The sequence below is a fragment of the Zootoca vivipara genome, chromosome 6 (genome assembly GCF_965207765.1).
Source record: "Zootoca vivipara chromosome 6, rZooViv2.hap1.1, whole genome shotgun sequence".
NCBI lineage: Eukaryota > Metazoa > Chordata > Lepidosauria > Squamata > Lacertidae > Zootoca > Zootoca vivipara.
Window position 1 is genome coordinate 64044311 of NC_142589.1, and position 287730 is coordinate 64332040.

The window sequence follows — 287730 nt, forward strand, 5'->3', positions numbered from 1 at the left end:
TCTATAGTTTTTGATGAAGCTAGTACATGGGCTTTTCACCATAAGCTGCAGAATCATTGTTTCCCATTGCATATGCATGTATTGGATATTACAGCTTGGGTTGTATTCAAAGTAGCGCCGTTGAAATTAATGGACCTCGTCATGCCCTTTAACTTCAGTGGGTGTACTCAAGTAAAACTTAACTGAATGCAACCCCTTATAACTGCCATGTGCAATGGGGTATAGAGAAATTAACATGTGTTGCCGTAAGCTTGCACTGGCAAAGTATTGTGAACTAGCCCAAATCCACTTATAGAAGGTCAATAGAACTCAAACCAACTGTATCACTCTGTCCAAAAAAATAAATTTGAGGCCCTGCTTCATGTAATACCTTCAATTGGGTAGTCTATCAGAAATAGGCTACGTGTAATTCAAGTGTGTGGTCTTGATTTTCTCCTATAAGATGCTTTTTCACAACCCAACAGTAAAGGAGGCCTCCTGGTTCAAGCGTATGCCCGCTAAGTGTGTCAACTGCAAACCACCCAGAAGAATGCAGTTTGGACATGCCATCTGTGAATAGGTGGGTTTCCCAGTATCACATATGCAGAAAGATAGATTTCCCCTCCCCCTCCCCCCACATGAAATAAATGCACCTGCAAACTCAAGTCCTCACTGTGGCTTCTGCTGATGCTCTTTCAAGTAAAGATGGTGAGATGATAAATGCAGCTCTCTGGATGAGACTGTGTGTACCGAATACAATAAATGGCATTGGCAAAATGAAAATGATGCTTCAGAGCCTATTCTTAACCTTTTCTATTATAGTTGAAGTGTTGTGTATGGTTTATCTCTTGGGAAACCATCGAAAATAGTGGAAACGTTTGAATCTGAGGATTGTAAACAACTAGGTTCAATTCAGAGTAAACCCACTGAAAGTAATGGACCTAAGTTTGTTCTTGTCCATTAATTTCAGTGGGTTTTTCAGGAGTGCCTGGCGTGCTATGGTCCATGGGGTCACGAAGAGTCGGACACGACTAAACGACTCAACAACAACACTTTGAGTAGCCACGTGTAGAATAGATTCATTTAGCTCCATCTTGCATTAGCTATAGACTAACATTGGATACAAGCCTAAGAGTTTGAACCACCAGCCATTAAATTGGATTACTGAGTGTACAGTTTCCTTAAGAACTGACATATTAGCAGGGCCTCTGCATATTGTATAGCAGCATCATAAAGTGCAGAATTTAGCATCCCGGCAGTTTATACAGCCTTTAGCATTGTAAATATGTAATAAAGACTGAAACTATACAATTGCTCAGATGTTGGTCCAATGTTGCCTGCTCCCAAATGTGCATCAACCTTAGTTTTGGAACAACCGGCTCTTTACAACAGAGTGTTCTCCAACATGTTGCCTTCACCACCACCTTTTCTATGCACTGTTGATCTGACATTGCTACCATGGTTCCAAAATGGTGCGTTTTTTTGTTGTTCCCTGTTAAGTCATCTATAAATGCAACATATTTGCTTGATCAGGGGTTGGCAACCTAAGGCTGATGGGCCACAAGCGGCCCACGGGGGTCGTTTAACTGGCCCACGAGCTGCCCCCAAACCGAGCCACCCGCTTGGCGAGTTCCCGCGCGCTGCGCTAAACCGGCGCGGGGACTCACTTCCATGGTGCCGGAGATCGCATCAGTGCAGACGCCGGAAATCGTAATCGCTCATGTGCACGTGCGATCTGGCCCACGGAAGAATCTCTGCTGGAGTGAACCAACCAAGGCAAGGTAAACCTTGCCAACCCCTGTGCTTAATAATGGGGGGTGTCCTACAGCCTAGAAATCCGCAAAACAGGCAAGGGAACATTTGCACTGACAAGAAGGCAGGTGCTATCAAATAATTCTAAAGTCTGTCTGGGAATGGCTTTTATCATAATTCAGATGCCTGCTTGACATTATTGTCTGCTTTGGGTGGGATGCCTGAATTTTGCTGTGCAGCAGGGGATCTGTAGGAGATAACCTTTTACTCACAGGGTTGGGCTTTTACCTATGGGAGACAATACCCTTCAACCACCTGCTAACACTTCCAAACTTTGCTTCTATCAGCACTTTACCCAGCTTACCACCTAAAACTGATAATCTAGTTCTGCAAGTATAAAGATTGCTGTGTTTTCCTTTATTTCTGTTCTCTACCTTACAAGGAACCCATGTGTTTCAATTAGTGCTTGAGACAGATATGAATGGTTGCTTTTGTATTATCAGTGGGGTGGCATTCACTGGCCTCTTCCACAACATGCAACTTGTCTCTTTGCACTAAGCATGATTGAACCTAATTCTCCAAAGCACCTCTTCCCATTCCATCCAAAACTCTTGTATGTGGCAGGTTGTGCCATCTTCATTTTTCATACCACTGTGAAGAAGACTTCTGATTAACCTGGAAGTTTGCTCATTACCCAAGTCATATTGTCTGTGCGACTATAAAAGCCCCGTCATTTTCCTTATCCCCTTAAGGCATCTCCTTGGGACAACAGGAGTAGAGAAAGTGAATTTGAAATAGTGTTTACTTGTACCCACAGGTCTTCTGTAGAATATTAGGCACCGATGTTATTTCCTCCTAAAAACAGGTGATGAAAGTGTATCAAGAGTTCTCAAACTGATCAGCCAAAGAGGATAGGTTAATGCAGGTGTTCACAAATCAGGCGGTGAGCTAACATGATTACGGTTTAGGCAAGCTTTTCAGGGAGAGGAGGTCCATAATACCTCCACACATTTCAAGCCAGCCTCTTCCGCAGCAGAGGTAAAAACAGGAGATGGCAAGAGTTTGGGGTATGTGGTGGGGGAGCAATAGATGGGTGGAGCAAGGTTGAAACCAGGTAGAGCAGGTACAAATAATATTTCCAGAAATGTGTGGTAGGTGCAGAAATGAAAGGTATATGTTGCAGTAATTGTCAGTGTGCCAAAGGGAGCCTCAGATCAATGTTCTCTGCCTTCATTCTGCAAGGATTTTACTCTCCCATAGGTGAGAAATAACGAAAGGGAATACACCAGCCTAGAAAACCCTTTTTGTAGCCTTCATTGCTTTCTAGATAAATGGCTCATGGGCATCAGGCATGGGTTATTGTACAAAAGGGCCCATGCACTTTCCCAGAGGCAGTTGCCATTTGCTAGCAGGAACATTTCTTGCCCCCTTCCTGTGCCTGGGCCTCAGGCTGTGCCAAGGGCGGCAGTTTGCTTTTCACCCCATCCCACTGTTCGCTGGGTCTCATTTTCCCGCTTTTCAGAGCCTCGTATATTGCCAGCGTCAAGATCTGGAAAGCCTCCCCCACGTTCCTGTTGCTCTTTGCAGACGTCTCAATGTACTTGGCCTCCAGCAAAGTGGCCAGTTTCTCCGCCTCCTTTTGTCCGACCTTCCTCTCGGCCTCCAAGTCACTCTTGTGCCCAACCAGCACAAAGACCATGTGGTGAGGCTTCACCGTGTCCATCACTTCCTGGTGCCACTTCCGGATGCTTTCGAAGGATGCTCTGTTGGCCAGGTCAAACACCAGCACACCTCCAGCGGAGTTGCGGTAATAGGAACGCGTCACGGACCTAAGACAGGAAACACAAAGACGGAAACTCATTCTCACTTGGGTCACCTTCATACAATCAACCATCTTAGAGCATGATATACTGGGGACGTGGGTAGCGCTGTGGTCTAAACCACTGAGCCTCTTGGGCTTGCCAATCAGAAGGTTGGCAGTTCAAATCCCCGCGACAGGGTGAGCTCCGGTTGCTCTGTCCCAGCTCCTGGCAACCCAACAGTTCAAAAACATGCCAGTAAAAGTAGATAAAAAGGTACCGCTGTGGTGGTGGGAAGGTAAACGGCGTTTCCAGGCGCTCTGGTTTCTGTCCAGGTGTCCTGTTATGCCAGAAGCTGTTTACTCCTGCTGGCCACATGACCTGGAAAGCTGTCTGTGGACAAATGTCAGCTCCCTTGGCCTGAAAGCAAGATGAGCGCTGCACCCCCATAGTCGCCTTTGACTGGACTTAACCATCCAGGGGTCCTTTACCTTTTTACCTTATTCTGGCTTAGTGTTTTTAATTTTTATTGGCATAGTATGTTGCTTTGGACAGAAGAGGGTTGTGAATGGAAGAGAACACAAGGCCTAAGATGAAAGATGGATTGAATTAGTTTTGGAACACATTGTGTATTGTTAAACTCACCTAAGAAGGGCAAGGCAGCTTGGCCAATTCCAGAAATTAAGTTGGAATTCATTTGCTGAATATTGGAATATATAGTAAACAATATTACCGCATAAGTTATTGATGGAGTTACATAGTTTGAGTTACAGGTAGGTAGCCGTGTTGGTCTGAGTCGAAGCAAAATAAAAAAATTCCTTCAGTAGCACCTTAAAGACCAACTAAGTTTTTATTTTGGTATGAGCTTTCGTGTGCATGCACACTTCGTCAGATACACATAGTTTGGTTACTGATGTCCAAGGCTTGTATCAGAAGCAACTTGTTGCTGCATTTGAGGGGCTTTGACTAAGTTTCTCTCAGGGTCCCTACCAACTCTACAATTCTATAGCACAACAATTTAGGCTTGAGCTAATGGAATAAATGCATTGGATACCATCCTGAGTCATTTTATGTCGGATGTGTAAATTACCTAAATAATTACAGCATTAATCAATTATTATCTTAGTGACCAAGTTAGTTAACAAAATTGCATTAAAACGTTATTGAAAGCAGCATTAAAATATATGCCAGATGGAAATGAGTCTTCATGAGTCCAACAAAATCTTTCACAAACAGCTGTTTTATGAGACAGAAGAAGGAAATGCAAATAGAAACGCCTTTCAGGAAAGGGAGGAACCCCTCCTATTTAATCAGAATTGAGTCTACAGAATGAGGAGTTACTCATATATATAGCTGGCGTATGTCTGCAGCACACCTTGGACTTTGGGGTGATTCAGTCGCAAATGAACAAATTCAGGTTGCACAATTATAGCTGGTTGGGAGGTACTGCACAACAAAACTTGCTTAATCCCCCAAATCAGACTTTTTGCCATAAGGAAAGCGACAAGATAATGGGGAACCTGTAACCCACCAGATGTTGTTGGACTCCAAGTGATGGGAATTGTATTCAGCGACATGTGAAAACCAGCCTCATATAACCAACATGCTTGAGTTTAATTAATGCATGAAGGGGTTCTGCCAGGCTTATCTAGGGTCACTCCCCCTCACCTTGGGAGGTAGTCAAGCCTAGTGTTGTACCTCAGTCTACCTGAGAAGCTCAGCATGTAAAGAGGTCTGAACTGGTTGCTCAGAGCTCATGGCTCTGACAAGCCTTTCTTGAGTTCATAGACCAATAATTTAGGAACTTTCACCACTGTGACTAAGCCAAGTTCCACTGCCTGTGCAACTTTTCTGAATGCTGTATGGAAAAGCACATGAATCTGACTTTTGGAGAGTTTGGAAGTAAACCATTTTTAATTTACCAAATGAGTGGTATTTTTCTACACTGGGGAAGAGGAGAACTTTGGAATAAATTTGCAGCAACGTATTTTAAAAGCCTAAATTTCCACACTTTACTTTGCTGCATATTTTGTGATTTGATCTCTCTCACAATAGAATACTTGTCCCAAACTTTGATTTTGGCACCTAGGATTTTTTACATACCTATTCTTTTCCTTACCGCCAAGTTCTTTTCCCCACTGCTGGACAAGTTCCCCATCATCTCATGTGAAAGCCCTTCAACAACTTGAAGGTGGTTGTCGTCTCACCTTTTCATTTCTCTCTCCTTTCTACAGATAAAACTTCCATTCTAAACTCACCTGAACCGCTCTTGCCCAGCTGTATCCCAAAACTGTAGTTTGATGCGCAGGTCAGGCTCAATCTCCAGGAAGTGAACATAAAAATCCACACCCACAGTTTGATTCATGGACTCAAGGAAGACCCCTTCGGCGTAGCGCTTCAGGAGAGACGATTTTCCCACGGTGGAGTCCCCCAACATGATAATCCGGAACTGGTAGTGCCAGAGCGAATCCACTGCCATCCGGAGGCTGGGGGTGAGGGGAGAAGGAAGCTGGAGAGGCAAGTGGGAACGCTCGTACAGTGGCACAAACTAGGCACTCCACTGCCCGTGTCAAGATTTATCCAGCCACACGGCCAAGTGGAAAATGCTGTTCTTGAGCTGCGACAGAAGTGGAAAACTGGTTGAGGCTTGTTGGAGGTGAAAGCAGATTGGTCGCATCTAGAGCCTGAGCCTGGGGCTGATGGCTGTTTCATTTCATGTTTAGGCAGGCAGCTGCTAAGCCAGCCTGGATGTTCATAACTTGCCCTTTTTCTGCCCCACCCTGAGAATGTGCAACGTTTATGGGAGGGGAAGCCAGGCAGAGAGGGAGCACATTTCACATACATTCCACGGGCAACAGCACCCTTTCTTCTTTCTGGTGGCAAAAAGATAATATTTCTGGGCTAGCAGTCAGAGCATCGGGAGAATAAATTAAACCCTTTCAGAGTTCTAATGAGGAAACATATCACTCTCATTAGAACACATCAGATGTTATCTATGTATGTGAGAGTGCGGGTGTACATGCCCCTTCTCTAGGAAAAGTGCCAAACCTTATAATTTAGAAAACAAAAACAAAATGGGGACCTACATGGGTGCATATTTACTTGGAAGTAAGTACCCTTGCATGGGATTGCAGCCTCATTGCCCTTCAGTCACTATTGCTTTCTTTTGTCTGTGCTTAATCTTCCAACAGGGACGTGGGTGGCGCTGTGGGTTAAACCACAGAGCCTAGGGCTTGCCGATCAGAAGGTCAGCGGTTTGAATCCCCGTGCCGGGGTGAGCTCCCGTTGCTCGGTCCCAGCTCCTGCCAACCTAGCAGTTCGAAAGCACAAATTGCAAGTAGATAAATAGGTACTGCTCTGGCGGGAAGGTAAACAGCATTTTTGTGCGCTGCTCTGGTTCACCAGAAGTGGCTTAGTCATGCTGGCTACATGTCCCGGAAGCTGTACGCCGGCTCCCTTGGCCAGTAAAGCGATATGAGCGCTGCAACCCCAGAGTCGTCCGTGACTGGACCTAACCGTCAGGGGTCCCTTTACCTTTAATCTTCCAACAATCAGTTTCATTGGTTGTCCGTAAGTGTTAAGAGAGAGGAAGAAAAACGTTTCTCTAGTTCCTTTCTCCATGCCATGTGTAATTTTATACACCTCTATCCTATCTCAGCCTACCTTTTATCTACATTTTAAAAGCCCCAAATGTTGCAACCTTTCCTCACACGATCGCTAGATCATGTTGGTGGCCCTTTTCTGACCCTTTTCCAACCACAATATCCTTTTTGAGAAGAGGCAGCTAGAACTGTACACAGTGCCCCAAAGTGCAGTTGCACCATAGATCTGTATAACGGCAGTGGTGTAGCGTGGGTTGCCAGTGCCCGGGGCCACATGGAGGGGTGAGTGGGTGGGAGGGAAATGGATGGAGTACACATGCACGTTCAACTCCCTAATGCTGTCTGCATTACCAGGAGATCACAGCCACACAGATAAAGAAATATGAGTTGTTCCGTTTTCTGGAGAGGTCACTTCCTGGTTCACATGGGGAAGCCATTTTCAACAGAGCCCAGCGAGAGAAGAGTGCAGCCGTACTGAGGCAGCATATGATGTTGAAATTTTGCTCCCCTAACCATTTTATGCCCTTGGGGCCCCCTTTCCACTATGCTACGCCACTGTATAATGGTGTTAAGATATTGGCAACTTTGTTGCCGGCTCCTTTCCCTAGAATTCAAATTTTAATACTGTGCAGGAAAAAAATGCAATATAAGGGAAAAAATAGAAGCAGTAAAAAATGCATCTAAAAATCAATACAAATATTTAAAGCCGCCTCCTGCCTTCAATCACAAATTTGCAGACGTATTGCGGACCACCTTAATGACGCTCGTGGACCACTGGTGACTGGTGGTCTGCAGCATCAGGAGCTCTGTGCTTGGTACATCAGGTCATGGCCAATATCCTCGTGCAGGACCACCAGCAGCCGTCTGGTTTGCCAGAAGCACATCCCAGGTAAAGGCAGGAAGACCACCTCTGCACATAGAGATGGGGCTTTAACTAGCCACCATCTACAGGAGATTTCTTACCCTCCCTCTTTCCCATCAGCTCTGGCCTTAGAAGCACTGTATTCTCCAAGGTTCCTTTCTGTGAGGCCAGTTCTCCAGCGTAATAGAAAAAGACAGCTCTGGTTTCCAGGGGAGATGTGTCAAGGGAGACATTCTTGGCATGGGTGTTTCTTCTTTGGGGCTGTCATCAGGCTGACTCTCCTGTAGAAGTTCTACAGCAGGCATGTCCAACAGGTAGATCGTGCTCTACCGGTAAATCACTGGATGTCTGCGGTAGATCACTGGTAGATCATTGGCTCCCCCCAAAGAAGCTGAACAACTGTGGTTCCCCTAAAAAAAGCTCAACATTTTACCTCCTCCCTGAAAAAAACTCAACAACTTTGACCCAAACCCCCCAAAAGGTTTTTAACTCTGTGAGTAGATCGCAGTCTCTTGGGAGTTGGCCACCCGTTCTACAGGAAAGGTTCAGCCTAGTATGGTGACCATTTTTGTGCAGCACCAATTTTGTCACCGAGGTGCAAAATAGCAAGTGGAGTGAAGGGGGGGGTATATTTTATCCAAACTGCCCTAGTTGTGTGGAGGCAATCCCCCCTGCCCTCATTGCTGGATTAAGTCAGTGCAGATCAGGGATTTGGAAACAGAAGAAACTGCCCAGGATTACATTTAAAGCACAGGTCACAACGAATCTCCTTCCTCCTTGTCATCCTGCCCTGAAGTCTCAAGCATTAAGATAAAGGAGCGAGGCTATCAAACATTTTGTGCTGCCCAGTATGTAAATGCTGCAGACTAGGCAGAAACCATGGAGAGTCTGACTCATATGTCCAAAAGTGTTAGAATGAAGTTGTGGGTATTGTAAGGAGTTTCCCCACAAAACCTTATCAACCAGGAGGTTAACTATACAGTGTCAGAAACCGTCTCCCTCAAGAACAAAAAGGGCTGAGAGCTGCCTGAATAGGAATTAAAGGAGTTCCACAACTTACTCTGTGGAGATCTTTAGTTATTATGTCTATTATTACATTTACCTTTTCTCCAAAGAGCTCAAGATGGTATGCTCTCCATTTTATCCTCACAACAACCCTGTGAGGTAGGTTAGGCTGAGAGACAGAGACAGGCCCAAAGCCACTCAGTGGGCTTCATGGCTCAGCAGGGATTTGAACCCTAGTCTCCCAGCTTCTAGGTCAGCACTCTAACCCCTGCTCCATACTGCCTCTCTCTTTAGACACCTTTTCCCTCAGAAACAAGCAGGGGCAGGGACCACAGTCGAATATTTTCCAAATCTCTCTCTCTTTTGAAGCCACAAGAAGAGAAGGAGCAAAATGTTTCTGTTTCAGGAGTCACCTCTTTGTCTCAAGTCGCCTGTCTCCAAAGCCCCCAGGGGGTCAGAGCGGAGTTTTACAAATGGCAACAGCAGAAGAGCTTGTTTGATAAATAAATAAGAATTGCCTCATGAATTCACGAGGATTCAAAAAGGGTTTTCCCATCAAGGATGACTTTGTTATATTTATATTCAGAGGTGTTTTCAAGGGCAACAGCAAGGAGCCTCTAAGAAGCTCACCATTTAAATTAAAAAGAATTGCCTCATGACAAATTTGACCCGATTCCATGCCCTTGGCCCTTGCTGCTCTTCTTATCTTTGAATGGAACTTCCTCCTGCAGCTTCTAAAGAACTAACTTCACAATGGATCGTTGCTGCAACATGGACAGACAGAACCCTCTCTGGGTAGATGCTGAGGGAACGGACACCTCAAATTTGGCACTCCTGCTAACGGGGAAATCGACTTAAGAGCAAGAAGGAAAAACTCCACAATGACTCTTACAAGCTTTGAACAGACTTTGCTTTGTATGCAATGTCTAAGGAGTGGCTGGGGCAACCCAGTCAAATGGGTGGGGTATAAGTATATTATTTACAGGTAGGTAGCCTGTATATTATTGTTATTGTTATCGTTATTGTTACTGTCGTCATCATCCTCTGCCATCTGCCATTCACAGAAATCTAAACACACTTTGTCCTGAGTGGGGTGAGGACACAAGTTAGGGGATGAATATTCTTGTTTGTATTGTTTTGGATATATGAAAAACTAATAATATTTTTATGGTGGTGGTGGTGGGGAATTGCCTCATGAATCTGAGGAGGCGGAAGGATTCTCCCAGCAGATGGCACTATAGCTGCCTTGGTTCCTGGTGATGTGATTCATAAAATAAATAAATAAAACTAAAAATAAATAAATAAAACTAAAATAGGATTCACCCATGATGGGGTGAGCTCCCATTGCTCGGTCCCAGCTCCTAGCAGTTCGAAAGCATGTCAAAGTGCAAGTAGATGAATAGGTACCACTCCAGCGGGAAGGTAAATGGCATTTCCATGCGCTGCTCCAGTTTCGCTGGCCACATAACCCCAAAAAACTGTCTGTGGACAAATGTCGGCTCCCTTGGCCAGTAAAGCGAGATGAGCGCCGCAACCCAAGAGTCGTTTGCGGCTGGACTTAACTGTCAGGGGTCCTTTACCTTTACCTTTTAAGTCTCATGAAACTTCAGTCATTAATATGTCACTCTTTTTATCATGGTTTTCAGCTCTTTTGCCTAATTAATCCCTTGAATATGCACCTTGGTAGGGTATGTATGTCTCATTATGAGCCTAAGCCTAAAGGTACATTAATTTCAATAAATTTCTACTCTGAGCAGGGCCAGTATCGGATACAACCCTATGAGTTTAATTTACAGTGTTTTAAGAATTAAATGATAGCTTTAGTTTACGTTAAACTTACTATAGAAAAGTGGCATATAGAGAAACTAAACATAAACCAGCAGTATGACTTTATTTTCTTGTTTTGAAATCAGCGCCCTTGTTTCACATTAAAATGGGCCTCTAGCATTCCCAGCACCCCCAAGTCATCAACTCAATATGAAAATATTTCTTTCTTTCTTCTTCTTCTTTGTATTCTCAAATATAGTGGAATGTTGACTCTGTCTAAATGACTGAACTCTGAATATCCTTGCACCCATTATCCTTTCCCCACCCCAACTATAAACAAATATTCCCCTTAAACATTTCCCAGCTTATGCTTAACTTTTCTGCAGAACAATTGAAGAATAAGCTCTCATAACCTGAACATTGCAAAGCAGTTCAGATGCATTTTAGCAGACCACTTGCACTGAAAGGTCAGTGTAGCAAGCTTTTCAGCTGCAAACAACGGTTTTCCATATTCTCTTCTATCTACTCTGGTGCTATCCAAACCATCTTTGACTCCCATGTCTGTCTTGGTATCTCTGGTTTTCATACAGCAGAGGTGAGCCGCCAGTGGTCACAGGGCCAAATACAGCCTCATTTCCAGTAGGTGGCAAGAGGGGAAAATGAAGGCGTGGAAGGTTTCATCACTTGGGCTCTGGCCTTAGAATCACAGAACTATAGAGTTGGAAAGGGACCCTGAGGATCATCTAGTCCAACCCCCTGCAATGCAGAAATATGCAGCTGTCCCATACAGGGATCGAACTTGCAACCTTAGCATTATCAGCACCATGCTCTAACCACCTGAACTATCCAGACCTTGCCCACTCTTGACTCCAGCCCTGCCCTTCATAAGTATGTGTCCCAAACAATCTTGAATGCTGATGAATGAATGTCACTCTGAGAGTCAACCAGTCATTGAGGTCCTCTGCAGCTTGCATCTCAGAACCTTGGCTATGAAAGAGTTCTGCTCATTTCTCCTCTTTAGAGCCCACCCACTGCCCCCTTCCAACCACATCTCACTCCTTGACTTTGGTTAGCAATTGCATTTTTCTTGCGGGGCCTTCTTCCTTCTCTGAAGACCGCTAGTTCTCTTCTTATGGATCACCTTCACACCATCCCACCCTTCCTGCAGGTCAATCTCCTTGTTTCTCAGAGCGTCGTAGATCATATTGGTGATGGTCGCAAAAGCCAAATCTATATTGAGGTTGTCCTTGGCAGACGTTTCAATAAATTGTGTGCCCAAAGAAATGGCCAGTCCCTCTGCTTCTTCAACTGTGACTCTGTTCCTTGACTGGAGGTCACTTTTGTGGCCAACCAAGAGGAAGACAACCTTCTCCATAACACTGGTGACTTCATGGTACCAATCAAAGATGCTCTCAAAGGACCTCCGGTTGGTCATATCGAAGACCAAGATCACACCCACTGCGTTCCGGTAGAAGGATCTGGTGATGCACCTAAGAATAGAAGCAGCAGATTAATTAATTTAACTTTTTTTCCAATATATCATGGATACTTTCTTTAAGTCACTTGCCTAGTTACCAAATGCCAACTCTTCGTAACCATATCCAGGACTTTGTTCTGGAGCAATGACAGTGACAAAGTATCTTCTGAGATGTAAGCACAGAACTCCCACTTGCCTTTACAGATATTGCTAAACTACATTAGCAAAACATATCCACAAAGTCTTCAGAAATTTATTGATGCTGAGCAATGTCCACTTTATAGTACAATGTAGTCTTCGTGCGGGAGGAAGAATTCTGCCTTGAGCAACTTTGAGAAAAGGCCTGATATAAATGTACTGTGTAAAATAAATAACATATTGTTAGGGAATTTTATGGGGGGGGGACACCCAAACGAGGCTTCATTTGGGAATCAAGATTGGCACAAATGCCCTCAAGGGGACCCCATTTGATCCTACAACACCACTCTAGTATCGCACCAACACGAACCCCCTCAAGATCAAGCCCTGTGTAATAAAGGCTCCCTTTCCTACCCTTTCTCTGTTGCCTGAGACTCTATGTAACCATATTTCTTTATGAATGAATACTGTGTATCTTTATTTCTAAATGAAACCCCCTTTTGTTACTCTGGCCAAGGGTTCTCAGGGATGCAGGGAACAGCCATAATCCTTTAAGCAAGAGGTCTGGTAGCCAGGGTGGTGCTCCTCTGCATATCCATAATCCATTCAGGTACCATCTCCTGCCATTCCCAACCCTCCAAAGCCAGAGGCAATACTCACACCTGGACACATTGTTTTTCCCCACCAGGTACTCAAGGATCCCCTCCCAGATACTTACTGGTACTTGCTTATCAATGTCCTGGCACATCATGCATTGTTACCTTATGTTAATCCTGTTTACCTCCTGTTTACCTGTATGCTAATGCGCCTTGCACCTTCCCCTTTTCTGACTTTTTACCCTGTCACAAGTGATGTATGTATGATGCTTTCGATGTGCATTATGGGATGGTGGTGGGAACTTTTAAAAGTTCTTGCAGCCCTGTTCACGGTGTTCAGTCTGGCATTGAACCTGCTGCGCAGTAATAAACCTTGCTGTTTGCTCCAGATCATGGCTGGACTCCTTCGTTTTATACTCCGCAAATTTTCGTACGATATCTAAACCATCTTTTGGACATTGCTAAATTCTTAGCCAAAGCATTTTCCTTCTGGCAAGGAGTTCCTATGGTTCAGCTGTCCTCAAGCTAAGCACAGACATGTGATATTGAACAGCTCAGCCTCTCCATTTTAGGCATTGATATCGGCAAAAATCTGCCTTTATTCCCTTATTGGGTTCTCCATCGGTTGGAGAATATAACAGAGGCCAACCAGAGAAGTTTGAGAAGCAAAGCCTTTATTTTCGCTGTTGCAACAGGGTCCTTCCTCTCACACAGGAGAACAAGGAAGGAACCCCAAACAAAGATGTCTTGCCCTTAAAAAGAGATTTGAAATTCGTTTCAGCCCACCCCCCAGAAGCATCATCCATATGTCACAGAAGGGGTGTAGCCCAAGACCCCCCCCTCCCTAGATTCATCATAGGCACATCATGAACGGGGAGGTCTGGTGGCAGTAATCTGAGCATCCTGGACCCTGCCCCCTGCCCCCAAAACCTAATCAACAAAATTGAGAGATATTTACATTTCCCTGTTTCCCAGCCAAGTTAATCACACCCTTTTGTCTGGCAGTCAGGTATCAGGATGCCAGGGATTATCACTTTAATTCCTGAGACAATGAGAAGGTTCCCCCCACCCCACTTCTTCCTTGCAGAGGAACACCTGGTCAGAGAGAGTCAAAATGGTGTCAGTCAGGCCTGTTTTCCTGTGCTGCTTCAGACATGTTTCTGTACATTCATGTACATGTTTTATGAACAATTATTATATATATATATATATGACCTCAAAATTCTTATAACAGCATAATTTGATTAGAGAGGCTTGAAGCAGAGAAGGCTTTTAAAAATATTTTTTCCTTCCCACTGCCACATGCTTCTCAAAATATTTTTACCCATCTCTTATTAATTTCATCTCCTTCCACACTCAGCTCAAAAAGAAAAAACCCTGCCACTTTCTTCCATCCCTTCTCTCTGGTCCTTTTACATTCACTTCTTCATACTGTAACAGTCTCCTCTCTTATTTCTTCCTTTCTTTCCCCCAATTTGTTTATTGATAAATATTGACATTTTATTTCAGTTTCTAATTTCCTTAAACATCCCCTTTCCTTCCTTACCTCCCCACCACGCCTCTATCTCCCAGTCCAACTCATGGCTAGGGGCAGGGTAATCAAGTGAGGAGACTCCTATAGGATTTACAGCCACATAAACAAGCAGAGATTTTACAAACAAATCTTATCTCTGAAGAGGAGCTGATATGAGAGTGCCATTGTTTGCAGTAAAATTAGCAAGAAAAAAGGAGTTGGTTAGGTTGTGTCAATAGCTGAGTGGATCAGTAAGCAAGGTCAGACATGTACATTCCAAGGAGATACGATGGCCTCTGGGATGACTTGAGATCAATGCCCTCAGGCTTCTAGTCACTGAATGGGATAAATTTCTCAACTCTGCAAAAGAACAATAACAACAGACAACCTTGAAATACCCCTCACCCCACCCCACAACACACAACTATGCACTACCCTCCCTTCAGTTGTTTTTTCACCGATTCTGTGAAAAACACAGGCAACTTTTGTGCAGAGTGCCAACAGGAATCTATCCAAGATTGTGAGAGGGAGTACAGAAAGCAAAGTTCATTATTCAGCCCAGAATGATTCGCAAATACTCATGATTCTCAAAGATATGCACAAACATCTAGTTTCTGACCAAAGCGAGCTTGTGAGATCAGTGTGGTGTGGTGTAGTGGTTAGTGCAGAGCTTTCCAAACTCTGTGTCGTGACACATTAGTGTGTCGGCTGCAGTATGTAGGTGTGTCGTGCAAATGCTCCCCACGCTCCTCCCAGGGCTGGAAAGGGGTTAGTTTAACCTTTGGTTTGCTAGTAAAACTGTGTCGCAAAATGATGCATGTCTAAAAAGTGTGTCAGCCAACATGAAATGTTTGGAAGGCTTTGGGTTAGTGTGTTGGTCTAGGACCCGGGAGACCAGGGTTCAAATCCCCACTTGAGCAGGACCTCACTGCATGACCTGGGGCCGGTCATTGCCTCTCCTAACCTACCTGTAGGGATTGCTGTAGGCATTAAATGAGGAGGGGGTGAACCACGGCCACCACTGTGAGCTCCTTGGAGAAACTGTCTCAGATTGCTCTGCAAAACCCTGTGTCACCTGAATTGATGACCACGGGATGACAACTCACTAACCATCAGCAAAGCACTATACACATTCTAAGTACTGTAATTGTATGAAGATTCTGTTGTGCAACTTTGAGGAGCTGTGCCTTTGCTGCTGGAAATCTGGAGCTTTTTTTGGTACCACATGAGCTCAATTTCCCACTATATTTTCTTGCTTAGGAACACCAGGCTTAATCGGGGGTGGGGGAAGGTTTGGTCCTCCAGATGTTGCTGGCCTGCAACTCCCATCAACCCTTGCTACTGCCTGGGGCTGATGGGAGTTTGCGCCCAACATCTGGCAGTTCACAGGTTTCCCTCCCCTAATATTGATGAATAAATGAAGCCTGAGCTGAACTCACTGCCCAGGCCCGCTGCCTTCTCCCCCTGGGATGCAGGCCCCCAGCTAATCCCTTCCTTGTTCCCGTAGGGCAGGGTCCCCAAACTACGGCCCCCCGGGCCGGATGCGGCCCAATCGGCCTCCCAATCCGGCCCGCGACGACCCCCGCCGCCCGCTGCCGCCGCCCGCTCTTACGGCGCGTGGCGCGGCGACGATCAGAAAAATCGGCAAAAAATCGCCGAAAATCCATTTTGCGCATGCGTATGGGCCTCTCCCGACCCAGAAGAGGTCATTTCCGATGCACTTCCGGGTCGGGGGAGGCCCATACGCATGCGCACAAGCGATTTTCGGCGATTTCCCCCCCGCCCGTGTGCGTGTGCGCATGCGCACGGGCGCGCACTCCCCCGCCCTCCGGCCCGCTGCGCGCGCATTCCCCTGCCCTCCGGCCCGCCGCGCGGTCGGCGCGGCGGGCACCGGCCCACTGCGCGGTAAGTCTGGGGACCCCTGCCGTAGGGTGTTTCCTGATGCCAACCAGTTCCTAACATCTACAGACATATTGGAACTAAGAGGACACATTTGCTGACTTAAGAGGACACATTTGCTGACTTCTACTTTTAACTATGGATCGCTATTAAAAAAACTCCTTCCAGTAGCACCTTAGAGACTAACTAAGTTTGTCATTGGTAGGAGCTTTTGTGTGCATGCACACTTCTTCAGATACACGGAAACAGAAGTCACCAGATCCTTATATATAGTGAGAGGGTGGGGAGGGGTATTACTCAGAAGGGTAGTGGGAATGGGTTATTGGCTGATAGGTGTGGTAAACCTGTTGACATCCGTTAACGACTGCAATTTGTCTTACAGGAAAAAGCAAGGGGATGAGATGGCTAAAAATATCTTTATCATCTATAATGAGATAAGAATCCAATGTCTCTATTCAGACCAGGTCTCGCCATGGTTTTAAGTTTGGTAAAGGTAAAGGTAAAGGCGCCCCTGACCATCAGGTCCAGTCGTGTCCGATTCTGGGGTTGCGGCGCTCATCTCGCTCTATAGGCCGAGGGAGCCGGCGTTTGTCCGCAGACAGCTTCCAGGTGATTTGGCCAGCATGACAAAGCTGCTTCTGGCGAACCAGAGCAGCGCATGGAAACACCGTTTACCTTCCCGCCGAAGCGGTCCCTATTTATCTACTTGCACTTTGATGTGCTTTCGAACTGCTAGGTGGGCAGGAGCTGGGACCGAACAACAAGAGCTCACCCCGTTGCAGGGATTCGAACTGCCGACCTTCTGATCAGCAAGCCCTAGACTCTGTGGTTTAACCCACAGCGCCACCTGGGTCCCTTTTGAAGTTTGGTAATAGGTTGCAATTCAGCAACTTCTCTTTCCAGTCTATTTCTGTTTTTTGTTTTTTTGTAATAAGACAGCATACCTATGAAGAAGAGTGTGTGTCCTGGAAAAAATAGAGGACATATGGCAACCCTATAGGAGGAAAGGTGGGACAGGAATGTGATAAATGCTTATTCCCCCTCTCCTCTCCATTTCTATCAATTTCTTAAAATCTCAACTTAATTGCCAAGGATAACACTTTTATTTTATAAAAAGAAATCCAGTAGGGGGAAGAATAAGTGGGGATGAAATATGTGGGGAATGAAGACGGGTGGTATCTGTGGTGCAGCTAGGGCATTTTAAACTCTGGGCATAGTGGCCTTGCAAGCTCCTCCCACGAGTCCCACCCCTCCTTTACAGACAGGGTGATACTTAGGTTACTTCAAAATGTAGTAAGCCAACTCGGTGCTATCCCCTGGCCCACCAGCGCCTCCAAGTCCTTCCTTCATGGCACCACTGGCTGGCATTCCAGCAGAATCGCCAACCTGGCTGAAATTAAATGCAGGGAGCAAGGAATGATACGGACACAAAAGGTCTATGCAACAGAATGGATTTTTGCTAACTGAGCAGTAATGCGGCACAAGCTAATGTGATTGGCTTCCAGATCTCATTTCCAGGGCAGTAGGGAAAGGGGATTTAGAAAAGGGAAAGGTTTTGGACCAGTAAGAAGCATGTGCACCTTCCCCCACTCATCCTTTGGTCCTACATGGACTTCCCCGACTCACCTGAACCTCTCTTGGCCAGCCGTGTCCCATAGTTGTAGCTTCACCTTGATGCCTGGGGGCAGCTCCATCATCTTGCTGTAGAACTCCACGCCCACCGTGGGGCACGGGGATGGAACGAAGCATCCCTCCGTGTAGCATCTGAGCAGAGATGTTTTGCCCACCATGGAGTCGCCCAGCAGAAGGATGCGGAATTGGTAGTGCCAGTTGCCGTTCAGGTTACGGGCTGGAGGCGTTTGCGCTATTTCCGTCTCAGGAGCTGCTTCCATGGTGGAAGGAGGCTCAGAGGAGCAGCGAAACAGAAGCCTTCATCCAGGGCAGTGCTCAGGAGAGAGAGAGAGAGACTGGGACCTCTGAGGAACTTGTCCCGACAATCCTGACTGCAGCAGAGCTCCAGTTTGATCAGGAGGTCTCCAACCTGATAGGATTAGCCATCTCCCACCCACTGCCTTCAGAACAAAGAAAAGCCAACATCTGTCTGATTTGAGAACAAGGCCCTCTTTCCACACCTTTCTGCCCCACCCACAGCATTCCCTTAGATAGCATTGCCTCTCTCCCACCAAAACAAGCAAGCTTCTGTATCAAATCTCTGTCAAATGCAAGGAGCGAAATGTATGTATGTGTATATATGTTGGGGGCAGGCGGTGGAATAGACTATCAAAGCAATTTCCCTGCTTCTCAAGAGAAAAAGGAACTCCAGTCATAAAAATATCAGCCCACTGCAATCTAAACTGCTGAATCAGATCCCTGTTTTAAGAATGGCAGAACAAATCTGCATTTATCTGTGAAGGCCATGTTTAGCTCTGCAATTGTTTTTTTAAAATATGTTTTTGTGCACTTATTGTTGCATTACAATTTTAAATTGTTGTTAGCCACCCTGAGTGGTGGTGCACGGGCATTAACAAGGCAGGACGATATATATATTTCCTGTAGGACACATACAGCATAGATTTTGCACTGAGTAGTGTGTCCTGCCTGCTTGCCAAAGTATTATGATCAAGATCAGGAATTTTAACCATGGAAGAGACGAGAGCTACCATTGATACCCATATTATAAAGGTCTGGGAAGGAATTCTGGTTGAGTAGATCTTCTTGACTATCCCCCCTCCCCACGGCCACCAGTCCTTATCGAATCACCTTCTCTGCACTGGGAATTGGATTTTCCTTTCTCACTATTATGCAATGTTTATCAATTAATTCTAAGGCCTGTTTGGTTCCTAAGGGGCAAGTTCTTTAAGCAGGAGTCAGATATTAACAGACTTTTTCCAAGCTCATGTTATCATTTTGAGAGTCAGACTGTACATTTCAGATCAACAGCAACAGTAATTCACCTACAGAGAGCTGCAATTTATAAAACAAACTAGCCTTCTGAATTCCCACTACAGAAGGGTATGATTGCAGGGACCTCTGGTTGATTTCATTTGCAGAGAGCAAATTTCACTAAATATATCCCCCTCCCTATCTATCCAGAAATATTTGGTCAGTAAGCTTATAAACATTAATGCATAATAAAACTATTGTGATTGTTGGGTATGCAGTTGTGTTCAGAAAAAGGCAACGGACATTGCCAACTGTTGTTGCCTGTCCAATAAGCCCTCTATAGCAGCAGGGACCATGCACACCCCGTTAGATCGTGGGTGGGGAAGCTGTAGTCTTCTACATGCTGTTGGCACTACAACTCCTATCATCCCGGACCATCATCCACTCTGGCAGGCGTTGAGGAGAGTTGAGTCCAGCAACATCTGGAGAGCTGCAGGTTCCCCACAGGCAACCTAGAAATGCCCAAGGTGGTTGCAAATGGAAGAATCTTACCAGCAGAATCTTCCAGCGAGAGGAAGCCCTGCCTCTCAAAGTCAATTTCTATGATGGCCTCTGTGAGAACAGGATGTTGGCCTGATACAAGAAGCCTCCTTATATTTGTTTGGTTGTTTTTATCCTAGCCTTCCTGTGACAGGTGTGGTGTGGTGTGGAGGTTTGGTGGACAGGTGTGGAGAACCAATAGGCCTCCAAAGGTTGCGGAACTCCTAACTTCGCATGGGAGCTGTAGTTCAGCAACATCTTGGAGAGCCAAAAGTGAATGAAATGTGGATTCCACTCCCCCCACCATGGCTGCCTTTCATTTTTAGTTCCCTAGCTTCTGTTATTTCTCCATTGAAAAGGCAAAACCCAATCCAAACAGATCGCTGTAGCCTATCTACATCCCAGATCAGTCTTGCAACACTTTTCTCCAGGACCTTCATGCCACTAAATTGTCACACAATCCCCACCCCCGCACACGTTGACCTTAAACTTTTGAGTATTTATTATAGGGTGCATGAACCCTATGAAAGTGGACAAATTTACCATTCTAGTGCCTCACAGCCCTTGCATTTTTTGGGTTTTTTTTTTAAAAAGGGCAGATTTCCAGAAAAGTCAGTTTTGCATGCAAAAAAACTCGTAGCTATCAACATATTTGTTAACTCCAAGGCATGTGAAGACTCAGCAATGGAGATTAAGAATCTCCTCGTTCCCCAACCCCACATGTTGAGACGCTTCAGGGTCAGAAGGCGTGGAGAAAAACGCTCTCATTTTACTCTGCCCGTGTTAACTGTGTTTATGTTACATTTTAAAAGTCTTATTTGAGAAGTAGGGCACCATCTGTTCCAAAGCGCAGTTTTGTGTGCAACTGCTGGGTAGGATTGAGCTACAGGTGAAACTCGGGAAATTAGCTCATACCAAAATAAAAACTTAGTTGGTCTTTAAGGTGCTACTGAAGGAATTTTTTTATTTTACTTCGACCCAGACCAACACGGCTACCTACCTGTATCGGGAAATTAGAATATCATCGAAAAGTGCATTTATTTCAGTAACACAACTTAAAAGGTGAAACCAATATATGAGATAGATGCATGACATGCAAAGCAAGATATGCCAAGCCTTTATTTGTTGCAATTGTAATTATTTGTTAGGCGGGTCAATTATAAATGAAATGTAATTAATGAAATGTAGTAGCAATTTTTGTACTGTATTATTGTAACTATTTGTTTTATTACTGTGGAATTCCCCAAAGAAAGCATTTGTAAAAATTAAAGGTCCAGTCATGACCAACTCTGGCGTTCCAGCGCTCATCTCATGTTATTGGCCGAGGGAGCCAGCGTACGGCTTCCAGGTCATGTGGCCAGCATGACAAAGCCACTTCTGGCGAACCAGAGCAGCACACGGAAACGCTGTTTACCTCCCCGCTGCAGCGGTACCTATTTATCTACTTGCACTTTGACGTGCTTTCAAAGTGCTAGGTTGGCAGGAGCTGGAACTGAGCAACGGGAGCTCACCCCGTCGTGGGGATTCGAACTGCCGACCTTCTGATCAGCAAGCCCTAGGCTCAGTGGTTTAACTCACAGCGCCACCTGGGCCCGCTTAGTGATGTTATGGGACCTCTATTCCCCACACAGAGCTACAGTTCCCAGAGTGGTTTGAAAGTCAATCCTCCTTTCCCAGGGATCTCAAAGGATTGCAAGCTCTGCAAGGGGAGAGTTTAACAAAGTACAGCTCCTGGTATTCTTAGGGGAAGCCATGACAGTATCAAAGTGTATACTGCAGATGAGGACCTTGTTAAAACCAAGGTACAAGGCCCATTACACAAATCTAACACATCATGAGAAGTTACATCTAGCCTCCCCCTTGAGCTTTCCCAGTCCTGGCGCTGCTGCAAACACTTTTGCTTGTGTTTTTGATTAACCACAGCTTCCCATTTCATACAAACCCAGCCAAAAGTATGGTAAACCTTAGCTATGGTTATTGGGAATAAGCCAGCTTAAATCTTGCAAAGGAGGTGGCAAAAAACAACAATAATCAAACACTTTTCTGATTGTATGAAACAAAATTCCTTTATTTCCACAATTACAGAAAAACAACCACTCCAGTTACGGAGAATCTCAAGAAACTTCTCTGGTTACGACACTACTTCCTCCAGCCCTCTTGAAGGAGTCTTTGAAGACCTAAAAGAAGGGAAAGTTTATTAACTTGTGGAGTGTTTTTTTTTAAAGTTTGCTGTTATTTACACCTCTATAAAGATGAGAATCCACATCACAGGACATCATCAGTTCTACAGTACAAAGCAGGCAATAATAATTAAATTATTGTTTGCAACTCCAGGTTGCATATGGGTTCATGGAGACTACTGGATACGGCACCCCATCTCTGCTACTCTTGCCGTATTACAAGAAAAGCCTCTGTTAATTTAAAAACTAAAAAAATTGCCAATTCCTCCACTCCATAATAAAAAGACAACCAATAACTAAACTTAACAGGTACGAAGGAATTGGGAGCGCCACTCCCAATACGCCACTTGCAACAGCTAGGAAGTAAACAGACCAAATGACTTTGCCCTTTGGAAAAGAACCCCCGCCAATGTGATCTGCTTGGTCTCAGCCCCATATCCGCAGGATTCATCCAGCCGTCACCATTAGAAAAACGAGTCATCACAGACCAAGCAGAGGAGGTGCTGCTGCACTCCATACTTGCGATCAACCACGTACTTCCCAAGCTGTTAACAAGGTGGCTGTTGACCACACGTTGCCTAAAACCATCTAAGGCCCGGGGGCTGGATCTGGCCCAATCGCCTTCTAAATCCGGCCTGCAAATCAGCGTGTTTTTACATGAGTAGAATGTGTCATTTTATTTAAAATGCATCTCTGGGTTATTTGTGGGGCATAGGAATTTGTTCATTTTTCTTTACAAAATATGGTCCGCCCCCCCCAAAGGTCTGAGGGATAGTGGACCGGCCCCCTGCTGAAAAAGTTTGCCGACCCCTGCCTAAAACAGATCCATCAATGAACTGTTGTTAACACAAGACCAAGCTCCTTTTCTACTGTTGTGTTAATAGGCACTTACATTGCTGGAGGTCCCTTTGCATCTGCCTGTTCCACATGGGAATGCTCTTCAGGAGAATGGAAGCTCAGCACACTGCTTCTCCAGTCCTATATGAAAAAAGGCATCAGTAGTAGTAATAACACTTCCATCACTCCTGCCACGTATCTGGAAAACTTGCAGTGCAATCCTGATTTATCAAAGGCATGCACCCCCCCTTCCAATCCTGAAGGAGCGTCTCCACCTCCATCATTCTGCCCGGACACTGAGGGCCTTCTGACGGTTCCCTCATTGCAAGAAGCCAAGTTGCAGGGAACTAGGCAGAGGGCCTTCTCGGTGGTGGTGCCTGCCCTGTGGAACACCCTCCCAACAGATGTCAAAGAGGAAAACAACTACCAGACTTTTAGAAGACATCTGAAGGCAGCCCTGTTCAGGGAGGCTTTTAATGTTTAAAAGATTACTGTGTTTTATTTTTCTGTTGGAAGCCGCCCAGAGTGGCTGGGGAAACCCAGCCAGATGGGTGGGGTATAAATAATAAATATATTATTATTATTTTATCAACTTTGTGGTAAAGGCATGGCTGCACCAAAAGAAGCTAATCAAAATAGGACATGATTTCTTCCTCTGCTCACTTGTCTAAACAAAGCTCTCAAGTTCAAAATGTGAAGATGCCGCTCACTAGCCCTCAACTAGTCTACTCCACAGGGGTGCTCTGAGGATAAAGTGATGACCACGTGCGTCACTCATTGAAGTAGGAAAAGAGGAAAGTGTGGGTAATCAAAAACAAATGAAAGACAACTGGCAGTTGCTGGATATCCTGTGGGACCAGCACAGTTGAGAGATTCTTAGGACTCCAAAACAAATTGTTTTAAGCCAGCCCAGTTCAGTGCAGGATTTGTCCCAGCAAAGATACTAGGGCCAACTTAAAATTAATTTCCCTCCTTTTTGACCATAAGATCGGTATTCAGATCTGATGGGAAAGGGATAGGGAGGCTACAGGCAGCTGCAATAATTCACCTCAGGTCTTCTTTACGTTTTATAAATATATAAAAATCAACAAACGATCAGGAGCAAAAAGTATACAATACCTTGCAGGATTGGCTGCTAACCTGGCTGAGTCACACCACAACAAGGACATCCCTTCTAGGAACTGAATGATTCCAGATGATCTCTGATGAATAATGAGACACCCAATATTTGAATAAAGAACATATAAAAGGTTAAAGTAGTAGTAGTAGTAGTAGTAGTAGTTGTTATTAAAGCCACCCAAAAAGCAGCTGTGTAGGAGAGTCGAGTGACATCTGCAGCTAACAAAGCCTGAGAAGTCAAAGTCCCTTCCATCTTGTTCTTGCATGTTGTTGGAGATCCTGTGGCTATTTGCTAAGCCATAGCTCTTGGTTTAACATGCAGCCCACTTACTCAGCAGAAGAACAAAGTTGAATGAGTAAGGATACGACAGAATCACAACACAACTTTCAAACCCCTGGCAAGAAAGACTGGACCAGCAAGTGCTTTTTTTTTACCTTGGTGCTTCAAAGTCCACAGACTTCCATGAGAAGACAATGCTGTTCCATCTTCTCATTCCTTTAAAAGGGATAGGGAGAGCGGAGCAGAGATGAGAAGCATTCCCAATGCTTTTGTTTATACAAACGTGCTCTTCTTTATATAGCCACCTTCCCAAACCAGTGCCCTCCAGTTATGGCTATGCTGCCTGGGGCTGATGAATGTTGTAAACCAGAACATCTAAAAGCCACAAAGGCTGCCTTACTGTAAGCTTGTACTTTGCAGAGCACCATGCCCATTGACAGCGCTATAGAAATCATCAGTATTACAGTACTGTAATAATTCTGGAAGGGTCAATGTCATTCTTAATTCTTGTTTTTAAAAGGCCGAAAAAAATTAGTGTCCCACTGCAGCAGAGAATATCTGCATGTTTCGCCCTAGAGTTAGATATACAGTTAAGATACAGTGGTACCTCTACTTAGGAATTTGACGCGTTCCGAACGCACATTTGTAAGTCGAAAAAATTTGTAAGTCGAATCCCATAGGAATGCATTGGGAGAAAAAAATCGTAAGTAGAAGCAACCGTATCTAAAAATTCGTAAGAAGAAGCAACCCTATCTAAACTGCATCCAAGATGGCGGACGGAGCTCCATTCATAAGTAGAGGTACCACTGCATAGCTTTGTTCATGTACCAATCTTTTTAGTTTGAAATTAAGGCACGGACAATTTAAGTAAAAAAAACACCCATTATGTTCTTTCTAGGTACGCAACTATCATCTCAGTTCTCAAGTTTCCTTTGCAGAGATCAGTGGCACAGCCTATGCTGGTCAACACAGATAATACTAAGCCAGATACACCAGGGGTCTGACTCCATATAAAGCAGTTTCTTATGCTAGTCCATCTGGAGGGCACCAACTTGGGGAAGGCTGCTCTAACCACATCACTGATGTTGTGCATCACTACAGAATGTTGTCACATTATCTAAAAAGGAACCCCTCTTCTTGGCTTCACAGCTGACAAATTTCACAACGCAGCCACTCACGAGCACCACGACAAATATGTATTTTCCTGAAAGTGTTGCTGGGCAGTTATAAGGAAAGAAACCGATCAGCGACCGTCAAGGAAAAAAATGTTACTTTTGGCACCTTTTTGACTACATCAGCCACATGAGGCAGACACAGCTTCGATAGGGCCACGAGGGGGCGTTGAAAAGAAAGTGTTTGCTCCTCATCCATCTGGTTCCAGAGGAATAGCTTGGTGAAATTGCACCAAACTCCTCCCCTGCTCTAGCCATCAACCAAGCCAACTCAAGAAACCCCCCAAGGAAGATATAATACAGTAAGCCTGCAACCTACATGTCATTTAACTTAAGCCAGTGGTTTTGGGACTACAATTCCCATAATCTCTGACCACTGGTCCTGTTAGCTAGGAATGATGGGAGTTGCAGTCCCAAAACAGCTGGAGGGCCAAGTTTGGCCACCACTGGCTTAAGCGCTTGGGGGGGGGGGAAGGGGGGGCACGAAAATCTGGGGGAAAAGATTTTGGCATTCCTATGCACCATGGAACCCAATGTGTTTGGACTATATGTGATCTTGGCTTTAGGCACAATCCCCCCCCCCCCGAGTGTAAATCTCCAATAAGTTGTGGGCTTCCTGTATTGACAGAACAGCGAAAAGTGGGGGCAAACTTAGCCTACTGGAAATGAAGGCATGCTCCTGTTTAGACTCACCATCAGAACAGTCAGCCTGCTGGCCAGGTCATCTGCAAAGACAAAAGAGGAACTTGCTACCGTTATCTTGTCAAGAGCATTGTTTTATACACTGCACTTTTAATTGATGCAAGTTTTCCAGGGGACATCCCTGGATGAAGCAGTGCTCCCAATCTGGTGCAGTCCAGTTGTTTGGGACTAGAACTCCCAACAGCCCCCTGCAGCACGGGTCACAATCAGGGATGATAGCAGCTGTAATTTAACATCTGGAAGGCAGCAGGGTAGAAAAGCTGGTATAAAGCAAAGCCAGCCAAGCATGCACTTCTCCAGTTTCCCCAAACAGTAGCCTGTGGCATGGTTCAGTGTTATTATACCTGCTTTATTCCCAGCGCAGCAAGACCGTAAGGCCAGTCCAATCTGCAAACCATTTCTGGTCTCTTCTGCAGTGCCCTGCATTCATGTCTGAAACAGAAAACAAGCAGCATGAGGTCACAATGAAAAACTGCAGGAATACCACCTTGGGCATCCAATACTTATTTACTTATTGCCTTTATACCCCCCCCACCTTTTTCTCTAAGGAGCAGGAGGCATACATGGTTCCCCCCCCAAAAAAAATCCCCACAACAACCCTGCAAGGCAGGTTAGGCAGAGAGGCAGTGACCAGCCCAAAGTCAGCCAGTGAGCTTCCAGGCCAAATAGGGATTTGAACCCTGGTCAGCCAGGCACTAGCCCAACAATAGTTCTTCAACATCAACTTCGTTGGACTAGCCATGTTGTTTGGATGCCTGATTACTGCCGTCCAAAACAACTACTCTGAAGGCAGCCCTATTTAGGGAGGTTTTTAATGTTTAATGTTGTATTTTATTTTTCTGTTGGAAGCCGCCCAGAGTGGCTGGGGAAACCCAGCCAGATGGGTGGGGCATAAATAATAAATTATTATTTTTATTATTTTTCCCAAATTAAGAATGGAAAATGAAATACTGATGGACAACGAAAGCGCTTTAAAGACACTCTCACAGCAAATCAAAAAACAGGCTACTATCAAGTAAAAGAGCAGGGGTCCCCAAACTAAGGCCCAGCAATCGCCGCCTAAATCCGGCCCGCGGACGGTCCGGGAACCAGCCTGTTTTTACATGGGTAGAATGTGTCCTTTTACTTAAAATGCATCTCTGGGTTATTTGTGGGGCATAGGAATTCATTCATTCCCCCCCCCCAAAAAATATAGTTTGGCCCCCCCACAAGGTCTGAGGGACAGTGGACCGGCCCCCTGCTGAAAAAGTTTGCTGACCCCTGTAAAAGAGCAGCAACAGTTTGGGTTTTCCCTGTCACTATGCCTTGGCAGCGAGGTGGTCTGCAGCAACGAGCTGGCAATACTGTATCGTTCATTTTCATGTGTTAGGGCAAAATTCTGGGTGCGAGAATGCTCAGCCACCCAGCTCATCAGGCAAGGGCCTGTGGTCGTTACGGAGTATAAAACGAAGGAGTCCAGCCATGATCCGGAGCAAACAGCAAGGTTTATTACTGCGCAGCAGGTTCAATGCCAGACTGAACACCGTGAACAGGGCTGCAAGAACTTTTAAAAGTTCCCACCACCATCCCATAATGCACATCGAAAGCATCATACATACATCACTTGTGACAGGGTAAACCGTCAGAAAAGGGGAAGGTGCAAGGGGCATTAGCATACAGGTAAACAGGATTAACATAAGGTAACAATGCATGATGTCCCAGGACATTGATACAAGTACCAGTAAGTATCTGGGAGGGGATCCTTGAGTACCTGGCAGAGAAAAACAATGGGTCCAGGTGTGTGTATTGCCTCTGGCTTTGGAGGTTCGGAATGGCAGGAGATGGTACCTGAATGGATTATGGATATGCAGAGGAGCACCACCCTGGCTACCTGACCTCTTGCTTAAAGGAATATGGCTGTTCCCCGCATCCCTGAGAGCCCTTGGCCAGAGTCGCAAAAGGGGCTTTCATTTAGAAATAAAGATACACGGTATTCATTCATAAAGAAATTTGGTTACATAGAGTCTCAGGCAACAGAGAAAGGGTAGGAAAGGGAGCCTTTATTACACAGGGCTTGATCTTGAGGGGTTTGTGTTGGTGCGATACTAGAGTGGTGTTGTAGGATCAGACGGGGTACCCTTGAGGGCATTTGTGCCAATCTTTATTCCCAAATGAAGCCTCGTTTAGGTGCCCCCCATAAAATTCCCTAACATCATGCAATGGCAAAACTGCAACTTAAAAGCAGTTTCTGAGACCCAGTTAAGAAGCTGGAAGCACTGCACACAGTAGGCAGCAAAGAAGTGTCTGTGTGTGACTAGCAATGCTTGGGTATGGTCAACCCCTCCCCCACTTGCCCATCAATGTTGGACAGCATGGCTGTGTAGCTACTGAATATACCTGGACACACAATTTAAGCAGTGTGCAAATTGGGAGACAGTGAAAAATAAGTCTCTCACTCCCTGCCCACAAGACTACTGCATTTATGGATCAGCTTCCAAACTCAAAAATGACAAGAGCCAAAATAAAAATAACAGTAAAAGCAAAATTAGGTGGGGAGGGGCAAGGGAGAGAGGGCAAAATGCAATCGCTGGGCTTGGATGGAAGCACGGCACATTTTAAGCTGCTCTATCAGAATTTCCTTGAGAGTCCCATGGACTGCAAGAAGATCAAACCTATCCATTCTTAAGGAAATCAGCCCTGAGTGCTCCCTGGAAGGACAGATCGTGAAGCTGAGGCTCCAATACTTTGGCCACCTCATGAGAAGAGAAGAATCCTTGGAAAAGACCCTGATGTTGGGAAAGATTGAGGGCACTAGGAGAAGGGGACGAAAGAGGATGAGATGCTTGGTCAGTGTTCTCGAAGCTACGAACATGAGTTTGACCAAATTGCGGGAGGCAGTGCAAGACAGGAGTGCCTGGCGTGCTATGGTCCATGGGGTCACGAAGAGTCGGACACGACTAAACGACTAAACAACAACAAATCAGAATTTCCAGACAGTGCAGTACTATACAAATCTTCAGACCCAGGATCTGCAGCCTTAAGGAACAAAGGCCTCATCTGCTCTATGCATTCAAAACAGGATCATGACCTTAAACTAAGGCCCAGAGGCTGTATCTGGCCCAATCGCCTTCTAAATCCGACTCACGGATGGTCCGGAAATCAGTATTTTTACATAAGTAGAATGTGTCCCTTTTATTTAAACTGCATATTTGGGTTATTTATGGGGCATAAGAATTCGCCCCCCCCAAATAGTCTGGCCCCCCACAAGGTCTGAGGGACAGTGGACCGGCCCCTTGCTGAAAAAGTTTGCTGACCCCTGCTTAAACAGTCATGGCTTCCCTTGAAGAATCCTGAGAATTGTAGCTCATTAAACGTTCAGAGTGGTTAAGAGAGCCCATTTCCAAGAGTGCAGGGTTTCAGAATGGGGTATTTTTCTAAAAAAAATTTAAATATTGTAAATAAAAAAATACCCAAAGATGCCAAGAATTGAACCTGCGATCTCTTGCATGCAGAATGCATGCTGCCCCATGCAGCTAGTACTATTTGCCTAGTTCAGTCTTCAGCATCTCCTGCCAAAAGGAGCAGGTATTGGGAAAGGCCTCTGATCATCATCAAGAGTAGACTACACGAGGCTTCAAACTACATACGCCACCTTCAGTTCCACTGCGTGTATTGTAACAAACATTCAAAATACAAGATTGTAGACTAGAATAAAAGAATCGTCAAGTTGTAGATTTGGAAGGGACCACAAGGGCCATCGGGGGCAATACAGAAACATGCCTTAAATGCCAGAATTTAGACTCCAACTGCACATTTAAAGAATAAACAATCCACGTTAAACAGCCACGGCTTCTCCCCCAAAATCCTGGGAACTGTAGTTTGTTAAGGGCGCTTGAGAGTTGTTAAAAGACCCTATTCCCCTTGCAGAGATACAACTCCCCACCTCTCAGGGTATTCTGGATTGCTTGTTAACCAATCCGGGAAGGGGGGGGCTTAAAATAGTATATTATTTCTATTTATTTATTGCATTTGTTTCCTACCTTCTTCTCAAAGGAGCTCAAGGTGACGTACATATTTCACCCAGTATGATACTGCTTTAAATAGTTGATGAGCTTATAATGAACCTCTGGGCAGTTTTTAAGCTTGGATGGGGTGTGTCCCAACAACGGTGCCCTTTCGGGCTTCCGATCCTAAGGCTGCAAAGAAGCAGACAAGAGACACACGCGACTCCCTTTCCCGCATGATTTCCAACCCACGCCAGGCACCGGGCGCAGGAATTCTTACGCGGGTGGCGGCCGCAGGGAGCCGCCAATATTGCAGCTGCTCAAAAACCACGCCTGGCAATCCTGTCCCTGGGCTGGCTATCAAAACCCACTCCGAAATAGGCAGCACAAATCCTCCAGTAGCGCTATCAATAGTCCAAAGAGGAATCACCCCCCAAGCGGAGGAGGATGGCGACCGATTGCATAGCACCCCCCTTTTAGGCAAAAGAAAACTACTAACCTCCGTCCATCGAACCACATGGTAATGGAAGAGGGGTGGGAGAAAGAAAGAACACCCCTCCGGCACGGCCTTTTATAGTTCCGGCCCACCAAGGCTGTCTCCGATTGGCTCCTTTGAAAAGCGGCGTCGCAAAGGCTCTTGGGAGGTGTAGTTTTATTGAGCAGCTGCCTTTTAAAAAGGCGTTCTTCTTCCGTCTTCCGCCTCTGTGGACACAAAAATCTCAATAGTCAGGCACAACAAACGCACCAGGCCAATGTTCTCTTGCCGCGTGGCAACAGACATTAGCACGAACAAAAGCCCTGCCTTGGGCACTTTGGTGCATTCATTTTTTCTTGCATATTTTTTTCCATTTCCCCCACGAGATTTGCTGGACGCAGAGGAACAGAGAGAGCTGCCTTATGTCAAACAATTCGCTCATCTAGGTCAATGGTTTCTCTAGACCAGTGGTCCTCAACCCCCGGGCCACGGACCAGTACCGGTCCATGGATCAATTGGTACTGGGCCGCCCAAGGAACATTTAAATACAATTAAATTAAAATTATTAAATCAAAACACTCTAAATAAAATATAAACAATCAACGCCCCCCCCTCAGCGGGCCGCGTCAACTGGTCCGCGGCAATAAAAAGGTTGGGGAGCACTGCTCTAGACCATAGCTGCCAAGTTTTCCCTTTACTCGCGAGGAAGCCTATTCAGCATAAGGGAATTTCCTTTAAAAAGGGGGAGAACTTGGCAGCTATGCTCTAGACTAGGGGTCACGAAGACCGCTTTTGTTGGGACTACAACTCCCATCAGCTCTGACCATTAGCTATGGCTGGCAGGGGCAGGTGGGAGTTGGGGTCTAACAACATCAGGAAGGCACCAGAATCCCCGTCCCTGGTCTGTGCCACCTCGCAGCAGCTCTCCAAGGTTTCAGGCAAGGAGTTTCTCTCAAGCCTACCTGGAAATGTTAGAGACTTAAGACCTTCTGCAGCCAAAACTGGTGCTTTATTAAGGGCCATAGCAAAGTGGTAGAGCAGTGTATAAAACCCAAGGCCCTGCACATAACAATTGCACTGGGTTTGATTTACCAGCATTCTTTGTAGCTGTTTTCAGAAGATGATACTGGGATATCTGTTCTCAATGCAGAAGGTCCAAGGCATCTCCACACAGGGCTGGCAGTGACTACACCTGATACCTTAAAGAGCTGCTGCCTGTTAGTGTAAACAATGCTGAGCTAGATGGACTATTTGTCTGTCTCTGTATAAGGCAACTTCCTCTGTTTAACACTCAGCTGCAATCCCTCTGGCCACACCTTGTAGCAAAATTCAAACATGGCCTGCTAGAACAGTAAGACTGTTCCTTCAAACCCAGTACTCTCTTAACACAGGTGTGGGAAATCTTTGCCCCTCTAGACTGCATCTCCCATCATCCCTATCCATTGGCCATGGTTGCTGGTGTTGGTGGGAGTCGTAGTTCAGCAACATCCAGCAGGCCAAAGGTTCCCCACATCTGCTCTTACAGAACCTGCAGCAGATCTCCAGGGCTTCAACCTTTCCCACTTTCAGGTGCTACGTAATCCATTTTAAGTGGAGTTGCCAAAGTCTGAACTTGGAAACTTGCTCCAACCAAAGCAGGTGTTCCAACAATGGGCCACAGCCCTTCTCCAACCCTTGAGTGGTACCTGTTAGCGGTAGTGAGATTTACTCCACTTTTAAAGCACGAAATGTCACTCAATGGAAGTCATCTTAGGGCACAATCCTAAGCATCTTTATGCAGAAGCAGCAATTACCACTTGGTTGTCCCCACCTAAGTTCAGAGCAGACCCTCTTGAAGTTAATGCACCTAAGTTAGTCATGCCCATGCATTTCAGTGAGTCTACTCAGAGTAGGACTTACAATTGTGCCTAATGGGCCTTATTTCCAGTAAGGACCGTGCAAGTTTAGGGTTGCCATCTTACGCCAATTAATCACAGGAACTTTTGTTGATTAATGAATCAGCACAAATTTGCTGTCAATAGAGCAAACAATTCAGGGGTGGGGGAATTGTGTGTATATGTCTGTCCCATTACGGCTCTTTTCAAAAGAGGCATTCTCTCAAACTCACATGACCCTTGAGCCAGTTACTAATTTTCAGCCTAACTGCTGGAGAGCTGCTCCTAGTCAGCAGACTCTAGATCAGGCACCCCCAAACTGCAGCCCTCCAGATGTTTTGGCCTACAACTCCCATGATCCCTAGCTAACAGGACCAGTGGTTGGGGAAGATGGGAATTGTAGTCCAAAACATCTGGAGGGCCGAAGTTTGGGGATGCCTGCTGTAGATCAGCAAACAGTTGTTAGGAGACCCTGCCACAGAGCTACTATTTCCAAAGTAGTTTAACAGTCAATCCCTCTTCCCAGTGAACTCTGCAATTGTAGTTCTGTGGAGCAAAAAGGGGTCTCCTAACAACTCTCTGCACCCTTACCAAACTACAGTTCCAAGGATGTTTTGGGGGGTGGGGACAAAGCTTGTTTAAAGTGGTTTAAATGTATATGCAGATGGGGCCTAAGGCTATGGCCCTCACCACAACTTGGGTCACTGAATTCCATAAATTAAAGCAGGGATGTGGAACTTAAGGTGTTCTGGAAGTTGTTGGACTTCAATTCCCATCAACACCAGCAAATAGTCCAACAGCATCTGGGGGGCCACAAGGTCCCATATCACTGAAGCATGGAGCTTTCTTTGTCTGTTCTGTTACCTACTACCAATCAATACATATATTGGTATTTGCCCTTGGCATTTCTAGTATCTTATCACGGGGAGCAGAGTAAACTGCAGGCGACTGGCCCACCTAGCTCAATACTGTCTACACTGGGGATAGGGAACCTGTGGCCCTCCAGATGTTGCCGGACTGGAGTTCCTAGTCAAACAGTGTCTGGAGAGCACCAGGTTAGCAAAGGCTGCTCTAATCTGTACTTTAATAACGTGCAAGACTGGCCAACAATGACTGTACATTCAAGCCTCACTCATCAGCTCAGACACTTCCCAATGCAGCCTGAAGCTAGAACTTCGCGCAAAAGATGGTGTTGCAGGTTAAAACAGGTTGAAACCGATTCTGAAAATAACCAGGTTTGCTAAAATCCGCCAACACCCCTGAATTTATCCTCAGATAGCAAAGTTTCACTGCAGTCACTTTTAGGGGGAATCACTCAGGACAGGAGAAGAATGACCATCTCAGGACATACCTACAATAACCACTGGTGACTCCTGGTCCTGTTTGCACCACAGAGGAGAACACCAGAACCTGCCTCTTGTGTAAAAGATACTTTTTATTGTACATGGAAGTAAAATTTTCCCCACCATACCATCTTGTTTTTAAAAGTTTATAAATTACAACTCCTTGACAAGGATGAACAAGTCTGTCTCAAGACGCCACCCCCCCTCCAAAAAAAAGAAAGAAAGAAAAGGAAAAAAACCTAAGTGTCTTGAGTTCTATTTTCATCATGAATAGATTTGACCACAAATGCTCCTCTGCCGGCTCAGCACATACAGAAACTGCTGCAAGCCCTCTTCTGTATTCTTCTGAGTCAGCGATCTGGAGGAAAAGAGAGGGCAACCCAGCTGCAGGCTTCGTGTGCTTGGCTAGAGTCCAGGGCACGCTGGCATGCTGCTCGGAGACGCCGTGTTTAGCAAGGCAACTACATGGCTTGAATCTCTGAAGAGACACTGTCCAAAGGCTGCCAATGACATTCTATCAAGGCATCGTAGAGTTCTTCGCTCTGTTCCATGAACTGTTTGTTCGCTTCTCCCACATCCATCTGGGGCATTGGATCTGAAAAAGGAAGGAAGCCTAAATAATAATAATAATAATAATAATAATAATAATAATAATAATAATAATATATTTATACCCCGCCCATCTGACTGGGTTTCCCCAGCCACTCTGGGCGGCTCCCAACCGAACATTAAAAACACGATAAAAATCAATCATTAAAAACTTCACTAAACAGGGATGCCTTCAGATGTCTTCTAAAAGTCACATGAGTGAGTCTCAGGTGAAAGCAAGGTGAATTGCTTAAATTAAGATCTGGAAACCAAGTTGGTTCAGAAGATCATAACCCAAAAATATGAATGAATGAGCATTTTTGCTGCATACACAGCCCCTTTGCTCATCGCTCCACATGAGCTATGATTAAGCCAGGAAGTCTCTAATTAACCAGTTTCCAATTTTGTCTGAACAGAAATCTGTGATTACCAGCTCTGGAATAAATCAAACTTCAAACTGTGGTTTTATAATCCTGTTTTGCTTTGCAGCCAGTAACAATAATTTCCTTGATCAGATGACACGGAAGGCCTTGTTCCATTGGCCTGTCAGAATTCGAAAAACTGTCTTTCCCAAACTTCTCAAAACTAGCAAGTCACTTTTAACAATCTATTTTGCACAGCAGAACTTTTAGGTGAACTCATAGCTGCCAAGTATCCCGTTTCCGCCGGGAAAACCCATTTTTTCTTACCATTTCCCGGTGGTCTCCCGTTTAGTGAAAAATCCCGGTATTGTCCCTTAAATCGGCTTCTGCCCGGCGGCCATTTTTCTGGTGCCGCTTTGCCCTTCTATGGGCACCAGAAAATGGCGGCGCCGGAAGTCGCTTCCGCGCATGGCCGGAAGTTGCGTGACGCGACTTCTGGTGGCGATTTGCCCTTCTATGGCCATCAGAAAATGGCGGCGGCGGAAGTCGCTTTTACGTGTTTCCGGTCATGCGTGGAAGCGACTTCCGGCGCTGGCGCCATTTTCTGGTGCCCATAGAAGGGCTAAGCGCCACCGGAAGTTGCGTCACGCAACTTCCGGTCATGCGCGCGCTGCCGATCCCGGATCTTTACGTCCCGAACTTGGCAGGTATGAGGTGAACTGTAGGTAAAGTGATGATGAAGTGTGCATGCACACGAAAGCTCATACCAAAATAAAAACTTAGTTGGTCTTTAAGGTGCTACTGAAGGAATTTTTTTTATTTTGTAGGTAAAGTGGTACATAATCACACCAAAATAGAAACAAAAGATCTTTCTCCTGATGCAGCCTGCAGAAAATTTTGCACAGGGACCCATGCTGTACTGAGAGTACAAAACCCTGCTGTGATGGGTTGGGAGAGGGAAGTTAGACAAAACAAAATGTCAGGGGTGGGGAACCTTTATTCTGCCAAGGGCTGTAATTTATCAGGTGTAATTTGTCAAGGAGGTACATACAGGTGATGGACAGGGCCACCCCTTTTCTCTTTCTGCCACACCTTCCCCCCCCACTTCCTGCCACCCACATGAAATTAGGCCAAGGGCAGCAGTTTGCCTCTCCTGTTTGCATTTCTGCAGCTGTTCTGCTGCTCCAGAACAACTCTTGACTAGAGTGCTTTAGAATCAGATGCTGATTTCTAACAGAGAATTGCAATAGGCAAACTTACCTTCTAATGCATCTTCACCAACCTCTTCATAGTTCTGCAACAGGGAGAATGACAAATGGTTAGGGAACCAGAATATTTTTTTAAGCACGCCTAACATCACAGACCATATTTCCCTGGGAGACTTGCTTAGCACACTTGGTTTGTACAGGTCTTCACCTGCTGAAACAGTTTGTTTTACTGTTTTTGAATTCTGTTTTCAATTTGCTCTAATGTTTTTTGATCTGGCTTGAGCACTCCCTCCTGGCATGTGCCAGGAAGAAATCAGAGCCATCTGCTTCTTCATTTAAACTGTGGCTTGTTATGTCCAAACACAGGCCAAACTGTGATTTAGTTTGGCCTGCTTTGGGCATTAATAAACCATAGTTGCTTCAAACAAGGAATCATATTATTTATTTTGCACATACCTTCCATAATAATAATTCCATAATTCTATGCATGTCACTTGGAAATACGCCCCACTGTGTTGCAATAGGGTTCACTCCCTAGTGGGTATGCAACTGCAGCCTCAAGAATCTCGTTGACGTAAAAATGAGCAAGCTTGCAAATTTGCTCAGCCATTACCTGCATGGTGCTTTGTGTGTAGCCGTACTGTGGATAGCTGTAGCTGTAACTGCCTGTGTTCTGATCATATCCCCAATGTGCATAGTAGTTCTGATACTGTTGGTAGTACTGGTTATAGTTATAGTTGTACATCTGGTTGTACTCGACTGTCTTCAGCCGGTTACTTTGGGAAGAAGGGGGAGGGAATGTCAGGGTATGTAATGTTAAGGTATGTAAAAAGAAGTTTAATCTACAAGAACATCTATTAAAATAGATTTGATTCCAACACCAAAACATACATACATACATACATACATACATACCCATATATTCCGGCGTATAAGACGACCCCCAACTTTTCCAGTTAAAATATAGAGTTTGGGATATACTTGCCGTATTAATAAAACGACCCGGCGTATAAGACGACTCCCGACTTTTGAAAAGATTTTCCTGGGTTAAAAAGTAGTCTTATACGCAGGAATATACTGTACATACATATCCAATATTCTCCAGGGCTATAATAAATGCCCTAGTGGCCATTTGTAACGGTTAAGCCCATTGTCTTTTCTGTACTGCTAACTCTTACAGGCTTTCTCATTCTTAGCCGGCCTCCTCAGCAGCCCAGCTTCCTCTTCATCTCTTGCCAACAGCACCCATTCTCTCCTTAGGCCCTGTTTGTCTCTCATTCTCACCCTCACCCTGCCAGTTCTATCCTATCCTCTGCTCCCTCTTTACTCTATAATTAGGCCTATATCTCCTTTACTCAAACTTATCTTTTTCTCAGCCCACCCCTTAATCTGTTCCATTACATCAGCCTCTCCACTTATCTATCCATATAGTTAAGGCAGCATACTTACGCTTTTGGTATGGCAACACTCAAGCGTATCGGTTTAGAACCAAGGCCGACAGCCCCCTGGCACTCTATCAGTGCTCTTTTCTGTTCCAATTCATCTGAGAATTTCACAAAACCATAGCCTCTGACAAAAGACAAAGGTTCGGTCAGAATCAAGGAGCTGGACCACCCTTTAAAAACGAAGGATTTGCATAGAATTCACCTGCCCGGCTCAGTCCTAAAGAACCGGGGGTGGGGTGGGGGGAGGAAATGGACAGATATCACAAGCAGCTCAGTAGCTTGGGAATTCCCTTAACATTAAGTGGGGTCCCAGGGTGTGGAAAGGAAGAGAGAAAGCTTCTTTAAAGATTCATGGACATGGTAGTTCAGTGAGTGAAACCTGCTGGGTTCAGACGACAAGAAGTTCACTGAGTGGGTGCAACTTTCAGGTCAGCCTGCAGATGCTAGAGCTGCATCCACACCAGGTGTGGAGAACCTTTGGCTCTCCAGATGTTGCTGAACTACAGCTGCCATCATCCTGGGCAGGGCCGTCTTAAGCGCCCCTGGTGCCATGGTGCGCCGGATCCTTCCGGCGCCCTCCCGCCCCGTTTCCCAGCGCGGTGGGCGGGTGGGCGCTGCTGCTGTGCGGCGGGCAGGCACAGCGCGGTTGCCGTGTGCGGCAGGCACAGCGCGGTTGCTGTGTGCGGCAGACCGGCCGGCCGGCCAGCGGGTGGGCGCAGCTTGCGGCGCCCTCCTGGCGGGCCGGCGCCATGGTGCCCTGCGCCACCCAGCCTGGCCATAGGGCCATTTGTGGTTTGCTGGAGCATGGGGAGTTGTAGTTCAGCAACATCTGGAGGGCCAAAGGTTCACCACACCCAATCTACATGTTATTGCTGTTAAATGCTCTTGCATTTGCATAAACTGGGACTGCCCTATGCTTAAGCTGCTGATCCAGGAAAAATATTGAATGTGACTTCATCTAACCTTAAATGCTTTTGACTGAAATAGCTTGTGCATAAGAACTGATACAAACACATTATTGTAACTCTCTCTCAGGCCACTCCAATAAACATGGCATAATCAGAACAGTTTGTAGTGATATACTGAAAACACACACAAAACAGAAGTCTTAACACAGGCATCCCCAAACTTTGGCCCTCCAGATGTTTTGGACTACAATTCCCATCATCCCTGACCACTGGTCCTCTTAGCTAGGGATCATGGGAGTTGTAGGCCAAAACATCTGGAGGGCCACAGTTTGGGGATGCATGTCTTAACACCATCATTTATGAACCAGATAAAACAAAACTTGAGTATTTTTTATATTTACACAAGTTTATTTCCCTTCCCTTCCCCTGTGTTAGTATGTGAGCACTTAATGCAAAATAATCAGAATCCCATTCCTCTTTACTAATTTATGGGCAGTAAAAATCTCTTTGCATTAGATACTTTCCCCATCCCACCTCCATTCAGTACCAAATGCAGAAGGGAAGAGCTTACTTGGAAACTCCCGTCTGGTCCACGACAACTTTGCCGCCCCTACATGACGGGTACACTTTTACAAAGAACTCATATATCATCCCATCGTCTACATCAGGAGACAGATCTCCTACAAATAGTGAATATTCTGGGCTAAAGAGGAAAATAAAAGCAGCTTGAGAATAGTTATAATACAACAACATTAATGATTAATTGGTCATTAAGAAAATGAAGTCATGGGATACTCTAATTTTCTGTAAAACTAATGATGGGCGCAAGCCGGCAAATTAATTTGATGTGACTGACTTAACTGCTTGCCTTCGCTTTCAAATTTTCTTGTCTTTAAGTAACAAGTCATTTAATGCATTTTTAACCTTCTGTTGGAAGCTGCCCAGAGTGGCTGGGGAAACCCAGCCAGATGGGCGGGGTAGAAATAAATAAATAAATAGTCCAGTGGCAAAAAGGATTATAATTCTTAGAGATACATATAAGGAAAACGGTTTTTTACTTATTTTAAGGTTTATATGAAACATTTAATGATTATTTAATGCATTTTTAGCAGGGATACTTTCCAAGCGAATCTTATTTGTTAAGGAATTCTATGCAAGACAGAATTTAGCTTAATATTATGTTTTCACCTGGCTGATTTTTACTATTAATTGCAATTCTTATTTTGACTATGCTGCTTTGATTCCATTGATATGCAAATGTTTGTTTTACATTACTTATTGTAATACTGTATATTAATAAAAAAATGATAAAAAACCAAAGAAAAAGAATTAAGCCCAATGTGTACAATAAGGCCTTGTGCCACACAATATCCCATAATAAGCAGAAACACATCAGTATGTGGTTGTTTCCCACAGGCTCCTGACAAGTGTTGTTTCAAGCACTTCCACCAGTTACTCCCAACCTCAGGAAAGCTTGAATGCTCCTAAGCAGTAAGAGTCCGAACAGCAACAGGGATGCATTGACCACCTTCACTCTCCCATGTGAGCTATGCTGACAATTAATAGCATAAGAAGAGCCTGGATGCTGGTGGGTCAAGCCAGTGGCCCATGTAGCCCACCATCCTGTTCTCACAGTGGCCAACCAGAAGTCTATGGGAAGCCTGCAAGTAGGACTTCAGCACAACACCACTGGTCCAAGCAACTGGCTTTCAGAGGCACATTGCCTCCAACAATGGAGGCTGAATCCCAGTCTATTTGCAGCACTTAATCCAAACTGAATGTTTCATACATACAAGTCATTGTGTGATGCAATCACCGAATGATGAAAATGCAGGTGCAGTCACCCACTTGGGTGTCTGTCAGGCCTTTGCTACAGACGAACTGCAGAGTTAGCAACACATTTCTAGAAACCCTTTACAACAGGAAACTATCATCCTTCAACAATGACAGTGCAGATGCTTTGGCAAATATTTGAGAAGTTTTCATGGTATTTGACTTACCTGTTGTCAGGCTGCTTTCCATATGTGGCATAGTTTAATTTAAATCGCTTTGTCTGAAACAGTTAAAAAAAGAGAGAGAAAGAAATTGAGTACAGGTATGCCCTCCACATTTCAGTTTATAGCTCATTAGGAAAAGACAGACACACACAGACACACACACACACACACACTACTGTGGAAATATTCAACACAACTTCAACATACAGGTTATTAGGCAATTGAGCGTCATCATATGGAAATTTTGGCAGCCTTTCCTACAGCAGACTGAGAATCCCCGACTACCAAATTTAAGGGCTAAGCTTCTAGGAATATATTCATCATCTCCCTTCATGCAGCATTTTAACATCCATTGGTCTACCATGTAAATGCTTTCAAAGTGGGAGGATCAAATCGTTCCTTACTCCATTATAACATCTGCAGTAAGACATAAAGTGGCAGAGAGAGATTTCTGGCTGCTCTCATTACAAGGGCACACTCTTTCTTCCAAGGGTGGACCATTAAAGGACCATCCATTAATGTGCCCAGCAGAGAATTATAGTGATTTACTTACTGGTGTGGCACCAGGAAGAGGTTTCCCGTTGATTTTATGTAAACATTTTTCTGCAGTGGCCAAGTCAGCAAATTCTACAAAGCAATAGCCTGCTGGAATCCTGGAAGAAACAAGAAAGGAAACATTTAATAAGACATGTGTTTCAAACTGACTAGTGAAAAATGCTATGCTTCATTTCTACAAACCTTTCATTTGATGACCAATAGGATAGTGTTTTCATACTGCCATGCTATGTGTGTTGTAACCTCTCCAGAAAAAGTTGGGAAGGCACTTGTGCAAGACTCATTTAAGCACCAAATTAAAACTATTTTATTTACCAAAATTCTTAAAGTCATAATCTGGGATATGCTATTTTAGTATCTTCTCCCATTTCATTTTCCCCCTATGAATTTGTATGATCCTAACTTTGCCTTTTAACGACCAGTCAAATTTTATTTCTGTTTCAATAGGTTGTTGTGGTTATTGTTCTGATTTAAGGTTTTTTTAAATCAATGTTACTGATTATTTGCGACCCATCTCTTTCTCATGCATGAACACACAAGACACACACGGGTGGGAAACGTGTTGGCATACATAGACTGCTAGACTACAACTGTTGTGATCCATGCTACTTGGGGCTGATCTGAGCTAGAATCCAACATCATCTGGAGGGCTACAGGTTCCCCACCTCTGCCCCGAACAGTAGGTCATCCCCCAAAATAAGGCATTCTTGGCTTCATGAATTATGTGACAGCATTTAGCCATAGACAAATAGGAGGTGGGCAGTTCAAAACATCTGTTCAAACAATCTGTATCCCAACCTTAACTCCAGGAACACTGGTTTTGTCTGTATATGCATTGTGAAACACCCCAACATGCATGCCAGGTGAGTAGTACACAAAATACAGATAAATACCCTGTCAACCTATTCCGAATTATTTTTACACTCAGAACTAGCTCTCCCATAGTAGCAAAGGCTCTCGAAATGAAATTCTCATCCATGTACGGCTCCAGCTACAAAGGGAAAAGAAAAAAAAGAGAAAGTAAGGTAATACAGCCATACCGAAAGATCTGTACAAAATTAAGAAACATTTTTAAAAGGTGAATGGCACCTTCTGGCCTGTATGCAACAGAGCCTAAAGAGGTGTGTATGTGTACACCTGTTATCAGAATGACATGTGCTGAAGTGTGAACCAAGTAACTCTATGCAGGGAGCCACAAGATGGCTAAGAACAGGGAAGGTAGTAAACCTGCAGCAGTTTTGCACTCTCAAGAGCACAGCAAACTTGATTATCTGTACGGTTCCTGGTCAATTTGGTCCATATATTACAGCAGGGATGTGGAATGGAGTCCTTCCATACAACGCTGGACCATAGCTGTCAAGTTATCCCTTTTTTTAAAGGGAAATTCCCTTATGCTGAATAGGCTTCCTCGCGAGAAAAGGGAAAACTTGGCAGCTATGCGTTGGATTCCAACTCCCATCAGCCCCAGCCAGCATGGCTGGTGGTCAGGGATGATCCGATCAGTCCAAGAAGGCAACAATCCCCATTTAAAGCCACTGAAGCCTAGGCCATCACATCTTCTGGCAGTGAGTTCAGTGCCATCCTATGCATGTTTACTCAAGTAATGTTTACTGAGTTCAGTGGGAATCACTCCAAAGTTAAGTGTGCAGAGGTTTCTAACCACAATGATGTCAACCACGCAAACTCCAGCTAATCCATGTGCATGTAGATCTAAATTATTCTCAGCTCAACACTACTTCCATGTAAAATCCTCCCTTTAGGTAGTCCCAAATCTAATCAATATCATCAAAATTATTACCCCGTCTTCCACAAAACTCAAGGCCCTTTCTAATTCTCACAACAATCCTGCAAGGCAGTTACTGGCTCAAGATTCCTTAAAGGTTTTGTGGTTGACTTGAATCTGGGTCATCTAGCCTAGTTTGCCACTCTTACCCAGTCATTTTTATCCATTTTAACTGAAAAAATAAAGAAATGTTATGCAGGATCAGACCAATGACCCATCCGATTCAGCATCTTGTTCTCAGTGGCCAACCGAATGCCATAGATATCCCCAAAACAGTACCTGAGTGAAACAGCACTTTCCTGACTTGTGATTCCAAGCAACTGGCATACAGAGGCATATGGCTGAACTTCTGCAAGTGCAAGGCCCGACAACTGATTTTTGCCGCACACACACACAAAAAAATAACCTTGCACACAATTCTTTGTAGCCTATGGATGTTAGGTAATTAGGATGGTTACTTTTTCCTCCCTTGAAAAGCTAACAGAGCTGAAGGAGGAAGTCGAAAAAAGTGATGCTCTTTCTCCCATTCAACTCGATGTGCCTTTCAAGATTAATTCCACCGAATCCTGACTTTAACCCACATCATTTTGAAAATGGACATTTGTGCACACTCTCTTTTCTGTCTTGGGGGGGGGGGGCGGGTTGGGCAGAGGAAAAATTGGGGTTGATCCACAGGAGCAGGAGAAAAATGAGCAGAGGAAGTGGCAGCCATTCAAAAGGCTGCCCCATGTGCCCCAAAAGGTAAGCCTCTGGTGGATGGGTGTGACCTGGCCAGACTTTTTGCTGACTATTATGTCCTTTCTGTTCAACAGGGAGCGCAGCTGCCCTTATTCTCCTAGCCAACAGCAGAGGCCAGAGAGCATCTTTCCTTTTTGAATTGCTAACCCAGAGCAAGACTGCAGATCACTTTAAGGCAACACCAGGGTCGGATTTAGGTTTGATGAGGCCCTAAGCTACTGAAGGTAATGGAGCCCTTTATATGTCCAGCTGTCCTTTGTCAACAACAAATTGCTGTTTTTTTGTGTTGAATATATGCTATATGGTAATTTATGGACCTAATAGGTATCTAAAGCCATTTACATGTGCTGCCATGCAACCAGTCCATGCAGAATGTAGGCATCCTATATTGTATATAGAAATAAGCAAACCAGTGATTTTTAGGGAGCAGGTGGGGCCCATGACTTACATCATAGGAGCCTACACAACACAAAACACTGTTGCTGTATGTAGGTTTTATTTTATTTGTTTTTTACAGTATCTTATATTTTGGAAATGTACATCCAGTTTTTTTTCCTTTAATTTTTTTGGGGCCCCCAAGAGAGTGGGCCCTAAGCTACAGCTTGTTTAACTTACAGTATACATAAATCTGGTACAGTACTGGGAGCACCAGTGTCCTTGTGGCACCTTATAAAGCTTGAGGTGACGACGATGAAAAGAAAACGATTCCCCCACCCCACCCTGCAGCAGAAAGGGTTGCACCCTCCCAAGTGGACCCGCTGAAATTCGCGGGCAGGAGTTAACTCAGGCTTTCACGGGTATACTCTGAGCAGAGCTGAGATGCAACCAAGGAGCCTCGAAACAATTTATTACGGCCTAATCTTCGGCTGGGCTACTACGCATGATCCTCCTCTGTAGGAGCCTGCAGATTCAGGGGAAACGTCCGCGGCGCAAAGAAGGCTCTGCCCGCGAAGAGCATCCAATGGAAGGCAAGGCTGAGGAAACTGCAGCGGAGGGTGCGGAGAAGGGAGGGAAGCGCGCCCTGCGGCACAGACAACGGTGGGCGTCGCCCGCCCTCCCGTCCCCTCCCGCCGCCGCCCACCAAACTTCGCCCCGCCGCAGCCGCGGCCCTTGGCTCACTCACGTCTCCCATCCACAGGCTGGCGGCCATGCTGCCCCCGCCGTCCCTGGGCGCCTGGGCCGGGGCGACGGGGAGGCCCGCCCAGCCCCCGCTCAGCCGCCCCGCCGCCGCTTCTTCTTCCTCCTCCTCCTCCTCTTCCTCGCGGTGGTCCCCTCACGCCGCGGCCTGGCTCCCCCTCCCCCGCTCGCTTCCTCCAGCGCCACGGGCTTCCCCCGCCGCCTCCTGCTAGAGCGGCCCGAGCGAGGCGGAAGAAGGGGCGCGGGTAGGCCTCGGCGTCGCCCACAGCGGCCTCTGCCCGTGGGGAGGAGCTATGGCAAGGCCGTGTCAGGCTTGCGTGTCCGGGAGGAGGAGGAAGGTCATTGGTTCGTGTGTTGGTTCGCGCCGGGGCTCAGCTAGGCTTGCCCTGCTGCGTCAGGAGAAATTCCTGGCCTGTCCTGGTTTTCGGGTGCAAACATGGCGTGGGGGGGGGGATTTTGCCGAATTGGGAAACCCGGATGTGTGGCAACGGGATGGGAAACGGAGCGGAAACCGCCCCGAAATGCTTAGAATCACTGTTTTGGGGTTTAGGTTTCAACAATTTGGGTTCGTCCCCCCCCCCAAAAAAACTTAACAATTATGGTGGGTTAAGCTCAGCAGTTTTGGGGTCTTCTTTTTTAAAAAAGCCATATTTCAAAAAGTAAAGTTCCTGACACCCACTTTGCGGGTGTCAGGAATTTTACTTTTTGAAATATGGCAGCCCTACCGTACTCAGCGCCAGGTTGTTTGAGGACTCCGAATCCGGACGTATGTGGCAATGGGATGATAGTCTTCTTCTTTGGTCATCACTTGTAGCCGAGTAAGATTGTCTTAAATGAACACGGTCTTAACAGTCCATAAGTGACTGTGGAGGCCAATTCTGGAGTCACGTCCTTCCACAGTGGGGATGTAGGTCATAGCTGTCAATTTTCGGATTTGAAAATAAGGGATCAGCAGCCTCACCTGTCCCGGGGACAGTCTCTACAGTATATCGAACAATCCAGGATAGCAGTGGGAAACGGCGCTGGAATAAGGGAATTTCCCGCAAAAAAAGGGGGACGGTTGACAGTTACGATGTAGGTTTCTGGGTGGGAGTTGATCGTGGTGTGGATTTGCCAAGCGTGCCTTCCTCTTAGCACATTTCTTCCTTTTGTCCTGAGTTCGAGAGTCTTCAAAGCCCGTGACACCTTTGGTAAAGGCTCTTCTCCAACTGGAGCGCTCGCAGGCCAGTGTTTCCTAATTGTCAGTGTTTATACTGTACTACATTTTTAAAGATTTGCCTTGAGAGAGTCTTTAAACATCTTTTGTTGACCACCAGCATTACGCTTTCCATTTTTAAGTTTGGAATAGAGTACTGTAATTGCTTTGGAAGACGATAACCAGGCATCCGAACAACATGATCAGTCCAATGAAGTTGATGTTCAAGAATCATTGTGTTGGACTTACTGAAGTGTTACAGTGCAGGTATGAAGCCTAAGATCCTACAGATTTTGTTGGACTTCAGCTCCCAGCAGCCCCAACTGGCATGAGCATCAGTGAGGAATTATGGGAGCTGGAGTCGAGAACGTTTAAAGGGTGAAAAGCACCAAGATACATGTGATTAAAAGAAGATGGTGATTTAGGCTTTGTTGCACACCATACATTTAAAAGCACATGGAATCCTGGGAACTGTAATTTTCCCCTCACATAGCTATAGTTCCCAGCACCCTTAAACTACAGTTTACAGGTTTATTTTTTTTAGGTGGGGGCAGGAAGCCATGTGCTTCAAATCAATGGATGTATGCAGCCAAAGATTGTATTGCAATGAAAGGCGATAGCAAAATGATAATCATTTATTGATTTGTCACCCCACCACCTTGTATCAACTCTGGGCGTAATATTGTAAATGGGTAGATGGTACAGTGGTAGGCTACCTTGGTTCTCAAACTTAATCCGTTCCAGGAGTCCATTCGACTCCTGAAACAGTTTGAAAACCAAGGCACGACTTCTGATTGGTTGCAGGAGCTTCCTGCAGTCAAGCGGAAGCCATTTTTTCCCGGGTTTGCGGCGTTCGGGAGCCAAAACGTACGAATACCAAGGCGTTCGAGAACCAAGGTACAACTGTATATTGGAAATGATGGTATATTGGAAATGAGATGTTTGCACCAGTTTTTCTGTTCGTTTGTTTCCGTTTTAATTTGTTACATCTCCCCCAGAAAGTGTTATATCCAGATTAAATGAGAGGAAATATAGACTGGCATTTTTGATGTCAATGACGTGTGGATGCTATGCTGTATCAGTCTCATTAGATCAGGAATTAATTGGCTCCATCTATATCTATTTATATAATTGCAAGGCTTTACAAGGGTGGAGTCAGAAGCTTGGAACAGCTACCGACACCCAAGAAAGAAAAAGGGATGCAGTGAGAATCTGTTTCCCATTATAGTGTGTGATGAAATGCCTTAAACGTTTATCAACTCTCTCCCCCGCACATCCCACTTTAAGACAAGGATCATATAATTTGATGGGCCACATAATCTTAAGAATTCCCTCCCCCCAACAGTGCTTATAAATGATCCGAGACCTGGCACGTTTTTTGTTCCTTTCACTCGTTACACAAGCAGCTCCACTTTTAAGGTTACTTGGAAGAGCAGTGGTGAAACTTCATCATCTGCCTGTTTTATTACTCGTCCCCCATTTGAAACAGCAGTGTCTTCAGATGGTCGTCTCCAGTAGAAGCTGCAGGGAGGAGAGCTGACTCCAATCTTGTGGTCTCTACTCTTGTTTGTTTTGTTTTAAACTAGAACTGAGCCAAACACAAGTTACTGATAGGAGTGGGAATCATTTGCAAAATGTGTTTTATTATTACATGTGTATCCCATCTTTCCTCGTAATGTGGACTTGGAAAACGTTTGGGAAAGAGCAGCCAGGATGCTCAAGGGAAAACTCCTCTATGAGGAAAGGCATTTGGGGCTTTTTAGTTTAGAGAACAGATGGATAAGAGGTGACATGATAGAAATTTGTAAAATTGTGCATGGCATGGAGAAAGAAACTATATTATGCTGAAGAAAGAGAAAATGCCATTAAATAATACAAGAGAAAATTTCAGGGGTCATGACAAGAAGAATTTCCCAGCTGGCATGACATCTTGTCAGTTTATGTTTTTTACAAGCATCCCGTGGAAGAGAATCAATCGCAGCCTTTTTAAAGTTTTGATTGAAAACAGGTGGTGGGACTTTTGCCGGGGTGTTGGGTATTTTTGTGCTGTGTACATTGTGGCTCTTGTGGCAATTATCTGCCAAGCTATATTCGAAGTTGATCTTTTTGCTAATTCTGCAGAGAGGTTATATATCCGGAAGGCAGCAGGTATTCTAATTCGCTTCATGGCTAATTTTAAATGTGGTTTTCGATTATTTCCTTGCTCTTGAGTTCTATCTCCAACTGAAAATAATAATAATACTGGGCTAGATCCAGACTGTGTTAGAAATGAATGTGGCTTAGCTCCATCACAAGCCTTTCACGTTGATTTCAACGGGCTTCAAGTGCAACCAAATTAGGCTGCAATCCTAATCATATTTACCTGGGGGTAAGCCCCATTGAAGCCATTGGGGCTTCCTTCTGAGTAAATGAGCTTCTGCTGTTGAGATAGGTCCAGTGCATTATGCTTTAAAATGCATTATTCATGCAACCTTCAGGCCAGTACCAAGTACCAGGTGATCCACCCTCCTTATAAGTCACTTTCTGGACCTACTTTAGATCAATAAGCAGTTTGGAAATAGATGAAATAAATAAATTGGATGCCATGCCATTCTCTAAATAAGTCCACAGTGTATCTTCCATAGGATTCCATCAGTGTCTACAAGATCCAGCATCCAACATGGCTCCGGCTGTTTAAGCAGCTCCAGTTCCAAACAGTTATCTGTCAGTGATGACAACAACAACAACACAACCAAATCTCATTCATTTCCCCCCCCTCCAGCCAATGCCATTAACTCTGCTTACCAAGGAATGTTGTTTGCTTTGAACAACATCCCTCCCTGGGATGGAGGAAATGTGTGTTGACAGGACAGGAAATTCCTGTGAACCACAAGAAACTATATCTCGGCCTGCAGTCACTGCAAAGGTTTCCATCTGGGCAATTTAATATTTCTTAAAGGAAGGAGTGAAATGAATGATCATTTCTCCCCCTTGGATTTAACTGCACCGTTCAGGCCTATAAAGAAAGGGTTATAAAAGCAACCTCGTGTTTCTGGATACAGAACACTTTCTTTTCCAAACAAGCTGCAGAGCCAATAGGAATTTTGCCTTGTAGTTGAAGTTTCTCAGAGCTAGATGTGTGCTGGGGCTTCCTATGAACTTTTTCAAACTTGGAAAGAGCAGCCTCCATTAGGAATGAGTAGGACAGTTAATCTGAGGTCCAGCGAAGCCTGTCTTAGGTCAAGAGGATCCCAAAATGAGTCCACCTCTACACCATACATTTAAAGCACCCTTATACCACTTTTACAGTAGTGGCTTCTCCCAAAGAATCTTGGGAACGTTAGTTTGCTAAGGATGCTGCTAACTGTACCTCTTGAGGGGTCTCCTAACAACTCTCAGCACCCTTAACCAACTACTGTTCCCAAGATTCTTGGCAGGAATTAAAGACCTTAAAAGTGGATTAAGAGTGCTTTAAATGTCTGGTGTGGATGCGACCTAGGTCTTAGCTCAAGCCATAAACATGGCATACTCACTTTGTCAGCAGGTAAAGAGCCAGTAGCTAAGTTGGATGGTTCTCCTGTTTCTGAGATGTTAGCAGAGTGCTTATGGATTGCTTTGTGGAAAATTTGGACAGAATCTCAAGTGCCTAAAATGAATCTCTTGCAGATGAAAACAATAGTAAAGTGCATGGGAAGAAAATAATTGGAGACATTCTTTCCAGCTGATCAGCAAGAAAACTGCTTTTCTTCTCCTTCTTCTTTATAACTGTTTTCATTTTCTGACACACACAAAACCATACTAACAATCTTTTATCTGTGGCCTGAGAGAGATCTGTGTAGCAACTCCCTCCCCGCTGACCAAATGTGACCCAGGACTGGACTTTCTCTGTGCTGACATCTCAGCCCTTTGATACCGTACTTCTTTAACTTCATCATGTCATTCTTGACATGCCTTGGAGAATTCCCTGAACTTGTGATGTGTCACTGGGGTGGAAATAGGTGGGGAGGGCAGAAGAAGCCAAAGAAGGGAAGTGTGGCGGAGGGACCCCAGAAATCACAAGGGAAAATTTGTCGCTGGGAAATGCTGGCTCTGTCTTGCTGTGGCAGTCTGAAGCGTTGTATGCTTCAAGGATAAACATCTTCTGGTCTTTTTAGTAGCTACTTTCCAGCTTTAAGATTCTTTTCCTCCCATATTCTCTTAGCCCTGAGTAACGTCTTCTAAAAGTCGGGTTGTTTAGGAAATCTTAACAGCCCTGCAGCTGCAAAAGAAGATGTGGGTCCCATTAACTATGAAACCCAAAATTATTATGGAGTTCGTTGTTAATTTGTTGCATTCAGAAGCTCCCTGGTTTGATCCCCAGTGTTTCTGTTGGGCTGGGAAAGACCTGTCTGAATTCCTAGAGAGCTGCTGTCAGTCAGTGCAGACAATACTGAGCTAGAGATCTCCTTTGGTCTGACTCAGTATAAGGCAGCTTCCGATAGCCTTATGTTCTTACAAATGTGCTTTGTTTTGAGCAAGGGCCATACAGCTCAGTGGTAAAGCATTGCATGCAGAAGGCCTGATAGATAGGGATGAGACTCCCTGTTTGAAACCCTGGAGAGCTGTTGCCAATCAGAGTCAGTGTAGACAATACTGAGCTAAATGGAGCAGCAAAAGGCACCTTCCTCTATTCCAATCCGTAAGCACACACAGAAAAAAAAATTGAAATCCTGAAATGCAAGAGGTATACCATATGTGACATTTCTATGCAGAGGTCAAATGCATGAGATAAACATGACGAGTCTTTGCATTTGCAGCCATTGTTGGTGACACAGTCTTCCAAGCTAACAGGAGGATCTGAAAGCAATGTAGGATTTTTCAATTGGGCAGAGAGACAACGATCAGGGACACAGTTGATTCTTTTAAGGACATGGCAAATATTGACAAGATTGTCAGTTTTTCCGCCCTGACCTGGGACAGGGCTCTTGTTTCTTTCACAACTGCAATCAAAGCAGAATACGCTAGGTGTAAGTTTCTTGGCATGCAGGTGCCCTGATAGAAAAAGCTTCCACAGTGAGATTCCTGCTTGTAAAGGCTGCAGGAACACTGCCAGTATAAAGATGGTTAACTCTATATATTAGAATATTTTTATTACTAAGGGTTGCCGCCTGCTTTGCATCCTTCAAGGTGAATGTCAGTATTCAGGTAAGCACATCAGAAATTAGGAAGCAACACATCTCAACAAACATAGCCAGCCCTTAGAGTTGCCAAGTGATCAAATAAATACTGTAAACTCTCGTCTCCTATTCATGTGCTGTTTCAGAGGAGTTTTGATATGTATAAAACCGCAAATGAAGCTTTTTGTTTACCCTGAGGCTGGTTAAAGCAATCAGATCTCAGCTTATAATGCTGAGAGATTCACAAGCTGTTTGCTTGTGTACAGATCTCTTTCACAACTCCCTTGCATGTGTTGTACTTAAACCAGGAGGTCTCTAAGTAACCATATCTTTCCATTTTGTCTGAACCAGAAAACTCTTGATCCCAGAAACAAGCTTCAAACCGTGGTTTAATTGTAGCCTTTAGCAAAGGGGCTGTGTGCATGGGCAAAAAACTTTTTCACATCTTGGCTTAATAAAAATGTCAGCTGGTCCAAAATGGAGCAGCTGGATTACTATCTGGGGTTCTGTTCAGAATTTGTATAACCCCTGCTTTAGAACAGATGAACACTGGTTGCTTGTTTGTCTCTGGGTCCCCTTTTGCTGAATTTTTATTGCTCTTTTCCGTTTAGAATTGTTTATAATTGTAGTTGTTTTATTTGTTTTTATAATTGTAATTCTGTTGTTATACCCCACCCAGGGATCTTATGGTGAGGGGCAGGCAAGAAATTTTAAATAAAGAAATAGCTGAGAAAAGATAATCTAAATGCAGTCATTATCTGTTAGCTGCAGCAGAGCAAACTCCTCTTAAAGAAACAGCTACAGAGAGGAGGCCTGTTTCAAAGTCAGCAGCCTGTAGACTGAGTGCCCTTAATATTGATCCGCCAGTAGCAGTAGTAATATGGACAATAATTCAGTTAAATGCAATTTTCCTGGCTCTCTGATTCAACCTTGACAGTGTCCCTCCTGAGGTTCTTCGGTGGGTTTCACAAATCAAGTCTGTTTCAGAGTCTGGGTCAGCTGGGTTGGAAAGAGATACCACTACCAGGGGTGGTCAAAGGCCTGGAAATGATGCCTTATGAGGAACGGCTTAGGGAGCTGGGTATGTTTAGCCTGGAGAAGAGAAGGTTAAGGGGTGATATGATAGCCATGTTCAAATATATAAAAGAATGTCATATAGAGGAGGGTGAAAGGTTGTTTTCTGCTGCTCCAGAGAAGCGGACACGGGGCAATGGATTCAAACTACAAGAAAGAAGCTTCCACCTAAACATTAGGAAGAACTTCCTGACAGTAAGAGCTGTTCGACAGTGGAATTTGCTGCCAAGAAGTGTTGTGGAGTCTCCTTCTTTGGAGGTCTTAAGCAGAGGCTTGACAGCCATATGTCAAGAATGCTTTGATGGTGTTTCCTGCTTGGCAGGGGGTTGGACTGGATGGCCCTTGTGGTCTCTTCCAACTCTATGATTCCTCCTCGCTTGTGTTGGCAATTTTGCCTGGGATTCCCAGTGAGGCCCAACATCTGCTTTGGGGACTGGTGAGTGGGGTATTTTTAGCTGCTGTTTATTTGGACTAAGCATGGTGTTAGACTGAAATATCCCTGCAGCCTTTCTAAAGGCAACAGCCACATCACGAAGGGATTTTCATCCCCCATACGAGGCGCTCAGAGATCTTCACTTGGGGTTCAGGAACTCGAAGAGGAATGCTGCTGGGAGACTCCTCTGTCTGTTTGCTTGGGACTCAGTGGGGAGTATACTATTACATGTACAACAAAAGGTTGTTGTCATTACCGCTGTTACTTATTGCATTTGTCAGTTGCTTTTGTTCTGGCTCATGCCCAAAATACAAGAGATCAGTATTTGGGCAAGTCGTGGTGCAGGCTTGGCAGCAGACATAGTGCTCAGGAGTCACAATTCAGGCGTTCAGGAACAGGGCGAGAAGTTCAAAACTGGATGGAAATAACAAATATGTCCCAACAGGTATCCCTGCCCCTCCCGCCAAGCTTTTGAAGATGAGGCGTGGCACGCTCACTTGTGAGACTCTCTCACCTTGCTGGAATGCCAAAACTGTAAGCATGATCTCTGTTGTGACGGGTTGGTCTGCTCCCATCAGTGAAGGCGATGCAACAAGGGTTCACCTTTCTGTTCTGGCTGTGTTCGAACCTCTGTACCGGTTTATGCCATTTCTGTACCAGGGAGAGCTCCTGGAGCCAGATTAAGAGGCCTGGTGGGACAGATTCCCCACCCCGTATTAGCATATTGCTACTTCTTTGTGCTTCCAGATTTGAGACGCCAGCAGTGCTACAAGCAGGGATAGCTCTATTGTCTGTGTGACTTGAGGCCCATTTACACGCACAGCGAAACTGCATAGGACAGGTTTCTTGGGACCATAGCATGTGATTTTGCCAACCACGTAGCTCAGACCCTGGAGGAACATACAGTCAGCGAGCAAACTGCAACCATGATATGCTCCTTCCAGCACTGTGGTGCTTAAGTCATGCTGCCTGATCCCAAATGGCCATTTTCTATCGAGGCAAAATGGTAAACAGGACTTGTTCAAGCATGTTCCTGGTGAACAACATGAGAAAAGCTGGAACACTTAATGAGCGCAAAGGGTCATGTTTTTCTTGTGTTGGATTAAAAGAAAACGCTCCCTTTGCATTAGGAGAAACTTGTTGTCTTCCAGAGATAATGTGCTTCTGAGTGAGGGGTGAAGGGGGCTTATTTGTCCTCCTGTCATTTCCCATCATTAATCATTTTTGTTTCTGGGAAACGAGTCCCTTCGCTTCTTCTTTTCATAGCTTTGAACATGCTTTTAATCTCGGCAGTTCTCCTGTGACTCTAGAGTCACTTTGCTGGAATTTGTGGCGTGGCTCCAGATTTTAACAGATACAAGACCAAGGGCTGAGTCCGACATGTTGCTAGGATGGCTGAGGTTTGAGCAGGTCCCTGAGAACTGCCCCTTTTATCCATTCTGTATCAGTTATAAGAGGAGACTGTGTTTAGCTCTCTGCTGTGCAAAGCTTCCTCGGCTGACGTCTGCGTATTTATTAGCTGTTTATTGAACCCATTTGTCGCTTTTCTTACGAAAGCAGCTCAGAGCGACTTGCCACAATAAATAAACAGATACATTTAAACCAGCATAAGACAAAACTAAAGAAAACAAAACCCTACCTTGTAGGGCTGTTGAGAAAATACAGTGGGAGAGACCCGATATGCTACCTTGAGTTATTCGGGAGGAAGGTGGGTTAGGAATGCAGTAAATGAGAAATAAAACCCCTTGAGTTGAATCAAGACTAAGTTGTTTGTACTTAGTTCTTATTGAACTAATCAAATAGTGAGACGTAAGCCATGCCTAACTTATCCTGTCAATTCCAATGAGACTAATTGCAATAAATTTAGTCTGAATCCTACCCACTTATTCCCGCCCCAAGTTTAGCAATTGTAGTCATGAAATGTTCTGACCTGGGTGAGAAGGAACATTTTGGGGGTGGTGGGGGGGGAATTAGATACAGTATATTTCATCACTTTTCTTCCAAGTTTGGACAAATATTTTTTTATTTTAAGTGCACAAATGGCTAGAAGCAGAATACCTACACATGTTTTAAAAAATTAACACATCTACAGAACATTCTGTTCAGGTGATGGCCTTCAGTTATTTCAGCTATCTGGGTGTGGCTGGGTTACCACCCAGTTTCTGACAGGGATTCTGCACTTTTCAACACCTGCATGCAGCAAAAAAACCCCAGCAGGTGTCATTTCCCTAAGCCTAGCGCTGGAATGGGGAACTTGTAGCCCTACAAACATTGGACTAAATTCTCCTCATCCCTGACTGCCTCTGTCTTCTCTCCAAGCTGGCTCCACCCTGGCTGAGTCTGCAGCTGCCCCTGTTCCAGCTGCCTCTCCTGCCCCAGCCAGCCCTGTAGCCAACACAGCAGGGGCACCCTGTGAGCTGAAGTGAAATATTTAAGGATTCAGAACCCAGAGGCAAAGTCCTTCCTTTGTTAGAACCAAGGGGACCACTAAAGCCAAGCAAAATGCCCCCTAAACTTTGGCAAACCTGAAAATAAAGGGGTTACGGAACCAGGGTGGTTATAGAATATAGCAGGCATGTCCAGCTCCCAAGAGACTGTGATCTACTCCCAGTATTAAAAAAACTGGCAGTGATCTACCCATTGTCATTGGAGGGAGGAGGAGCGTGCGTGGAGTGGGTGGATTGCCCAGAGTTGAGCTTTTTGGGGGAAGGATTGCGCAGAGGTTTTTTTTTAGCTTTTTGTACATGATAAGGATCCCGCAATCTACCTGGATCAGCTGGGGATCTACAGGTAGATCACGATCTACTGGTTGGACATCCCTGGTCAATATAGAAAACAGATTGATGATTTGAAGATGTTCAGAAGAGCCAGTGTGGTGCAGTGATTAGGTTGCCTGACTAGGAGGACCTGGGAGACCAGGGTTCAAGTCCCCCCTTGGCCACTGGGTGACCTTGGGACCAACACTGCCTCTCAGTCTCAGTGGATTGTTGTGAGGATTAAATGAGGAGGGGGAAGAACCATGCACGCCATCTTGAGCTTGGAGAAAAAGCTGGGATATAAGCACAATAAATGAATTAAGAAATAACAGTGGAACAGGAGCTAACCAAAGGCAGAAGTAGTGAGAAATCTAGAGGAGAAGCTTCTCCCTGTAGCTGAAATGGACAGCAACGCTACCTCAACCCGTGGCAGCAGCAAACCAGGCAGGCCTGGTATTTTACCACCTAGTGGCAGCATGGAGCAAAAGCAGGGACCTGAACTGGCATTGCAGAGAGGGTGCAGGTTGGATCCAGACTTGGTCATCATGCTTCATCTAGGTGCGCCGATATTAATGGGACTTAAGTAGTCATGACCAACTTGTCCCACTGATTTCAGCAGGGCTGGTCAAAGCATGATTAAGTCCAGAGCGAACCCGTTTGTTTGATAGACCCATAATAATAATAATAATAATAATAATAATAATAATAATAATAATATATTTATACCCCCCACCCATCTGGCTGGGTTTCCCCAGCTACTCTGGGCGGCTTCCAGCAGAATATTAAAATACAATGATCCATCACATATTAAAAGCTTCCCTAAACAGGGCTGCCTTCAGATGTCTTCCAAAAGTCCGATAGTTGTTGTTCTCTTTGACATCTGATGGGAGGGTGTTCCACAGGGCGGGTGACGCTACCAAGAAGGCCCTCTGCCTGGTTCCCTGTAACTTTGCTTCTCGCAGTGAGGGAACTGCCAGAAGGCCCTTGGCGCTGGACCTCAGTGTCCGGGCAGAACGATGGGGGTGGAGGTGCTCCTTCAGGTATACTGGGCCAAGGCCATTTAGGGCTTTAAAGGTCAGCACCAACACTTTGAATTGTTTCTGGAAATGTACTGGGAGCCAATGTAGGTCTTTCAGGCCGGTGTTATGTGGTCTCGGCCACTCCCAGTCACCAGTCTAGCTGCTACATTCTGGATTAGTTGTAGTTTCTGGGTCACCTTCAAAGGTAGCCCCACATAGAGCACATTGCAGTAGTCCAAGCGGGAGATAACCAGAGCATGCACCACTCTGCCAAGACAGTCCGCAGGCAGGTAGGGTCTCAGCCTGCATACCAGATGGAGCTGGTAAACCGCCACCCTGGATACAGAATTGACCTGCACCTCCATGGACAGCTGTGAGTCCAAAATGACTCCCAGGCTGTGCACCTGGTCCTGTGCACAATTGCCCCATTCAGGACCAGGGAGTCCCCCACACCAGCCCGCCTGTGTGCAGCATCTTATGCAATGGGACAGGGTTATTCTTTTGTCCATTGTTATGTATTTTTGTGCTTTTATACTGTAAACTGCTCTATGATCCTAAGAGGAAGGGAGGTCTATAAATGTAATAATAATAATAATAATAATAATAATAATAATATAATACATGATGCACTATAACTAAGCACCACTACCCTGGATGCTCCATAAGACTCCTGGCACAATCCTGCTTGGTATTCTCAGCAGATAACAGAAAGCCAAGATTTTCAGCTTCAGGTCCACCAGCAAGGAGGGTCTCATGTCCATAAGACAACACTGCAAGGTTATTGTGAAGCATTCAGAGCCTGACGGCAAGTACTCCGTCTGCACTACACTGCAAGACTCAGTGAGAACCAGTAAGGTGTAGTTGTTAGAGTGCTGGACTAGAACTGGGTAGATCTGTGTGTAAAATTCCCATCTGACCATGATGCTTGCTGGGTGGCCCATCAGTCACCAACTCTCAGCCTCCCTACAACACAGAGCGGTTGTGCAGATGAAAGTGGGGGAATACCATGTATGCCACAGAGATTTTTGGAGGAAAGTCTCATTGGAGAGATGCTGCCCATTAGCTGCCTTATATGAAGTTAGACCATTGGTCCACCTGCCTCCTCTGTGTTGTCCATGCTTTCTATACTCCTGCGTTTTAAAGCCACCTCTCTTAGTGCCTATCCCATCTCGTGGCAGCATTACATAACTTATGAGCTATTCCTAAAAATGAAGAAGAAAGCAACTTGAGGGGAAATGGGTGGTAAGATGCAAGGGATGCAGTTTGGGGGGGGGGAGAACACGTATATTTTTAAAGTGAATTAAACATGGAGCATTCCTTGCTCCAGGGAGACTCTAAGCAGGTCTGACATCTTTATCTCTTCTTCTTCTAAAGCAGCTCAGGCAAAAGTTGGGTGTTGCCTCTCTTTGATCATTCTGAGTCATTCAAGCATAATTTCTGCATCTCTTGGCTTGTTGTAGGGATGGGAGGAGGGTTTAGAGCAGGCATGTCAAACATGCGGCCCTCCAGATGTTTTGGCCTACAACTCCCATGATCCTTAGCTAGCAGGACCAGTGGTTGGGGAAGATGGGAATTGTAGTCCAAAACATCTGGAGGGCCGCAGGTTTGACATGCCTGGTTTAGAGTTAGTGACCACACCAAGTTGAGCAGCAGTGGGGAATCTGTGGCCTTCCAAATCTTGGATTCCAGATCCCATAATCTCTGGCTGTTAGCCATGCTGGCTGAGGCTGATGGGAACTAGAGTCTGACTGCAGGTGAAAGGCTACTGGCTCTGCCCCTTTGAAGTGGGGCTTCCCCACCCCTTTATTGCCCTGAGGGATATCTGAGGCTTTGATGGAACTGCAAACGCTCATTTGTGGGATATAAGTGAAATCATAGAATTGTAGGGTTGGAAGGGACACCAAGGGTCATCTAGTCCAACCCCCTGCGATGCATACATATTTTTTGCACATACGCATGCTCAAAGAAAAGTGAGATCATTAGACCCTCAAGAGCTCCAACCTGAGAATATAACAAGCTAGCTTATTCCAAGCCAGACCTTTTCAAGTAGGGCACTGAAAAATTGGAGCATGTCCAGAAGAAAGCAAACAACCAGGAACATGGGGACATATGGAGCTAACTTATGCCAGTCCCTTGGGTCCATCTAGCTCAGGCATAGGCAAACTCAGCCCTCCAGATCTTTTGGGACTACAACTCCCATCATCCCTAGCTAGCAGGACCAGTGGCCAGGGATGTTGGGAATTGTAGTCTAAAATCAGCTGGAGACCCAAGTTTGAGAAACCCTGGTCTGCACTAACTGGCAGCGGCTCTCCAGGGTTTTAGGCAGGGAGGGGGAATTCCTAACCCTACCTAGAGATGCCGGGGATTGAACCTGGGACCTTCTGCATGCAAAGCAGATGTTCTGCCACTGAGTTAAAAGAAGTGGGGGCAAGGCCAGTTGTTCTAAGCATCCATTTCTCAAGGCTAATATTGCGATTGGGAAGATCTGCCTGGATTAGGCTTCAGAAAACGAGTACCCCCACTTTTCAAAGGATCTTTCTAACCCACGCAACTATTTTACAGCTCAGGAAGCTTTTCATCTGTGATTATTTTGGCTCTGCGGCATTGACTCAGAGCAGGTGATCACACCCTACAGACGTGTTGGCATTGATCTCTAGGTAGTTTTCAAACCCCTGGCTTGTGCCTTGAAGCACAGTTGTGGTACCGAATTGCTTTCAAGACAACAGCTGAACTTTCCATCATCATTCCCCCTCCTCCCTCCTTGAAGGGGGAAGTGAAATTAGCCCAGCGTGCTTTGAGTTTATTTAACAAGTTCAGCTCCTGTGACCAATAGAGACTAACAGCAGAGGGGGAGAGAAAATCGTTGCAGCCTACATGCTTTGGAGATTAAATAAGGCCTTTTAAAGGGCTTGGACAGAGATGCTGGGTCTCTCCCCCCACCCCATGTGGAATGTTATATGCCTATCCTACACTTCACCACCAGGGCCACAGGAATTTTGAAGAAGAAGGGGAAGTTTTCTGGAATTTAGTGCATTTTCTGTTGCACCCACTTTGGGCTGTTTTCCAGGCCAATGGCTGCTATCCAGACACACCCCTTTTTGAAGAGACTATTTAAGGATGAGCTTGAGCACAGCACCCTCCCAAAGGCAGAGAGGCAGGGATGCACAAAGCAAGGGGCTCAGGATGTCTAACCAAACCGGGGCAAGAACAACCTTCACTCTCATTCTCTTTGTCCTGGGGCCTGGCTGGGTATGTATGCACAATTTTACAGGAGGTGTGTGCAACGAAAGAATGAATGAAGGAGACTTGTGCCTGCCTTTGATGCGTGCTGAATGAGTTAGTTGACTTCAGCAGAGCTTAATATGTTTGTACAGGGTGGGACCAAGTGCTCAGAGGTCCAGCTCTAGTTGGCTAGCAGCAGCTCTGCAGGTTTTTGGGGCCACCTTTTGTATGCATATGTTTGCACACTGGTGAGGGACGTGGGTGGCGCTGTGGTCTAAACCACTGAGCCTCTTGGACTTGCCAATCAGAAGGTTGGTTGTTTGAATCCCCGGGATGGGGTGAGCTCCTGTTACTCAGTCCCAGCTCCTGCCTACTTAGCAGTTCGAAAGCACGCCAAAAAGTGCAAGTAGATAAATCGGTACCGCTGTGGTGGGAAGGTAAATGGTGTTTCCGTGCGCTACCCTGGATTTGGTGTTCCATTGCGCCAGAAGTGGCTTTGTCATGCTGGCTGCATGACCCGGAAAAAATGTCTGTGGACAAACGCTGGCTCCCTCAGCCTGTAAAGCAAGATGAGCACTGCAACCCCAGGTAGAACTCAGAGACACTTGTTGTTGTTTAGTCATTTAGTCGTGTCTGACTCTTCGTGACCCCATGGACCAGAGCACGCCAGGCACTCCTGTCTTCCACTGCCTCCTGCAGTTTGGTCAAACTCATGTTCGTAGCTTCGAGAACACCGTCCAACTATCTCGTCCTCTGTCATCCCCTTCTCCTTGTGCCCTCAATCTTTCCCAACATCAGGGTCTTTTCCAGGGAGTCTTCTCTTCTCATGAGGTGGCCAAAGTATTGGAGCCTCAGCTTCAGGGTCTGTCCTTCCAGTGAGCACTCAGGACTGATTTCCTTCAGAATTGATAGATTTGATCTTCTTGCAGTCCATGGGACTCTCAAGAGTACACATGTACACACCTGTAAAGGAGAATAAATAAGAAGAGGAAGCCCAAAAGATGCAGTTGCTGCCAGTCTGTGTAGACAGTACTGAGCTAGATGGACCAAGGATCTGGCTTGATATAAGACAGCTTCCTATGTTCGTAAGCATGGCTGTGGGTGTGTGGAACTGGTAAATGGTGCAACCTTCTGCCTTTTTTCCATAGCTCCCTGAACCGGATGAAAATAGAGAGCAGTGATGGATTTTAATAGATCCTGGTAGACTTACAAGAGGATGGACTGCTTACAGCAGGTATCCCCATTGGTTGAGGGCGAAACTCCATTGCGGAGAAGCCAGTATAAATCTGACATGGAGTACGACTTGAGGGTACAAAGTTTACTTTGGCTGGTGCTGTAACTTTTTTTTAAAAAAAGGTTTTACAATGAGTTGTAATGCAAGTGTGGCAGAAGGAAGCCACAGGCTCCATTTGCAAATAAGCTGGTGTGCAGGGGTGGAGTAGCTTTGGCCCTCCTGTTGGCCTCCCAACTCCCATCAGCCCCAGCCAACATGGCTGAAGGTGAGGGGTGATGGGAGTTAATACTGTAGTTCAGCAACCACAGGTTCCCCACACCTGATGTCTCCTGTTCTCCAGGTTATTACTTCTTCTTCTTTTTTACATCTTTAATTCTTCCCCACCTCAAATGAACTCAAGGCAGCATGTGTCCTCCTCCTGCTGTCAGTATTTTAGCTACACAACAACCCTGAGATGTGGGTCAGGTTGCTGGCTGCAAGTCACCCAGCTTTATGGCTGAATGCAGATTTGAACCCGGGTCTCCCTGTTCCTAGATCGAGCACTCTAATCATTGCACATGCTGGCTCTCAAACACAATTACACAACCCACCAAGTCCCATTTTGCCTCCTTATCACAGCTGCTGTTTTAAGTCTCTCTTTCTGCCACTATACGGAGCTCCCATTTCCCCTATTTTCTCATTACTGAGAAAGTCATTTCCTGTATGTTGGAGAACAGAGGAGGGGGGAGCGTGTATGGATCCTTATCTGCAGAGGCTTCTTCACCCAAGGGCTGCCTGAAGGTGATCCAGAAGGAACAGGCTACTGATAGGGGTTAGCAGGAGGGAAGGAGCCCCTCCAGGCTGCTGTTCTGTCTATTACCATCTAACAGCTGTTTGGGCACGCCAAGGTGACTAGTGGCTCTAAGAAGAAGCTCAATGTTTATGATCTTTCAAATTCATCCAATTTCTTAGGCTAGGGATGAGAAGTCTGTGACCCTCCAGATGTGGTTGGACTCCAGGTCCCACTAGCCCCAGGCAGCCAGCCCAATGGGCAGGGATGATGGAAGTTGTAGTCCAGCAACATCTGGAGCAGTGCAGATTTCTCACCCTGAGTTAGCTGGATGAGCAGTTCCTGACCAGTGACTTCTCCTTGTTTGGGATTTTAAACATATTTCTTTATCAGTTGAGTAAAGTAAGTCTCATAACAGGAGTAGCTAGTTGGGTCACACACACACACACAGAGAGAGAGAGAGAGGGAGGGAGGGAGATGATGTTGGACTACAAGTCCCATCATTCCTGACCATTTATCATGCTGACTGGGGCTGATGGGAATTGTAGTCCAGCAACACCTGGAGGGCCAAGGGCTCCTTGCACCAGGTGTTGCTGAAAGACAGCTCCAATCGGATCCAGCCTGCATGGCCAAGCATGATGAGATTTGTAGTTCTGGAAGGCCAAAGGCTGTCCCTCCACACCTTGAGAGAAGTGGGGGCAGAATATCACAATGCTCCTTAACATTTATGTAATTGGAAAGGCGGAGGGAAATGTGTTTATTTCAGTTCTGTGTACGTACTTTGCTTCCAGCTGGGAATGGGGACTTCATCCCAGAGTCCCCAAGTGCACTGGGCCTCGTAAGAGCTACTCAGCTAATCCCCCACCCCACCCCTACCCCGGAATGTGATAGCATGAACCATAAAGCAATTCAAAGGCGGTGCTGCCACCCATGTTAGCTCCTTCCCCAAGGTGAGATCTGTGGGGTTCACTGATCCAGTTCAAGGCTTCCTTGCAGCCAGAACAGCTGCAGATGTGAGAAGTGAATCTGCAAGGTTTTGATGCTGGGGAAGATGAGCTGAAGCAGAAAGAACATTAGCATGAGTAATTTGCCAGGTACCCAGGCTCAAGCATTGAAGAAACATCAATCGTGTTTCGACTTGCAGGCTGAGCAGATGGGACCAGGGCATCCCTGAACAGATCCGTAGAGTCCCAAATGGCTGCTCTTCTCACTGAGAACGACTGTTCCTTCTTTCTGTGGCTACGCCTTCTAAGAGTATTGGCAGAGGCAGCTTTGCAAAAAGCATGGCCTCCGAGGGGCAGAAGGCCCTCCTTTGTCTGAGGCTGCTGTGGCAGCTGCAGCTACTTCTAGGCAGAGATGGCCTGGCCACAGGGGCCCACCAACCTTTTGGATTGACTACTGCAGGGCTTCTGCTGAAGACGGACTGAAAAGTGCAGCTCATCGAAACACAGCTGCTTGACCAGCAGACTGTAAACAGATATTGGGGATATATTTTGCCAGGGCTGTAAGAGATTTGCGGGCTTTCTGCTTATTCCCAGGCGTGAGCCGAAGTGTGGATGCTTTCCTTTAAGAGGGGTGGGGAATCTAAGGCATGGGACTTTTTAATCATTACCATTATTTGTACTTATATCCCAGCTTTTTCTCCAAGCTCCAAGCTTTTTCTCCTCATTTAATCCCACCACAACCTTGTGAGGTAGGTTAGGCTGAGAGGCAGTGAGTGGCCCAAGCTCACCCAGTGAGCTTCATGGGCTAGAGGGGATTTGAACCCTGGTCTCCCAGGTCCAAGTCCGACACTCTAACCCCTACACCACACTGGCTCTCATAGGGCCCCCCAGGCCTCTATCCATAGAATTCAGGACTCTACCGGCTACCTCCCTCATTGACTCTGCTCTACACAAAATATTCCATATACGTACACAGCTTTTAATTGTAGCGCTGTTTAATTGTTCTTGATTATTGTTTTTCCTATGTTTTCAGCTGTTCTTATTTTTATCTGTAAACTGCTTTGAGTCCTGTCAGGGCAAAAGATGGGGGTGTAAATAAATATATAGTAATTATTATTATTATTACTTTGTCTGGCTGGAATCCATCCTTGCTTCTTGCTTGTCTGATCAGAGAATGGAGATATGTGGGTGTTGAGAAACGTCGGGCTTTTGTATGGCTAGACTGTTTGCTGCTGTGGTAACCTTGGGACTGGATTATTGCAATCCACTCCATGTGGGGCTGCCCTGTGGTGATGATGATGATGATGATTCCAATTTATTGGTTGCTTTCTCTCAGCAAAGGCAACTCAGAGCAACTTGCAGCCAAGGGTCCAAGTTCTTGCCCATGCTCATGGATTTTTCCCTACTTCTAGGCAGCATCTGAGGCATGCACGTACCCTTGCCAGTGCCCCGCGCAGGCACTCCGGTGCCCTGCTGGCACCAGCCTTTTGCTGGATGGCTGCGGATGCTGCAAAGTGTGTGCCAGGCAGCTCGGCGAGCTGTGCTCACTCCAGAAGCCTTGCGATCACCACAAAGGGCTCTATTGCGACTTCTCCAAGATCCACAGAGACAGCGGCATCTGCTTAGGTGAGCTGCTTCCACAGATTCTCTGCCGTGAAAAAGGCTTGTTTGCTGCTACCCCCCCCCCCCCGAATGGCAGGACTAGGTCACCCGGGTGTAAGGATGGCTGTGCACGCACCAGAGTGCTAACAGATAAAGTGGGTGGCGCAGATCCAGTTTTTCTGCGTGCTCTTCCAATTGTGCGATAGCGCAGTGTTTCCTGTTAGGGTTTCTAGGTCAGGAGCATCCCACACCCTGAGATTTCAGGGCTCAAACTTGGCCCCCCGGTGATGTCATGGTGGGCAGACCCTGGTGATGTCACAGGGTCATTTTTCCTCTGTGCTCCCTCCTGCCACTGAACCCTGGAGACAGAGGTTAATTGGGAGAGGGGAAGAGGGAAGACACCGCCACCCCCTAACATCTATGTAATAATTTGCAGCTGCCTCCTGCTGGATTGAAGCTTGCAAGCACAGTCTACTTAATTGTTTTTTAAAAACCTTTTCAAAAGGCACTCTTGCCCACCTGGAGGTTGCAGCCCTTGCTGTGCTGCCTGGAGGGGGCCTGACAAACCTTGAGCATTCAGGTTGGCCCTGAAGGTCCGACAGCCCTGTTTCCCATCTACACAGGAGCGGTTTTGGATGGGGGATGCATTCACACTGTGTGTTGTTGTCGTCCTCTCCCCTCAGTATTTTGTTCCCTCGCCAAATTGGGTTGGGGAGCAAGTCAAAAGCAAAAGGACAATTATATGGGGAAACTCCAGAGCTCAGGTAGACCTTTTTGCTCATGCAAGACTTAGTCAGGGCAGGAAGCCCTCTCTTAGCCCTGCCTGCCTTGAAGGATCCAATGGGTGGGCAGAGTCAGTCCCCAGGGCAAAGTGGAGAAGGCGCCACCCACAGTTCACTGGCTGGCCACGAGGGGCAGCTGCCCACAGACTCCCCAGCAGCATCTCTTGATGACAGCTGCTCACATGCCTTTGTACCACACCATGATGCATGTGTTGACAGGATCCCTTGGTCCACACGCTTCTCTTCTGTTTTCCCACCAGCTCATGAAGGGGCGACCTGTGACCTGCTGGGCAAGATCTACCTTAACGGAGAGAGCTTCCAGCCCAGTTGCAAACTGCGGTGCATCTGCATGGACGGCGCCATTGGCTGCATCCCCCTCTGCACGGACGGCATGCGTCTCCCTTCCCCCGACTGCCCCTTCCCCCGGCGGGTGAAGGTGCAGAACAAGTGCTGCGAAGAGTGGGTCTGTGAAGGGGGCAGCCCAAAGAGCCACTATGGAAAGAGCATGGCAGGTGAGGGGACTCATTGGGAAAGTTGGGGGGAGTAGGACTGTTGGAGCAGAAAGACTAAAAGACTGTGGTCACCTTACCTGAAAAAGGAAGGAAAGGTTCAGAAAAGGGCAACCACGATGATCAAGGGGATGGAGCAACTCTCCTATGAGCAGCGTTTGGGACTTTTTAGTTCAAGTCAAGTAAGAGGTAAGAGCCATAGAATGGTAAAGTTGGAAGGGACCCCAAGGGTCATCTAGTCCAACCCCCTGCAATGCAGGAATCTCAGCTAAAGCATCCATGACAGATGGCTATCCAATCTCTGCTTAAAAACCTCCAAGGAAGGAGAGTCCACAACCTCCCAAGGGAGATAGTTCTTCCTGGTGTTTAGTGGGAATCTCCTTTCTTGTAACTTGAAGCCATTGGTTCGAGTCCTACCCTCCAGAGCAGGAAAAAAGCCAAGCTTGCTCCCTCTTCCATGTGACACAGCCCTTGAGTGGATCGAGAGAAGTTTTTCTCCCTCTCAAAGCACTAGAACTTGTGGGTATCCAATCCAATGGAAGCTGAACGTTGGGTGAATCAGTGGAATGGAGGTAGTGAGGGCCACTAGGTTGGATGGCCTTAAAAGAGTATTAGACAAATTCAAAAAGGACGGGACTATCAATGGCTACTAACCCTGATGGCTATCTTCTACCTCCACTGTCAGAGGCCATACTCTTCTGAGTACCGGTTGCTCACAAGGAGAGTGCTCTTGCGCTTGGGTCCAGTGTCAGAGTGGCGTGAGAATAATCCCTTTTCACAGGGAACTCTGGGAACTGTAGCTCTGGCAGAGGAATAGGGGTCTCCTAACAACTCTCAGCCCCCTATAGCTCCCAGAATTCTTGGGGGGAAGCCATGACTATTTAAAGTGGTATCATAGTGCTTTGAATGTGGGGTGTGAATGTGTCCTCAGTTGGACATAGCCCAAGATAAATGGAAAATTGAGAGAATTCTGAATTGCTTTGTTCTATACAGTGCAGGTGGGACGGATAGAGAGGAAGCACTATATATGCCAAAGGGCCTTAAGCCTGTGGTGTATAGCACAAGCTATCTCTTCCAAGTATTTCCTGGCCATCTAGGAGGCCAGCTGTTGAGAGCACTCAAGCAGTCTCCCTAACAAAAGGCTACTAAGGCAGTTGCTCCTGGCTCCCTTTGCCCTCTCCTGTCCAGAGGTCCAGCCTGACAACCAAAGGATGCAGCTTTGACTTTGCACACCAAAGTCCTTTTCTCCAATCTCAGTTTACAGGAACAACCCAGTTCGCAAGCCCAAGACGAACCACCTCCAGGAGAACTGCTTGGTGCAGACCACAGAGTGGAGCGCCTGCTCCAAAACCTGTGGGATGGGCATCTCCACCCGGGTCACCAACGACAACCCCCAGTGCCGGCTGGAGAAGGAGAGCAGGCTCTGCCTTATCCGGTACTGCAACGTCCCCTTGGAGAAGAGCATCAAGGTAACTAACTGGCAGCTAACTAGAGCAGGTGTAAATGCACGAGATCGGACCATGCCAGGCATGGCGAGCTGCTTCCAGCCTGTATTCCCAATCTGGTCCACTGCACCTCTTGACTCGCCCTACTTGGCTCTCCCTGAACCTCGCCTCCCTAGGCTCCCTGCCCACTCACTTGTCCTGTTACACTGAGCTGACGATGCAGGACAAGATCTCCCTGCATGAACAACTCTCAATGGGTTTCCTCCCTCTGTTCATAGGAAAGGGGTCCTCTTTCTCAGCAAGGAAACCAAGCTGAGAAAGAAATGTGTGTGTGTGTGTGTGTGTGTGAGAGAGAGAGAGAGAGAGAGAGTGAGTGAGCGAAATATAAAGAATATGACCCGTGTAAATACAGGGAGGGAGAAGGAGAGACAGCTAGACAGAGACAAAATCTTTCTTTAAAATTGTTGGTTTCAGTGAGCCATTCAGGAAGCTGTTCTCGAGTAGCTGGGACGGAGAAAGCTTCTTTTTCATTTATTACATTTGCACCCATCCTATTTGCCAAAGAGAGCAAGTTAGTGTGCATAGTCGTCGTCGTCCCCCGCCACACTCTGCTCATGTTAACCCCACAACAACCTCGTGAGGTAGGTTAGGCTAAGATGTAATGACTGTCTCGAGGTCATTCAGTGATCTTCATAACCTTGAACATAGGGGATTTGAACATAGGTTCCCCTAGCCCAACATTCTTAGTCCGCATACACACACACATACCCCGTACCTCCAGAGGACGGCCAAGGATTTTCCTTGGGCAGGAAATTCAGTTTCTATCCTGTTCTAACCACTACACCACACTGTCTCCTGACCTGGAGTACAGTCGTATCTTGGAAGTCGAACGGAATCCGTTCCGGAAGTCTGTTTGACTTTCAAAAGTTTGAAAACCAAATTGCGGCTCCTGATTGGCTGTAGGAAGCTCTTGCAGCCAATCAGAAGCCGCAGAAGCCCCATCGGATGCTTGGGTTCCAAAGGAACATTCGCAAACCGGAACAATCACTTCCGGGTTTGCGGCGTTCAGGAGCCAAAACATCCGAGTTCCAGGATGTTCAGGATCCAAGGTACGACTGTATTTGCTTCCCTGCTCAGGGATTTACTGATTGATTGTTTGGATGAGCATCGTGAGCCCATCTCACCTGGAATCTGGAGTGGCGAAACCTAGACAAAGCTTTAGCAGGGCCGTATCTCGGGCTCAGAGCCCTTCCTCCGCAGGCGCAAGACCCTAAACACAATCCAAGCCATCTCCAGCTAGGGTTGGGAAGGATCCCTGCCCAAAACTCTGGAGAGCCACTGCCAGTCTGGTTTTTATATTCCTACGTCCGGAACTGAGCCAGGATCACCTATTACCATGGTTTCTTCCCCCTCCCCTCCTCTCTCCAGAAGGGAAAGAAGTGTGTGCGGAACCCCAAGCCCCGCCGGGCGATCCGCTTTGAGTTCACGGGCTGCACCAGCGCCCGCTCCTACCGGCCCAAGTTCTGCGGCAGCTGCACGGACGGGCGCTGCTGCACTCCGCACATCACCAGCACCGCGGAGGTGGAGTTCCAGTGCCCGGAGGGAGACTCTTTTGCGCGCAAGATGATGGTCATCCGCTCCTGCTCTTGCCACCACGACTGCCCCGCGGACAACGACATTTTCCTGGCCACCTACCACCGGCGCATGATTGGGGACCACGTCAAGTTCGAGAGGCAGTAGAGCCCCTCCCCATGCCACCTCCGTGATGCAGGCTGGTAGAGAGGGCACTGGCTGTTTCCTGGGATGCCACTTCTGCTGCTGGGAGAATCAGGGGATGGAGGAGGGTGACCTCAGTAGACTGGAAAGCATGTGAGTCCAGGCACAACACAGTCCTCTATGGCAGGAGGCTCCAGCTTTCTCAGACCCAGGACTCGCCTTACAACCAAGTGTGCATTTGGGGGTCCAGTTCTTGTTCCTTTTTATTATTATTATTACCATGTATTTGTATCGAAACTCGCCTTATCTGGCCGCAACACGGTAGCGGAAAGTTGGAAAACAGTGCTCTGTGGTGCAGCAGCACAAACCTGGCACTTTGTGGAGCGAAGCTCGCACACTTGGTTTTGCACTAAACCAGATCCTTGGTTCCAAAGATAGCTTCCTTATCTAAGGAGTTCTGATCCGGCTCCACAAGCAAACAACTGCCAATAACACGCTGGCTTTAGGCAGTTTTCATCATACCATACGGAGCCCCTCTGTTCCCACGATCTCACCAAAGGTATGAAGCCAGCACCATGAATCACAAGCAGAAATGGGTCAAAGGGAAGGCTGTGGAAGTCTTTTAACGAAAAAAGTCATTTGATAGGCATCTGCTGTATAAGCTGGCTGGAGAGAGATCATTGAGTTGAGCATTCTGTCTTTTGGCAGAGGATTCGCCATCACCTACCATTTGGAAGACTGTTAATCATTTTGGACGATTTGCAAGACAGAGCCTCCTCCTTTTCTCCCCATAAACCTGCCCCCTGCCCCAAGCATCCAGATTCCCCCTGTAGAGATGCTCCTTCCCTCCCAATTTCAACTGTAAATACCATGAGAATTATTTTTAAAGCCTAGTGTTACGATTAGCACTTTTTGTTGTTGTGGGTCTTATTTTTTTCCACTTCTGCTGTTCACTTCTTTCCTTAGTGTTTTCTTTTCATCTCTCTCTCTTTTAAAAAAACAAAACAAAAAACTTCTTGCTTATCTGACTTGGAGGAGTCATATTAAGGCAAATGGGAATGAGTGCAGTTCACTTCCCAGGAAGGGCTGGGAGAGACCCTTGCCTGAAACCCTGGAGAGCTGTTGCCAGTCAGTGTGGACTATACTGAACTACATGGACCCAATGGTCCAACTCTGTCAGGCGGCTCCCTGTGTTACTGTGTTTCTATGGCGCTGCAGCTAAAGATGATAACAATAAACCTTTTTTAAAAAAGTCGTCAGTCAAATAGCTAGCAATGCATGCATATTTCAGAGTCCCATGCAAACAGCGTTGGGGAACTGAGCACACCTGTTCCAGAAAGAAACTGGGTCTATTTAGCCTGAAGAAGAGAAGACTGGGTGGGGGCTGGGGTGGAACATGTGGTAATAATATTTTATAATAATAATAATTTATTATTTATACCCTGCCCATCTGGCTGGGTTTCCCCAGCCACTCTGGGCGACTCCCAACAGAATATTATTATTATCAAAAATAAAGTGATAAAACATCAAACATTAAAAACCTCCCTAAAAAGGACTGCCTTCAGATGTCTCCTAAAAGTCAGATAGTTATTTTATTTCCTTGACATCTGATGGGAAGGTGTTCCACAGGGCGGGCGCCACTACCAAGAAGGCCCTCTGCTTGGTTCCCTGTAACCTCACTTCTCACTTCTGGGAACCACCAGAAGGCCCTTGGTGCTGGACATTGTGTCTGGGCTGAATGGTGGGGGTGAAGATGCTCCTTCAGGTATACTGGGCCAAGGCCGTTTAGGGCTTTAAAGGTTAGCACCAACACTTTGAATTGTGCTCGGAAACACACTCGGTTGTTGTTTAGTCGTTTAGTCGTGTCCGACTCTTCGTGACCCCATGGACCAGAGCACGCCAGGCACTCCTGTCTTTCACTGCCTCCCACAGTTTGGTCAGACTCATGTTGGTGGCTAACCATCTCGTCCTCTGTCGTCCCCTTCTCCTTGTGCCCTCCATCTTTCCCAAGATCAGGGTCTTTTCCATGGAGTCTTCTCTTCTCATGAGGTGGCCAAAATATTGGAGCCTCAGCTTCAGGATCTGTCCTTCCAGTGAGCACACTCAGTAGCATTCCTCAAACACCTGAAAGGCTGTCACACAAGTCTGGGCCCTCGCCTACGGTATGAGAAGCAGGACTTGACTGTATGGCATCAATTCAGGGGAGGGTGGATTTCAGCTGGACTTTTGGAGAAGCTTCTTGATGTTGAGAGATGCTGCTTTGGAACATAGTGGAATTGGTTGCCTTGGAGGAGCAGTAGACTGGAGGTCTTCAAGCAGAGGATGTCTAGCCCACCCACCAGGGATGCTTGGTCTCTGGCTTTCTTGCATCAAGTGGGGCTTTAGATGACCTACAGCACCCCCTCCCAAGCTTCCTTTGTTGTGGGTGAGCTCTGGCAGTAATAGGCAGGTGGCTGTTTAAATTTCCCAGAATGCCCTGCTACATCAAGGATATTGTGGGAAATTAACAGCCCTGTTGCTTGGCAGTGATTGGAGAGCTGCCTATATACAGTACCATATTTTTCTGTGTATAAGACTAGGGTTTTTTAACCAAAAAATTAGGTTTAAAATTGGGGTTCGTCTTATACATGGGTAGTGCTGAAGGGTGTTTTCTTAATTTGGAGTCCCACCAAAATAGTCTTATACATGGGGGCATCTTATAGAAATACAGTGTGTGTGTGTGTGTGTTTAAAGGGGTGGGGGCTGTCAGTGGCAGCCCTTTCTGGGGTGTTGAGGAGACCTGGCAATTGCTTGAGGGTGCTGCATGCTGGCACCAGGCTTGGCTCCTAATGCACATTTTTGCAAACCTCTCTCTCTCTCTTTCTTTTTTAAAAGGGACATTCTCCCTCCCAAACATGCCCCAGAGCAAAAATGGAGATTGTGATCTCCCAGGGACAGGTACTGGAAACCAAGGACTGCATCTATAAAATAGGAGGCGGTTGGAATATGTGGCCTGGCTGTCACTTCTGTTCCATCCCAATGATAACGAAGGCAGTAGACATTAGGCGGCCAGCTCCCTTCCAGAAGCCAAAGCCCTTGATGCTGAGCTACAAATAGCTGCAGAACAGATGTGCAAAGCAGCAGCCAGTTAGTGTGGCCTGAATGTAAGAGGGGCTTTGCGGAGGCTTAACAGCTTATGGAAGCCGGTCCTCGCCACAATATTCCACGGGGGGCTCATCTCCCTCCCTGCCCTTCACAGGGTAGTATATTCAGGGCTTCCATTCAGTCTTCTGGGTGAATCTCTGACAAGAGGGACTGGCTTGTAGAGTAAAAGAATGGATGGATCCAGACCACGTACAGTAGCTTATCAAGGAATAATAATTCCTGGCAATAGGAAACACAGGAGCTTGCAGTTTAAGCTCAAGTCTGCTAGAGGTCTCAGATGATCTTTATAGGATAAAGGTGCCTTCAGATTCCAGACAGTCAGTGTTTTGCAAGGGGTAGGGTGAGATTCAATTTTAGGCTTATTCCTAAAGCACTCTGCTGCCCTAGCCTAGCAAATCTAAGGTGTTCGCCAATGCTAGTCCTACTCAGAGAAGACCCCTTGAAGGTAATGGCCAGGACTAGTTTAGGCTCCTTAATTTCAATGTGTCTACTCTGAGTAGGGGTTAATTACCGTAGCTGTAGCTCCTACTTTAGCAACAACAATCCAAAAATGGGCCACTTGCAGTTTGGAAAGTGATGGGGAGAAATGAAAAGTCTGGGGTAAATGAACGACTAGCAGGAAAATACGTAAACCCCCTGCAAGCAAATCAGGATGAACAATGAATGCCGATTGTTGTATAACCGCCGTGTAAATAAACAATAGTCCAACTACAGCATAAGCTTTGTGCAAGCAAATGAGGATGAATGAGGGATGACTGGGTCATTGGGCAGAACCCTAAACTGCATCAGCTGTGCTGCTATTAATGAAGGGAAGGGAAGAGATTATTTTTGTCTTCATTTCCCTCTTTCTTTCCACCTTCATTAGAGGCATTGGTCACTAGATGGCAGTGTTCACCTCACTAACTAAAAGGCCTGTCAAGAAGAGGACTTCAGCATTATCTGCAGGGCCCAGAAATGAATAGAGTCTGGGAGCACCCTAAGTCTGGGGAGGAAGAAAACTAAGGTGAGCCTCGAATAGGGGTCTGGGTCTGTGATGGCAGTGCTAGAAGAAATTCAGGGTTCCAACCACAGGCTGTTTTGACAGTTGCTGTTTTGCAACATACACATTTACAAACGAGTCTTGAGTTCCTAAAAGACCAAACCTAATATACAACCAGTTAAAATTAAATGTTGTTAGTGCAATAGGCAGTGGGTTGTTTGTTTGCTTGTTTAAATCAAACATATATTACTGTCCTAGAGCAACGTAAAACCAGTAAAAGCCAAACACTTTAAAAAAACATTTAAAAATCAATTTAATGCACAGCCTGAGCAAAATAGTAGACAAAAATAAATCACACTACACTGATCTATATTTTAGCTGCTAAGCTTTCGAAACATTGATTGCAATCTGCCTTAATATATGTACTGCTTGTTCTTTCTTATATTCAGCCCCGCTGAATGCATTCATAGGCAATTTCCCTTTCCCTTTTTGTACATAGATTTGTTTGCTGAATGTGTAAAAAGGGGGGGGCATTTATATCGTGGGGATCTATGGCTTTAAACGATAGTTTTACTCATTCCCGGGGAAGCGTACAATGGGATCACTGCCATATGAGATCTTCTTTAGCAGATTCATTGTAGAATTCCTCTCTAAGCATCGCCTGAACTTTGCCCTTTAAGAAGACTTTGCAAAACATAACTGGCTACTTACAACTACGGGACTGCAAGAGCTACAATAAGTAACATTATTGGAGACACCTTTCTGGACCTTTCCCTCTGCCCTATTGCGAAGCAGCTGTTTCCTGTTCTCCATCATCTCTGGCATGTGCATCCATTTGCCTTGCTTGGGGAGTAGCTAATTATCCCAGGAAGGATCTGACTGCTCAACGGTGGTGGCCCAGCTTGGATAGAGAGCCCAGCTCATCACCCAGGACGTGCTCACGGTCCCTGCAAGCTGTGACCAGGACATAAACAGCCGTATCGCCTGATCCCAGGCCGCCACTGTCCCGTGTGTGTCTGGCTGATGGGGCCCATCCTGGGCGTGCCGGCTTGGCCCCAGCTGCTTCTAGAGGGATAAGGGAGCCAGGGGGAGATTCTTGGTACTTGCCATCAGGCGAGTTCATCCTCAGAATGCTCCCTTGCCTAGCAAGTAAAGCTCCTTATCAGCCAGGCCCAGCTGCCGCTAATGGAGGAAGAGGATCCTGCAGTTCTGGGGCAACCTGGCTGCCACTTTTTGCAGCTGAAAAGAGGCGAGGTGCTGGTTCCTCTGCTTTGCCAGGATATGTTCAAAGGATGGAGCTCTTGGCTACGCTTCGGCATCTTCTAGGCTTTGCTGGGCTGGAAAACAAAGGGAGCGTCCCCAGGTCATAGGAAAGGGCCTTTTCACCATTGCATAGGAAGGATACAATGGGACTACAGCACAGAACTAAAATAACTAAGGCAGTGTACGCATATTACCCGTAAAGCACATTCTAAGAACATTCTTTCCCTTGAATAATTATGGGATCTGTAGTTTGTGAAGGGTTGCTGGTGGGAATTGTAAGTCTGCAATGGGTAAACTACAGGGCTACAGGGCCCAGAGGGGGAGAATGTGCTTTAAAGGTAGAGTTTGCACATATTGCTGTACGAAAGGAAAGAAATTGAAATGACCTCTAAGTCAATATTGACCATAGGGTTTGATAGGACTATGCGGGGTGGGGGTGGGGGGTTAAATAAAAATGGGTGGGCACAAAACACCCTGGGGTGGAAAATACATTTATGAAGTATAGCACACAAAAAATGGATTAGGAACTCGGAATTAAAGGGCAGAGGCATGTACAGAGTGCACCTTCCTTGCCAAGGAGGAACATCTGGGCAAATGCACACTATGCATCTGAAGCACATGGCTTCCTCCAAAGAATCCTGGGATCTGTAGTTTGGTAAGGGTGCTGGGAATCGCAGCTCTGTGGGGGAAACTATGATTCCCATGATTTTTTTTTTGAGGAAAGGAATGTGCTTTAAATGTGCATTGAATGTGTATTAAATGTCTAGTGTGGATCTGCCCTCTGCATTTAATAGATGATTCCACAATACAACAGTATTTTTGAACCATGCTGCTTTATTGCTAAAAGAAATTCTGCAGGTATCACGTTTTTTCTTCCTTTTTAAAGATTTTATTATTCCTGGATTGATGATTAATAAATATTGAATATAGATTGATATTTCTTGACTTCATTGCATCTGCATTCCTAAGAATTTCAGTCGGAGAGGGCAATCAATGACAACTTCCTAAGCTTATCAAAGGGTCATTGAACCCAGAGGTTTGGGAAACCATGTTCTAAATTACCCTTTAGGCAGACCTGAACCAATGCATGCCAATGATTCAAAATCAGGCGCTGCTGCTGTAGAAGACAGAAAGATTGCAATTGCCAAAGAATGGAAATCCAGTTCAAGGCTGCTATCCTAAACACCATTAGGTAGGAAATAGGCCTCACTAATACAGAAGGGCTAAGTGAACCCTCCTAGAATACCCTACACGATCATTTAAAAAGCGAATTTAAACAAACTATATCCTCTGCAGAGACATCACCTTGCCGACAAAGGTCCGTATAGTTAAAGCTATGGTTTTCCCAGTAGTGATGTATGGAAGTGAGAGCTGGACCATAAAGAAGGCTGATCGCCGAAGAATTGATGCTTTTGAATTATGGTGCTGGAGGAGACTCTTGAGAGTCCGATGGACTGCAAGAAGACCAAACCTATCCATTCTGAAGGAAATCAGCCCTGAGTGCTCCCTGGAAGGACAGATCGTGAAGCTGAGGCTCCAATACTTTGGCCACCTCATGAGAAGAGAAGACTCCCTGGAAAAGACCCTGATGTTGGGAAAGATGGAGGGCACTAGGAGAAGGGGACGGCAGAGGACGAGATGGTTGGACAGTGTTCTCGAAGCTACGAACATGAGTCTGACCAAACTGCAGGAGGCAGTGGAAGACAGGAGTGCCTGGCGTGCTATGGTCCATGGGGTCACGTAGAGTCGCACACGACTAAACGACTAAACAACAACATATCCTCTGCATGCCCAATATTAAACAGAATGTGTCTTCAACTGATCCGTACTTTGAGTAGCAAATGCAGAGCATGCCTCCTCTTTAAATTATGTCAGAGCAATCCTATATATGTCTTCTCAGAAACAACACCCACTGGGCTCATTGGAGCTTACTCCCAGGTAAGTGGGCATAAGATAGAGCCAATGCTTCCCCCCCTGGGTGTACGCAGGGGTACGCATACCCTAAACTTTTTGTGAATCTAAGTTTGGCCTCATTGAGGGGCAGTATTTCAATTTGAGTAGGAAAATGAGAGTACCCCTAAATATTTTTTAAAAGGAAAAAAAGCACTGCATGGACCCGCAACACCAAAAGCAACAGCTGTGTGCATCGTCCACCGGAGCCACGAGAGACCACTAATGGTGACAGGCCACAAAATCTTTGTGAGTGAGCAGGGATATAAAGGATCAGGCAGGCGCTGGAATATCCTGGACCCACATTGTTAAGGGCATTGCAAATTAATACTTGAACCTGGCTGGCCCAGTAGTTTATGGGCAGCCAGCACAAGCTTTTGAGCACCCGAGTTATGCGCTGGCTCCGTATCTCGGCTCGGTAGCTTACTGGCAGCCAATGCAATGTTCTTTGGTCCCCAGCCACATGGTCTCTTGCAGTTGCATTCTGCACCAGCTGCAGCTTCTGAAACGTCCTCGAGAGCAGCCCCACATAAAAGCGCACTGCAACAGTCCTGACCGACAAAATCCCATGCCATATTTTTTCCTATAGTTGCTGGGGAGGGAAACATCAAAAGAATTATAATCCTAGCAACTCGCACTGACAAAATCTTAGCAAGGTTATCTTCAAAAGGCATAAATAGAAACCAGAATGTACCACGGCCAGGCCAGCTATTGAGAAATCAGGAAATGTCTGCAGTAAATAGGGACAGTTACAGTGCGCCGCGTTCCTATAGCAAACCTGCACATGCCCTTTTCAATCTCTCCCAAGCATTCTGATGTCCTGGTCCTTGACTACTTTCTCTTTACTGCTCTGTCTATTTTAAGATCTACACGCTAACAGCTAAGGACAGCATTCCAGGTGAGGGCAACCCACTGCTTTATTTAAACAGGGTAGCCTTATTTAGAATCCTAATCTTTGTCAGCTAATAAGTAAGAGACCTTCAAAGAGGTGTGGGTACGTGTGTTGAACTCTGTTTGTGTCTTAGCCAAATGCCACCAATTCCTAGCATGGAGGATTCTGTGCTTCCAGCCCCCCAGAAACACTTCCGTAGCTCAGACTGTCCCTAACGCTCACCACTCCCAAGGAACTCCCCGTGTGTATGTACGACGCACACTCACACATTAACAAAAGCAGTGTTTCTTTGAAAGATCTGAAATCCCAGTTAGGAGGCCATCGTTATGGGAGATCCCACACCCACAGCATACATTTAAAAGCACATGGCTCCCTGCAAAGAATCCTGGGAACTGTAGTTTGTTAAGGTTGCGGGGGATTGAAACTGTCAGGGTAAAACTACCGTAGTTCCCAGGTTTCTGTGGGTGGGTGGGTGGAGTGCGGGAGCTGTGTGCTTTAAATGTACCATGTGGGTGGAGAGCCGTAGCCAAAAGCACCCTAGACTTGGTGAATTTACCTGGCAGAGACAGCCAGGCAAAAAAGGAGCTACAATTCTTGGAGTGCTTTAACGGTCAGTCCCTCTTTACAGGGAATTCTGGGAACTGTAGCTCTGTGAGGGGAATTGGGGGTCTCTTCACAACGCTTAGCACCCTTAAACTACACTTCCCAGGAGCCTGTAAGGGGAGGGGAAGCCACAACTGTCTAAAGTGGTACAATACTGCTTTAAATATGCAGTGTAGATGGGGGCCTTTGGCAGGTTTGCCTTTGAATGAGGACTGATTCAAATTTCTCTCTCCCCTTCCCTGCATCCTTCGCTCTGCCACTGAGCTTTGGTGCTATGAGCAGAGCTTTCAGACAATTGGGGGAACAACCCTCGCTCTGAACTTGCCTGGTACAATATAACCCCGCAGTTCATTGGCCACCAGGAAGTTTCTGCTGCTTCAGCTCAGACTGGTTAGTGTCCTGTTGTGCTGACCTGTTGATCAGCAGCTTGGGGGCCACGTGGCATTTGCATGCAATCTCTCTCTCTCTCTCTCTCCTGCTGCTGCTCTTCTGTTTGTTTGAGCTGAGTTTGTTTTTTTGAGTAAGCCTCCTTCTTTGCCCCGTCAGCAGAACCCCTCGCTGGAGCGCAATGACTCAGCCAGTTGGAAAATGCATGGGCCAAGCTGAGAAGTCTGGGGGCTGCCCCAGCAAGCACAACAGTGCCTGGCTATGCTTTTGCTGTGTGCAAGTCCAATGTTCCTGGCGCTGCTTAAAGAGAATAAACCCCAGAAAGTGGAAATGATACTGGCACCCAAGTGTCCTGCATAAATGGAGGGGATCCATAGATCATCTGCTTTGCATGTAGAAGGTGCCAGGTTTGATCTCTGGTATCTCCCGGCAGGGCTGAGAAAGGTTTTGGGGAGCTTCTGCCAGCCAATGCAGTCAATAGCAAACTAGGTGGGCCCATGGTCTGTGACAGCTTCCTACGTTCCTGTTTAAATCGACTTTTCTTTCGGAGTCACGAGGGCTGAAACTTTATAGGTAGAGAAGGCCCATGCAGCTGAGAGGCAGAGCACATGCTTTGAATGCAGAAGGCTGCAAGTTCAATCTCTGGCACTGCCAGTTGAAATGACCAGGTAGCCACTAGTAGGAAACCTGAAGCATGGTTTCACTATGGAGAGGTGGCATACAAATGCAGATGAGAATAGCTCAGTGGCAAAGCACTTGCTTTGTACCCAGAAGGTCCTTGGCTCATTCCCCAGGATTTCCATCGAAAGGAATCAAACACCAGGTGAAGGGAGGGAGAAAGAGGCCTGCTGGAGATTGGGTGAGGCGCTGCCAGCCAGAGCAGACAAAACTCTGCTGGATGAATAAGAGTTTCCTAAGTTCTTACTGGTACATAGGTTCTTGCTGTAACGGAGCTGGGAAACTCCCTGCCTCCAGGAAGCCACCTGAAAGAATAATGGATTTCATCATGCACTTTACCATGATCTCCAAGAAGCCATGTGGATCCTGCAGAACAAGTACAACACACCGTGTGAAGCAATGGCTTCCTTTGGTCCAATTAATCCCCAAGCAGCTGGATGTGAGTTTTGGGATTGCCCAAGGTTTCTCTTTGGCCACTGGTGTTCTATGCAAAAGTGTTCAGAAGTTTTGAAGTGCATTAAAAAAGTCTGCATTAGCTTTTTTATGTAGCACTTCTATCTATCTATCTATCTATCTATCTATCTATCTATCTATCTATCTATCATCTATCTATCTATGGATCGTAGTCATCCAACTCAGAGTAGACCCATTAGATTAATGCAGTGTTTCTCAACCAGTGTGCCTCCAGATGTTTTGGGACTACAACTCCCATCATTCCTGACCACTGGTCTTGCTAGCTAGGGATGATGGGAGTTGTAGTCCCAAAACATCTGGAGGCACACTGGTTGAGAAACACTGGATTAATGAACCTGTTGCGGTAGTTCCGTCCATTAATTTCAGTGGGCCTGCTTAGAGTAGGACAAACAATGGGTCTCCCCCTATATATTTTGGAAAGTTGTTTGTCTGATATGCATTGGACACCTGTGAAGATCTCATAACCAAATTCTACATGATGGTTCCTGAAATCAAGGGAGAGGGTTTTGCTTGTCTCTGCTTGGATACATCTGGATGCCATTTTGAATCAAGATGGTGGGCCGAACCTTTAAAAATGGCACCGATTTTAAACACTGGCTTCAAAACCTCACTTTTTTCCCCTTAGCATTCCTGAGCAATACCAGATATAAGGCTGGTCGTAAGCACTTACCTGTGTTCACGCACATGCGCACACACACAAAATATATATATACACAATTCAGGATCCAATAATAAAAAGCGCAGTAAGAAAAATCAAAGTACAGTCATACCTCGGTTTAAGTACGCTTTGGTTTGAGTACTTTCAGTTTAAGTACTCCGCAGACCCATCTGGAACAGATTAATTCACTTTCCATTACTTTCAATGGGAAAGTTCGCTTCAGGTTAAGTACCGACTTCCAGAACCAATTACTTTCAATGGGAAAGTTCGCTTCAGGTTAAGTACACTTCAGGTTAAGTACGGACTTCCAGAACCAATTACACTCATACTTCAGGTTAAGTACGCTTCAGGTTGAGTACTCCGCGGACCCGTCTGGAACGGATTAATCCACTTTCCATTACTTTCAATGGGAAAGTTCACTTCAGGTTAAGTACAGACTTCCATAACCAATTGTGTACTTAAACCGAGGTACCACTGTAATGCCTGTTGTCTTTGTCCATAGAGTTTTCTTGGCAGGGATACTGGAGTGGCTTGCCAATTCCTTCTCCAGGTGGATCACGTTTGGTCAAAACATAACTTCTCTAAGTTATTTAAGCCCCTTCGCCACGACAAGGCAGTGATCCATGAAGGGGATGACAAACCTAGACAGCATCTTAAAAAGCAGAGACATCACCTTGCCTACAAAGGTCCGTATAGTTAAAGCTATGGTTTTCCCAGTAGTGATGGATGGAAGTGAGAGCTGGACCATAAAGAAGGCTGATCGCCGAAGAATTGATGCTTTTGAATTATAGTGCTGGAGGAGACTCTTGAGAGTCCCATGGACTGCAAGAAGATCAAACCTATCCATTCTTAAGGAAATCAGCCCTGAGTGCTCACTGGAAGGACAGATCGTGAAGCTGAGGCTCCAATACTTTGGCCACCTCATGAGAAGAGAAGACTCCCTGGAAAAATCCTTGATGTTGGGAAAGATGGAGGGCACTAGGAGAAGGGGACGACAGAGAACGAGATGGTTGGACAGTGTTCTCGAAGCTACGAACATGAGTTTGACCAAACTGCGGGAGGCAGTGCAAGACAGGAGTGCCTGGCGTGCTATGGTCCATGGGGTCACGAAGAGTCGGACACGACTAAACGACTAAACAACAACCACTGTAATGTCAAATAAAAAGCAGGGGTGGCAGAAACTCCCTATACCTACCGTATGATTTATTTAACAAGACTTATAGACCGCTTAATAATAAAAAATCTAAGCAGTTTACATAGAAGCCCATACTACTACTCATCAGGAGGCAGGAAAAGAGAAGGAAACTGCCAGATGTCATCCACCAGGGAGGGCAACCCCCTACCTGGGAACGGTATTGAGCCACATGGCATAGGAAAGGCTTGCCTCCCTTGTGGACTGATCAAAATCCGGCTGGTTCAGAGGTTGAAGGGCAATATCAAAGAACACCATGGATGTGGACAGGACATGGGCATAGTCAAGGGAAGCAAGGGGGCAGCTGCCCCCTTAAATCAAGTAAATCAATAAAACCAATTAACTAAAGTTCTGCCCACCCTAACATGAAGCCTGCCGCCTCCCAACATAAATCCTGGCTACGCCCAAGGGACACAGGAAATGAATAATCCCGGCATCATAGGGCCACAATGTTATTTCTGTTCATGATGCCCAACCTGAACATTATTTTGATTGTGAGAGTCTTTTGCAAGCCACTTAGCCTCTCGGGGCTACGAAGTGGGCTTTAATAAGTCCAAGTAAACTAAATAAGATAAATAGCATCAACTTAAATAATGAAAATAATTGTTTGCCGAGAACACATTAAGCAGCAGAAGAGTTAATATTGGGATTTTAATGGCCTGAATTGCTTAAACAAAGGCATTTCCTCATTTACTTTTCAATTTCTTTATAAAAGAAAGCTATCAAATCACAAAGTAAAGACCAGTCTACTACAAAGACTCTCCCCTCTTGATTTGTTCCCAGGAAGCTTTCTCCCAGCCAACTATTGTACTATACAGAAAACTGGCAATTCTGAAGGTAGGAACTATTAAGGCCCCAATCCTACAAGTACCTTTGCAGGAGTAAATCCCATTGAACTCAGTGGCACTTCAGAGTACAGATGCATAGGACTGCAATGTTAAAATAAACATCATAAGCCCCGAAAAATATGTGTATCTCTGGCAAATGATGAGTCTTGTGATACAGAAATCCCGTTTGCAGGGGAATTGGGGGGGGGTTAACTTAGAAACTTTATACTGTATATTTCAGTAGCTGGCTTGAGACTTTCTCTTTCTTTCTTTCTTTTAAAAAAGCAGATGTAATCCATAAATGAGCGTTTGAATTTCAGTGATGGAACTTATTTTAGTAGCAGAATTCTATTAGAAATTGCAAATGCTTCTGGGCTGGCTTCTTGAGGTCATAACAGTGCCCGAGCAAAAACTTTCTGTGACATCACGGCCCTTTCAGCCAATCAGAAGGTTTTCCTCAAATTCAGCGGTAGCAGCTAGAAAAGAACTGCCTGTTCCCGGCTTGGCACTTTTTGCATGCACTAATCCTATTATTATTATTATTATTATTTGTTTTTTGGGGGGGGGTTGTGAGAGACGCTGTTTCTTGGTCCTCTTTGCTTCAGGCGTCGCGCGGCTTCACCTGCCAGCCGCCACCTCCATCCATTGGAGCTGCTAAGGTCCGGGAACGCTGCGCCCCGGAGGGAAATGATCGGCGGGACAGCCAGCCAGTGACCACCGCGAACGGTGGACGGAGGGCGTGGCCCATCGCTGGAGTGACGTCAGAAGAGGCAGGTCCCCAGCGGTGCAGGTGGAAAGGGCTCCCGAGAGCGGCTGGCGGAGGCAGAGCGGCTGCTTCTTAAAGGGCGAGGAGTCCTTTAACTCGCCCCTGACTCGCTGGGCTGCTCCGGGCCTGCTTTGCAAAAGTGACCTGCTCAGGTAAGGCCAAATCCGGTTAAGGGCGGATGGTAGAGACAGAGAGAGCGAGAGAGAGAGCTGATGGGGCTGGGGTAGAAAGCCATTGCTAAAACGAAGGAGCTTCGTCTTTGGGGTATGATATCCAGGTCTTTGGGGTGGAGCGGAGGAAGAGGAAGAAGGCTCGAAGAAGCCAGTGGATTATAAACCAGAAGGAAGAGGAAAGGGACAGACACACACACTCTCTCTCTCTCTCTGCAGAGTCTGCAGATAAAACGACCACTTTGGAGAGTTGGTGGATTCTGTGATCTAACTGGGCCAGCGCTCTCCCATTCTTGCCTCCGCTACTTTTCTCTTTTGCTTGAACAAGACTGCCGATTTAGGGGGTGAGTTGTGTTATGGGGTTGGGGGAGAGGGGGAAGGGGTGAAAACACCGCCCCCTCCTCCGGGTTGCTGCCTGTTGTTATTATTATTATTATTATTATTATTATTATTATTATTATTATTCCGCTTTGGGATTCCTTCGGATGAAAAGCGGCACAGAAGTAGAATCTCATCAGATCAGATCAGATCTGGGCGCTCTCCTTTTTCCAAAGCTGTCGAGATTCTCCCGGCGCCTGGAATGACTTTGCACATCTCGGCGGCGTTGCGGTGACGTTTCCGTGTTGCCATTACTCAGCAAACGGAGACGCCGAGGCGACCACGCCGCTGGAGAAAACTTCTCGGCAATAATAGCGGCTCTCCCGCCGGCTCCTTCCTTCTCCGCCTTGCCCCGCCACCTCAAATTCTCTGCACATGCCAAGTCATCTAAAGGAGAGACTTCCTGCTTTCCCAAACTTTTGCAGGCGGGAGGGGGACGGCGACACCTGTTTGTGTCCAGAAAGCGATCTCTGCAATGTGCGTCGCCGATCTAGCAAGCCCTGCCCCTCCCCGTGCCCTTAATTTATTTTTTAAAGGTAGAGCTGTCGTGCCTTTGCCTTTTTGTGTGCGTGTGTGTTTTGGGGATGGGGAGAAGCCCTGTAACGCTGCAGTGCCGGCAGCTGAGAGGCAGGCGCTTTGCTGGAGGATTTTCCTGGCTTGGCAGTGAAAGATCAGCAGATTCCGGGCATAGAAAGAAGGCTGTGCCAGGGAAGCACTGCGGAATCTCGTCTCTCTCTCTCTGTCTTGCTGGAGAACATCCCTGCTGTGGCTTGCACATGCCGGAGCCAACAGAGCCCCACACAACCAGGGCGGAGGGCAAAGCGCCAGCAGACAAAACAACAGGGGGAAAGTTTTGCTTGCCTTGAGCAGCACACTGGTTAGTTTTGACTAGCTTTCCTGATCACGTGCAGTGCTGCCGCCGCAGACCCAAGGTTAATGCCAGTCGGAACAGTGGGAGAAGAAGTTGGAGGGCAGAAGATTTGTGGGTAAGACTGAGCCTAGGAAGAGCCCCGCTGGGGTCAGGCCAATGACCCATTTAGTCCTTCTGTCACAGTGGGCAAGGTGGATGCCTTTGGGAAACTTACAAGCAGGGTCTAACCACAAGAGCACTCTCCTCTTCTGTGGTTTCCATCAACTGGCATTGGAAAGTATCGCTGCCTCCCAACTGTGGAGGCAGAGCGTAGCCCCCATGGCTAGTAACCATCGATAGCCCTTTCCTCCATGAATTTGTCCCATCTTCTTTTAAAGCCATCCAGGTTGGTGGTCATTCCTGTCTCCTGTGGCAGCGAGTTCCATAGTTTAACTATGCGTGTGTGAAGAAGTGCTTCCTTTTTATCTGTCCCGAATCTTCCAGCATCCCGCTTCATTGGATGTCCATGAGTTCTAGTGGTTTGGGAGAGGGACAAAACTTCTCTCTACCGACTTTCTCCATCCAGAGACTGTGGCGGGAGGGAGCCTGGCTCCCCCCCCTTTACAGTGGTGCCTCGGGTTACAGAGGCTTCAGGTTACAGACTCCGCTAACCCAAAAATAGTACCTCAGGTTAAGAACTTTGCTTCAGGATGAGGACACAAATTGTGCGGCGGCAGTGGGAGGCCCCATTAGCTAAAGTGATATCTCAGGTAAAGAACAGTTTCAGGCTAAGAACGGACCTCCAGAACAAATTAAGTTCTTAACCTGAGATACCACTGTACTTCAAAAATTGGCTGGGCAGCAGGAAGGTGGACTAAGAGGCTGCATCAGGCTTCAGTCCTAAGCCTGGTTATCTGAAAGTAAGGGTGGGTGAATCTACCAATTTTTGTTTCTTTCAGTTTCTTATATAAAGAGTTAATTCTTCACATTTCCACATCACTTTGTGATTTTTTTAAATATATAAAAAACCATCCTCATGAAAATTCATTAGCTTTTTTTAGTGCAAATTCAGTGAAACAGTAGGCAGAGCCAAAGACGGGTGGAGGTAACTAATTCTGGTTTGCGCCCCTGAATTCTTTCTACAAGGGCAATGCTGAGCCAGGGCCACCCCCTAGACTGGTTGTAAGCAAGAAGACAGGCAGGTGGTGGGTGGCTGAAGGTAGACTGATTTGCCCTGATGGACCTGCCTCCACCAGTCTGGCAAGGCAAGACCCATCCCAACAGTCTCAATGATGGGCTGGAGAAGAGAGCTTGTTTCACCAAAGCCATTGTTGACACACCCCTCCTGAAATCCCTTCGCTGGTTTCCTGTCCCCTCCTGATTCTTGTACAGACTTCTCCTCCGTACCTTCATTGGTTTTACCCTTCTTACAGCCTGACAAATTCTTCCCTGCTGTCCTTGCTCATCCTGTTCTAGAACCCCTAGCCTGCCAAAGGTTGCCTTCTCCTTGAAGCAACCTCACATTTTTATTATTATTATCAACAACACAGCCGTCTCAAGGCTATGTACAATGAAAACGGGGGTGGGGAGCTGCTACATTTAAAAACAAAACTAAAACAATGCAAAATATACCCTCTGGGCAAAGACCCTTTCATCTAGCTGGGAAAGCCTGTATGAACAAAAGTGTATTCAGTTGTTTCTGGAAAGTGCAGGTAGTCAGAGCCTGTCGTATGTTGACAGGAATGCTATTCCACAGAACAGGGACAGCCATATAGTTACTATGGAGCTGGCCAGGAGAAACATCCCTGTAGACTGCTGGGTTCTACTGGTTGTATAAGGCATAAGGCAGTTTCTCCAGCAAACTGGTCCAGAGCTGTATAGAGCCTTGTATGTTGGTACCAACGCCACCATGAACTTGGCCCGGTAGTAGATTTAAAGCCAGTGCAAATTCCACATGCAAGATGTTGCATGCTGGCAATAATTTGCCCCTGACGAGCAACCTAGCCACCAAGTTCTGTACTAGCTGCAGCCTGTGAACCAGCCTCAAGGGTAGCCCCACACAGAGCACATTGCAGTAATCCTACCATGAGGTTTTGCATGCTTTGCAATGCACACTTTACCTTGGCATATGCATTTTTGTACGTATAACTTGGCTGGGGAACTGCACTGCAAATTCGGAGAGGTATGAATTTTGAAGGGCGGCTGTGTTTTGGTTTGCATTTTGTTTCAGAATGCACATTTGGTAGGTTTGCCTTTTAACGAGGCAGCAAAATGTTTTTTGAATGTTGCCAGTGAGAAGGCTTTTAGGCTCCCTTTCAGGCAGCAGAATGTCTTGGCCTGGAACTGTTCCTGATGTGGAGGAGGTGCAAGGAACACCACCACAAATTGCTGTTCCTTCACATACTCTAGGTGTTATCTCTGTGTTGCTATACTTGGTGTTCTATAGGCTCTAGGAAGGAAGCCTGCCTAACTTTCCCAGACCTGTGAGGTGGATTTATTTGGAATGTGCCCTGGGAATTTTAATTTAAAGCAATCAAGCCCAAAGAACGTTCATTTGGAATACCCAGCTTGAGGTAACAAACATTACTGTTTGTGTACTTATCCTGCACATTCCTCCCAACCTCCACCCCCTGCTTCCTCTAAGACAGGCATCCCCAAACTGCGGCCCTCCAGATGTTTTCGCCTACAACTCCCATGATCCCTAGCTAAGAGGACCAGTGGTCAGGGATTATGGGAATTGTAGTCCAAAACATCTGGAGGGCTGAAGTTTGGGGGTGCCTACTCTAAGACAAAAAAGTTGAGTGTCTCAAGAAAATACATATACTGTAATGTGAAGCTGTACCTTTTTGCCCTGCCGTTCCTTTGATCTTGTTTTTATTTGTTTGTTTTAAAAAATGCTTCCATTCCACTGTTTTGCTGGTTCTACCTTGTGCTCGTGGGGAGCCATACCTGTTCCCGCTTTCAAACCTGCAAAAGTTTTGGGACAGCTTCATCTTCTGTAATTTCCTGCTGAAATCCCATAGCTTTTCAAACCACAAGTGTTCTGGGATCCCCCCCCCCGCTTTTGCTGGTTTAGAGCCACTCCAGACAGCAGTGATGTGGTAGCTTTGGGGAAGCATTGCAGAATAAATCCACCGCCAATGCACTGTTACTTGTTCAGTAACACATTGCGGAATACACTCGCAATGACACACAGTCCCATGTTCCATCCCGAGCATCTCCAGGTAGAACTTGGGAATGCCCTCCCATCTGAAATCCCGGGGAGCTGCTACCAGTCAGTGTTGACAACACTGATCTAAAGGGACCAACAAATGGTCAGACTCGGTATGTTCCATTTGGAGTCCCAGCAATGATTTCTGAAATTTGCATCTAGATACTTGTAAATTGGCATGTGCAAATGTTATGCCAATTTTGGGCCTGCTTTGGGTCACAAGTTTTCTCTTTTACAGTGAGGCATAAGTGTCCATCCTAGGCGGTGCTGAATGTGAAAACATTTGCAACACCTTCTTCCCCACCTGCTTTTTGTGTGCTGATCACAAAGCAGCTTTCTGCTGCTTCTAAAACCTGAAACTTGACCGGGCAGACTTAAATGTGGCTCTATGTGTATGTGTTTTTTTTTAATGCATTCTTTAAAAATGCTGCTTGTCCATATGTAGGTGGGCCTGCTCTTTATTCCCCTGGCCTGCCTTTCTCTTCTTCCTGTGCAACTATTTCACCTGTGTCTGAGCCAGAGAATGAAAGCAAATGTGCCTGCGGTGCCTGTTAACTCAAACCTCCAGAAATCACCTCCAGCATTGGAAGGTAGTATGCCTCTGAATACCCAGTTGCTGCAGATCCCAAGTGGCTGTTGCACTCAGGTCTTGTTGGTGATTCTTCCAGGTCCTGCCTCCTGACTTGTCCTCCAATTCTGACTTGCTCTTCGGGAACAGAGTGCCTTACACCGTTGGTCCCCCTCGCCATGTAGTGCCTGGTGTCTGAACCAACACAATGGCCGCATATGCTAGTTGCTGAGAATCACAGCTGGGGAGAGTGCTGGTTCACTCAGGGTCCTGCGGGCAGGTTTCCCACAGGCAACTGGGTGACGACTGTGGGAACATGGTGCTGGAGTCGACGGACCATTGGTTCATTCCTTGCAGTGCTCCAAGAAGGCTGGCAAATATGGCTTGAAAAAGCAGTTACAAAAGGCTTTAGTCGGCCCATTAATTTATACCCCACCCCACCCCACGTGCCAGTGAACCGTGCTATAGCAGTATACTGTATAGAATTTGCAGCAAGCAGATCCCGTTTTGCTTATTTCTAGCTAGGGTTTCCTAGGTGGCAAATTTCCAGCCCTGGTATCAAATGGCGAGGCCCCCGTGCATAGGGAGCCGAATGCCAGCATAGACCCAAACAGACGCAAAAGGTGCCAGGAAGGAATAGGGAGATAAACTAGATTATTCTGGCGCTCCGGAGTCAGCCGTTCCTTTTCCAGACACCCGGGATCAGGTTGCTTGCGATTGTGAGCTCTTGATTTTAACTGTAAAAGTTGTGAGTAATTCAATATTCCAGGGATGGCCCACAAACTTTCCTTTCCTTGCAACAGAATAGGGATGCTATTGCATTCTGGGAAACTAGCAGCAAAGGCTGGGGCTAGGGGTCAGCATGACTGGGCGCCTGCCAATGGTTCTGGTGCTTAGAAGGGCCGACTGCTGTCCTCATACTGGGGCTCCTTCTGGGTGTTGCTTCTGCCACTGGATTGGGGGGAAGGGCCTTTGTGGTCTCGCTGCAGGTTGCAACCCCCCAGGTTTGTTAGGGCTGGATTGCCATGTTTCAGAAGAAGTGAAATAGCAGACATTTCTTTCCTAAAAGGGCCTCTGTGAAGGGCCATTTAATTCCAGAGGGGTGGTGGTGTGTGAGACCAATTTAGTCCAGAGTCTAAAACTGCCTAAGGCAGCACTGAATACTCGTGCCACAAACAGAGAGTGAGTGTACTGAGAAAAGCAATGGCCTGGGGCAGTTGGGAATATAATTTTACAGACACATATCTATGGAATCTTAAAGGTGTTAATATATTTACGGTGGTGAAAGCTTCCATGGACTCGATCCCACAGCACCAGATACATTAAGTGCATCCCCCTTTGGCAGATATTGGCGATGTATCCATACAGCAGCCTTTGCCAACCTGCAGCCCTGGCCAGCGTAGTCGTGCCATCCTTGTTGGATCAATACCTAGCGTCTGCTTAAATGCTTCCGATAAAGATATTTATTATTATTATTTATTAAATTTGTGTATGATGGTAAGTGCTAGAGCAGTGTTTCTCAACCTTTTTTGGGCCAAGGCACGCTTGTTCCATGAAAAAAATCACGAGGCACACCACCATTAAAAAAGTTAAAAAATTTAACTCTGTGCCGCCCTATATTGACTATATAATTATGACTGTAAGAAACACTTGCCAATTGCTGTGTTGGTTGCAATCTCCTGTAATAAGGCTTCACAAGCCGCTGATTTCTCTGCCAGCACAATCCTTTGCTCAGCAAGTTTCAGGTTGAGCTCATCCAGCCAGCTTCTTTAAGTTTGTCTAAAACCACCCTCCCGTGGTGGTGGCTGTTGAGAGCTGCGCTCGCCCCGCATCGTGACCCGGCCGGCTTCCTTTCCGGCGGGTGAGTGCTACTTATTGGCGGCCGCCAGGCACGTGACAATGCAAATCGCCCTTCTCGCCGCCGCACGCCGCGGCACACCAGCCAGCGTCTTGTACACTTCTTCAAGAAAACACCAGCCTTGTGCACTCTAGCACAGTGTTTCTCAACCGCTGTTCCGCGGCACACTAGTTGAGAAACGCTGTGCTAGAGTGCACAAGGCTGGTGTTTTCTTGAAGAAGTGTATAAGGCAAGAAGAAGGTGGGATTTTGCAAGGATAGACTACTGCATTGTATTGCATGTGGTGCTGTCCTTGAAGACTTCAGAAAATTCAGCTAATGCCATGAGATTCCTCATTGGGGTCTGTCAGTGGGAATATACCTCTCTGAGGCAGGGTTCGAAATTCGCCAGGTGCATTTTGCACCTGGCTATCAGCCACTTGCAGCCAAGTGAAGATGCCTGGTTGCCAGGATGGTGCCTGACTTCTCCACCATCTGGAGGCGCATGCCTGGGGATCCTTGGATATTTACTGTTTTCACACAGTTATGCTAAATCTTGTAGAATTCCATCAGTTATATTTTATCTGTGCCATCAGAAGGAATTTCAGGAACTGAGTCCTATTGAAGAATACGGCTTTTGAGATGTGTGGCCTCAAAATGGCAACTTGATGTACCTATTTTGAACCTCCCATCTCATGCAGGCTTGGGCTTTCAACATGCTAATCATCACCACCGTTGCCTGTGCAAACTAAAAGGCAAACCTTCCTTGTGATGGTGGGTGAGGCATGGCTCGCTTGTCAGCAGGAAGCTGCTGCCTGGTTTCTGTGCAAAGTGCTCCAAAGTTTAGATGAAGAAACTTATAGGAAACAAACCCAGTTACCAAAGGCAGGGATGGGGAACCTGTGGCCCCCTAGATGTTTCTGGAGTACAGCTCCCATCATCCCTGACCATTGGCTATGCTGGTTGGGGCTGATGAGAGTCTTGCTGGATCACTCCACTGTTAGAGGAAGTATGTCTCTGAATAGGTGAAAAAGTTAAAGGACCCCTGGATGATTAAGTTCAGTCAAAGGCGACTATGGGGTTGTGGCGCTCATCTTGCTTTCAGGCCGAGGGAGCCGGTGTTTGTCCACAGGCAGCTTTCCGGGTCATGTGGCCAGCATGACTAAACCGCGTCTGACGAGTGCCAGAGCGCACGGAAACGCTGTTTACCTTCCCGTCGCAGCTTTCAAACTGCTAGGATGGCAGGAACTGGGACAGAGCAACGGGAGGTCACCACTGTTGTGCGGATTCAAACCACTGACCTTCCGATCAGCAAACCCAAGAGGCTCAGTGGTTTAGACCACAGTGCCAACCACTCCCCCATGTCTCTGAACCTTCTTCTTCTTCTTTGGTGATCACTTGTATCTGAGTAAGATTGTCTTCCATAAACATGATTTTAACAATGGGTCTGTAATTGACTGTGGAGGCCAATTCTGGATCCACACGTCCTTCCACAGTGGGGACATTGGTTTCCGGGTGGGAGTTGGTCACGCTGTGGATTTGCCAAGCATGCCGTCCTCTTAGCACGTTTCTCCCTTGTGTGCTGTGTTTGAGCAAAAGTCCACGACACCTTTGGTAAAGGTGAATACCAGCTGCTAAGACTTGCAAGTGGGGCGGTTGCCTGTGTGTTCAGACCCTTCTGTGACTGGGGTTGGCCCCTGTGAGAACGAGATACTGGGCTAATGGAGCCACTGGCCTCGTCCAGAAACACACTTTTTACATTCTTGTGAAACTAATCACCCGTAAGCTGCCTCAAGAGGGCTTTGCCCTGCAAGGCAGCTTATAATTACACAGAAATGAATGAAGTTGTTAGACTTTAGGGTGCCTCAAAACTCCTTGTTGTTCTTGCTGAAAAATACTAACAGAGGCTGCTCCTCTGGAAATTATACTTGCCCTGAACAGAGCATGTCTAAGCATTGAAAGCAGTGGCTTTCGGTTGATGAATGGCATGCTAGTCAATTAATCATATGTTTTTTTATTTGAGGGAATGCCTTCACCCTAGACAGTTCAGGCAGAGGTGAGGTTTGAACCAGGGACTCTCTGATTTGTGGCATGTAGGCCCTCTTGGCCTCTGCTCTTCCTTAGATTGATGAAATAAGTGCACATGAATGCCCACTTTACATTTTCAAGTGGGATGATTTAGAAGGTCTGAATAATAACATCTGTAATGTTTAATTGACATCTGGGGCTTGAAACAAATAAAGATTCCAAGGCGGAAATGAAAGAAGCTCTCTGAGTCTGTTCCAACCAGATGATGAGCAAACAGAAGCTTGGGGGTGGGGGTGGGGGAACCGCAGCTTTCCCAGAAGATTCCTGAAGCCTCCTCTGGCTTGGTTCAGAAAGTGATTCCTCATCTGCAGTTCTGGTAGTACCACTGGTGTGACATGCTGCACCAAGCCACTTTGGCAAGAGCCCAGCCAGACACAGCAATTGTGTCGGGAAATGTAGCGTGGCCAGCTGCCAAAGCACAAGGGTTGGTGGTGGAGGGCAGTGGAAGCTATTTTCTTGAATGCAGTCCTAATCGATGGAAGGGAAATGACCCAAAAAAGAAATGCGCTTATCATCGCTTTGTAGTTTCTGATCTCTGCCAGCAGACTAATGAAAATGTTTTAAATATTTTATTTTTGACTGTATCACTTGATCACATTTGTGTTTGTGGCTCCTGTGGGAGGAGAGGCAGAGTATAAGCTAAATAGGTAAATAGATAACTGTGTTGAGCATTTTTAATCGGCGGGACCAGCAACAAAATGTTCTGGGGTGGAATCCTCCTGTCCGGTCCCCCGGGCAGCTACTGCCATGTCGTTGATCAGGATACTCCCTTCTTTTCCTCAACTCCCTAGCAGCGACTCCCCCAAAGACCTTGGTGATGTGGACCATCACCGCTCGCGTCCAACTGTCTTGAGAGACAATGGAGTTACACCTCTGCGGGTGAAGTCAAACTGCTGCATTGACAGCACTGAAGTGACTTCCCCGGGGCGCCAGCATGGGCAGTGTGTTTGGAAGTCCTGGGCTGCCAAGACAACAAGACCCCCCCCCCCTTCTCGGCCCTGTTGATGTGGTCCAAAGGAAAGCAGAGCAATACATCTGGCACCAGCTGGGCTACAGGAGTTGCCGGAAGGAGGTGTGCAAGCAAGGCGCCATCCAACCGTCTTAGGGACTCCACTCCGGATTTGTGTAGGGTTTCCTCCTTAGCCTTTTCTTCCCCCAGACATGCCCCGCAAGGCAGTGGAGCCTAGATCGGCTTCCTTCTCAAGCTGACGAACCCCATCTGATCCTCATTTCCTTCTATATCTTGTGCAGAAGTCACCTTCTTGACCATTGGATCCACTATTGATACTGTCTGCTCTATATACGGTAGACAAGCAAAAGACGGTGTTGTAGTTCAATGACACATTCCAGTTATCCCACCACACAGGGCTGGATTTAGGTTTGATGAGTTACTAAAGGTAATGGGTCTTTTATGTCCAGCTGTCCTTTGTCAACAACAAAAATTGTCGCTGTTTTTTGTGTTGAATATATGCTATATGGTAATTTATGGACCTAATAGGTATCTAAAGCCATTTGAACATAACAAAATAAGTATTTTATCAAAGTAATTGTTGAACTGAAATTAGGGTTGCCAGACTCCATAGAGGACAGGACTTCTGTGCCTTTAATTGCCCTGCTCTCTTTTGAGTCTGGAAACCTTAAAGAGAAACCAGCAGACCCTTTGTTTAATTTCCAAGCAAAGGGTCTGCTGGTTTCTCTTTAAGGTTTCCAGACTCAAAAGAGAGCAGGGCAATTAAAGGCACAGAAGTCCTGTCCTCTATTGAGTCTGGCAACCCTAACTGAAATACAGTTAAGAAGTACAGTATATAAATAGTGAAAAATTTTTGGGGGGCCAAGACAGTGTCGCCCTAAGCTATAGCTTGTTTAGCTTATGTGGGGGACCTTCTCCCCCTTCAAGCCTTCCACCCACATGAGTGGGTGTGACAATCTTAGTAATGCAAGCTGAGGGGGGAGGGACGAAAGCTCCCCTCCCCACACCACAGTGACCTGGATTAAAATCAGCAGCCCCCGCATAGATGTAATTAAAGACAAACCAGTGACACGGATATATGCTGTGCACGAAGCTTAATGTGGAACTTGGCTCAAAGCCAGCTCGCAACTCCTTGCCCCAAAATCGCTCGCTTGCCTCAGGCTAGGAACTAAGCGTGTCGAAGGAGCAGCTTTCCTCCGACCTCGAGGAGGGTTCTTGCTTGGCTCTGAGAAATGGCTTGCTCCAAGCTGAAGTGACAGCAGGTGTGTTCCTACCCCTTGCTCGGCACCTGTAGTGAGTCAGCCAAAAAGAAAGAACGAAAGAAAAAGGATTTAAGGCAATTACCTGCTCAGTATGGAGATCTGGCAGGTTTGTTTCTTTGCCCCACCAGACATTTTTGGGTAGGGTGTGCTACTCTTGTTTGAATCATTCATCCTAATGTAATTAGGAATGAGACCCAGATCTCTTCACATTTAGCAATATTTCCCCCCAGGAACTGAAGTTGCGGGAGGGGCGGGCGGTGCGTGATGACTGGCGTTTGAATTTTCTGGGAGGGTGGTTGAGGCGAAGGGGTGAAACCCTTTGCCACTGGTGAACTCAAGCTGTGTCACTCCAAAAGAGGGCAAAAGATAGCAATTTGCATGACCTGATTTTTATGGATAGATGCAAATTTAGTTGTTAATACTATAATTAAATGAAACTAGGATAGATTATGACCTGTCTGCCAGCTCAGTCAGCTATCCATGTGCTTACTGTGGATGGGCAATGTCAAGGTCCTCTCATGCTCCCCCTTCTTAGGAAGATTTATCCAGTGTTAGAAATGGAAATATGAAAGCTAGGAGCTAAATGGCACCTTAAGCCTAGGTCAGGGCGCAACACTGGAATGTCTAGGCACACACACACACACACACACACACACACACACACACACACACACACAACAAGAATACAAAGCTGGAAATGAATGAACTGCAGCTCAAATATTATGTTCATTTTTCACATGGTCTAGTCCTTCCCCTGCCCACCCCCCTAATATTCTTAAGAAGGTCTCTTCTCTAGTCTTCAGAGAGTGGCTGGAAGTGGGGAGGCAGAAAAAGGTCCTCCTTTCCTTCAACTCTGCAGTTTTAATCTGAAATCTTAGGCACAGTACTAAGAAGGCGCAGAGTTCAGAAACTGCTTGCGCTAATGAAATTCCCTTTCACAAATGCGCCTAGAACAATGGGAGTCTCAAAGCAGCTAACATTCTCCTTTCCCTTCCTCCCCCACAACAAACACTCTGTGAGGTGAGTGAGGCTGAGAGACTTCAGAGAAGTGTGACTAGCCCAAGGTCACCCAGCAGCTGCATGTGGAGGAGTGGAGACGAGCACCCGGTTCCCCAGATTATGAGTCTACTGCTCTTAACCACCGCACCACACTGGCTACACACTGTCACTTTCCCAACTGAACCCCACCCTCTCTGGTATTGCTGTTAGCCCTGCTGGGGGTTAATGGGCATGAACCTGTTCCTTTCCCTTAGCCAAATCAAACTCTGGATCTGAAGCTTAGGCCAGGAGGGGGGAATCTTTTGGCTTCGAGATGTTGCTGAACTACAACTCCCATCATCCCTTGCATGCATGACCAATGGCTGAGGATGATGGAAATAGTAGGCCAGCAACATTTGGAGACCCAATGGTTTCTCATACCTGTGGCAAAGGAGAGAAGGTGGTGGTGTGTGCCCCTTTAAATCTAGACCTCCAGTGCAGCAATAAAAAATGCTAGCACATTTGCAAAGCTAAGCAGGGTCCGGTCCAGTTTAAATTGGATGGGAGACCATGTGTTGAGATTCCTGTATTGCAGGGGGTTGAACTAGATGACTCTCAGGGTATCTTCCAGCTATACAAGTCTATGATTCTATTGTTCTTAGTAGCTTATTCACATGCATATTGGAGAACCTCTGAATGAAATCATGTGATCACCCTTCCCTGCTTGTGTATCTGGACCGCATTTAGGACCAGAAGAATATTGTTATGCCTTCGGCACGATTGATCCCTTTAAAAAATGAATATTGTAAGAACACTACAGAAGAAAGCAGCCAGCTATGATATTATAGAAGATCTATCACACGTACACAAATGTGCAAATTCAAGTTGGTTACGTTCACATAATTAACATTTTAGGTTGGGGTGGAGCTGAAGCCGTTTCAGTTCAAACCACAAGCAGTTTGGTAATCGGTTTGGCACATCTCTTGGAACTGGTTTAGTTCTTCGTGTGGGGAAACCTGAAAGTGATTCACTCTGATGGTTTTTCAAAGCAAAGGTGGAGCAAGGTAACTCGGCACAGTATGGCTAAATTACTGTGTGTTAGTGTAAGTTCTAGTAAAACTGGTGAGACTTTACTAATGACAGAAGGCTGCCTTTGTGGGTCCTTGGGGTTTAAGTTGAATAAAATTTAGGCATAGTTAAAAGGGAATAATTTCTTTTGAGCTTTCATTTTCCTCTTTCTAATTCTCCACTGCATTGGTTCTCAACCGCTGTTCCGCTGCACACTAATGTGCTGCGAGACACTGGCTGGTGTGCGGCGACGTGCGGCGACGAGAAGGGCGATTTGCATTGTCACGTGCCTGGCGGCCGCCAATAATCTACACTGACCCGCCGGAAAGCAGTATTTTTCCTCCTCTTTCCCAAAGCTCAGTGCAAACGAGCCTGGCGGCCGCCAATACACAGCACTGACCCGCCGGAAAGCAATATTTGGCAAGTGTTTCTTACAGTCATAATTATAATATAGGGCGGCACAGAGTTAAATTTTTTAACTTTTTTAATGGTGGTGTGCCTCGTGATTTTTTTCACGGAACACGTGTGCCGTGGCCCAAAAAAGGTTGAGAAACACTGCTCCACTGGGTGACTGTTCCTATTGGGCTAAACCAAAGTATTTGGGAGTTTTTGTTTTGTTTTTTTGCATGGATGAACGTGCATGAAATAAAAATAGCAAAAACACTTGGACCCTGCTCAGAAACAATACTAAACCACAGTTTAGCATTAGGGGAACGAGTCCTTTTGCTTCCTTCACATGCATCTGGAGGTCAAAACATCCTGTTCTCCTTTTAGGACTTCCCACAGTGCTCTGTGCTGTCCGAGCTCAAGGAACAGTGATTAGTGAAAACAAACTAGGCTCAAACAATTTGAGCCAGGTTCTGGCTCCTATGCATGTAGCCACCTGGCTAACATTGCTGGTAACAGGTCCTGCTGCCATTCTCAGAACCTTTAGGCCGCCCACTATCCTTCCTTGTGTGCAGAAGTTGCTTTCCAGAAATGCTTGTTGCCTTGCAGCATCCACACTCCTTTAACTGCAGCTGTGTTGCAGGAAAGCCTGTTGCAACATCTGATTAGGGAAAGGAAGAAATGCCATATAAAGGAAGTATGCTTTTGGATTGCCGTATCAAAGTGCTGCTGCTGCTTTGCTCGCTGCCACCTTGCATCACGAGCTGATGTGGTGATGCAACTCTCTGGGCTTAAATTACTTTCCCTCGCAGTTGGCAAGCGGCCTTGGCCCAGCTTTTGCCAGCTGGCTGGAGGCAGAAACAGACTGCCGTTTCCTTGTTCACAATGGATTTTTTCGGGTGTTTTACATAATCTGGAACTTGTCAGACGGGCTCCCAGGCCTTGTTTGCCATTGTCCACTGTTCAGAGTTTACCCAACTTCCAGGATTGACTTCCAGCACTGCTTACTTGAAAAGGGGGACGATGCAAGCTCCCCAGCCAGCGGGTGTGGGTGTGTGGGTGGCAGTTGGCCTAATTATTTTCCAAAGAAACTGTTACTGTGTTTGCCAGAGGTTTAAGCAGCTTCTCGGAGCTCAGCGACGCTCTGTCCAGGGCTGTGAGGTCTCTCCTATCTTAATGGTTTTTCTTTTGTCTCTCGCCTCTTGATGAGGGAACCCTTAATGGTCAGGTAATGGACAGGCTGTGTTATTGTATGTGGGGTGTGTGCGTGCCTGTTTGCCTCTGTCTCAAGGATGTCTTCAGGCTCTCAAATTGGCTTAATGCACCTTCAGATTCAGAAATGGAAGGCAAGATGAAGCTGCTCATCTGACTGTGTCGCTGCTTCATACCAGGACGGGGATAGGTGAGGTGGTGGCCAAGTTGTCACTGTGCAAACACGCCAGCGGAGCCAGTCTGGTTGTCCTGCCGGCAAGTTTCCACCATGCTGATCTCGCCTCTCTCCCCTTTCCCCATCCCAGGATGCCGCAGCAACATAGCTGAAGGGAAGTCAGGTGAGCATTCCAGCCCCCACCATGCTGCCCGCTACTGAAAACAGCTGCAGCAAATGGGATATGACAGTTGCACACAAAATGTGGAGCTGAAGGGGTGGAATATGCAGTTGGTAAGCTGATAATGTTTAGCTGGAAAAATGGGGTGGGGTGGGGGAGAATGGAACACATTATTTGTGTGTGTTTATTACACTTTTAAACGACAGGCAATGTCTAGGATGACGTGTATTAAAAACCTGTTCTTTTGAGCTTGACTATCCTCTTATTCACTTTAATTTTCGGGTAGGTAACGCTCTGTCACATCCTTATAGATACCATTAAAGTACTCCCTTTTTTTTTGGTGCTGGTTAGTTCCTGAGCGAGCTAAGGCAGATTCAGAAAGGCATAATTGCTGTATAGTAGACAGGTGCCTGTGGGAAACTCAGAAGCAGGACCCGAGGACAAGAGCACTCTCACCTTCCGGCAGTTTCCGGCAACTGCTTTTCAGAAGCATTACTGCCTCAGATTGATGGAAATGCCTTCGTTGCTTCAGACTTCTAAGATGGTAATGGCATTTTCTCTCTTTCCTTTCTGCCTCAGGCAAACTGGTTTCTTGTGACACGAGCCTCTTGGAGAAGCCTAATTTACCTGTTGCGTTGTGAAGAATTATGAATATGGCAGTTGTATATGCAGAAGGGCTGAAACATACAAGGTAAGGTTGAAAACAACAAGGCATGTAAAAAGTGACAGCGTCACTGGGTGGAAGTTTGTTGTGCGAGCATTAAAATTAATTATTTGTGACTACAGTGGTACCTTGGTTCTTGAACTCAATCTGTTCTGGAAGTTGGTTCGACTTTCAAAACATTTGAAAACCAAGGTGCGGCTCCTGATTGGTTGATTGGAAACAATGCGGACTGCTGGAACGGACATTTGGCTTCCAAAAAATGTTCGTAAACCGGAACACTTACTTTTGGGTTTGCAGCTTTCGGGAGCCAATTTGTTCAGGAACCAAGATACCACTGTACTCTGAACTTGGTACTTAATTGGGTGATGTCACTACCTTGGCCTTATTTGAAGGTTGTCCCCGAATTTAAAGAAATCTTAAAAGATTAACCTTACTGGTTGTTAGCCAGTACAGTCGTACCTTGGATCTCAAACGCCTTGGCTCCCGAACAAATCAGCTCCCGAAGGATTGAAAGCCGGAAGTGAGTGTTGCCTTGACATCTGATGGGAGGGTGTTCCACAGGGTGGGCGCCACTACTGAAAAGGCCTTCTGCCTAGTTCCCTGCAACTTACTTCTCACAGTGAGGGAACCGCCAGAAGGCCCTTGGAGCTGGACCTCTGTGTCCGGGCTGAATGATGGGGGTGAAGACGCTCCTTCAGGAATACTGGGCCGAGGCCGTTTAGGGCTTTAAAGATCAGCACCAACACTTTGAATTGTGCTTGGAATTATACTGGGAGCCAATGTAGGTCTTTCAGGACCGGTGCTTGTACTGCACAATTATTGTTACAGGTAGGTAGCCGTGTTGGTCTGAGTCGAAACAAAATTAAAAATTTCCTTCAGTAGCACCTTAAAGACCAACTAAGTTTTTATTTTGGTATGAGCTTTCGTGTGCATGCACACTTCTTCAGATACACTGAAACAGATTCCACCAGACCCTTATGTATATTCAGAGGGTGGTGGTGGGGTGATGGGAATGGGTGATGGGCTGAGAGGGCACAATTATTACAACTGCAGGCTTTATGGTTTTAATGCCAGCTTTCTCTCTCTGCCTCATATTCCACTCCTGTTTTTTAACGTCCTGTCTGATGAAGATTTCTGAAGAACTTGAAAGCGTACTTGCCAATTTGTGACATTTTAGGTAAAGGTAAAGGGACCCCTGACCATTAGGTCCAGTCGTGACCGACTCTGGGTTTGCGCACTCATCTCGCATTATTGGCCGAGAAAGCCGGCGTATAGCTTCCAGGTCATGTGGCCAGCATGACAAAGCCGCTTCTGGCAAACCAGAGCAACACATGGAAACGCCGTTTTCCTTCCCGCTATAGCGGTTCCTATTTATCTACCTGCATTTTTGATGTGCTTTCGAACTGCTAGGTTGGCAGGAGCTGGGACCAAGCAACGGGAGCTCACCCCGTCACAGGGATTCGAACCGCCGACCTTCTGATCAGCAAGCCCTAGGCTCAGTGGTTTAGCCCACAGCGCCACCTGGGTCCTACTAAAAGTCTTGTCCGCTGCAGGTGACCCAGGCTGCCACCCCAAGCTTGCAAAAGACAAAATTTCTTGCAACATCTCTCCAAAACCCCTGAGGAATATTGTGAAGAAGCTATTACCACTTTAATGACTCATTTGCTTCCTTGAAACCCAACCCGTAAGCAAACCCTAAATGGCGACTCTAATGAAGGGGTGTATCTCATTGCTTTTCAAACGCCCCACCCTGCCTTGCCATAATATCTTTCCCCCCCCCAAACTAAGGTCCATTAATAACCTTCCTCATCCATCCTCAACACAAGCTTCCCTTCTTGCTACATTGCAAAGGATCACTATGTGAGAGATGTAAGCAAATCCTCTTCTTAGAAGTGATTTGCAATTCATTTTGGCTTGGCCCGCAGATAGTAATTACTTTTGGCCATGGCTGACCTCGGCCCGGATTTGAGCAATAGATCTAGTTTATCCCAATTCTCCCCAAAGCCCAATACTAAACCCAAAGCATGGTTTCCACTAATTTCCAAGGGTTTCGTTCATGTGCTCCTCGGAATCATGCTTGCTAGCACCTCTCTAGGGGATAGAGCACATAGCTAAGTGCACATGGCAATGCTTGAGGAGAGTCCTGGTGTCTACATGCAGCGTTGCTGCCCTCTTCCTTCACCCTGCTCATAATTTTTCTCCTCTAATGTTGCTCCCCACCTCCACCCTTTTCCTGATCAATGTATGTATATCCATTATCTCCCCTTATCGAGCCATCAAGTCTTCTTTGAAACAGGGAAAACGCATTAGTTCTGCATGCCAAGGAATGCTTTCAGAAGGTCAGCCAGTATCTTCACCATAACGTCCCCCCCCCCCGCACCCCATCGAAATGACCTGCCGGCTTGCAAAGGTTAAGTGCAGATATCATGTTCAGGACCAGCCTGCTTCTGCAAGAATGCCCAGGGATATGGTTAGATGTTTCACTGTCTGAATAACCCTTTCCCAATTCTCCCTCCCTCTCCCCCATCCAACCCTGGTTTGTTTGTTTCGTAAAGATAGTTTGAAGAAACCCTTGTGCCATGTAAATGGGACAGCAAAACAATAATAATGCTTGAGGGCTATGCCTACAAGCACACATTTTCTGAAGCACTAAGCCGAATTAAAACTCAGTAATCCTTCTCCAAATATTGCAGTTGCAGTTCTCCAGCCCAAGCAATGTCTACAAAAATACTTAGCCCAGGGTGAGATGTTCATAAAAATGCATATATTAGTGGAAATGAAAAAGCATTATACTAGGGGAAACAGCTTTGCAAACACATTCATATCCATATGTTTATTTGGAGAAATCTGCACTAAAATGCTGATAAATTTCTACAAGGATTTTTGTTTAAATTGTTGGAGATATGTGGATAATTGAATTGTGGCCGTGTGAAATATTCCTGTTCTTGGAGTCACACCCTCATCCAGGATAATCCATTCTCCTTTCTCATCTGCTGGTTATTCTACCCCTCATGTCCCCCATCACCCCCCCCCCCAACCAATGGTTCAAGACAGCATTGTGCACTCATTGAGCATGCTCAGTCTTTGTGGGCTCTTTTTCAGCCCACAAGAGTATTTTTTCCTCATTTAGAAACACGTACTTCTGCAAACATTATCCTAAACCAGCCAATAACTACCCCTTTTCCAATGGAATTTGCCAGTGCTATTTTTCTAGAAAAAGGTGCTGGAACTCACCATGAACTCTTATAATAGCAATGGCACCCACCCGTGAGGTGCCAGAACTGAGTTCCGATGAGTTCTGGCTGAAAAAAGCCCCAGATATTGCCATTTGGGCTGCAAAAGGATCTGCACTCTGAGAATGAGCTGGCAGTTAATATGTTCAGGAAGGGTGCTAGCTCAGGGGCAGAGCATCTGCTTTGCATGCAGAAGGTCCCAGGCTCAAATCCCCCCCCCCCCAAAAAAAATCTCCAAGTAGGGCCGGGACAGAATCCTGTCTGAAATCTTGAAGAACTGCTGACAGTCAATGTTGACAATACTGAGATTGATAGACCCAAAGGCTTGACTCTGTAGAAGGCAGCTTCCTATGCCTAAAACACTTCACATTTTTTCCACGCTGTAGAAGAACCCAATGCACCATTTTGTTTGAGACTAATTCTATTCTAAAGCCGCAGTACATCTGTATGAAGACCCTGACCTGTTTAATTCCTGCATGCCAGGCTGGTGTTGAAGGTACAACATTGCAGCGGGACCAGTAGAAAATGAAGAGGGGGGAGAGTTTCTATGCTTATTCTATCTGTTGTGATCCCTGGCACCACCTGCTGTGGACTGCCCTGCCTTCCAGCCTAAGAGGCCCGGTTGCCACTGCCCTGATGAATTTGATCCAATAGCAATTGGAAGTCCATAGAGTCTTGTGGAAAATACATTTTGATTTTTTTAAAAAAGTTTTATTTTTGCACTTCCAGCCCACTTCCCCCCCCCCCCCCCGAGAAGCTCAAGGTGGCATACATAGTTCTCCTTCTCCCCACGTTGCCCTCTCAACAACCCTGTGAGGTAGGTTAGGCTGAGGCTGTGTGATTAGCTTGAGGTCATCCATCTTGGTTCATGACTGAGTGGGGATTTGAACCCTCTCCTAGGCCTTAGTCCCAACCATGGCACCACAGTGGCCCTCTTAACTTTGTTGGGCTGGTATTTAGCCTTAGATGGAGCTTGCCACTCACTTTGGGCTGCATTCTCAAGCAGCCTGACTCTGAGAAGACCTGGTCCTGGTGTGGTGCAGGCCTCTACTGACCTCACACTGACTATTGGCTGTGCCTTGTTCAGAAGGTCTTTGGCCTCCCACAAGAGTAGCGCTGAGATTAGGACGGGGATTGGGCACAGGTCAGAACGATTTTATGCTGAAAGAATTCCTGAGTGGATTTCAACATTCCCACCTCTACTTTATAAAAAGCAGCGCAATTGATTGCAATGCCTTGCGGTTTCAACCAGCCCACCGTCAGGAGATGAGGACGCAAAAAGGAGAGGGAAGGTCAATTGTGAGGGAAAGAAGGCCCGTTTTTGCAAAAAATGTACTTGTGCTTAAGGACAGCTTGCAAACCTCTGGATAAATGCCTCATTCCATGGATGTGGCGTTTTAATCCTGCCTTTCAAAAATATGAATGTGTTTTCTATGGTTTGTTTTACGCTGGTATCGACACATATTTATTTGTTGTTGTAAGTTACTTTGAGTCACACTGGTTTTTTTTAAAAAAGGCAACTAATAAGCTCAATAAATAATAATAATAATAATAATAATAATAATAATAATAATAATAATAATAATAATTGATAAGTGGAGCAAACATGAGTAGCAAAAATAGAAGCTAAGTGACTACCTGGAAATATTTATATCTGTATTGAGATACAAACATATACACACACACATCTAAAATTATCTGCATACACCTAAAGATCTGCTGGCTCTGATGACAGTTAGCATTCTAAATACAGTAGTAAACATCTCCCGCACAAGCTCCATTAATTACAGCATTAGGGATCGACGTAAGTGAGGGCGATACATGACCCACTTACTCCCTTTCCCCCCCTCCCGCTCCACGTTGTGCTGTAACGTGACTTTCCCGCAGTGTTGTTGATGTTATGGTGAGCGCACGTGTCTGTGACGTGAAGGTAAACCTCTCGCGGGTGGGACAGATTGTCCCTGTCCAATCTGCCGCCTTCCGAGTCGCTCGTTTCTTCAAGCAGGCAGATGGGGTCAGCAGCACTGTTTGCTGCTTTCCTCTGATGTGGAACAGAAAATGGAAGAGGGTGCATGAGGGAGAGAGAGAGGGTGTCATGCGCAAACAAGTTTAAATACTCTTCGGCCTATTAGTGCACATGTCTTTGCTGATAGATAGCTGCTGTGTTTTCTTTTGTTGTCTGCATTCTCATTTGCTTCTGTAGTGTGATGGTTGACAGCTACTTTTTAAAAAGGGGGGTGGTGGTCAGGGAGGAGTTGACGTTCATAGCCTGTGGAGCAAATGGCTTAAAAACCAAAACAAAACACTTGGCTGTTGTGGGCCAAGTGTGTGTTTGGGGAGCATCTGAGGCTCCAGCGCTTTTGAAGCTGAGCAATTTTGAGACTCAGCTGTCATTATGAGAGGGAGAAGAACACCACTTTCTCTGCATCACTTTGTAAACCTCGTATCACGTCCCTCTCCTCTTAGCTGTCTTTCTCTCTGTAAGGAAGGTGCTCCAGACCCCCCAATGATTTTTGGTTGCCGTTTTCTGCAGGTCTATGGATTTGGAGGCACCTGGAGCCCCGTGATTATGCAGAACATATGAATAATACTCTTTTGCACAGTGCCATCAGTGTAGATATAATCTACCACTGAGCTTTGACCCTTCCCTGTATGAACTTTTTATGTGATAGGCACTTTAGTGATCAGTAAGCTTGAACCCTGGCTTGCCTTGGAATGAAGCTCTTTCTCTCCTCCCTTCCAACAAGAAGGGAAGTAATATGGCGGAGTCCAAGCAAATTAGACTCGGTTTGGACCCCTGGCATGGTTGCACGGGAAGAGGAAAGGAGTTTGATTTTTCTTTGTCTGAGATGCAAATCCGAGCCAGAGAAGAATGATAGAATTGCCACACTCTCTTTGTAGCGAGTGCTATGAGATTCTGTGAATCAGGCCCAGCCAGCATGGCCAAAGAATAGGGATGATGGGAGTTGTAGTGCAAAACATCAGGAGGGCGCCAGTTTGGCTACCCCTGTCCTAGTACATTAGCAAGTGGGGTTGGCAACCTTCTGCACACTTGCCTGTGTGTGTGTGTTCAGTGTGTGGTTGGGGAGGGGAGGGATTGGTCTCTGCCCATCGAGATTTTAAGTAATTTACTATCCCCAACGGTGCCATGTCTCATTATACAGCAGAAGTCACACGAATGGGATGGGACCACGAGCACAAAGCCAACCTAATTCCTCATCCCATTTTATCTTTTTGGACGAGTGTTTGTGGTCGCTGAAGCATGGATGATGGCCTTTTGCAGAAGGGTCTTTTCAGCAAGATAAATATCGCATCTTGTTACTTATTTATTTCCTTTCCCAGCATGACCAATCCCAATGCACAATTCTGCCACCCGGATGCTAATCGTTCTTGGGAGACTATTAAAAAAGACAAAACCAACCCTAAAAAGGAGCGGAATACATGACGGCAAGGGTCTCTGTTCTCAGTAGGCAGCTGGCCCTTCCGGTTTCCAGCCCTGCCTGTCTTCCCCCTCCCACCCCCATTTTTATCTTTCTCATCTCTCAAACCCCTTTTGTGTGCCCCGTTTCGTCTGCCCATTGCATAGCAGGACACCAGAGGTAAACAATTTGTAATGAACACATCCTGACCACCGGCCCCCAGGAGCACCTGCCAACCCTGGGGAGGGGGGGTTGAATGAGGAAGCTCATTTGTGTGGCCTTGTTTAATTCCCCTATATGTTATAATCTCCAGGACCATCTGTGTCCCTGCCTAGGCTGGGGAGGCCAAAAAGCTCTTGGGATTTATTCCAGAAGGTGGACTTCGAGAGGGCTGTTTATTCACTGGCTGCCCAGATAACATCCCCAGGTCAGAGGAGGACAGTTTTGTTTGCTTTTTGAAAGAGCCGCTGAGCCGGCTCTCATCCAGGCAGAGAGCCTGGTGCTCAGCAAAGCATCAGGAAAGAGAGAGAGATGAGGCTTAAACCAAGAGAGAGAGAGAGGATGTTTTCCATGGTCCTTCCCCACTGCTGTGCACTAATGTCTTTTGTCTTCAGTGTATTCACTACTCTAAAGCTGGACTGAGTTCTTTCTATCTAAGCAGAGCCTCTGTATCCAGGGAAGGTTTGCCATCTAATGCCAGTTGCCGGGCAGAAAAGCAGGAGGAAGCTAAAATTTTATGATTCTATGATAGTGATGTAAGCCAGCAGGGCTCTTCTTATCTTGGGGTGTGTTAGTCCTTGCTCCTTTTAAAGGAGGAGTGGAGAACTTCAGGCCGTGTGGGGCCCAATGTGAACCCCCTGGGTCTCTTCATCCAGCCCTTGGGGCACTCTGCAGACCTGATGAAGTATGGAAGAAGATTCTGTCCTGGGCATCTTACCCTGTAGTATTGTTGGCAGAATTGGGCTGCTAGTGTGTCTGCGAGACTGGTGACTGGGAGTAGCCGCAGCGATCAAATATAAACTGCTCCTAAAGAGATCGACATTGGCTCCCAGTACATTTCTGAGCACAATTCAAAGGCTTAGTGCTGGCTTTTAAAGCCCTAAACCAGGCATCCCCAAACTTTGGCCCTCCAGATGTTTTGGACTACAATTCCCATCTTCCCTGACCACTGGTCCTGTTAGCTAGGGATCATGGGAGTTGTAGGCCAAAACATCTGGAGGGCCGCAGTTTGGGGATGCCTGCCCTAAACGGTCTCAGCCTTGTATACCTGAAGGAGTGTCTCCACTCCCATTGTTCAGCCTGGAGACTAAGGTACAGCTCCAAGGCCCTCATTGCAAGAAGTGAAGTTACAGGGAACCAGGCAGAGGGCCTTCTCGGTAGTGGTGCCCGCTCTGTGGAACGCCTTCCTGGCAGATGTCAAAGAGATAAAACAATTACACGACTTTCCAATGACATCTGAAGCCAGGCCTGTATCAGGAAGCTTTTAATGTGTGGTTTTCTGTTGTGTTGTTGGGGTTGTTGCTGTGTTTCTGCATATTATGTTGGAAGTTTCCCCAGAGTGGCTGGCACACAAAAAAATTATCACCATCATCTTCAGTGGCTCTTGTAATTTCTTAGTGGTTTCAGCTTGTATTATCTGTTGAATATGTTTCTAGCAATACAGTGGTACCTTGGTTCTCAAACTTAATCCATTCCAGAGTCCGTTCGACTCCCAAAACCATTTGAAAACCAAGGTGTGGCTTCTGATTGGCTGCAGGAACTTCCTGCACTCAAGCAGAAGCCACATTGGACGTTCGGCTTCCGAAAAATGTTCGCAAACACTTACTTCTGGGTTTGTGGTGTTCGGGAGCTGATTTGTTTGACAACTAAGCCATTTGAGAACCAAGGTACCACTGTATCACTTTTACTTGGCTTAGTCCTTAGCCCTCTGCTCCTGGATAGTCCCTTGGCTGTGATTTGCATTTTGCACATGACTGTTTGCTGGCTTCCTCCCACATGGCAACTCAGGCTACTGACCAGATCCCAACTATGGAGGTAGCAGGTGCAAGACAAATGAGCCTAATCACGTCTCCAAGCTCACTTAGACTCCCCATCCATCTCCTGCGATGGCAGACAAAGGAAGGCCAAAGAGACCATAACCTTGATTCTGGTAGTCATAGAGCTAGATTAGATACATTGCCATTGTCTGGATACAGGTTACTTTGATGATGATGCTCACTCACCCCCCCCCGGCAGTCTCCTGCAAGGGGGTAGAAGCAGACAGCTGCTCACAGAAAACTATTGGGGGGGGGGAAACACCCAGGACATTGGTGTAGCTGTGTTTGTCTTTCCTCACCGGGAAAAGAGTGAAGCAAAGTCAAGATTTCATCCTCTTTCTCACTTTGTGAACTGATGTTAGGGAATCGCTTTTGCAAGCTCATGCCCTTCTTCAGGCAAAAGCATCCGATGAAACTTCCATAATGAACTGGAAGACAGACAATGTTTTGTAGCTCTAAGGTGATGTGCAGTGCCTTACTTTGGAGATAAGACGAGTAAGAGGCAAAATGACAGAAGATTGTAAAAATTATTCATGATACGGAGAAAGTAGGTAGAGGAAAGTTCTCCTCCTCCTTTCATAATGCTAGATCTCGTGTGCACCCAGTGACACTGAAGATTCAGAACAGATAAAAAGAAAGTCTTCCTTTGTGCACCACATAGTTAAACTGTGGAACTAAAGTTAAACACCGTGTTTCTCATAAAATAAGACGTACCTATAAAATAAGCCATGGCAGGATTTTCATGCGTTGAAAAAATATAAGACATACCCCGAAAATAAGCCGTAGTGCTAGGTGCAGTTCTGGAGGGCGCCAAGGAAGAGGAAGAGGCCTGTCGGGTTGGGGCCCGGAACCGGATGCTGCCACTGCTGCAGCCCCACCAAAACACCCAGCAGCACGCACTGAGTGGAGCCCCGAGCCAGCGGGACCCAGCAATGCCCAGCAGCGCACGCCAAGTGGAGCCCCGAACCAGCAGGACCCAGCAGCGCGCCCCGCTGAAGCGCTGACAAAGCGCCCAGCAGCGCCACGCAGAGCGTCCCGAACCAGCGGGACCCAGCAGTGCTCTGTAGCACTTTGAATCCTCCTCCTGCTGTGGCTCGGGGTGCTCTGCGTGGCGCTGCTGGGCGCTTCAGTTGGGTCCCGCTGGCTCGGGGCTCCACACGGCGCGCACTGCTGGGCGCTTTGTCGGAGCTTTAGCAGCAGCCAGTTCCAGGCGCTGAGCCGTGGCAGGAAGAGGAGGATACTTGCTAGGTCAGCGCTGCGCGGAGCAAGTCCACCGAGTGACCCAAGCCAGCGGACCCTGCTGCTGAAGCGCTGACAAAGTGCCGAGTAGCGCTGCGCGGAGCGCCCTGGGCCTCCGGGAGCTGGCAGGAGGAGGAGGACGCCTGTCGGGTCAGCGGCCAGCGGGACCCAGCAGCAGCAACGCCGGCCGCGGCAGGAGGAGTACCATACAGTACTTTAAAAAAAATAATAAGACACCCCCCGAAAATAAGCCATAGGCTTATTTTCTTGAGTAAAATAAATATAAGATGGTGTCTTATTTTAGGAGAAACACAGCAGAAACAACCTGGTGTGTTTACTTGTCACCGCCTTTTGTGTGTAGGATTTGGTATGATCAGCTGGCTTGCAGTGTTAATTTAATTAAAAAGTATGGTTTTTTTTGGTAAAAAATAAATTTAAAAAATCCACTAGAGGGCTCAGTCAGAACCCATTAAGAGTTTGAGCTGGACAGATTCAGACCACCAATTCCCCCATCCCAACAAGGTTTCCCTTACGTAACTGATCCAGGCTTAGACCCAGCAAGAAGCGAAGCATGGCAGCCGATCAGCTCCCCCCTAGCCTCCAGATTCCAGCATCGTATTTTCTCCTCTCCCAAACTCTGCTGGATTCTCTGTCATTTCCTCGCTCTCCTTGATTTTTCGGTTGTGAAAATCGGATCCATATGCGAGATTACCACCCAGAGCTTCCCGTAAACCCTCATTGCTGAGATTAAAAAACAACAACAAAAAACAAGGAACACTCATCCTGGCCATATGCAGGATGTTTGGAGCGTCTGTGTTTTAAATAACACATGGCTGGTTTTTAAACCTTCCTTCCCACCCATCCTCGCTCTTTTTAATTATAAATATACGTCTGAAAAGAGTCCGGAATGAATCTCTGGCTGGTTGAGTTGCTTTTTGCTCTGCAGGAAGTCTTAAGGAACAACTTCTGCTAGACTTTAGGGGGAAATAAAGTAAATCTGTAGGTATGAACTCTCTCACCTTTGTGGATTAAGGTCACTTGTACGTACAGCTGTTTTTGAAAGCTACGTTGCCTGGCTAATCAATATGTTGCCTCTCTCGCTCTTTTCCATGTGTTGCTCTCTGATGGATTCTGCTGGCTCACCTACGGGCTCCCTCTGATTGGCTCCTCTTTTGGTGAGTATGTGCTTCATTACATTGCTAATAAGCGGAAATGGTCCTTCCAGATGCGGATGGGTTTCCCCTTTTATTTTCTGATTTAGTTCTCATTTTATCCTACAGCATTTCCCTTCTAATGCAATTGAATGACTGATTTTTTAAAAAAATTGGACTCGTTTTTGCAAAATGGAGAATGATGGAAGTCAAATGCTTGAGAGAGGGTTTTAGATGGTAGTGAGTTGTTTGGCTACAATGGATGGCTTTTTCTTTGGATTCTTTCCCCCGTTTGCCTTTTTGAATGGAAGAAGTATATTTAGCCTTCATTAAAAAGCCAGATTAATTTTCAGTCTCTTATTTGCATCCCGAGTGTTTACAAAAAAAAAAAACCTCAAGAAAAAAAGGGTGAATCAGTTGCTGTATTTATTTATTTTTTATATAGGAGATTCTCCTGTAAGAACTTGGAGGAAGAGAGAGAGTAACTTCTCAGATGTTCTTGTTCGTTTAATGGCTCTTAAAAAGAGAGTAGAGAAATCAATGAAGGATAAGCCTGCCAGTGATTACTAGTCACTAGTAGGGATGTTTTGCCCTATGTTTCTTACACGCAGTACTGTTTCCATTCCACTGCAGTTTGTATTCTGCCCAGAACTATGTTATTGGTCTCAATGTCCGCATTGGCAAAATCACATAACTTACACTGTTGCTTGAATTATGTTGTCATTACATTGTTCCACCTCATTCATTTCAAAGCAAAGGGAACACAATGCAAATGGCGGGGGGGGGGGGGGAGAGATAGAACAACGCAATCAATTGCGTATTGTTTGCAGACTGAAAGCAAAAACAGTCGGCGAATGCCGATTGTGTTCACTGGATCGATATGTATTCCTGGTGTGGGATGAATAAGTGAAGGAACAATTGGGACACTTGAAGCACACTCCTGCTCATTCATTAGAAAGCGGGGTTGGCATTTGGCTCCTTTCAAATTCCGGTCCCAAATGCTGCTTTGTTGCTGGGATTGACCCCCCAGCACTCTCAAGTGCTGTTGATTCTCCCCCAAAAGGAGTTCATAGTTGGTGCCAATTAGATGATCAGGGAGGGACGCTGGTGACGCTGTGGGTTAAACTACAGAGCCTAGAGCTTGCCGATCAGAAGGTCGGCGGTTCGAATCCCGACGACGGGGTGAGCTCCCATTGCTCAGTCCCAGCTCCTGCCAACCTAGCAGTTCGAAAGCACGTCAAAGTGCAAGTATATAAATAGGTATCGCTACAGCGGGAAGGTAAACGGCATTTCTGTGTGCTGCTCTGGTTTGCCAGAAGTGGCTTTGTCATGCTGGCCACATGACCTGGAAGCTGTACGCCGGCTCCCTCGGCCAATACTGCGGGATGAGCGCCGCAACCCCAGAATTGGTCATGACTGGACCTAATGGTCAGGGGTCCCTTTACCTTGATGATCAGTTCCAACTGCAAGCCCCGCTGGGATTGGCTGAACTTGAGGGTTCCCTGGCCTGACTGGAAGCCCCATTTGAAGGGTATCTTCCCTTTCCTTTTGATGAAAGCCCCTGTCCCTTTGAAGTTGGATCACCTGCTGCCATGGTGGCATCATGTGATTGACAGGTGGGAGGCCCCAGCCACCTATTAAAGGGGCCCATAGTGGGACCAGGAGATGCTGATGATCTAGCCCACTGGCAGATGCTGCACTCCACCCCGACCCAAGTTTCCCTGGGTCTTGGGTCAACTTTCTCTGTATACATAGTACATTCTAAACTGCACGTTGTGGAAAAGGGGCAAATTCCAGCATTTAAAAGGCTTGCTACAAACCTTTCTATGCTTGTTTGGGAATCAGAGTTTTAGCTGGAGCAGTGGACAGCCATTATTCATTGATGAATGTTGTAAGGCTTTACTGCTGGCCAGTACGCAAGATAATTAGAAGAAGACTAAATGCTAGCCTGTTAATGATTGGAGTGGGAAAACATGTAATATGCTTGTTTCACTGAAACTGAGCTTTGCTGATGGAAGATTTGTTAGCTAACTTATGTTGCCTTTTCACCTTCATTTACATATCTTCATTGTTGTCAGTCTCTGATGGGCTAGGCTCTGTTGGAAAAGTTCCTTTCAGCTTAAAATTTGGAGGGTAGTGTGTGTATGAATAGTCTTGCAACAGCTCTGGTATGGTTCAGAGGGCATAATCTGCTTGAACTCAAGAAGATGCATTTGGTATTGCACTGTTACTGAAAGTTGCAGCCTTGTGCACACAGCAAATGAAGGATTTGTCAGGTCAATATGAAAGTGTAAGTGATCATTGTCTTACACCCCCTGTTCGGGAGCTTGGGCCAAAACTAAGCTCATGCAAATCCCATTGATTTTAATGTGAGATGACTTAGTTTTCTTTAAGTCATCAACATGTCGATTAAAAAAAAAAGGAATAAGCCCACATAAGGTGACTTTTACACACACACCATAATAAATAACTTAAAAAAGAGATCCATTGCTAGTTGGGGCTGGTTGGGAGGCCAAAATTTGGAGAACCACAGAGTTCCTTGCCTCTGATTTAAAAGCTGCAAGCCAGGTGGTCTATGACCACTGCCTCAGATAGCATTGCTAGTTGCAGACCATGTTTCCTTCGCACACTGTGCAAGATCCCACATATTCTTGTCTGGTCATACTAGGTGCAGGTTCATGCATGAGATGCCGGACCCTTGAGATCCCTTCCCACTATTTGGTTTTGGTGACCTGTAAGTGCCTGGTCTTCTCAGGAGCAGCGGAATCATTTGTGAACAAGAGTGTTGACATTTGCCCAGGCTTTTCCTTGGGAGCTGTTTACTTCCAGTAGACAGCTGAAATCATCTTTCTCAAAGTGTGAAACAGCGTTGCCTCCGGGGGGAAACATGCCTTTCCTTTTTGCTTTTCACCAGTTTGATGAACCTGATAGATTTGAAGAGAAGGGGTGGGGTGGGGGGAAGCAGTCAGTTAAACAAGAAGGAAAAAAAATGCAAGAAAGATAGTAGGGGGACTCTGCTGGGGGTTAGACACCAGGGAGAGCTGTGACAGCTTTGAATTGGCTTAACATACTGGGAAAGGCTCCATAGGTCATTCTGTACATCTTGATATAAAGATGTTATAGTTATGCAAACCCTGATCCACAGTGCCTGCTGCTAACCATCTTAATTATGTGCTCGCCAGAGGAAATAAGTGGGGCACAGAGGAGTATTTTGCCCTGGTAGGAACTGCAAAGCATTTTCTTGTATCTCTTCTACCATCAGCTACCGATGTCAGTCTTTAAGGCTCTCCTATGGGGTCTGCAATTTTCCGTGGTTGGTCTTTGAATGTAAATGGCAGTGGTTATTTATAGCCTCAGAATAAAATCCCTTTGCTTTTCATGTTCCAGACCACAAGAGGCAGCCAGATTCAATTCTCATTATTTTGTCATGAGCTCTGCAGTACTCCCCCCTTCCATCCACACGAAAAAATCCCAGCTTCCAAAGAAACATTCTAGGTTACAGAGCTTATTTTGTTGATACTGTGGAAACAAAAGACCTTAAAAGCAAATCTGAAAACACTTTCATTTTCCACGAAGTAAACACAAACAAATAAATGAGGCAAACATTATGACTGAGGTGGATTTGTTTCTTTATGTATATTATTATTATTCTTGCATGGAAGCAAGCACTGGTATAAGCTAGCTACAATTTAATTTTCAGGGATTTAGCAAGTCGTGCGTCTGTCTGTTTGGTGTGTCGTCAAAGCGCCTTTTCACCATTCTAAAATTATTGTCCACCCTTACCCTTAAGGCTGGAAGGAGAGTTGAGAGGGGAGCTGTGAATAAAAGAAAAAATGCAAAGAGCTCTCTTCTTACAGGATTACAACATACTTTGAATTCAAAATTAATTTTTCAAATTTCTGTGTCTATTTCCCCCCCTCTAAATACTGTGGTAGCTTCAGGTTACAGACTCCGCTAACCCGGAAGTAGTACCTCAGGTTAAGAACTTTGCTTCAGGATGAGAACAGAAATCGTGTGGTGGCGGTGGAAGAGGGAGGCCCCATTAGCTAAAGTGGTACCTCAGGTTAAGAACTGTTTCAGGTTAAGAACGGAACTCCAGAACGAATTAAGTTCTTAACCTGAGGTACCACTGTACAAAATAATGTGTTCAGAGCCAGTGTAGTGCAGTGGTTAGAGTGCTAGACCCAAATTTGAATCCCTGCTCCACCGTAAAGTTTACTGGGGTTGCAGTCCTGTACCTCACAAACGTAGAATATCTGAAGAAGTGTGCATGCACACGAAAGCTCATCACTATGACAAACTTAGTTGGTCTCTAAGGTGCTACTGGAAGGATTTATTTTATTTTATTTTACTACGTCAGACCAACACGCTACCTACCTGTAACTAATGCCTTTTATGTAATGGTTGTACTGTATAGATATGCAGTTGCTCCGAAGTGCATTCTGCTTTGGGCTTTTTCATTTTTACCAAACCGTCTGTTAGAGGGAGGGGTGGATGTATGTGGCAAACATTGGTGTCTGTGTCTGTGTCTGTGTGTGCTAAATATCTCTGAGGCATATTCAGGTCTCTTTGAGCTTATACATGTTGGTGAAGCAAAATGTGGCCTAAGCATTGAACAGCTGTCACTATTTTTACCCCCGAACTGTTAACTCTGGTATGAAAGAGAAGCCGCTTTATAAAAGAACAAAATTCTGATTAAAACAATGATTCTGAACTTCGGAGGTACACATCTTTATTCTCAGAAATATTTATCCTACCGCTGCACTGCCCTAGATCTTGTCTATGTTTTCTGCCTTTAAAATCCCCTCGGTAGTAGCATGCCCCTTTTCTCGCGCATTGTTTCTTTCTGAACTAATAAACTTAATCGATCTCTTTGCTTGACTGCTCTTTCTTTCACTATAATCCTTTCACCTCTCTATCCTCTTAACTGTTAGCCTAGGAGGGAATCACGGCTCTAATCATGTCATTTCAACCCCTCTCTTAATGACCAATGTTTGTTTTTGTGCTAGATGACAAGTTGAAAGAAACTGGGATTCAAGTAGCTACGCCTCCTCAAATGGCATCCATTCAAGAAACTGTCAAGCACTGAATCTCTTTAATATAGCCAAATGTCTTTATTTTAGGAAATCTTTATAGTAGGCCGCCTTTATTAATATGCATGACCAGAAACATTTTCCCTCTCTCCATAAAAGGCCTTTAGCACATGGGGGGCTGCATCTGTGTGTCTTTTAGCCACAGGAGCAGCCTATTGTCGCCAGCTTGCATCTCCTGCAGTGCTGTCTGCACCATGAGCCCCAAGAGAGGAGAGAAAATGTTTTGAAATTCCCTGAATGCAGATTTGCAGCCAGCTGGCTTCGACACACAAATGACGGTGAAAAGGGTGACTTTTCTGAGTTTGAATGGAGAAGGCTATTTTGATTTCCTTTCCTTTCTAGAATGGCCCCCCCCCCCAAACAATAATTAGAAGGCAATACGGTTATTTGTATTTATTGGAGGCAAGGCTTCGCAAAATTGTTAGGAATCCAAAATAGAACATAGGCAAAAGTTGTATCCATACTCTGTGACTCCTACTAAAACTCTATTTCAATATTTCTACTGAAGCAATTACAGTGACAAATAATGAAAAAGGGGAAAATAGCAAACTTAAAAATTACTATAAATTCAGCAACTTATCAGTCGCTTACAACAGCAGTGGCCAAATACCAAAATTGCCTTTTGGAAGAGATGCACCTTAGACGCCTGTCGGGGGGGGGGGGGGAAGCAGAGCAAAGATAGGCTCAGATGGACTTACCTTAGAGTAGGGGTAGTCAATGTGGTGCTCTCCATATGTTTTTGGGCTCCAACTTATATCAGCCCCCGTCAGCATGGCCAATGGAGAGGGATAATGGGAATTGTAGTCCTACATCATCTGGAGGTCCTATGTTGGATACTCTTGTCTTAGCAGGGCATTCCACAATCTTGGTGCCATAACCAAAAAGGCCCTGTCCCTCATGTTCACTTCCTATGCTTCTGGTGGTAGTGGGGACTTACAACAAAACCTCATAGGTTGATCTCAGTGCTCTGGCAAGGTCCTATAGCTGGAGGAAATTATCTGAATATACTATGTACTTGAATATATTATCTTGGTTTATGTATTAAGCTAATTATACTTAGGAATCTAGGGACCCAGGTGGCGCTGTGGGTTAAATCACAGAGTCTAGGGCTTGCTGATCAGAAGGTCGGCGGTTTGAATCCCTGCAACGGGATGAGCTCCCGTTGCTCGGTCCCAGCTCCTGCCCACCTAGCAGTTCGAAAGCACATCAAAGTGCAAGTAGATAAATAGGGACCGCTCCGGCGGGTAGGTAAACAGCGTTTCCGTGTGCTGCTCTGGTTCGCCAGAAGCAGCTTTGTCATGCTGGCCACATGACCCGGAAGCTGTCTGCGGACAAACGCTGGCTCCCTCGGCGTAGAGAGCGAGATGAGCGCCGCAACCCCAGAGTCGGACACGACTGGACCTGATGGTCAGGGGCCCCTTTACCTTTACCTTTTACTTAGGAATCCACCTTCATGAGGCTTTTCCCTGAAAGGTGGCCCAGAAATACTTTTAAATAAATGAATACTATAGAGAAAGATTTCCCACTTCTCTCCAAAATCCTTACATACCTAATCATGCTAAGACTGGCAATATCTTCTCACAACCAAGATAAATTAAATTTGAATATATTATCTATTACAAGGATAATCTACTGGAAGAGTACAATTCTGTCCCCTGGTACTATTTGTCATTCAAGACCAGGGATGGATGTTTCACTTTGGTCAAACAATATTTCCTAAACTTTACAGTAAGATTACAGACATTGCTCTTCTATTTAATTTTTAGTAACATTTATCTTCAGTATCATAAAGGAAAACATAAGTTGGTGCCTTGGAAACAAGCATAGCAGTTAACACAAGATGTTGTAAATTTCATAGTTCTTCAGCAAACTATGATTTTTAGTCTGAGCGGATTAGTTGCATACAGGCTAAGGTGGATTAGTTGCATTTCTGCTTGCTTCATTTATATATGCTTTTATATACTGCCATCTCCTATAATATCAGGGCACTTATACAGTGTTTTAAGAACATTGTATATGTCTTTGTGCTTGGAACAATAATTTTAATAAGAGGAACCAAAAGCTTCATTAGCTATTGGCAATGGCCTTGTCTGAAATGCTTTGATTGCGGTCAACTCACTCAACCCTTGAGCTCATTGGAGGAAGGTGATATATAAAATGTAATAAAATAAACAAACAATTCCCTTCACAGCTAAATCCAGTATCTATCTTTTAGGGCTGCTTCTCAATTTCTGTTGATAGCAGGTATATATTACAGACAGCTTTAAAGTACTGCCAAATGAAGCAGTCTCTTACAGAGCTTTTAGTTCTACACACACTTGGATTAAAAGCCCGAGCTATGAATTAGGAAGTCTTCATTTAGAAATGAGATAGACATAAGGTTTGGCTTACTTAGTGTGTCATCTGAATCCTGGATCATGGCTAACCTATTTCCTACTTAACCAAGTAGGCTTATAGCCAAGAACAAACCTGCTGAGCTAAAAGGACCAGAGAGGAGCAAAGTGGCTGTGATGTCTTCCCTGGGAAGACAGCATTTTTGTGCTAAGTCATGGTCTGGTTTAGTGTTACATGCAAATGTGGCTGGTAGAGATATTGGGCCAGACAAATGTATTTATTCAATTGCATATTTATCCCACCTTACCTCCCAGTAAGTTGATCAGAGAGGTAGTCTGGGCTCGAGAGAGTGTTTGCTAGCCCAAGAACTTAAAGGAACTGAGCTTCATGGATTTGAACCCAGGTTTTCTGAACCATAACTAGACTCACTAGTCAGCTACTCTAACCATTACAACATACTATACTGTATAGTGGCAACATCAGCACACTGATGATTTTTCGGGGAAGAGTCACTGAAGAACACACAAAGACGTTTTTAAGAAGAACATTAACCCACTAACTATTATCTGATGGATAATATGAATTTCTCTTCTACCTTAAAGCACATTTGTTGCTTGGTCTTTTCTTACACATGGGGAAAATATCCCCGCTAAATTTAGAGTTACAGTTAACTTACCTGAGTAGATTTTACATACCTGTGCTTGTGGGCATGCTGCTTAAGTAAGAGGTGTTCAGGTGCTGGTGTAAATGTCAGTGAAGAGGAGAGGAAGGACTGGACGCTGCTTTTCTACGCTGTCCTAAAATGTTAGGCACAAGGCCACAGTGCAGTATGACTTGGCAGGCAAGTTCTGGAATGAACTGTCTCTGGCATTAGATCTACCCTTTTGTTTTAAGGGAATGAACTTCTTTAAGGTGCCATCACAAAAGGTAAAGGTAAAGGGACCCCTGACCATTAGGTCCAGCCGCAGACGACTCTAGGGTTGCAGCGCTCATCTCACTTTACTGGCCAAGGGAGCTGGCATACAGCTTCCGGGTCATGTGGCCAGCATGACTAAGCCGCTTCTGGCGAACCAGAGCAGCACCCGGAAAAGCCATTTACCTTCCTGCCGGAGCGGTACCTATTTATCTACTTGCACTTTGACGTGCTTTCAAACTGCTAGGTGGGCAGGAGCAGGGACCAAGCAACGGGAGCTCACCCCATCGCGGGGATTCTAACCGCCGACCTTCTGATTGGCAAGCCCTAGGCTCTGTGGTTTAACCCACAGCACCACCCGTGTCTCTTCGGAAATAAGGGTTTGAAGATGTTGTATCTCACTTTTCTCCACCGAACAGATGTAGTAGAATTGCTTCACATTCTGGTACTGTAGTAGTTTGAAATAAGGCGGAAATAAGGTGTACATAAGGGACAATCCCAAATTGTTAAGCACTTGCCCTGGTCTTCACTTGTCAGGATTCTGCCCTGGATATATGCTTTCATTCAAAACAAAAATTTGGTAGGAACTGTTCCTCATTCAAAGGCTCCTTCTTCTTACGAGTTCCTTCTTCAGATTTGAGTTGAGCAATTTGTTGTTCCTTCAGGGGTTAGGTTTTAAAAATATGCACAAGACGAACTTAAAAGTTATGATTCAGACCATGTTGGTCTGATACAGTCAAAATAAACAAATTAAAAACTTGTGACAATTTTTAATTTTATTTATTTATTAAAAGATATGGTTAGGGGACAATTCTTCAGGATTTTGTTACTTGCTATTAGTGGTGGTATCAATGTGCATGGCTTTGTAGAAAAAGATAGGTCCTTGCCTCAAGGAGCTTAGAAATAAACATCCAGGAGGTATCTCCTCCTCTTACAATGAATAAATGCCGAGGCAGTCACCTGTCAAGTTTCTGTCAGAGGAGTCTTGTTGGATTAGAAAGGCCCATCTCCATTTAGACCGCTTCTGTTTCCATAGTGGTATGCCTCTGAGAAGTCTCTGAGATGAGCAAAGGGAGGCAGTACAAGGTAGCACCACTACTCGGAAGCAGTACCTGTTCCCCCATTGCCACTAAGGTGGCAAAGGCCTGACTTCACAGAGGACAGTACTCTATCTGAAAGGCTGTCTGCCCAAGTTGGTTTAAAGTATCATAAGAAGGGAGAACATTGGTCTTGAAGTTGCCCATCAATGGCAGCATGTGAACAACAGATGGTACAGGCAACAGCCGATTTACACCAGTCCAATTGGTGCATGGCTCTCCCTGCACAGATTGTGGCGACCCAGAAGTGTCAGGAAAAGGGGGCAGAATGGGGGGTAATGGGGCGGAGCGGTCTTATGTGCAACCTCTGCACAAATCGCAGATTGCCTGTAGACACCCTGGTCACCTGGTCACAGTCTTTCCTACAGTGGTGAGGTGTACCTCTAAATTTGCTCCTATGCATACAAATCAGCACATGCAACGTTTATGCAAATCTGTGTATTCTTTGTTGATGTGTAAGTAGTCATAATCCCTGCCAGTCACAAACACTTTAGGGAAGAAGTATCCTTTATCTCAATCTCTGGCAGCTGTGGCCCTCTCCAACGTGTTTGGGGGTAGGAGTTGATCTGGAAAAAGAAAGTTTGACCCTGCCTTTAGCTCTCACAAATTAGCGTTATAATTTATATAATGCAATCTATGCATCTGGTGCTTTTACAATGTACATGGTTGACAGGTTTCTACCCAAAGGGTTTATTTCCCCCATCTTGTCCCAGCCTCTTTCTTTTGTGTTGTGCCTTTTAGATTGTGTGCCTGAGGGCAGAGACTATCTTATTTTAATGATTTTTCTAAGCCACTCTTGGAGCCTTCTTCAGCCAAGGAGCAGGGTAAAAATACTAAAAATAAGTAAACACATCTAAAAATAGACACAGGGAAAAGATAAAGGGAGAAAAATGGAGGTAAGGGTAAACAGGGGGCAGATGTGTGATTATTGTGATTATAAGTACTTTAGCTTAGTCACAAGAGGTTAATGCATTGATCAAAAGGCTTCCTGGAAAAAGGTGTATTTGGCAGAGGAATTTGGGGAAAGTAAGAGTGGTGATCACACCATGGGGAACAGTTCCATGTATAAGGACATCAAGTTCTTGGCTTGGGGAAGCTTGACCACTGTGGCCCATGCATTGGTAATGGCATGATTGGGTAACTGCAGTGTGCTGTTTGTGGGGCTACCTTTGGGGTTCATCTGGAGCATGGGTCAGCAAACCTTTTCAGCAAAGGGCCGGTCCACTGTGCCTCAGACCTTGTGGGGGGCTGGACTATTTTTTTTGGGGGGGGGATGAACTATGCCCCACAAATAACCCAGAGATGCATTTTAAATAAAAGGACACAGTCTACTCATGTAAAAACACGTTGATTCCCGGACTGTCCGCTGGCCGGGTTTAGATGGCAATTGGGCCGGATCTGGCCCCTGGGCGTTAGTTTGCCTACCCATAGTCTGGAGGCTGTGGCTGGTGCAGAATGTGGTGGTTAGGTTGCTTGTGGAGGCAAATTATCACCCACATATAACACCTTACTATCAGGATTTGCACTGATTGCCAATCTGCTACCAGGCCAAGGTCATTGTGTTGGTAACTAACATATCAATGCCCTCGATAATTCAGGACCAAGTTACATGAGAGAACGCCTTGCTCTTTTTATGTCCGCTAGATCCCTGGGGTCTGTGGGGAAGATTATCCTGCAAGTTCCAAAGATCTCAAACACCAGCTCTGCAGTAACTCTATGGCTTGCCCCGGTTCCTATCGAGAAATGACAGGCCCCTCTACCTGCACTTTCCAGAACCAATTTAAGACACTTTTGTTCCGACTCGCTTTCCCAGCTGTATAAATGGGTCTTTCCCATGAGTGTTTGTTTTGTATTGTTTTAGTTTTGTTTTAAATGTATCGGCTTTTTTCTGATTTCATTGTACATTGCCTTGAGATGATTGTGTAGAAGGCAATTAATATGTTGTTGTTGATAATAATAATGATGGAAGAAAACGCAGGGTTGTTTTAGGGGGAAGAAAACCTTTAGGGGGCTGGGGGTGCTGGAGGTGGATGAGCAAGGAGAACAGGGAAGAATTGGTCAGATCATAAGAGCAAAGCCATGTAGGGGTTTGAAAGTAAGGGTGAGAAGTTGGTGCAGGATTCAGGAGGGGTGTAAAAACGGCTCCAGTGATGGTCAGGGAAGTGGCAAACTAGCCCTCCTGTAGCCTGTTGCTGTCATTGGCTCTATCTTTGGTAGGCTGCTCTATCAGACTTACGGGTACCAGCCACCTGTGTTCTAGCTTCATGGTGATGATTGGTGAGGATGCTGAGTAATTAGGACATAGAGATAGCAGCAAGAGGTAGATGGGGGAGGAGCAGGAGAAGGCTAAGGAGAAGCTAAAGGCTGCATTTCCCCTCCCCAGGAAACCCCTAACATTCAGCAGAGGAAATTTGTTTCCTCAGGCAGCTGATTTTGGATGCAATAACATAAAATGGTTGGCTATTTAAGGAGCACTGTAAAAAAATGCTTGCATTTTTAGTCCCATGGAGAAACACTTGTGGACTTTTTTTTTGCCTCTGGTGCCAAAACAGTATGATCAGTTTTGGGTACTGTGCATTTTGGGGGTGGGGGTGCCATTTGCTTTTTAGTCTCAGGAACCAAAAATGTCTTGGAGTCTGCCCTTCACCACAAATACAAGCATTTTATTCTGTTTTTGTGAAGCAAAATCAAGACTCAGAAGCAGGATTATGTTGCAAAACGTGTTATTGATTATGCACATGAACGAAAAAGAAGTGCTTTTGCTTTTCGTATGAAGTTATTATAGAGCTATACTTTAGAGAACCAAAATAAGTAGCATGGGAGTTTTTGTTTGCTTAAAGTGTGTCTGTGTGTAGGAATAATGCTAGTTTTTATCAGTTGGAGCCTGCAGGCAAACCAATTGATTATTTTATTTCTATACTGCTTAATACATAAAAAATATATCCGAGCTGAGGCAACAACATACACCTTAAATAAAAAAAAAACAAATACAGAGTTACAATGTTACATTATTACAAAAAATACTAATATATATATAAATCAATATACAGTGGTACCTCGGTTTGAGTACACAATTGGTTCCAGAAGTCTGTACTTAACGTGAAGCGTACTTAACGTGAAGCAAACTTTCCCATTGAAAGTAATGGAAAGTGGATTAATCCATTCCAGACGGGTCTGCGGAGTACTTTAATTGAAAGTATTCAAACCGAAGTGTGCTTAAACCGAAGTATGACTGTAAATTAATTTTACTTTGGACACACTCTCCCTCTCAGCCTCACCCAGGGTCCCAGCAAACTCTCAGCTTACCCACAAAAGTCTCATACTGAGAAGTGTTCCTGGAAACAGCGGACATTACCCAGTCTCTCACACTAGACTTGCTTTATATGGCCAGGCCCAAGGCGGATGGTACTTCCAGCTGTGTCCAATTCAGCCACACACTCTGCACCCAGTTCCAAGTGCAGCAGGTTTGTTGAGTTCCCCGCCCTCTGGGTGGCGAGTGGTCCAGAGGATGGGAAAAGGCCCCCACTCCACACAGCTCTTCCTTCGCCCTCTGTCCTCTCTTCCTTCTACAGCTGCTATTCCTGCCAGACACAAACAATGGGGAAGGTGTGCTGATCCCTTGTAGGCATCCGGTTGCCACTGGCTCTTGGCAACTGGATGCTGGACCAGATGGGCTCCTTGGCCTGATCCAGCAGCGGTACTCTAGTTCCCATTGACCAGTGCTTGCTCCTGATGGTTTTTGGAAGAGGTGTACAGGCGACCATATACTCCTCCTTATCAAATGCTCTACCCCCTCTCTCCAGCCAGCTTCGGTCCAAATGGGGGTGGGGGGCTAGCTGGTACTGTGTACACACACACACACACCTTTGTGTACTGTGGTTCCTAAAACGTATTACATTTTCGGTGTGATGCCGTTTTGCTTATGAAACCTGCGCACCCCTTGGTAAGAGGAGGGGTGTTGTGTGCGTGTGGCAAAAAAAAAAAAATCATTTAAAGAAAGAAATATTTATTAGCGCGCGCATCCCCCCTTCTCTTTATGTGGGGAGGTGGACAGAGAGGAGGAGGCGGGCGCGCGCACGCACCATCCCTTCACACTGACCCAGATGGCCGTTGGTCTCGTTCGGGTTCTTTCTCCCCCCCCCCCCACTTTTTGGTGGCGAGCCACCTCAACAGAAGCACCCCTCAGTTTTGTGCGCGCGCAACCTTTCTCTCCACCTCGCTCCATCTGGTGCGCGCGCCTTTATACCCTCCGTTTCCACTACTCCCCCCACCCCCCTCCTCAAATAAACCCTCCTCCCCTTCGCGTGCCGCGCGGGCAGGCAGACAGGCGAGCTCGCTGCCCCCATTTCTCTCCCCCCTTCTTTAATAACCACACGCACACACTCTCTCTCTTCTCCCCTTCCTTCCCCCAATGGCTGAGCAGCAAAGCGGCTCCGCCTTCCCCTCCCGGCCAATAGAAACTTACTACTATGTTATGGGGCGGGGGAGCGGGAGGTGGTTGTAGGAGAGAGAGAGACCTGGGGCCCCTCTTTCCCCCCGCCTCCTTTTCTCCTCCTTCGTTGGGCACCTTCGACAACCACTATCAGCGCCCAGCATCAGCCGCTGGGGAAGAAGGCAGGCAAGTGAGGCGACCATAAGCGGCGGGGTAAGGGGAGAACAGCGGAGTGGGGGCCGGGGGGAGAGATTCCATAGCGCGCGCGCACGCCTCCCGGCCGTTGTTTTTTTCCGCTTTTGCCTCAGAGAGGGACGCGTGTATTTTGTTTGTGTGGAGGGAGACGGTTGGCGAGCGCTGAGGGGAATGCGCGGGGTGGCGAGTGGCAGCGGCGGCGGCAGCAGCAGCACGGGGGCTGGGGGAGGCTCAGGGGGGAGAGCTCTATGGCCCACGGGAATTGGGTCGCATTTTAAGGTGCCGTCCTTTGCCTCAGACTAGCCTCATGGTGGGGGAAAGGGTAGTAGCAGCGTCGGCGCGCGGCTCTGAGGCGCATCGGGAGCTTCCTGCGCTGCGCCAAGCGGGGGGGCATCGGGATGTGGCGCAGGGAAGGGAAAGGAAGGGAAGGGGGTGGTCTCTCTCTCTCTCGGCTGGATCCCTGCCTGGCGCTGAATAAAAACCACGTTTAGCGCTAGCGGCGCCTCTTGAAAACCGTGTGCGTGTGTGTTGTGTCTGTGCGCGCGCTTGTGTGCTCGGGCGCGCGCTTGTGTTTATGCCTCGCATCATCCCTGCCAGGGGATGGGGAGAATTATGGGATGGGTAGGCTGTGTGACTCCCTAAGGAGATCGCCTTGGATTGTTGGTGGGGAAGGCTTGTGAGGGGCGGGGAGAGGAAGGAATTAAATGGAGAGATGGCGGGTTAGCATCGGGGAGATGGCATCCATTTAGTGTCCTGCTCTCCCTCCTCCTCCTCCTGGAGATTTGCTTGCAGGGTGGGCGGAGAGAGAGAAATATAGATGCGCTAAATTAAAATCTCTCTTCCCTCTTCCCTTTTCCCATTTTAACCTTCTGTATTTTTTTGTATTTTTTATCGTTATAATGACAGGAAAGGGGGAGGATGATGGTGGGCAGAAGGATATGGCAGTGACAGGTTGGAGTCTGAACGGGGTGTGGGGGATAGAGAGGACCTTCTTCCGCAGTTGTATAAGCGTTGGAGGGAGGGGGAGGGGAGAGAAACAAAGCAGCTCAGGTAGAGGGGGATGGCTTGCAACATTGAGATGGAGTCCGAGCAGTCAGTTGTTGCTAGCAGATGCTGTTCACATGTGTTCCCTGCTTACAGAGAACGTTGTCACTGCCTTAAAAACAATACATACAGTTAGTTGAGAACACATCTTGTGTATTTTATAATTATAGGCAGGATTCGATCTTCATCATGTTTGTTTTGTTTTGATTGCATTCATACATGTCTTCCCAAATACAGTTCAGAATATTTTTTCTGACTTTGCTTTTGCTCCTGTGAACATGAAAGAATACAGTATTGTGAGGTAGGAGAAATAGTTTTGACATTTCAAAGTGATATACTGTAAAGCTAAACTGTTCATGAACACCCAATGATTTTTACCTCTCACATTTAAAATAAAGGTTATGGGAAATCTTTGGGATAGTTTTATTTGAATTGGATGCAATATTTGATGGGTAATGTGTTTAGTTCCTGTTTTTTCAACAATGGGAAATAGGATGGGTGGGTCTTTCTTAGATGAGATTGTGATATTTACCCCAACTTTGAAATTGTAGCAACTTAGGGCAACAAATTGTGACCATACAGGGAAATAAGGAGACAAGACACAAATGTTTGTTGAACTGTGTCACATTTCATTCATTTAACACCAAACGTCTGCAGAAGGAAACAAAGAGTGTGGGATACTAACAGCACATAAAATGGGTGAACCAACCCTGTCCAGGGCAAGAGGTAGCATTTTGTCTACCCATTTTGCTTAAGCTGCACCCCTTGAGATAAGTAAGGAGGCCTTACTGCTTCACCTCCTCCTGGCCCTCACAACTAGGGCTGAATGTTGCAGGTTGGCCTTGCAGGTGCTCCTTACCCTGCCAGTGCGTCCCATAGACCTGAAAGTAAGTCACAGGGCTGCACCCTTCGCCTTAAAGGTGGCTAAGAGAGCTCACTAGACTTAACTACATGACAGCTTCCTGCCCCTACCTGCCAATGTGGCCAGTTGTGGCTGCACATACTCAAAGCACATTTTTAAAAAGCTTCAAGTAAATGTTCGTTCACAATTTGATGCAGCAGTTTTAAGTACAGTACATCCATATAGCAAGCAGCACATGGATGTATACTTAGCATATGGTGAAGTGGGTATTGGCCCACAAAAGCTTATATTGCAGTATGTTTCTTTAAGACGCCACAGGAATCTTTGTTGTTTTTGCTGCAATAGACTTAACACAGTTGCTGTTCTGGAAATAGTAAACATGGATGGCATTAAAATTAATATTACAGAATGCTGTAATAAGAATTGCATATGTGAGATCTCCGACTAACTTAATGTATCTGTAGTCTGTGATATATTTTGCACTTCAAGTTTTCAGTATAAGCTGGTAGTAAAGGCTTCATATTACAAATGTATATCTACTGTGATGAAATATTGCAGTATCAAGTCGTAAAATAAAGGTGTGTGGAGAAAAGGTTTTTCAAAAAAAAAATTCTCCTAGGAATCTAGTATTCAGGGTTTTAGCAATACCTTGAGTCCACTGGCAGCTTTATCAGTTGTACCAGCTGTCAGAGTTTTGTTTAATGATGTAATCCTGTGTTAATAAGAGAATTCCAGCTGCTGAATGCGTTGAAGCAGTGCATTCATTGCCTTTTGTAAACAGTCGAAATATATTGGGCCTTGAATTTCATATTTATTTGTTGCAGACTTATTGATTTTATCAATCTCAAAGAGGCCTGGACTATACAAAGTCAAGCAATTTATATGTGGCTTCCGGTATCATATAACCTATTAGTTATATGATGCTGTGTTTTACTGCTTCATTGAGTAAACCAATGGGGTCATGAAGTGTTGGTTTTCTTGCTAAGGCACTAGATTTTCTACATTCAATCTTTGACTGATCTAACTACTAAGCAGGCTGAGGTGACTGATAGTAGATTTTGGGGGTTGAGACTGATGGATGAAGATGCTTGAAAACTTCAAATAATTTATAATGTACACTAAATTTTGAATGGCTGAAAATAGACATTGGGGCAATGTGCACAAGGGCTGAGCTGTCACGTCAGTTCTTGGTGACGTGGCTACTGCTTTACACTTCAATCTCAGTTTAATCATTTTCCCAGTCCGGAGGATTGTATGTAGCCAAACTTCGCACAGCATGCTTTCTACCAAATCCCTGTTGATCTGATGGAGTTATGCACCCAGAAATGACTATTGTGGTGGGTTGTAAATAGTTAGGTTTTCTGTATGAACAGCTTGAGGAGTGCTTAGTGATATTGGACGATAGAAGTTCACTATCTAATCTGAGCAGCAGTGCCCAGTAGGCCACCTGGCATTGCTGAGGACAACTTTATCCCTTATGATGTCAAACTTTAAATCATGTGTGCCTATTTGTCATGGATAATCCAATCATTCAAAACAACATTCATGCTTGTTGAAATGTCTTATTTAAAAAGTGCTCAGCTATGAAGTTTAAACTTTTATGCGATAAAAACATACCAGCATGGCTATAGGACTCTTGTTAGATATAAGCTAAAATATATAGTTATTATGCAGATGATCATTGATTGTAGTCGCATGTGAATTTATCTCATTTGAAAAATCCCCCTATCCCGCAAACTGCAAGTGCATTTTCAAAGGCTTAGTTATGGAAGGTAGTTGTCAGATAAATTCTCTCATGAACTGTAATTGTGGCTTATTGTGTAATGGAAAACGACTCCTATAGTTTTCGAACCATCAGCAAGATAACTTACTTGTTCACAGTTTTAAACCCCTTGTACAGTATTCAAGTATTGTTTGATACTATGTTTTTGTTGCTTTGTCGCTTGATGTTTTCTGTTTGCTGCTCTGTGTAACAGGGTGAAGTGATCTTCAGTCTTACTTGCAATAAATGAATGTGACATTGAATGTGGCATTGAATTTTGCCATTTTGATCTGCCCTGCTGGAATTTCATTACTTCTACGACACCACACCAACATTAAAAAAGCAGTAGTCTAAAATGGCTATAGTTCAGTGGAGAGTATATGTAACTATACACGGATAATCTTCCTGTTTGAGAATGGATGTAGTACTTTCAGTATTGTCACAAACATTTCTTCCAAATTACGGTATGTACTTGTTTGTAAAACACAGAATAAGCAGATTTCCTTTTAGCAATTTGTCGTATGCACTTTGATTGACATCACATCTATTAAACATTTTATCCTACTTCTCTTCTCCTTAGAGAGGTGCTCAATATTACTTACAAAATCCAATAGAATTAAAACATTAAATTACATCATTAAAACAATAAAATAAGTAACAACTACAAAAAGCATAAGACAAATCTTAAGAAACTGTCTAATAAATAATACTTAACATAATCAAATACAGAGTTAAAGCTTGCTGAAAGTGAAAAGTCTTCAGTGGAAAAATAGTTTATCTTTACTCTTTAAGTTATTGAGGCAATGAGTTCTGCTGTCACATAAGAGACCCCTTCATGCATTGCTATCACTTGAACGCAAAAGAAAGTTATATAAATTGACCTTAGGGAATGGACAGATTCGCATAGGAGAATCTGCCTTTTAAGTAGCTTGTAAGTTAGACACCCAATGAAGTGTCTTTTAAATATATTTCATTGATTTTTCAAAATAACATGAAATCACCACCACCCCATCTAACCCAATTAAGTTTTTTTAAAAAAGAAATGTTTTTGTTTAATTTTTCCAACAACGTGCAAACATAGGTAAAGGTAAAGGGACCCCTGACTGTTAGGTCCAGTCGCAGACGACTCTGGGGTTGCGACGCTCATCTCGCTTTACTGGCCGAGGGAGCTGGCGTACAGCTTCCGGGTCATGTGGCCAGCATGACTAAGCCGCTTCTGGCGAACCAGAGCAGCTGCACGGAAACACTGTTTACCTTTCCGCCGGAGCGGTATCTATTTATCTACTTGCACCTTGACGTGCTTTCAAACTGCTAGATTGGCAGGAGCTGGGACTGAGCAACGGGAGCTCACCCCGCTGTGGGGATTTGAACCGCTGACCTTCTGATCAGCAAGCCCTAGGCTCAGTGGTTTAACCCACAGCGCCACCCATGTCCCTGTGCAAACATAAACAATACAATACAATAAAATAAGTGTGCATTTGTTCACATTTTCTATTGAGCTAAGTTCTACATAGAGTACATCTGTTGAAATTAATGGACCTAACATAGTCATGCCCAGTAATTTTAATGGGTGTACTCTGAATAGGATTAGTAATGGCTACAACCCACTGTGTATTTATTGTTGGTTTAAGATTTTCAAACTGTTATGTACAGTAAGTCTATTTGAGTTCTTCAGTGAGATAAGTACTGTATTGGGTATGTTTTAGGTCACACACTTGGTTCATGAGGAGTAGTGGTGAGTCTCAACTTGTCTGGCCAGTGTCCTGCATAAAGTGAATGTGTGTGCTAGAATCTGCTCATATCCCAAATTTTTTGCAACATAGTTGTTTCACAGAATAAAGGGGTTCCTTGGCAGATAAGCCAGCGTGGAAAAGAATCCCTGAAATATGACAGTTTGGAAACCACTGTTGTAGTAGGGGATGAGATTATAAAACTTTTCAGAGAGTAGTACACTGAAGTGCAGACAGATTTCGCTTTGTTTATCAAATGGATTAGATTGGAATGTTCATGGCTTGTAGTTAATCCAGATAATAATATTAGTTGTTAATGCTTGTCCTGTTTAATCTTGTGAGCAGTAGTTCCACATTAAACTTCCAGATATTAACTCATGCTGTTCTAGTTCTCATTTAAAGGAGCTGTTTAGTTTTTTTGGGTAGGTTTTGCTAGTTCTGGGAGTAGGAAGAAGCATTAGTAAAATTTTGGGATTCTCATAAGCAGGGCTTTGTGAAATCTGTAACTGTATTATAATCATTTTATCTGTCATTTGACAAGCGCGCGCCTGACCACAAATACACTGTCTAGGAAGTGTGTTTTATTTGTTTTGATAGGCAACTTAAAAAAAAAATTGGGCTGAGATAGAAGACCATATCATTAGTGTATCTATCTTCATTTGTGTGTTCATAGGGAAAGCATCTGGTGCTGGTAAATGTGCATCTCTTTCATCTTGTGAAGTTTTGTACTTGCCCTCCCACATGTCATGATGGATAGTTTCCCCCATCTGTTGTTGGGAAATCAGAGCAATGTGATATTGCTGACATTAATTGAAAGGGCTTCTTGTAGGTTCAGCATGTGAATTGATTCTTATGAATGCAAGGACAATCTTTTATTAGGTTGCCTGTGTCACAAGAAGCAGAAAATACTGGTTTTAAGGTACGGTATACATGATTTGGCTGTAGGTTCCATCTTAGTTTTTCTAACTCAAGCAGCAGCCAAACTTTCCAATGATGAGCATGTGATGACATTTGTGTTATTGATATAGTAGGAAAAGAGTTACCCTAGAAATTATTTGCTGCTGATTTGCATACGTTTAATTCCTTCTTATTTTACTGTATAATCTGTGCTCAGTTACTAGTGCATGGAATCACAGTTGTGCAAGTTGTTTTTAAGAGAAAGTTGTAAGTCTACCATGGATGTCCTATTGGCATTTATAGTGCAGTGGCACCACTGCTTAGCCAAATTTTGCTCACGTGAGGAGGTGAAGGAGCGAAGTTTTTCCCCTTAAGTGACTCTGCCTACGGCACAGTAAATCCCCATGATAGTAACATCCACATAGGCAGCCTTGTTGTGTTTGGTATTCATAGGACAAACCTAAACTTCTGTTCTTAAAAGTGTATGAGCAGGCTGCACTCTACCATTTACTGGAAAATCTGAGACTGTCAAGTTTAAACTTGCATTCAGAAGGGTTGGGATGGGATAGAAACCAGCCTTTTTTTTAAGCAGTAGTCTGGTAGCCATGGGCTAGAAGGAATTACATGAAGGCAAATGCAAAAAATTCAGGGCAGGCTACTACTTTTGATGGGCTTATTATATAGACAGCTGACCCCCAGGCATCTTTGCTTGGTCACATGTGGTCAGTAGCCAGGTGCAAAATGTGCTTGGCTCATTTTGAACACTGGCACCATCCAACCGTTTTAGGGACTCCACTCCGGATTTGTGTAAGGTTTACACCTTAGCAGTGTTCGAAACTCCCATTGTTCTAGGCACTATTTGCAACAGGGAATTTCCTTAGCACAAGCAGTTTCTGAGCTCTGGGCGCAGTTTTGCACCTAAGATTTCAGATTAAAACTGCAGAGTGGAAGGAAAGGACTTTTTTTCTGTCTCCCCACTTCCAGCTAGGGGAAAGACTAGACCATGTGAAAAATGAACATAAGATTTTAGGTGCGTTTCACTCATTTTCAGCTTTGTATTCTTGTTATAAAAAGTGTGCCTTGACATTTTGTTGTTGCACCCATAACCTAGATTTAAGGTGCCATTTAACTCCTAGCTTTCATATATCAGTTTCTAACACTGCTCCTTAGCCTCTTTTTAATGATACAGGTCTTACATGGTTCAATATTATCAGTTTCATTCATATCAGTCACACATTTTCCCTGTGTGCTTTACTGATATGGTCTCCTGTCTCTTTGCTTATATTATTTCTGCTAATATGGTCACACGTGTTTTTGCTTCTGCAAAATAGATCTTATTTTACCTTTTGGAAATTAGTGTTCAAAGTATAATTTTTCTGAAAGTATTTAGGTCTGTAGTGTTCTTTATGGTTTGCGAGTTAACTCTTCTTGCAAAGTAGAAATGTTTTATTGCTTAAAGTAGGGTTACCAGATGTCCCTGGATTCACCAATCTGTCCCCGGACAAAATCTGTCCCCGGAATGTCTCAGGATTTCAATTAATGTCCCCGGATTTATACCTGGGGACTTCCGGTGAGGCAACATGGCAGGCGCCATGGCAGCGAGCAGCACTGAAGGCCCTGGCCACGTCAAAGTTCCAGCCAGCCAATCCACTGGCCGGGGGGGGGTGCTATTTAAACCAAGGCACGAGCCAGAGAGCTTCTTTGTGGCTTGCTTCCTTGATCAACACTCGCCCCAAACTCACACAGAGCCGCTGTTTGTCCACCTCTGGTAATAAGACACCACCGCCGCCAGTTAAATCTCCATAGAGACTGCACTCGCCCTTCAGCGGTCTCCCGGTTATGAGAAACCAGTGCCTTGTGTGTGTGCTTTAATGCGTGTTTTCCCAAGACCAGCAAGCACCTTTACTCAATCTCTCTCTCCCCCCCATCTCTCTCTCTCTCTTTTTTGGCGTTTGTGTGTTTGTAGATGGGCTTCTCTGCCTGCCTTGTGTCGAGGTGCGCTCCCAACAATTTTGGGCTTTCCCCCGTAAAAAAAGGTCAATAACGCTGGGCAACCTTTCCTAAAATAAAGCATTATTTTTTTTTTTAATGTGTCCCCCGATTCCTTGAAAAAAATCTGGTAACCAAAACTTAAAGCAGAGGAAATAAAAACCGAGGAAATAAACTTAAAATATAGCAGGCCAGGGGAATTTTTTTTACACATAACACAAATCATCTGAAAAGTTTGTGTTATATTCACTGGTGTGTAATTTTCTCCTCTGCATCCTCATTTGCAGTGACCATGACAGACTCGGAGAGCAATAATCTTGAATCTGGCATTTCTATTCTGAACACATTACTGTGCAGTGTGCCATTGAGTGGAATGGAATTTGTTTCTAAAAAAGCTATGCTTTTTTTATTTAGTTTAGTGTTTTATAACCTCTTCCTAAGGTCTGCTGTGGAAAGCAAAAATTGGATATGCTCAGGCTCACTCAATGCAGTGTTGCAAGTTGTCAATTTTATGTTGGCCCACCACCTCAGGACAGTAAAACTATATACTGTGATCACCCTGCTTGATGAGCTGTGTAGGGAGAGAAATAGTGTGAGTGTGACCCTGCTGATTCTCTTCAATTTCTCATTGACTTTCAATATCATTGACTATGATATCTAGGGCTGGTCGATAAATAATCCAAAACTGGTTTGAATTCATTTCTGGTGAGGCACCACAAACAGTTAAAACTCACAGAAAATGCATGTTACCAATATCTAATTGTTTCCATTGTGGAAAGAAGTTTTAACTTAAAGCATCAATTAAGCATGTCAACACTTGCAGGGGAAAATGGGGAGTTTATTTCACTTGTGTCTGTTTTCCTGACAATATGTTGGAATGTGAAAGTTTCCTAAGTCATAACAGATGTGGGACAAGTGGAACCCTTACAGAAGGGTGGCAGTCCAAAGTACAAGCCACAGGATGCCTGTTATTTACACTGGCACAAGTACTGACATAGCAGCAACCCTATGCAGACTTACAAAATATTGACCCAAAGAGAAAATCTTAGGGTTAATGGTATTTTAATAAAAGATGTGGATTTGCTCTAATTAATGACTGCGAATGGTATTTCATCTCAACTTCTGTTATGGATTTCCTTGTTGTACCTGTCTCTCAGTGAGGATTAGAATTCTGCATTGACCTCATTACTTGACTTTCTATCTTATTTGTTTTAATAGAATGAATCAATTTTTTTGAGGGAATAATTTTGATTTATATATGTTACAGCAATGAATGAGAATAAATACAGCTTTTAAGTTTTGATTTTAACCAGAGGTTGAATGGGCATCTGTCAGGGATTCTTTAGCAGCAGTTCCTGCATTGCAGGGGTTGGACTAGATGACTGTCAGAGTCCCTTCCAACTCTACAGTACTATGATTCTATGATGACTTTTTAAAATTCCATCTTAAGAGATGCAGGATATAGTATTCTAAGTTTTACTCATGGTAGACCCATTGAAATGATTGATATTAACTTAGTATGTCTAATATTAAAAATCACAGTTCAAGAAGGATACTGACAAGCTGGAACGTTTCCAGGCCTTTGACCATTTTGGTTGCCCTCTTCTGGACACGTTCCAGCTTGTCAGTATCCTTCTTGAACTGTGGTGCCCAGAACTGGATGGCCCTTGTGGTCTCTTCCAACTCTATGATTCTATGATTCTTATACTGTACAGAAGTGAGGAACCTTTCTCAGCTCAAGGCCTGCAGTCTTGCATGGGAAACCTTTGAGAGGGAGCACTGACATTTGCCAGAGGGAAAAGTAGGTAGGATGTACAGTAACTCTTTGCCTTTTGTATATTAAGTTACATCCAGTCACACAAAAGTTTGAAGTTTCTGTGCACACACAAATATATCCCACCTCCATCAAGGCAAACAAGAAGTATTATCATAGTTAAGGAACATTCCAGCCTGGCTCCTGAAGGTTGGATGGAGAAGCCTGGAGGGTTGGATCCACACACACACACCCGCCGCCTGAGACTTCACACCTCTGTCATAATACATTTGGGATTGCGGAAAGACATTTATTTCAACCCTCTGAGGAATGCACTGGATAACTTTGTATGCTCTGGCACCTTTATTCCAATTCATTCATCTGTCTACATTAAAGTCATATCCCTGTAGGTCCTAGTGTGTGAAGATTTTCCATATTTGTGTAATCTTGCTCTCAGTGGTGTATATTTGCACATGGAAGTGATTTTCATATAGAAATTTGGTGGCAATATAAGTCATCCTTAGTAGTCCAAGTGATAGCAAGGTGAATGCAATTGTTCACTGAAATGCCCTTTCCCTGCTAATATTGCCCCATGTCCCTTTCTGGGAGTGATTTCTCCTGTTGCTTATTATGCAGTAGCAAATCTTTATACAGTATTGGTAACATGCTCCTCCTGCGAGTAACTGCTGCTTCACCAGAAATGGGTGTGTTCCATGTACAGTGTTACGAAGGTAAAGTGTATTTTTTACATCCTGTTTTCTTGCATCATTCTGCTACATGAAGACTGCAGTCTGCTGTAGTAAGGCTGCAAGTCTATACAAGTTTTCCTGGGAGTAGGAGCTGTTGAATGAAATGGGTCTTCTTTCTACATAGGCATGTATAGAAATGCACTGTAAATGTTAAAACTATTGATAATACTAACTTTCCCCCCCCCCCCTATCTTGTGCTTTTCTCTGGTCAAATGACAGATATATAAAACTAAAACCAGTGTTTGGCTTCATTCTGTTACTTCAGTCTGATACTACAAACTTTGGAGAAAAAATTGTAGGTCTGGTGTTGAAAGAAGAAAAAGTACTGGGGAACTACTGGGCAGACACCTCATAGGGTTCATCTCAGGTAGCTGTTTGGATCTCAGCCATGATGTATTGTGAGCCAAAGCTAGGCATGTGTTTCTGAAATCAGCTTTGTTCAAATATTGCATAGGACTTGTAGCATCAAGTCTGCTTTTCTCTATTTCTTATCTAGTAAAAAGCTGATAAAAACAAGGCTGCCATCATATGTATGTTTACCAGGGAACAAACTCCATTGAACTTACTGCTGAGTAAACATAGGATCAGGTTGTGAGTCTTGCAGCTTGACCTACTAAATTTGGTGGGATTTACACTTCAGGATTGCAGCCTTACTTAATGCAGCTTGCCGGATAGCTCCTTACTGCTATTTAAGTTCACAATGTGAAAGAGCAAGTAATTACTTTGATTACTGCTTATCTTATGAACAATTGATAGGTTTGTGATGGTCATCTATGCTATAATCACCCAGCACATAATAAATATACCTACTTCACTAATATTCTAATCAGATATAATTGTTTACTTTAAAAAAGTGGGTTTTTCATGAAAGTGCTTCTGATCCCTTACTTCTTATGATAGTATACCAAATAAAATTGTTTTAATTTGCTTTGAGGAAATACAGAAGGGATGGCTTTAAGAAGGTTTTGATTACATCAGCAGAAACCAGGCATTTTCTGGCTAGCACAGAGTATGATCATAGCCAGCTTTTTGGTCCCGCGCTGCATTTTTATGCTGGATTTGTTTAAAGGGGCTTCATCACTATGGTTTTAACTCTAACAATGATATCAACAGTGTTTGCAGAAAAGCGGATTTGTGTGGCTTTTTATTCCTTTATACTCTGAATGTGGATTTTTACAAAATTGTCTTGTTGGTTCTGCTGTAAGCTACACCTACATGCTGAAGCTAATAGGTAATATGTCTGGAATTAGGCCTTTAACAATCAGAATTATTTTGGATCTGGATGTAACTTACTGGGTGCAAATTGAAGATGAATACTTGTTTGGAGGCTAATGTGTTGTTTGCTTAGACTTAGAGTCTTAGATAAAATCAAAGGAAGCTGTGTTGATTAGGACGTATTGCAGAATCCATTGTGAGGCATTACCTATTAGGTCCAAATAGAATGTCAGAAAATAGTGAGTAAGCTTTCAAATTCTTCAAAACTCTTCATCATAACATCAAGACCATTGTTTGAAATTCCCCAGGTGCCAGGCATGTTTTACTACATGGAGTTTGCCTTAAAAAGGTAAAGGGACCCCTGACCATTAGGTCCAGTCGTGACCGACTCTGGGGTTGTGGTGCTCATCTCGCGTTATTGGCCGAGGCAGCCGGCGTACAGCTTCCAGGTCATGTGGCCAGCATGACAAAGCCGCTTCTGGCAAACCAGAGCAGCACACGGAAACACCATTTACCTTTCTGCTGTAGCGGTACCTATTTATCTACTTGCACTTTGATGTGCTTTCGAACTGCTAGGATGGCAGGAGCTAGGACTGAGCAACGGGAGCTCACCCCGTTGCAGGGATTCGAACCACCGACCTGATCTGATAGCGCCACCTGCGTCCTGGAGTTTGCCTTAGTCCGTTGTTAATAGCATTTCCATTTCTGTTTGTTTCTGCTTCCAGCATACTGGGACAAGTGAATTGTTGTAAGAGCAAGCTACAGACAAGCAGTGCAGTTGAGATCATAGAATCATAGCATTGGAAGATACTGTGAGGGTTATCTAGTTCAACCCCATGGCAAATAGATATTCTGTTGTGGTGACGTAACATATATTTAAGGCACCATTTGGTGCCTAGCTTATATATCTGAGTTTCTAACAGCCTGGTGAAGAATTCTGTAGAACTCTTAAGAAAGATATTTCCAAATAATGGACTTTGTTATGCATCTCTAGCAACATACAAGATGTACAGCAGTTTTTTAAAAAGTGCATTGAGGACATGAAGCAAATGACTTATTATTGGGAATTTTGTGAAGTAAAGTCATATAAAATTTCCTGACTCATTAACAGAAAAAAACCCCAAAACATTTGTGGGAGGCTATAAATTTGATCTCACAAACAGTGAAATGGTTGGGGGTTGCTTTTTCCAGACAAAATTGCCTCTCAATTGCTTTTCCATTGCAGTGCGAGAAAGATGGTATCTTTTTCTCTGCAGGTAGAAAAGCAGGTTGGGGGACTGACTGTGATCAGAAAAAAAAAATCCCCTTCAACACTTCTCTGACCTTCTTTGGTTGCTAATCATAAAACAGAATGAAGTAAAGTAATGTGAATTTTACACTGGTCTTCCATATAATGTCTAGTTTTGCCCTACGGAAGGTAAACAAGATCAGCTAAAATCAGTCAGTTTTGTCCTGAATTTAATTGAGTGGGTTGAAACCTAAGACATTTAACATGAAACAGTATCTTAAATCTGGGAACATTGATTATTCCTAATAGTTCCATCAAAATATGGAAAATGATATCTGAACTTGGCCATAGTGGATGACATTCAGTGATGTTTGCTCATTTCTGCAATGCAAATCTGCTTGCACAAGTGAAACCTTTTGTTTTTCTTTTCCCCACTCTAATCCTTGCACCCTTCCATTCTGCTCTGGAGAATTCCCTGACTCCTGAAGTAGATTTTGGGGGTACAGGGGAGAGGAGAACCTCTGTGGTGCGAACAGATGCATGCTTACGCTATTGTGAATCTTGCCCCTCAGTGTTTCCATTGTATACCTCCTTCTTTTCTACTTTGTTTTTGACATTAGCTATGTTGTGATGGCTTTGTCTCTTACTTAATGTAAAGTTTCCTGTTTGAATTAGCATCTTGGGAATCATTTAAGCTGCAATAAGGCTGTACAGTTATTTGGGAGTAAACCTTACTGGACACAGTGGGATTTGCTTCTAAGTAAACACACACACACAGGCTGTCTTTGAAAATGAAATCTGAAAATTGCAGAATGATTGTCCTGTGTCTGAGAGTTCTAAAAGAAGCCTGTATTTAGCACAACAGAGAGAAGGGGGAAATCAAAAGATTGCTTTAAAACTGGCCCAGGTTTTCATAGCATATGCCCCCCTGCTGTCTTCCTATCAACATCTGCGTTGGAGGTTCTCCTAAATGGAATCAGGGATATTAGGTATTTCCCAGTTGAGTGTTTTTAATACAAAATGAAACAAAAGCTTAATCGGGCAGCTGGTTGGGACCAGGGATACATTGGGGAAATCTTTATCAGCTGGATATCTATTGGAAAAGAAGTTCTGGACAAAAGGAAGAGGGAAATCCAATATTAATGGCAAGAACAAAGGGAAAATAAGCCCATTAATAAGGTGAGGTGGGGAGGACTGTGTGGTTTGACTAATGAATGAAAGGGGACCAGACTTCAGAAGTTCAAATTGAACATGGAAATTTACAGATTAGTCTGAGTAAATTATAACCTATTCTGAATTGAGGCATTACATTGATAATGTAAATGTGAGTTGAGGACTGAATGACAAATCGCTGAATACATCAATTTACACACCACAAGTCAACAAAAATGGTCTTTGTTGATTTCAGGTATTATTGTTGGTCCTTTAATTTTCCCTACATTAATGCCATCTATCCTTTTTTGTTTGTTGTTGGATATTCTTGTTTTTATTCTTGATATGAACTTTGAAAATTATTTTTAATTGAAATGTGGACTACTTTCCCCCTAAATTCTTCAACTGTTTCCAAAAACTGGACCTACAAATAGTGAGCATCTGAACACGAATCTCAAAACACATCTCGAAACACAGGCAGCCCCACAGAAAACCCTGTTCTAAGTTGCTGTACAGCAGGTGTCTGATATTTTAGGGACTTCAAGGAGAGACTCTGGCAGAATGTACTGAGTTTGTAAGGGGGTAACGTGGTTTCTCAAGTAACCTGATAACAAGCTGTATTAGGGCCTTGCATGTACATGCATTTTGAACTCTGCTTGGTAGCAGAATTGCTTAATTGGAGCTGTTTCAATTGTGGTGTCAAGTTTGCTATGGAGGTAGACAAATTTGTCTTCAGAGTAGCTAGCAAGCAAATTGCAGCAGGTCTCTGAGGTGCCCTGGACACTGTCCACTGATACACATGTCAACAATTCATGGACCTGAAGAGCTCTGCTGGATGATTCATTGAGGATGTGATAGAGGTAGCAAAATATGTCCTTTTTGCTGCTTTCACCATCAAATAGGCATAATTCACGTTCAGCCCGCTTCACAGCATGACTTTTGTCACCTGTTTTCCTGCTGTCTTCTAGCTGGTTTCATAGAATGCAGATCCCCAGTATATCATAGGACTAAAAACATTTTTTTTCTGTATTGGAGAGGGTGCTTCAGAGCAATTGTATTGGTTGCACTCAGCATCTTGTCATTCCACAGCAAGACCAGGGCTTTGGCAGGATCACAGAGTGCTATCAGAAGTACTTTTTCCATCATAGATATGCTTAACTACTCAGTTGAAAGGGTTGTTAGATAATAATGGCAATGTTAAACAGCTAATAGCTTCTTAGGGTGATTAAAGTCACCATATACATCAGAAACAAGAGAATATGATTTTGACTGCTTTAAGTGTTTTATCCAATATAATATAACACAAAACAAGCTCATAATACATAAACACTTATTGCTGGATGTTTTTAAAAATCACACAATGAGATATTTGTTCCTTGTTGCATGTTGAGATAACTGGCTTGAGGAGAGAATTTAAATATCCTAGGTAGATAACAACAACCTATTCTCTTGTGCAGAGGTGGGGAACCTGTGAGTCTGTAAAAGTTGCTGAACTTGCAACTCCCATCAGTCTCAGCCAGCCAATGGTCACAGATGATGGGAGTCGTAGTTCAGCGACATTTGGATGGCCACAGGTTCCTGTTCCTTTAATAGGTGGAGCGTTGAGCAGATTGGGGAAGCCCAAGTTCATAGCCCTACTCAGCCATGAAGCTCACCTTCAGCCATCACTCTCTCTCAGCCTAACTAACCTCATGGGGTTGTGGGGATAAAACATAGGGCCAGAATAATGTACATTTTCTTAAGCTTCTTGTAGGAAAAGAAGGATATACCATATATTCCAGCGTATAAGACGACTGGGCGTATAAGATGACCCCCAACTTTTCCAGTTAAAAATAAAGATTTTGGGATATACTCGCTGTATAAGAAATACCACCCGGCGTATAAGACGACCCCTGACTTTTGAGAAGATTTTCCTGGGTTAAAAAGTAGTCTTATATGCAGGAATATACAGTAGATGTAAAAAAAGACAATGCCCCTTACTTATTTTACACATATGTATACATTATGTGCATAACTATTGCATAGTCTTCTGCCTGTCCCTATTCCAAAGGAAATAGCTTTCATGCTGATGCGTAGCTGTGCTGACAGTGATTTATTTGTGACACACTAGGTCACAAATTTGATATACTTCTTTAAGTATACAGGAAAACCAGAGACTCCTGCCAATAGTATTGCATCTCCATGGGCTGGTTGCAGAGTTAGCGTTTGAAACTCCCATTGTTCTAGGCACATTTACGACAGGGAATTTCATTAGCGTAAGCAGTTTCTGAGCTCTGGGCACAGTACTGCACCTAAGATTTCAGATTTGCAGAGTGGAAGGAAAGGAGGACCTTTTTCTGCCTCTCCACTTCCAGCCACTCCCTGAAGACTAGAGAAGAGACCTTCTTAGAATATTAGTGGGGTGGGCAGGGGAAGGACTAGACCATGTGAAAAATGAACATAGTATTATTCATTTTGACCTTTGTATTCTTGTTATAAAAAAGTGTGCCTAGACATTCTGTTCTTGTGCCCATAACCTAGGTTTAAGGTGTCATTTAGCTCCTAGCTTTCGTATCTCAGTTTCTAATACTTTGTAGAGTCTACCATAATTGGGGAACAAAAGAAGTGTTCAGTATATGTACTACCACAAGCACCATTGGTTATTCTTGGTAGCTGAAAGATTGGAATGGAGACATAATATGTTTCCCACCAACATGAAATGGATGTGTATTACGTGTTTCCCAAGAAGAAATTTTATTTACATTATAATCTGTATATCTTTCTTTTCCTATGTCTTGAGTCCGTTTTCTTTTAATAATACAATGCATAACAATAATCTGTCACAGGTAGGTAGCCATGTTGGTCTGCTGTCGAAACAAAATAACAATAAAATAGAAAAATTCCTTCCAGTAGCACCTTAGAGACCAACTAAGTTTGTCATTGGTATGAGCTTTCGTGCACACGAAAGCTCATACCAATGACAAACTTAGTTGGTCTCTAAGGTGCTATTGAAATGATCTGTCAGTAAATATCGGACACAAATATAATCAAGAGTAGCTTTTTTTGGTTTTTGCTGCAGCAACCATCCATATCAGTTTGTATTGTATAGGTAAGTTATGTTTGCTGAGAATTTTAATTAAATTTTAACTAAAATTAAATTTTACATACTGCAGATTAGTTGGTTGCAAATTTAAATGTGCACTTTTTGAAGACATTTTAAGAGAGGTTGCTTAAAAACAACAACAAAAAACCACTTAGCAATCTAATCCACATGGAAACGAGGTATAAAGCATCCAGTAACTTAAAACCTTGGGTTATGGGGGTTGTGCCAATTTTTCCATCACAGTCACAAATACTGTGCTTTGAAAAATTGAGTATGATTTGGAATGTAAATTACCTTCCAGATGTGTTCCCTCAATTTTTGTGTTCCATCAATTTTGTTTGTGCAGTTTACAAAAATTGTAGAAACTCTGCCTACAGCCTCATGGAACTGAATAACCAAGTGGTTGTGTTTTGCTTTCGGATAGAAGTGGTGAAACATACTGTAACTTTTATAGCGTAAAGCTTTAGAGTTTGTGGTACATCCAAATCTGGAATATTTTAGCAGTGCCTACACATATCTTGCCTACACAGCAGGTCAAACATAAATGGTATTGATTCATAGGGCTTGTTCCTTATTTGTAAGTGAGTAATCTTTTAGCTGCTGCTGAATGAGGTATGGCTTCTGGGCTTACACACTTATGACTGATCCTGTGCCCAAAAGACTGTCCATCAATTTTGTCAATGGTTTCACCGTATCTGAGAATGTGTACGTGCCCCCCCTTTCTATCATACTGTCAATGCTAGCAAATATACTAACAAATATTCATTTATTTTTTAACAGATTTATATTCTTCTCTTCAAAATGATATGTCTTCCAGATACACACAATAAAAAGAAAACAACATTAAAATAAATAAAGACAATATTATTTATTTTGCTAAATGTAAAGTCCTGAAAGTCTAAGGTTGGAAAAAGAAACAATCTAAAACAAGATTAAACAATAAAATTAAAACAGCTTACTTACAACAACATACTGACTTCAGTTACAAATAAAACCAGAAGCAGGAAATAAATAATAAAAAATAAAAAATCCGTTCCGGAAGTCCGTTCGACTTCCAAAATGTTCAGAAACTTCTGATTGGCTGCAGGAAGCTTCTGCAGCCAATTGGAAACCGCAGACGCACCGTCGGGTATTCAACTTCCAAAAAGTGTTCGCAAACTGGAACAGTCACTTCCGGGTTTGCAGCGTTCAGAAGCCAAAATGTTCGGGAACTAGCTCAGAGGTGGTGCAGGCAGGCAGAGAAGCTTGAGTTGCCTCTGGACCCAACTGGTGCTCTGAGCTTGGAGGTGCCCCACAGTTGTTGGTGCAAGCTTCCACCTCCCTCCTTTAGCTCTGAGCCTCCTCTGCTTCTGTGCCTGATAGGTTATCCAAGCTCAGAGTACAGCCTGCTTCTGTAGCTCTGGCTCCAGACTCATCTTGCCATCTGAGGCTGGCAAGAGGAGCAGGTGAGATTATCAAGCCCTACCACTCATCCTCCAGTGACATTATGAGGTACTAGATTACAAATGAGGAACTGAAACGGAAAGTGGCTTTCCAGTAAATTCATGGCTGAATAGACAATTGAATGTTGGTATGAATCTAAATCTTGTCCAAAGCTGCTGCTTCATGATGTTCTAGAGAGAAGGTTTAGTTAAATACAGTGGTACCTCGGTTTATGAACACAATTGGTTCCGGAAGTCTGTTCATAAACTGAAGCGTTCATAAACTGAAGCGAACTTTCGCATTGAAAGTAATGGAAAGTGGATTGATCTGTTCCAGACGGTCCGCGGAGTACTTAAACTGAAGCGTTCATAAACTGAACCGAACTTTCCCATTGAAAGTAATGGAAAGTGGATTAATCCGTTCCAGACGGGTCCGCAGAGTACTCAACCTGAAGCGTACTTAACCCGAAGCATGGGTGTAATTGGTTCCGGAAGTCTGTTCATAAACTGAAGCGTTCATAAACTGAAGCAAACTCTCCCATTGAAAGTAATGGAAAGTGAATTAATCCATTCCAGATGGGTCCGCGGCGTTCGAAAACCGAAAATTTGTAAACCGAGGTGTTCATAAACCGAGGTTCCACTGTATGTGAAATATGTGACTTCACTGTTTGAAATCAGTGAGACCTAAAAGTGCTGAAGTTGGCATGATTGTGCCTCACATTTATCAACATATAAACAATCTGAATGTGAAAATGTAATGAGTCTTTTTGTTTTTTCCATATTACAACTACAACCTTTTCAGGATGTTATGTTATGCTACATTATGATATATTTGTATACTGCTTTATGACTCAAAGGCTCTCAAAGTGGTAAACAGAATATTAGAGACAGATTATAGGGTTGGATACAAAAAGCCATGAATGGAAGGAATATAGCCACTGGCATGTTTTGCAAATGCTTAAGAATTTGTGTAGTGCTATAATAGGTTCTGTAACAGATCTCATGTTTCTGCTTGTGCAGGAAATTGCACAAGCAGAATGGATTTAGTTTAACTTTTCTCACACAAGGCACTAGTGTTAGCTATAAAACTTTTCCATAAGCAGAAGAGCTTTCTATGAGCAGAAGGGCATGTTTGGCTCCATCTCATTGTTTATTTAGATCTTTTTTTAATAAAAAAGCACTGTTAATTATTTTAAAAATAATTATGTTTTTAAAATTAAAAGGTGCTTTGTTTTACATCCTGCTAAGACTGCCAAGTTTCATTTGAAAGGAGAGAGAATAAAGACTCCAGGTGATCATATTTAGGGGGTCTATAAACAGAATAAGAACACAATGAAGGAGCAAAGGAGATAAAAGGAAAAGGAACTGCTTGTATGTGCCCATCTCTGCATCCTTTTGTTTTTCCTGCTAAGCTTATTTGGCTGATGCTACTAGGGCAGGGGTCAGCAACCTTTTTCAGCCGTGGCCTGTTCCACTGTCCCTCAGAGCATGTGGTGGGCCGGACTGTATTTTTTTTGGGGGGGGGGGTGAACAAATTCCTGTGCCCCACAAATAACCCAGAGATTTTAAATAAAAGGACCCATTTTAAATAAAAGGACACATTCTACTCATGTAAAAACACACTGATTCCCGGACCGTCCGCGGGCCGGATTGAGAAGGCGATTGGGCCGCATCCGGCACACGGGCCTTAGGTTGCCTACCCCTGTACTAGGGCTTCCCTGTAAAAAGTATTGTTATTCCCAGGAAGACTTGGAGACATTCATTTATCTAAACAAACCCCAGCTATGAATTTGTATATCCTGTGAATACAACAGGCCAGTATAAACAGTCCCTCAACAATCTTTGTTCCAAGTTTACTTTTTAAAACTGGAAATGGCTTTTTAAAGGGTGTGTCTTGCTTACTTTGTAGAAATAGCAATTAGGGCTGCAGTTGCACATAAACTAATACCTCATTCCCCACTTCAAAGCCATGAGTGGTAGATTGGAAAGATTTCTAAAGCATGATGTTTTTGTTTGTTTCCCCTCCAGTTGATTGGATAGAATTCAGAAACAAAGCAGGTTGTTTTGGCAATCAGCCCAAAGTATAGTTCTGTTTCTCTCTGTCCTCACATTGCTGAATGGTAGGACCAGTCCAAGACATTTTGCTTACAGAGGCAAAGGACAAGATTTCCCCTACCACTCTAAGTTCAGACAGACTAGAATAGCAGCTGAATCTTATTTCAGTACTGGCAGCAGCGTAGTATTGTGTATGACACCTTTGGGCAGCAGACTAGCATAGCGATGTGTGACAGGCAACACAGCCTACAAACATCTTCCAGCGAAAGGGAACCAGGAGGCTCAGGAGGAACAGCCTTGTGTCTGCCAATGCTGCCCCGCACCCCCAGCATCTGCTGCCTGTGTCCCCTCACTCTTTCTAATGATAGGGCTGAATGGAAACACCTATTTCACTTCATTTCAAATATTTCTACGCTGCTTTTCAGGTAGTCACCTCCTAACGTGGTATACAAATAAAATAGACACTCAAGCAAGCAGGCTCTGCCTCTTAGATTGCTTGGTCATTAGAGCATGAGACTTTTAATCTAGGTGTCATGGATTTGAGTCTCACATTGGGTAAAAGTGTCCTGCATTGCAGGGGGTTGGACTAGATTACCCTTTGGGCCCTTTCCAACTCTCCAATTCATGATTCTATTAAATCTATAAAATACGCATAAAAAACCTACCACAACATTTCAAGTATCAATTTTGCATCCTTAAAAATATACAGACCAGCAAGACAACAAAGTGGCCATCTAGCTTATCCAGCATATGACAGGTAAAATCATTTCAATAAAAAGTGAGGTTTAAAGGCCTGTTTAAAACTAGTAAGGAAAGGAGTTTCCCTGGTTGCAGTTAGGATGGAGTTCCATCACACAAGCTAAATAGCAGGGAGCCCAGTATGATGATGATATGATTATTTGCAGGTTTCTCCATGCTGAACTGCAACTGATATCATCCCTGGCCATTCGCTGATGGGAATTTTAGCTCCAAATATCGGGAGGGCAGCAGGCTGTGGGAAAATGTTTGTTCATATACTTTCATCAGCCCTTGTTAGCTCTCATTGCGCTATCTGGTGTAATTATAAATAAGAAACAGCATTATTTATTTTTCCAAGCACTTTTCTTCAGAGGTGTATGGTCAGGAGACTTTAAATTTATACCATTTGAAAACGAATATTGGCTACTAGAGTAGTTGGGGATGGCTGGATAATTTTTACTGGTGTAAGGAATGGACTCTGAACTTGCACTTGAGTTGGAAACCTGTTTTATTATATGGTGAATACTGCAAATGGCGATTTTCCAATTTCAGAAAACTGGCATTATATTTCTTTAAAATTTTATACCCTGCTTTTCACCATAAAGGTCTCAAAGTAGCTTACAGCAATAAAATGTAAAATATAAATTAAACCTACAAAATGTAAAACCTCAAGAATTTAGAATCTCAAAAAGAAAACATCTGAGAAGCAGAATTAGAGCTGTAGGTTCAAGTTCTTCATCTAACAGAGAAAGCCAGGATAGATACCAGGTGTCTGAAACTCAGTAGGAATGGTGCCTGTTTATAACTTCCTGTGGTATGGAGTTCCATGAAGTTGTCTCTAGAACACAATTCTTCATTGACATAAGTTGTTATTTTAGCCCAAAGGAGAGCCACAGTCAGTGCTCCACTCAATGATATCAAGTGATGAGTATAGATTGTACAGGGTAAAGGGTATCATGTACTGCAGGCATGTCCAACTCCCAAGGGACTGTGATCTACTCACAGTATAAAAAGAACAGCTGTGATCTACCCATTGTCATTGTCAAGAGTTGTTGAGCTTTTTCGGGGGGGGGGGGGCTAAGTTGTTGAGCTTTTTTGGGAGAGATCTAAGATACCCCCGCGATCAACCGGGCAATTACAATCAACCTCTTCAACATGCCTGATGTACTGAAATTACATTTCTCGAGCCAGCTTAGCCCAGCGGTTCCATCGACCAAAGCATAAGCATTGCTTAGATCCCCTAATCGCTTCCAGCGGTTTGCAATTTAATTTAGGAGGAAATGTCCCATCTCAGATGTGTTTCTTACATAGAAATTGAATGAAAAATATCCACATTTAAGTTTAAACTATAATGCATGCTGGCTTTATGTTCCCTTGCCCTTGTTTCGTTAGGAGTAACTTACAGCACAGTGCTCTAGTTGTCTACTCAGAAGCAAGTCCCGCTGGGTCCCGTGGGGTCCATGTTGTTGTGAAGATTACTGAGATAATGTGTGGGAAGTCCCGGGAACCTAACATGCACTATATAAATGATAAGTGTTTATAATTCAAATGTGACTCTTATCTTTCTCAGCAGCCATGCTAAACATTGTGTCACTGATTACATGAACTAACTGCCCTTTAACAGAAAACATTCACTTAAGAAATGTGAAAGATGCACTCTTCCCCTGCTCTCTTGAAATGCACAAGCAGAATGGCAGATTTCAGCTGTTTAGTGTGTCTGGATAAAGTCAAATTGTTCAAAGGCATAGATGATTTTGCAACGAAAGTGTGTTTTTCACTTAACCTCTAGAAATGTTATTGCATGAAATTCTATAGAGCATGACACTAGCTTTTGAATTAATATACTGTTGGATTTGGAGGTCTGGGTTCAAATCTATGAAAATTCACTGGATGTCCTTAGGATAGGGTAGAAATCTATGTAAACAAAATAACAGGAGCTGAAGAGACTTTTATATTATGTGTTATGGTTTCAGAAACTAGGAAAACTGAGGCCTGAGGAAGTACTGTAATGTGCAAGCAAACGTTTTGCTCCTGATCTGCTAAAACATAGTTTACTGGATCAGTGTTATGTATGAACCAGGTTATGTCTGAATCAGCCTATAGTTAAAAATTAGGGGTGGCCACTTTTCAAATAGGTCACCAAAATTTGGACAAATTTCTCTGATCAGTCACAATGCATTTGGGCAGATTGGCAACATTTTCAGGCCTAGAAACTAATTTATTTATGTATCACTTGTTTCAAAAAACCACAAAGCAGTTTACAAAGGACCATATACACAATCTGTAACTAGGCACATACTGTATCCTATTCTATTTGCTGCAATAGAATTCTTGTTTTAAGTCTATTTTTTGGGGTGGGGGTGACTGTTGTTGCCAGGAAAGGCCTTTGTAGGCACATGTGCACCTGCACCATGCTGATGCCCCCTGCATTTTGGAAAAAAGTATAAAGAGGTCCAAAACTCTTCTCTACCAATATTTGAATTTAACTAGGGTTGTAATGTGCCACCAATGACTTGGGAATATTTGCAGTGAAGTAGTGATGAACAGGTGATTGACAGGCCTACCCACCTGGCAGACTTGGCCTTAAGGATGGGGACAGTTAAGAGTCTGGCCTACTGGACCAGAAAAGTTATTCGCTTCTGTGTGGAACTGCATTTGTCCTGTCTTAGGAGAGGGACAATACAGTATAGTCAAAAGTGTGTTTGAGGTAGTGTGAATGCTCTCTGAGAGCTCTGAGTCCCTGAGCATTTGGCAAGAACAGATCCACAACAACAAATACCAGCTGTGCAGTAGGCTAGTTCTGATACTGGCATTCTGATATTGATTTCTAAGATGACAACATTTTATTTATTTCACACAGTTTATGTGCTGTTGATTGTAATTTAGCATCCAGTTTGGCAGATTTGGTCATCTGCCTTTGTGCTCCTCCTGTGATCATAATTGTGAATGATAATTCTAGACATTCTTGAAGTAACAAAACTAGCTAGATGTTTATATAGCATAACAATGTGCACTTGAATGCAAGGCTATACTTGTATGTGAAAATAGTTTCTAACAACAAGAATTGCTGCTCCCATTAATAATTGCAGCTTCGATAAGCGGACACCAGGAGCACCCTATAAGTGGTCCTTGTTACCTTTGGAGCTTTGTGATCAGTTTGCGGTGGTTTTGTGATCATATAGCATTTATTCAGTTAAATTTCTTATACATTTCTGTCAACAGAACCATGACAACTGAAAAGAGTTTAGTGGCAGAGGCTGAGACTCCTAAGCAGCAGCCGGCAAAAGAGGAGGAGGTAGCTGCTGAAACAGGAACACAGGAAGCTTTCTTGGAGAAAGCACCTGAGGGGGATAATCAGTCAAAGAAGAAGCTAAAAGCATCCAATGGTGACACGCCTACCCGAGAGGACCAGAGCAAGAACAAAGAGCGCACTTCTGAAAGTCGGGGCCTGTCACGCCTGTTTTCATCATTCCTCAAGAGGCCCAAATCTCAGGTCTCTGAGGAAGAAGGTAACGAGGCAGAAACAAAGGAACTTGGTGAAGGAGGCCAGGAAGAGACGGACCTCGATCTCAATGAGGAGATTCTTCTGAAAGCCCCAATAGCAGCTCCTGAACCTGAGCTCAGGACTGACCCATCTTTAGATCTTCATTCATTGAGCAGTGCGGAAACACAGGTAAATATGACACAAACTAGTTTTCTGTCTGCCTAACTTGATTAGTAGACATTCAAGAACATGCTGACATGTGCAACCTGCTCATACACTTATGACTTTAATAAGTAAATATGACTAGAACTGCAGCCTTAGAGTTGTATCCAGGTAAGTTCTACTTGAAGTAAACCCATTGAATTTAATGAACCCGTTAGTCATGTTTGTTAATTTCAGTGGGTCTACTCTAAATATGGCCAATGTTAGATACAACCTTTAATATATGATTGGTAAGAGGTTTAATCTATTGCAAATTGTAATACTTTCCAAAGATTAAGGTAAGCACTTCAGCAGGCTCTAGTTTATATAATTATTTATTTTGTTAGATTTATATACCACTTAATCAAAAATCTCAAAGTGGCTTAATAAAAGAAAATGTATACAACATTACCTATATAACCAACTTTTGACATTTACGCTCTTTCCCAGTTTCCAATTATATGTATGAATTTTGAAAATATAAAAAGCATTTAAAAGCTTTTGAGGGGTTGAAAAACAACAAGCCCAGTCCTCCAAACCATGGTCTGGAGGCTTGTGAATGTCCTGTAGACCTTTATGCACCTTCTTCCCCTAATGTATGCTAATAAAACATTTCTTGGTTTTCTCTAACATATATAAATTGTCAAACTGTGGTTGGAATTGTCTCCAATCCTTTAAGCTATGGTTGCAAATTAAAACTTGGAGGCAAGGTGCTAACTGTAGTTTGCTAGTTTTGGAATTCACGGCCATGTACAGTATGCTTAGAGAAAACTGGCTTATGAACCTAGCTTGCCCCCCACTAAAACAGAAAGACTAAAGTACTATTACTGTATTCTAAAATGGAAGCAGAACCTTCTGAGCTTCTCCTCGTGGCCATGCTCTATTTTTTCTCTATGTTCTACTCAGAATAGACCCACTTTTGTTTTTTTGTTCAAAAGTGCTAACTCTTATCCATTAATTTCAGCCTGCTCAGGAAGATAGGAGAGAAGATCAAGATCAAGATCAAGATCAAGATCCAGAAAATAGAGATCTTGAAATTAAGGAAGAAGGAGAGCAGGCAGAGCAGGTGGACGAAAAAAAGGAGAATACCAAGGTGAAAGCAGACAAAGACTTAAAAGGTTCTCAGAAAACAGCCAGAAGGCCCAGAAACAACATGCACTGCAAGATTATTTTGCTGGATGACACAATTTTTGAGTGTTCCCTGGATGTAAGCATATCTTTATCTATTTTTATTATTAAAAATAAAAATGATTTTAAGAGTATCATAATTTATTAATATAGTTTAAGCAGGCATCGCCAAACTGCGGCCCTCCAGATGTTTTGGCCTACAACTCCCATGATCCCTAGGTAACAGGACCAGTGGTCAGGGATGATGGGAGTTGTAGTTCAAAACATCTGGAGGGCCGAAGTTTGGGGATGCCTGGTTTAAAGAATACAATTTGCAGTTTTAAGATAAATTGCTTTAGTAATATCTAGAAGACGATCATAGTAGCAGTATTTTGTTTGGACTTTTGGCCCACTTGATTTGAGAACATTATCAGGAATACTACTACTACTACTACTACTACTACTACTACTAATAATAATAATAGAATTTTTCCAGAGTGCAATTGAAAGGGTTCAAGTGTCAAGATGCATCACAGTCTTTCCTTTTCCGTAATATGATCTCAGGTTCCCTAGTTAAATCTCAGGGCGGATACGTATCTTGGTTGGGTTTTCATGACCACTTGAGCAAAACAGTTACCTTAACTGATCCTGTATAATTAGGTCAGTTCATCCATGTACAACACTAATGATACTACCGGTATTACTATTGCGTAAGATGAGCTTCTCCGTGTTAATACAGCAGTGGCTTTATGTGTGTGTGGTGTTTATAAACTTTAGATCTTCATCCTGTGTGCAGAGCATAGAAGGGGGTTTAGCTTCCTGCAATGATGTAGAAGCTACTGGACATGCTGCTGCATGTGGTAAGGAGCCATAGTTCAGTAGTAGAACACATGCTAACCTTGCATAAGGTCCCATGTTCAGTTTCCAGTGTCTTTGAGTAAAGGATCCCAGTTTGAAATCCTGGAGAATTGTTCCTGTCCAGAATAGACAATCTTCTGATAGTATAAAGCAGCTATTTAGAGTATTTGTAATGGGGTCTGTTTGCTACGGGCAAGGTGTTGTTGGGGCATAGAAATTCAAGCCTTGGCAAACAAAGAATGTTGCTTTGCTGATTTATGTGTTTGGGGCTCCAGGGGACATTATTGGTTTGGCTCTTAGCCAAACACACATGTACAAACTTCTAGAGAACTGCTGGTTAGATTAAACAGGCTGTTTATTCACCTGCCTGTTACCTGGTTAAGTTGAACTACTCGCTCACCACAAACCTGCCTCTTACTTTCCACCATATCAAATAAATATGAATAGGATTTGGGGGACCTTATTTCTAAGAGAAGAGCTGACTAGTCAAACAGAACAGATGTTACGAGGGGACCTTTAGGTCCTCAATTCTGTTTTGCTTTTATAAGGCAAGTAAGTATGTGTACACTTGCAGGAGATACTTACTAGTGCTTCATTCCCTTCCCACCAACCATTCAAAACCAAAAGCAGGGCTAATTAGGGAGGAAAAGCTTCCTTTACTCCTGCATTTGCATCACCACAGCAACCATTGTTTGGGGAAGCTGCCTTTGCTAAAGTAATGTTCCTAAAATGGAAGGAATTTCCTAAACATTTTCCTGAGCAGCATGGAAATATACTGCCAAAAGAGCCTTTTTCTCTTTGCATCCACGTGAGCCATCTTAATGAAACAATCTAAAAGTGATCAGTGTTCATTTTAAGGGCTAATGATGTTCAAGTCAATGTCTAAGGAAGGTAGACATACTGTATACAGTGACCCTGTGGATGTGAACATTAGAATGCACAAAACAAACGTGACCACATATGACAGATTTGTTTTTCATGTGCAGAAACATGCCAAAGGGCAGGATCTTCTTAAGAAAGTATGTGATCACCTCAATCTTTTGGAAGAAGACTACTTTGGACTGGCCATCTGGGATACTCCAAGCTCCAAGGTAAGTAGAATGCAAAAACAGAGAGTTGACCTGCTTAGGATTGTATGTTAAAGCATTTAATTAAAGAAGGAATTGTATTGGGAAAACAGAAATAAAACTTTGAAATGCATATTGAAAATAAAAGCTAATACCTACTTCTCTAGTCTGACTTCATACTGATGGAAGTTTGCACAACCTAGCTTTAACACTGAAAGGTGCTAAAATATACAGAAACCACATAATGCTCCACACATAAAGGATTTTCTCGACAATCAGTACCGTGGACAGCATCTCTCTCCAACTTGGAAATGCCTCTGTAGGGCAAAGCTGTATTTGAAGTGGGAGGAGAGACATCTTTTGTGGAGGCATTCTACATTGTTCATTCTTATCCAATTAAGCCTGTGCTGTAGAATTTAATGTCATTTGGAGATTTTGATCCAATCAGTGCTGAAAGATGGCATTAAAACTGGATGCCCCATTGTGTTGCAAATGGAGTGGGAAATATTATGGTTAAGACGTAGATGAGTCTTTAGACAGAATATTCTGGGATGTCCAAAAGACACACAGCCCATAGATAGACTCCTAGAAGAGAGCACCTATAGTTGAAGATGGCTGTATTATGTATTATGGATCTTTTTCATGGCAATCTTGGATCAATTTATGTATATCACCACAAATCTAATGAGTACAAATAAAGGAATTATAGGACCCATTTACTTTACCTGTGAGCTTGATGTTGTTGGCAAAATGTAGAAGTCCACAGGTGGATCTTAGATTGATTCCTGCACGTGAAGTGAACACTGAGGACAGCACCTCTTATCTCCATTCTCTCCATGCCCCTTTGTCAATGACAGAAGGCATATATTCACGAGTAGTTCTTGTTGGTCATTTGAACAGATATGGGAATTGTACGCAGGTATGCAACAGGTGCATGTGCAACTCTAATGAGCTTATAGTAAATATGTATATAGTACTGTGTGCAGCAATAACATCTTTTGTTCTTGCATGTGAGAAATAATTTATTTCCAAGAAAGGGATCCCCCCCCCACTGTGACCCAGAGAGCAAGAATTAATAGTTTATCTTTGAAGCACTGGAGGAGTTTGTGTAGAACTTAATGCTTTCCTGTAAGAGAGCATTATTTCCCACTGATTCCTGACATAATAAAAGGATAAATGTATCATTAATTACCCAGACTCCTCATTGTCTTTTTGATTAAGTCAGACAGAATGAGTTTTATGAATGCATGATTGCATTCAGAGACTGTAGGGCCGTGTTTGGATTTTTTTTTTTTATTGCTGTGCAAAGCCAACAGTTGCAGCATAAGCATTTGCATGTTCCAAAAAAAAAAAAGAAGCCTGGCTTGCAAAATTGCAGATCCGCAACAGTTACTATGAATGGCCTTTGTGTTCATTTGCATGGATTCTGTAACACTTCAATTAATTAGAACACAGGTGTCAGAGACAAGGCCCGGGGGCCTAATCCGGCCCGCCAGACCTCGTGCTGTGGCCCGCCACCCGCCGCTCGCCACTGGGTGGCCGCTCGCCCGCGCGGTCACATGGGCGGCCTGGGTGCTGCTTCCGGAGGAAAGGGCGGGACACAAAGTTGAATCCGAGGCCCCATTGGCTAGTGGCGCTGCTAATCTGCCGTTAGCAAGCGCGCCCGGCTCTGAGCCTTGCTCTGAGGCAGCAGGAGGTGAGTGCCATGAGGAAGCCGATCGGAGTGCGGGGCGGTGGCGGCACTAAGGGAAGGGCAGAGAGAGGAACTGGAACTGTTTGCCTCAAGAAGGAAGCGGCAAAGGGCGGGCAAGGTCCTCGCGGTTGGCTTTGGGGCTCAGGACAGAGAAGGCACAGCCTCTCACCCCCTGCCAACTTGTGCAGGGACAACGCTCAGGAAGCCCCATGTCCTCAGGACAAGCAAGCACGTGCAGGAGGAGGGCGACTTCCAAGTAATTTCTGTGAAGTGCCTGTGCAGTTGATCGGGCGTGCCTGCCGTTCGCTTACCCCGCTGGCTAACAGTTCCCTCCCTCCCTCCCTCTCGCTCGCTATTTCCCTCTCACCCCCTCCCTCCCTCCCTCCCTCCCTCCCTCCCTCCCTCCCTCTCTCTCTCTCTCTCTCTCTCTCTCTCTTTCTTTCTCAGCCCCTCCTCTCCCCTGCACCTTTGAAGGGCCACCTTTGCAAGGAAACACTTGCCCCACCACCCCAGCCCCTAACAGGACCCCCAAGGCTCCTGCTTCAGCTCTTCAGCCCCCAAGGAGCCCTTCAGCCCCTACCTGGCTGGGAGCCCAGGGAGGCGATCCAGAGCGCCACAGGCAGGCTCTAGGTGTCAGCTGGCCAGAGAGGACATGCCATGTCTGTTCCCAAAGATGAGGCACAGAGGAGCCTGCCAGATCCTGGGACAGTCCATCTCCCTCAGTGCAGCCAACACTGGTTGGCAGCAACAGCTCTCCAGCTTTCAGCCCTGCCTGGAGTTGCTGCCAGGGAAAAGCTGCCAGGATTCCTGCATTGCAGGGGGTTGGGTTAGATGACCAATGCAGGTGTGTGTGTGTGTGTGTGTGTGTGTGCGCGCGCACCTTGTGGGTCTTTCATCCCCTGCAAGACAAAGCCCTCCCCATCAAGCCAAAGGGCAACCCTTTTGCTGGGGGCACCTGCTGGAGCTCTGAAACCTGCTGTCCAAATACATCCCCTCTCTCCAAGCCTTCCTCTTGAGCAGCCACAGACAGACCCCCGTGAAGAGGAGCCTCCTTCCATGGCTGCCCCAACCCAACCTCTTCCCCAATCCCAGACGCTGAGCTTTCATTTTTTAAAAAAGGTCTCTAGTCCTCCCAGAGAACTTTGGAACTCCCTGCCTAGGGAAGCTAGATGGGCTACCTCCCAGCTGGCAGATGGGAACTGACTGTGTTTTGAGGAAAGGGCTAGCGCTGTGGTATTTTTATTGTTGCTATTATCTGTATTTCTAATAGATCTTTTCAATACATAAATACATAAATTGTACAATAATTGTACATTTGAATATCTACTTGCCATTATTCTGACTATGTTTCTGCTTTCAGAGCTAGTTATTACTTACATTATTACAAAAAACAGTAATAATTGAATGCAGTGACAATAATTTATGATAATAAAGAGTGGACGCATAGTCCTACAGATACAGCCGGCCCTTTGAGGGTGACCAAACTGCTGATGCGGCCCCCGATGAATTTGAGTTTGACACCCCTGAATTAGAATGATGGCAAAGTACTTCATATTAAACCTAAGCATAACTGTACCAATTACATGTAGAGTAAAATGTTGTGGGCTAAGAAAGATGAGCTTAAGGGATAAGTAGGCTATTCTTTCACCTCACTAGACCTGATTTCTAAATCCTGCTTAAGTCACGTGAAAATGAAAAAGGTAACCTCATTCTAGTTTCTGTACACAGTACCATAATATTGTACTGCCTGATATCGAGAGCCAAAGTGCTATTATCAAAATGTAAATGCTTAGCAGTTTTGAGTGACTGATTTGCAGAGGCTAAATTCTTTATAATAGTAACTGGGAAGTCATTCCAACTGAACTCAATAAGACTAAATTTTGATCAGACGTTTATAGGATTGCACTATTAATGTATTTACTATATTTACACTATTTGAACAAACTACAGTATAGGCAGAAGAAACAAAAATGTTTTCTAAAGACAGCAAAGCTGCATTCCTACATAATGCTAAGCCAAACTATGACTTAGCATGAACACACTGGCTCCCAGGGATCACACCCATTTTGCTTCTCACTGCCCACCCCCACCCCCCGGTGTAGCAGTTAAACCACGTTTTGGCTTATTGTGTAGTCTGAGCACAGATTTGTGGTGTAAGATCTCTCAGTCATAAGCTATGGCCAAGGTTTTTTCATACCTTTACAGGGACATGTAAAAGCAGGGTGCCCAAACTAAGGTCCAGGGGCCGGATGCGGCCCAATCGCCTTCTAAATCTGGCCCACGTACGGTCCGGGAATCAGCGTGTTTTTACATGAGTAGAATGTGTTATTTAAAATGCATCTCTGGGTTATTTGTGGGGAATAGGAATTCATTCATATATTTTTTCAAAATATAGTCCGGCCCCCCACAAGGTCTGAGGGACAGTGGACTGGCCCCCTGCTGAAAACGTTTGCTGACCCCTGTGTAAAAGTATGGCCCAATTAAATAAACAGTACACTGAACTGCCATATTATGTTGTAATCACAAAATCAAGGCTGTTTTTTTTTAATGGTGACCAGAGAAGCACTTGAAGTAGCATAAACTTTGCAGCTGACAAATTGGCTACTTTGACACATAGTAGTAAACCACAGTTAATGGTTTACCATGAATATGCAGATCATTCTTGCTTTGATCTCCCCCCCCCCCAGTTAATTAGCAGGAGCAAAAATATCACAAGTGCTACATCACAAGCGCTACATCTGAACCAGGGATCGTGATTTGTTTCACTCCAAACCAACCATGGTCCGAAGCCAAGGTTTCATCTTGACTTGCTAATGGTAGTTTGTTTTAACGATTCAAACCTTGAGTCATAGTTGTTCCTCCTGAGCACTGGCAAGAAGCAACACGGGAGTGGTCTGTGTGTTGATGATAAACCATTAACCATGGTTTTCTATGCAGACACTGTGTGGAAATAACTGGTTCCTAAAAGTTATTTCGAGTTAAGTGGGTTTTTTGAGGACACTTTCCAGAAGCAATTACAGCTGCATATGTATATTCATTTTCCTAATTACTAACTTGCCTAATGCTGTAGTATGGCAGAAATAACTTTGAACTCACATTATGTCAGTAAGCTGTTTAAGTGAGGCAAATTCAGAGAACTTTGAACCACTTGGAGCCCCACCAAGCATCTTGTAAGAGATTATTCATATATGTCAATCTTCAAGATTACTGTATGAGTTCATATTAGTGAAATATTATGGTTGTGAGCCAGCAAGACCAGATGTGCACCCAGTTCCAGTTGCCAGCCACAGAATAGTAAGCTTGGTGACTGAACTGGGAACTTTCGAATGCTGGCAATGGAAAGATAGTTTTGTTTTTCTTCCTAGGGAGGCTTGCTGGGCAACATCTTAACTACGGTTTCCTTGCCAAGTAAATAGGTTTTATTTTGTAAGGTTTGGGTTCCGCTGGTTCTTAATTTGTTTTATTTTGCCACTTTTTATTATTGCCAGGGGGTGATTTAGGCTAGTTTTTATTCATCAAAAGCATAGGTATGTCTATGTTTTCATGGACTAGAGCTCTGTGTCTTTTATGTAATGAATTTTCAAATACTATATAATAACTCAGTGTGAAGCAAAAATGACACCATCCATTTCACTGGTAATTGTCCAGATTGCTACAGGTGGTGGTGATGGTTGGGGGGTTTAACCCTTTCTTCTCCTGCTTGTGGTCCTGATAGAACCACTCCTCTGAATTTGTATTTGCATCTGGAGGAAATTTTCCTTTGGTGGCAATAAGAGATTTCCTCCCAATGCACATAACAACTTTAGAGGAGTGGGTTTTTTTGGGATTTTTGTTCATGGCAACAGCATGGGAGGAAAGGATTAGATTATCCTCCTCACCTGCTACAATCTCAATAATCATCAGTCCCCAAGTGGCTTTGAATAACCATTTTAAGAAACCATGCATGCTAATTGCAAACCCACATTTAATGTTTGTTGTAGCCTGGCTATCAGAGAAAATTTAACTGTGCCTAAATAAAACCATGGCTGCTTGTCCATAGTTAAATGACTAATCTATTGATTATGCCAGTGCCCCCAAAGATCAAATTTTAATTCAGCCTATGTGCAGTGTTTTTGCAATCTAAAATAACCCAATTGGCATCCAATGATGGCTGCTACTTAACTCAGTGACAGTACATTTTCAGGCCATATTATTTGCAACCGTTGTCAGACTCTATATGACTAATTGCTACTGTTTTCTTGCAGACATGGTTGGATGCTGCCAAAGAGATAAAAAAACAAGTTCATGGTAAGTGGCTCAAGTCTGTTTTTTATAAAAGAAATGGTAGATATTTATAGCCTTGGCATGCAATCAAAAGAAGCACTCAGCATTGCTGGAGTTCATGTAAGGGTGATAGAATGGATCAGGACAAATTTAAACAGAGTGCAAGTCCTCTGTTTTCCATATTATGTAGTTTTTCTTTTAATAAAACTGTTGCTTTTCTACAGGATGACAGTTTGTATAGGTTATGTTTTTTAAAGTAGGAATTGTTTAAATTTAGAATATAGCAACATCATTGAAAATTAAGGGTGGACTTGCAAGTCACTTCTGGTTGAAACACCTGTGGTCAACACAGCTTGCATCCAGCACCAAATTTAAACAGTGCTGAATGAAAGCCACTGCTGCAAAGGAAAAATCAGGTGTGCACTCCCTACATTTGATGTCTGGTGAGTGACAGCTGGGTGTGGTCCACCCAATATGACCTGATGGGCTAAACTGAGAGGTTTGGTAGGCCTGGTTAGATGCGTAGGCTGGATGTTCCCCACCACTGATTTAACTTTTCTTTATTTTGGGATGATGAATCTGCTCCACTTCCCAGTGGGGAGGACTTGCCGTGGACCATGTGGCCACCCACTCCCCTCTGGGGGCAGGGACGAAGTCCCTCGTCACCCGGAGGTCCCAGCTGTGTCATAGATCCAGCCAGCCAATCTGCTGGCTGGGGGGGACATGGCCAGGACCCATTTAAACCAAGCTGTGAGCCAGAGAGCTCTACTGGTGGTTGCCCCTTACAGGACTCCCTGTGTGACAGGCAGGAGTCAGATATAGTCGGATCAATTCCAGTGCCTAAGCCAATACCACTCACATTCTGTAACCAATAAAGTTGTGGCCTAAATTTGCCCAATAACATTAACCGAATATCTGTGTCCTTGTGTCTCATTCATCTATGATGGGGTGGCCTCGGGGTCTCGACACGCAAACTTGCTGTGTTTGTTTTTGTTTACAATCATAGAGTAGTGTACAGAAATGAAGCAAATACAAATTTAATAAAAACTATACCAAATTAAAGCTAGAACATTAAAAAATCATAATGTAGTACAGCAGGGGAAAATTCGTCAAATTAATTTAAACCACTGTTAAAAATTTCACTGAAGAGATTCATATTTACTTGCGTCAGTATGGAGCGAGTTCCATTTATGTGGAGGAGCCACTACTGAAAAGCCCTTATGGTTATGGGCCAGGATCTACTAGAGCAGGGGTTATCAACCTCTGTGGGTCCATGTGTACATTTGCAAACTGGAGAAACTGTTATGAGGAACACACACACATACACACTGCAACTAAGCAACTATTCTATTGGCTACAATAGAATGTTTCTTTCAAGCCTTATTTCAGCAGGGGGAGGAAAACCTATGGGTGCCAAGGGAGTTCTGCAGGTGTGTCTGTAGGTACCATGTTGGTGACCCCTGCACTAGAGGAACACATAGCACTAGAGGAACACATAGAACGGTCTTACACTGAGTCAGACCATTAGTCCACCTAACTCATCTAGCTTTTGTCTATGCCAACTGGCAGTAGCTCATCAAGTTTTCAGACAGCAGTCTTCCTACCTGGAGATCCCAAGGATGTCAGGGAACCATTTGGTTTGTTGAAGGTGAGACATACCAGTGGGACAATGTCATATTCATTGTGTTTATTTTTATCTCATGATATCTATATTGCAGTATTTAATATTACTTGAAAGCAATATTATAAAGGAAAGCTCACAACCAATCTGGTTTTAATTGCAGGAGGCCCATGGAATTTCACTTTCAATGTCAAGTTTTATCCTCCAGATCCAGCACAGCTGACAGAGGACATAACAAGGTTTGTAGTGCTCTTAATATTGTAATTTAGGAAAGAGTAATGGGAGGCAGGATATAATTGTGACAAATAATGAATTAAATTATAAGATTAAAAAAACAATTGATAAATACAGTGGTACCTCCGGTTGCGGACGGGATCCGTTCCAGAAGTCCGGTTGGATCCTGAGGTTTCCACAACCTGAGGACCGCTTCTGTGCATGCGTGCACGGCGAAACCCGGTAAAATACTTCCAGGTTTGCCGCGTGCGCATCCCGAAGTTTACGTAACCAGAGGGTTATGTAAACGGAGGTACGACTCTACTCAGGGATTCAGAGAACTGTGTGCTTAGTTCTACAAGCCTAAGGACTCTTAAACTTGCATTTCTGTTTGACAAGCTACCTTATGACGCATGACAAACAGCTTTGGAAAAGAAAGGTGTTTGAAAAGCATGTGATACAATGTTTTTGAATATTTATTTATTTAGTTCATAAAATTTATACACTACCTGATTGTAAAAAACCCCTCAAAATTGCTTATGAAAGATAAAACAGTAAAATCAGTAAAAAATTACAACCCTGCATATATGTATGTAGAACTAACAATAGGGAATCCTAAATTCAAACAGTTATTACCGTGTTTCCCACATTTTAAGACACCGTCTTATAATGATTTTACTCAAGAAAATAAGCCTATGGCTTATTTTCGGGGGGTGTCTTAGTGGTTCCTGCCTCCTCCTGCCGCGGCCGGCGTTGCTGCTGCTGGGCTGGCAGCACCCTGCGAAGTCAGGAGAAGCCAGCCAGACCGCTGGGGGGTTTAGAAAAAACGTCCGGAGCGCGTCCCAATGGCAGTGCTCCTCCTCACCTAATGGCAGTGCTCCTCATGTGCCGCAAAAGCCACTAAACAACTGGGGGGGGTAGAAAGGCAGCCGGAGCGCAGCCCGATAGCAGCGCTCCTCACGCACCACAAAAAGGACACAGAAAGCTGCCGGACAGGGGGCTAAAAAGCAGTGAAGCAACGGCCACAGCTTTAAATGGCTCGCAACGCCCCCCTCGCCGTCGCTAGGGCTGCCGAGGCTGGATCGTGCCTTTCATCCCGCGCCTGCGCTGCGCACCGGATTTTGCCCAATCCATCGGGGAGCAGGGAGCGCTCAGAATCTGGCAAGGGGGGGTCTCTCTTCCCATTCGGGCGCCTGAGCATTGCCGCTTGAAAGGCTGGAGGCTCTCGGCAAGGTGGTCTAGAGGAGCGATCGCGGAGCGCTCCTCTCTGCAGCTGCCGGTTGCGGTGGCGGGCGGCAGACAAAAAAAAAAAAGAGGCCAGGCTGCTGCGCTCCGCCCAGCGCTGCAGGGCGCTCCGAGCGCTTGGCGCTGCGGAGCGCTCCTCTTTGCAGCTGCCGGTTGCGGTGGCGGGCGGCAGACAAAAAAAAAAAAGAGGCCAGGCTGCTGCGCTCCGCCCAGCGCTGCAGGGCGCTCCGAGCGCTTGGCGCTGCGGAGCGCTCCTCTTTGCAGCTGCCGGTTCCGGTGGCGGGGCGGCAGGCAAAAAAAAAAAAAAAAGAGGCCAGGCCGCTGCGCTCCGCCTGGCGCTGCGGAGCGCTCCGCTCTGCAGCCGCCAGTTCCGGTAGCGGGGCGGCAGGCTGCCTCGGGCAGGGAAAAAAAGAGAAGCTAGGCTGCTGGCTCGGGCGCGCGGAGCACCCCGAGCCTCTGAGAGCCAGCAGGACGAGGAGGAGGCTTGCCGGGTCGTCGCCCAGCAGCGCGCGCGGAGCGCCCCGAGCCTCTGGCAGCCAGCAGCAGCAACAACAATCCCAGAGGCTCGGGGCGCTCCGCGCGCGCTGCTGGGCGACGACCCGGCAAGCCTCCTCCTCGTTCTGCTGGCTCTCAGAGGCTCGGGGTGCTCCGCGCACACTGCTGGATGCCGACCTGGCAAGCAGCCTCCTGCTCTTGCCGGCTCCCAGAGGCTCGGGGCACTGCACCATGCCTCAGCCCCCATAGCACTGAGCGCGCCTCCTTCGCCTCCTCTTCCCTCAGCGGTCTCGCTCCTCGGAGGTATGGCTTATTTTCGGGGTATGGCTTGTATTTCCTGAACGCTTAAAATCCTGCTATGGCTTATATAATGACTACGTCTTAAAATAGGGGAAACATGGTACAATGCTTGTCAACTTAGTAACATGACAGACTTAATGTCTGGTAATAAGGGAACTCAGTGGAGCGTTTTAGAGAACTTGGAAATAGGTTGTGTCCCTGCAAAAGTAATACCTTCTTTAAAAAGCAAACTCCGTTCTTTATACTAGCTTACAAACCCATTCATACTTGCAACTTTCAAAATTTGGGAAAACTGGGCTGTAAAATGGCAGTTGTGAGCATGAGAAATTTAAGACTGTAAACCTCTTTAAGCACTAAACATGCCATAAACAATGGATAGTATCCAGTCATTCACATGAGTGCTGGAAAGAACAGGTGCTCAGTGGCTTACCTCTGACTGCACTGTTGGATCTGCAGGTGCATGTCCCATGCTAGGGAAAGTATCCCTGGATCTTGCACTTTCCGGGCAATGGCGTGGTGGCCCAAAGGTATCAGGAGGAGGCTGAGTAGACTGGTGGCTTGGCTGCAGAACTCAAGAGGATTCCCTCTCCAGGTGTCATCTCCTCTACCAGATGTAACCAGGATTCATTGGAACCTCTTAGACAGGAGTAATTTGTGTACAAGTGCCAGCCCAGACACGAGAGGCTAGTTTCATTGCTAGGAGGCACAATTGCAGAGCAACAGTCAGGGACTTGAGGAACCCAGCAACCCCTGGGAAAAGAATATGGTGCTGGCTGCCCTGCACACCTAGTGTCTACTCCATTTGTACACCCAGAGGCTTCTGTATCCCATCTTCCATTTTATTGGATATAGGATCTTGCTCATTGTACAGGTCCAGTGTTATTTTCTTGTTGAGGAACTTATTTTATTTTTCTGCTATCAGTCAGCTGTAAATAACAGAGGAGAAAAGAGACTGAGTGTTATGCTATGTAGTGATAACCAAGTGCCTGTTCCAGATTGTGTAGTATGAGCATCCTCGCCTGATTGTTGTTGTCTTATGTTAAATAGAGACAAACAATACTTTATTCATGTGGGTTCCCTGTCCATAGGGCCTGGTACAATTTGCAGTCATATGAAAGTAGGGGTATGCTGTTCCAAGCGAGGAGCACGCTAACATATTTCTAATGAGGAACTCTGTTGTGGTGCTAGCCAGCACCAATGTCCACTGTTTTGTCATCAGAATTTGAATTCCCCATTCTGAGGCTTTCTTTTCCTCCTTTTTAGGTACTATTTGTGTCTCCAGCTAAGAAAAGACATTCTCACTGGACGGCTTCCTTGCTCCTTTGCTACATTAGCTTTGCTGGGTTCTTACACAATCCAGTCAGAACTAGGAGACTTTGACCCAGATCTTCATAGCCCAGATTATGTCAGTGAATTCAAGCTCGCCCCAAATCAGACAAAGGAACTGGAAGACAAGGTCATGGAACTACATAAGACCTATAGGTAATTTAAATTTAGCATTTTATATGACTTTTTAATGTTTGCATTGTTATTAGCTTCATTTTATTGATGCATATTGTAAACCTCCCTGGGATTTTGGATGAATGAGGGGCCGAATAGAAATTGAAATAATAAAATAAATATGCTAAAAAGAAATTTAATATAGCCTTAGAGGAAAGGGAAATAGGATCTATGCAAAAGAAAACTGTGAATAGGGGTGCAAAAATCCAGGCCCCCCAGTAACAATTGGTACCCTAGAAACTAAGCCTGATGACTAGCATTGAGACTGGTCAGGGGTCAGGAAGCAGATTTTTCTTCATTTGTTTCTTGTAAGTTGGGGATCGTCAGTATAGTGACATCCAGATGTTGTTGGAAGCAACTTCCACCATTCCTGACCATTGGCCATGCTGGCAGCAACATCTGGAGGGGGGCATATTGGCTTCTCCTGTTCTAAGTTGCATGCATCAAAAAAATAAAAATAAGATAAAGTTTGAAGAACGTGCAAGTGTGAACACAAGTATTTGAAACCTGTTCTGTTCTGTGAAGTAGCTTCCAGACATTTGCAAAATACTTTCAAGGCCTTCAAACATGCCCCCCCCCAAAAAAATTGGAGATTATCTTTTGTCCAAAACATTTCATGTGTGAAGCATCCCTTAATTGTGCTACTGTTGTGAATTATTCAAGCCCCTGTGTATGGATCTTCAATTGGACTTATGTTTAATTAACATTTTAAAAAATGATGGGGGACATCGCACTGGGTGTGATTTAAGACTCACTTCTAAGCATCTTTGATGCTTGAGCTTGATAAAAAATATTTTATAATAATACTTGTTACAGTTACCCTGAAGTGTATTTTGAAACTCTTTTCAGTAATAGATTGTGGCTCAATTCTCAATGCACCATATGGCTGGAAGAGACGTCTCATACTGTTAGGAATAATTGCTATAAATACACCAGTCCTTCTGTTCCATGAATACACAGCAAGACTAGAAAGGAGGTGGGAGGTTTAAACATTTAAACAAAGCATCTGTGAAGCACTGTCTTGCTGTACCACTGAGATGAAGTTTGTTAGTAAAGTTCAAGATAGAAAACAGCCTCTTATTGAGCATAAGTTCACATAACTCCATATTTACTTTACTTGCCCCTAGCATGTCGTTTCCCTTAAGTGATTTCATATGCCCTTGCTTTTAATTTTCAAGAGCTGCAGCTTAGTTCTAAGCCTGGTTACTCAAGAAACTGGCACTGTGTTAAGTGAAGTTCATACCCAGGGAGACATGCATAAGTTTGTAACCTTAACTGAGTTATTGATTTGTTGATTTATTACTTTTTTTACGCCCCAACTGTTCCAATGTTTTTATTGTACACATATCTGAGATATATTTTTCTTGTACCTTTTGGCCATATGTTTCTGTCTTCTTTAGTTTGTCTAATTTAATTTGTTAACCACATTCTTGAAAGCTAACCTCTTTCGGAGAATCTGTAACAAGTAGATAATTCCTAGGATGTGGTATAACAATAATAATTATTATTTTAGAAAATTACCATTCTAGTGCTAAAGAATTCATTGAAGGGTTAAAAAACAAGAGGTTTGCAGGATCCATTTTTTAATTTCTTTTGATAAAATGCATGTACTGTAGTATCTGCAAATGGTTTATTTTTTTTAAAAAAAACCCTGCGAAGTAACCAAATAGTGGGCTTGCTGTATCATTTTCCATTATATTTCTGTAGATGTATGACTCCTGCTCAAGCTGATCTGGAATTTCTTGAGAATGCCAAAAAGTTGTCAATGTATGGAGTTGATCTTCATCACGCCAAGGTAGAAGAAAATACTTGTTTCATATCATAATATTTTTACTTTTAATGTGCTAAGCCCTTGGTTTTCATCTTCTCCCTCCTACTCAGTACTGTGAGTAGGGAGCGTTCTTGGTTTTTGTCATGCCCCAGTAGGTGCCCTAGGATCTAGGATCCCGTCCAGAGAAGTATAAGTCTTATCCCAAGATACTCATGAAGGATAGCTGGGATGATGTTCCATCAGTGTCCAAAACAAGCAAAGGTCATGCATAGGACCATACTGTAATCCATAGACAAAGGCATGTAACAGTCCCAGGTCAAATCCAGGCAAGGATACAACACAGCAGGCAGAGGAGACTAGGTCCAGGTTCAAGAAGCCAAACACCTATGTTGTTTCCAAGTCAAATGGGAAACCTGATGCACAGTGGCCTCCTGGACCATAGCTGTTGTTTCCAGTCTTGCTTGCTGTCAATGAGACCTCTATTCTTGAGCCACAATTCTAGATCCATGTACACATGCTGCGTTGTTACTCTTCAACCTGGACTTGGACCTTTTGGCACTGGCATTCTCAAGGGCTGGGGGTGGGATTTTACTTCCTCCTCTGACAACACTGATGGTTCTTCAGCAAATCTCCCTCTGGAGTTTCCTTCCAGGTGATCCTCAGCACTTGTTCCAAGGGATCTTGCCTCCTCCCCCATATCTTTGATGTATAGGGTGTTGGGTTTGTTCTCCGAGAACTATCTGTATGGTTCTGATTTATGGCTAGGCATGACAATTTTGGATTATTGTAACAGAGGTTGAAGTCAAGGAATTCCTCATGTGATCTAGTTAATCTAATCATACTTGGAATGGGTTTACAGCCTAAAATGTGGTGTGCGCCCTACAGATGACAGAGTCCATACCTCATTCAAAAATAATATTCTTGACCATTTAAAATGGTTGCTATATATTTGATGCTTACAACCACATAGTAACCAAATCAGTATATCTTTCAGTTTATAGATAAGGGTCTGTTGGATACTTTGGGGTGAATTAATTCCTATGGAATCTGCTGTCACATTTCATTCTGTAGTGGATCTGAGTGACTGTCACACAAAGACATAAGCTGCAATCCTGTACACACTTAGGAGTAAGTTCCATTAAACTGAATGGGGCTTACTTCTGAGTAGACATGCATTTGATTGCTAGCCTGGGCGCCCTCATTATTCTCTACCCCAAGGAGGGAGTTTCATTAGAACCCATCATTGCACTAGAATCTCTTGAATTCTGCAGGAGATATTCCATCATACCCAGTCGCTTTGAGTTTGTGAGACCTGCTATAGGGCATGGAGCGTATTAAATGTATTTTATTGGCCTGTGTGTATTATGCTGCTAGATAAAGTTTTTTTAAAATTGGTGATTGTGCATTGAGTAGCCTTTGGTTCAGAAAGGTGAGTTGTATTTTCTGAAAAGATCTAAATTTGTCACTGTGTGGCAGAATAATCTTAATGAGATGGTCAATAAAAACTCAACTGGAAAGATTTTTAGTATTGATGCTTTTGTACTGATCCAATCATTAAATAATTGGAGCACAACTGTGACTGCTGGGTGTCCTAGTATCCTAGTTTCTTCAAAAAATAGCTTGTCCAGGGGGTGGAAGTTTTTTACTCATCTATTCTATTTCCACTTGAATCTTTCTAGAAAAGTCAGTTCCCAGTAGTGTGAATATAGCCTAAGTACAGTTTTCTTTCTACCCTAGGACTTATAAAAAAAACTTTCTCATTGCCTTTTTGTTATTGCTCTTCTGTCTGGAACAGTGATTCTCAGTGATAGGACCTACAGAGGTCCCCCTGGTAATCAATTGTTTGAAGATAATGCAGTACAGGACACTTAGGGAGGAATGTTTTTCACATAAGAGGTAGTGGAAAGAGTTGTCATGTCTGCAAATACATGTTGGGAGGAATGCTTAAGCAGTTAGTGATTTCTGGCTGTTTAGTGTTTGAAAAGTAGGGAGCCAGATTTAGTAGCATCATAAAAATCAAGTAACAGAAGATCTCACTATGAATTCTGGGGCCCGAGAAATGAGTAAGGGGCATAGAGGGCAAGTGCTTTGCATGCTGAAAAGTGGATTTGCCAACATGTGTGAAGTGTGTTCCAAACTCTGCTTTTGTAGGACTTGGAAGGTGTGGATATTACTTTGGGAGTCTGCTCCAGTGGCCTTCTTGTCTACAAAGATAAATTGAGAATCAACCGTTTCCCTTGGCCCAAAGTGTTGAAGATTTCCTACAAGCGCAGCAGCTTTTTTATCAAAATTCGACCTGGTGAGGTAGGCTATGGAGTCATATACTATTTTCATTCCTTTTTTAAAAAATCTGACTTCTATCTAAGAAAAATACTGACAGAGCAGATAAACTGTTTTGCAGACTGTCCAAATTGTATTGCAGTGGACAGAGGTCTAACATGATAATTTTCTGGCTTGATTCTTACAATGCACTTTATGTGAGGCTGTCCTCAAACATAGTTTGAAACTTATTATGTACTGTTGCTCTCTGCAGCATGAACAATATGAAAGTACAATTGGATTCAAGCTTCCTAGTTATCGGGCAGCTAAGAAACTGTGGAAAGTTTGTGTTGAGCATCATACATTTTTCAGGTATGTTTCTTTCCCCCCATCCAATATGACAAATGGTGTGTGTGTAAAAGCTGTGTTAAGCTTTTATTCCAGTTGTTGGTATACATTGCCAGGAGTTGGGAAGGAAGCCTCTAATTTGCACAGAATTGTTCAGACAGGAAAACAGGAACATAGGAAGCTGCCTTACACCTAGTCAAAACCTTGGTCCATCTAGCTCAGTATTGTCTACACTGACTGGCAGCAGCTCTCCAGGGTTCCAGGCAAGAGTCTTTCTTAGTCCTACCTGGACATGCTGGGGACCTTCTGTATGAAAGCAATGTTTTGCCACTGAGCTAAGGCAAATGCGTAATAAAATGTAGGTAGTCAATTTTTACCATAGGAAGAACGAAGAAATGAGAATGTGGTAATAGGAATGAGTGCTCATAAAGGGATTTCATTAACTGAGGACCAGTGTGAGGGGGACCTGGGTTCAGATCTCCACATGGCTTTCTCAGAACCATCTTGGATGAGTCATTGTCTTCATTCAATGTAATGCTAAGATTATAGGAAGCTGTGTTATACTGAAGCAGACTGTTGATTTACCTACCTCAGTAATTTTGACATGGACTGGAAGTGGTTCCCCTGGGTTTCAGGTAGCAGTTCCTCCAGCCCTTCTGCATGCAAAACATCTGCTCTACCGCTGAGCTGTGGCCTTTCCCCATGGCTTGCTACCCTAACTGCAGCAGTTTATTTTTCTCATACGAGTGAATGTGGGGGAAATACAGGGGGAGCACTTGGTGACACCATTGGGGTTGTGATGGCCACCATGGTCTAACCCATACAATTTAAGTTCCTATGGGTTTATGTTATGCAAATGATTGCCAGCACAGGAGAACACTGGATCTTATTTGACTTATGATTGGTTTATTGGTTAGAGATGAGTAATGTGGAAATATTCACATGCATTTTAGGCTAACATCCACTGAAGCAATTCCCAAGAGCAGGTTCCTGGTACTGGGTTCTAAATTCCGATACAGTGGTCGGACACAGGCACAGACAAGACAAGCTAGTGCCCTGATTGATAGACCTGCACCACAGTTTGAACGGACAGCAAGTAAACGGGCCTCTAGAAGTCTTGATGGCGGTGAGTATCTAAACTTCCCTGCTTATAGGGACCCCCCGTATACCAGTCTTAATCTGTAGTTTTTCTGTTTACAGATTCTGCTCAGAGCTTCAGTTTAATTTGGTTTTCAGATGCTCATATTCGTTTAAATGCCTTTTCTTTATCAAGTGGTGTTTTCTTTTTAAAATTATTAAATTAATTTGTTTTACAAGGTTGTTCATGGTATATGCCCTAGGGAAAGAAAGAATGTAGAGCTCAGTAACTTATACACAGTTCCTACCACATCCTGAACACATGGGTGCCACCGCAACTCCATTCCTTCTCTGTTTGGAAATGTGAGGAGCCAGTTTCTAAGAGCATTGATGTTGGTGTGAGGAGAAGTCACAACATAGGCTCTTCACATTTGGTCCAAGGTTACATGGGATAAAGCATGAGAAGGACTTGCTTTGTAATGAATCCCAAGCTGATGAGATAATGTAAGAACTGGACTCTAAAATTCTGAACGTTCATAAAGGTAGCTTTTATATTATCTCCCCAAAATTAAATGATGTGCCTTTGAATGCATCCTGTTAATTATAACTAACAGCTGTACAATTTGAGATAAAATTGTAAATTCTTCTGGAAATGAGGCAAAATTCCACTTTTCATCATTGCCCTGCTGAAACTCAAACTGAAGAACCAACAACAAAGAATAAGAGCAAACAATAATTATATCCAGACTAAAATATACAACGTTCTCTTTATATATACTATATTCTGAATATTCTGTAACATGTACACAATTTCTTCAGCTAAACGTGGCTCTCAAAAAATAGAGTTCAGACCCGTAGAGGAGGAGAAGCAGGAGGATGTGGTGTTGGTTGGGGTTCCGGAATCAGAACCTGTGGAACAAATTCGAGAGAAGCCAGGTATCGCTGTGGGTAGCTCTGATTCTCTCTCTCTTCTTGCCTCTGCGGTGCCTTTCCTATCCTTTCATGAGCTGAGACATCTTATCTGAATCTGAAATGCTTTGTATGTTCTGGCACCCATTTTTCCCCTTCAAAGAAATAAAACAATGTCTTAATTGGTCAGAATACAGTTGGCCACTTCTGTACTTCACTCCATAAAAGCCCTTGCATCAGCAGTAGCATAGATTTCAGAGGAGTGGCAAAAATGCTTTGCACTTTGAATTAATTGTCAGGTGACTGAAATACAAATATTTGCTCATGCTGTATCAAATTGCAACATAATGGAATGGGAAAAAAAGAACTTGAGATGGAGCTGTTTCCCCCCACTCCTGCCCCTCACCACCCCACATCTGAATTCTCAGATTGAGAGCTTTGTAATTGCTGTGCTGGAAAATAACAGATTTGCAACCCTAAAATTGTATTCAAACTCTCCCAGGTGTATAGGACACACTTGCTTCTTTTGGTTGTTTCAGTATTAATGTTAATGAGGCCTTAAGTTTCTTACCAAAACTTAAGTGTGTCTCTGAAGACATATAATTTTTCATAATACTTATTTTCCCAAAAACTGATACTTGGAAACTGCATAGCTTCTAATCTAATATACATTTGCATTTGCTATAGTAGCTGAGCACATTTCTGTCATAATGAAAGGACTCTTACAATGGGTCTTGAACTAGCTTTCAGTTTGGCTTCTTCATGCTAACCTTTCATGTTATTCTGTTATATTCTTATCAACAGGATCTAGTCAGAGCCTTCTGCTTATTGGTATTAGGAGCTCCTCTTTAGATTTATACAAATGAAGTAGGGTTTATCCCTGTACATTTCTTTCTGCATGAATTCATTTTAAAATTCTAGTGGGTTTTTCTTTATTATTTGAGCACTGGAGAATCATTTCTTGCGCACAGTATTAACATTGCATACTATAAGGCTGAACGAAAGTACTTGAGAGATGTGGCCTCCTACAGAACAACATCTTAGCTCATACAAAAGCATGCTCTTTTACTTATTTTAGTGTGCTGGTGGTGGAGTTGTGATGGGGATCTAACTTCTTAAGTGACTTTAAACAAACTGTATTCTCTTCAGATGTGTGCCTCTGTTGTAGATAAGAACATTATAACCATAATGATTGTATCACTAATACACTAAATTCTTTACATAGGTAAAATGTTTTGTTTTTTTTAAGCTCTGCCGGTTGGCTGACTATTGGACTTTAGCATTTTAGAGGGAGGGTTGTATCCAGTGTTAGTCATACTCAGAGTAAACCCGTTGAAATTAATGGACATGACTAATATATCAAGTGTTAGGATTGTAAAAAGGCAGCAACCTTGGTTGCTCTGTCACCCTCAGAAGTTTTAAGGTTGGTGATCCAGGTGAGGGCATTTTTTGTGGCAGCCTCTAAGCTATGGAATTCTCTCCATACAGAGGTGCACCTGGCACTTTCACAGTATAGCTTTTGTCATATATTAAAGCTCTTTACCCTGGCCTTTGACACCTGAGAGAGAGAGATTTTAGGACCCACCCTGTTAGTCTGAAATTAATTTTTAAAACTGTGTTTTAATAATGTATTTTTATATTATTGTAACATTTCCTGGAATCTTGGGGTGAAGGGCAGGTAAGAAATCCAATGAACAGTAACACTGACAACGGCAACAACTTATGTAGGTCCATTAATTTAAATGGGTCTGCTTTGAGTAAAACTTTGATACAACCTAGAGGGTTTTAAAAATTGAAATCTTACTGGTGGTTTATTAACTGTGCAATTCTTCTAGCGAAAGATACGCTTGAGAATTTTGAAAAAATAGTGACTGAGGAAGAGCTGAAGTTTGAAGTATTTAAAGTTCCTGTTCCAGAAACAAAATTAGTGGAATCATTAGAAAAACAGTCAGGTACAAGTGTGACAGCTTCTCATATGAGTGTGGTTTAACATTCCTTTCTGCTTTCTCCCATGTTGAGAATATTAAGATCCTAAAGGCTAATATCAATAATATAACACACACACACCCCTTGATAGTCGCTGAACTAACCATACCATACACAAAAATATGCAACCTTTCTAAATAAATCAATAGCAATTTTATGTTGTATCTGTCTTTGTGTAGTGCATGATTTATTGAAACATATTACTGGAATCTTATTTTTAAAAGCTTAAGATAAGGAATAATAAATCCTCTGTAAGGTTAGCATTCAGGCAAGGCAAGATTTGCCAGCAAATGTAGTCCTAGTAGTCTTTTCCTTTTATTCTTAACAGTTTTAAAATGAATGAATCACTTTTTTTAGCCATACATGTTCTTGAAAAATTTGACATAAGCCCAATAAAAGAAGAGGAGAAGGAAGAAAAAGCAATTGTGGTGCAGAATCTAGAACAAAAACCGCTATTACTTGAAACAGTTCAGGAGGAGTCAGGTATAGCAGTGATAGCTTTTCACACTTGTGTGGCTAATACTTTCTCGTTTGTAGTTAATACGCTTTCTCTTGCTTCTACCACCTAAGAATTCACTAGTGCTCACTGCAGTGACAAACACTAGTGGCATGGCACTCTCACAGAATGGTACGAGATTTCAAAGAAGCAACAGCACTGTTGAGAACTATTAAGGAATAATTTAAATTACCATCATTCTTTAGGCACCAAATAGCATTGTGAAAGTTAGGGAACGTCCATAGATAGCAGTTTTGGAAAGGGCTGTATGTAGATTGAATGTCATTCTAACCTTTGCAGAATGCATGCTCTGGGGTGCTTGTGTTTTGCTTTATGTACTCTAGAGAAATTGCATGATCAGTGTAGGTAAGCATGAACTTCCAGTAGTAGCAGAGTAGGCCTGCAGTGCGGAGGGAAAACACAAAAGGTTCCTGCCTTTTGGGGTCCGTAAAGAACTTAACAGGCAGAGGGGGAAGTGCATGATCCTACAGCCTGCTCACAATTTCTTAACCATACTTAAAGTGCTTCTAGTTAATGCTAAAGAGTGCAAGACATAGATTGGTGTCCAAGATCATACTTTAACTTGAGTAGCTTAGTTTTTGATTATTAAGGATATTTAATTGATTAAACATGTACTTGATATTTGAATTTAACCTTTGGAAATATCTTTTGTGAAGGCAATGGCTCTTCTGGGGGGGACATATACAATTGTGGGCTGATAAGAATTTATCGGTGCTATTAATTAATACTAATACATTTCATGTGTTTTGTGTTGGGGGCAGGACGTGGTGCTGCACTTGCACATTCTCTTGCTTCCTTAGAGGTTTTTCTTAGCACCCTCTGACATTGTTATTGTGCGGTGCCCATCTGCACTGCAAACATGTCAGCAGCCCAATATCATGCAGGAAGAGTCCACATTGTGTCACCTCAGGATGCAAGCATTGAGCCAGTTTCCAAGAGATGAAAAGGTTTTGTAGAAAAGTGGTGTAGATTCTCCCACACAACCTAAGGCTTTTGACGCTATCCTCACAGCACAGGAAAGAACTGCAGTATTGCAAGTTACATCACAAGGGCCATTAGTGTTGAGGCCTGTCCACCATTTTAAACAAACATGTTTATAGTCAACAAGTTCATATTTTCTTGGGTCTTGGGTTTTGAGTGTATTGGTATTAGGTAAACAGCAGTAATCTGCCTTTGTTGTAATATTGGTGATTATTCACACCACAATTAGCTGTTTTTTATAAAAACAGCATTTGAAATGTCCAAGTACCTTTACAGTGTGGATTTGACTAGCATTTTAAGTGTGTGGTTCTTGAGTGATATCTAATTTTGGTTTCTTAACTTTTATTCAACACATGCTAAAAACAAACTTAGCCTTCCACATTAAACCAGTGCCAGCTGCTTTGCACTTCCTTCTTTTGCATTGCTGTGACTCCTTTCCTCCTGGTTTTTTCATTCTTTGGGGTAGGATTTTGGGGGTTTTCCTCACTCTCACTCACTAAAACAAAATATATTTCTACTCAGCAGTAGCAGTGGTTACACCAGACCGAAGCCCACGGCCTACATCTGCGCCAGCTATTGCTCAGAGCCATGTAACCGAACCAGCTCCTCCAGTTGTATCTGAAAGCAAGGAGCCAGCGGTCACTAAAGCTGAGAAGGAGAGAAAAGAGGTACAACACGAACAAACTCTGCCAGAGAAAACCAAAACAGAGCCTGCTGAAGGATCCCAGGTATGTTAGACTACCACTGTTAAATTATATATTGTTTGCTTGTGTGAGAGAAAAATATAAAGTTGAAGGGTCCTTTATGTAGGAGTTCATCTCAGTCAGGGCCTGTCCAATACATCTTGTTGCTGAACATTTGTCACAGTCATCAGTGGCCAAGCAATTCCCACTGTGACCAGTCAGGACATTTCTCTGGTTTCCTTTTATATTCTAAATATGCCATATGAACCTTGTAACCAATACTTTCCAGTAGTCCTTTCTCTTTTCCTGCCTGACTACTCTGCCTATGTAGGCGGATGACTGTACTTTCCAACTCTGCATACCTGCAGCTGGAGAGAGTTGCTCACCCTCTGGCTCTTCTGAGAACACAGAGTCTTTGGGTTCCTTCCAAAATGCCCATGCTCTGTCAGAGGGGGTCTACTCTGGTATTCACTGTGACATTTGCAATCAGTTTACACATGGCTTTATTGTTGTCCCAAGCGACTTTGTGAGTTGCTTGTTCTGTCATACTTGTTTTGATCTCAGTGCTGCATTTGAAAACAGTGAAACATATTTTACTCCCATGAAATCTGTAGGAGATAAGGACAAAATTCTGTTCTTAAATCCCATTACAGTGGAACCTCGGGTTGCAGACGTAATCGATGACGGAGGCAGGTCTGCAACCCACAGCGTTCGTAACCTGCAGTGCTGTGCACGCGCATGACGCGTTTTGGTGCTTTTGCGCATGCATGAAGTGCGATTTAGCGCTTTTGCACATGCATGAGCGGCAAAACCCGGAAGTACCTTTCCGGTACTTCCGGGTTTCCCCGCGGTCCGTAACCTGAAAACGCATAACCTGAAGTGTTTGTAACCTGAGGTACCACTGTAATTGTGGCTGTACTCAGGTGTGCTTTGGCCTTGGTGACAACACTGTTGTGATGAGAGGCACAATCTTCTCCATGAAAGGTTCTGATTTTAACACTTGTTGCAAAGATATGCAACACTTTATATAAAGTGTATAAAACCTTGCCTCCACCTCACCAAATTCTTTGGCATAAATAAATAATTTTAAGAAGGGACTTATTTGTGATTGCAAATTATGGCTTGCTAGTAAGCAAAACCAAAATGTATGGCTTGATCATATCACTTGTAATGACATGGCTTGATTGCCATTGCAATTCCACTAATTCTGGTCAGTGATCAGGCCTATTCCTGAGCTGAGCTTGTGCATTTACTGCTGCTGAGGTTTGAACTCAGAATCTTTCAGCACCTACAGAATGTCAGTTTATTTGCTTTCCCTGAATTAACAAGTTCTTTTTATGATGACAACTAGACACAGCTCAATTGTCATTCTTGACATGATATAAGAAAATAAATCCTCCATGATAGAAGCTTCTTAGGAGAGGACTATAGCATTTTTCTGCTCATCTCTTACATATATTTGTGTCATGTACAGTAGAACATACACTTCGTTTGTTGGTGTGATTTCAGTTAATGGCTGTATGGTATAGTTGTGTCCCTATAGTTGGGAGAAAGCAGAAAAGAATAAAATGAAATGAGCAGGGTTTTGTAGCATTAATTCTTAGGTATTTTAAGCTTAAAGAATAATCAGGGGAGGGGAACAGGCAAGAGAGGTTTTTGGAAAAGGTGTGAAATTATCCTCTCAGCTTTGGAACTTGTGGGTTATTGAATTATTATGATTGCCAACAAGTTCAGGACACTATAATAGGACGCCCTACGATTTGCACTGCATAATTAGCAGATAATTCATTGTCACCAGATACAATGATATCAGGGAATGGGTCTTTCCATTCATCATACTCTACTTGTGAGTTCTGTGGAGCATTTGGCTTCCCACTGATAAGTCAATTCCAGCAAGGCATTTTTATGACCCAACAGGAAATCTGAGAGCCAGTTCTCAGGGTCATTTTCATCTCCGTTACAGTGCTTTCCAAGTGATTTGTATGGAGATGGTCAAATAAGAAGCAGAATCTCCATTGATATACATTTTCCAGCTATTGCAGTACCAGCTGAGAAGGCATTTTCAGTGGAGCCAGAATTGACAGAATGAACCAGTTCTGTATTTGTGTGTATGTCCGGAAATAGGGGTATTCAGATAAAGTCAAATCTAAGTTGACAGATAGGAACGAGTGGAGTTGCTAGCACCACCACACAACGTACATTTATTTCAATCATTGTATCCCAAAGGATCATATAGCTAGATTTTCACACAGTAGGGTTTTAGTCTTTTTTCCTCCACCCAAAAGAGCTTATCCGGGTACATATATCATACTTCACTGCAAACCAGACTTAAACTTTTATTACAAAATGCAACAAGTTAGAGTAACCTAAGTCAGAAATTTATGTTTAAATCGCAAGGTAATTTATGACGGGAATAATTTTAAAGAGCGCAAAACTGATTAAATGGAAGTATAAGACCAAAAGATAGAGAGGTGGAAGTCGACCATAGGAGAAACAGAAGAGGACAGATTACAAATGGGAAAAGGAACTGAAACAAATAAAACACACAACGAAGCGAATGAATTGTAATAATTTCCAGTTTATTTAAAAATAACAAGACATATTTTGGAATTTTTATATTTGTATATTTGTAAAAACTTACATGCGTTTTTAGTTGTACCGTATGTTTGGTGTTGTATGTTCCTTTCCGATTTTGGTTGCTGTATGTATGGAAAATGTATGTATGTTGTACGTATGTATGGAAAATGTAATAAAAAGAATTAAAAATAAATAAATAAAACACAGCGAGGTCAAACCCACCCCCCACCCCCCCAAAAAAATTTGGGAAAGTTTCACAGTTGGTGGTGCAGCACATGAGTCCACTTCAGATTGTGCACACAAAAACTTTAATACTAAAAATATCCAGTGGGGCTTGCATGGGACCCTCTCCAAAAGCTCCCTCGAAATGACTATTAGTACCAGTATATAACTTTTAAACTTAGATTGTTCCTTAAATATATTAGAAGAGTTAGTGCCTTAGGTATATTACTCTTAAACTGGGGATCAAAAGAACTAGACAAATCCGCTTCATTTCCCGGTGGGGAGGAGTTGCGGTTGACCGCGTGGCTACCCACTCTCCTCCGGGGGCGGGGACATTGTTCTGCGCTGCCTGGGGCATCCCGGTCATGTCATCATTTGGCCAGCCAATCAGCTGGCTGGGGGGCATGGCCGGGACCCGTTTAAACTGAGGCGTGAGGGTTAGGGTGGGGGGAGAGTTTAGGCAGTATGTTGTGATATTATTTCCAATCTTCAAAGGGAGAATATGTGGGGAAAAAACACTGGATGTGTGCAAGCATCTAGGCATGTTTAAAGTAAATTTTGGGATCTTTGGTATTGATTTTCGGTAGTGGCGTCCACCCCGTGGAACAACCTTCCATCAGATGTCAAGGAAATAACTATCCGACTTTTAGAAGATATCCGAAGGCATCCCTGTTTAGCGAAGTTTTTAATGTTTGATGTTTTATCGTGTTTTTAATGTTCTGTTGGGAGCCGCCCAGAGTGGCTGGGGAAACCCAGCCAGATGGGCTGGGTATAAATAATTTATTATTATTATTATTATTATTATTATTATTATTATTATTATTATTATCATTAATTATATTTATTTAAAAATGTATCGACCCTTAATTTTGATCAGAAAGTGGATGGGAAAATTGAATCTAGAACTTATTCCAAAATTGTTTTCTTATTGTGTTTTATTTTTCTCTGTATATTTTATTGCTGAAAAATATCTATAAAAACATTATGAAATGTTAAATTCAAAGTAAGTTATGCTGAACTAACAAATTGTCACTGTAAGGGTATGATGTCACTTATTTCTGTAACTCTCTAAAATCTGCATGTTACTTAATGCATGCTTACAAATGTTTCAAAAACGAATAGCTGTTTTTGAAACAAACCTGTTTCCAACACCCTACTAACAAAGCAAAAAAATGTTTTTGCCACTTTTATTTTTTTAAATGTAGGTGGGGAAAGTGCATATCGAAGTGTCAGTACCCACCACAAATGGTGACCGAAATCAGGTTTGTCTGGTTAGGTTGCTTGTATTCTTTATTTTATTTTTTATTTTTAAGGCTGAAAGATGAAAGTTCCAAAATAAATAAATGAACCATTTTTTCCTCCCCCCCCCATTTTTTATATAATCTATCACAAAGCAGCAGCATGCAGGAAAAGAGGAAGAACCAATAAGAATGAGGAAGGTTAGCTGTTTCTTCACTTCCATCAAAGCAAAATTACCATCTCATTCATGCATATTTAAAAAGACAGTGTCCTGGTTGCTTCATGTGCCTTTTAAAAAATCAGTAGTTTTTAATTTATAAGACAGTCTATTCTGTCCGGATGATTTGGACTATATTTTATATGTCGCAGATAACAACTTAATTCTTGGCTCCTTAAAAAATCAAGTCATCCGTCCATGAGAACTGTGAAAAGCCAGCATTTTAGGAAATGAAAAATGCGTGACTGCAGAAGTAATATAAGAAGAAACAGATTAAAATATTTCAGATTGCATACATATATTTAAATATATCATTTAGTAATATTAATAAATACTGATTTTAACCCAGCTGGACATTCTGATGTCCCATGCAGCTGTATTCCTCAAAATGTATTGCCTTCCTCAGAAAGTACGTGATCATTTCTTTACTGAGAGAATGCTCACAACACAAATAGGCCAGTGAAGCCCCAGGCACTGTTTTTTTTTAAAGGGGACTCATTACATTTCCCCATGATTCATGAGCAAAACTTTTCATTTCCCTCAGATTTTTCACATGATCTTGTGGCTCCATACCCTACGCCCCATTGGCATATCACAGCTCTCCGAACGTTAATTTAACCTTTTTCATTTTCCAATTTGCAAATTCCTGCAACAACAACCTTTTAATTTTTTTTGTGCTTTTTTTTGTTTGTTCCCCCCTTTCTTTCACTTTCACAGAAAAGATCAAAGAGACTAGATGGTGAAAACATTTATATAAGACATAGCAATTTAATGTTGGAGGTTTGTATGAATTTGAAGCTTTTTTCGGTTGCGTTTGCCTGGACCCTCTGCATTCTTTGCTGAACTCTTTTTCCTCCTCTGCTGCTACATTTGTTTTGTTTTTGTTTTGCATGCTGTTGCATGAAGACATTGAAATAGGCTTTTGCATGCAATAAACATGATACTATACAGCCATTTTTCCTACCTGTTTAGATTTTTCTTCTATTGAATTTACCTGAAAATATGTGATTGGGATAGTTTTTCACTTGAGTGTTTTCTAAAAGCTTGACGACTTGATTACATGGCTGTCTACAAAAAGTCAAGGGCTACAAGGAACCAAGGAAGTAGCCAGGTTTTCAGAGTTGCATTTTGTGATGCCATTCTATTTCCTGTAAGCCCATTACCAACTTGAGAATAGATATTTAATAGGGTTCTGACAGAACACTAAATTTGTGCCCTGATCTTTCTTCAGTGCTTTGAGATATGATACATGGGTGGCTAAATTGTGTCCACCAGATATTGTTGGACTACAACTCCCATCATCCCTGACTATTGGTCATAATGCCTGGGACTGATGGGAGTTGAGGGTTCAGTAACATCAGAAGGGCAATTCTCCCCTTCCTGGTGTATAGCGGGACAGTTGTTGGTTATAGTAGAAGAATTGCTACAAATTAGGAAATACCAGCAGGATAATATTTTCATTGGGATTAATGAAGCCATCATAAAGCAGTAGATAAATATTTACCGTAAGATGCTCATAACTCTTTAGACACTAAACAAAATAAAGGAAGGGTAGTGGTGGAGGAATCTTCTTGGTGGAAAAGCCCACTCTGTAAGTAGGAAGAGGTGTTACCTAGATTTACAGTGTGAATCTGACTGAGTACAGTAGCCTTACTCCCAAGAAACTACGTATAGGATTGCAGCCTTAAATTAGGGCAGACCGTGCATGCCATATGCAAAAAGTGGTCTAAGGTTGTACCACAGAAACCATCAATTGATGCTTTTCCTTTTGAAAGAACAAAAGTAAGCAGTTACTCAGATTTGGATCTAGCACTAACTGGAACTCAGGGTACCTTGTAAGGAAGAGTACAAGAAAAGTATTGGCAGAACTGGATATTTAATTTCATATCATGCATAAGGGAAAGTCATAAGGGTTTGTCAGTAGAAGCTAAATTGAGTAGTAATACCTAATGATTGGAGAGTATGCTTGTCTTCCATCCTACTCAAAGTTGCAGATAGCCAGCTTCCTCTAGTTTGAGGATTTCTGTCCTGGACAGCTGACTTCAAAGCTACCTGCAATTTATGTTTATTTTAGTACCAAGGACTGTTTCCCCAGCAAACTAACCTCTGCCATCTTTGTGATTTGCAATATATCTAGTAGAAGTACTAGGGAACCATGGTCACAATCCACCAAGCAGTTCTGCTTCACCATTTTCATTCTTTTTCAGTTCACTGAACTACGCTGAGGCTAGGTGTACTGTATTTATCTTGTGTGCTTTAGTTTCTTCTGGGGCATTTGTATGCTCTTACATTTTTTTTATGTAAAATGACAGCACTGCTTTAAAAACTTAGAGTGACCGTGGGCAGGAGATCAAGTCTAAGGAGCATTCCGAATTGATAATTGCTGGATGATTATTGGAAAGTACCTTGTACCAAGTCAAACAATTGGTCTACTTAGCTTAGTTGTCTTATGCTAACTGGTAATGCCTCTCTAGATTTCAGAGATAGGTTTTTCCCAGCTGTACCTGGAGATGACAGGGACTGAACCCGGAACCTTTTGCTGGCTGAAGAACATGTACTCTACCACCAAATTAATACTAATACGGTTATTGGGAGATATATCCCATCTCCCCAAAATTAACAAATCATTCAGTAGCATTTAAAAGCACTGATATTATAGTAGTTTATGTCTTAATTCTGCAAATAATTTTAAAACCTGGAAGTAGAATGTCATCACATAAGCTTTTCCTCTGAATGCATATTTTAAAAATTGTAGACAGCTGTTTCCACACAGCAGAGTGGGGCTATTTTCCTCGCATCAACCATTTGCTATATTTCAACTGATTTAACTTTTTTTGTATTTCTTGTTATTCTAGAACCACTAAATTTTCTGTTGCTTTGACTATTCAATATAGATCATGGCTACCTTGCCTTCAGACATACAATATTGATTAAATTTCTGTCCCACAGATCTGGAAGTGTTGAACATTCCAATCATATATTACTGATATTTGGAGATGTGTGGCTTCTTATACTGACTCTATTCTTATGTGCTATGTGTTTTTATCCACGATTACAGAAATAGCAGCTAATAGGAGTTTCGTAAACAGTGTCTCTTCTTTTAAAATGCACTAACTACTTTTTGGAGTTTAATTTAGTGATTTACAGCTTTTGGGTTTGATTGCTACAGTGCAGAACTTTTGGACATCAGTAAAATGGTCTGTAATCCAGTCAAGAAGAGTTCTTCTGGCAAGAGGTGGTGAAAATTTCACCCATGATATTTTAGTCTATCCTTTATCTGATCATTTAATCTATTACCTCCTTCCAGTTGAGGTTTTATAACTTCATGCACATGTTTCTTTCCAGTGCTGTTACCTTCCCGTAGCCATATAAGGCTCTGTATGATCCAGTTCCTACTACCAACTCCCTTTCTCATGCCTGGTCTGACTCTTAACTGTTTTGTTGCAGGTGTTCACTGGTCATCAAATAAAAAACGAAAAAAACCCTCTAATTATAACCTTGATTGTGGTTGTTTTTTTCTTTTTGACTTTGTGTATCGGACAAGCAAATTCAGTTCCATCTGATTGTGTTTAGGAAAGAAGAGTGATCCACTGAAGCACCTGAGTGTTTGTCTTAGCTTATCAGACCACAAATGATCACAATAACATTTAAAAGAATCACACAAGACCCAGTTAAACACCTTATGATCTGCCATTCTCCCGTTTTCAATTTGTGCAGTTTGTCTTAGATTTAAATCACCATATGACCCTTTGAAGCAGTGGCAAACTTGATAGTGAAAAACTCCCTTTTTGCTCTTTCAGGTGGCATGATCTTGCAATGAAGCCCTGGAAACCATGGTCGTTCTCAGAGCATAGGGCATGACTTAACTAATTAATTGTATACGCTTGGGGGGGGTAGATATTGGATTATACAAAACTGCCTCAGAAAATATAAAATCTGGCCATTTAAAATATTTTGGAATAAAAACAACTGAGTTTTGTGACACCTTAAAGATGAATATTTGATACATTAAAATTCAATTACCCTTTGCAGCAAAAACAACAAACTAAAATGGCCTCCTGTCTATAAATATTCTGGAGTAAAAAACAGCTTTATGACTAGAGCTCTTAACATGTAAGAGCAGGGATGGGGAATCTGTTCCCCTTCAGATTTTGCCTGGTTTGTCAATGATCTGGGAAGATGGGAGTTATATTCCAGCTGGAGAGTCACAAATTCACTGTCACTGTTAGATTCCATTAGTATTGGGTAACCCTGCTTAATGATGAGGCCCTGTTTATGTTAACTGAAACATCATGCTGTATTCAATGGGACTTACTCCCAGGAAAGCATTGTAGGATTGCAGCCTAAATCTTGTTGACGTCTTCTTCTTACTCAGTGGTTTAGCCTAATAATGTCCCAGATTGTACAAGGGCCCACCTTGGTTGGTGTCCATTAAATTTTCTCAGTATTTTATGTTTAATAATTCATAGAATAGTTTTGTAGAGTTGGAAGAGACCACAAGGGTCATCTAGTCCAACTCCCCTGCAATGAAGGAATCTTTTCCCCAACATGGGGCTCAAACTCATGACCCTGAGATTAAAAGTCTCATGCTTTACCAACTGAGCTATTCCAGGTCTTTGAAAAATCTGGGAACTTTTAAGTATTGGATACTAGATCATTGGCACAAATTGAATTTAATGGATATTGCTATTAAGTAGAAATATGCCTATTTTTACGAGCCATTTTACATGGTACAGCCGTCCTTTTGCTTGGATCACTTCAAGGGTCTTATGACCCAGCCTTGGAAATTTTTCCTGAAACAAGAGGAGCTTGAGGAGTCCCAACAGTTCCCAAAGCAAAAATACAGTCTAAAGGACAACAACACAAAATACTTACCCGGGAGTGTTTACTGCACTCCTGTTCCAAGTCTAACTTGGATCCATTACAATGGTACCTTGGTTTACGAACTTAATCTGTTCTGGAAGTACGTTCTTAAACCAAAGTGTTCTTAAACCAAGGCATGCTTTCCCATAGCAGCAGGGGACTCAGTTTACAAATGGAACACACACCACAGGAAGCGAAACATGTTCTTATTCTAAGGCAAAGTTCACAAACCAAAACACCTACTTCTGGGTTTGCAGCTTTCTTAATCCAAGTTGTTCATAAACTAAGCTGTTCTTAAACCAAGGTGCCACTGTAATTTGAATTAGTTTACTCCGAGTAGAACTTAGTTGGATACAGCCCTAATGATTCAGACTTTTCTTGGGGCAGTCTGAATTCTCTTCTATATTAATAAGTGGCTTGGATGGCTGTTAACGCTATCTGGAAAGTTCTCATATGTGATTACAACAGAGGGCAAATCTAGAAGCCATAATAGAAAGTGTTCAGAGTGCAAGCCAGAACACTCTCAAGTTCTTGAATTCTTTCAGCCCTTAACTTGCAAGAATGAGCTATGCCAGTCATAGGTTACAAGGGCTCAGTTCATCTTTCAGAGCAAAATGCTTCCTGCACATGGAAAATTGCCACATATGCTGCCTCATCTTTCCCTCCCCTTCTAAATATGATAAATCAATCAAATCAATCACACTACTGTGGAAAGTGCTTTCTTTCTTTCTTTCTTTTGCGATCACTCGTAGCCGAGTAAGGTTGTCTTCCATTAACACGGTTTTAACAATGAGTCCGTAAGTGACTCTGGATCCACACGTCCTTCCACAGTGGGGAGTGCAAGTTGGAAGTAACATAATTTTCTTAATTTAGGTTTGCCAGTGACTTATTTGATTTTACGTATAACCTCTGGCATCCTTCCCGAATTATTTTTTCTTGCATCGCTTAAGTCAATGTATGCTAATGCTTTGCAAAAATGATATGCATAAGCTGCTTTTGTGATGCTCAGTAGTATATCGTAGATAATACAAAGAAACAGATACTAGAGCCAGTTTCTTACAGCACAATCCTATATATGTCTACTCAGAAGTAAATCCCATTGATTTCAATGGGACTTACTCCCAGGTAAGTTGTTAACAGGATTGCAGCCTTAAAGAGGCTAACATTATTTATCGTGCATTGGGGATTGATAGTTACTTTTATTTAAAAGTACCGTTCAACATTCGGTGTGTGTGTGGAGAGACAGTGTTAAATTAATAGTTCTGAGTTTATTTGTTAATCTAGGTAAGAAGATTTCAAAATGAAAAATACTTAAATGATTCACCAATAACTCATTAGAAAATTATATCCTTTTATTTCTGAGGAAAGAAGAAAAAGTGATATTCCCAATGTATGTTTAGTTCAGATTGGGATTAGAGTTAATGGACACTTGGCAGCTTAGTGCAGTGAATTTGATAGTGTGAAGGTGGTAAATCCATGTTTAATAATTTTTTCGATGGTTTGTTTTTTGGCTTCTTTTTCTTAAATGATAGGATCTAGATAAACCTCAAGAGGGGATAAAGAAACATCATGCTAGCATTAGCGAACTGAAGAAAAACTTTATGGAATCTGTCCCTGAGCCACGGCCAAGTGAATGGGACAAGCGCCTCTCAACACATTCTCCCTTCAGGACCCTTAACATCAATGGACAGATCCCTACAGGAGTAGAAGGAGTGAGTACTTTACATAGCATGGAACTGGTGATTTGCTTGGCTTTGCTCTTCTTAACAAAACCAGCTTTTTGTTCTCCAGGGAAGTACAATGCAGGGTGGGGAGGTGGGTGGAATAAACCAAAGCTAATGCAGTAATATTTATATTTTTGTTACTGATTCCTGTTCTGTATATTGAATGAGAATTGTTTTCACATCTTAGCTAACAACAGTTTTTTGTCATAGCTTTCAAACCACTTTGCCTGAAGTAATTCTTTTTCAAATCTTGTGAGACTACTGCTGAAGTCAAGGGGTTGAAAAGTCATACTGTGACAACATAAGGTCTTTTTAGTTATAGCACATTTAGTGAGTAAGACCCATGCATATATATGTATGTCTCAGTCATTTACTTTTCATAAAACGGTAACTTTTGGACTCTCTGAATAATAATCAGGTAGTGGTTCTGTGTTACTTAGAAAAAAAGAAGAAGTTGAATTTGTTTTTGACATTACTACCAACCTTAAGAGTTAACCTTTGCAGTAAAACTGTAGTTTCAGTGGCTTGGATCCAAAGATGTTCTTCCATGTGCAGAAAGTGACTTTCACTTGCAAAAGGACTTGCTTTGTACTTCACGCTATTATGTTACATGAGAAAAGGTATTTCTAAATTCAGCAATGTTCTTCTTGTACAAGAATGTATGCAGTTTCTTGCACAAACATTCTGCTCTTTGTGGACCCCCATGCAAGCATTGTGGAACAGCAGCTATGTTCCTTCAGCTCCTGGTTCTTTGGATCCAACCCAGTAACCTGAACGCAATATTAAATAGCACTGGCTTAGATTAAATGTTTAGTTCAGTTTGAACAAATACTTCTTCTAATTTAATATTCAAGGCATCTGGCATTTTAAATATTGAGTAAACTTAGAATGTCCAGAAATTACAGTTTGGTATCTGATTAATGAGGAGATGAGAAGGTATTTTTCAGCTGAATACAGTTACGTTTTCATTGAAAGATAAAAATATGAATGGATTGAGTGAAACGGCACACAAAACTTTAAATGTTTGGCTGGGAGTTCTGATTAAAGCAAAGTTTATGCAATATGTTGTTGAAGTAGACATTGCAAGTATTGCTTTTGTAAGAGCTGGATATTGAATAGTTGATACATTCCCTCCTACAACAGTGCTTATTGTGACTTGAGGGCAATGTTTGAGAATGCTTATTCATTTCCCAAGTTTGTCTTCCATGAACTGTGCAAATGATCATAGAATTGTAGAGTTGGAAGGGACTCCAGGGGCCATCTAATCAAACCCCCTGCAATTCAAGAATATGCAGATGCTCCATATAGGGATCGAACATTAGACTGGTGGACTTTTCAAGAATAGTAATTAACAATTGCAATAAGAGGCACCTGCAGACACCTAAATCTTGTCTGCATGATGTCTTAGGCTACCTTTTTATTGTTGCAGTAATCTTGGTAATCTGTACAGTGGGGCTGTGATATTATTATTATTATTATTATTATTATTATTATTATTATTATTATTATATCACAAAACAACTGAACTTTCCATACTTTGTGCATGTCCAGGTCAAGCAAGCCACATTTCAGTCCTATGAGAGACAGGTTGGTGGGCCAGAGGTAAAGCTGCTGTTTTGATATGTGCTTCTGAAGCAGACTTTTGCTGTTGTAATGGCACTGAGCAAAACCAAAACCCTCAACAGCAGCTGCTGAGTGGCATTTTCTTTTGGCTGCCTTTTTAAATAGTTTCATCTCTCACAGCCTCCTGTTCTAACACTTTTTTAAAAGGATTTGCACTGCTGCAAGCTTTTGCAGCTTTCAGTTGCTTTTTTCAACGCATGGCTGATTGAAAAAGTTGCATGAATATGTTGCCATATATTTAAAGAGAGAGAGAGAGAAATTATGAAACTTTAACTGTACCCTGTTCTTTTTATGTTGTCTTCCTCTCTTTTTCCCGTTTTTCTTTAAACTCTCTTGCATTCTGTATCATTATCATTTTTTTGCTGCCCAGCCCCCCAGCTACTTTCTCCCTGATACCCATCACTTAGGGGTGTGCAAAGACAATGTCCCCAAATATCAGGCTGATCAAAGAAGATTGACTCAGCTGAGAGAGCTGAGAGCTAATTTTTTCCTTTCCTAGATAGCTGCTTTCATTTGCCATACATAGCAAAAATAAATGTATAGAATATGTTTTGGACAGACCAAAACAAAGAAATCCCCTAAGTTTTCTAGCCTGCACTTAGTTTTCATATACAACTGCAATATAGCTTTATATTGTGTTACATTCTTTACACACTAGTGACACAGATGAAATCAATGTGGAGTAACTCCATTCTTTGTAATTGTAACATTAAAAAATAATATTCCAGCTTATTGGTTTTTCAAGTGACTGAACACTTTGCACTTTAACCACAATATAATTTTGAAGTGGAACTTTTGATACTATCTTCCATGGCAATATCTTTGACAAAATTCAATTATATTTGCACTACAATTTAAGTATCAAATAATTAATGCCATTCTGAAGATCAGTGTAGCATAGGAAGTTATGACCAATGTTTTGTACAACAGTGTTTCTCTTTGTAATTCAACAAGATTATTGTTTTGCAAATATTTCTACAGTTCAATGCTGAAAGATGTATTTTAGCACATGAGTGGAGTTAACATTAAATGGGTTTCTCCACCGAAAACTATTATCAATTTAGGAATAATTTACCCACTTAGAAAGCACTTCCTATTTGTCCCTATAGTCTGATCCCGGTGTACAGGATTAGTGGAGGAATGTACTGAATGCAGCAGCAGTGCACACTTTAGTTAACTTCATGTCAATTTTTCTGACTTCTGTCCTTGCACATCCCCGAGTATCATTTTTGAGCACTTTCCATCTGTCATTTTGTTCATCTCTCTGTCTTTCTTGATCTTCTACCATGAAAGCAGACACTGGAACGTCCTCTGTTAGTGCAGGATGAAGATAATAATAAAAAGCAAGAGACAGCTACTGAGGGAACTTTGCCCGAACAAACAAATGAAGAAATCCAGGCAAAGATTTCTATTCAAATTCCCGAAGAGCAGAAATCGCTCAAAACATGCCACCTATACTCTAGAGCTTTTCCTTCTCCACGCATTCCCTTTATGATGTCTTTTTTGGTGGTCCTTGCACTGACTGTGTGGTGGCTGGTTTTTCTGTGATTTTGGAAATGGAGGGCTTTGGGGAAATATCGTCAAGACTAAAGCTCTTCAACTCTTGGCTGAACCTGCCATGCCTCTTTCCATATTAACCCTTCTGTCTCTAGTTCAATCTTCCAGGGAGTCTTTTGAAACTCTTCTTTTAAAAAAAGTGCACGTGCTCACACACATTTGCACCAGCACTGTTCAGAATACAGTTTGGCATACTTGGAAGAGACACAGTGGATAATCCTGCAAGCTGCAATATGACAAATACCAAGGTTTTGGCAGTCCTATTAAGCTTAAACTATGTCTGGCTTTTAACCATGAATGTAGTCAGTTATGTGTTTTTGGTTTTGGTCTTTGAGTTCACCAGGTTGTTTAAAGGGGGGGGGAATATGATGATTTTCCTAAAATATCTCCTCCATATCCTGCAAAACATTTGAGAATTTTTTTAAAAAAAACCAAGCAGCAATTAATTTCAAGAACTGTTTTATGTTCATTGCTAAGATGATTTTATTAAAAGTCCTATTCTAAGAGAGCAAGATAAGCCTATAACTGCCACCTGTAATTAAACAAAGCTCTTCGAGAAGAATGCAGAGGTGTAGTAAAGTGCAGAGAATTGGATTAATTCATTTAATGTAAATTGAAACGAATTTCACACCTCACTACTAAAGACTGGTGACATTTCAATCTTATATACGTTTGTTTTGGAATTGTGTCTTGAGTATCAGTATGACTGCATGGAGTGAGTTAGGATGCCAGATCCTGCTTGGGTAGAAAATGAAAGGAACTTGCATCATTCTCTGCCTGAAATTGGAAGTGAGGGTGGCATATTCTTTCTCAGTCTGCCTTGTGTGTAAAACAATACACCAATATGCACCTGTGGTTATTTATCTTGCCTGTATGACTCCCCTGTAGATGAAAAGATTGTAACTTCTGGTTTCTGTCTGTGGTGCGTTTAAGATGGAAGAAAATCAATCATTTATTAGAAGTGATGCTTAAAAACTGTAATCTTTGCTGTGTTCCAAGTCTAGTTGTTCCTATGTTTTTCTGTTGCTTTATCTCTTTTCTGTATCATACTTACTGAACTGTGTTTCACTTTCACTGTAACAGTTATCTGTATGGAAGTAACATGTTTATAAGTGTGTGCCATGTTTTGTGCATGTTGATGTTCATAGTGTTGATTTCAGTTAAGTTGATCTAACAGTGTAATAGGCATATGTTCCGATGGTAAAACTCTGTTTGTTTAAACCTTTGCATGTTGATTGACTCTTAACAGCACCCAGATGTAAATGTCTGGCTAGCTATTTGATATCTACCTTCTTTATCTAATTTTAAAAGCATAAAAACATAAAAGGTTTTGGCTAATCACTTGCACTGACAGGTGAAGGGGTCTTTTACCCAGAAAATATGCTGAGAATTTCATAAATCATTTGAGAGCTGAGATATGATAGTCAGCTAGGCTGAACAACTAGAAGGAAGGCTTATGGGACAGTTGGTTTCATATATTGTGCAAGCTACTTATTAACAGATCAGATTCAATTTGCATTCCACTGATTACACATTGTGAATATTATTTTAGATGAATAGAATATGACTTTGTGCAAATACACACACACAAACATGATTTTCCAGCAAATGTAAGGAAAGAAAACGCTGTGTGTGTGTTTGTGACAATATTGAATTACAAATTCTCCTGTAATGTATTGTGTACTTTAGCGATGTAGATAAACATCTGTTTCCTGAAACATTGCTGGGGAAAAAGATGTTTAGCCACTGACAGATGGCTTACCAATAATAATAATAATAATAATAATAATAATAATAATAATAATAATAATGTTCAGCAATTTTGCTTGATCCATTCTGCTAGTTAATGTAGGTCATCTTAAAATGCTCTGTAGAAAGAGAGCACTTTGGTCACTTTTCAGCCATTTAATTTACCAATGCAAATACTTCAAAACTTTCATTCAATGCAATCATCTCCTGCTGAGCCCTGACTATAACACACACTGCATTATTTTTATAGTTGAAAAATCTCTTCCTCCTTATAGTTTGTTGTAGAGTGTTTTCCTCGCCTCCTATTTATCTTGGAAAATGCAGCTTGTAAGGTAGAGAACGTAAATGGAAGGTACAGTCCCATAGGTACTGTAAAATAGCTTCAGAATATCTGCCTTTGTGATCTCTATCAAATTATGTACAGAAGAATGCAAAATATTGAGGAAGGGTAAGAAGGGTAGATGCAGGAATGAAACTGGGATTGATAATCTTGCCATGAAACCTGGGTGCCACAAGACCTTAGCTGCAGAATTTGTGAACAGGAAGTCTTGGAAGCAGGAGTAAATGTTGAAAAGAGACCATGAAATAAATTCGTGGGAAATTTGATTTCTCCCCCATCAACGTAACTTGATTTTTTTCTGATAGAGGTATTATCAATTGATATCAGCCAGTAGCTGACGAATCTGGATGGATTCCTGAGTGGCCTTGGGATGCAGAGATGACACTATGTGGGGTGTGCATGCGAGTTTGACACAATCACTCATAAACACTTTCTCCCTACTATTATAACCTGTGTGGATGCCTTTAGTTCTGCTGCTCATGCAGAAATGTTAGAAGCTCTGGACCAGTTTTATCAGATGAATTTCAGTTATTGAGTCCTGAGCATGTGGATAGGGCTATCAGAGGAGTGCATTCTATCACTGGTTTGCATGACTCTTGACCCTTCTGGTTTACAACATTTTCCAGGAAGGAGAGGTCTTAAAGACTATCAGCCAATGACTATTCTTCTCTTATGTAAGGTGCTCAAATAGGTGCTCAACTGAAGTCATTCTTGGCTCACACATTCTCTACCAGTTGCAATCTGGTATCTTTACTGAATTTGACATGGAAAGGAAGCTGTTTTGGTCACCCTGAAAAGTGGAGAAGAATGAGGGATTGCAACTGCTAATTCTTGGCAGGTTTCATAGCTTTCACTGACCATGGTATCTTTTTAGATAGACTGTCTGTTTGTTCTGATCACAGCAGTGAGGATCATTTAGTCCAGGGGTCCCCAGACTTTGGGCCGGTTCCCATCGCGCGGCGGGCCGGCGGGCAGGGGAGTTCGCGCCCGTGCGCATGCGCACGGGTGCTTACTGGCGCCGCGCTGCACTTCCAGGTCGGAAAAAGCGCCGGAAATCGTTTGTGCGCATGCGTATGGGCCTCCCCCGACCCGGAAGTGCACCAGAAATGACCTCTTCTGGGTCGGGAGAGGCCCATATGCATGCGCACAAAGGATTTTCGGCGTTTTTTTCCGACCTGGAAGAGCGCTGCCGCGCTGTGCGCCGTAAGAGCGGGGGGTGGCGGCGAGCGGCGGGGGTCGTCGCGGGCCGGATTGGGAGGCCAATTGGGCCGCATCCGGCCCCCGGGCCATAGTTTGGGGACCCCTGATTTAGTCCAACCCCCTGCAATGCAGGAATATGCAGCTGTCCCATATAGTGTTTGAATCTGCAACCTTGGTGTTACCAGTGCCATGCTCTAAGCAACTGAGCTATCTAGACCTGAAACACTGGAGTGAGAGCATCTGGGGATTTGAAGCGAGAGGCCATTAGTATGCAGTGGAAGTGCTGAAACCATGTTTGTGCTCTATAATGGATTAGATGAAGGTAAATAAACTAAAGCTTAATCCAGACATGATGGAGATAATTATGTAGGATAGTTTCAACTGTTTTGGGAAAGCTGTTATGGATTTGGTTGCTCTTCTCCCTAAGTCAGGGATGGAAAACCCTTTTGGCTCCGTGAGCCAGATCTTTATCAGGGTCAGCCTCATAGGCTAAATTTGATTGATGATCCTGGGATCATCCTGGGATTGATGATTGAGGGACCAGGATTTATATTTTGTCCCCCTTAACTAGATCTCAGATTGCAGTCTACGTACTTTGCCTTATAGAATCACTAAGTAGCCCCGCATGACCCAGCTCCTTCAACTGTATAACCAACCCTTAGTTTGCTTTTTTTATGTGACACTAGTGTAGAACCACTAGTGTAGAACTGGTTTATGTGTATATATTCTTCTTTCCCTTACAAAACTACAGCTGAATCTTTCACTAAATCCTGGGGAGTGCTAAGGGATTATTAAAAGATATATCATTTCAGTGGTTTCCACTGTGTAAGTTAGACCACTAAGCCAGTTTGACTCCCTTTGAATGTTTGTATATATTGCATTAAACAACATACTATAACTTTATACTACACTCCATTAAAAAAACAGACACCTAAGGAGGGCAAAAATAAGTTTGCAGAAAGTCGCAGAGAGAGGGAAAAGCTAGTTTACGTAGTTTGATCTGTATTTACATAATTGACCAGTGAGTAGCAGACGTATCTGCTTATGGTGAATGCATACAGACAAGATGTTTCCCATGTAAAAAGGGTGTGCTCACTTCAAGTGTGCTCAAATTTGGCAAAAGTATTTCAGATTTTGCCTACATTTGTAATTTTACATAAATGCCATCCGGAGGTTTATCAGTTTATGGAAGCCATTCTTCTCATAATTTTGTGGGACCTTTTTTTGCCTGAGACTTTGGAGAGCTGTTGACTCTAATCTAAGTAGGCAATACTGCACTAAATAGATCACAGCAATTTGACTAGTAAAAGGCAATGCCTTTTCTTAGGTTGACACTATCCTAGGTGATACTGGTGACTTGGCAGCAGCTGCCCCCCCCTCCAGTAGCATATTGTATAATAAAATGTGTGATGATGATATTATTGAGCTCACTTTCCTTGCTCCTCTTCATTGGGCTGCCACTTGCGGGAACATGAAAACCTCATTGATATTTGCATTGCACATTTTATGTTACTATTGGGGAGAAGAGAATACACTAGGGATGCCGTTTTCAGTGACAGCCATGAGATTCCCATAACATCCAGGTGAATTCTTACTTTGTCATGATTTTAATATGTCACAGCGTTGTCTGTGTTTTGATGAGCGTATATATTTTTCTCATTCTCAGTTTACCTTTAAGGTACCCCTGACTGTTAGGTCCAGTCGCGGACGACTCTGGGGTTGCACACTCATCTCGCTCTATAGGCTGAGGGAGCTGGCATTTGTCCGCAGACAGCTTCTGGGTCATGTGGCCAGCATGACTAAGCCACTTCTGGCGAACCAGAGCAGCAAGCAACGGGAGCTCACCCTGTCGCAGGGATTCAAACCGCTGACCTTCCGATCAGCAAGCTCTAGGCTCTGTGGTTTAGACCACAGCGCCACCCGCGTCCCTATCATTCTCAGTTTAGTGTTATGTAAATTCATTGCTGTTTAGCTTTTGCATGATTTTGTCACGCAAGAGATTGCCATGCTGATATCATTAGCCTCCTTTTAAGACACTACCATTGTAGAAGGCTTTGACGCTAATTATGAAATGATATGAAATTTTAGAAGCAAATAACCTGCTAGAGGATATTTATTCTTTTTCCTACCCCATTTCCAAGTCATTTTCTTGCTTCATATATGGCGGAAAACCGACAGTGATTCTTAATGTGAGCAATGTGGGAAGTGACATTACTCATGTGGTGCCTATTGGATTTCTGGAGGCAGCACAGAACTCCCATTTAAATGGAGCACTTTTTAATTGAGACCTTAAATAATATTCTGAAGCAACATTGGAACATATTTACTTCTTTGAACTTTACTCTTGAGTTCTTGTAATATATTTACAAATGCTAATTACCGTGTTTCCCCCTTTTTAAGGCGTAGTCATAAAATAAGCCATAGCAGCATTTCTAAGCATTTGAGAAATATAAACCATACCCCGAAAATAAGCCATAGTGATAGGCGCTGTGCGGAAGAGAGCACTGAGCTCCCCGAGTCAGCAGCAGCAACGCCGGCCGCAGCAGTGTTTGCTGAGTCCTTTCTTGCTTTTGGGACTTGGTTACTGTGCTGGCTTGGGATGGTGTGTGTGCAATTGCTGTTGCTGCTTCGTGTTTTTCAGCTGGATTCTCTGGGTTCTAAGCACTTTCCCCCGTTTGTTTGCGAAGCAGCACTCGGCTGCAGCCCCTGCCTCTCCCGGCGGCTGCAGGAGGCTGCATTTGATCGCTATCTCCTTTTCCATTTCTTTTGTCTTTGAGCACCCGGCCCCGCCCCCTCTCCCCTTCGTGGAATGAAGAACGGAGTTTTAGCAGCATTTCCTCATTATAAAAAAAAGGTCAGGAACTTTTACTTTAACCTCAAAAATGGGATATTTCCTCTCTCTAAAAACAACTCTGACCTGAACACCAATAAAACGGGGGTAGATCACCTCCAGTTTATAAATCCGCAAGTAGATCGCAGTCTCCTGGAAGTTGGGCTCTATACTTTGGCTGATTGCAAGCCTTTGCATCTTTAAAAAACAAAAACCATGCGCCTCTCAGTCTTAATTTTCCTTTAATTCATCCCCCTATACCCTCCTCCAACCATTGCCTCCTTCCATTCCTTACCCCCCTCCCTCTCTCCCCACTTCCCTCACTCCTGTGCAATCTCATTTAGTCAAATACTTGCTTTTTCTGTTGTGTTGTCTATTTTATATTTAATATTATTACCCTTTATGATGTTATTTTTTCCCTTGCGATAATTATTTTTTATCTTTAACTAACTTTCCTTTCCATATTTTTCCATATATAACTCAACACTTTCCCATTCCTTCTTAACTCTTTGGATAGAGTGCCCCCCCATTATTGTTGTTAATTTTACAATTCCTGGATTTTTTATGGAACCGAACAGCTCGGGTGCTTCAGAATGTGCCTTCTGTTGCTACAGGGCTATGGGGCTTCACTATTTGACCCCCCCCCCCAGGTTGGGATTTTTAAAGTAGTTCTGTGGGTCCCAGGGCGCAGAATCACCCCCGATCCTTTCCTTTGTCTAAACAGACCTCTTCCCCCCTGACTTTGGAAGGCTGTGCTTCAAGGGTGATACCAGGGGTTTTTTAAGACCTGCGCCTCTTAAGGATTGTTACGGTCCATAACTTCCATTGCTTTCTAAAGGGTTGGGGGTTTAAAGCACTGCCACCCCCACCCCACCCTGCAGGCACTCGGAACTGGCAGCGCCAACAACGCGCCCAGCAGCGCGCAGAAGAGAGCACTGAGCGTCCTGAGCCAGTGGGTCCCAGTTGTACCAGCACTTTTTTTAAAAAAAGACACCCCCTGAAAATAAGCCACTGTGGTGTTTTTTTAGGGAAAAAAGTTATAAGACGGTGTCTTAAAAAAGGGGAAACACGGTATGAAGTTATTATAAATACCTATTCCTCTGCAAAGGAAGAAAGCAATGCATAAAATGAGCATTTTGTGATGCCATAAAGTGTAGATCCATAGAACATATAGTCTTTCATCGTGTGTGTGTGTGTGTGTGTGTGTGTGTGTGTGTGTGTATTACACAATTTTGTTCTGTTATGGAGAAGATTGGTTATTTAAATAACTTTTGCTAATAACTTTTCTTCTAAATGGTTCAGCACCTTGAAAAGTAAAATTGTGATAGCTTTAGTGTTGCTGTTGTCTTTGAAAAGAGTAACTTTAATCCATGGCAGCAAACTCCTATTTAAAATCCAATTATGATTTTGCTTATTTTTACTTCAAATTGGAATTAGCTATTCCTTTGTTTTATTGACTGGTCACTTTTCAGAAACAAATCCATCTCTGGTGGTAGTCAGTTTGTTAACAATTTTAAAATCTGCCTAATATATCCAAATATACAAATTGCAGTTTAAAATTAATGGTAGTTTTGCTTGAAAGTGTTACCCTTCTTCTTCTGTAAGAATGGACAATTAAACAGTTATGCTAAATTAGGGATTTCTATTTTCTGCTTTATAATACTTCTTGCTCAAGTACTTTTGACAGCCCTGTTGAGATTGGATGTTGGTCTATGGAATTCTAACTGGTGAGTGTGCTACATTATAAAGTTAACCCCTACTTAATTGCTAAATGCACACTTTTAAGCACTTTTTGATGTGTTGTCTTCTACACAGACTTTCAATATAGGGGATAACCTAATACTATTGCTACACAGCATGAAATTCTTATTGGATCAGCTGGTTAGAATTTCTACATAATTTTAAATAGTAATTATATATATATACAGGATGCATTATCTTATGCCTGTGAGGATTTTATGAAGTAATGCATACTTGAGCAGCTGCACTATTTTAGAAATTGTTACTGGGGAGATCGAAGATTTTGGCATAATTTAAATGCATGTAGTTGGGCAAGGCAGAAATTACAGATGTAAGTACAGTAAATAATAAAGCAGGACCAATCCTTGCTGCTTTTGCACTAAGCAATATTAGTTTATCCCCTACTTGATTTTTATTTTATTTTATTCTGGTGCTACCTTTATGTATACACTCTGCCTGATCCAAAAGCCCACCAATAATGGCCTTCTCCATTTGCTGTAATGTCAACAATTGTATCACACACTGTGGTGACACGCACTTGGGAATATCAGACAATGAAGAAGCGCATCAGAGCTCTGTTAGGCACAGTGAGCTTCTGGATCACCACGTGTAATATAGCAACCAGTTGGCATTATTCAACTCCCCACAGGCTTTGGCTTACAAAGAAATTCAGGGAACACTGCATCTTGTGTCTTTTTTGCCCCTGTGTAAATTATATATGTATATGTGGCTTTACCAAACTGATGCAACATCCTATGCCAATGTGTCAGAAACAAATGGTCTGATTCCTTTGAGGCTATCCATCTACTTGGTGGAAGTTGTGTCTTTGGCACCTAAAAAATCAGTCCATTTGGGTTTTGATTTAGTTTTTTTAATACCTTTTTTAAAGTGGGTATGGTAGGGAGAAGCTTGATAAGATCAGATATTTCGGTTCATGCACCAGTATAAACGTATTGCTGTCACAGATATGGCTAGCTGCTCGTGTGTAGCTGATATTTGTGTGATCCCTTAGATTAGAACCTTGGGAATTCTGGATTGAGGCTCTGGGCATAACTAATCTCTAACTCTCCTGAGCCAGGCTATTTTTCTTTTTTTATATTGTAATTTTATGTTGTGAACCACACTGAGATCTACGGGTATAGGGCGGTATAAAATTTAATAAACAAAATAAATAGTGCTCTCTTATGTATACGAATGAATCCACCCTTGAGCAGCAGCGTGCTAATGCCAAGGGGCTTCTTAGGCTTAAGAGCTTGGGAATCCCAAGTGTAAAGTGTGTGTGTGTGTGTGTGTGTGGATAAAAGCATTTACCTTCTCAAACAAGCTAATTTTGGCTGGTGGTGCAATTGGGTGGCAAGAAAAAGTTGTTCCCAACAACTGATCTTATCAATGCTTCTCCCACCCCTCAAGATTTGCATGTGGCTGACCATTTGCAGCTATTGTGTATTGAAAACATGTTTGCTTTATAGATGCCTTTTGAGTATTTATTTTTTTATCATTATTCCCAATCAAAATTGCAGTTTTTTTGCAGACTATTTCCTAATCTCCCAGACATTTAGCAAGTTATTCCTAATGCAGACAGTTGTTTCTCCCATTGAGCAAAGTTTGTTCAAATTCACTAAATCTAATTTCTGGCTCTTAAAAATATCAGGAGCTGGATTCAGGCATAGAGCTCTCAGCAGTTGGTTTGGCCCTATGGAACCAACCCTGTCAAAAAGCTGCTGTGGAGCTGGAAGGGTAAAATTAGGGTTAGACCCATCTGTATGCTTAGCACAGCACCCCGAGTGCCATGATAAAAGGCCATCCTTTGAGCACTGGCACATATTTGCTAAACTTTGTAGCCAGGAAGATGGAAGGGTTTTTTGGAGCCAAATGAATGGATCTGTTCCTGCCTTACATAGGATCCTGCTTTAACAATTGCAGTGTAAGCAAAGGGCTGTGCCTCAAAATTTATAGCCCTGTGTAGGATCATGTTGAGTATTCGATTGATAAGATTTTTAGCATAAGATGCTCAGCTCCCAAAATACTTGTATTAAACAAGTTCATGGTGGATGGTTTTTCTGCTCAGTGACTGACATATAACTCTAGGTTATAACCCACCATTGTAAGGTACTAAAGTTAAGTAAGATATGTAAGATATGTTAAAGGTAAATGTAAAAGTACCCCTGACTGTTAGGTCCAGTCGCAGACGACTCTGGGGTTGCGCGCTTATCTTGCTCAGTAAGCCGAAGGAGCCGGCGTTTGTCCTCAGACAAACCTTCCAGGTCATGTGGCAAGCATGACTAAGCCACTTCTGGCGAACCAGACACATGGAAACGCCATTTACCTTCCCACCGGAGCGATACCTATTTATCTACTTGCACTTTGACGTGCTTTTGAACTGCTAGATGGGCAGAAGCTCACCCCATCGTGGGGATTCGAACTGCCGACTTTCTGATCTGCAAACCAGTGCTTTAGACCATAGCGCCACCCGCGTCCCGCTATATATGTTACTTATTTATAAATGGCATACTATTGTAAGATGTCTTGAGGAGTATAAAGCTGTTTATAAATATAGATAAGTAAATCCAGTTCCAGATGTAGAAATTTTGCCATGGGGGGGGCGGAGTCTCCACTGCCACCTGCTTCTCTCTGATTGTGAATAACCCCTTTTGAGCTACTATAATTATTTCTCATTCAGTGGTGTTTAAGTGAGGGCAGCCTAGGGAAAAGATAGCTTCAGTCATCTATATTTTATTTTTAAAAGGGAGCAGGACATAAAAAGGGAGAATTCTTAAGGTGCAGATGGATATGAAATTTGAAGTACAAGCAGTGAGGAAATATGATAATGCTTACAACTATGCCCAATCACAATTTCTTCATTTCTTTCTTTATGGGTTGTAGGGAGGCAATATATGGAGTTCCTCGGGCCCAGGGGCACATTAGGAAGCCACAAAGTACTTACACCTTCCCCCCACCTGGCCAAACAAATAAAACACACCAAAAAATGCAGGTAGCGCTCCCTAAAACACAGAAGCAAGAAAAGGCCAATCCTACAGTTAACAAATTGAAGGTCTTGATGGGAGCTAAGCGGATGCTTGAATATGGCTTGGTGCCCTTTCTCCTGTTTGTAACACACACATACATATGCTGCAGATAAACATCTTATTCAAACCAAGCGCACGGAAACGCCATATACCTTCCCACTGCAGTGGTGCCTATTTATCTACTTGCACTGCCGTGCTTCCGAAGTGCTAGGTTGGCAGGAGCTGGGGCAGAGCAACAAGAGCTCACCCTGTCGTGGGGATTTGAACCGCTGGCTTTATGATCGGCAAGCCCAAGAGGCTCAGTGGTTTAGACCACAGCGTCACCTGCATCCCAGTGAAGGAGAAGAAGGTGGTTGAAGGAAAGAAACAAGTTAAGTGAAAGAGAGAAAGGAAAGAAGGGAAACCATAAGGGGGCAGGAAGGAAACCAGAGGATGAATAGATGACAGGAAAGAGGTGAAGATTGAAGGAAATCGTGATATCGTGATACATTACATTACCATATCCAGTTGTACCTTGGAAGTAAAACAGAATCCGTTCCGGGAGTCTGTTCGACTTCCAAAACATTTGGAAACCAAAGTGCGGCTTCTGATTGGCTGCAGGAAGCTTCCATTTGACTTTTGAAAATTGTTTGAAAACTGGAACACTCACTTCTGGGTTTTGAGCATTCGGGAGCCAAGGCGTTCAGGATACAATGTTTGACTGTACAGGATGAAGAGAAGGCACTTTACCATCCTTTCTTCTGACTTCTTTCCACCCTTTGCACCCCCCTAAAATAATTAGATCCACTTTAAAATAAATTATTAATTAAAATAATTAATCCACTTCACATTAGTAGAGAGGCCCTAGCCTTCCTAGGAGGGAAGATCCATCTACAGCTTTTTGCTCTTGCAGCTAAAGGTGGTCATCATTCAATAGGATTTCCAGGAAACAAGAAGCTAACGGTTTTGAATGAGAGTGGGAAGCAAGCTCAGCTTCCCTGTGCTATGGCTGTTCATGCCTGTTATCAAATTACCTAACATGCAATGCCCTGACCAGGCATTTCCTATTGCTTGATAGTCAGTAGTTCCCATACAAAAGCACAGTTCCTGCTGCCTACTGAGGGCCTGGCAGGGAGGAAGGTTGAGGGCATAATGCTATTTGACACCCCCCTAATCTGCTGCCCGGAACAGCTGCTCCCCTCCTCAATATTATTCCCCCATTTGATTTGGACTTGAGTAAAACTATGGAGTTCAGTATCACTTTATCTCATGTATATATAGGATTGCAATATTAAGTACAGTGGTGCCTCGCAAGACGAAAGTAATTCGTTCCGTGAGTTGCTTCGTCTAGCGCTATTTTTCGTCTTGCGAAGCGTGGTTTGCCGTGGCAAAAACAACAACAAAAAAAACCCGCCGAAAACCTTCGTCTTGCGAAGCGCGGCCATAGAAAACTTCGTCTTGCAAAGTGCCGAAAACATCGCAAGACGCTTTCGTCTTGCGAGTTTTTCATTGCGCGAGGCATTCGTCTTGCGAGGTACCGCTGTACAGTTCTTTTGCTTGCATATAAATACAGAAAGACAGAAGTGCTAAATGATATATAGTTGTCTGGTTAATTTTGAAACAAGTAAGTTTTTTTTTTAAGCTCACCCTTTTTGTGCATGTACTTGGAGTGTGCATGTGCATTTGCAGAGATACCAGGGCAAAAAATCTACAAAAAACTTATTTTAAAGGAAATAAGTGTTCCTTAGACAGTTTATCATTATTCAACTGCTTTGTCCCATTACTAAATAAAGCAGAGTTTAAGAATAATTGATGTTTTGTATTCTGCTGCTATATAAACATCCACTTGCTTATTTGATTGCCTGTACCAACCATCCTTTCCACTAAATGTGGAAAATTTACTTTAGAAAAATATCATCCTATTTAAAACTGTGGTCTGTGATTTACATATGCGGCTTATAGCTTTCTCTTTCCCCCTTTCCTATTAAGATTTTCCTACTTACTATGCACGTTTTCTGGTATTGTGCATGTTTTAACTCTTGTCTTTTCTTCTGTTACTATTCCTTTCCTTCAAGTTCTAGCTAGAGGGCTCGCAGAGATGTATGAAGACCTAGTTGAGAACTTTCTAACAGGCGCACGATGGAAGACAGAATAGCACCAGCCTTGGTTAAATCCTCTGGCTTGGCACAGTCTTCCAAAGTATCTCAGGTGCTATGGACACACTTGCTTTCTTTTAGGGAGGTTGGATTTCTTTGTTTCACATCATCTTTTTTTGTTACGCATTTTACAGTAAAAGATCAAAAGAACTCATTGCTTGAGAACTGCAACATTTCAGCGATCAGATATGATATTCAGACAAACAGCACTGTTGCAAACGGTTAAATAATGTGCTCACATTTGGTGTGATATTGTATTGAGGCTGCAGTGTGGTTTCTGAATGAGGCATATGTATGTTTGGGGCTCTCTTGGCATGAGATCTGCTGAGTCATGACTCTTACAAAACAGTAATATTGTCTCCTTTAAAGTTATACTTGATGTTCTTCAATGCTGAAAGCATCAGCAACTGAGATGGCTCCTAGAAGTGCACATAAAAGTAGATATCCCAGCTCATCAGAACTTTGGCCACATGGAGAAGGCATTGTATCCTCAAACTCTTTCTTTGGAAGCAATATAAGCTTTCTAAAGTAATATAGAAGTTTCTTCTGCACGGATAATATTTTTTTCCAATATATAACAATAAATGTGATTTCCCCTTCTCTTTATGGAAGTCTTTTTAAAGGAATCTATCATTCTCAGTAAGGTGAAGGCAACCCTTTAATACTTAGGTTTTAAAAGAATCACTGCCTGCTTAGAAATGGATATAGTGCAGATGCAGAGAGGCCTTGGCATGTCACAAATGTCAGCCATTCTCCTTGTGCCAACAAGGGCCAATCCATATGTGGGACTATTTAAGACTTATGTGCAGCCATAGGGTGAGGATAGGGGATGCAGTGTTGGAAAGATAACCCATTTCTCCTGTGCCATTTTTCTTAGTTAATGCTCACACCAAAACTGCCATTTGCCGAGGAGGGGAAAAGATAGGTTGAGGGTGGCTTCCTGTCTCGTTTCCCTGCCACTGCTAATACCAGCTTTGTGGAGAGAATAATTTAAAAGCAGGGAAACGGCACAGGGGAAGATGGTTTCCCTCATCCCCCTTATTGTTGCTGCCCCAGTCCAGTTTGGGGGCAGTCTGAAATCTATTAGATCTCATCTGGTTCGGCCTGATACACATGGTGATCAGATCATATCCATGTGTATTAGACAGCACTGGCAGTGATGTTTGAATGTCCCATCTCCAACGTATTATTGTCCTGCTGGCAGAGACAAGGGAAGGAAGAGTAGTTGAGAGGACAGTGACATCTTGTCCCCACCTTGTTAAAAAGCAGAGCAGGGTGTCCCACCCTGGCCCTGGAAGTTCTGGTGTCAGGATATGCAGTGCTGTCGATTCCAGTGTGTCAGGCCTACCTGCAACTTGGCCATTTTTCAAAATACTTGAAGTACAGTGATACCTTGGTTTACGAACTTAATCCGTTCCGGAAGTCTGTTCTTAAACCGAAACTGTTCTTAAACTGAGGCACGCTTTCCCTAATGAGGCCTCCCACCGCCGATGCCCTTCCACCATTCGGATTCTGTTCTTAGACCGAGGTAAAGTTCTCAAACCGGGACACTACTTCTGGTTTTGCCAAGTTCGTAAACCGAATAGTTCGTAAACAGGGCTGTTCTTAAACCGAGGTACCACTGTACTGATCTTCTGTTGTGTGGATTGCAATAGGTTGCATATAGGGCCTTTCAAATAGACATTTGCTAAAATTGTCTATGTTTCTAGTGTGCCCTGTTCCTAATTTCTGGCTTTTTTGTGTATTCATTTCATTTTAGAGTGCGAGTGACTCTCCCTTCAAAGAGGATCTGGATGCAATGGCAGAGGGGGGAAATATTACCTCTCACTTTGAATGGGAGGTCTCAAAGCACTCAGTGGCCCTTAGTGAGAGCCCAATGTCAAGCCCACAGGAGTCTGCACATACTTGTGAATCTGACACTTCTTCCACAAGCAGCAAGGAGCAGGAGAAGCAGGGTGCTGCTGCTGCTGCTGCCGCTCTCAGTGAGAGCAAGGAAGACCTAAGGTGTGGAGAGGGATTTTACTCAGATGTGGAGAAAGAGGCTGAGGACTCAAAACAGGATGAGATGGAAGTCTATAGAATCTCTTCTTCACCTCCATTGCACCTCCATGAACAAGAGGAGGAAGCTTGTGATGTTGAAGGGGGGAAAGGGGCAAGTGAGCCACTTAGCAAGCTAAATGGAGAATGTCACAGCTCAAGTATTGATAATGAGTTTCCTGCCCTCATTCGCTGTTTCCAGGTAGTAAATGTGAACTTGAAACATCTCTCTTTGCAGTCTTCTCTGCTACATTTTCGGAGTCATTCTACAAACACTGCAGCAAGCATATGTCATAAATCCATAAAGAAGGATTATGTTTCAGTAACCTGAAATATTCCCCAAACTAATCAACCACTTAATCTCCAGACTATAGGAATGATTCCCCTCCTATACAAAGTAGATGTATATTTTATTAAAACATTTTTTTAAAAGTATTGTCTCCTGACTCAAGCAGAATATATTTAAAAGAAAAGGAAACCGATTCCAAAAGGCATCAGATTTTATGAGATAGTGCTAAATGTCTTCTGTGTGTTGTAAATACATTGCAGAAAATATTGAGCTAAAAGCAGCCAGTGCCTCAAGTCTTTCCATTTACAAGAACAAAACATAGCTCTTTTGAGTCTGTAGTCATCAGATTTGGGAATCTCTGGGGAAACACCTGTATTTGCCCATCAAAGTAAAAATTAAAAAAAATTGCCTGCTCCAGTGTTCTTAACAATCTCATCTGCTAAAATACCTCAACATTTAATCTGGTAATAAAGGTGATAACTGTCAGACTTTGAAAAGGTGAAGGGAACATAACAGAGTGGGAAAAGCCTTGTGGTGCTCTTACTAATATTACATTCTCTTTTGATTAATTATCAGGTGGTGGCACAGCTGATTTTTCTTTTCCTGTTATTCTTGAGATTTGAATATCCATAAATAATGACCTGATGCTGATTTAATAGAAGCTACTGGACTCTACACATCTCACACTTGCTGGAAATGTTACATTTGTATAATCTCTTAATATACTAGCATATTAATCAGACCTGAGCTCCTCCTAACCATAAAGATCTGCATGCTAAATTTGGCTTACCCTTTTAACTATGAAACAGTTTCCATCTTTTAGTTTGCAGATGGTCACATTTGGCCAGGAAGCTAGGGCAAAAATGGCATTTGTATTTTCTCTCAAAACATTGACAGATGACTTTCCAAAATGTGCCTTTAGTGCAAACAACATAGCAATTGAAATTTCTATATGGAGTCCATTGTGCTTTTATCAGATCAGTATTGGAATGGTTGTCAGTAATATTGTTAGAGTTTAATGGTACTAAATGTGATTTCTCTCTCTCTAAAATCCTGTTTTGTAGCCACCCCTTGTGAAGACTCAGACAGTTACTATCTCAGATGTGTCGAACACTGTGAAAAGTGAAATTCCAACGAAAGAAGTTCCTATTGTCCATACAGAGACCAAGACTATAACTTATGAAGCTGCACAGGTACCGGTAGGCTGTTTCATAATCTGGTGGTACAGTTTACTTGTAGTGTAAATAGTCTCAGTGAAAATTAGAAAATTTGATTTCAATGGGACAAGCTTACCTGAGAGGTTTAAATTGTTGTGAGAAATCCCACTTTTGACACCAGTGCTTTCTGCACCAAACATAAATACATATCTGGGAAGTCTGATTGGGCTTGAGTTTTCAGACTTGTGTACATATATTTATGGCATCTAGGCTTTCCCTCTTTGCTCCGGGAAAGAGTGGTGTAATGCTGTTTCCCCCCCTGCATTGATCACAATGAGTAGAGCTTCCCAAACTGTATGGCGATTACAAATTAAACCAATACATAACAGTGATTATGCCCAGTATGGTTGCACAATAGCCACAACACTCATGGAAGGCAGAAGAAAGGGAAGAAAATGTGCATTAACCTGAACCTTTAGACCTTTACAATCTTTACATCAATTTTAAAACATATTACATTAATTCCAAAGCAAGATTGCAGCCCCAATAAAAGGCCTTGTTTCTAGAAGATGAGAAGATGCAACATCACATTCCAACTGTCTGCTTGGTTATTAATCCTTTAGGAGAAATTTAATGAGGGAGATACTTCCCACCCAGTGGATACTGACTCTGGGGATAAGTATCAAAACTGAAAGTAGCTTGTGGCTTCTGAGCTTGTAGTTTTCATTCTCATGCATTCATTATAATTTGTGTGAGCATATATATGCCAAGTTTTGTGTCTGTTTCGCTTTTCCTATACAGTCATACCTCGTGTTGCGTTAGGTTCATGTTGCGTCTTTTCGGCTTGCAAATGCCACATGCGCAGAAGCGTTCTTCGCTCCTGCAAAAGCATTTTGCATGCTTCGCACATGCACAGAAGCGCTCTATCGTGCTTGTGCAGAAGTGCCACTCTAGTTGTGGAATTTTGGGGGTGTAAACAGCACCCCGGAACGGATCATGTCCGCAACTAGAGGTACCACTGTATACAATACCATGTTCCCCAAAGTGAACTAGTATCAGTGTTTGTTATAACTGTCACCAGCTTTGTGGATTACTGGACAGACTTGCTCTCAGATAACTTCTTACTGAGCAGCAGTACCAGTTGTCTCCATAGCCTAGCCAGGACCTCTAAGATATACACTGTATGGGAAATGGCTGGAATACACATGGAGGAAAATGTAGGCCAGATCTACCGGTAGTTTAGTGCAGCTGGAACTCATCATAAAACTACCCTGCAGCTGTTGCCACTGTTCTGTTTCATTCAGTGGGGCTCTTTTGAATTATGAAGGGATTGTTAGCATCCTTGTACTAGAGGACGATTACTAGTCCACTGTGACTAGTTTGGCAGACACTTTACAGATGAATTAACTCTGACAAGGCTTCACGTTTTCTGCAGGCCACAATGAAGTGTGTAATGCACCTCCTTGTCAGTTTTTGATGGAAGATTTGATTTATTGCTACCCAAAGCTATAGAGAAGATCTGAGTCCAATGACCAGCTCACTTTAACCCTGCCCCCCAGGACAGGCTAATAAGACTCATTGTGGGGGGGGGGGAAGTGTTCCAATCATTGGGGGGGGAAGTGTTCCAATTTGAAAAGTCCCTGAATGGGGGGGGGAGGGGACGGGACCTACCAACTTGGACTGAGCAGTACTGGCAAGTTGATTGAGTGGTTGGTGGTGGCAGAGTTGCAGCAACTCTTAGAAGAAACCAATTTGAAAGAGTAAGTCCAGTTGGTTCAAAGGAGGTTTGGGAATTTCAGCCTCTTTTGTTGCCCTCATGGATTATCTGAACGGGAAAGTGTGGTCTGACACATTCTTTTTGATATTGCATACAATAGACCATCATATCCTTTGGGGGGCAGCTGAATCAGTTAGAAGTTGGAAGCACTGCTCAGGAGTGGTACTTCTCCTACATGATTGGTCAGAATTGGAAGATAGCCGTGGGTGACTATTGCTCAACCCTTTGGGGATTTATATTGTGGCATAGCACAAAGTTCCATCTGTGATATCTTCTGTTTTTTAGTATCTGTACACAGACACTTCAGCCAATCCTTCAACAGTTTTGGAGTATTCAAAGTATGACACCCTGCTTTATTCCCCCCACCCCAATTGAATCCAGAAGTGGCCAGGTCTTCCCCATTTATCTTAATGAACCAGCCTCGTCTACTGGGATAGAGTTTTTCATGAGGCTTCACTCCCCTCATATCCAGGATAGGAATACTACTTAACCTTGCCTTGCTCCTTGATCTCAGATGGCAGCCATGATGAGGAACACTCTCTTTAATCATTTTAGCTTGGTGAGCGGACTATACCCTTTCCTCTCTTATAAGGATTTTACTTCAGTCACCCATGCTTTGTTCCCATTTAGATTATTGCAATGTGCTTACTTATCGCTGCCTTTTGAAGTCTGTTTGGAATTCAGCTGGCACTGAATGTGGTAGCTTCCATATTAAACGAGGCAGGCCCCGGACAGTGTAGAACTCCAGTCCTGGCTTCACAGCATGGTTTGCCTATTTGTTTCAGGCTAGTTCAGCATGTTGGTTCTGACTTTTAGAGCCTTCATGCTTTAGGAACTAATTTCTCTAATGTACAGTGGTACCTCACAAGACGAATGCCTTGCACAACGGAAAACTCGCAAGACGAAAGCGTTTTGCGATGTTTTCGGCGCTTCGCAAGACGAAGGTTTTCGGCGTTTTTTTTTGCCACGGCAAATCACGCTTCGCAAGACGAAAATCTCGCTAGATGAAGCGACTCGCGGAACGAATTACTTTCGTCTTGCGAGGCACCACTGTATTTCTCTAATCTCTGCATTCCACCTGCTAAAATAAGGTTATCAACAACACAGGGTAAGGCTTTCTCAGTGGCAACATTTTCTGTATGGAATACACTTCTTCAGAAGAACTGCTTGTATCTATCCTTATTATTTTTCTGTCTGCATATTAAAAAACTTTTTTCATTTTTAAATGCATTCCCCATTTGGCTGGTGAGTGTACTACGCAGCATTTTTTGCCTCTTGGTGTTTCTTTAGGAGGAAGGTAGGGATATGATTTTTTTTGGCCCTTTTTAGTTTTAATGCTTTTGAATTTTTGAGTGAAACATTTTGGTAGTATGCTATACCACTTTTGAGTGCCTTTTGACAGAGAATGACGTTTATCACCTGGCACATGTCCAAATTCTGTTCCTAAGAGCTTAGCTATCCACTACATGTTTTAAAATGATCTGCATTTGTAGAGGTTTATATGTTTTGAATATAGCTTCACATTATAAAAATCCCTCTCAACTTCATGAATAAGTAGGTTTTGGTCAGCTCTGGAGGTTTGCTGGCTGAGTTAACACAATTTCTGTGCTATGTTGTGCCAACCATACAAGGAGTAGCCACACATTCGAGAGCTGACTCCACCTGAGAGATGCTTAAAATGTCCTCATCACATTTGAATACTGTATGTTGAAACCTTGGAAATTCTGTGATATCTGTTGGATGCTGCTCCCACCTAGTGGACACTCTGAAGGTATTGCATTTGATATTTAATTTCAGTAAATTTCACAAACCCTTGTAAAATATTAATTAATATGTAATTCTAACAAACAAATACATGAGCAGATATCTCACTGTGGCACAAATACGTGTAAAGGCAGACTTAAGAAATATTGGTGGTGGTGGTCTTCCAATCTGAGACGGCAAACCAGGGGAAGCATCCATTTGCTAAAAGAACCTGTGCATAGCTATTTTTTTCCAGTCTAATCTGCCATGGTGAACCCTGGAAGTTGTTGTTTTTTATTGTTAGACCACACACACACACACACACACACACACACACTATCAAGGTAATTGTAATTAGTTTTCACTAAAGAAAAAAAAGCCCCCCCTTTTTTAGCATAGGAACAAACATCTGGGTTTTTAAAGCTTTCTTCTCCCCTTCAAAAAGAGGTAACCACCAACACATACTATGGCTGTCCTCTCTGAGCCAAGTCTCCCCTTTTACTTCATAATGTCTGTGTGGCTATCCAGCTCCAGAAGTAGGATTGAGGCTCAAGCTACCATTGTGGCAACAAGGAAGTCACTCTGAAGGTGCTACAAGTTTTGTCAAACAGCTCACTAACCAGATTCTGAGGAAACAAAGCATTATTGTTCAGCAGGTATTAAACCTTGGTGGCAAAAACCTGGAGAAATTCTTACCTTAGCAGTTTTGTCAAGTTCCTAACCCATGCATGGAAAGCATAGTATTTGAATTAGAGACCACAGCTGACTACAGATTATATTGTAGTACCAGACATTTTGCTCCCTGACCCAGTTAGCTGAGATGAACTCAAAAGTATGATGATGGGGAAATTCAGGCTTATCGCTTGCTGGAGGTCTTCATGACCAGCTGCCATGGGTTTAGCTATTGTATTAGCAACAGGCCCAATATGAAAAGTAATGCACCTTTTTGTTGAATTTTGGACAGCTTGCCTGCCACCTTCTGAGTAAAGGTGGCCCCATTTGGATTTCTCTGGACCCGGAAGTATTCAGCAGCTATCACACAATACCTCATGGCAATGAAACTGCCTTGCTTGCCCTGGTTGATGGCACTTGTCAGAAGATAGATGGGCAGCAGGGGAGTATGGCCCTTCTTGTTCTCCTTCAGTTCTCAGTGGATTTCCATACCATTGATCATGCTATCTTTCTGTAATGGCTCAAGGCGGGTGGGGGCACTATACTTTTGTGGTTCTGCTTCCAGAAAGTAGTCATGGCGGGGGGCACTGTTCAGTGCCATGGGAACTTTCCTGTAGTGTCCTGCAGGGTTCTGTCTTATGCCCCATGCTATTTAAGATCTCAGTGAAGCTGCTGGAAGTTGTCATCAGGAGTTGGGAAGTGCCATCAATATGTAGATGACACACATCTCTCTCACACACACACCTGAATCAAAGGAGGCAGCTGAGGTGCTAGACAAGTGTTTGTGGGGTGTGATAGGCTGAGTGGGGGGCCAACAAATTGAAAGTGAATTCTGAAAAGATAGAGGGGTGTTATGAGTTCCAAGTTCTTGAATCTAGGAGGTGGGAAAACTTCCACTTCTAGATAGGATTGCACTACCCTGAAAGGAGCAGGTTCATAGCTTGCAGGTCCTGCTGGATCCAACATTGTTACTGAAGGTCCGGATGGCCTTTGCGGCTAGGAGTTCCAGCTATGTTTGCTTCTCCAGCTAGGGCCCCCTTTTGGATAGAGATTACTTGGCTAGAGTATTCTGTGCTCTGGTTGCTTCTGGATTATTGCAATGAGTTCTACATAGGGTTCCCGTGAAGATGACTTGGAAACTTCAGCTGGTCTAAAATGCAGCAGCCAGTTTATTCGCTGCTGTTGCCTGTTGAACTCCTATAACCCCTGCTGTAAAACAGCTGCATTGGTTTCCAGTTTGTTTCTGGATTCAACTCAGGATGCCCACACCAGTGTTTAGAGCCCTAAACACCTTAACCCCCAAATATCTGACAGACAACCCCCTTCCCTACACATCCTCTTGGGGGTTAAGATCTTCAGAGAGTGCCCTACTGGTAGTTCCATCATCCATGGAAGTTTGCGGGGGTGACCTCCTAAGCTGTGGAATTCCCTTCTCACAGAGGTGTTTCGTTTGGTGAAAGGTGAGGATGCATCTCTTTGCCCTCACTTTTGACAGCTGAGACATGTATTTTCAGGACCCACCTGATTCCTGTGGCTGCATTTGGTTCTAACTGTTTTAATACCGAATTTTAAATTCTTGTGACTTGCTGGTGAATAAGTCCTCCTCCTGACCCCACAGAAGGCGCAAAGGAGAGCGTGGAAACCCAATGCTTCTTCACTAAGGCTTGCCATATCTAATTCATGTAGTGCTAAATTATGGTTTAATGTTTTGTGTGAAGACAGCCATTAGTTGCAACCCTGTGCCGCATTGATGCAGATTTGATTAGTAACATTAAATTATTGCAAATTTACCAGCAGCCTTCTGGCTCATTGCACTTTGCCATTGTAGCCTTCTTTGCTGAACAAACAACTCTCTCTAGGTGAGCAAGGAGATAATTTATACTTGTTATGTATCTCTGCCATAGACTGATGATGGCAGTGGGGATTTAGACCCTGGAGTTCTGCTAAGTGCTCAGACCATCACTTCAGAGACCACCAGCAGCACTACCACTACCCAGATTACAAAGGTAAAATACAATAGTCTGAAGTGTGTGACCTCACTGATAAGCTATTTGCGTTGACAGGGAATGAGTTCTACAAACTCTAGTCTCTGTCTGTCTTTGGGTGACCCCTCTCTAATGGGATTGGCAGCTCAGCTTGTGGCACATCAGAGTTTTACTGACTGTAGGGCTCATGCCTGCTTCCTTTTACTTGTCCTGTCAGTACTCTAGATGCGACACAGTCACCAGTGATGCTTCAATTGAAGGTTTCGATCTAGGACAAATGGTATTCAGAATAGTGTTGAACAGGATTTTCCCTACCATTTTCAGCTCCTTTCCAATGGTATGGAAAGAAGCTGATGGGAACGGATCTCATTAAACATACATAACCTACCTTTTCCCCTAACGTGGAACTCAAGGCGGCATACATACTGACCTCAGATGGTCTACTATCCAGACACTGACCAGACCCACCCAGATCTATCTAGTTTGGAGAGATTCATAATAACCCCACTTTGAACATTTTTCAACATGGAAGTCTTTCCCCAAGCTAGGTACACAGATGTTTCCAACTTGGGAGTTATTCACAGGAAGTTCCATGTTGTTAAAGTAATAAGTGGGCAGCTACCCCAAGAAGAGACCGTTAGCTAACATTATCTGGGACACAGGGTTCATTTGAAATAACCAATAGAGCCAGCTCAGCACACTGTTGCTGGCAAAAGAAATGGTGTTTAGCCGTATGTGTCTAGCATCTTCTCTCTGCTGGGGCTAGCCTACATTTAGAAATCAAGGTCAGAGATTGCTGAGAAACACAAATTGCCACCAGAGATTGGCAAGAAGCACAAATTACCTTTGTACCTTTGTACACTAGATGATAGTACTAAAGCAGAAAGCATCCCCAATACCAAGTCATTCTAAAGCGCAACAAATATATTTAGATAAGGATTCATCCATTATGTGGTCCCCACATAGAAGCTGCTTCACTTCCATACTCCACATAGAAGCTGCTTCTATACTCCACGGTCCCTCAAGATGGCTATAATACTGGAATGTTCACATGGTTCAACCAACCCAGTTGTGTTGAGGAGTCTGCTGTATATGGATTTCAGATGACTAATGTAGCTTTCAAACATTGTAGCTACTAGGTACAGTGATACCACATGGAAATAATTCCAGATAGTCCTCACAATATGGGGGAAGCTTTGCATCAGAGTTGAGGGCATCAAAGCTGCAGTAAGCTTTTTCTTGAAGGCAGCCACCAGAAAGAATTCAAAGGCAGCTTTGTTTAAAGGAAATGTATTAGTCAAGGAAGCTAAAAGACCTCTCTGTTTTGAGGGATGATGTGACTGACAGTTCAATGGTTCCCTAATCTCAGTTATCCTCAATCCCATTAAATTGACCCTGGAAGGGAAATCCTGGTCCATGTTCCAGAAAGAATGCTTTAATGTTCATTGTCACCATCCTGTACACCACTCATTCTAGAATAGTTGCCACTCATGCAACTCAAGCGATTTCTACAATCTTTATGAGTATGAATGCTGGTTTCACTTAGAGAAGTATCACCACCCCCTGATATTATTTGCTCAGAACCCTGTGAATTCAGCCTACTCTTTCTTTGGGGCTTTACTTCCAATTAGGTTTAACTGAGTAATTGCCTCTACCTTTATACCGTTGTTCTTTGGTAGGGCAAGTTCACATATTTTGCCCTTAATTAAAGGAAGGGGCAGGAATAACCTAATGAGCACCATTCTTTCCTAGGGCTTGGAAACATGTAAACCAATAAAGTGAAAAAGGTTTTTTGTTTCAAATTCCTTTGAGTTAATGAATACTCTAACTTCTCTTTTCCTTGTCATTGGTGTTGCCATCATTTTTCTTTATAAAGGTTTTCTTATTTTGGCTCATCTAATCTTTTCAGCTCTCAGTGCAAGATCTAAGTGCTGTTCTGACCATTCATACTTGAATATATGTGTCTATATGGAAATTCCTCCATTTATTTTTTGCATTCTTAGGATGTCAGCAGAGAAAAGTAATTTCTGAAACAATTTTAGTTTGGTCTCTTAGGGAGTCCCTCACTGGACAGCCTCTCCAACAATGGGAAGATAAGCAATTGTTTGTGTAACTTAGCTTAAAAGAGGATTCCATAAACATTGTTGGATTAAAGAATGGCTTTCTCCACAGTTTATCCTTCAAAGTATTGGATATTTCTAGGTCCAGGTTTTCCTCCTGAGGGGAATTTATATTTAATGTTCAGGTGTTGAGGTGTTAATAATGGAGAAGTACGGTAAAAAACAATATTCAATAATCCATTGAAATCTAATAGTAAATAGTAAAATTAAACATCAGCAAATACTAAACAGTTTATGCTTATCAATTACAGTAAAGAATTACTAATCTATAATCAATAAAAATAGCAAATCACAATGCATAAAATACCACAAAACATACAAAACCACATTAAAAGGATCAAATTGATACACAGTCTAAGGTTTTCTGGACTCCATTTCATTTGGACTAACAGAGTGAGAAGACGAATAAGTTTGCCAATAGGTTAGGATGATTAGATTATGAAGCAATTGTGCTGTTAAGTATTTCTATTTATCTTCCACAGCATTCCTTCAATGACTAGGTTTGTTGCTTACACACCTTTACCTCTCTTTGTTTTTGTACCAGTTCTCCTGGTATATAAGCAGTGTGTGTTTGAATCTAAGAGTTTTCTGCTAGCATGAATTTGGTTGAAAGTAGAAGTGACTTTCAGTCAAATAGATAAAGTTTATTTTAAAAAAGGACTAAAGACACATCTCAATCGTCCAGTGGATTTTTTAAAGTATCATTTTTAATACAAGTACTTGTATTTGCAAGTACCATCTTAAGGTGAATTCCCCTCTTCTTTCTCAAACTGCAATTGATGCTTGCTGTAACATATCTAAAAGAAAGATTGCAGAATGTAACACATATAATGAATCCACTATGATTTCTCTAATTGGGTGGTAGTCTGAGTAGAAAGGCAAATGTTAGCGGGACTGTTTCGGATGTTACTTTCACCCCATATAGATGTGAGCATTCATCCTGTCAGACCATAGGACAAAAACATTTTTTCTAGTTTCTTTTTTTGTACTTGCTCTTTGTCTTTCCTCTATTTCTCTTAATGTGGAACTAGCTTTTTATGCAAAAACTGATTAGGAGAAGGAGGAGACAAAGATGTATATCTATACAATAACTAAAAAGGTCAGTTATTAAGTGGACACACCAAGTTTGTGTCTGATATAGGTCTGCAAGATCTAAGTGTGGTTCTGACTATTCATACATTGAAGATACGTGTCTATATGGAAATTCATCCATTTCTTTTTCTTTTTCTTTTGCATTGCTAGGATGTCAGCAGAGAAAAGTAATTTCTGAAACAATTTTAATTTGATGTCCTTTACATATACTTATGTGTGCTGTAGTCTGCTTTTCTTAGGAGCCAGTATAGTCCTGAATGTTAGCTTTGGATCAAAGGAGTCTAGCCCAGGCTAGAGTGGAATCAAACATTTCTCCCATTTCAGATCTCTGTTTTGAAAAAAGGATATAGTGTCCCTGAGAACTTGGTCACTATTGTGGGTTTGAACAAGATAAGAATTGTGTAAAACACAGCCGCCATTGGGAGCCATACAAGTACAACAACCCTGTGATAGCAGTTATCACACACTCCATTCACATTTCTCACTATGGCCTGATTCACATGTCTTGCTAAGCTAAACCATGGCTTAACATAAGCATGTGGACTTCTGGGAAGGAAATTACACCTTCTTTGCTCCTTCTCAGTCATTCTGCTGCTGTGCTGAGCTGAGCCGAGCCATAGCTTGGTATAGAGTATCATTGGAAATTGGGATTGTGGTTTATGTCTCTTCAAACTAAACATGAGTTGTAACCAAAGCTTGTCCTATTGCTTATGGCTCATGGTTTGCCTGTCAGAGTTAACCCATGAGCCAGGGTTCAGATGACACTAAACCAAACCATGGCTTTGCTCAGCACAGTGCAACAACAGAATGACTAGGAAGGAGTGAAACAGCTGCAATCTCTTCTCCAGGAGCCCCTGTTCTCTCATGTTCACCATGATGTGCAAACCAGGCCTGTGACAGCAGTAGGAAAATAATTTGCATATCTATTAAGCTTACAATCATAGGAATTTGGGTGTCAAAGAGTGATATGCATCTAATCTAGATCTATTTATGAACCATTCCTGCTGACTAGACCTTTTGGTTGCTCTGATTGATTAACTAGGCTTGTTTTTCTCTTTAAAACTGTTTTTTTAACATTTTGGCATTGTTGTATTGTAAGCTGTTTGTTCTCTCATAGACTGTGAAAGGTGGAATTTCAGAAACACGAATTGAAAAAAGAATTGTCATCACAGGAGATGCAGACATTGATCATGATCAAGTAAGACTTTTAGTTTAGTGACTATTCTTAGTATGTGCACATTGTTTCTGGCATTTTTATCAATGGAGCAGTTGATGGACCAAATATGTAAGATACCTTTGGGGTCTCCAGAGGGATTTGAAAGTTCACCCATGATAAGATTCTAGCCAGATTCTGAACTCTGCCAACCTTCATTGCATAGCTTTCATCCTGTACTGAAGAGACACTGCATTACCCTGGCCTTTGACATCTGAAATACATTTTAAGACCTTCTCTATTCTTTTGTATTGTAAACTGTTTTAACTGGTTTAAATATCATATTTTTAGACTAAAAGCTGCCCTGTGACCTTGTGGTGGGTCAAAAAAAGAATCCAGTAAATAAGCTACAACCTTGTTGCCCTGAATTGATCCAAAAATGTTTCCCTTAATGATAGGTTGCAAGCCTTCATTACTATATGGAAAATAGATGGTAAAGTTAGATCGTGATAGGAAGCAAAATGTTGTTGCCCTAAACTCGATGCAAGATAGTTTGTTCTTTATGCCATCTTTCTTCAGGTTCTGGTACAGGCCATCAGAGAAGCAAAGGAGCAACACCCAGACATGTCTGTGACCAAGGTGGTTGTCCACCAGGAGACTGAGATTGCAGAATAAATAGCAAGACCAGCTACATATATTATCAGGTAGTTTTCTTTCTTTCTTTCTTTCTTTTTTGTTAGCGCTGCTGCATCTTGAAGCGTGGCAAGGTTTTCACCTAAGTCACAACTGAAGGTTCTTTATTTCTAGCAGTTTTCAAGGAAAGCCTTTTCAAAACTTGTGCTTGGTATATTTTGACTCTGTCCTAGCAGGACTTTTAACAGGGAAGGTTCAGCAGCTGGTAGATGAGGGGCCAGGTCTGGACTTTAAATTCCTATTTTGTAAGTCAACACTACAGCCCCAATATAAGACAAAGTGCTTCTATGTGCAAGAGGTCAGCCTGGCTCTGGTTGTAACATTTCAAATCTGCTTGAAAGTTAGCTGCCACTAAGACTAGAGCAATGACACCAAATGCATTGACTTAAATAGGCTGGGCCTGCACAGCATAAAGCCCACAGGCACAATGTGTAACTTCAGCTTTTGTCGCCTTCTAAGGCTTGCTCTCAAACCATTACATGTGGCCCACAGGCCACAAAGTAACTAAGTGAAGGATTTGCTTAAAAAGCTCATGTGCTGTTACAGTTGTTGCTAGAAGAAGTTAACAGGTTCAGAGGTCTGTCCCACAAATGCCGTGACATTGCAATGGTTGCTAATGCAGTCTGAAAGTTCCACTTCCTTCTCCATATGCTGTCATGTATCTTTTAAATACATCACAAGTGTCTGTATTTTATTACCATGGATAGTTAATGTGGTATTAGTGCATGGGCAGTTAATAGACCTCACAGTTGTTTGAGTTTGCAGTCTTGCTGTAGACTTAACTACGATTTTGGGTGCCCATTGCTAGCTAACTGCTTTTTGTGGAACTGAACTCTGAACTCCCTTAGTCCACACACAATCACATACCACCCACATGTAATTTTGAACCTCCAGGCTTGGTAGTTGGATCCTGAATTTAGGAGGGAGAGCCCCATCCTTTTAGCAGCCTTTCATGCCTTGGGGTATTCAGTGTGGCGAGAGCCCTCTCCACAAGTCTTGACACTGCTTGCTCAAGTTTCCCACTGGGTGTTCCCCTTATGTGTTGGGCACATTGCCAACACTCAGAGAAGGTTAGCTTGAGAACTGCACAGCTTTGCCAACTTTATTCCACCAGTGAAATTCAGCTAATAATAATAATAATAATAATAATAATAATAATAATAATAATAAATTATTTATACCCCGCCCATCTGGCTGGGTTTCCCCAGCCACGCTGGGCGGCTTCCAACCGAATATTAAAAACAGTACAGCATCAAACATTAAAAACTTCCCTAAACAGGGCCGCCTTCAGTTGTCTTCTAAATGTAAAATAGTTGTTTATTGCCTTGACATCTGCTGGGAGGGCGTTCCACAGGGCGGGTGCCACTACCGAGAAGGCCCTCTGTCAGCTTACTCTGTCTAGTCACTTTTGATTGGCTGCAGCAGAGCTTATTAAATCTGTGAGTGAACAGGAACTAGGCACTGTAGAAAGAGGCCTCCCAATGCTACATATTCACAGAGCAGGATGCTCAGGTTTGAGGTATGTGTTAATGCACCCAAAACGGTATACCATGGGAACCTGGTTTGTGGAAAAGTGGCATTCGGCAAACTTTTCTGGACTGTGCATATTCATTGCAAGACAGGAAATGTAAGTACATTTACCGAGGAAGCATCTAGGGCAAGGACCCTAACAAGTTCAAAACAAAAAAATGTGATAATGAGGCAATGATCAAAAACTTATAAAACTAGCATCTGAAAAGCAGATTTAAACTTATGAGTCATTCTCAAGCACTTGAGTAGTATGTGCACAGAATATAACAAAGGATACATGGTAGCTTGGCTTCATTACTACTTCTGATGGAGTGGATGGGACTAATTCTCATCTCTGTGTGTGTATTTTGGTGCTGATACCTAAATACACAGACCTCTTGCCATGTGTGAAAGGTGTGTGCATATGGGCAGGAAGATACAGACAATTTACCAGCAGATGTTTCAGAATTTCATACTTGTTTTCTACTGATTGGTAATTTAGCATAAATTTGTATTTCCCTAGGCGATGTCTGTTTCAGTCTGCGAAGGCCACCCGAAATATACCAGCAAAACTACAAGGAAGCTACCTTGGAGCACCATGACCTCAAACTTGCCAGATTTACTCTCAGTCAAACATTCAATCATTTATTACTAGGAATTTGTGCTTTTTGATGTTTACTTGGGATTCTCCTTAACACAGTGGATCCTTTTTGATTATCATTTTTATATTGTGACCGACAGTATGCCATACTTTTCACAGTACTGATTTTTTTTTTACAGTTTTGCGATCCCCCCCCTTTTTGCATTTTTTGCATTTCCTTTCCCACCACCTTTTCTGGATCTGTATTATGAAGTCAGAGGCCCCCACAAAAAGAACATGTAGAGCTTATCGAAAGTGATTGCCTTTGATTGAACTGCATTGCCCTTCCTCCTCCTTTTCCTCCTCAGTTTGTATTCTCACAAAACTTCAAACATGTTGTAGTGTAGGGGTCTCAATGACCTAGAAGTGACCCCTCTTGCCTGAGAAGTCAGCAAAACACTTGTGCAATGCTTTGTCTTGGCTCTTGTGGATCTGAGATATATTCAGAGTTTCCTAATCACAGCTATTTTATATATGCCAGGTGCAAATGTGCCTGCCCTCTTTTCCTCTGGATTTCCCTTGCTTTTGTTGGTTTGTCAGCCCCTTAGATGCTTGAATATAGCAGGAGGTTGTGGTATTTGCACAGGAATTTCAGTAGTAGTCTAGGTTCAGGAATGATGGAAATTGCTTCACCTTTTATACTGTGAATTCTAGAGGTTTTAATCAATTGTGACAAGGCACCATGTTTTTCCAGCTCTCTCCTTTTTTCTTTTTTGCACTCCTTGGAATACTAAATCTCTTGTAAATTCTATCTCCTATCCCCCCCTTTTGTTCTCCATTAAATTAAGCCTATTAGAATTGTGTGTTTAAGAGGTGTGGGCTCTACATGCTACGAAATAGGCTGTAATTTGCAACAATAGGGTGGGATGTTCATTTCTTTTCTTTTTTCTCCTTCCCAATTGTTTGTGTTTTGAGTTTTTGTGGTTTTGATAGCATAGTTTTAAAATCATATTGGTTTTTAAAGCGCTATTTAATCTTGACACACTGGCAACATATCACAGGAAGGGATAAATGAAGCACAAGTCATCCCTTAGAGACAATCCAGCATTCCTAAATCTGTATTCTTTAAGCAGGCAATTACAAAGGCATCATCAGTATTGTAGATTGTTTCCAATGATTGCTGTTAAAAACTAAGCCTGTACATGTTGCGAGTCACTTAATGCTCCTTATAAGACAATATAATAGTTCTTCTTGGGCACAGTCCATAGAGCATACTACTGTTGCACCTCCTTCCTTTGAGTCATTGAGGTCATACAAAACTTATTGCATAAGGATGCTGAAATGCAATGGTGGCTGCTCCGTTGCTACCCTGCTAAATGAAATAACAAACCCCAGGATTGGCTGCAGTTCTCAGGATCTTAACCTAGGTGTGTTCTGATTGGCTATCACAAGAGAATGTTGAATGCCATAAAAAAAGGATCCAAATCAGAACAAGAGCAGATTTCTCTGTGTGGGTTTGTTTTTACCCAAAATAACTTTATCTCCTTATCACTTTAAAAGTACATTTTTAAAACAAACAAGGTAGTTGGTATCAGTACTCTTAACTGGGAAGCAGTTTCATTTCCTTTAAATGTTTTCCCTATGTAGGAAGAATGAGAGGGTTCCAAATTGGGATGCAACATGTTCTTCACAAATAGGATGAACTTCCTCTCCATGCTTAGTTGAAAGATTTCCTTGGCAACACTAAAAACTGCAGGCTTGTTCTTTCCTTCCAGCAGCATGTGAAAGTTCTGTAGAATTGTGATTTTCTGAGAGGTATGAAGTGCACCACCTAATAGCTGAGGGATGGGATGTGGGCTGATTCTGTCATTTAAGTGAAGAGGAATGATTTCTGCTGTTTAAAGAAAATTTACAGAAAACAAGGACACACATTTAAAATAATCTTATTTCAGTGAAAACAAGCAGTTGTGTGGAAGCTATATTATCATACCGCATCTTTACTTTCCCCCTCAGATTTGAGTAGGTTTCAGTTAGAGAGTTAATACAGTCTTATTTAGAGTTTGAAAGCATTATGGACATGTAAGAGTTTAGCACTGCTCAATCAGCTTTGCTCCAATGTGCTCTGGAGTCCCGTCAGCCACAACAAGCCTACAGGGGTTGCCATCTGATGCACTTAGCCGGGAGTAAAGCCCAACTGGAAACAATAGACTTCCTTCCAAGTGAACAAACTTGGGCTGTAATACTATTTGTGGGTTTCTATATGCCCTTTTCTTTACAAATAGAACTAATGGGCTACCTTCCTAAAAATCTTAGACTGAATTTTTCTTTAAAAAAATAACAAATCAACCCATAGCACTTAAAAATGTATTTATTGTGGAAGACAATTTTGGTTGTGTCACTTTCTTTGTGCGTAATTCTTCTGCAGCTTCCTTTTCCTCTGCTATTAAAAGCTTTACACACCAGCTATAAGATAGCTCCATAATTCTAAAGAAGGCATCTTTATCAAATCTCAAACCTTACTACAAGTGCAGCGCTGTTACACATTTATTAATGGAATTATTGCTTTTCAATAGGTTATTTGAAGGTATGTCTTGTCCTTCCTTGAGCATGATTTTTAACTTTTTGTATCCTGGTGAAGTCCTGTTCTGTTTTAAAACTCTACTTTCAGACACTTCTTTTGCATGAAGTTTAGATTTCCCATTAAACAGGAATTTATTCTTATCTAATCAGGGGCATGCTTCTCAGATTGTCCCTTTTCCTGACCACTGACCCACCTATTGCTTTTCCAGTTTAAGAGCTCTCCACCCCTTGTGTGGCTCCCAAATCCACCCATGCAGGAACCTCATCCAGCAGACACGTTGCCCCTCCCACTGGGGGGTGATTCAGACTTTCCATACACCCCCAATGCTCTCCTGTCCTATGTGGACATCTGACATTAACATCTTTTGCACATCCCCATCTTTCCCTCCAGGGTGTAAGTATTTAGCATTGCTTAAAAATCCACTCAAATCTCAATCATTCAGAATCATAAGGGAAGAAAGCAAGTGAGAGAAACAATCCTAGGAGGAGACAAATGCAAACGGGCAGACATAACTCTGAAGGTAAATTATTAAGTAAATAACTCATTGAGGGTCACCCAAGTTTCTTTTTGAAATAGTTTTTTAATCCATCACATATCCTCTTGGCAAAAGTCTAAGGCATTTAGGACTAACAGCCTTAGGTGATAGAATTTGGTCTTGCTTTGTCTGATGAATAGTAAGCTTTCCATCTCCAACAGAAGATCCTTTACCTTCCTTTAGGTTCAATCAAGACAGTATGTTCTCTGCACAAAACGGAAGAAAAAAGTCTGCACTGAAGTAACCCAATTCTGTGGCAAGAAATGCTGAATTCCGCTACTTGTATAAATTATGCAAATCAAGCAGATTCATATTACCTTTGTGCCATGTATTTTGCCATTTACTCTCACACTATATAATTTCTGCTTCTGATCATTGTAGGGAGAGAAGCACAATGCTTTTACAAGGTACTCCCTTCTTTAATGACTAGAAAACCTATTCAACGATTCCCCCGGTTTCTAGATTTCAGCAGACATTACCCGCACACTTGTAAACTTAGCGTTAATAAATCCAGAAGCTTGCTTTAAAAAATAAAAAATACATTTTTATTGGGCTTCTTAGAAAGCTAAATCACAACAATCCCCCCCCCCACAGCCTTCAATATGCTACCTTGGCTATAGGGAAAACTTTTTCTTTAGCGTCTGGGCTTAAAAATAGCCACTGACATGATTACCTGTGGTAAGGAAGGAGCACCTGGCTACCAGGCAGAGAGTACCCTTTGTCAATAGACAAAGTTGGTTCTTTTCCATTTCAGGCTGCTTATGTGCCATAAGTAACCCACATACGCATGGGCAGACAGACTAGTGGAAACAAAACAAATTTCTTTTGAACTATACTTGCTGAGCTGGCTTACCTTTTCAAGCTGGGTGCTGAGAAGGCCACTTAGAACCAGGATGAGGAATCGGTGGCCCTCAAGATGCTGTTGGACTCCAACTCACATCAGCCCCAGCCAGCATAGCCAGCGCTCATGGGAATGGTAGTCCAGCAACTTCTGGAGGGCCACAGGTTCCCTATCCCTCATTTAGGACTGAGATACCAGAGATGCATCCCTCTGATTTATCTGCCATCAACATGGGGAAATTGCTGTTTCTTGTGAGTGGGCTGCTGGCACCCTCAAACCCACCACCATCACATTAATTGCCTGTAGAATAAATTTGGTTTCTAGAGGTCTTCGGAATTCCTGGGGGCCAGTGCTACCATTAGGGGCAGTAAATGAAATATGGTCTATTTATTTATATGCTGAGATTGCAATATGTTCCCAGTAACTTCCTCCCTCATCTATGAGATTATCCGGAAACTGTCTTAACTGTATAGTAAATGAAAGCTATTTATGTATGAATGTGTGTACAGAAGGAAGGGCAGCAGGATGGTAATCTATACTGACCAAATTGGGAATAAAAAAAATTGCAACTTCACTTGCCAGACAGAAGTGGGCAACCAGCAATTAAAAGTTTTCTGGGTTTTATTTGGGGGAGTGTTCATAATCTGTGCTTTGCCATTTTCCAATAATGGACAATTAAATATTTGTGTTCTGACAGGGTTTTTGTTTTTTTACACATTCAGTCACAAATTATTTCACTGCAGATATGAAGGAGCTTTGTAAAAAATTTAAGACAATGGTGAATTGTATAGAATAGCCGATTATTACTTTCTTTGGGGGTGGGAGATAGGAACAGAGGAAAAAAAAGTAAATCTTTATAGCTTAAGTAGCTGTTATTTTGAACTTTTGTAGTCAAAGGGAAAGTAGATGTAGCATTTAGACGTGTTCAATCTTGCTACTTGCATTGCATTTTTTTCAATAAATTTTCAAATAAAAGATGGCATTTCTGGTTCTTCTTTGAAGCTCTACTTTGCCAGCACATTCTGAACTCTTAAATATTGTTGCATCTTAATTATTTTAGTTTATCTGCACATACAGCTTGAGCAAGGGTGTTTGCTGATAGCACTGTAATAAAGACTGAGAATTCTTGGAAGTTGGATACATCCAATTCCTGGGTCAACATGGTAGATTTAAGATCCTTTATGGTATAATATATTTATTTTAAAATAAATATTGCTTGGAGACATTTTAGGTAACAAGCAACTAATAATATTATAAATAAATGAGTGGTACCAGTGCATGATGCCACAGGTCATGCAGTAGTAGCAGTCATCATTTATGCAGCTGCATAATAATCATGAGAAACCTGCTGCTGGATTGGTCCGAAGGCCTATCTAGTCCAGCATCCTGTTCTCACAGTGGCCAACCAGATGACCATGGGAAGCTTGCAAGCGGAACCTGAGCACAACAGTGCTCTCCCAGTTGCTGCAGTTGAAAATCATTGTTTTAAGGAATCTCGCTCCCTTTAGCAATCACTCTGTTGAATGATGTTTCCTGCGCAGACATCAGATTTCATGCACAACCCTGAATCCTGCAGATTAATTCAATGTTGTACACTGCAGGGCCACCTGGGGGAGCACACTGCAAAGTTTGGGATCTATCAAGCAAGATGCTCTGGTTCTTTGCAAACCTGGAAAAGTGCACATATCTCCTCTCCATAGTGCAAAGGGCTCCTGTTGGAGAGCTAAAGCACACCACAATCTAGAAGTCTTTGGTTCCACATTTTGTCTGTCTCTTAACTTTTTGGTGATGTTTTGTCAGGTTTTTTCTCCTAGACTCAAGGGGACCGCTTTTAATACAGCCTGCAAATTATCCTCAGCATCTGGGAGAAATCTACACGGTTCACTGAAGCCACCAAGCACCTGAGTCTGAAGCCATCTTTTCTCCCCCTTAACTCAGCAATGTTAACGTTTTCCCTTCATCTCAGCAGGACAGATGTCAAAGAATTCTGAAAGAAACAGGAACACAAACTGCCAATGTATGCTTATTTGTCCCATCTGGAATGAAAATTCATGCAAAGGGTTTCCTTTGTATTGAAAGGATTGTGATGAAATAAAGTATTGGCAACACAATGTAATAATTATGTAAAATATTTAAGGTATGCAGTTTTGGCATAGCGGACAGACAGATAGTTTGGGCAGAAGGTGAACTGCAGCTAAATGGAAATATTGCATGCGATGAATGCAGGACGGAAAGGAAAACGGTGCCTTCTTACATCTGTACTGAGCAGTAAGTCCAGTCAGACTGAAGTTTTGTCATCTAATGAGTCTAGTGTAGGGCAGCCATGTGACATGGAGGTTTGGACCTCTGCTTGAAGGGCTGTTTGGTCCAATTCTAGTTCTTAAATGTAAATAATCTTCAGGGAGATATGAAGGGGCCTCAAAGTTGCCACTGGACAACAGACTGGGAAGGTACACAGGTCACCTGGTCACAAGTTTTCCCCACTATAGTGAGATGTATTCTAATAAAATTACAGTATAGCAATTATATCTACATTTGCATCTTTCCAAATGAATTAGCACTTTATCCTCTTTTGTCCTCTTTATTGGAGATGGCTTAGTTGACCACCATATTCTTGAGATTGTGCAAGGTTAAGGGGGATCCTTTTGAATATCATTCTATGTGCATCTCAGTCTTGGAATGGGCAGTACTGGTGAAACTGGCAAGACACAATTACTACTGTGGCCTAGCCAGCCTCACATAACCAACATGCATGCATCTAATTAATGCATGAAGGGGTTAAAACCATAGAGTAAGCTATCCTGTCAGATTTAGCTCACCTTGGGAGGGACTAGGTAACACTGCACAACAAATGTTGACAAAAATCATGCCTCTGCAGATTCTGAGGTGCCAAACATGAATATGACACTGAAAACAAAATTGGTTACTCATTCTTAGAGATCTGTAATAGTTTATTGTATAATCGAGGATTATATACATACATCATGTACTGTAAAAGCCAAGCAAAGTTTGCAGTCATCTTTGTGATACAGAGACATGTCCTAATCCAGTTCCTTGTAGTTTTCTGCCCTGACATTCCCAAGGAAGTTAGTTGACACCAGACCAAGCTTTTTTCTCGTCATTCTGAAGCAGGTTGTTGAACATCTCATCTTTGAGGAGCTTGTTGATCTGAGGACCAACAAAGACTCCCCTTTTAATTTTCGCTTTGCTGAGTCAAGGGAATTTGTCAGCCAGGTATTTGAAAGCTGATTCAGTTTGGTCCATTTATTTTTTAAAAAAGTTTTTCACCAGACTGAGATTGATGTATAGGGGCGGTAGTAGGATTTTGAGCATTTCTGCCAGTGCTGGCTGTTGCACATTCTTCTCTCCATCCTTCGGAGACCAGTCTCTTCACGTAGTGCAAAGCCTTTGCTTGGCTGCCCCATTCACATAAAAACAGAGTACTTTGTATATTCCAGCTGCACAAAGTCACCACAGAGATGCCACCCTTACTTGCCATATTGAATACAGTCTTAACAGCTGTTTTTAGGTTGCTGTGGGTTTCTTCCATGTAGACAGTGTGTCTGACGGGAATGGAGGGAGGTCTTTTTCCATTATGCAGCTACACCGCCTTGAGACTCAATTTTGAGGAGTCTATGAATAGTCACCATTCTTGTGGGTCACGGGATTCCGAGGACATTCATCAGACCATCTACATCATAGCAGAACACAAGGCCATCTTACTCTCTGAAGTAAGGAGTAAGTAAATAAGTTACTCTGAAGTAAGGCCATCTTTCCGGAGGAAGAGAGGGGAACCTGCCCCGTTGTATATCCAGGGGGGGGGGCGGTGTAGAAGACAGTCTCCTTTAAATTCCTGGGAGTTTACCTTAGTGATGACCTCACTTGGAAAATCAACATAACTCAGGTGGTCAGAAAGGCCCAACAGAGACTCCATTTCCTCAGGGTCTTGCAAAAGAATAATGTTAAACAACAATTGATGAACTCCTTTTACCGGTCCACGATAGAAAGTGTCCTTTCATATTGTATCACAGTGTGGTATGCTGGCCTGACAGCCACAGACAGAAAGTCTCTACAGAGGGTGGTGATCATAGCACGTGATATTATAGGCTGTCCCCTGAGCCCGCTAGATGACATCGCAAGGGATCGTTGCCTTAGGAGAGCGAGAAAAATTCTCAGGGATGACTCACACCCTGGCCATCACCTCTTTAATCTTCTACCCTCAGGCAGGAGATATGGAAGTATAATCAGCCGTACCAACAGGCTAAAAAATAGCTTCTATCCGTGGGCTGTTAGGCTGCTGAACGGAAAATAACATAGCGCAATTGACTTGCGAGGTGGTGTGTTGTTCGATAAGAGATTGAGTGTTTGGGTGGGTGGGGGGAGACTAATTTAATTTCATTGTACACAGGTTGTACAATGACAATAAAGGTATTGTTATTGTTATTGGTAAGGTGCAAACTGCCGGTCAGACATTTTCCTTGACGATTCCATTGCTGAAGTCTTGATCCCAGTAACTCCGCTTTGGCCTTGGACAGCTCCAGATCTCGAACAAGATTGCTTTGTAGTTCTTGTGTAAGAACATGTGGTGGGTGTATGGATCATCATTAGACACCAAAGGCTGCAGAGAACCTGACGTCAGTTTGCCTCCCTTGTCTGAACCAATGTAAAACTCTTTCGGAGGTTTGGGAACCGAAAGTCCTCCAACCTTTCGGAGTTGATTGGAGAACAGATGGTATATTCGGGTACGCTACTGTCCACTTCCGTTTCCTCGTGATTGGTGGAGATGGATGGAGGATTAACTCTGTAAATTAAAATGTAAACCTCCTGCCCCATGTGTGTGAGAAATATGAGAGTAAACAGGCTGTGAAGCGCTGTAAATGCCCATTAAAAACTGCACATGATAATACTGTGCTAAAAGAGGCACCCCCCTTTTCTCTCACATAGGAGAGAATGCCTCTTCTGATGTCAAGTTACCAAATACATCTAGCAGGTACGGCTGTTGGATGCTATCGGGATGAAAAGGTTTTTATCACCTGTGACATAGGTGTGTCAAAAATTAGGGGTACAGCATTCTCCATTTCATCTCATTTGTTGGCAATCTGACCATCTCTCTTATCTAGTCAGTGTATTTGTTATTTACCTTTCATTGTCGTTTAAAAAGAAAAGATCGTTATAATGCCATTCAAATTAAATCTCGGTCGTATAAAAGCAGAGTTGGGGGGAAATCTGGAGAAGAACGTCTTCCTTTTTGCCTCTCCCTAGGCAGTATTTGTTGAAAAATTGTATCTGTTGAAAATTTCGTTTTGAGGATCTTCAGCCATAACAAGACGTTTAGAGGCTCTTTAACAAAACCTTTTTTTAAAAAAAGTGTTTTTTCCAGTTCTTATAACATCAAATAATAGTACAAAATACAACGATGCAGTATAGAGCATGTAATTCACATCAAGATTGTTTACATATTTCATTGGTCACTCTTTAAGAAAACTTTGTTCTAATTTGTGTATGCAATGTCTTGTAGCTTGATCAAGCCAGATAATCACACCAGACCATTGGCATAAAAATAAGCTCTTAAATCCAGGAAAGAAAACCCACCCTTTTCTCTAAGTGTACATATTATTTTTAATTTAACCCTTGTTCTATTTTATTTTTACTATCCAATATAAAGCCACTAATGTTTTGTTGCCATTTGTTCAATTGGGCTCCCCCCATCCCCGTGCCTTCCCACATTCTTGGAATTCTTGGAAGTATTTTCATTTTGAGAATGGCTGTTTTATCTAAAAAAAGATGTTTCAGCTTTTTCCAATCCTTTCTTTTAAATCCTAGATTCCATCCTAATTCAGCTTGTATAAATCTTTTTTTACTCTTAAAAACACCATCACCAAATAACTAGTGGCTTTGTTATGAATTCAGTGTTCCCAGTCCAGCAGTGTTTCTGTTTTACCTACATTCATTAGATTTTAAAATTCTTTAATTAGGTGGCAGTGATGTAAAATGGTGCGGGGAAATTCCACCTGTTGGTTTGGGCTAGTGGATCATGGCTGAAGCCACAGAGCCTTGTGTCCATTGACAGAGGTGATCCCCCCCCCCCGACCCTACATCCCAGAGCAGGGATGGGAATTTTAGTTCAGCAACATCTGGAGGGCCAAAGATTCCCTACACCTGCTCTGCGGAGTAGGGTGGGTCACCTCTTTCATGACCAAGAGGCTCTGTGCCTTCACCAACACACACACACACACCCAAAAAATATGGGAAGAAAGTCAAACAAGCAAAAGCTCTTGGGCTGCTCCTTTCGTCTTCCGGGCTGCAGCCCTCTCCTCCTCCTTCTCACGCAACGGTCTCAGCCACAGTTTTTCCTTTGCTTGCAGTTTGCAAGTGCCTTTGCAACTGGGTCATTTGCAGCTTAATGCGTACAGTCTGGAGTAGGCCTGGAGCCAGCTGCAAGGATCAAGCTGTCTGACTCCAGGGAAGATCTCCATGGGGGGCCCTTGCTGGAGGAGGAGGAGGAGGAGGAGGAGGGTCGTGGTAGGGAAGGTAATGGGCAGCGGAGGTTTGGCAGGGTTAAGAAGGCTGGTTCCTCCTCCTCTGTGCTAAGAGAAACAGTGGCAAACAGCACAAGGAGAAGCTGTGCTCATCTGAGCAAAGGGGCTGCATTTATTGTTCGGGATAGCCATACCCTTTACCAGGTTTAAAGGTGCCATGATAGCTCCACATTGGGGGGGGGGGGTAGCAATCACTGTTTATCTCACCTTTGCATGATGAGCTGCAATAGCTCCAGTTCTCTTTTCTAGGAAACCATTAAAATAATAGAGTCCCGGCCTCCTTCTTTACCTCTGGTCCCCTTGAACCAGAGTGGTGGAGAACCTGTGGTCTCCACTTCCACCAGCCCCAGCCAGATCATGGGAGCCATTGTCCAAAACATCTGGTGTGCATCAGGTTGGGGAAGGCTGCCTTAAGCAATGGCACATAAGGTCCACAACAGAGTTGATGTGGGAGACCATATTTATTTATTTGTTGAATTTATATCCCGCCTTTCTTCATCCCCAAGGAGCCCTAGGGCAACAAACAGGCACACAATTTAAAATCAAAAGCAAAGCAGAAACACTATAAAAGCAATTACAATTAAAAACACTCTAAAAGAAATTGTAGTTAAAAACATTCTTCCATCCAATGATCTTGAAGTTCCCGGGAATAGTATTCTTCAGCCACCAAATGCCTAAGTAAACAGGAAATGTTTTCAAATTCCTCCTGAAAACGAAGAATGATGGAGACAGGTGTACCTTACTTGGGAGCGCATTCCCCAACTGGGGAGCCACCACTGAAAAGGCCCTGTCATGGGTCAGCAGCAATCAGGCAGCTCCCAGCTCACCAACAAGGCATCACCTGCCAATCGTAGGCTCTGAGATGGTTGGTATTTGATATCTCAACATTGCTCCTTTCCCCCCAATTTCCCCAACCTGCCCGAAAGGAATGTAAATCTCTGCATAGCAGGGGAAAACTAGCAGATTCTATGTGTGCCAATGTCTACCCAGCCAAGCAAGAAGTATAATCGCAGCTCAAGAACCGCATTCTAGCCAGCCCAAAGCGCTTGAAGAGGGCATTGCTGAATGTGTCCTGGGAAGCAGGGGGGAGGCTAAGGAAAGTCCTAAAGGCCAGAAATGACCTCTGCCCCTAAGCCTGAGGTTCCTGACCCCCACCTTGCACCAAAGCAGAACCTGGTCTTGCATTCTTCCTTCTCCAGCTAATAAAGCAGCCATGATTCGGCCCCCGCTCCCAAAGCCAAGCAAATTAAACAGCTTTTCCAGAGAGACAAACTGCTGGTCCCTGCCAAGCAGCATGCATCACTCGGATGAAGAAGGGGGAGATCTTGAACTCTGAAAGAGGTAAGATCCCAAAGCTGTGTATTTTTAGTTAGTGTCTCTCCCACTCCTGCAGAAGCAGGAGGATCTGGCTTGATTTGTGGGAGTTCAAGTTTATTTAACTGGGCACATGTCAAAAGGTGGTCTCTGTCCCGCAGGGAGTTTTGGGAAAGGGATCAACAGAAGAATAAATAATATATAAATAGGAGCCAAGGACTGCACTTTCCCAGAAGCTGCTAGGGCCAGGGTTGAAGGAAAAATGTGCCCCAGTTTGCATTTTCATGCATAGCTACATTATTATTATTATTATTATTATTATTATTATTATTATTATTATTATTATAGTTTTATTAAAATTTATTACCTGCCCTTCACCCCAAGGTCCCAGGGTGGGTTACAGCAATTACAACACACTAGTTATACTAAAACACAATATTACACATAAAATTAAAAACAATTTAAAATTAAAGGCATAAATCGTGTCCTAAAACATATACCCCAAGTGTCAAAAGCTAGGGTAGAGAGGTGTGCCTTTATCATTTGCTGAAAGCTGTATATTAATGTAGGTGCCCGGCGCACCTCTGCAGGGAGGGAGCTCCACACTTCTGGGGCTGCCACAGAGAAGGCCCTCTCCTCAATCCATCGCCAAATTTGAAGGTGGCAGAACAGCCAAGAGAGCACCCTCTGCTGATCTTAGCACCCAGGGTGGAGTGAGTTAGCCACCTGGGCAGCAAGTGTTGGGAGGTAGAAAAGGTGTTGGGGAATAGTGCTCTGTGCCCCTCTAGTGAGTCTTTTGTCCTCGGATGCCCTGTCCTGTTGCCAGATTGGTCGGCTTCTTTACAAGCAGTGCAGGGAGGTGCCCTATTCTTCACCTCAGTTTCTAGGCGGGAACCAGGAGCGGGTCGGCAATAACTCACAAGGTGTCAGTGAAGTTAATTCTTTAGTTAAGATAAGATAATCTTTATTGCCATTGTCCCCTCACGGGAACAACGAAATTACTCAGTTACCAAATCCACTCAGATAAAGCATTCCACATAATCCAAAATTACTACAAAACCCTAATTTAAACAGTGCAATACAGTACAATATAACAAGTAAAATAAGATGGCTTCAAAGTCCAGACTTTCCATTCAAGGCCAAAATCGCTCTAGAGAAGAAATTGTTCCTGAGACGGCTTGCTCTTGCCTGCATTGTTCTATATCTCCGTCCCGATGGCAGGAGCTCGAAGAAACGGTGACCAGGGTGCATTGAATCTCTTGATTTGTCTAGTGCTTTTCTATGGCACCTGGTGGTATAGATAAGGTAGAGAGAGAGCAGCCAATAATGCTCTCTGCTGTTTTAGTAATTCTGCACAGCCCTGCTCTATCCTGAGAAGTACAGATTCCAATGAAACGAAACAGGCCTAGTGAGCACAGCAACTCTTCCCAGTAGGCCTTGCCCCCAATGAGGCAGCTTCGAGGACTTCCCACCACTCCCTAAGGCTCCTCCTCCCCTGGTTCCTTCCCTAGCAGCCTAAGGCTCCTTCGTCTTTTCTCTCTTTACTCCACCCTCTTCATTCCTCTCCGTGTTCTGGGAGACCGGGGGGGGGGAGGGCTGGCCACAGCAGGATTGGGACGATTCCCTGGCTTCTTCAGCAGCCTGCCTCCTCTCTGCCTCTTGTTCCCTCTCTGCTTCTGCCTCTGAATCTGGACTGCTCTCTGCCACAACCTCCTCCTGCTCACTAAACCCTTTTACCACTTCTGCTTCCAACACCTCCTCCTCCTAGTCTGCTCCTCCTCCTCCCTCTGACCACTCATTGTCGTCCCACCACGACTCCCCTGGCTTTGTGCCTTCTTCCCTTGGGGGTTCCCTTGTGAGTCCTCCAGCTGCTGCCTCCCCCAGTTCCTCTGCATCCAGCCAGTCCATGACACTCAAGCAGCAAAATGTATTGGGTTGGTGAACACGAGTGGATTAATTTCTTGCAGAGTGGTGTCAGCGCATTGTCCCTCTGTTCCGTTAGGCTGCTTGACTGGGTTTCCTGTTTTGAGGAGCGGAGGTGGGGCTGCTAAGCACATTTCTGCTTGGTAAATGCCTCTTAGAAGTTTATTTGGAAAGCTTGGCACGGGAAAGGACTTGAGATGTTCCAATCTCCTAAACCTGACAGACAAAACTCTGCCAAAAACATGAAGTCCCACGAACAGTTTACATTACACTTTCATAACTCCAGCTGCCTTCCAGCCCTTGCCCATTCTCTCATAACAGCTTTATTAGGTAAATCATGACTCCCATTTTTGCAGGGAGTGAATCCAAGCCTGAGAGAGAGGCTGTATATTGTGCAAATGGCAGAAACATTGCTTAACTTAAGAGCGCTTCCCAGTGAAGTGAACATTCCTTCCGATTTGTTTGTGGGCAGATTAGATGACGTTGCATCAAAGGCAGTGTGATCGAACACTTTCTTGTGCATCCCCCCGTCACTTTTGTTACCACAAACGTCCAGACTTCTGGAGAAACAAGTTTGTTGATCGAGGCCTCCCAATCGACGACGATTGCGCAACCTGAATTTGCAGGCATGCGACTGAATCCCACCTGAAATCAGGTTGGAAGCATGCCAAGAACATTGTTATGAGATAAATGCTGCAATCTTGCTCCCACCTCCTCCTTGAAGAAAGGCAGCAGCAAGGGATTTTTTTTATAGACAAAAGGACAAGAAATTGGGGGCAGGGAGCATGACAGAGGTGTGTACCAGATTAAGCATGGCGTGAAGAAAGTGGATAGGGAGACATTCCCCTCCCCACCTTATAAAACTCAGGACCATCCAATGAAGGACAAAAAAAATTAAGCACTTCTTCGCACAGCACAGAGAAACAACCTGAAGGAGCATCTCCACCCCCATCGTTCAGCCCAGACACTGAGGTCCAGCACTGAGGGCCTTCTGGCGGTTCCCTCACTGCGAGAAGCAAAGCTGCAGGGAACCAGGCAGAGGGCCTTATTGGTAGTGGCACCTGCCCTGTGGAATGCCCTCCCATCAGATGTCAAAGAAATAAACAACTATCTGACTTTTAGAAGACATCTGAAGGCAGCCCTGTTTAGGGAAGTTTTTAATGTGTGGCATTTTAATGTATTTTTAATCTTTGTTGGAAGCCGCCCAGAGTGGCTGGGGAAACCCAGCCAGATGGGCGGGGTACAAATTAGTAATAATAATAATAATAATAATAATAATAATAATAATAATTTGCTCTAAGAAGATGTAGCCATTGGCACAGACTTGGGTGGCTTTAAAAGAGGTTTAGACAAATTTGGGAAGGCTATTGGCCATGATGTCTATGTTCTGACTCCCCTGTCAGAGGCAATATGCCTCAGAATCCCAGTTTTTGGGTATCACAAGGCAAGAGAGTGTTGTGCTCAGGTCCTGCTTCTGCGCTTCCCATAGGCACCTGGGTGGCCACTGTGAGCACAGGATGCTGAAATAAAAGGCCTTAGGCACTGGAGCAACACACGCTATACATTTGGAGCACATGACTGGAATAATTCTGAAGGAATTCTGGGAACTGTAGTTTGTTGAGGGTGCTGGGAATTATAACTCTGTGAGGGGATAAGCTGCAGCCCCCCAGGATTTCTTTGGTGGAAATCATGTGCCTTAAATGTTCTCTAAATGTGTGGTGTGTGCACAGCCCAAATGTCTTGGCTGTTGTGGGAAACGGAAATGGGTGGTTGCTAGGTGTGGCCGCTGAATTCAATTCCCGCTGCTATTGCTATAAAGATGGCAGCAAAAGGAGAAATAAAGGTAAACGGGTTGGGGAGAGGGGAGAGGGGGAGCCAAAGAACAAATGGAAGGAAGCAAATGGATTCTTAGCAAGTTAATAATAACAAAAACATAATTTATGCCAAATAAGTAACTAAGTTAGTGCAACCTTTAATCATGAAAACAACTGTCATTATGAGATAATTTGTTTCTTCTTGCATGGTCCTCGCTCTGGGTCTAATTAGGACACACAGCGGTAGGGAGGAGAAATCAGAATGAGGCAACTCCCCTTTTGGGGGAACCTTTGAAAAAGAACGTTGTCTTTTGTTGTGAGATAGGGCAGGGCGTGCGTCAAGGGACTGGCTTGGCTGGGCACCTGCCTATCTGCCACCTTTTTTCCTACTGGTGTATAAAGCCCTCTTATGCAGTGGCAGCTGGTGCCCATCGGGACTGGTGGGGACAAAGGGCAAGGAGGCCAACTGGAGGCAGAGCCAGATCAAGCGGCAGATTCAACATACCTGTACTTTAGTTTTTCTTCGTCCTCCTTCCTGCTGAGTTCTACAGGAGCAGCACCATGACTGCCATCTGCCCTGGACACCGAAAGCACTACTATGCCACTTTTAAACAGCTGTGACTTTCCCCAGAGCACCCTGGGAATTATTATTATTATTATTATCATTATTATTATTATTATTATTATTATTATTATTATTATTATTTATTGGCATATATTTATTTATGCCCTGCCTTTACCCTGATGGGATCCAAGGTGGCTTACATATAAAAATGCTAAAAACATAGAAAAACAACAACTAAACAGAGGTAGAAGTAAAACTACATACATATATAAAATCTATTAAAACCATACAAATAATTACAATAAAAAACAGCACAACCTCTTATTAAAAGCAGTCGGTTCCCCAAAGCCCATTGGGACAAGAAAGTCTTCACCTGCTGACAGAAGGACAACAAGGAGGGAGCCAGTCTAGTTTCTCTGGGGAGGGAGTTCCAAAGTCTGGGAGCCACCACCAAGAAGGCCCTCCTCTCCCATGTCCCCACTGCAGTTGATCAGGGTGCTGAGAGTTGTCTGGAGACCCCTATCCCCTCACAGATCCACAACTCTCAAGAGTTCCCTGGGAAGAGGGATTGATTGACAAACCCTTCTGGTTCAGCACCGTTCAGTTCCCAGGATGCCTTGGGGCCAGGGCTGTTTAAAGTGGTGTGATACTGCTTTAAATGTATAGTGCAGATGTGGAGGGACAATGTTTCTCATTTCCTGTTAATTTCTTTAAAGCTAGAAACCTGGAAGCCTCGCCTATATCCTCTTACAGCAGGGGTAAAGGAACCCATCAACTCAGCCCAGGGTTGTGCTCCTTGAGAGGCATAGGATTCTGCCAACGACTTGCTTAACAAACTGCAGTTCCCTGGAATCTTTGTGGGGGGGGGGGAACCCATGACAGTTTGAAGTGGCATGAGGCAGCTTTAAAGGTGGATTGCAGGTGGGGCCTGAGACCAGGCAGCAGAGGCAGGACTGGCTTTTACTAAGGGCAGACTGAGGATGGTGCAGAGGCGTCTCAGTCACCCTTATGGACCAGCCTCCGCTGCCTAGATGATTTTAATCCAGGGCATCTGGGAAGCCGCCTCTCCCGCCCACTGGTCACTTAGATCTGTGGAAGGTGGCGCCATGCCACGTGTCCCTGCGGTAAAACATGCTGCGATTCCACATGCTTTTAGCGCCGTGGCTCCAGTTCCCTGGAATGTTCTTCCCTTAGAAGGGAAGCAGGCCCTCCCACATTGTTATGTTTTCCAAGTGCCTTGGAAACTTTTCTCCCAAGCCTTCCTGAATTAGCCTATTTTTGTTTCGGCAGTTTTTAAGTCCGTCTTGGCTTTCTTCTTTACATGCTGTTTTGTGATCTGTATGTATTGCAACATTTTCTGTTCTTTTATGCCGGTTTTCTTCCTTAGTCTTACTGTTGTTATTGTTTCTGTTTTGTGATCAAGCGGAGTTGGTTTTTCTGTGCTAGGTGAGGCGGGGAGGCTATTGTTATTTCTTACAATCACAGAATTGTAGAGTTGGAAGGGATCCGAATTGTCATCTAGCTCAACCACCTGCAATGCAGGAATCTCAAAGGGGGCATCCGTGACAGATGGCCATCCAACCTCTGCTGACAAACCTCCAAGGAAGGAGAGCCCACAACCTCCCAAAGGAGAGCGTTCCACTGTTGAACAGCTCTTACTGTCAGCAAATTCTTCCTAATGTTTAGTCAGAACCTCCTTCCTTGTAATGTGAGTCCATTGATTTTGATCCCACGCTCTGGAGCAGGAGAAAAACACATCTTCCATGTGACAGCCCTATAGATATTGGAAGATGGTTATCATATCTCTGCCTCCTCTTTTCCAGGCTAAACATACCCAAGACTCTCAACCATTCCTCATAAGCATGGGTAGGCAAACTAAGACCCAGGGGCCGGATCTGGCCCAATCGCCTTCTAAATCCGGCCCGTGGATGGTCCGGGAAATCAGCATGTTTTTACATGAGTAGAATGTGTGCTTTTATTTAAAATACAGGTACATCTCTGGGTTATTTGTGGGTTATATGAATTTGTTCATATATTTTTCCCCAAAAATATAGTCCGGTCCCCCATAAGGTCTGAGGGACAGTGGACCGACCCCCTGCTGAAACGGTTTGCTGACCCCTGGTCATAAGGCTTGGTTTCCCCATGACTAGATGACCCTCGTGATCTTTTCCAACTCTTCAATTCTATGATTTCCATCCCTCTGCTTTTTTGTTTCTTTCCCCTAACAGATATGAAGCATTTTGTAGTCACTGAGCATGCTCAGTTCTCATTAGGTTGAGGTGTTTTTTTGGGGGGGCTGCTCCCCCAGTTCCCCTTCCCCACTTTTTAAACCTGATACATCCCTCCGCTTCTCATTGGCCCTGGTTTGGGTCCTGTTGGTACTCACATCTGGCGTTTTGATATTTAAAGGTATACAGAGACAAGACTTGTTTGGGGGCCCTTGGTGGGAAGGCAGTAATGAGGTAGCTGTTGATTTTTCACAGAAAAGAGAGCAAACCTCTTTCTACAGTGGTTTATACTCTCAGGCAATCATGCAGCTGGACTCCTGTGTTTTGACTGCGCTGTTTTTTATTTGATTTCGAGATTGAGTAAAGCGAAACCCCCGAGTCTGCTGGCAACCTGCCCAACTATCTAAGCCAACTCTTTAGCTTCCAGGAGGGCAAGGGTTTTTGCTGATTGGAAATTAAAATGAAATGAAATGGGCTCTGCTGATTAAAAAATAAAATGGATGTTCTCCCCTTAGCATGACTCTTGAGCTAGCCATCATCCTGTTCAGCTGTATGATATCCCATCTCCACATTACGGCTGCAGCACTATGTGGTAGATCTCGCTGTAAAGAAGGAGTGTGTTGTGGTGAGCCGGTGGGATATTCATAAAATCACCATAGTTTTGTGTTTTATGTGTGCCTGCCCCCCCCCCCACATCATGTTTGTCGCAGTGCTGGAGAACTGGAAGGCACAGCATTCAAAGAACCAGCTGCAGCAAAATGTTGCAGTGTAGTGTTCTCTTGTACAATCTGCCAGCTTCTATGAATCTCCAGTTCCATTTTTGCTTGTTTCTCCCTTACTCCCCCCCCCATTTTTTGTTGATACCTCTACAGTGCTGTGATTTGCCTAGCATTCTGATATCTCCCTCTCTTTTTTCTGCTTTTGGTCCTATCACCACTCACCTGCTGAAAGGAGCGATCTCTGGGACCAGGGAGGAAGTAGGGAGGAAGCCCTCCTCCCAAATGGTCAAAGTTCACAGAAACTGGCCAGGTTGCCCCAAGGATGGGAAAGTGATGTTGCCATTTAAAAGAGGGAAAATGAAAATGAAGGGCTGCATGAGCAACTGAAATCTATTTCAGTTTCTCATTTTTCTTACATTAAGCTCCGTTCTCCGCCTTTATAAACCGGCCAAAACAGATTGCATTTTAAAAATCCACAGAAAGATTCACCAGCATTTTAGTGTGAATTTCTGCTCGTGTGCACATTTTTGTATGCAGTATACACATTTTTGCAAAGCGGTTTCTTATAATGCAATAAATTTCTGTCAATTTTCACACACACACACACACACACACACACTTCACTTATTTATATGCCCTTTACTGCATCATATGCATTTTTGCACACATTTCTTGGTCAAATGTCTGCATTTATAAGTTCAGAAGTGCAAATTTCAAAGGATGACCATGTTTCATAGCACTCGTGGACTTCCAACGAAGCTGACTTTTGGAAGACTATGCTGTGCACAGTCATAAACTATGGAACTCTTTCCCATAGGAGGCAGTAATGGCCACCAACCTAGATGGCTTTAAAAGATCAGACAAATTCATGGAGGAGAGCAGTGGCGTAGCACTGTCTGCTGGCGCCCAGGGCAGGACAGAGCACACTAACTAACCCTGCCCTTGCCGCTGCTGGGTGGGAGGAGGGTGAGCACTCTCCACATCCCTATTCCCAGGTTAGGGATGTGTTGGGTTGCAGCCTGCACCACTGCTTTATTTTTCTATTTAAAAGCCGTCTGTGGGGTCAGAATGGCAGGAGTATTTCTTTTTGGGTCACTTCCTCTTGAAACGAACCAGGAGACAGAAAGTTTAGCTTAACACACTCCCAGCATTGGAGGGAAGCTGAGGTCGTGGCAGAGTAATTGGAAAAAAATGTGAAAGGAATGTGGCAAGAGACATTCAAAATCAAAGGGAGCAAAATGAAAATCAGATGCTTCTCTCCCTCTCTCTCTCTGGACATGCATAAGTCTTATTCCTTACATAGGATTTCCAGGGTGATGTATGAAAAGGCCAATAGGCTCAGCAACAGAGCATCTGCCTTGCATGCAGGAAGTTCCAGGTTCAATCCTCAGCATCTCCAGGAAGGGCTAGGAGAGACACCCTGTCCAAAACCCTGGAGAGCTGCTGCCAGTCTGTGTAGCCAATATTGAGCTAGATGGACCCGATGGTCGGACTTGCTATAAAGCACCCTCTGGTGTTCTTAGGAATTGTTAACTCTCCTTGTTTTTAAAGTAAGTTTCTAGCCCTCTCACTTGTGGAGATACAAGGAAACCCCATACAGGCAGGATGCTGCTACGAAGTCTTATTAAGAAGCTGCACAATGAGATTGCTTGAAACAGATCTGGCTACCTGTATTTATGGTCCCAGCTGTTTGGCAGTGATTCTCTGCCTTCCACCACCCAGCCCTGTAAGGCCTCCTCTTCACAGCTGGCTCGGTGCCTGACATCTGCACCACAGCATCTGCATCACAACAGCCACTCATAGTTATGGGAAATGCCTGCAGCCAGAATCCCGTTCTCAGGCTATATTTGAACTGCAAGAGTTTTCTCTCTCCAGCTTTTGGGAACCGGCACTTGGGTGTGTGTGTGTGTGTGTGTGTGTGTGTGTGTGTGTGTGTGTTGAGGCACTGGGGTTCCCAGCTCTGGAGTGGTTGGGAAGAAGCATCTCTCTGAGCCTTCAGATCAGTTTGCAGATGTTGTTAAGGAAATGCATGGTCTCCTATGCTAAACGTTCTCACCATCCATGGGGGAAAGAAAGCTTATTTATCATTTTTTGGTCAAGGGCTAGCTGAAATCAGCTGATAAATTTCCCTCGGAAAGAGAGCAATCCCAAACAATGTTTAAGTCATAACAAACGACTCGAGGTCTTCAAAGCAGTGAGGCAAACCATTTTTTCTTTTTTTTTAATAACCCTGCTTGGCATGTACATACCCAGTGATTCAGGACGGGGGATGAGGCAGGGAGGAGAAAAAGTCACCAATTAACTTGCAAGATTTTGACTTTAAAATGTTTTGGCTTTCTCAGAGCCCAGAACATGAGATTGACAAGAAAACAATAAGAATCTCTTTAAAAAAAATAAAATTGTTTTACTACCAGGGGTGGGGTGGGGTAGATACTGCAGGCAAGGTCTGATGTTTAGCCCCAAAGAGCTCTGAAACTAGCATCTGTGTATAAAAATTATAATCTCGTGACTTTTAAAACTAGACCTGTGCTATTTTAGGAGGCACCAGTTTATTGTTTCTGAAACCTTAGCAATTGCCCCATTCTCCCCCGCAGTCTTACCATCTATGTTTCCAAGGGAGGCTGGGTGGGTTTGGGTGTAGTGAGGAGTACCAGCCCCCACCAACCCCCCCCCCCGCCCGCCCCATTGCAATCCTAAGTCTTCTTTCCATTTCTAGGCAAATAGTTCTTTTCACGCACAAACAGAGTGGGGGGGGGAGTTGAAGAGGGGATCTTTATAAGGCAAGAATTGAACAGGCCCTTGAAGGAGGAAATCAATCCATTCAGCAGCATCTCAAAGGCATCTCTCCCCTGGCAGGAGACTTGGGCTTGGCCACTGGCAGACTGACTAAGCAGCCGCTGCTGCAAAACATTCATTTCAAAGTATCTATATACACGTTCGCTCCTGGCAACACCCGGCATGACATGGCAAATCCCAACGGCACACGCCGTCTTCCAATGCGGAGTCAGTTTCCACAACCCGTTTCTGCAACAACCTCCTGGGAAGGCTCCCTGCTCAAGCCACTGATAGGCTCCTTCGCTGGCTCCAAAAGCCTATCAGAAGACTCGCCCCGGCTTTCCAGTTTTGCATAGTTGACCAGGCCAATGTGGTCGAGTCTAGGCCAGCTCCTGTGCTTCCTGTCTTTGACTGGTGCCACTAACACTACCCCCGGCTGGCCGAGATCCAGGGACTTGGAGTGACCTGCATTAGGGATCTGAGTGTCCGAGCTGAATGCCCTCTTTGTGCGTTCGGGGTTCAGGAGTCTTTCCACTGAGGTGGCTGAGGAAGGCTCATCGTTATCCATATCGATAACCACGTGGCTGCCTCTGAGCTCACTTCTCCGGGGAGCCGCAGCATTGCACCCCGGGAGGACAGTCCATGACAGCCTCAGCACCTCATCCTTCTCCTCTGGCAAGTGGAGGCAATTGCCTTCCAAGTCCCGGATGGCTGCTCGAGAAACACGCTGGCTTTCGAGGAGACAGTTGTTGAGTTTAATGAGAGGCAGAGACAGAGCATTGACGGCCGAGATGACTGACTCCGCACCGCGGGCAAAAGGGAGGCCGCGGTTATCCAGCACGGCGTTGCCAGAATCCGAGCGGACGCTCAGGAGGGAAAGGGACGGCGAGACGCTCTTGTGGAACTGGGTGGTGGCCTGTAGCCTGTTTGAGTCGTAAGCCTTGGGCCACTTGGCGACTGGGCTGGAGCAAGACTGGAAGCCGCTGGAGGAGAGGTCCACCTCGTAGCAACCTTCCACGCATTCTGCGTTTGCCTGGAGGGAGGACAAGGTAGGCTTCCTCTGAAAGTAGCTGCTTGCTTGGCTGGTGTCCTGTGGGAGCCTCAGACTCATGGAGTAGAGCTCTCTCTGCATCAGCAAGCGGGTCTCCATGTCTCTGTTCTCGTACAGCATGGTGTTGGCGCAGATGAAGATGAAGAGGCCGATGCCCATGATGACAGGCCCAATGAGCTTCAGCTTCTCGCTGTGAGGTAAGGGGCGGGGGTGGGCCAAGGCCTTCACTTCCTTCTTGATCTCATCGGTGGTGCTGGCATTGCCCAGCTGGCTGCCGCCTCCGGACCTGGCACGGTGAGGCCAATAGCCGATGACAGCGATGGTCATGCCCACCAGCACCACTGAGACGCCCACCATCACAAAGGCTCCCGAGGTAGAGCGCATGCGCAGCTGGCCCTTCACGGTCACCTCGGAGGGGGCCTTGCGCCGGAACCTGCGCCGGTGCCATCGGGAAGGGGCGCTGGTGGGTGCTGTGGGCGCGTTCCCTGAAGGGGGGTGGTTCTTCATGGCTCTCGCGGCTTTAGCAGGGCCTCCAGCTGTCACCATCCCCATGTCGTCCGCCGGCCATCTTGACAACAAAGAGAGAAGGTGTTAAGGAGAGGGAGACATGGGAAAGAAGCAGAGGAGACTTGTCCAAACTCTCCCTCCACTGGGAAATAGTAGCAATAATACACTCACACCCCACCCCACATTCCTGGCACATAGGAATCTGCCTTCTACCAGTTCAGATGATTGATCTGCCTAACTCAACATAAGGATGGGGAATGTGTGGCCCTCCAGATGTTGTTGGACTCCAACTCCCATCAGCCCCAGACAGAGTGGTCAATGGTAGGCAGTGATGGAAGTTGTTGTCAAAAACATCTGGAGGGACCTGTCCCTGGTCTACACTGACTGGCAGCAGCTCACTAGGACTTCAGGCAGGAGTTTTTTCCAGTCCTAGCTGGATATGTCAGGGATTGAACCTGCGACCTCCTCTGATTCCCAGGTGTTCCACATGAGACTCTTTATGTCGGCATCGTGGGTTTGAGCCCCACACTGCGTGAAAGTTTCCTGCATTGCAAGGGGTTGGACTAGATGATCCTCACGGTCCCTTCTAACTCTACGATCCAATGGCCCTGACCTTTCCTTTGGCAAAGTTTAGCCTAATCTCCCCAAACACGGTGTCCTCAAGGTGCCCTACCCCTAAAGTACAATCCTCTCCCAAGATTCCCAGGTCATGGTTTGAAGGCATGTGATGCTGCCATCTTCTTGAAGCTAAGAAAGTCCTGAACTGGTCACTGCCTGGAGGGGAAACCACAGTGGAACACAAAGCATAAACCACCTTCATTTCTATGACTAAAGAAACATGGGATATAATATACACATTATCTCTGCATATTATGCATAATATATAAACAACAGGGTTATAGACTCCATTTTAAAAGGTGCCTTTAATTTTTATGTTCCTGCATCCCTCAAGAAGAGATTTACAAATTGAAACTTCTCTAGGCTTATGTTTTAAACGTAAAGGCAAGTTCTCTGCAGAATCTTTGCATATAAGACCACCCAATCCCCACCCAATTTACCCAATCTGCCAAGGGTGGCACAAACAGAGAAAAGAGGCGCTGCAATGGCCAGCAGAATGAAATAAGCAAAAGAGTTCAGGCAAGTGAGCCAAGCTGCATTTTACAGGAGTGAAGTGAGGGGAGTCACTGGCCAAACTAACCTATGAGGAAGGTCCTTCCCAAATGCAGCAACCAACCAGACAGTACCAGCAAAACTCAACAGGTGGCGTATATCTATGCCATTCGGTGATCATAGTTAAGAGGAACTACAGTGTGTTGGGACTTAAGCAACATGGCAAGCTGTGGCTGGTCTAAATCAGAAACAAAACCTTTCGGACCTCCTTGCACCTGATCTGCACCGGAGAAGATATAGGGGTGTGTGTGTGGGTGTAAACTCAGGGTTTCCCTAGGCTCATTCACGTAACACTAATTATGGTTATGTATTACATCTGAACCAACACATTCTTATTAATAAATTTCAGGAGTGGGTCCTGTTTTACTCATTTGGGGCTCAAAGTGGATCTCAGATCAGAAGCCATCGGGGCACCACTTCATTCTATTCAAGAGGCAGAAGGAGTACCAGCAATTCCAACAGAAAACTCCTCTTTTCCATGTTCTTCTTTTGAAGGTATTATTAGTCTCCCGGGAAGGAATTAAGTGTTTGAACTTTAGAATGAAAAGTGTGTTCTTGCCCCAAACTGCCAACCTACGACAATTTCTAGGAAGGATATTATATATATATATATATATATATATATATATATATATATATATATATATAATATGTCGGGGAGAGGCAAGATAACATTTCAAACTCAGCTAATCCTTTGGCAACATGAATTTAAGCCCTTCCTCTTGACGGAGCAACCCCCTGCGGCTAACCTTTGTCTCTTCCAGGTGCCAGCCAGCATTGGGAAAATCCACCATAACAGGCATTTCTAAGCTTGCCCTCAAATTTTCCAGAGATTATTCCCCGCTGCCTGCCCCACTTCAGGCTGCAGTGGCTCGAAATGTGCTTGTCCCGTCAGCCTGCTGCTGAGAATAACTCACTATAATTACCATCTGAGATGTGACCTACCTTAAACTGTTACAGTAAGCTGCTTAATCTCCTGCTGACAAGGTAGGTGGTACCAGCCCTTCCAAACTTTTTCTTTTTGCAAAACCCATGAGGCGCCGTTGCAAATTACCATCACATGTTGTTGGGTCAAGCAGGGACAGTCTCGTCCTTGAAATATTTCACGTCAAGGGGTCCTCTGCGTCAGGGTCCAAGCATCGCCATGAGGGGGGGGCTCAGATTCAACCAACTCACAGGCCACCCCCATTGGTACAGGCAGCCCCTAGTGCCTGCTTCCATACTGCCCTGGCTCTTCTCAGACTCCTCTCTTAGTTTTCCCCTGTTCCAAATGCGCACACAGGAGGATGCAATCGCAGAATCTGCCAGGGCCCTTTCAGGCAAGGCCCACCAACTGTGGGCGGCGGTCACAAAATGGCTGCCGCAGAGTTTATGGCCTAACGCAAAATGGCTGCCGTGGCAGGGCGCAGCGGAATGCAAAATGGCTGCCGTGGGTGAATGGCGAAGCCCAAAATAACTGCCACATCTAAAAGAGTGGGGGGAGAGCAGGACCACAAAATGGACGCAGGTATGCCCCCCCTCCATTAACAGAAAAGGCAGCTATATCAACCACCACTGCACTAATTCACAGAAAGAAACCCTTTGCCCCTGGGTATTGTGGAAGAGTTCATGGTCTTCTAGCGTTCCCAGTCATTTTGATGGAGCTTGAGCAGGGGAGCTTGCCACAGGGCACTATCCAAGCCACTGAAGTAAACGGGATAGCTGCAAGCACACGAGCTCTGGCACAATTCCCATTTGTTTCAGTGGGGTCCGCATAAAAGGACTTGCCGTTGGGATTATGCCTCATGGCAATAAACTGTTGTACAGCTGTTAACCGTCACACACTCAGCTGGTCCTCTTTTGCGAACAATAGCCTTGAATGCTTGACTTTAAGTTTCCCTGCATGCTATGGTCAAAGTCTACCTTGATTTCTGCCTTTCCTGGCTAGCAATGAGTCAGCCCCACCATTTCCCCTCTAGGGCTGGGCGACAGATCGAAATACTGTCCCAAACTTGTTTGAAGTCCATATAGTGTTATTGGTTTCATAATTTTTGACCTGGCAATATATTGTGAATCATGATGTGTGTGTGCTATGCAAAAAATCACAATGTGGGAAAAACCTGAAGCCAGCCAATGCCTCTATATTGCTCCATTCCTTATTTCAGACATTGTGATATATTGGCAATATATTGCGATATTTAGAGCTGGTGACATATCATTATGCTGAAAACCAGATATTGCCCAACCCTATTCCCCGCCTAGATCATTTAAGTTGTGTTTACACTATCCCACTTCAACCACTTTGGACAGCCATATTGCTGAACTGTGGGAAACAGGAGGCCAAATCCAAGCACTCCGATCTCCACTCAAGGTCCTTCTTTAATGTTATGACGTCTAAATACATGGAAAGGGCTGAGACCAGGTCCCTAGGCACACAAACCAAAGGTTGAGAGGTCAAGATCGAGGAAGGATATAGCTAGCTAACTCTGGTGAATTTTTTTTTTAAAAAAAATGCACAGACTTTCAATTTGGCCCCGTGCTAAAAGGCAGCGTTCATATGTCATCTGAAAGCAACCTCGATTTGTCTGGCATCAGCCAAAGTTGAATTTAAAAAGCAGAGGAAAAAGGGAACACAAAGCAGAGCTAGGAAAGGCTGTTCTTTGTATGGAGTTCAAGAGCATGGCTTTATTATTAGAATTCCCAAGAAAGGTTGCGTAAGATATATATATATATGTCTAGGACTCTTTGACATTGTCGCTCAAGTTAACTGATTAATTTTATACTTTACAGCAAGGCACATTTGACTTAGCTAAATATAAAGTCAGCAAAGGAGGTTGCTTTCAATGGCCATTTGTGATCCAGCTCCAGAATCTACCCACCTCCTATTAAAAAGTACTCTTCCACTCTCCCCTGCCCCAACCACCTCATTTCAATTTTGGGGTGGGTGGGGGTGGCGCTAAGGCTTGTGACAGCTCAAGGGAAGAGAAATGCTCCAGAAATTTGTGTGTTATTAGCATCATAGAACATTATGACAGCTCAGTGCCTTGGCTGGGACTCTGAGAGTTTAAGCTTTCAGGTTTTGTGAGATAGCGTTTTTCAATTTTTTAAAATAAAAAAAATGGAATTATTTCCCTAATTCAATGTATCAGAGTTTTGATAGCTGAGCTACACTGGCCTAGCATGGGGGCGGGGAGAGAACCTTCAAATTTATATACAAAACTGGTGAGGATTTAGGAGCGTTTGGAACTTGCAACAATTTCACCCAAGTAGGAGTTTTATAGCTATTTAGATTCCTCAACAGCAGGGCTGGGGAAGTTCAGGCACTCCAGATGTTGCTGGCCCTGCTAGCTGGGGCTGATGAGAGTTGAAGTCCAAAACATCTGGAGGGCCACAGGTTTCCCAGTCCCGCTCTATATAGCAAGGTGAAGGGAACTGGATCGGGCTGGCAGACCTGATCCGTCCCCCACCCCGCTCTCCACATTTGACAGATCAGCTGACTTTTGGTGCTTGTGTAAATCCATGCGTGGCTCTTTGTTGCAGAGGTCAAGACAAAGGAAGGTGACTATTAGTCTAACTCCAGTGCACTTCTCAACACATATAAACGCACCAACCTCAAACCTTCAAAACCACTCTACCGAATGTTTTGCAATCCTGGAAATAAGTGAGCAAAGTTCTGAGCCCTGGGGTATACTGTTTCTGAGTGGGCTTCAAGAAAAATGCAAAGATCTGAAGCGCTTGTAAGATGGTTTGCAAGAATCTCTCCCACTTGCTCGCCAGTGTGTGTTTGTGTTTGTGTGTGTGTCCCCTAGTTCTCCATGCTGCTTTTAACAAGTCTGGAGAGGTAGACAGGAAGCTTTCCCTCCACTTTGTTGCTTCTCTTATCTCCTGGGACTGATTACACTGAGGCTGCTTTCCTATGACTGCTCAGCCAAATGGTTGGAATTGAACACAGGAATTGCTAAGGGGATAGGCCTGCTCAAACAGTGCTTCTCTCCTAGGAAGCTCCTATGAGCCCAATGCTCCCGTGGGAATCCCTCCTCCCCTAGATGACATTGGCCTGTGGAAACGAGCCTACATCCATCCTAGATCAATAGCAGAAGGGGTTAGATTTGATATGGAACAAAAGGACGACACAAGGGGAATAGGAATAAGCACACCCCATATTTACACTCTGGTGTGTCAGAAGAGGAGACAGACTTGTTAGGTAGTTTAGCATGGAAAAGAGGAGATTGAGAGGAGATACAGCAGCCATCTTCAAATATATCAAGAGCTATCACATGAAAAAAGGGGAACAAGCTTATTTTCTCCTACTCTGGAGGGTAGGACTCAAAACAATGGATTCAAGTTACAAGAAAGGAGATTCCAACTAAACACCAGGAAGAACTTTCTGACAGTAAGAGCTGTTCAACAGTGGGACGGTCTCCCTTGGGAGGTTGTGGATTCTTCTTCACTGGGGGTTTTTAAGCAGAGGGTGGATGGCCATCTGTCCTGGATGCTTTAGCTGAGATTCCTGCATTGCAGGTGGTTGGGGTCCCTTCCAACTCTACAATTCTAGGATTCTATAGCAGAGCTCCAAAGGTCTTCAAAGCCTGCTGGTGTAAATTTCAAGGATACAGGATAGCTCCATCTATCCATATACTTTAGGGCAGGGATGGGGAGCCTGGTTCTCCTTCCAGATGTTTCTGGGCTCCAACTCCCATCATCCCTGACCATTGGCCATGGAGACTAGGGATGATGGGAGCCTGACAACATCTGGCAGGCCACAAGTTCCCCATCTCTGGCCAAGGGAATGTCCAAAATCAAGATCAGGACACACACACACACCCCCGAGAAGTTTCTGAACCTAATTAGTTCTAATTTGACTTTTGCTTGTACTCTATGATGTGGTTACCATTGCACAGGACCCAAGAGTTCACAAATGTGAGTGAATTATGGTGGCACGCTTTGCAGAAATGCAAAAAGTGGATCAGAGTCAAGGCAACACATTCCAGAAGGATGGTTGTGTTGAGCCAGCTATGGAGTCTCCAGTCTGGACCACAAGGATCCTACTCAACTGAAAAGCACAGTGGCCAGAAATTAAAAACAATAATAAAAAAAACACGTTGCAGTCAAATATAATCATGTGGAGCGCATGGGATGCCATTGGCAACGTGGTACTTAGTTAATGATACCAGTAATAAAAACGGAAAATATTATTAGCATATCAAGCAACAGCACTTTTCCATATGTAAAAGCTGCTGCTTGCAGCATTTCCTTTACGTTTTTTTTCTAACACATTTTAAGGAGATTTGATTGATGGTTAATCCACTGACCGCACACCACTGGTCATCTCTTTATAGACACCTGCTGAAACTTTTTCTGTTTTGGCCATAGCTGCCAAGTTTTCCCTTTTCTCGCGAGGAAGCCTATTCAGCATAAGGGAAAATCCCTTAAAAAAAGGGATAACTTGGCAGCTATGGTTTTGGCAGGCCTATCCAGACATGTGATTTCGTTCTATCTGTCCTTAAATGTACATGTGTTTTATTGAGTTTTACTGTTTTTTTAGATGGTTTGCTTTAAATAGGTTTCTATTTGAGTTTTGGTTGTGTTTTAAGTACTCTGGGCTCCTTTGCAAGGAAGGGCAAGAAATACATTTAATAAACACCACCTAGTCCTTTTGTAACAGTATGGAAGGGTCGATACCTCCGTCTGCTTCCTCTTCTCCATCCCATCTTCCCTCCCTATCCTTTCCCCCGTTTGTGATGTGTCGAACATCTATTAAATGGGAAGGTCTTATTTTGAGCTACAAATGGCTTTGAGTGCATTGGCAGAAAGGCAAATATATAAATGTAGCTACGGAAAGCAGCATAATGTATGCCTAATGATGTAGGTAATGAACACAGGACATCCCGGGCAAAATGGTAACTGTGCTGGCCGACGCTCCGTTGAGATTCAACGGGGTTTTTAGTTGGAGTATTTAAGTGCAATTTCTCTGGCGTTTGCAGCTTTATAGCGACTACTTGCACCTTCTGCTCCAAAGCCTGGCTGCATTACTGGGCAATTAGTGCGGTATTCTGCTTTTTAAAAAGCATTAACTTTTTACATTTGGAATGGAGATGTTTCCTCCAAGCTGATGCACATTAATCAGGTATCTAGGAGCACGAAAAATATACAACGCCATTGGGGTTCTCGACAGAGCCTTCGCTCCCTACTAGCCTTGCATCTGATCATGTGCATTAGCATACTCAGCAGATTCTTCTCAAGAGGGAAGGCTAGCTATTTTTGGAAAACTGAGACCTCTTTGCAACATGACAGCTACGAGGAAACACTTAAGATTTCTCGGAACCGAACCATTCTCAAAACTGCTCCAAGGTACCAGTTATACAGTGGAGACCCTAGAAAGGTTGAGCAAGTGTGCATTTGTGATTCCGACTGCCAAGATACCAACTCAGCAGTCGGAATAAATTATATTTCCAGTGATCTTTCCTGTTGAGAAAACATAAATAAATCTTGGGGTTTTGGAATTTGCCTGCTAGGCACCAGCAGAATGTGAAACAGGCAACATGGAGCAATGCAGCCAGACCCCCACAGAGCCCTTTAAAAATCCAGTCCTTACTTGTGTAATTTGGGGGAATGGTCGTAGCTCAGAGGCAGAGAATCTGCCTTGTATGCCGCAAGAAGAAGAAGAAGAAGAAGAAGAAGAAGAAGAAGAAGAAGAAGAAGAAGAAGAAGAAGAAGAAGAAGAAGAAGAAGAGGAGGAGGAGGAGGAGGAGGAGGTGGAGGAGTTTGGACTTGATATCCCGCCTTTCACTCCCCTTAAGGAGTCTCAAAGCGGCTAACAATCTCCTTTCCCTTCCTCCCCCACAACAAACACCCTGTGAGGTGAGTGGGGCTGAGAGACTTTAGAGAAGTGTGACTAGCCCAAGGTCACCCAGCAGCTGCATGTGGAGGAGCGCAGACGCGAACCCAGTTCCCGAGATTACGAGTCAACCGCTCTTAACCATTACACCATGAAAGTTCAGTCACTGGTAGCTCAGACTGAACCTCTGAAGAGCTGTTGCCAGTCAGGGTAGACAGTACTAAACTGGAGGGGCAAATGCATCTGACTCAATATAGGGCAGCTCCCCATCAACTCCTGTTAACATGCTCATCCATCAGGGATGATGGCAGCTGGAGTGCAACAACACCTGGAAGATAGCAGATTCCTCAACTCTGCTCTAACAGTAAAAAAAAAAAAAAAAAAAAGGGTAAAGGACCCCTGGACGGTTAAGGCGACTATGGGGTTTCAGCGCTCATCTCCTTTTCAGGCCGAGGGAGCCGGCGTTTGTCCACAGACAGCTTTCCAGGTCATGTGGCCTGAATACATAACATGACTAAACCGCTTCTGGAACAACAGAACACCGTGACAGAAACCAGAGCGTACAGAAACACCGTTTACCTTCCCGCTGCAGCGGTACCTATTTATCCACTTGCACTGGCATGCTTTCGAACTGGTAGGTTGGCAGGAGCTGAGACAGAGCAACGGGAGCTCACCCTGTCGCAGGGATTCGAACCGCTGACCTTCTGATTGGCAAGCCCAAGAGGCTCAGTGGTTTAGACCACAGCGCCACCCACATCCTCTGCTCTACTGCAGTGGCAGCACGTCATCCAGCATGAAAGCGACAGAGATGGCTGTCACCTGATCCAGATCTGGTAGCAAACTCTGCTTCTACTATCTTTGCCTCCATAACACCCCTCAGCATCATTCGCATCCCCAAAGGTGAGGGGAACGTGCTGCCGAAAGTGGGTGGTTCTACATCAGCGATTGGGATGGGATCGTCAAATCTGATCCCCTACACTGCTGAAACATTAATTCTAGAAACAAAGGCATGCCAGAGGGCATAGAATACATTCTTTTTCAACTACATGGCAAAAAAGGTCACAGTGCAGCTCCACCAGATTGAAAACAGCACACCTCCTGCCCAAATGTCTTTATGTGACCAAATATTAAAAAGTATGAGGAGTCAAAAGGTGGCCTTACACTCCTCCCTTGTCGTTGCAGGCTCAGCTAATTCTGATAACATACTTTCTAGCGAAGCATCATCACCCCCGAAACTGGCAGCTACGGAAAAGGAAGCAGCAGCTATGAACTCTTGACTGCGACTGCATTCATTTCTCCAGTCACCTCCTTCTGTGGAGATGGAGAAGAATCTTAATCATAGGCTGAGATTAAGGGGGGGTTAAAAATAGCCCCCTTTCAACACAGCCTTCTTGTGTCACCTACACTGTAGGGGTAAGGAGGGAGCAGCATTTAAGGACTCCTTGCCCCACTGCCTCTTCCCATATTCCTGTCAATCTTTTACATCTCCATGCTTCAGAAATCCTAAAAATGGAAGGCCCTCCCAGACCTTCTTGGAACAATAATTTACTTAAGCACTCAGACACAAATCCATCAATTTCTGATGTCCTGGTGTGTGTTTCAGTGCTTCTGTAGCCAAAACAGCACCACCCATACCCCAAAATGAGGTTTCAGGAAGCTTGGGGGGGGCATAGCTGTCAAGTTTTCCCTTTTCTCACAAGGAAGCCTATTCAGCATAAGGGAGTTTCCCTTAAAAAAAGGGGAGAACTTGGCAGCTAACAAAGGACACTGGGGGCAGGGGGAGAAACTAAGGAGGGTGCATTCAAAAATAGCCCAGTGAAGGCTGAGCATGCTCAGTAGCCACAGAATGTTGAAGGGTGTTTATTTTGGAGGGGATGGTGACAGAATGTAGATGGGAACACACTGGAAGATGAGATGACTGGCAGGCTAGAATCTTGCATAGTAAGCCACAATATTTGTTGCAGATCCCATGTCGATGCATGACCTGGCCACACCTGGAAGCTATGCCTCCCAAAGCCCATGCAGTGTACATGTGTGAGAGGACACTGGCCCAATCAAGGACACCCCCGTGCAAGGAGGAACTATGCGCCCACTGTGAAGGAATAGGACTTTCAGCCATTTTGTGTTGACTGTGGCCATCAGCCACGCTGATGATGGCTGATGGCTGTTGGGAGTCACCCATTCCCCATCCCTTCACTAAGCCAAGAAGTCAAGCCCTCTCCAATTCTCCAGTGAAGTCAGAAGCCGTTAAGAGATAAAGCACTTTCCCTCACATTTGTGCTGGGGTCTGGAGAATGTAAGAAAGAGCTGGAGTCTCTTCCATGCAAACTGAGAGGCTTCTGCTGCTTCTTACCATGGCCAATTCACCGAGAGCTCGGGGGACAGGATCTGGGTGCTACTAGATGCCATGTTCACCAGAGGACCCATTCACTTCAAAACAGGAGAAATCAGTGGGATGTGCTGAAAGCCAGCCTTTTGAGATCAAGGCTGTGTACACCTTGTCAGCTTCAAATACAGTGAGGTTGTTGTGTTTCAAGTCACATTTTTACATTGCTATGCACACCAAAGAGAAGGCATCACTTGATGCCCATTACCTGATCTGTTTCCTGTGCCTGTGCCTTCCCCTGCCTGAATTCCTGGTAGCTGTCATCGGCACATGTGCAATCACTGTTTCAAGTGTACACACCTCAGCTTAGGTTCTCAAATAGGATGGAAGCTGGCTTGAGGGAGAACGTGCCAAACAGCAGCATTTCTCGAGAAACTACAGGATACAGGTGGATCGTGGCCAACACCAAGAGCACTCGGCTTCAAACACCAGCAGTGGGTGTGCAATGGATCAAGATTCAACTGCAACGTGTACACAGCCCAACGTTCCGACTTGAAGGGAGGTTTATTTTGATCGGAATGTCAAGCAGATTGCAAAATCAGCAAGTGAAGAACAGAGAGCTCCTCAGCTGATGGCTGCTCAGAGGATAATAGCCCAAAGGTGCACATCACCTCCAAAGGATGTAAATGGCAACATTCACTCTGATTTTAATTTTGGACGGCATCCAAAAATGCAGCACCTGCTGCAACACTCTGGGGCGCCCAGAAGATTCTTTAGTAAAAACGCTACTATCCACCCTACTAGGCTTTGCTTTGAAATCGTTCCTGCTGCCTTCTGTTCCCTGTTACTGTTGTGTAAACAATGTTGGGCAAGAAACCGGATTAACTTTGCAGAGTCCTCGGTGGGGGGTCCACCAACTCTCCTGATTCTGTGAGAACGTTCTGAAAAAGATCACAATTTTTTTCTGCCGCAGCGGCGAGAAGCCATTTTTTAAAAAAGTGATGGTAAATGACACATTAATTTCTGTGTTCTGCAACAACTTAGAAGAAGATAATTGAAAGGAGATGATGATAAAAAGATGGAGGTGGGGGATCAGATTAGCAATAGTTTAGGCAAGTAAAAATAAGTAGCAGAATATCCATAGCCAGTGTGGTGTAGTGGTTAAGAGCGGTAGACTCGTAATCTGGGGAACCGGGTTCGCATCTCCGCTCCTCCACATGCAGCTGCTGGGTGGCCTTGGGCTAGTCACACTTCTCTGAAGTCTCTCAGCCCCACCCACCTCACAGGGTGTCTGTTGTGGGGGAGGAGGGGAAGGAGATTGTTAGCCGCTTTGAGAATCCTTCGGGTAGTGATAAAGCGGGATATCAAATCCAAACTCTCTCTCTCTCTCTCTCTCTCTCTCTCTCTCCATAAGCAATTCATAACCGAGATACAAAATCAGTTGCTTGTGCAAAGAACATTGTCCTCAGTAATATCTATGAAAATTGAAAGGAGCTTTTGGATCAGGCCTGTGGTCCAACAGCCAAGCATCCTGTTCTCACAAGGGCCAACCAGATGTCTATGGGAAACACACAAGCAGGAGCTCAGCGAAATGTCAGTTCCCCCACTTTTGATCTCCCAGCAACTGTGATTCAGAGGCATATCTCCCGCAACGGTGGTGGAAGACCATAGCCTGTAGCCATTGGCAGCCTCCATGGATTTGTCTAATCCAGGCACCCCCAAACTTCGGCCCTCCAGATGTTTTGGACTACAATTCCCATCATCCCTGACCACTGGTCCTCTTAGCTAGGGTTCATGGGAGTTGTAGGCCAAAACATCTGGAGGGCCGCAGTTTGGGGATGCCTGGTCTAATCCATGCTTAAAGTCATCCAAGCCGGCGGCCATCGCCACGTTTTGGGGCAGCGAATCTAACTATGCACTGCGTGAGGAAGCACTTTGCTTCATCCGTCCTAAATCTTCCAACATTCACATAGATGAATATTGCTTTTTAGCTCATCACATCACCACATTATAAATATGCTGTGATTTTCCATAAATAGGTGGCTACGTTGTCTAATCTCCTGCGCTCTCACTCTGCTAATTGGCTTCAAAAATGTCTTGTGTTCCAAAAGGGGGAAATAGAGCATGCAAAGGATGGTGCTTTCTCTTTTTTAAATTTTGCTTTCTTTTTATTTTATTTTGCAGGGTCTCCTACAACATGCCCACATTATGCAGTACCCATTGCTGCAATTCCCCCACCCCCATTTAGAAGACGGGTTTCAGTGAGAGGTGCTTATTCATTGCAGCCTCTGACTTCCTGCTGGACATTAACGCTAAGTTCTCTCCAGGAAACTGCCTACTGCTTCCTCCAGCTCCATCTTGTCTACACTTGCTGGCAGGAGCTCTCTGGGGTTTCAGGAAGGAGCTTTCCCCCAGCCCTACCTGGAGATGCCAGGGATGGAACCTAGAACCTTCTGCATGCAAGACTCTACCACTGATTTATAGTCCTCCGCCTGGATCAAACTGCAGCTTCAGGTGTGGGAGACTTTCATCAGGATTGTGTGCATTGGAGACGGGGGTGAGAAAACATAAGATGAGCCTGCTGGATCAGGCCAATGGCCCATCTAGTCCAGCATCCTGTCCGCAGAGTGGCCAGCTGTGAGGAAACCTGCAAGCAGGACCTGAGCACAAGAGCCCGCCCTCCTCCTGTGGTTTCCAAGAAGTGGCATTCAGAAGCATTGCTGCTTCCAACCTCAGGGAGAATTAATCCCCTTGGCCCAGCACAGCACAGCCCTGATTGGGCCACCCTGGGGCTGTTTCCAAAGCAAACCCAGAGAGACTAAACGCGCCCTGAATTGTGTGTTCTACAGGCTCTCCTTAAGCCAAAGGGAAAACCGTAACTGCTTTATTTATAGCTTCTGTAATGTGAAGGCAGTTCAAGATTCAAACATCTACAGACCCTGCAGATGGAAATGGAATACAAGTCAAGTTCAACTGGAGTCATGTTGCCGTGAGAGTACAGTGGTACCTCGGTTTATGAACACAATTGGTTCCGGAAGTCTGTTCATAAACTGAAGCGTTCATAAACTGAAGCATGGGTGTAATTGGTTCCGGAAGTCTGTTCATAAACTGAAGCGTTCATAAACTGAAGCGAACTTTCCCATTGAAAGTAATGGAAAATGAATTAATCCGTTCCAGATGGGTCCGCGGCGTTCATAAACCGAAAATTCATAAACCGAGGTGTTCATAAACCGAGGTTCCACTGTAAAGGAAAGGGCCACAGTTCAGTGGGAAAGCAACTGCCTTGCATGCAGAAGGTCCCAGGTTCAATTCCCAGCATCTCCAGGTGAGGCTGAGAGACCCCTGCTTGAAACCCCACCCAAGATTCGCTGCTAATAATCAAGTTAGAGCTGGATGGACCAAAGTCAGTCAGCTAATGATAGCAAATGCCAGCAGGATGCTCGCAAACCGGCCACAGTTAAGAAGGTCAACTTCACTATTTTTCTCCCAGGCTGCCAAAAAGCATTTCAGTCTGGTGCTGAGTAGGGAGGAAAGAGAAAGGGTGGCTGGAGTGGGGTGGGTGGGTGGGAAAGAGAGGCAGCACTAAGGGCAGGCTGGGAAAAGGCACAAAAGGAGAAACAGTGAGAGTGGGGAGACATCAAAGTGTTGCGTATTTTTCATGCCTCTGGCACCCAGAGCCAAACTTTTGTTTGCAAGCCCAGCTTCTTCAGAGCCTCCTTTGTAACCGGCCCGCTTTGCTGGCTCCATTCTGCCAAAGCCACGAAGGTAACCCAAACGCTTGGCACCTTATGAAGCAAAGCCCTGTTTGGGAAATCCCAGAGAGAGTCCAGAGGCTGAATATAGCGAGTCTACAGACAAAAGAAGGAACAGCTGAGTTTTTCGGCCAGGGAGTCGGGGGCTCTCTTTGAACCACCCCCATCCTCACCTCCAGTGAAACTAAGAACTTGGAACTCTCCTTAGACCAGCTACAATGTGTGATGTGCTTTCTCTTCCTCTGTGGCTGTTCAGGGTCTTTTGGATAAAGATGCCCTAAAGGGTCACCTGAGTCACCTGCCTGGCTGTGCCAGATCATACCCCTGCTGTCTGCACATTCTGGTTCTTTGGCTTTGAGAATAACGCTGGCTCAAACCCTGATAAAGCTCGTCTGCCGTAAGCAGCTTTCCCCTGGTCCTTCAAATGAACATTACACTTTTGGCGTAATTTCACCGCTTACAAGCTCAGTTATGTGGCTTTACTATAAGTGGCACCTATCAGAAGAAGAGCCTCTGTGGTCCTGGATGATTGGCACTCAACCACCCAATTTGTTATGAGAGACGTGTTAAGAGGAAACTTGCTGGATCAGAGCAGTGGTCTGTACAATCCAGTTTCCCACAGTTCCCTACCAATTCTTTCAGGAAGCCCATCAGAAGCACATGAGTGCAATAGCTCTCTCCCACTACTGCTCCCCGGAAACTGGTCTACAGGGATATACTGCCAAGAACACGGAGGTGCCACATTGCCATCTTTGCTAATAAGTGTTATACCCACAGAACCATAGAATTGGAAGGGAACGCAAGGGTCATCTAGTTCAACCCCTTGCAATGCAGGAATTCTGCATTGGGCTCTCTGGGTGGGCTCAAACCAGCAGCAAAGACACACTGACCCATTGCACCACAGAGCCTTGAGGAATTTGATTCTCCCCCCCGCCCCCGAATTTCTCTCACTCCACTTCAAAGCCATCTCAGCCAGTGGTCAATGCCACAATGAATCCCACCATTAGGTATGTGTGATTTGGAGAAGCTTCTCTCTTGCTCATCCTGAATCTGCTACTAATCAGTTTCACTGGGTAACTTCCATGCTCAAATATTATGCGAAAGAGAAAGAAGTGTTTCTATCTGCTTTGTCCATATTTATGCACATCCCTACCCCCTTTCACTCTACTGGAGCGCTGTCTCCAAAACAGCACTGTCCATGCACAGGAGGGAAATATCAGCAGGCTTGGAGAAACCCCAACATTTTTCAAAAATCGCTGGAATTGAAACACTTATAAAGAAGGTTACCCCAAAAACAACACAGTAAGGGCTGCACACTCTCAAAGGGCTGAGCATGTTGACAGTGGAGGGGCAGGAAAACTAGAGCGGAATGGAGGATTGTGGGGGAAGGCGTGGCTTGTGGACTGGAAGAGTGAACAAGAGCACTCCATACTGCAACTTTTTGTTGCAGGTCCCACTGAAAATCTGCAGCCCTGAACACACACTCAGCAGGCAGTGAAACCCATTGAACTCAACAGGACTTGCTTCTGAGGAGACATACACAGGGTTCTACTGGTGGTTTTCTCCTTAAACAACAACAAAAAAAACCCTCCAAAGTATTTGACCTTTCCTTGTAGAAGAGGTTGGGTTTTTTAATGCACCTTGAAGCATCTGAGAGTCACATCTGCACCATACATTTAAAGCACATTTATACCACTTCTAGGAATGTTAGCTTAACCTACCCCCAACTGAGCTACAATACCAAGCACCCTTAACAAACTACAGTTCCCAAAATTCTTTGGCACAAAGTCATGTGCTTTAACCGGATGGTGTGAATGTGAGCTTGGTTACCCTGATCCCCACACCTTTCTCAGCTCCAGGAAATTATTCTTGGGATGGGGGCAGCCAAACCTGAAGACCCCATGGAGCAAGGTTTCTGCTGCTGCTTATTAGTCATCCCTATATTTCTGTTCCCATTGCTCTTTCCTGTCCAGGCTTGCGTTCAAGGTTAGACAGGCAAGTAGGTCAGAGCAGCCACATGGGTTTCTCAACAGAATGTGGTCTAAAAAGGACCCGGTGGGTGATTTTTTAGAAGAAAGGATGTGAAACAAGCCGTAGCACCTCACCAGACTTGCAAGATTAAGCACCCCACAAATGTTTGAAAATGAACACGCACAAAAAAGTACTTTATAAAAATGATACTATCGCATTAACTGCATCATGCGAATAATACCTGCTCAGATGGTAAAATCACTGTGTTAACCTGCAGAGAACGGAAGGGAGGGTGATCAGCCTCCACTGATAAAACACACAAAAAATATGCCAATAATAGGCAAACAAGTCATAGATTTTGGAAAGCACACTCACTGCTGTGTTGAAGGTGAAGGGAAGCCCATTGTGCTCAGTAAGATGGGCTCCAGGACTAAGAGGACCCTGAGCAAGGTGCCCTCTTGTGAACCCCTGCGCTGGCCAGAATGGGAGCAGACAGCGACAACAGCAGTGTTGCAATGCTCAACGGGAGGCTCAGAGCTATCGTTTGGTTTGCAGTAAAATGGCAGAGTTGTGTTTCAATTCTCCTGTTTTTCCAAAATGTGTGAATTAGGTAGGCTCACTTTCACAAGTGATCTTCATCAGATTTCTTCCCCTTAATCCCACACATGAAAATGTCCTTTGTGTTCACCATTACACCAGTAATGCTTGTTTGCAAAAAAAAGACCCTAAGAACATGTTATTACACCCCCTGAACCCAGATTTATAAGGCAATCCTATGCATGTTTACTCTGAAGTTAGTCTTGCTGTAGTCAATAAGGTGTCTTCCCAAGTAAGCTGGCACAGGATTGTAGGTTTAGCACAGCAGATGTCAGTGAGGTGGTGGCGCGTACCTACCCATCACTAGCATTGCTGCAGCTTCCTGGGCCAGGGAGAGGGCAGTAGCAAAGATGGAGCAGTGCCATTGAACCAGCAGGAGTATGGATTGGCTCTGCCAATGCATTCGCACCATGCCAACCTTGCCCCTTCTGCCCCTGGCAGGCTGCAGCAATGGGAGGTCAGGTAAGCCCCGCTGCCCGCTACTGACTTTGCGCCAGCCGCTAACACTCTAATGAAAACCCTCCCTGCCAAACTGTTTGAAATTAGCCAGGCGCCAGGTGCATTTTGCACCTGGTTATTGGTCACTTGCAACCAAGTGAAGATGCCCCGGTGCCAAGATGGCACCTGACATCTCCACCATCTGACTCGCTGGTGCACAGCAGCATTTTTTTGGTGCTGTGCTATGGCATGAGTCAGATTTTAGCTGGAGCTGACAATATACACAATTCATTTTCAGCTTTGTAATATTCTTTTTTTCAAAAGGGGCCTAAACATTCCCGTAGGTGCATAGCTGCCAAGTTATCCCCTTTTTACAGGGATTTTCCCTTATGCTGAATAGGCTTCCTCGCGAGAAAAGCGAAAACTTGGCAGCTATGCGTAGGTGTAAGGGGTCATATGGCGAATAACTTTTATATATCAGTTTCTAACACTGCTGCCAGAATACTTATGTCAACTATGTGCAGTTGACAACATGGTATGAAGGTATATGATGCAGCCACCTTGCTGAAGCTAAGCAGGTCTTACTCTGGTCAATCTTTGGATGGGAGACTTTTCAGGAATCCTATGAATACTGCCTTGACCTCTGCCATGCGGGGGAAGGCATTATATACAACTAGTGTATTTCAGCCCGTTCAATAACGGGCGCTAGAACATCCTGGGGTTCGGAGAAGCGCTTGCGCAGCGCTTCTCCGAACCCTGGGACCTGTCCTTGCTGTCGGCGGCAGGGGGACAGGAACGGAGGAGGAGAAAGCGCTGCTTTCTCCTCCTCCGTACCTCTCCCGCAGCCACCGACAGCAAGGAGACATCCCAGGGTTCGGAGAAGCGCTTGCGCAAGCGCTTCTCCGAACCCTGGGACCTGTCCTTGCTGTTGGCGGCAGGGGGACAGGAACCGAGGAGGAGAAAGCGCTGCTTTCTCCTCCTCCGTACCTCTCCCGCAGCCACCGACAGCAAGGAGACATCCCAGGGTTCGGAGAAGCGCTTGCGCAAGCGCTTCTCCGAACCCTGGGACCTGTCCTTGCTGTTGGCGGCAGGGGGACAGGAACGGAGGAGGAGAAAGCACTGCTTTCTCCTCCTCCGTACCTCTCCCGCAGCCACCGACAGCAAGGAGACATCCCAGGGTTCGGAGAAGCGCTTGCGCAAGCGCTTCTCCGAACCCTGGGACCTGTCCTTGCTGTTGGCGGCAGGGGGACAGGAACGGAGGAGGAGAAAGCACTGCTTTCTCCTCCTCCGTACCTCTCCCGCAGCCACCGACAGCAAGGAGACATCCCAGGGTTCGGAGAAGCGCTTGCGCAAGCGCTTCTCCGAACCCTGGGACCTGTCCTTGCTGTCCTTGCTGTTGGCGGCAGGGGGACAGGAACGGAGGAGGAGAAAGCGCTGCTTTCTCCTCCTCCGTACCTCTCCCGCAGCCGCCGACAGCAAGGAGACAGGGAGGGTTGTCCGCGAGGCGCCGGGCTCCTCAAGGGCGGCCAGGCTTTCCCCGTCGCCTACGGGAAACGTGGTCCCCTTGGTCCGCCGCCGCCGGGAAACGGGAAGTGACAGGAAGGAGACATTGCTGGACACACACGCGCGCGCTCTCTCCCCCCCCCCCGCCAACGCTCAGTCCGGCTGGGATCAGCGGTTGGCGGCCGCAGGGAAACGGTAGGTGGGGGGGAGAGCGCGCGCGCGTGTGTGTCCAGTCTCTGCTGTCCAATCCCTGTGTCCCTGGGGGACATGCGCAGTGACCCAGGGACACACGGGACAGCTTGGACGCAGGGACAACTTGCAAATTATTATATAGGATAAAAACAAACTTAAAAGGTTGTTTCTCTCTCCACCCTGTCATTCCACATTTCAGTGTCCAGAGCATCCTGCACATGGATATTGTAGGAATCAGAAGCATCATGAAAAAGCTGTCTTCTTTGTCCATCTAACCCAGTGTTGTCTACTCTGACTGGGTCTCAGGGTCTCTTTCCGATTGCTTGCCACCTGCTCTTTCTAACCAGAGATGCCAAGGATCAATCCTGGGAACTGCATGCAAACCATCTGCTCTACCGCTGAGCTACAGACTAAAGGAAGCCCATCCCATTGCCCAGACTTGACTGTCATGTTGGCCACATCCTTCATACTGAACTCTCTGGTTCAGTAAACACAGCAACAAGGCCTGATGTGGCATGAGATTAAAGCAAAAAAAGAATGCCAAGAGAAGTTTGAAAATGGTAAGGATGCTCCAGTTTGGAAGAGCTGGCAGCGGGCTTGTGATCTGTGAATGTGCCCTTCGTTAACTGGCACTTTTGCTCTCTCCACCAGAGAGCTGTCAACAGAACTGCTCTTTTTACGGAGCTGGACCCAAGCCACAAGTTGGCACACAGCAGCAATCAGCTCAGAGTCACAGGAGAGATGGAAGCGAAGAGTGTCATTTCCGTAAAAGCAGTGAGAATTCCTGTGCTCAGTTCCATTTTCTATCTATCTATCTCTTTCACGTAGACTGATTCTGAAAGCCTGCTAAGAGACTGTGCATACAGAAATGAACTCAAATAATTGGTAGAATGCCCACTATGGTTACAATGTCAGAGTTTATGGCCCTGGCACCGTCGCTGTGCATTAATTCCAGAAGCTTGCAGAAGAACTAGATGCTTAGTTCAAAACTATATATCAAGGGCGGGGAACCTTTTCTGGCCAGGAGGCCAGATCCTTCTCTCTCCACCTCTGGAGGGCCAAATCTGACAGGTGGTTGGGGCTTCTCTCCTGTCAATCACCTGACATCATAGCAACATCAGATTTGACAGCACTGTGAAGCCCTGGCTGTTGGGGCTCCTAAGAGCAGAGCGGAGCTCTCTGAAACAGCTTTTGCAAACAATCCCACACTGCTTTTTTGAATCACCCCCCAAAAAACCCACCAGAGGTTTAAAGAGCAGTGCAAGGCTATTTGCAAAAGGGCTTTCAAACAGCCCCTTAGGAGCTTTGGCTGGGCATGCCTGTTCCCAGCAGAGGAATAGGCACAGACAGCCAAACTGAACAGGATTTAATACCTGCTCATCAGCTGATGAGTGGAGGTTAAAACCTGCTGATTTTGGCTGCATGCACCAGTTCCCAGCAGAGGAATCAAACCCACAGATCCGTGAGTATCTGGTAACCTTGAGGTTAGATTACTGCAAACCATTATACATAGGGCTGCTGCCTCTGAAGATGGTTTCGATACTTTAGCTGGTGTAGGATTCAGCAGCCAGGTTGCTCACTGGGACAAGATGGTTTGAGCCTATTACACCAATCCTGGCCTGTCTGCATTTAAGTTTCCAAGTGCTGGTTTTGACCTATAAAGCCTTAAATGGCTCAGGACCTCAATACCTCAAGGACTGTCTCTCCCAGTGTGAACTGCCCCAGACCTTGCGATCATCTTCTGAGGCCCTCCTTTGTGTGCCTCCTCCTTGAGAGGTCTGGAGGGTGGCAACACTAGAATGAGCCTTTCTGCTGTGGCTTCCCATTTGTGGAATGCTCTCCCCAGGGAGGCTCGACTGGCCCTTCATTACATACCTTTAGGCACCAGGTGAAAATGCTTCTCTTCAACCAGGCATTTCGCTGATTAACATTTCATGGCCTTTTAAGTGTGGTTGTGGGAGGTGGGTTGGTGGTCAGTTTTTATTCTTGTTTTTGCTTTGTATTGTGTTCTCATTTTTCTGTTGCGAACTGCCCTGTGATTTTTGGATGAAGGGCGGCATACACATTTAATAAATAACAATAAAGGATTGCAGTAACCTTTCCTTTTCATAAAGGAGGGCTCTTGAGCCCGTCTGGTGCATTCTTCTGTACGACAGAAGTGGCATGCTGAACTATTCAGTGCAATGGCCAAATGCTAATTACGGAGTCTACTGTCTCCCGCCCCCATTTCCACACTGCTAATTAAACTCAGCTCTCTAGCTAGGAAAGGGATCCGCAGTCTCTCATAAAGCAGAAGGGTCACCAAATGAGTTGGCCGCCTGAAGCCTTAACGTTTGGCACGATCCAGTTTCTACCAAAGACTACAGAAACACACTGAACACTTTCCAGCCATTTAGTATCCTCAGAAATCAGGGCATCTGCATTGCTCAACTCTTATGGTAAGCTTAAGGTCAAAGCATGCATGGGAACTGATGGGGCAGATCCTTGCAACAAGCTAGGGTAACTCGTAGCACAGCCTGTTCTGAACGGGCCTGTAGTTGAAGGGATGGCATAAGAGAATCGGACCGTTGGAAAGCCCCATGTTTGTCCTTTGTCCTTCTGAGCTTGCAAATTCTTATGCTGTTAACCGTACTTGACAAGAGAGGACATTTTAAGGCAGGGATGGCTAACCTGAGGCCATCCAGATGTTGTTGAACTGCAACTCCCATCAGCCCCAGCCAGCATGGCAAGTTGCTCAGGGTGATGGTGTCCAGCCTAACATTTGTAGGACTGCAGGTTCCTCATCCATGTTTTAAGAGCTCTTTCCCCAAAGGGTCTACAAGGGAGAAACAAGACACACCTTACAAACCTCCAGCTACTTACCGCAACCCATATTCCATTGGGTTTTGGTGACAATGATGTAAAAGAATCATAGAATCATAGAGTTGGAAGAGACCACAAGGGCCATCCAGTCCAACCCCCTGCCAAGCAGGAAACACCATCAAAGCATTTTTGACAAGGTCCAAAGGGGGCGGGAAGAAAGGAGATGATGAAGATCTGATCTCCCATCTCTTTAAAAATGGCCAAAAAAACTGCTTCAAGGAGTGAAACACCATCTTGATCAGGGCAGTGGTGCTGAGAGAGGGGAGATCTGCTGTTGTTTCCCACATCGCTTCCCCAACTAAAGTAATTTCATCAAAGATGCTATTTTGCCTTGTAAGGGAAAACTTACATGTACAGCAATCTGGCTACACATACATAGGAAGCTGCCTATGTTATGTTTTATGTTATTTATATCCCACTTTTTTTCCTCTTACAGGATCTAAGGAGGCTCCCAGCATGAATTGAAACAAATGCAGCTAAAAACACACAATCAATATAAATATTTTAAAAAGAAAAAAGTAAACAGCCCTATTTAAAAACAGCCCTAGAAACACTCGACACTGTTTGAAAGCACACACAAAAGACAACATGTGCAGCACCCACCCTCAGAAGACAGCCAGTTAGTGTCTGTACAAAAAAGTCTTTGCCTGTTGGTGAAAGCAAAGCAGAGAGGGGACCTGTCTAGCTTTCCATGGAAGCAAATTCCCAATCTGGGGGCAGCCACTGAGAAGGCCCTGCCTTGTGTCCTCATGAACCTGCCTGTGAAGGTGGCAAAATTGAGACAAAGCCCCCCCCCCCTCCCCAGAAGTTCACAAAGCTCAGGCAGGCTCATATAGGGAGATATGGTTCTTTGGGTAGCCTAGACCCAAGCCGTATGTATAGGGCTTTGTAGGTCACAGCCAGCACATTGGAACTGCTGTAACAATGAGCTTCTGTTTCCACTATAACCAGCTCTGGTCAGCAATCTGGCAGCAGCATCTTGGACCTGCAGAAGGCAGTCCCCATGACAATTATCCAAACAGGATATAACTAAACTGTGCATCGCTATGGCCAGATCAGACATCTTCAGACAGGGGTACAGTTGACACCCACCCCCAACACCTGGGCATCTAGCCTCAGGATTGAATCCAGGAATACACCCAAGCAGCGAACCTGAGTTTTCAGGGGGAGCCTGTCTGACTTTTTGACTCACCAGGAACACCTGTCTTGTCTGGATCAGGCTTCAGTTTGTTCACCCGCATTCAGCATCACACCGAAGTCTGACCATTGGACCATCTCCCTCCGTACCGGCAGCAGCAGCTGGCAGCGGCTCTCTGGGGCTTCAAATGGGGGACATTTCCATCCAAACCTGAAGATGCCAGGGATTGAACCTGGGACCTTCTGCCTGCAAAACTGATGCTCTGCCACTGAGCCATGCCCCCTTCCCTGCACTGAATGGCAGGGGAGCTAGACATAAAAGAGGGGAGGGCCACATGGCAGCCTGAAGAAACCCCCTCTTCCTACACAACTGTTAAAGGTGCAGGGGCCCTTTCCTCCCTCGCCGCCCAACTCTACAGCGATGCGGTTCAGAGAAATCCGTGACTTCAGAACGTTAATTCCTGCAACACCCTATATGGATACAAGCAAAGCCCATTTCAGAGTTGCAATTATCTTTTTTCGGGAAGCACAGGGTTGCCTTCAGTGCTAGACCCACTGAAATCAGTGGGTGCAGTTAACTTAGGTCCATTAATTTCAATGGGTCAACTCTTCAGTAAAATTTAGCTGGATGCAATATTTTAAATACACCGCACAAACAAACGTTCTATGTATTCTATGTATCTGTAAATAGGTGGGGTGGTAGATAAGGTGATCGTATAAAGCCAGAAGAAGCACATCATTCAAACATACCAAATCAGAAATGTTAGGCACGTCAGATACAGGGTCAGACTCATTGGTCCATCTAGCTCAGTACTGCCTACACCAGGCATAGGCAAACTCGGTCCTCCAGATGTTTTGAGACTACAGTTCCCATCATCCCTGACCACTGGTCCTGTTAGCTAGGGATGATGGGAGTTGTAGTCCCAAAACATCTGGAGGGCCAAGTTTCCCTATGCCTGGCCTACACTGACTGTCAGCAGCTCTCCAGGGTTTTAGGCAGGATACTTTCCCAGCCCCACTTGGAGATATTGGGGGCTGAACCCCCACTTGGAGATATTGGGGGCTGAACCTGAGACCTTCCATGTGCAAAGTAGATGCTCAACCACGGAGCCACAGCTCTGTTCTGAAAATCCACATCACACATCACTAAGACTGTCGGTGAGGGAGGAGTTGACATGCAGTGAGAGGAGGGGAGGAGAGAGATGAAAATCACAGAACAATAGAATTGGAAGGGACCCCCGAGAAATCTGGATACAAAAAATATATATACAGTCATACCTTGGAAGTCGAGCGGAATCCATTCCGGAAGTCCGTTCGACTTCCAAAAGGTTCGGAAACCAAGGTGCAGCTTCCGATTGGCTGCAGGAAGCTCCAACCCCATTGGACGTTCAGGTTCCAAAGAACGTTTGCAAACCGGAACAATCACTTCCGGGTTTGCGGAGATCGGGAGCCAAAACGTCCGAGTTCCAGGGCATTCAACAACCACGGTACGACTGTAATTGGAATCTCTGGATGACAGAAAGCAAAAAAGTAAAAATATACCCTGACTCATACCCGTGGGACCATTTAGCACACTGCGGCCAACTCCTGCAAAGCATTTCTACTCAGCACTTTGGCATTCTTTAAGCAAAGCTGGTTCCCATCCTTAATAATTAAGCCAGAAATCCAGAGCAACATGCTTTGCACTTGGGCAGATCCATTTCTTCTTTTTTAAAAAAGAAAGAAAGAAATGCATGATGTTAAATGCTCCTCCATGGAACTCCCCAGCCTCCCTAGTTCAACAAATGGCTTACATGTGTGTCACCCGAGTTCCTCAAAGTGAAACGGTTGCCAATTTGTTCCCCAGCGCTTCCCTTTAACTGCCATGCCAAACCACCAAAGCGCTTGGTATTACCACGGACTGATGAAATGCCATCTGCTAATGCAGACTGTCTTAGGAAGAGAACCACTTTGAGACTTATTCCAAGGTGGTCAGATCCCTGCCCCAAGAAGCTTACAATCTGGACAATGCCACGAGGGAGACCAAGCAGTCAAAGTTCAGCGGGAGAGCCCCAAGTTCAATCTCCAGCACTTCCAAGTAGGACCCAGGGGGGGGGGGGAGGGAGCCCACTTGGCATTTGAGAAAGTCACTGCCAGTCAATGTCAAAAGTAATGAGTTGGATGACTCAATGGTCCGACAGCTCCATATAAGGCAGCTTCCTATGTTCCTATGCAAAGCATGGAAAGGGAAAGGGAATGAACAGGGAGAGTGTATAGGATTACTGCCATTACATGCACTTTGCCTTTGTTACAGTAGAGCAGGGGTTAGCAACCTAAAGCCCATGGGCCACAAGTGGCCTATGGGGGTCGTTTAACTGGCCCATGGACCCCCGGCACCCACTTGGGGACCCCCGCCGCTCCTCGCTTGGTTGGCTCCCATGTGCCGCGCTAAACCGCCATGGAGCAGAGTGGGGACTGCCTTCCATGACGCTGGCCGGCTTCCGATTAGCTGCAGAAGCTCCTGCAGCCAATGGGAAGTTGCGCACGCCTCCTCCACGCCGGAAGGAACACCAGAAATAGTGTTTGTGCATGCGTGTGCGTCCACTCCAGCCCACCGCAGTGTCTGCGGGACTGTGAACCGGCCCAAGTCACAAAAACTTTGCCAACCCCTACAGTAGAAAATGGGGCAAGGGGGCATATCTCATTTTTACTGAAATATTGCAGTAGTCTTCCAACTAGGGATTCATGCCATGCTGCTGTTTCTGTGCCATTTGTAAAGGCTTTCTCCTTTTTTGCTGTGATCCCAACCAATTAGGGATCACACAGTGAACACGAAGGCACCACGGTGTCACAGAGCCGATCAGGTCCAGCTATAGGACAATGTAAATGAGAACCAACAGTGCCAATCCTTTCCCCTTACTTTGAATGGGTGTTTAAGTGTTTAAGTTAGGATGGCAGACAGGCTCCATTGACACAAACCCATTTATTAAAAGTATTTTTATCCCACTCTTCAGGCAAGAAGACTCCCAGGGTGATTTGCAAAGCCACACAGCCCCCGTCCTCAAGCTCAGAATCTAAAGGACATAACACAAAAGGAAACAGGGATGGAGAAGGAGAAGGAAAAAGTCAGGCACAAGTTCTGAAAGTTACCAGTTTTCTTAACAACTAGGAAACAATTTAGGTAGCCTGATGGAACGGCTGCTGCTAGGGGACATTTTTTGGGTGCAGAGTCAAAGGCAGAAGATGGTCTCTTTGTAGAGCCAACAGAATATCCCTGCTTCTCTCTGCTCTGCAGCCTGATGGAATGGATGCTACCACTAGGCTGAGGGAGCGCCCAAGGCAATAGATGGTCTCTCAGCAGAGCCAATGGAATAATAGCCCTGCCTTCCTTCTCCCCTCCCCGCTCTACAGTCTGATAGAATGGATGCCACGAGAGAAACATCCACTGCCTTGCTGTGTTGCATGGACACATTCCGTCCCACCACTCCATTTTGGGACTCCTTTGCCTCCCCCTGAAAAAAAAAAGAGGGTCCTCTGATGGGGCATCAACATGTTCTTGAAACTCCACTTTTAGGTTGGCCCGGCACTGCTTAAAATGAGAACTGAAAATTACAAATGTATTTGAAAAAGCATCATATGAACACAGAAAACTATCAAGTCAGATAAGTGGTCCATCTCACCCAGCACATTCTACACTGACTGGCAGCAGCTCTCCAGGGAATCTGAGACAGGGACCTTTCTCAGCCTTAGGGGGAGATGTCAGGGACTGAACCTGGGACCTTTCAGTACAAAGTGTGTGCTCTGCATGGAGCTAAGGGGGCTTTTTGCTTTTCAAGTTTGCAAATGAATGTTACATTTATGGAAGCACAACGATAATAATTTCTGCTGTGTGATAAACAGTGGGGAAAGGCTTGAGTCATAATCTGAGTTCTAGATAATCTCTCAAGAGGTTTTTATAACCATTTCCCTCCATGCTGCTCATCCATGTTTTGCATCACACACATTAATAAGAGAGGAGTCTAAAGCACAGTTTGGGAGCTCTGCTTAAGCAATTGCTAAAGAAAAACTCTTCCGAAATGGGTTTTTGTTTTGTTTTTTGTTTTTGCATCACGGTCTAAAATCCCCATGGGGGGCAGAGTTTCCTTAAACAAAACTGTGGGAAGAAACAGCTTACCAGGGAGTAAGCCCCACTGAACTCAATTATATAGAATTGCACTGTAAATGTTGATCCCCCATTAGCCATTTAAAATTATCTACTCCATACAGGAAAGGTCGCACAAAGGAAGGAGAGAGGGTTTTTTTGTGCTTAATAACTTTTTTCCAACAATGGTAAAAGAACAGGAGAGTAGCTCACATTATTGGAGGGAGGTGAGAATGTGCCAAGTGAATTGGGATATTTTACATCTATGGATCTTAAGGTATGTGTGGAATTCAATGAAGTGCAATTCATAGCAGAACCATTCAAATTAATGGGCATAGCTCTGTTAGGTCCATTAATTGCAGTGGGTCTACTTTGAGTAACACCTAACTGAATCCCACCCTGTGTAATTAAGGCTGCAATTCTATGCTCACTTGAGAATCAGCTAATTGGCACAGGACATGCGTTGCAAAGCCCTAGGCTCAATCCACAGTATCTCCAGCTAAAAAAAAGTCAGATAACAGGCCTGGGAAAGACTTCTCTGCCAGTGGATCTGGAGAACTCCTGCCAGTCAGAATTGACAACAGTGGCTCAGATAATCCTTCCCCAACCTGGCGCCCTCCATACATTTTGGACTACAGCTCCCATCACTGGCTACACTGGTCGCCATCCTGGCATCCAGAGATCTCCATGGGTCACAACTGGACCCATGCCAGTTGAAAAACGCACCTGGCACATGGCTAATTTCTAACTGGAGCTGGACAATTAGTATATCTAGCTCAGCCTGATCTATTCTACATTGACTGGCAGCAGCTCTCCAGGGTTTCAGACAAGAGACAGCCCCAGCCCCAGGAATTGAACCTGAGACCTTCTGCATGCAAAGCAGATGCTGTACCACTCAGCCATGGCCCTTCCCCAGAGGAGGAATTATGAGTCCAGCTAGTTTTACTAGGATATTGCCTGACACTGTCTTGAACTCTCACCCCACTGCATCTCCTCTCTCTCTTGGGCTGTAAAGCCTGTCTCCTTGCGTTTAAATCTCTTTTTATCAACAGTGGATGGATACCTGCCAAAGGGCTTCTCTCCCTCCCTCCCTGCACATAGCCATGCTCAGGACACAGCCGCCTCCTCGATTAAAAAACAGTGAAATGCTACAGGCACTTCTGCAGCCCCACCAGTCCTATAAAACCCGGGAGGGTTGTTTATTATTATTATTATGATTTTGTCACCGCGCCAAGAACCTAGATTTATGGACATGCTTCCACCCCCAGTCTTCCTTCAAGAGCTTTACGCTTTGGGCTTCAAACAATGGATGTTCCTTCTCTTCCTGAACCCCCCCCTCTCCTGAACTGCCCCAAGGATCCCTATATCAGAGAAAGAAACAACCAGGGGGCCAGCCCCACTGTCTGACTTTAGCCCTCCAGCCAATCTGAGGCACAGCAGTTGAGAAAGCAAGTGTCTGCACTGAGTCGAGCATAAATGCCTTGCTTAGCGTTGCGTTCAGACAGGAACTTCAACCATTTTCAGGTCTCTTTGGGTCACCCCACCCCTGCCCTTACAACACTTCTAGGAATGTCATTTTGGGGCTGTCTAAGGAGAGACTTGAAGCTTTCTGAGAAGGAATTCAGGCAGCGGTGCCATCAGGCTAGGCATTGCAGGCAGCATAAAAAGCTGGAATCCTCACTCCACCCCCCTCAAAAAACCGAACAACACAGAAGGGTTGCCTTCCTACCTTTTGAAGTAAACAGAGTAATTAATACACCCTACCATCTAAGAAAGAGCCCCCCTCCCGTAAGAACATTAAGTGCAGAGTTTAACACTCCCTCCAAGTACAAGACGTTCCCTTCTGAACAAATGCATCTAAACATCTTGCATGCCCCTGACACCCCTTTCGGAGAAGCTGCACGCAACCCACCTACCCCAACTCCCAGGGGAATCAACTTGAAGGAGCCACCTACCGTTCGTCCACCACCGCATTGCTTCAAGTGTATGGGCTGATCGCTTTGCCTTCGGCTTATTCCCCCAGCGGCACCCGGGTCTGCTCTCCCGCGGAGGATGGAGGAAGAGAGAGGAGCTCAGAAGTGGAGCATCCCAGCTTGCTGGTTCCTCCTGAGCCATCCGAAGGGAAACATGTCAGGAAGGGGGAGGGAGCAGGCTGCAGCCATAAACTCTTTGCGAAGGTGAGCTTGAAAGGGGGGGGGAGAGAGAAGTAAACCTCTGTGAGTTTCTCTCAGACTAGTTTCTGGTTTTGTTTGTTTGTTTGGCCGGGCACAAAACAGCAAGAAAAACCAAAAGGATGCATATGAAAATTAAGTCCATCCACACCATATATCTAAAGCACATTTTGACGCACATTTAAAGCACCTCTCCCCAAAAAGAATCCTGGGAACTGTAGTTTCATAAAGGGTGCTTGGAATTGCAGCTCTGTGAGGGGAGAACTACAGTTCCCAGGTTTCTTTGGGTGAAGTCATGTGCATTAAATGTACGCTGAGTGGGTTTTAAATGCTTGGGGGCCTCTGGCTTACCTTGCATGAGCAAAGTTCCTCTCATATTCCTGCCTGTGTAACAACACACAACCCCTTGACTGAGGGAATTGGGGCGGATGGGGAGGGGGGTGTTGCTGACTGGGGGAGGGGAGTTTAGCCCTCCCTGGTTGGGCATTACTGTTTCCTCTTTTTTGCAGGGGGGGGGATGGAAGAGGGCTTGATGCATGGAGATACTGGAAGCAGTGGTTTTGTACCCAAGTGGTCTCTCACACACATACACGTGTGTTCTACGGGGCTCCGCACAAGTCAGTTCCACGGCGCCCACGTGCAAATTAAGGGGAAAGGGCCGCAAGTTCTGCATGTAGGGTCGGAGGGGGTGGGGAGGCTTCCGCTTGAAACCCCCGAGAGCCCTCGTGGAGGATATTGAGCTGGGTAGAGCAATGGTTTGGCTCCGCAAAAGCCAGCTTCCAACGAAGTTCTCTGTCGCGCTCTCCTCTCTCTCTCTCTCTCTCTCTCTCTCTCTCTCTCTCTCTCTCTCTCTCTCTCGGTCTTATATGGTCATATTATGAACATTATTACTCCTTTTATAATGGGATAGCGGGCAAAGCACAAAGCGGGTCGCTCCCCAGCAGGAAGAGTTTCCGCAGCCTGGAGGATCTGTTGCCGGGAAGAGGCGAGAAAACACCCTCTCCCACCTCCCCAGAAAACAGCCCCCCTTCCTCTGTCGCCAAGCCTTGCCGCGTCTTAGCTCCGCCAAACCGCGTCCCACATCAAAGCCCCAGCCCTCTCCTCTCCCTTTCTCTCCACGAGGTGCCAAAGGAAGTTCGAGCCCGGGAACGGACGCCCGAAGCGCCTGGCGCGGACTGTCCCACTCCCTTGCTACCCCCGTTACCTTGCGCCACGCCGCCGGGCTCCCCACAGTCTCGGCAGCTGCTCCCGGCTTCTTCCCACCCCCGCAAAGGCGCCTTCGCGGCGGCCCAAGCGCAGTGGATGCCGCCTCCTCCTCCTCCTTGATCCCCCTCCTCCTGGTTTCGCGCAGTTAGGGCAAAATGGAGCAGCCACGTGGGGAGGGGGGAGAGAGAGGCGGCCGCGGCGGCGCAGAGACCCAGCCAGATCCGCTGGATCCCAGCCCACCTGCCTCCGCTCTGCCCTCTCCAGAAGAGGATTCCTCTGCGTCGTTCTGCTAGATCCCGTTTCTGTTGCGCCCAAGTCTGTTATTTGTTCTTTGGCCCCTTCTGCAATCTTTCTCTCGTGCGCTTTTACGCACACGCTCTGTCTCCAGAGTTTCTCTCTCTCTCTCTCTTGTATCGGGTTACACAGTACTGTACTCTGCTCGGAACTCAGGACTAATTGTCGTGCTCGCGATCGCGCTTGGAAGAGATTTGCTCCCGCTCTTTTCTTGCCTTGCGTTCATTCGCGGAGCGAGACGCTCTCCTTCCCCAAGGCTGAAACTGGAAAAGGTAGGTCGCGCCCTCGCTTGCTCGCTCCCTGCCCGCCCAGTTCTCGCTTCAAACTTGGTAGAGGGAAAGAGTTCGTGGCCCAAGAGGGGAGGGGTTAGGGGGAAGGCGAAGAAGAAACGGGGGCGGGGACAGAGAACCAACCGAGTTGCGCCCCCCGCCCCGCGCGCACACACACGTGTTGGAGCAGCTGAATTCAGAGTAGGATTGAATAGAAGGTGCGTCAACTGCTTGCCTAGGGAAATGATTCTGAAACATTCTCTGTGGGTAGGTGGGTGCCCTCAATTGCCCTTACGAAATGGGCAAGGAGCTGGGGAAAGTAGCCGTCAGGGGTGCCAACTTGAATAAAATACTCCCCGCCCCCCACACATGATGCGGTGTACGCACAACATTGGAATGACAATGTCCATCAACTTTAGAGGGGCAGCCCACTCAAATATTTTATTGGGGGGGCCAAGACCCCTCGGCCCCCTAGAACCGTTGGCTCCTATGGTAGCTGTGATGTGAGGCGTGTAATCTGCTTCTTTAAGGCTGATGCACACCGTGCATAAAGAACAAACCTGGTGCACAAACCTTTGTAATTCAAGAAACCTTTAATAAAAAATATTTAATAAAAAAAGCACAAACCCTGCTGCATCAGACCAATAGCCAATCAAGGCCAGCGTCCTGTTCTCACAGTGGCCAACCAGATGCCTAGGGGAAGCAGGACTGGAAAAGAAGAGCATTCTGCCCTCCTGCTGGGTCCAGCAACTGGTATTCATTGGACACTGGATATCGCCATGATGTCTAGTAGCCATTGATTTAAGACACATATCCTCCACACACAAAAACTCTCCTAGTTTGTTAAAGGTGCTGGGAATTGTAGCTCTGTGAGGTTAACTACAACTCCCAAGATTTCTTGTGGGAAGCCATGCACTTTAAATGTATGGTGTTGTGCATGCCACCAAAATTACAGATTCTGGCGAAAAACTAAATGGGGTTGTAGCCGACTAAGTTCAATCAGAGTAAACCCATTGCAATTAATAGTCCTCATTTAGTAATGTCCATTAATTTCATTGGGGATGCTTTGAGTTTGACTAAGGCTGGATACTCAAAAGCCTGTAGCCAAATAATTGGCTGGTTAATTCAAACCAGTGGTTCGCTACAGACCTAGTCCTGTTTAGAGTAACAGTGAAATTTAGTCATAGCTGACTCAAGTCCCATGAATTTCACTGGGTCTACTCTATGCATGACAATTGGTTGTATCCAACATTAGAAATACTCAGAGTAGACCCATAAACATGACATAGGTCCATTGATTTCAGTGCGTCTGCTTTGGGTAGCTCTTAGAGTCAAATATAGCCCTAAGTCTGGATCTAACCCAAACACATGAAACTCATATATGCCAGGCATCAGAGCTTGGCTCCAGATTAAAAGAAGACATCAACAGGCTTAACTGGTGACAACAGCATTGAGGATCTCTGATCAGTGCTAGGTGGCTGACATTTTAATTTCCCATCATGTAGTGTGGACATTTGTGGGAGATTAAAATGCACTGGTCATTTTAAAGCTTTAAAGGGGACCCAATGCAGATGTCAGGAAAAGGCCCTATCAGGTTGCTGGTACCCCAATAAATGCATTCTGGTGCTGGGCCTGCCACACAGACATCTCCCATCCTATTGCTGACGAACCTTTGGTACTCCACGTGTTGTTGGACAATAGTTCCTTTTGTCCCTGACCATTGGCCATCCTGGCTGGGTCTGATGGGAGTTGGAGTCCAACATCATCTGTTGGGCCCCAGGTTCCCAGCCCTTTCCTAGGCACTTGTTTACCTGTCTCTTTCTTATGTACTTTGGTTTCTGTTTCTTAGTTCCTTTCCTATTCTCTCCCCTTTCTTCAGTACCTTGCCTTTAGGCTTCCTATCTCTAAGGTTCCTTTCTTCTCTAGGTGCCGGCCTGCCTACAAAGCTGCCACCCCTCCAAGCTGAATAAGGTTTTCAATCCCAGCCAAACTGGCCAGCAGCACCCCTTCCTTCACAGAAACCGGATGGCAGACATTCCACTTTTTTCTATGGGACCTTGGAATGTTTGTGAACATTCAGTGCTGTAACAGCAGCCCCCGTCACTCAAGGCCAGATGCTTCATTATCACATGCACACAACATATGCTTCAAGTAATAAGAGCAACCTCAAAGGTCCAAGGAACATGGAATATTCCAGTGGTTTTCAAACTTTTTAACAACAACAGCAACAGAGACCTACCAGCAGCAATGTTGTGTCAGTGGGATTCATATGTTGTTGTACTACCTGATCTAAAATTCACATCTACACTAAGCAGCATTCGACCTGTGAATCTTGGTTAGAGAGCAGCCCTCACCTGTTGCAATCAAACACAGAGATAAAAGAATAGACTCATAGAATATAAGTGTGGAGCTGCACGGGTTCCAGGGGGTCATCTAGTCCAACCCCCTGCAATGCACGAATCACAGCTGCAGGGTCCTTGGCAGGTGGCCATCCAACCTCTGTTTAAAACCCTCCACTTTCCAAGGTAGTCCATTTCACCATCAAACAGCTCTTACTGCCAGGAAGTTATTTGCACCCATGTACACAGCCACACACATTCTAGAGCAGAAAGTGAATCATTGTCTGTTTGCTCTTCACACTTATATCAAACTCATCTTTCATAGTGGCTTACTTGGAGTCATCCAATAAGACTAATCGGCAGCGCACTTAGGATAAACACAAGGAGGTTTTATTTCATGCAATACATAACTCATGGGATTCGCTGGCAGACATGATCTTGTGTCTTACAAATTAGGATGCATCAGGCTGTGAGTGGGTCCTGATGAGCGCTGCAACAAAATGTTGCTGCGTGGAATGCTCCTGTTCAGTGTTCCAGCCAGCCAGCCATGCTCTCCTCCACGGCTTTCCTTTACAGTCCCCTTGTCACTCAGTTCCCCTTCCTCTCCCAACAGCAGGTCAGCATTCCCTAACTATTGAGTACCATATGTGCAATCTCAGTGGGCTTTTCCCTAAATATTTTTTCCTGCTTCCATGAATTTTCAGCTCACAGGACCCTGCTTGTCCTTCACCTCTCTTTCGTGTGTGTGAACCACCCTGAGACCTCTGAGTATAGGGCAGTATATTTATTATTATTATTATTGCTAGGTAAGTTTTGGGACTCCTATCTTAATATCAGAAATAGAGGAAATAATTGGCCATAATACAATAGATGCAGGTCCATTAAGGGCAAATGGGTTGCCTCACCAACCTTTGTCTTCCCTCAGCCAACTCCCCGCCTTCTGGCTTTCTCTCTTTTTACCAGTACAGAGGGTGGTCCTTTTTAATTTTAACGTTGACTTTATAGAATATCTCAGAGAGGAGGATGCAGACAGAACTATAAGGCTCTGCCTGTCGTTGGCTCTGGCGCCATCTACTGTTCATCTCCTTGCTTCCCACCCTACCAATCTCAATAGGCACTGGCTACTACTGCAGAAAGGACATGGGTGGTGCTGTGTTCTAAACCACAGAGCCTAGGGCTTGCTGATCAGAAGGTCAGCGGTTCAAATCCCCGCGACAGGGTGAGCTCCCGTAGCTCGGTCCCTGCTCCTGCCAACCTAGCAGTTTGAAAGCACGTCAAAGTACAAGTAGATAAATAGGTACCGCTATGGCAGGAAGGTAAACGGTGTTGCGGTGCGCTGCTCTGGTTTCGCCAGAAGCGGCTTAGTCATGCTGGCCACATGACCCGGAAGCTGTACGCCCGCTCCCTTGGCCAGTAAAGCAAGATTAGCGCTGCAACTCCAGAGTTGTCCGTGACTGGACCTAACAGTCAGGAGTCCCTTTACCTTTTTACTACTGCAGAACATCTCTATTCCATTATAGGCGGTACAAAAAAAAAAAGACCCCTGGATGGTGACTCTGGGTTTGTGGCGCTCATCTTGCTTCAGGCCGAGGGAGCCGGTGTTTGTCCACAGACAGCTTTCCTGGTCATATGGCCAGCATGACTGAACTGCTTCTGGCAGTATATGTCTCTGATAGGGAAGCTGGCCCCACCCCACCCCACCCCACTCCCCTCCCCACCCCACAACTCCACCACCCTGGAAGCTGTCTTTTCAATGCTCAGAAACTCTGATTCTCTGCAAAATAGCAGACTAGATACTGCAACAAGTAAAACCTCTCCCTGCACTCCAGTATGCCCGCAGAACTGCCTGATTTTTGAACCAACCTCCGTAACTAACCATGATGCCACACAGGCATGTTGGAGAGCATGGGGTGAAACAGGGAAACAGGGAGAAGATGCTTCCTCCTTCAAGATGCTGAAACCAAGTGGATTGGCAACTGAATGTTGTATCAGCAACAGAACAGCATCCTGCACTGCACCTGGGGGCAGCAAGCAAGCTTAGAGGGTGCAGGGCAAGACATGTGGCGCACAAATCTTCAACACCTTGTTGCCATTCCCTTGCCAACAGCACCTTCTGCCTGAGGCAGCACTCACCCTCCACTGTCTAACGGTAGGACCGGCTCTAAGTGTCTATTCCGGTGTAAGTAATTTCACAGCCTATCTAGGGGTGGTATCCAACTAATGCATCCCGTAAGTGCAAGGATTTACCCTAGTTCCTCCTCTCTTCTGCCTACACACCATCTATACAGTGGGTAACATTCCTGCTTATGAACACTTCGCGTTACGAACTCCACAAACCTGGAAGTAGGTTTTCCAGGTTGCGAATTTTGCCCTGGGATACGAACGCAAATCACTTCCGGGGCCATTGGAGGCCTATGTAGGGAATGCGTGCCTTGGGTTATGAACGCTTCGGGTTAAGAACAGACTTCCAGAATGAATTAAATTTGTAACCTGAGGTACCCCTGTATCTGTTGTAGGGGTTTCTCCCAACCTTCCATAGCAGATTTGGGGGGAGTTCCACTGTAGAAGCATAAACCCTTGTGGAGATGAGAGACATTCATTGGATACTGCCCTACCTATTTTTCCACCGGGCGATGTAAACAGATCCTGCAATTTTCAGATGGAAGCTGTTCTTCCGGCGAGGGTGAATTGGGGAGGCCAGATTAAGTGGCTTAAATGTGCCCAAGTGTTTTCTCTCCCTGTTGCTTCCAGCTATGGCGAGCCTTTGATCCAAAACTTTGGCAAGATGCACAATGGCGTCCTATAAATAGCCAGCAATAGAAGCATGTGCAGCCCTGCACCCACCCACAACCTTACATCACAGTCTGCAGCTTCCGTCAGAATTACGATCAGTGCATTGATCTACGGACAGGACCGGGATGCTTTGCTAGCGCACATCAAATAGCCAGGCTAACTGAGCTTGCAGGAATCTGCCAGGTTAAGTTTGATGTAGGTAGACATGAGAAGAGTAATGAACTATTATTAATAATTGAAACTATTAGGTTGATGGGAAGCTGATCTTTAATATTCATGGCAACAATGAATGCAAAATGAAGAGAGCCACCTTGGCTCATGTTTCGCATCCGTAGAAACAAAACAAAACAGATCCTAGGACATGGGTCACCAACCTGGTGCCTGCAGGTGCAGGTGTGCCCACAGAGGTCTTTCCAGGTGCATGCAGGATCCTGTTGCTTGCCTGCCCCCTGCTCAAATTGAGCTTGAAAGAAGCTTTCCTTAGCCAATAGAAGCCATTGTGCTCTCTGTACCTTTAAAACACACAAAGCACATCTTTTTCCTCAAAGAATTCTAGGCAGTGCAGTTTACCCTTCCCAGAGTTACAATTTCCTGCACCCCTTAACTAACTACAGTGCCCAGAATTCTTTCTTTCTTTCTTTCTTTCTTTCTTTCTTTCTTTCTTTCTTTCTTTCTTTCTTTCTTTCTTTCTTTCTTTCTTTCTTTGGAGGGGTGTGTGTGCTTTGAATGTGCATAGTGCCTAATTGTAGCATGGGAGGGGGCTGACTGTGGTACGGTGGGGGTTACAGATGGGCTGGGGAGAGTTGTGGCTGCCCACCACAGTTTCTCGAGTTTGCCAATGTATATCTTTGCATATTTTATTTAGACGGTTTACGCACTGCCCACAAGGCAATTTGCAATAGATGTGACGTGGGGTCGCAAAGGTTGGCTACCCCAGCCCTAGGAAATTGCCTCTACATCTATCCCTCAAAACTTTTAATCTCCCGATAATTGTTGGAAAGCCTTTTTTTTTTGGTTAAACTATTCATCAAACTTTTAAGTTTTTAATTTAAATATTTCATTTGATATGTTATTTGATATGTAACAAAGTGGGGAGCCCGTGGTCCTCCAGATGTGCACGCAGATGCATGCCATACATTTAATGCACATGACCTCTCCCAAATAATCACGGGAACTGCCATTTGTTATGGTCGCTGGGAACTGCAGCTTTGTGAGGAGGAAACCACAGTTCACGGGTTTCTTGGGGATGGAGTCTTGTCCTTTATATGTGACCTAGATGTGTTTTAAATGTATGGTGTGGTTCTGCCTATGTGTTGGTCTTAAAAGTCCCACCATCCCTGTCCTTTGACTATGCAATCTGGGGCTGAAAGAAGTCCAGCAGCACTTGGGGAGCCACAGACTCCTATTCCGTGTGCTACACAAGTTACTACCCTCAGGCACTTCATTTTTATCTCCTTGTGTCTGTCTCTGTGCGCTTGCAGCACTGTTCAGAGAAGCCCCTTGAGATTCTTCGCAGAAGTCTGTGGCGTCATTCCTGCAGAGCTCAAGTGTTTGCCATTCCAGTTCTCCTTCCTCATATCAACACAAGAACTACCTTGGTGACTAAAGCGGAGAGGTCCCATCACCAAGCACAGCGGCTCTCTCTGACTCCAGCAATGACTAACTGCACAACATGCTTGAAGAAGAGTTCTTTGTAAAAAGCCTGGACCTCCCAGGTCACTAGAGTGAGCGTGGGGACATGTGGCCTTCCAGGTGTTGCCGAATTACAACTCCATCAGCACCAAACAGTACGACTAACGGGCACGGATGATGGGAGTTGTGGTTCGGCAACATCGGGAGGGGGGGTCAAAGGTTCCCCACCATGCACTTTGTAGGTTGATTTGAGTCACTTTCTATGAAAAAAGTAGCCAATAAATTATTATTATAACAAATAACCTATTGGAAGGGTGGGGAACTCAGGTCCCAGGGGCCAAATCAGCCTGCCAGGCAGGGCCAGCATACCCATGAGGCAACTGCCTCAGGTGGCAAGATCCACAGGGGCAGTAGATCCCCATGTAGATCTTTAGTCTCCCCCCCCCTTGGCGGGGTACTGTACCACCAAGCTCAGTCTACCCTCATCCAACTCCCACCTGCCCAACTTCCTGTTTACATCCCTCCCAATCCTTACTTACATACAGCCTGTCAGTTTCTTCCTCCATAGTCTCAGCATTGCCCCTTGTAGAACTCAGCCAGGTAGAAGAATTATTATTTTTCTGCCCACCGTTGCCTCTGGCTCCACCAACTCTTGGGCACCAGCCACCGCTGGGTGAAGCTGTTCCTGGTGTTAAGAGATAAAGGAATGAGAAAGAGCTTCTCTTGCATCGTTCCTTTATGTCAGAGTCCGATGCTGAAGACACAGAAGCAGAGTCTGAACAAAAAAGGGTGCCATCATAAATGCAGATGGGTGAGAAGGCTTTGTGCCATTATGAGTTGGGGAGCTAAGTCTGGATTGGAGTCCCTTCCAATTTTCCTGTATCTGCGCAGGTAGAATGCATAAGAGGAAGCTTTCCAAACCAGTTCCTTTGCCAAGGTGATGGCTTTGGCTGGCTAGTTAACTACCACAATTTGGCATATCCAAAGAAGTAGCTCTGTGATAGAACAAATGGGTGGGACTTCTCTCCCTTCCCCTCTTATGACTGGTATTTGGAAGAGAATAGCTAGAGTTGTGGTGCATGACTGTTCGATGCTGGAAGCAGGAGAAAGAAGGAGAGGTTTGCTCTGTGCTGGGCTCTGGGGCTCACCTGCAAGCCGAATCGGGAGGTAAGATCTGTTGGGGTGTTAATGCTGTGAGCTCCTCCATCTTATCCCCTTGCTGTATACATATGTAAACAAAACCCTATATCAGGCATAAGCAAACTCGGCCCTCCAGATGTTTTGATTCTACAATTCCCATCATCCCTGACCACTGGTCCTGTTAGCCAGGGATGGTGGGAGTTGTAGTCCCAAAACATCTGGAGGGCCGAGTTTGCCTGTGCCTGCCCTATATGCTAGGGACACCCACCATCTCCACTGACCTACGTTCTAAGGAAACTGGACCCCAGAAAAGCACTTGGAACCCCTGGAGCCCCTCGCTGCTTGGAGACTGGAACGGCATGTGACAGCACTTTGTACATTTCACACTAAGAAATGCATTCCTGGCCTTTTCCAAGTCCCCCTGGCCTTGCCTTGAAAAAGCATCAAGACACATTAAAATCTCCTTCCTCTATTGATTGAACCTGTCTGCATTCTGCATGCTGCAAGTGAGGGAAAAGAAAAACACCCTTCTTCAAAGGAGGGGAGGTTGATTGATATTCAGGGTCACTAGGCACACGACAGACAGCCCCTTCTTTGCAGCATTCAAGTGATTCCAGATTTGATTTCATTCTCAGGTGCTGAGATGCTCCAGGTTTCATTAGCTATAGATATAATTTGAGCCCCAATTGCATTAAACGGCTGCACTTGGCTTGAAGCCTGTTCACTGGGATCGACTTCAATTGGGCTAAAATGGATCAGTTTGCAGGTCTTTCTGCTTTCCCACAGAAATAAGCAACCTAAGCAGTCCGAGGATCTTCCCTGCGGCACAGTAACCCCTTCGTCCTTTTCCTAAACCAATTTTAGTCATAATTTTACTTAGGTGGCATTGATATTTTGATATATTGTTAGTCGCATGCACACACATCTGCCCAACCATCCCTTCATTAAGCAAATTGCTGGTTAGAAGTCCAACATAATTGGGTGATGTTCTGTGATTGAAAGCCAATGGTATGAGATGTCTACTTACAACTGGGGAAATTTGTGGTTTTGACTGAGTTACCAAGCAGGATTTTGGAAAGGTGACAAGCTTCAGGTTGAGGAGAGGGGCAGGTAGGGTGTGTATTTGTGAAAAATTACAGTTGGTAGTTAACGAGATTTGAGTTGGCTGAAGGTGAAGATTCCTTCAGGGTCTCTCATTGGATCATCTGACTTGAAGGGGTGTCTCTGTTCAGGGTAATACAAATTGAGTGGTTAATGTGCATACCCACCAGTCATTGTGCACATTCACCGGGCTTCATAGAGAATGTGTGCATGATCTGACATTGAGGAGGAGATTGTGCACATTTCCCAGTCAATGTACATAATCTCCAACAGGACTTTGGGAATGTGCATATCTCAATTATATTTTGTATATTCTCTGACCATTTCTGCTTTATGCCTGGTGAATGTGCAGAGTGGCCAGCTGTTATGCACATTAACTACTCAACTTACCCCTGACTTCTCTTTGCCACCACTTGTGTTCTGCTTGTGATATTATCAATAAACATACATTACAGAAAGCTGTATATATTTCTCTCCATTCTCCCTCACCCAAGGGAAACTTAACCTAATCGTGCTGCCCCTGCAATTTCATGTAACTCCTGGAAATAGAGAACACACACAATATACTGAGCATGCTAGAATTTTGAATGCCTCTCTTTATCAATATTTCCTTATACTGTGTCAGTGGAGAACAAAAATGAAGGATGAACGGTGATACAATGGAATATAGGGGAAGAGGAGGTAAACTGCCCCCCCCCCAAGTTGTAGCAGCAGATCTCTTTCATTGACACTGTTGTTTGACCCCGGGGAAGCAATCGGAGCAAGTGAGTGATCTAGATTTTTTGTATGAGTTTGTTCCATATATCTGGTGCGATGAGACATTACCTTGACACAAATGAATGGACACATATTCTGCAGATTATTAATCTGGTGCAACCCCCTGTTCAATGCATCATCTACAATGCAAGATGCAACTGTTGTTGTTGTTTAGTCGTTTAGTCGTGTCCAACTCTTCATGACCCCATGGACCATAGCACGCCAACTAGGTAAAAGTAAAGGTAAAGGACCCCTGGACAGGTAAGTCCAGTCAAAGGTGACTATATGGGGTTGCAGCGCTTGTCTTGCTTTCAGGCCAAGGGAGCCTGCATTTGTCCACAGACAGCTTTGCAGGTCATGGGCCAGCATGACTAAACCACTTCTGCTGCAACGGAACACTGTGATGGAAACCAGAGTGCATGGAAACGCCATTTACCTTCCCAACTGGGTACCTTTTTATCTACTTGCACTGTTATGCTTTGAAACTGCTAGGTTGCCAGGAGCTGGGACAGAGCAATGGGAGCTCAACCTGTTTTGGGGATTCGAACCGCTGACCACCTGATTGGTAAGCCCAAGAGGCTCCGTGGTTTAGACCACAGTGCCACCCGCAACTACAGCATCCTTGGCAGATACATAGCTATCCAGCCTCTGCTTAAATACCTCCAGCCAAGGAGAGCCTACCACCTCCTGAGGTAGTCTGTTCCACAGCTCTTATGGTTTGGAAGTTTCTATGAAGCTGTCCAGAGCATTGCATGATATTTCTGAACTGGCAGTTCAGCTTGAAGCTGCACAGAATTTGTGGAAGGCTTCCAGACCTCGGGTGCCCCCCCCCTGCCTCAACCAAAGAGGGCCGTCAATCAACATCTGCAGTACATTTTTCAATCCCTTAGTGGAACAGGCTACCTCAGCTAAACTGCCTAATCTGTAACACTTCATTCTGGAGATTTTTTAGGCATCTAGCCTGCAAATGTGGGATGTCTGTAAGGAATATAAGCAAACAGCACTTCATTGCAGCCAGGTCCTTATATCATAGAGAAAGAATGCGGTTCTGGAGAGGCCACTAAGCTCAGAGCGAGATGACTTGCGCTGAAAGAGACATGGCTGTTAGCAAGCTTTGACTTTGGGGGAGCATACTGGGTAGATCTCCTTTGCAGGAATCCATGGTCCAGAGTTTATAAAAAAAAAAACCCACCCAGATCCTATTGCTGAGGAGCCAGCTACACCCCGAGCACAAATTCATCAGTCTGCAGTACAGTAAGGAGCTACAAAGCCATTGTGTACCTATTGCACGAAACCAGCGAGGCACACGATTTAAACAAGAGGCGGTCAACCTCATACCCTCTAACTTTCCTCAGATGAAAATAGAGACGTTTACCAGTCCCTCCAAACTGACCCCTCCTTGATCCCCCTTTTTTTGTCTCCCCCTGCAGAGCATTTCCTATCAGAAGGCGGACAAGTGCAACCAATGTGACACAGCACACTGTTCTAAGAAAAACCCTTAATCCCAATTTTATTTTGTTTTATTCTTTGGTAGATTTACAGAAAGGAAAACACACAGCAATAAATCAATAAATTTTAGAAAGGGGCAAGATTAGATGCAGGAGCACAAAGCATTGTGGGTTGTTTTTTTTTTTAAATCGAAACTCCTTGTGCCCTTTTTCATTCCTCCTTTCTTCCCGCCCAGTACATCTCACGGGGCTGGGTCTTGGCAGCCACAGCCTCTCCTGCCCCTCACCCAGCATCCAGCAGCTGCTAGGACAGGCATTCCCAAACGTCAGCCCTCCAGATGTTTTGGACTACAATTCCCATCTTCCCCGACCACTGGTCCTGTTAGCTAGGGATCTTGGGAGTTGTAGGCCAAAACATCTGGAGGGTGTCAGTTTGAGGATGCCTGGGTTAGGAGCTGCCCAAGGGAGGAGGCCAGCAGCAGCAGCAGCAGCCATGGGGAGAGGCAACGGGGTGCTCCCTCATTTCTGCTAGTTGGGGAAAATGCTGGCTCATCCTCCTCCCTGAGCTCGGCTGCAGTTGCACAGGCAGGGGAAATGGGGAAATTCCGAGGTCAAATCAGAAACTGGATGGCTTTCATAATTCTGGGACCTGTATCCCTCCAGATGTTGCTGCACCAGAGCTTCCATGAACTCTGGCCTTGCTGACCAGAGCTGATGGCAGTTGAGAGGTCACAGGAACATAAGAAAGCCCTTCTGAATCAGGCCAAAGACCCACTCAGTCTAACACTGCACTTACTATGGCCAACCAGGTGACAATGGGAAGCCCAAAAGCAGGACATGAGCACAACAGCAGCTGCAACATCTGGGGGCTACAGGATTCCCAGCAGGTGGCGTCAGTGGGACTTGTAGTCCACAGATCTGAGCAAGACATGGGAAATCATCTGTCTGAAGAGCGGGTGGCATGCATGTGACTTGCTTTTACTGAGAGGAGACCCACTGGAATGGGCAAACATGACTAAGGTCAGGCATAGGCAAACTTGGCCCTCCAGATGTTTTGGGACTGCAACTCCCATTATCCCTAGCTTAACAGGACCAGTGGTCAGGGATGATGGAAACTGTAGTCTCAAAACATCTGGAGGGCCGAGTTTGCCTATGCCTGACTAAGGTCTATTCGTTTCAATGACACAACAAATCCCCCTTTAAAACTAGCAAACTATTTACTGTTTGGAAAGTTACAGGGGAAATTCATTGAAAAGTGCAGGGTGAACGCTCAGTAAATGGGTGGTTTGGAGGAGCCCCAAAGGCAAAGATAGCCCAGTTGACCCAAAAGGGGGGAAATCCAAACTGCACAGTGGGGCCAATAGTTTTCTTAGGACTAACAAAAAGAAGCACAAAGTATGAGCTTTCAGGTTCACCAGAATTCTTCCTTGGGCTGGATGTTAAGCAGAGGAGAGATGATGATAGATAGATAGATAGAGAAAGAAAGAAAGAAAGAAAAGATTTCCTTGATACTAAAGGATAGCAGATAGCTTTGTGTGTGTTTTAAAAACCAAAAGCTCTGGCTATTTTTGAGTATTGCAATTACAGTCTACAGCGTCTTTCTATGTCACTGTGAAAATAATTATCTCTAAATACTTTAATAAGTCTTGGGAACTGACCCAGGTACTAAAAGCCCCAAGATACTAGAAGAGTGGTAGGGTTGAGTGAAACTTGTACACGTTTCCTAGGTTATTAATTTGCAATGAATAGTTTCCATTCCATTAATTTCTAGATCAAAATGAGATTTGCTTTGGGAATAAGGAATATTTCTGAAGGTTGGACCTGTGCACTCCAAATCTCTCCACTAGGTACAACCCGAGTGAGTTCAGCTAAATATTTTAGAGTATTATTTAGTATATTTATTTATTTATTTAATTTCTATATTGCCCATCAACCATGGATCACAGGGTGGCTTACAATATAAAAACACAAAAATATATGCCATGTCATGTCATGTGATGTGTGTGTGTGTGTGTGTGTGTGTATATATATATATATATATATATATATATATATATATATATATATCATAAATAACAAACAAAAACAATACCACCACACACAGAGAGTTTAAAGACCACAGATTAATTAGGCCTGAGAGAAGAGGGATATTTTTGCCTGGCTTCTAAAGATATGTAACAAAGGCACCAGGAGAGCTTCCCTGGGGAGAGCATCCCGCAAATGGGAAGCCACCACAGAAAAGGCCCCATTCTTGTATTGCCACCCTCCAGACCTCTTGTGGAGGAGGCCCATAGAAAGCAAAGCAGAGGTCTAAGGATGTTATCAGTGCTGCTGCTGCTGCAACAACAACAACTCTGGCAAACATACTGTTGCACACCACCCCAATCTTCCAACAGTGCAAGATTCCAGGGGTTCGTACTTACCCAGATATTGTGTTTCCTTTCGGGAATGAGGCACAGCAGAGATTGGCACAGAGCCTCCTCTCCATTGCTTTATTAATGCCTCCTCACATTTCCTTTGTTCTCTTAATGGCTCGTCACCCAGGCTCACCTGAACACAGGAAGCTAGCCTGACTTGATAAGCTTTTAACACTTGCCGAGTCCAGGAATTAAGTGTCTAGCATCCACTTAAACACCCCGAGCCTTGATTAAATTCTAACACTTAAATTCTAACACTTACCAGATCCATGAATTTGGATGGCCTGACACCCACAAACTTTGGATGGCCTGACACCCACAAACTCATAATAATACAAAAAGCAATGAATCCATGCAAACCTGGAAGCTCCTTCTCCAGACATGGAAGATGCATACCAATCACACGTTTAAAAAAACTTCTCCAAGAATCCTGGGAATGGAAGTTTGTTCAGGGTGCTGGGAAGTGTAGCTCAGCAAGGGTTAACTGCAGTTCCCAATATTCTTTTGGGGAAGCCATGTGCTGTACTTTAAATCTACAGTGCAGATGTGTACTTCTTCCCATTTGTGATTGTGCTTGTGAAAATGTCAAAACGGAGAACAGTTGTAGGATTGCCCCACTGCCAGATCAGATTGGGTTTAAGTGACGTCCCTTGTTACTGCTGGCAGGAGACAGCCTCCTCTTGTCCGCCCCTGCCCCCACCCCCACCCCGCTTCGTGCTTTTCTGGCTTGAGGTCTGAACCAGCGGCTTATGCTGATTATATAAGGTTAACTTTATTAGTGACTCGCTACCCAGAAACGGCCGTCCGCAAGAAGACGAGAGAAAGTCCGTGGGATTCTATTCTGCAAATTAGAAATCCCCAGAGTGGGGAGGGGCGGAATCTTGACTGGCAGCTGATGGCAGATGGCAGATGGCAATCGGTGGTGGGCAGAGTCATGTGGAATGGAGGAAAAGAGAGGAGGAGGTGGAAGAAGAAGAGGGAGGAGGAGGAGGGGGGGGGACACCTACAGCTCAGCTGGTAGCCGCAGCCTGACTTATTCGTCATGAGCGTACTTGGGTCCAGAAGGCTGCTTTCACACAAACATAAGCAACACATGCGCAGGATTGCTAAGAACCACAAGCGCGTTCGGAGAGTCCAACTGGGCCAGGTCATGGGCCTATTCTGTGCATTCTGCTCTCACAGACTCCCCCAAGCAAGATGCAAGAGCAAGTACAGCTCCCTCCTATTTAGTCATTATTATTTATTAGATTGATATATACTTCCCTGCATCAAAAGATCTCGGGCAGTTCACAATATAGTGGTGGTTCCCAGCAACTGGGATTCAGAGGCAGTGGAGGTAGAACTATTGTGGTTAATAGCCATCGGTAGCCCTAGCCTTCATGAGTTTACTTTTCACTTATTTTTATACCACCTCTTACTAGGTACCCTATATAAAAACAGAGGCAAATTCCTTCTTCTGAAGCGCTTCCCCACTCGACACCTCTAAGTAAATTTATGTTGCCTACTGCGCTGAAATCTACGGATAAAGGGTGGTATACACATTTAATAAATAAGAATACTAGCCTCCTGGCTCTCACCCAGGGTGCAAACAAACTCACAGATCACACCACAAAATTTGACCCCAAATAAGGAACCTGCTGCCATCGCCCTAGTCTTTCACTCTGTGAAGAGGAGTTGGTTGCTCAACCACCCTGGGAATTATAACTCTGGGAAGGAGAATGTGGACACACTGCCAAATGACTCTCACCATCCATGACAAGCTACAGCTCCCAGAATTCTTTGGGGGGAAGCCATGACTGTTTAAAGTGGTGTCATCATGCTTCACATGTATGGCAGAAATGTGGCCTGATTTGTCCCCATCTTTCTCCCTGCCGGTGGCATGCAGCGAAATTTTTCATAGGGGTACAGTTAAGGCCAGAGGCACCAGCTTGCAAGGGCAATTGGGCGTGGGCAATGTTGCACACATGAGCACTGCATTTCCCTCCCTTGGGGGCTTTGGGCAGGTAGTCGCAGCATCACACATCCCTCCCTAAACTGGGCAGAAGCTTCATGGGCTTTGGGAAGGAGGCACCAGGGGAATGTTTAGGGGACTAGCGTAGACTCCCTAGTCTACTGACTACACACCTCTGGTCTCTGCTGAGCTTCACATGGGCAATTCTGAGGCAATGGAAGAGGAAGATGACAGTCAGCACCACCTCCCTGAACTGGATGCAAGTAAGAAGGTAGGTGGGGATTGTGGGGCAAACTGAGGATGATGATCCAGTGTGCTACTCACCTGAGTAGACCAGCCTCCACTGTCAGGCTGCAATATAGGCGGTTTTTTTGCTGGCTGGAAGTCCACCACCCCACAACACATTTTGAAAGCTCCTGGGCTAGGAATTGGGAGGATTCCAGGCTGGACAGTTTGGATTTTTGCTCTTTGTTTGGCGGTGGCCATTATTTGGGAAGATAAAAGACCTCCCCCAAGATAACTGCGGAAAGCATGCAAAAGATGCATTATTAATAAGAGGCATAATTG

The 287730-nt window shown here is 44.4% G+C and overlaps 6 protein-coding genes, 1 long non-coding RNA gene and 3 other non-coding genes across 54 annotated transcripts; 2 read left to right on the forward strand and 8 right to left on the reverse strand.

Moving 5' to 3' along the window:
* Positions 1 to 2997: 2997 nt before the first annotated feature.
* LOC118087200 (ras-related protein Rab-39B) lies at positions 2998 to 6156 on the reverse strand. Its single transcript, XM_035119628.3, has 2 exons — positions 5789 to 6156; positions 2998 to 3560 (listed from the first exon to the last, which is right to left on the reverse strand). Exons 1-2 carry the CDS (start codon positions 6007 to 6009, stop codon positions 3137 to 3139), a joined length of 645 nt encoding a protein of 214 aa, XP_034975519.1. The 5' UTR covers positions 6010 to 6156; the 3' UTR covers positions 2998 to 3136.
* A 5548-nt stretch (positions 6157 to 11704) lies between these two features.
* On the reverse strand, positions 11705 to 18404 carry RAB42 (RAB42, member RAS oncogene family). The gene is made up of 2 exons (XM_035119702.3): positions 18016 to 18404; positions 11705 to 12256 (listed from the first exon to the last, which is right to left on the reverse strand). The coding sequence occupies exons 1-2, from the start codon at positions 18279 to 18281 to the stop codon at positions 11836 to 11838; spliced, it is 687 nt and encodes a 228-aa protein (XP_034975593.1). The 5' UTR covers positions 18282 to 18404; the 3' UTR covers positions 11705 to 11835.
* Positions 18405 to 21851: 3447 nt separating this feature from the next.
* LOC118087795 (uncharacterized) lies at positions 21852 to 30617 on the reverse strand. 2 transcript variants are annotated; one of them, XR_004692864.3, is made up of 7 exons: positions 30585 to 30617; positions 26447 to 26534; positions 26094 to 26125; positions 24384 to 24444; positions 23949 to 24031; positions 22885 to 22970; positions 21852 to 21989 (listed from the first exon to the last, which is right to left on the reverse strand). It is a non-coding gene; the product is annotated as an uncharacterized LOC118087795 (long non-coding RNA). The 2 variants fall into 2 exon arrangements; XR_015950648.1 differs by lacking the exon at positions 30585 to 30617 and adding an exon at positions 30122 to 30340.
* Positions 22411 to 22484, reverse strand: LOC118088071 (small nucleolar RNA SNORD99). Its single transcript, XR_004692931.3, has one exon. It is a non-coding gene; the product is annotated as a small nucleolar RNA SNORD99 (small nucleolar RNA).
* Positions 24138 to 24270, reverse strand: LOC118088063 (small nucleolar RNA SNORA44). Its single transcript, XR_004692923.3, has one exon. It is a non-coding gene; the product is annotated as a small nucleolar RNA SNORA44 (small nucleolar RNA).
* On the reverse strand, positions 25421 to 25562 carry LOC118088059 (small nucleolar RNA SNORA16B/SNORA16A family). Its single transcript, XR_004692919.3, has one exon. It is a non-coding gene; the product is annotated as a small nucleolar RNA SNORA16B/SNORA16A family (small nucleolar RNA).
* Positions 30618 to 33849: 3232 nt separating the features above from the next.
* Positions 33850 to 44778, reverse strand: TRNAU1AP (tRNA selenocysteine 1 associated protein 1). 2 transcript variants are annotated; one of them, XM_035120304.3, is made up of 9 exons: positions 44485 to 44778; positions 41734 to 41831; positions 40839 to 40938; positions 40289 to 40341; positions 38860 to 38991; positions 37385 to 37504; positions 36549 to 36711; positions 35988 to 36021; positions 33850 to 34372 (listed from the first exon to the last, which is right to left on the reverse strand). In XM_035120304.3, the coding sequence occupies exons 1-9, from the start codon at positions 44509 to 44511 to the stop codon at positions 34239 to 34241; spliced, it is 861 nt and encodes a 286-aa protein (XP_034976195.1). In that variant the 5' UTR covers positions 44512 to 44778; the 3' UTR covers positions 33850 to 34238. The 2 variants fall into 2 exon arrangements, with proteins under 2 accessions (XP_034976195.1, XP_088528543.1); XM_088672417.1 differs by having other exon boundaries at positions 33850 to 34390; positions 44485 to 44722.
* A 7945-nt stretch (positions 44779 to 52723) lies between these two features.
* On the forward strand, positions 52724 to 69241 carry LOC118087669 (CCN family member 2). 4 transcript variants are annotated; one of them, XM_088672415.1, is made up of 6 exons: positions 59221 to 59359; positions 60481 to 60566; positions 63692 to 63905; positions 64924 to 65175; positions 66430 to 66641; positions 68046 to 69241. In XM_088672415.1, exons 2-6 carry the CDS (start codon positions 60549 to 60551, stop codon positions 68355 to 68357), a joined length of 1008 nt encoding a protein of 335 aa, XP_088528541.1. In that variant the 5' UTR covers positions 59221 to 59359; positions 60481 to 60548; the 3' UTR covers positions 68358 to 69241. The 4 variants fall into 4 exon arrangements, with proteins under 4 accessions (XP_034976456.3, XP_034976454.3, XP_088528541.1 ...); XM_035120565.3 differs by lacking the exons at positions 59221 to 59359; positions 60481 to 60566 and adding an exon at positions 52724 to 52869; XM_035120563.3 differs by lacking the exon at positions 60481 to 60566 and having other exon boundaries at positions 59127 to 59359.
* A 12963-nt stretch (positions 69242 to 82204) lies between these two features.
* EPB41 (erythrocyte membrane protein band 4.1) lies at positions 82205 to 222303 on the forward strand. 38 transcript variants are annotated; one of them, XM_088672422.1, is made up of 26 exons: positions 82205 to 82298; positions 98039 to 98150; positions 148165 to 148615; positions 149592 to 149834; positions 151579 to 151683; positions 157597 to 157639; positions 159400 to 159475; positions 162753 to 162971; positions 164697 to 164784; positions 166912 to 167064; positions 167294 to 167391; positions 168321 to 168493; positions 169264 to 169380; positions 171189 to 171305; positions 171697 to 171822; positions 173360 to 173565; positions 177717 to 177758; positions 178493 to 178555; positions 184171 to 184350; positions 185914 to 185964; positions 202322 to 202801; positions 203953 to 204081; positions 210142 to 210243; positions 214552 to 214632; positions 215167 to 215291; positions 217313 to 222303. In XM_088672422.1, exons 2-25 carry the CDS (start codon positions 98107 to 98109, stop codon positions 215260 to 215262), a joined length of 3483 nt encoding a protein of 1160 aa, XP_088528548.1. In that variant the 5' UTR covers positions 82205 to 82298; positions 98039 to 98106; the 3' UTR covers positions 215263 to 215291; positions 217313 to 222303. The 38 variants fall into 38 exon arrangements, with proteins under 38 accessions (XP_088528548.1, XP_088528570.1, XP_088528551.1 ...); XM_088672425.1 differs by lacking the exon at positions 82205 to 82298 and adding an exon at positions 82530 to 82660; XM_088672424.1 differs by lacking the exon at positions 82205 to 82298 and adding an exon at positions 97005 to 97140.
* A 16320-nt stretch (positions 222304 to 238623) lies between these two features.
* TMEM200B (transmembrane protein 200B) lies at positions 238624 to 271160 on the reverse strand. 3 transcript variants are annotated; one of them, XM_088672453.1, is made up of 5 exons: positions 271022 to 271160; positions 269602 to 269828; positions 263582 to 266579; positions 262198 to 262342; positions 238624 to 240822 (listed from the first exon to the last, which is right to left on the reverse strand). In XM_088672453.1, the coding sequence occupies exons 4-5, from the start codon at positions 262233 to 262235 to the stop codon at positions 239433 to 239435; spliced, it is 1428 nt and encodes a 475-aa protein (XP_088528579.1). In that variant the 5' UTR covers positions 262236 to 262342; positions 263582 to 266579; positions 269602 to 269828; positions 271022 to 271160; the 3' UTR covers positions 238624 to 239432. The 3 variants fall into 3 exon arrangements, with proteins under 3 accessions (XP_088528579.1, XP_034976278.1, XP_088528580.1); XM_035120387.3 differs by lacking the exons at positions 262198 to 262342; positions 263582 to 266579; XM_088672454.1 differs by lacking the exons at positions 262198 to 262342; positions 263582 to 266579 and having other exon boundaries at positions 269602 to 269752; positions 271022 to 271158.
* Positions 271161 to 287730: the final 16570 nt, after the last annotated feature.

Bases quoted from the DNA above. Each gene is read 5' to 3' on its own strand.
- LOC118087200 (XM_035119628.3), bottom strand. From the start codon at position 6,009: ATGGCAGTGGATTCGCTCTGGCACTACCAGTTCCGGATTATCATGTTG. The intron at 3,561-5,788 runs GTGAGTTTAGAA...TTCCTGTCTTAG, and splicing joins GCTGGGCAAGAGCGGTTCAG to GTCCGTGACGCGTTCCTATT.
- RAB42 (XM_035119702.3), bottom strand. From the start codon at position 18,281: ATGGAAGCAGCTCCTGAGACGGAAATAGCGCAAACGCCTCCAGCCCGT. The intron at 12,257-18,015 runs GTGAGTCGGGGA...TTCTATTCTTAG, and splicing joins GCTGGCCAAGAGAGGTTCAG to GTGCATCACCAGATCCTTCT.
- TRNAU1AP (XM_088672417.1), bottom strand. From the start codon at position 44,511: ATGGCCGCCAGCCTGTGGATGGGAGAC. The intron at 40,342-40,838 runs GTAAGTAAATCA...TAACTGTTTCAG, and splicing joins CTCTTCCTGGTGCCACACCA to ACAAAGCGATTTAAATTAAA. The intron at 36,022-36,548 runs GTAATGGCTGAG...TCCCTGTTGCAG, and splicing joins ACACACAAAGCACCATGCAG to AACTATGAAGAGGTTGGTGA.
- LOC118087669 (XM_035120563.3), top strand. From the start codon at position 59,228: ATGAGCTTGAGCACAGCACCCTCCCAAAGGCAGAGAGGCAGGGATGCA. The intron at 65,176-66,429 runs GTGAGGGGACTC...CTCCAATCTCAG, and splicing joins CTATGGAAAGAGCATGGCAG to TTTACAGGAACAACCCAGTT. The intron at 66,642-68,045 runs GTAACTAACTGG...TCCTCTCTCCAG, and splicing joins CCTTGGAGAAGAGCATCAAG to AAGGGAAAGAAGTGTGTGCG.
- EPB41 (XM_088672452.1), top strand. From the start codon at position 123,108: ATGTTATGGGGCGGGGGAGCGGGAGGTGGTTGTAGGAGAGAGAGAGAC. The intron at 178,556-184,170 runs GTTTGTATGAAT...CTTAAATGATAG, and splicing joins ATAGCAATTTAATGTTGGAG to GATCTAGATAAACCTCAAGA. The intron at 184,351-202,321 runs GTGAGTACTTTA...ATTTCATTTTAG, and splicing joins TCCCTACAGGAGTAGAAGGA to AGTGCGAGTGACTCTCCCTT.
- TMEM200B (XM_088672453.1), bottom strand. From the start codon at position 262,235: ATGGGAGTTGCAGTTCAACAACATCTGGATGGCCTCAG. The intron at 240,823-262,197 runs GTTAGCCATCCC...TTTGTTGTCAAG, and splicing joins CAACATCTGGATGGCCTCAG to ATGGCCGGCGGACGACATGG.